This window comes from Maniola hyperantus, chromosome 3, assembly GCF_902806685.2.
Source record: "Maniola hyperantus chromosome 3, iAphHyp1.2, whole genome shotgun sequence".
Classification (NCBI taxonomy): Eukaryota; Metazoa; Arthropoda; class Insecta; order Lepidoptera; family Nymphalidae; genus Maniola; species Maniola hyperantus.
The window spans coordinates 12,746,697-12,978,039 of NC_048538.1; the positions used below are offsets into that span (position 1 = coordinate 12,746,697).

The 231,343-nt window shown below is 37.1% G+C and overlaps 1 long non-coding RNA gene across 1 annotated transcript; it reads left to right on the forward strand.

Annotated features, from left to right (window-relative positions):
• Nucleotides 1-18,112: 18,112 nt before the first annotated feature.
• LOC138404705 (uncharacterized) lies at nt 18,113-229,642 on the forward strand. Its single transcript, XR_011238527.1, has 4 exons — nt 18,113-18,614; nt 28,728-28,830; nt 156,884-156,923; nt 229,608-229,642. It is a non-coding gene; the product is annotated as an uncharacterized lncRNA (long non-coding RNA).
• The last annotated feature ends 1,701 nt before the right edge of the window (nt 229,643-231,343 follow it).

Consider the following 231,343-nt stretch of genomic DNA (forward strand, 5'->3'; position numbering starts at 1 on the left):
CGCGCACTAATCTTGCACAAACTTCGCCGTGCGATGTGCATAAAATAGTTGCCTAATTGTTGCGGCGGAGACGGCAATTTTGTTACAAGTAATAGGCATGTTCGTATGGTAGTCCTACGGTACAAGGGCATGTAATAATGTACACGAGTGTATGAGTAGAGATGCCAGCTTTTGTTGGTAGTATAATATTGAACTCTATCTCCTACCTTACATGTTACAGATAACTAGTTTGTTAGGTATTCAAGCGGAATTTTTGTATAGGTACCTACTAATAGAGGTAAGAAGTCCTTCTTCGAATCTACTTACCACGACTTTTCCGATGGCCAATCACAGCTGAGAGGAGACCCATGCTCAGCAGTGAGCCGTTGATGATGATGATGATTATGAATTAAAGTTAACCAAAAATAATTTTCATAATAATTATACCTAATCATTGAATTATTATGTAATTATGTTTAATAGATACCTATCTGAATAATAGGTACCTTACAATGTTTGTTTATTTTACAATGCTAACCTAAATTAAGTTCAGTAGCTCTATCATCAATTAGTTATTAGGTAGGTAGGTATGTTATTTACTTTACCCTTTTATATTTTTGAGAGACCCCTATCACACAAGTTGATATAAATAATAATATTATCCAGTCATGCCTTTAACCAATGGCTACAATATACCTACATTCACTGATAACTGATAAGTATCTACCTGTATAATAATTTATGAATCCTTTATTATATATCTATGTCCTTTATTTATTACTTACTTCATTCGTATAGCGTGACACATGTCTAGAATTGTTTAAATCGGAGTTTCCAAATCACAGCCTGCAACCCCTAATCATCAAGAAATTTACTCATCTATGTTTGATACGGTTAAATGGTTTTCGGTCATTTCCCATGCGACGACCGTGTGTAATTAGGATTAATTTACAACATCTAACCTTTATTACGGCTGCATAAAGGTCATATTAGCAGTAAAGGATGTAAGTAATTATCAAGGAGTGAACTGTTGTCGATAATTACCATTCTTGGATTTCCAAACGTATGTTTAGCGCATTTTGAATTTGAGCAGCACAATTGTATTTTGATTTAAATACGATGGTGTGAGGTATGTCGACCCTGTACTGTAGTGGTTCGGTTATAAAGTATAGTCCGCAACAGGCCGAGATGGCAATGGGGGAGGGCACGCCCCGCACACCCGCACAGCCTCCGCGCTAAACCGGTGCGGGCGAATGCGGTGACGTGCGGGTGTGCGGGGCGTCCCCTCGCCTCTTATCCTTCTTAAGGTAAGTATTCACATTCCTAGTTCCTACCCAAGTGAGTTCGTTATACTTATTGTTTATAATTCGATGTTTAAATAAAGTAGGTTACACACTAGCGCAACACCCGCCGAAGGCCCAAAGGCCGTCAGAGTTACAAGAGGCGCATTTCCAGTACGAAAAATGCGAGTAAAAGCAGCAGCATCAGATGCGCCGTTTATACATTACATGAGTAGAGTTCAGGTCAGTATTTATTAGATACGCTCTATGCGGCTAAAGTCACTCGCATTTTCGGCACTTACCTATAGAAAAACTGACTTAAGCCCATTACTTCGTCGGCGTGGCCTACACACATTTCAACCCCTATTTTACCCCCTTAGGGGTTACATTTTCAAAATTCTTCTTAGCGGATATTTACGTCATAATAAAAAGAAAAGAAAAGAAAGAAAAACGTTAGTTTCTTAATAGCTATCTGCATGCCAGCCCGATCCGTCCAGTAGTTTGAGTTGTGCGTTGATAGATCAGTCAGTCAGTCAGTCAGTCCACTTTTCCTTTTATATGTTTGTGTACTGTCGAGTGGCCTGAAGAAACGCGTTGTGCAGTGCAGTAGTGAAACCTAATATTATTCATGGACTCAGTAATATGTAGGTTTACACAATACGATATATTTTGACACCAAGCGAATCGAAAAATCTAAAAATGTATAAATAGTTAAGATAGTATTAGCAAAAAGCAATCGAAAAATACGTTGTGTGCTTTCTCGCGGCTGTGTGCAATCTCCTTAAAAGCCTGAAGGGCTGAGCGGGGCCGGGGGGCACACCTTGCCAACTGTTACTGAATTCAGGTCGGCGTCTCTCCTTTTACTACTTTTTGAAAGCCACTCAGCATTTTTATGCTCGCCCCGTACAAAATCTTGGCTTCATAAATGTAGGTATTTTGCATGAAAATTGAATGTTGCATTTATTATTATATTTTAGTATTTAACTAGTAGGTACTTATGGTAGGAAAAAGAGCAGATCTTAATAAAGTCTAGATCACGCTATATACAAATAGATTCCATAAATAAAATAAAAGCTTTTAATATAATATGTAATCTGGGTAACCTAATGAGGTACATTTAAATGATACCAAGTGTGGTATTACCTGTACATGCTAAAACAGATTTTTATTTATTTTTATACTTAACTAGCTGCCCCGGCGAACTTCGTACCGCCTAACAGTCGATTCTTTTTCAGATTTTTAAAAAAAAATTCTGTTCGTAAGAACGAACTATCCTCGTACTTCAAGGAATATTATTAAAAAAATTAGAAAAATCGGTTTAGCTGTGCCCGAGATATTTGCGATCAGCAACACATTCAGCGATTCATTTTTATATATAGAGAAGATAGTTTTGACTTTAATTTATCGTGCAAAATATCGAAAAAATACCCTAGTATGGAACCCTCGATGCGTCAGTCTGACTCACACTTGGGCGGTTTTTAATAACCGACTTTTAATAAAGAAGAAAGCGAGGAGGGCCTCAATCAAGTCGATTGTTCTTGTAGTTGGTTTAAAAGAGAAAACCAAGTGCCTCATGTTCGTTTCCTTTTGGTATACTGTGTAGGTATAAATATAAAGAAAAAGTAAACAACAACTAAAAAACCGTATAAGAAATAATATTTACTAACTCAGAAATAGGTAAGACGAAAACAAGTTAACACGTAAGTATTTCAGAATTACATTCGACAAATCTGAAATGGTTTCCTCTGAGTGGTGTATTCGAAACGGCGAAGTTGTTTTGACACGAAATAGCCCTGTAGGGTGACCGGGCTGGTGCTGACAGCCACAATTAGTGCTGGCCGCTCGTCACTGGAATGTTAATTAAATTTCTCACCAAAGATTGTACTAACTTTCACCATTTCAAAGTTCTGCAGTTTTCCTATTGTCTTTTTTAGGGTTCCGTAACCAAATGGCAAAAAACGGAGCACTTATAGATTCGTCATGTCTGTCTGTCCGTCTGTCTGTCCGTCCGTAACTATACTGCTTACGAGCTATACTGTTGAAACTTGGTAAGTAGATGTATTCTGTGAACTGCATTAAGATTTTCAAACAAAAATAGAAAAAAAAACAATAAAGTTTGGGGGTGCCCCATATTTAGAACTAAAACTCAAATTTTTTTTTCATCAAACCCATACGTGTGGGGTATCTATGGATAGGTCTTCAAAAATGATATTGAGGTTTCTAATATAATTTTTTTCTAATCTGAATAGTTTACGCGAGAGACACTTCCAAAGGGGTAAATGTGTGTCTCCCACCCTGTAACTTCTAAAATAAGAGAATGATAAAACTAAAAAAAATATATAATGTACATTACCATGCAAACTTCCACCGAAAATTAGTTTGAACGAGATCTAGTAAGAAGTTTTTGATTTATCGTGCAAAATGTCGATAAAATACGATTGTAGTACGGAAACCTCAGTGCGCGAGTCTGATTCGCACTTGGCCGGTTTTTTTTTAATGTATTTAAAAGTTTTAAAAGTAGGAAGTAAATTGTTTGTAAAATGTTTTTTAAATTAATACTTTTTAGTCTTTATACTCTGATCGATAACGACACCTCCCACGTAAGTTGTTGTATCCCCAAAACCGCAACTTTTCAGTAGAGCGTTTTAAAGATACAAATTGAAATTAAAGCTTCATTTTTCAATATTTTTTTGTGAAATTCGGTATATGGTTATAATTTACAGTACTTTTAACTATTCTGAAAAATACTTTATAAAAATACTTCAAATTTCTGAGATTTTGTTCATACAACATTTTACGTGGTGTTTTATCTTTGGAAAATGTTGTATGTGATACTTACAACAACTTACAGGGGAAAACAAGGACTGTGTGTCATTGTATGTGTTAATTACAACGGTGTACGTTGCTTAAATTATAAAAATAGTATTGTATGTGTGATACTATTCATCATTTTCAACAAATAGAAGTCTTCTGCTGGACATAGGTCTCTTGTAGGGACTTTTAGTCACCACGCTCTAGCGTCTCCTGAATCCAGCGGCTCCCTGAGACTCATTCGATGTCATTTGTATACATAGTGTGGGTCTGCCAACGCTGCGCTTTCTGGTGTGAGGTTCAAGTACTTTAGGACCCCAACGTCTATGAGTCCTTTGAAATATGTGCCCCGGCCATTGCCACTTCAGCTTCCCAAACCGTTCATGTCAGGTACTCTGGCTTTTGGACAAATATCCTCATTCCAGATTTGATCACGTAGAGAAACTTCAAGTATAGCTGTCTCCATCACCCACTTAGTGACTCTGAACTTTCTTATGTGTCACATCTCAAATCCATAATATTATGTCATCACTGGCAACATGCGCTGTTCGAAGACTTTAGTTTCCGTACGCTGCCTAGCTGAATCGGACTCGGTGGCTGATCTGTTTCTCGAAATTGGACTTACCTAACTTGGTTGTGTGTCCCAGTTTTACACACTCTTCTATAATTTTGAGCAAAGAGCTCTCAAAGACTACTGGGTGGGCCGAAACATAGGTATTAGACATGATTTTCGTCTTAGTCATGTTCATTTTCAGGCCCACCTGTTATGAAACTTTAATAAGGTCACTGTGCAGTACATCCGGTTTCCCAGTCTCGACGATAACAACTATGTCATCGAAAAATCGAAGGTGAGTAGCTATTGATGTTAATGTCAAGTGCATTCCAATCCAGAAGCTTAAAGACGTGTTCTAAAGTAGCACTAAAGAGCTTCGGAGAGTTGCGTCTCCCGTTAAGTGTTACTCTCTGTCACTGCAATTGGATTGGCCTCCTCGTCTGGCCCTGTATGTGCACTGACATGGTGGTGTTTTCCTACAGGTACCTACTTCAGCATTTGTATGTACCGGTAGTCAATCCGGAATCTAAATAGCGACCTTAATACAGCCCAAATTTCCACTGAATCGAAAGCTTTCTCAAAGTTCACAAACGCTTAGCAAAGTGGCCGATTATAGTCTTCAGTTATATGTATGTATAAAATGTTGCAGCTTCTGAATGTGATCTATGGTGCTTAAGCTATTTGAGAATCAAGCTTGTTCAGGATGCTGAAAGTCGTCGAACCTATAAGACTGACTTACGATAACAACAGCTTGTAGACATGTCTCTAAAGCGAAATGAGTCTATGTTTCTTCTTGAGTAATGTTTAACTTTGTAATTACAGTATGCAATAAACCAAATTAACTTGAATATAAGATTCACTATTAATTTGCACACCAGAAGGTACCTAGTAGAATGTGTAAGGTGACTCAATTAATACAAAAACTGCTTCTGTATGCAAATTCCAGTGAATAAACTATTATTTATTAAGGTGTTATCGCCTTTTTTGAAGAACAGGACCGTTACACTACAAACAAATCATCTTTTAAAATTTTGAAAATAAAATAATAAGAACCACTACGCTCCTGTGCCATGCTCTTATATTTTGCCAATATTTTTAAGCTCCTGCTCCACTCTATGATATCTTTCTTCTTCTGAGTCGTTCACTCTTGACAGAGTGGTCGTGGCTATGAATTTTTCACTGATGCTCGTGCGATCTCCCTCCAGCGACTTCTGTTGGTGGCATTATGTGCACACGTGGAGACAGGCGTGTTAGTTGCGGAGTGGATTAAGACTGTCCACCTAGTTGGGGAACGCCCACGTGGCCGTGTGCCCTCCACCTGACCTTATACCACGAGGTGTTCGATGGTACCACTCTTCCTCGTAATGTGCCCAAAGAACTTGGTATGGTATCTTTAATCCGGCGTTAAAGTTCCGAAGTTGCGTGTTTGTGTATCAGAGATCTACCGGTAGGCAAATGCATCTGCTCTATATTGTAGTCACATTTGTTGTCTTTTTTCCATGAGCTTGAGAGTATGGTCTTAGAAATTATTTATTATTTTCGGACGATAGGTCGTAAAGAAAGTCTCAACCACCTGGACAGTCCCTACCAACCTATTATTGGTAAGGTAGGCTCTGAAATAATACAATATTGTGTTGATTTTTGGTTACTTATATGATATCCTAGTGGTATTATAAGCGAGTACTTATTTCACTATCTATCATAGGTTTACATCGTCATCAATCGAAACTTTAGCTTTGTTTTATTGGCGTACAATGTTGTATGTAAGAAAAAAAAAATGTCATAGCAACGTAAAATATAGCATGTGATCATACAATAAAATTTTGAGTAACAAATGCCGATGTAAAATGTTGTATGTATTACATAACACAAAAATCAATATAATTCTGCAACGTAAACGGTTGTATGTCATTATACAACACAGTTTTTTGTATCCTCAACGACGTAAATTGTTGTAAGTAATCTATACAATAGTTTAGCTTGGCATCACTATTAACTTAGTAAAATATGATAATAGAATAAAAAAATGCGTAGACAACCGAGATATATCGGAGACTTGACTCACAAACCTGGTGTTTGAAGTCCGGCGTGATCTGTTGTATGTGTTACATACAAGGCGCAAATGCGTGACCTCGTCCTACGCAAAACGTTGTAAAGGTCGATGTGATGTTTTACGTCGTCGTCGTTTGTAAAATACAACATTATACGTCTCATAATTACCTTAAAAATAGCATTTTTAGCATTTTTTAAATTTGAATGTGTAAAATAGATAAAAATAGGCATTGTTATGTAAAAAACGCAAAATGCCAATTTTGTGGCTTACAACAACTTACGTGGGAGGTGTCGATAAGATCACAAGATTAGTGCTGTAAGCAACGCTATGCATTTTTCAATATTGAAAACGTACGACAGTTCGAGATGGCAATCGGGGTGGGTACGCCCCGTACACCCGCGCACAGCGTTCTATATCCTAGCGGTTTGAATTGAAAACGAGGAGGCCACTAGCAGTTTAGTAGGCAATAGAGAGATATGGAGTACCTAAATACGGCTACCCAACCCAATTATTATTTTTATAAGTAAAATGTTATTGTTATGAAACAATAACATTTTACTTATTCCTACTTTTTCCTCATCCCCAGAGTTCAGATACTTAAAATTATCCACTCTCTTGAGCCATAACTGCATCGCACTCAATTCAAATTAGGCCCACTGCAATAAAGGAAAATGAGTTTTTTTTACGAAGAGAGAAGTGTTGTTTTTATTGTGCAAAAAATACCATTTCTCCCTCTCCACTGATTAGGTAGTTCATTTATTCGAGGCGGATTTATTATGAGCTCATTTATTTTTTCGTTCTTTTATAACTTTTTTTGCACAAATCACGGGAGTTGATTCGAGTGTTGGAATCGATTCTTTTACGAGAAGGTATTGTGTACTTACTTAGTATGTGAGTAGGTACATTTATTTAACAACCTACGTTATAATAGGCATACTTACTAACGATGTAATCGTACTCGTAGCTATTGCTACGAGTACGATTGCTACGAGTAGCTCGTATGTAGGTAGTAGCTACGAATCTCTGAATTCATTCGCAGTATATGGTATGGCCCTGTACTTACCGGTGTATTTGGATTTGATTACTCATCTCTTATAAATTCTTTATTCCCCTACCTCATTGCTTAGGGTAGTAACCCTTTCCCAAATGTGAAATACACATTATTATAATACAATTGAGCGGTGATAGTCTGGTGGTTAAGACGTTAACTTCCTATTCGGAGGTCCGGGGTGCGATTCCGGGCACGCACCTCTAACTTTCTGAGCTATGTGCGTTTTAACTTTTAATCAATTACTTACTAGCTTTAGTGGTAAAGGAAAATATTGTTAGAAAACCTTCATGCCTGAGAGTTCTTCATAATATTCTCAAAAGGGTGTGTGAAGTCTGCCAATCCGCACTTGGCCATTGTGGTAGACTATATGGCCTAACTTTTCTCATTCTGAGGAGAAATCCATGCTGGGTAGTGGGCTGGTGATGGGTTGTTGATGTTGATGATAAAACAATTTGAAAGTTTTTTTAGAGCCAGATTAGCTGACCCTTAAACTAAATACGAATTACTAGCTACAGACCCTTTATTTTGCAAAAATGTTTACGAAAGTAAAATATAACCTAAGGTATGTTTTAAATATAAAAGTTTGAGTAAAATGCAACCAAATATTACAACACTACAATTACAATATAACTTAACATTATACTAAGAAGTAGAAATTATTTAACTTTCAACCGATAACGGTTGTAACGTGCTTAATAATGATTTTCTTCCCGCAATAATCCAATAACCATGTTGCAAGCAAAACAAAAGGAAGGGCACTCAATCAAGGAATAATGAGCAACAAGATTAGATAAAACGTTCGCCGGCGAAGATTCTCCCAGACAGGAGCAATAAATCTCTCAGCACCAATTACAACTATATGATTGTCGAGTCAGGACTCGAACCGGGTACCATTCGGACAATGGGCCTTTTGGGAAATACGCGACAAATGCCGGCGTGACCCGATGTATGGGTTCAGAGTTTCCGTTGGATTGTCTTTGCATTATTATTTAAAAAAAACTAGCTGAATCCGCCGGCTATGCTCGGATGAAGTTTAATATAATATCTATGTACCTACTATTTAAATATATATAGCATATGCATATATATAGCATATGTTACTTCTGGATAAAGTAGCATTTTTATGGTAAAAGAATGATTAAATTCAGTTCAGTACAATTTCAGAATCAAACAAACAAAGAGGTTAAAAAGACTGAAGAGCCAAGATCAAGAAGAGCTAAGTACTCCTTTAATTATGTACGTACAAATGACAGCTCTATCAGATTATCAGAAAATAAAAAAGTGAGTAGGTACCACTTTTAAAGATTTTTAGTTAATTAATTATTATGTTAACAGACCCCAATTAAGTGAAGCGAATTTCAAATTTTAAAAATGAAGAGTTACCACGGGATTTTAAAACCTAAATCCACGCGGATGAAGTTGCGAGCATCAGCTAGTATCTTATATTTATTAATAAGAGCAGAAAATTGCACTGTCGAGTTGTATGTGGATGAAGAAACCTCCCATAATAATGAGGTCACACCGCAGAAAGAAATGCTACTTGTAACAGCAATTTTGAGCTTTAAATATCCAACGCATGGGGAAAGTCTTAAGTTATTCGTTAGGAAAAGCCCATGGAAAAACCACAAAAAGTTAGTCTTATTATTCAAGGCCCCGCAACGCATCAAAACTTTTGTAGGGTGCGGTGTTTAGCGTAATAATTTATCCAAATACCAAGGGAAGTTTTGGTATTCTTTGTGGTTTCCTTTGTTTTAAATTTTGTACTAATTTATAAAAATATACTCCATGAATAACCAATTTATACTAGACTAGATGATATCCGCGACTTCGTCCGCGTGGATTTAGGTTTTTAAAATCCCTTGAGAACCCTTTGATTTTCCGGGATAAAAAATAACCTATGTCCTTCCCTGGGATGTAAACTAACTCTGTACCACATTTTATCAAAACTTACATATCACTTCAACAAAATATAGGATATTTTTGTACATATTTTTTCGCGTTTTCTGTGGTATCATATCAGTAATCATCAGTACTATTCGTTCGTTTTCGTTTTTGCTAGTGTTCTTGTTACACGGATACCCTGTATAGATACAAGCCTACATACCTGAAAATCTTGTCAAAAGACATAGAGATAGCCTGTGAATTGCTTTACAAAGAATTACCTTTATAGCAGGCTATTTATTTCACATGCAGCTGAAACTTAAGCAACCTCTTAGCGAAGGGGAAGCTAAGATGTACGACAGGAAGTTTTAAGTTATACATTTGAAAATCTCATATAAGTACATATGTCTCCCTAAGGCCCACCGAGATAACAGTTATAAAATCACATCAAAAAGACTATTCTTGATAAAAATATCCTAATCCTATATTGAACATTTAGTTATTCTATGGTTTCCTAAGCTACTAGTTGAGTTTTTTTATTAAATTACTCGCTAGCCTATATAGACTCTTCCCAAGGCGATGAGTTAAAATGATGATGATGTCCACCCTTTGACTCTTGGTGTTAAAATATGATGGAAGCTGGCTGACCTAGAATAGGTTTGCCAGTTTTATTAAACTCTACCAGGCTCAGAGTAAGTATAACGATATTTACTCTGTGCTACTAGGGTACTAAGCACAGACTACAGTTTATAAAGGGGTACTAAGCGGCATCGTAGGTAGGCGTATCGAAACGCTTAATCGCTTGACGGTGCTAATAACCACACTTTTAATTTAGAAAAAAAACATAATTAACGCCAGGGCTACCATATATTTTTGTAGGTATTTAGTTTCTTTAGTTTGTGTTAATTTCAGAGAGCCTAATTAACTTTTCAATGGCAAAGCGAAGCCGACAAGTCGTGACCGCGCCGCTACACCTCATATTAAGAGTAAATCCTTTCAAATGCATAAATAATTTAGCTGACGTGGATTAAAACCTTTTACGTTTACACCGAAATGTAACATGATTTTATTGAAATCAATGTTTGCTTCTTCGCAACAGGGTATTACGTACAATAATGACGCGCCTCGGGAATGCATATCCTTGGATCAAGACAATGCAGCGACATAATTATGTACACTAATCACGCTTTCTAACCCCTAGCTTACATTGACAAATATCTAAGTTGTATATTTATTTTCGACAAAACTTCTAGAAAAACTTGTTAGAATATGTCAACTATTAAACTTATATTATTATTGTGTAGAGCTAACAAAAAGTATTTTGCAAGTTTTGTAGAAATAACTCCTTCACAGCTTGTTATTGGTGTAAATTAAAAACGATATTATATACTCATGTTTTAGACCCTGGTGTAAACGAGGTGTTATAAAGCAATGCCTCGCGAGGCGATCAAGGTGGGGACTCAGCTATTCAAATACGAATAAAGGATATCCCATACCTTCCACCATGAAACCCACAAGACACACATTTTCAGTTCTGGAAATTCGAACGAGTCCTAAAATGTGTGAGCGTTGTCGTCTACTGATATCATCAACATTATTATGCTCCTATGCTTATTTTCCTAAATTAAATTAACTTGGAATCGAATTTGGAAAATCTTGCTTGTTATAGATCTTATGTCGCTATCTAAATGTTTGATATGTTGCTCATTCAATTTGATAATGTTTTATGTGAGTAAGTCGAATGTGCTATTGCTAAACAAGTAGATGATTTCAAATAAAATTATTTATAGAATGTTATAATAATATAGAAAAATGAATCACAATGAGTACAACGCTACACAAACTCCTTTCAGAAATCAGCGTGGCTAACTTTTAGGTATAATTTGGATCTGGTTGTTTGCGTTGACTACGATATTTATTTAATGAAGCGATTGCTATCCGACCTTTGCAAGTTATTAAAGATAAATCAGTTGAATTCGTCGAACAGGCCGCAAGAGACTCTGGCGTAGAAATCGATTCCTTCATAAATAATAGCTATTTCGCTATCAAAATAGCGTCTATTTAGCCTCGTTGCTGGAACTTGGAAGACGATATTCAATTTACTGGGTTTCAAGTTCGCGTGTAGGCGTCTTTTAATACGCGTAAGTAGGTTTAATTACTATTATTAAACAAAAAATAGATAGGTACACTACACAATAACTTTTTCAAATTAATTATTTTATGTTTAGTTTTGATTTTGTTTTATTTTTATTCTTCCGTACATAAGAGCTTCAGAAGTTTCTGAAAAATAAACTGATCCCGATTTAAATTGGGACGTGAAAAATCGCGTTATTAATAAAACTTCATAGCAAAATATATTTACGTAGCATTTTGGTAGCCGCGTAGCACTTGACGTAGCACCGATGTTAACAATTATTTTTGTTGAAATGGAATACTGAACTATTGATGTTGTGTTTAATTTCTTAACGCCATACTAATAATAATAATAATAAATGAAATGTGTGTCTATCTATTTATCTGTTACCGTGTCACGGCCCATTCGTTTAGCTAATTTTCACTAAAGGTACAGAGAAAGCTAACCACTAGGTAGACGGACGACATCAGACGAGTTGCAGGGAGCTGCTGAATTCAGACGGCGCAAGACCGTGGGGTGTGGAAGTCCCTAAAAGAGACCTATGTCCAGCAGTGGACGTTTATCGGTTGATGATGAAGATGATGATGATGACGACATAGAAAGCTTGCATCACAGAAACTGGCATAGGTTATTTTTTATTCCGAAAAATCAGAGCTTCCACGTGATTTAAAATAAACAAAGTCATCATCTAGTAAAATAATTAAAAACATTCTTGTCAAACCAAATCGCCGTATCTTTAGGATAATACATTTGCATGATCGAGCGGAAAGAATTAGCCATCGGGCTAAATCCACGCCTACAAAATTAGTTAAACGCCCAGTTTTCGATGACCTCACTGGCGCAGTGGTGAGCGCTATGTGAGTGGGAAATTCCGGGTTCAATTTCCGGCAAGGGCAATTTAGGACTTTATTATTTCTGAATTGTCTCTGGTCTGGTCTATTGGGAGGTTTCAGCCGTGGCTAGCACCCTACTGGCGAAGCCGTGCTGCCCAGCGATTTAGCATGCTGGTACGATGCCACGTAGAAACCAATCAGTTGTGTGGGTTCAATGAAACTGCCATACCTCTTCCAAGTTAGCCCGTTTCCATCTTAGCATCTGGCATCATCACTTATCACCAGATGCGATTGCAGTCAAGGACTAACTTGTGGAATTAAAAAATACATTTGCGTGAGCAAATGGTAAGAACTAGCCATCGGATTAAATCCACGCGTACAAAATCGCAAATAAAAGGTTGTATCTGTGTAAATTAATTGAAACAAGTCGGTGTAACAGAGTGCCATTCGTATGAGACGCAGCGACCCTCGTCTTCTGCTGCAAGTAATCCTCTTAATAGATTCCGACGGACGCCGCGCCAGACTCATACGAACTCTGATACACAGAGCTCTCTGATGAAGCGACAATGTCATTTTCGCGATAGATTTTGTAATTTTGGTTTATTGGTAGGTTCGCGCAGGTAACCGCTGGATTCAAGTGACGAACAAATTCCTCTATCGATTGATATAAGTCCCGCAAATTGCTACTGCGCTGGAACCACGTCTCATTATCATCGAAATGATGTAATTTTGACGTCAGCCGAAATAAAAATATACCATCAGCTCGAAACTTATCATGTAGCTATTCACCCGTTCCTCGCATGCTTAAATGCTATAATGACATTTGTGTGTCAGGCGCTAGTGATGTAGATATTTTCCATGACAGATTAACCAAATTTAAAAAAAATATTATTTGTAATCAAATTGGAGACCATTAATCGTGGATATTTTGTTAGGTATATTTTGTTAAGTATATATCTGTATTTTTCTTTAAATTTAAATTCCTGTACATATTTAACTATTTTATTTTTACCTACTGTTAATCTGTCAAGTTACTCTGTACGTTATTAAGTCTTTCTGTTATTAAATTAATCTGTACTCATCTGTTAAGTTAGTGCATGTTAGTTTATAAGTAAAGTTTCACTTGTAATTGACAACCATACTGTTTATTGTATGTATTTAAATGTGCGGTCTTTTATGTATGGAAGTTGTTGCCGTGCCGCCAAGCGATTTAGCGTTCCGGTACGATGCCGTGTAGAAACCAAAGGGGTATGGGTTTAATAAAAACTGCCATACCCCTTCCAGGTTAGCCCGCTATCATCTTAGACTGCATCATCACTTACCACCAGGTGAGATTGCAGTCAAGGGCTAACTTGTATCTGAATAAAAAAAAAATAGAACAAAGAAAAAACATACCTACATTACATCTACTAAACTACTGAACTGACTAAAGCCAATGAATACCAAATTAATTATTAAAGCATTTTATTATTATACACAAAAATTTAAGGCATTATAATTGAACGTGAATAAGGTTAAAAATTGATTTTTTCAACTTTACAATAGTATCCACCAACCACCAACCCGTGACGGGATGCATTTTAAAGAATCTTATTTAATCTGGCTCCAAAAGGGTTGTTGGGGCAATAAAATCGGGACAAAAGCAAAAACGTGTTAGTAGCTAAATAAATTATTTGATATAAATATATTGGTGTAAAATACCTACTATATAATTCAAAGAGTGGAAATGATAGATGCCGACACTTTATTTATTTATTTGGGGAAATCGTGCTGTGGGGAAGCGCAGGTAAAGCTCGAATGGACTCTGCGCTTAGGTATGGGTAGGTATAGGGGACTGCGAGACTGCAATTTCTTTTATACATGGCATAATATTGTATCAAATCTTTGAAAAGAGCAACCTCTAAGTTTCTGGCTGGTTCTTTTTGGTAGGGAAGGCATTCAAAACCAGTGATAGATGCATTTGACGATTCAAAAGTACTTGTAAAAGTTTCATTGAATAAAAATTATTTTAATTTTAACAGGTACCTACATTATTAAGTAATCTTTCTCCCTTATCGTTAATCATCTTTGACCCTTTTTATGTTTTATTCTGATACAAGTTAGCCCTTAACTGCCTTATGGTAAGTGATGATGTAGTCTTAAGATGGAAGTGGGCTAACTTGGAAGGGGAATGGCAGTTTTATTAAACTTATACCTGTGAATCTGTGATCGGTCTCTACACGGCATCGTACCGGAACGCTAAATCGCTTGGCGGCATGACTTTGCCGTTAGGGTGGTAACTAGCCACGACCGAAGCCTCACACCAGACAACGTAGACTTGGGTTTCTTTTTGGCCAAAAAGTTCTATAGTCTCTTGTTAAGTTTCGGTGCAAAATTTAGAAGCAACTGACAAATATTAAATTAGGATTTGTAGTATGTAGGTATAAAAATAGTAACATAAATAAAATAATAGTAGTAAAAATAGTTAATAAAATAAGCATAAAACAATTGTATCGAATTAAATAGTGAAACGTATATTTTTTCTGTGTAGGGAAATCTTATCAGAAGTTGTATAAGTTCTATCTCTAATCCGTTCAGCGTGGGTTAAAAGTAATTCTTTACCATTGTTATTGTAAAAGCTACACGTTTACGTAGGTACATACCGTTATCGATAGAATACCAATGCTTACGACTAATAAAAATAATCAACATAATATATTATTTTGTTGAGTGATAACTGTAACACGTACCTCTTGATGTCATAAGCAGTGTGTTTTTTATAGTAACATCGTGAATTTTATTTTACAAACCTTTCTCGTGAAAATATATTTAGATATTAAAAAAATAAAAGTGAAAATTCAATAAGTTATCGAATACACATACAAACGTGAATTGCTGTTTTACACTATGTGGAGAAGTATGGCAGCTGCTTATAAAGGTCTTGTGAACAAAACGAAAATGATATTTTTATTGTTCCCGGCCAGCGAAGCGATTCGATTCCTGGCTACCTTTAGATAATACTGAAACTGGACAAAGAAAAAGTGGGCCGAGAGAAAAATGTTACGAAAAAGAAAAGTTTGTTCGATTCGCGCACAAAATTGGCTCAGTACTAGTTAGTAGGTACCATTCGCCCATTTGTATCCTTACATAATTTTTTTTCTATATACCTATTAATTTTTATTAGACTAGCTGATGTCCGTGACTATGTCCGCGTGGATTTAGGTTTTTAAAATTATCGTGGGAACTCTTTGATTTTCTGGGATAAAAAGTAGCCCATGCCACTGTCCAGGTCTTAAAATATACCCAAGCAAAAAATCACTTCGATTCGTTGGTCTGTTGCCACGTGATTGAAGAACATACAACCAAATCAATAAACCAACATTTTCGCATTTATAATATGGGTACATAGCTGTGATAAGCTGTGATAGCCTAGTGGTTAGGACGTCCGCCTTCTAATCGGAGGTCGGGGGTTCGATCCCAGGCACGCACCTCTAACTTTTCGGAGTTATGTGCGTTTTAAGTAATTAAATATCACTTGCTTTAACGGTGAAGGGAAACATCGTGAGGAAAACTGCATGCCTAAGAGTTCTCCATAATGTTCTCAAAGGTGTGTTCTACCAATCTGCACATGGCCAGCGTGGTATACTATGGCCAAAACCCTTCTCACTCTGACAGGAGACCCGTGATCTAGTGAGCCGGCGATGGGTTAATCATGATGATGATGGTGAATAGGGGTACATAGAAGAAACTGACTAACATATTTTCAACATACAACTTCACGGTTGGGTCTAGAAGCTTGATATTTTGCATGTAGGTCCTCTCTTTAACGTATTAGACGTAATAATGTTCATAATGTTCATTCATGTGGCACTTTGAGAAGTTTCACCCGAGCGAGTCCGGGACGGAAAAGCTAGTTTAAATCAAAGGAATATTGTGGTACTTAGGTTTTGTTCAGTCCCAGTTTATCTTATTTATTTATTCCGAAGTCTAAAAGCTATCGCAGCCAGGTTACCTGATTTAAATAAAGTAATATTGATTTTTAGGCTACTTATTAGTATAATATTATATTTTATAGTGATTAACATAAATATTTGATTAAGTAAATAACACATATCAGCTGTTAGGTAAATTTATCTTTTTATTTTAATGTATATTTTGTATTTACTTCATAATTAACTTAACCAACATTTTGTTTAAAGAACACGAATGTGAATTGTATAATAAACCTCTCCAACTTACACAAAAATCCGTACAAACATCAACAGTCTCTTATAAGCTAACTTTATTTATCTCGTAAAGACTTGTTAATACTCAACCCCCGGGGGTGGTGGGAGTCTGGCTTCTCTAACTTCGCGAAAGCCCGACCAGTTGCCCGATGCGTTTGCCAATTTCATAAAACACCAGTTGTTGTTGATCTTTCACTGAATATTTATTCACACCGGAACGAACACATTTGTAAAGTTCAAGTTGAGAATGCGCTACTCACGCTAAATTCCAAACTTGTTTGACGATGAATTGGGCGATAATCGGCGGCCAAAGAGGGGAATTGGGGTGCGTGGAGATGAACAATTTCTAGACAAAACTTGTTTACACTACTTAAAGAATTAAATCAATTTAGTCGATATTTACTTTCAATGTTTCAAGCGGTTGGGCGGTTTTTCGTCGTGTTTAAATTTTTTTCAGTAAAGCTTAAAAAATTATATTCTTTGAAAATATATAAGTGATTATATACATTTCTTTTATACAAATATGTAAAGTACTTATTTTGTATTTTTGATTGTATAATATAAGAGAGGAAATATTCATTTAAGGTCTAATCTAAATCTAAGTAAATAATTTACATCTATTGAAAAAAAATGAATAGAAATAATACCTATACGTATATCAATTAAATGAAATTGATAATAGTTATTGATAAAGTAACTATAACCTGAATCACGTGAATAAGGATCACGTAAAACGTAATATTTATAAAGTAAAAGTTACACTTAATCGTAACTAAGGGAGGAATGTGAATGTAGAACACGAACGTAATAAACGACTTTACAAGTTATTAAACAAACTTTTAATTTGATCTTGCGGTCGCCGATAACAATGCAGCAAAGTTATGTTAGGAGGGGGAGCGGTCGACGCCAATCTTTCTCACATTGCAGTACAAAATCGTACTTCTCAGTAAGAACACCTCGCAAAACTTTGTCCTAAGTAAACTCGCGAAACTCCCGGAGCCGAGCAGTCGGACACCGGGTTCACCACTACCCGCTTCGCGCTCCGCTACGCTACCCGCTCCGCTACCGGCCCCGCTCCGCGAATACCGATCGTCTCCCTCCGCCAAACAAACGGACAAGTTTTAATGTTTTGCTCACAAAGTGTATGATTAAACGCGGAGAGCGGCGGAGAGAGTCGGCCGTAAGTTATTGATTTTCCCCGTCCGAACCCCCGACGACTACGCGGCTCGCGGTATGATTTGAGAGTTCTACGCGAATACCTCGTTCCCTAACTCATAATAGATACGCTTCAAACTACTTTTAAACCTGAACTATGTACGTAAACTACTTTCTAAGGCACCTCAAAAAGTTTCCATGGTGAAAACTGTGTACTTACAAGTTTTTTCGTGAAATTGTTATGAGAAAAGTTAGTAGTGACTGCGCAATCGTACCGCAGGCGGCAAGAGACGCGCACCCCACAACTTCACGTCGCTCTACGTTCCGAAGTTAACGCAAAGTTCCGCCATTTTGGAACATGCTCACAACCCACTTGTTTTATAAAGAAACTTTTTATTAATTCCTGTGGGCCGCGGAGTGTCAGTAAGATGTTTTGAGGTTAGGCTGTAAGTCGATATACGTTCTTGTGGCTCGGGACCGGTGCTTTGCTGTGTTAGTGACTGTGTTCTAGGGGTTTGCGAGTGTTTCCGAAGATTTCAGATGTTGTTTTGAAGTGTTTCACGCGTGACGTTTTCCGGATGATGCTCTTGTGATTTGTGTTTACTTCAGCAAGCGTAAGGAGGACGCTAACATCACGTCTTGACCTTGCTTATGAACCGGACGTACGGAGAAGTGACAGGTGATAAAAAGTTAACTTAGTTCTACTAGTTTTTTCATAGTTGGAAAGTTGTGTGTGGAAAAGTTTTGTCTGAAAGTATTACGAGTATCACATACATGCGCGCTAGGTGGTCAGAGATTATAAACTTCTAAATAATCAACTACAATAATAAGCGTAAAATTAAATTTGAAATTAACTTGAAATGTACACACAAGCAACTTTTATATAGGTAGGTACTTTCATTAATTATACCTATTTCATTCATAATCAAACAATGCCATAGGAGGATTTTATACAATACAATAACAATAATGGAATGAAAGTAAATAACAACGAGCATCAGTAAGTACTATGAAGTGAAAATGTTTCGTTTAAGGTTCATGGAATTGATCGAAGGATATGAAGAGGGAAGAAATTTTAAAATTATTTTTGTACCTACGTAAGTATTTTAAGACCGTTGTACCTTATGACCTTGGCTTAGCGTAACTCGAGATCGATTTCATTTCTGATCCAATTGTCTTATTTGTTTTCTCATGAGCTGCTCTTTGTACTCGTATAATATGAAGCACCTTATTAAATAAAGATCTGTTATGTAAGTATAGCCAATACGTTATCAACTTTTGTTTCTATACATATCTACATAATAACGTACAATAACGTAATATAGGTACCTAATATATTAAATTATTTATGTTATCCTCCTAAACCAAATAGGGATACATGTCACAAACCTTTATAAGTAGGTACATAAGGAAAGAAGAAAACTAATATTTTGTCGAAATAGTTCCTACGGACCGTAAATAAAGTAAAAAGCCCACGATATTGAGATCGTTTTATTGAGGACGCCATTACAAAGTCATTTCAGTAACCGGTCCCAGTCTCAGTCTATTGTAGAGAAGGAAAATCTTTCTACAGTCACGGCTCTCGATGGGATAACGCAAACGAGCCACGCTTGCCAAAGGTCTTAACAAAACTTTGTCCGACAAACAATAATTAACTCAATTCCGACTACTCAAAGTACAAACTCCAATAACAGTCAAGAAAGCTATGAAACTTTGTTAAATAACTTTTCAGATAACTTGAACTTCGTCTATTTACACAAAGTAGTAAGCGGAATTCCACCGCGAGCTAATTCAATCTGTGCTCGCTTGTAATAAATGTTGTTTTCGCGTAATACCAATTGGGGAGTTAGTGTGCTTTGCCAAGTTAAAACTTCTGGACTTTACGAAGCAAAACGCGAACTTTTGTAGAACATTTCAGTGTAGTTAGTACAATGTTATAATGGAAATAAGCACTTCAAAATGGCGTTGCCTGCAGCTGTGTTAATAAGTACGAGTAGGTAGGTACATAATATGTAAATCGATTTGAAGATTAAAACAAAGAAAGTGATTAAGTATAATATGTACTTGCATATTTTGTACAATTAGTAATAGGTACTACTCCTAACTAATAGCTATATCACGATTATTTGAATAATTATCAGGTTCAAATAAAAGACGACATTTTAGATTTTTGAATGTTCAAGACATAAACTCAAATATTTACTAGGTCAGTTTCTTATGGCTCCGGCGCACGTTCTTCTTTAGAGTTTTCGGAGCCTCCCTAATAAGCACTTAGGATGGCCCCTAGGTGGCCATCCTCAGTGCTTTAGTCCTTTAATGGGTAGAAATTCCACATAACCAAATCTCCCCCAAAGAGACCGGGTATCTTAAGAACCTCCTTTCTGTCAATAAAGAGCAAAAAGGTCAGTTTCTTACAAATTCATTATGATAATGGAAGTACTATACTACGGAGATTACGGTGTGATATTATATACGAGTAATTTAAAATGTTTCACGGCAAACATTCAAAAAAAATAGGAAAAGCTAAAATAATGATGTACTGATTTAATTATGTATGTGTATTCAAGTCGACGTTCAGAATTTACTACTAGCTCCTGAATAAACCTTAATAACTCATTTTGTGAAAGGTTATATGCGAAACTTGTTTGATATGCCGAAAATGTAACTTATGCTAATATGTTAGAGCTGGAATCGGTTTGAATAGAGAGTTTCAAGGGGCTTTATGGCTGTCTCTTTATATTTGCCCTGTTTCTTTTTTACTTGCTTTGAACAATAAATGGCCCTCAGGGACGCAACTCTCTTTTAGGTCTGATTCAGATGCACAATGTTTTTGATTCTGGCAAAATGGAGACCTTAATTTATCAAATGGCCTTATTTCGTTCGAAAGCCAATCAACATCCACGTATCAAGTAAATACAAAGAAATCAATAACAAACGACTTCCAAGAAAATACTTGCAACCTGTTTTCTTTATTTAGCGAAAAATACCATTTTTACATTTTGTGTCAAATTACAAGTCAAAAGTACGATTTTAGTCCTTATTTTAAAGATGAACCGTACTTTTAACATGACAGTTGACCCATAGAGTTAAAATAACGCGTGAGGAGTCATTTTGTATGAACCATACTTTTATTAGAACGCCTATTCTCTTCGACACAAAGTTGAATTCCAAAAAATTGAGGGATTTTTTATTCAAATAAACTTTTACAAATAAGTAAGTCAATACTTTTGAATCGTCAAATGCGTAGTTATCACCAATAATTATGAAAAAAGCATCACTAAATAGAAAATAGTGATATTTGTTGTAAAATAGTGTAATAGCTACTATCAAGCCAGCACATCTTAGTTTAAGGCTTTAATAAAAATGCAAAAAATAACTATGAAAAAATAAGTTTTTTAAATAGGCGACGCGACAATTAAATCGCGTTGTGTAAATCGCTCATACATTTTTCCCCTAACCCAAGTTGTCAATACAATGCGACAGTAAACAGACTGCCTCAATTTTATTGGGCACGATTCATGAATAGCAAATAAGCTTGCTACGAGGAAATTAGGTTATGAACACTACAATTTGCGGTGAGAGAAAACTTAATAGTTTTATTATATAGGTAAGTTTGATTAGCACAGGTAATAATATTATAATGAGAATATTCTATGAGAAGATTTTATTATATTGCAATTTATTTTATACGCTTGCTTTTCACTAGCTTTAGAGCGAGTAAATTATAATTACGTGCCTACTTTATTTGCCTATTTAAAAAAAATCTCCCTTGGTACTAAGCCACAAGGCCTCACTGTGCCTCGAGGCATATTGTGGGAGATTCAGGGTGCGATCAAAACCCGTATAGGTAGGTATATTATACAATGTTACAAAGCAATTTTCGTCTAAGATATTTTGTTGTAGTAAAAATAAGCTCATGTTCATCTCAGAATGCAAGCTGTGTGCCAAATTTTTTTTTTTTATGAAGCGTTAAGTTCAAAGGCTAGTACTTGAAATGCAAACAAATTTACTTTTTCATTTAATATTTAAGTATCAGAAGTGGATAAGGGTGGAGGTTAATAATTATACGTACCAAAAACTATATTCTTTTCATAAATTGAATAATAATTCCGTCAAAATTAAATATAAAAGTTTCTCCCTTTAAACATTTTTTCCTTAGTTACTGGTCCGGAACTCTAGTGAACAATCCGAGCTCGCACTTGACCGGGTTTCTATAAGTAATCTTAAGCGTGTTTTCAAAGTTACGGGCAAGAATGCAAAAGAGCCAAAGGAAAGTTTTTAATGGCGAACGTTCTAATTTTAATTTAACTTTTTTATTTGACGTCTCGCATTTCAATAAGTACTTTTAAGCAGGTACTTAATGATAATTCATACTAATATTAAAAATGCGAAAGTGTGTCTATTTGTCTGTCTAGACTAGCTTTACTTTGCCCATCTGTTTATCCGAGTTTGATGAATTTTGGTACAGAGATAGCTTGCATTTCGGGGACGCTCATAGATTATTTATATCTTCTCTTCTATATATAAAACAAAATCGGCCAAGTGCGAATCAGACTCGCGCACTGAGGGTTCCGTAGTACAATCGTATTTTTTCGACATTTTGCACGATAAATCAAAAACTACTCACTAGATCTCGTTCAACCCAATTTTCGGTGGAAGTTTGCATGGTAATGTACATCATATATTTTTTTTAGTTTTATCATTCTCTTATTTAGAAGTTACAGGGGGGGGGGGGACACATTTTCTTTGGAAGGGTCTCACGCGCAAACTATTCAGTTTAGACAAAAATGAAATTAGAAACCTCAATATCATTTTTAAAGACCTATCCATAGATACCCCACACGTATGGGTTTGATAAAAAATTTTTTTTTTAGTTTCAGTTCTAAGTATGGGGAACCCCAAAATTAAGTTTTTTTCTTTTTTTTGTGTAAAAATCTTAATGCGGTTCACAGAATACATCTACTTACCAAGTTTCAACAGTATAGCTCTTATAGTTTCGTAAAAAAGTGGTTGTGACATACGGACGGACAGACAGACGGACAGACAGACATGACGAATCTATAAGGGTTTCGTTTTTTGCCATTCGGCTACGGAACCCTAAAAATGAATCGCTGAATGTGTTGCTGATCGCAAATCTCCAGAACAGCTGAACCGATTTCGCTAATTCTTTTTTTATAATATTCCTTGAAGTACGATGGTTCTTACGGAGAGAAAAATTTTAAGTATTAAAAAAATTAAAAAATAAAGAATCCACTGTTAGGCGGTACGAAGTTCGCTGGGTCAGCTAGTATACATATAATATATATATATATACTATACTAAGTATATATACTATATATATATATATAGTATACATACTTTTAGCTCAATCTTTTTGAACACATATATTGTATGATTAAGCTTTTTTTTTTTTTTATTTATTTGGATCACTAACAGCTAATCATATACATCAAATGCAAATTTAACAATACAAAAGTTCTAAGATAATATGACGAGCTAATTAAAAGTAATCACCGCATGCGAATGTGTCAGGTAATTTTACTACTAAAAAAGTTACTTAATTAAAAAAAATATATATATATAAATAATATAAATAAATAAACTCTAAACTAATAAACAAATGTAGCTTAGGTATATAGTTATTAATATATTGTAGTAGTAGGTATACCTAGTATATTAATATAACATAATATCGTTTGGTCTCAAATATTATGTGCGAGCCCTTGGCACTAATACCGAAGTGAATTATATTATGCAAGTAGACGTTACGTTACGGAAATCTATGACATGTTACTTTGCAAAGTTATATGAGGAAACTGTATTAAAATAGACTAACTACCTTTTATCCACAACATAGAATGCTAAAACTGAAATAGATTAGCTTTTGTCTCAAATTCTAAACAAAGTGCTGTTGATTTTTAGTTACTTACTAACACTTAAAAAATAATAATTTATAAGTAAGTACCTACACATTAGGGATGATTTATGCTAGACCGTTCCGGGCCCGAGCCGTGCCGCGTCCGAGGCACCAGATTGGGAATTTGTGTGAGGTCACATCAGACCGTGCCGTGTTCGAGTCATCCGAGACTCGTCCGTGTTACGTTTCTTCATACAAAATTGCAATCCGTGGTTCGTCTGCGCGTCGGACGTGGCACGGCTCGGATCAAGCACGGTCTAGCATAAATCATTCTTTATTATGTTAAACAGATATGTTTCTGTTTCTGTATCCTATTTCTCATCGCTGAGGGTCGTGACCTTTCAGTATCACAATAATATAATGGTAGGATTTTTTGAGTTAATAATGCGGTAAGTTGTCAGATCATTCCAAATACTTCACAACTTAAGAGAACAATGTTTTGACTTTAAGTGCCCTATCTCACTAGGACACCAGTGGTAACGCAACCAGGTCGCGCTACCAACTAGATGTACCTATACAGCTCTATGGAGGGTACCTCACCTGGCGTCCTCTTGGCAGTGGCAGTGTCTCACTAGGACCAGTGTCCTAATAAGATAGCCTTAGATTTTAAAGTTGCACAAATATTATGTTTATTTTTACAATAGCGCTATATTAGTTAACAAATTCACGCTCTGTTACCATTTCTACACTTATTTTGAATTCTGTAGTACCTATTCAGTTTCCCGAGATAATACCTATAGTTTGAGGTTCAAAAATATGTTCTAAGTCTGAATTAGAATTCAGACTAAAACATATTTTTGAACCTCTCTTTATCAACGTTTGAATACTATTCAAGTCTAAGTATATTATTTACTTAATAATATGCTTTCTAATGCTGCGTCTTCCGGTGCGAGGTCGCCATTCCATTCCAGCACCTTGGGACCCCAACGTCTATCGGTTTTACGAACTACTTTGGAAGACCCCCCACTAGGTCGACGGATGACATCAGACGAGTCACAGGGAGCCGCTGGATTCAGGTGGCGCAAGACTGTGGCGTGTGGTGAGTCCCTACAAGAGACCTATGTCCAGCAGTGGACGTCTATAGGTTGATGATGATGATGATTATGATGCTTTGTAATTGCGAAAGTTTTATATCAATCAATCAAGAAGAGTTTGCGTGATACGCGCATGATAAAAACAGACAGATTATTAAAATTTTATATAATAGTAGAGAGATTTTGCATAACAGTTTTCCCTATAAATATTCTTTGAATAAAATTTTGCAAGGCGACTTAATTTACGGAAAGTTTGCAGAAGCGAATGCGAAATGGAGTGCTCGGAAAGTGCTTCTGTAGTGTACCTACTTGCGATAAATAAATGCTCTAAAGTACTTTCCCTGAACCGTTCAAGAAATAGAGTACGATATAATATGAGGGAAATAAAATCGTTCAATAAGAAAATCTGTATTGATCTTTTCAATTCCTAACTTACCTTCCTCTATGTTAAAGACACATTACTTACGAGAGAGTTAAATCAACACGACCGACGATGTTGACGTCTAAAATGTTACAATCTAAAAAGTTATTGCGAAGAGTTGTGTGAGCTCGCAGATCAGATTTTGAGGCAAATTTTGTCGCATCGCAGTTTTGTGTGTTGGCCCTTATGCTTGGTATATAAAGCTTAGAGTGAGTCGATACAAAAAAGACACAAGGCTTGCCTTGCTAAGAGTTGCCTATTAAAAATCATTCATAAAATTGCTGAACACAAAAAGTTTACCTACCTACTATTTTGTTGAAAGTTAGGTTTTTCCAAGTTGGCAAGTTTTCCGTTCCTAACTTTCTGTTGAACAAGTAAATTAAGTTACAGGAAATTTATTTGAACTAAGTTTTCGAAAAAATATATGATGCTATGAAAGTCAATGTCTAATGCTGTCCTTAAATAAACTAGATGATGCCTGCGACTTCATCCACGTACGTCTCGGTTTTTCAACCCGTGGGAACTCTTTATTTTTTAATTTGGGATAAAAAGTAGTATGACATTTACATACATCATCCACCATTATCATGGGAGGGCATCCTTCCCCGGAATGCAAGCTATTCTATACCTATCTGCCAAGATCGGTTAAACTATGGGCCATGAAGCAGATAGGTAGAGTAGATAGACAGACATACTTGCCCATTCATAATATTAGTATGGTTGGATTAACTGTAGGCGTAGAACTGGTACAAAAAACATTAATCAAAATTCTATATGAAATAGAAACATGACTTTAAACAATTTGTTCGATGAAAAAAAAAACCAAGAACTGCTGCTCTACTGTAATTTTTTTTCTGGATTTTTTTAAATATTAAGTACCTATGTAAATATTCTTTACATTTATAAAGAATAATATACATAACAATGTCATAACGTTTGTAGAACAAACGTTATGACATTGTTTTTTTTCTTTCGCAGCCAAATTGTTTTATTGGGAATTGGGATCTCCTTTATAGTAATGTACACAACAGTGAATAAACGTACGTTCTACCCTTTTTATATTTTTGCTAAAAATCAGTTTGGTTAGTAGTCTTAGATACAGAAAACATAGATTTATTATATTACTGCGTAAAAAATGATTTCTTTGTTCTGTTCAGACTCCAAATATCGGAGCAATAATAATTCGTACAAAATTTATTTCCCTTTCAAAAGTAACAAACAAGATGTTGTTTGTATTTTTCAAGAATTCCCGTGGGCTGCGGCCTGTGGTTCACAGAAATAAGAATCTACGTGAGCTCATAATACGAGTTCTATACCTATATTATGTTCATGTTATATATCAAATCATACACGCGTGATTCCGCATTCTTAATATCGATATCTGATACAAAAATATAGGTAGGTTTTTTTATTTTTTATTCAGATACAAGTTAGCCCTTGACTGCAATCTCACCTGGTGGTAAGTGATGATGCAGTCTAAGATGATAGCGGGCTAACCTGAAAGGGGTATGGCAGTTTTTATTAAACCCATACCCCTTTGGTTTCTACACGGCATCGTACCGGAACGCTAAATCGCTTGGCGGCACGGCTTTGCCGGTAGGGTGGTAACTAGCCACGGCCGAAGCCTCCAACCAGACAATAGGTATGCCTAATAATAATATAAGCTTTTATAACATAGGTACTAGATGTACTCGCGACTTCGTCCACGTGGATTCTTTTTATTCTCTGATTTTCCGGGTTTAAAAGTAGTTTATACCTATACTATATACGTCTTCAGAATGCGAGCTATATCTGTACCAAATTTGATCAAAATCAGTAAATCGGATGGGCTGTGAAAAGATAACAGTCAGATAGACAGCTTATGGCGACCAGACGAAAAGGTTGGATTAAATATAATTCTTCATGTAATTAAAAAGAAAATTAAACTGTTATTAAAGTACATAAATCCTCGGACCACCTATTTAAAGTTGTAGTCTAGTTTTCGCTGCCCTCTCGACTGTCTAATTAATCCTTTCTCATTACTAAGTCAGTGAAACTTGGAATTAGCAGATCTACTTAGTAAAAGTTTGTTGTATATAAGTACGCCACTTTGAAGTATTCTTGTAGAGATAGCACAATAAAATACTAATGGCTTTTTTAGCATTTAAACTATGGTGAGAGTTCATTACAAATTAATGCAAAAGCTGGCAAAAGTTATCCCTTGACTGCGATCTCACTTGGTGGTTAATGACGATGCAGTCTAAGATGGAAGCGGGTTAACCTAGAAGTGGTATGACAGTTTTTAATAAACCTACGCCCCATTGGTTTCTATACACGGCATCGTACCGGAACGCTAAATCGCTTGGCGGTACGGCTTTGCCGGTAGGGTGGTAACTAGCCACGGCCGAAACCTCCTACCAGACCAGACTAGAAACTTAGAAATTATAAAATTCCAAATTCCTGCCAGGAATCGAACCCGGGCCTTCCCACAAATAAGACCTCATGTTCTTCGTCGGAGTATGCCCGATTAGTTTCAGAAAACTAAGTTTTAGCCGGCTAGTATAAATACTTTATGTATTAAAGTATTTATACTAATATCAGTTCTGTTTTAAAAAACTCAGATAAAACTTTATATAACCATTTGGCCTGTGTTTTATTATAAAGTCACTTAAGTCAATTGTGTATTCTGTGGTAAAATAAAACTAAACAGAACCCTATGATATAAATGTGATAATATATTTCTTTTTCGACACGTATCTAAAGGAATATAAGAGAAAACATTTCCAAGAAATATAATTATATTTGAATTCTAAGTGATTACCTGGAAAGCACCTGTAGGTACTTTATATTATGTACGTAGATACACGTGCACGAGCAAACTTGCATTAGCCTCATAAAGACTAATTTTCGCAGAATTCGCAAATAGAGTACCTGTTTCCACCTATTTCCACTCATTTTGATGACATAATGTTAATATTACCCTACTGAAAACGACTCTATAAGGGGCCGCATTGAAAATAGAAAACACCAGTTGAAAACAAGCATCGCGGGGAAGGACATAAGTTACTTTTGGCCCAGGGAAATCGAAGAGTTTCCCCGGGATTTAAAAAAATCTTAATCCGTATAGACAAATTTGCTGCATCATCAACTTGCTACACAGATAGCTTTCATCCTGGAGACGGACCCTATACCTACTACTTTTTATCCCGGAAAATCAACAAGTTGATTGATAATTGGTAGATATTTAAGGTTTGGGCAAAATGAACAAGTACATGTTTCAGGATTTTTAGAAATTCTACTCCCTCACCGATTTTCAGAAATTCTACTCGATTGAAGCGGGGCGGGTCAGCTAGTATAATGTATAAATACAATTTTCGGCAAATGTTTTGTATTTAATAACGAACTAAGTATAAAAGTTTTTATTATTACCCTTTGTCGTAGAATGTCACGCAAGGGGCGGGAAAGCTACACCATTCGCCACTTACTACAGTTGCCAAATGCACGGTCGTCGCCTGGTCCACATCCTCCCGCACCATCTGTCAAGGTAAAGATAAATAATATAAAATGACTAAGTTTGATTAATACCTTAATACTTTATTTAGGTAAAAATAAGTATGTACTTATTTCACAAATTAGCCTATGTGTTATGTGTGTTTTAAGTACCTACTTAATTAAATATCATTTGCTTTGACGGTGAAGGAAAACATCGTGAGAAAACTGGCATGCTTGCGAGTTCTCCATAATGTTCTTAAAGGTGTGTGAAGTCTGCCAATCCACACTTGGCCAGCGTGAAAGACTATTTCCAAAACCCTTCTCACACTGAGAGGAGATCCATACTTTGTAGTGAGTGAGTGCTTTTACAGTCCAAAACGCTGCTTCTGCAAGAAATTGCGGAAGTTACTTGCCAATGGACACTCGGCCTAATGCAACACGGCCTTCAGCAATAAAAATTGCAGAAGTCACTGCCCTATTGCCATGTCTGTAAGTTTTACTTGCTATTAAAACTAAGCTAAGATAATTTGCTGTAATAAAATTTGTTAATAGTGCAATTTGTTTAAAGTGCGAGTGATTTGCCAGAGCTAACTTCTGCAAGTTTTATTGCCAGTGGACATTTGGCCTTACAACAGCTGTTGAGTAAAATAATCCATTCTTTCAATTTACGGGAGCCAATAAAATTACATGATCATCTCAAATCACAGGCAAGAGTAATCCTAGAATGTAAATGTAACGACGAGAAAGGATAGCCTAGTCAGTCGGGTTAGAAAGAGGTTTCCTTGCATGGAAACTCACCTTGCTCTACAAAGTTACACATTTTCCTCACAGAGGGCTCGGTGCTTACGAGGGTAGAGGGAGAGTTTTCTTATTGAAGTTCTTACTGTAGCGAATAGATGGCGTATATTGAAACCTTAATTTTGTAATATAAGTTTTATTTATTTATTATTAATTTTTAGACTTTCTTTTGCTGTTAGGTATCAAGATCATCTACGTGCTATATTCTGCATCAATCTATAAAACCTAAAATTATTATCGTACTGTAATTATTTGTTAATTAAAATAGCCTTTTTTAATTTAACTAAACAAATTACAGCTAGGTTTAATTGGGTAAGTTTCGCGCGTAAAATTTTCGAAATTAGGAAGATATTTAGCTCAAATTAATAATAAGCGTACATTGGTCAAATTGCTCATTCACAAACTCATGAAACGTTGAGAAGTTGAGATCTGTTGAAAATATCTACCTGAGAAAGCAAATCCATTTAGTGAACGTTAGTAAGCCATAGCAATGCGCCCCTTGATCACATTCTTAGGAAAACTATTCGAATTGGCCTTTGAGTATTTATTTACGGAGCAAAATCGTTATTTGCCCAACGATGGCTTTGATCCTGCAATGACCGTGCAAACATACTATTGACCTTCCATTAAATATTTGTACGTAAGAATAGTGGAGATATTGCGTTGTTTTCTTAAAAGTTTATATCGATAGCCCACAAACTGCTCTAGGATTTTTCAAAATTGGCAAAAATAATACTTTATTTTTTCGTCACTATTAACTAAGCCAAAATTATTTTTAAAAAACTGTTAAAGAACCCTCACCGCGATTTTAGTTTACTTTTAGATTTTCTCTTTTCTTTTTCCGTAACCGTAAGTACATTTGTAATTTTTTTCTCAAAATTTGACTGCACGTCTATAAGTAGGTCACTTGTTACATTACAAGACGCTTAATTATGCTAAATATATTATGATATAACTACAGTTTTATAGTGTCTGAAAAAAAATTCCGAGCCAAACAGATAAACACGAACGTAATATTCGATAAGATCGATTCATTTTTAACATTTTTAATCAATCAAACAGTGAATTTATTGTTGGATTGAATAGTATATTCAAGTTGGTTGGATAGTTTCAAAAGGGAGCCAAACTACATTTGTATGGACCGCGCTATGAATAAAAACAAACTGAAAGCAGGCAGGTAGGTCCATATACACATATTTTACTCAGAAAAAGGGTTTCTTTTCACGGCCTGCTGGCTGTTAGCAGGCCACCCCTTGTCCGGCTCGTTTTGTCTACATTACAGCGTCCTGTAAGAATTAATGTCCTTACAAGGGTAAATCTTTGCTTTAGCCCGGATTGATGCGCATTTCTTGCGATGTTTGCGTAGTTTATTCGATATCCAAAGGAATAGGCAAAGGGGTATTTTTATTGCGTTTTTATTTAATTCTCTTAAGTACGATTCTTAATATACCTACTGGATGATGCGCACGACTTCGTCCGTGTGGATTTAGGTTTCTAAAAAATCCATGAGGACTCTTTTATTTTCCGGGATAAAAAGTGGCGTAGGTATTCCTTGGGATGCCACATTTCTATAGCAACATAGAATTAACTACTTATTCTAAGTAAGTACGTAATTGTTATTACTGATCGTATGCCATTTCTTCATTCTTAACGCAGGTTGCAGAAACTGTAGATTTTTCCTTTCCTTCCTGACCATACTGTCATATATATACGAACGGTCTTCTATCAGCTATATTTTGGAGAGTGTGCTCAGGAAATTCACAACCTTGCTCCTCCTTCGCCATTGTTCCACAGAACAACGAGAATCCGTGAATGTTGGCATCCTGTGCTCGGCATCCAATCCACACGCATGAAACGTTTTTGCTCAACGTTTCTGATACGAACCGCTAAGGTGTAGAATGCTCTTCCGGCATCCGTTTTTCCTGCCACGTACAGCCTTATCTTCTAAATGCCTTTAAAGCAAGAGTAAATAGGCATCTTCTAGGCAAGCGTGCTGCAACTTAGACCTCATCAACGCTTTTTATTAAAAATGCCCGCGACTTCGTCCACGTGGAATTAGGTTTTTTAAAAATCTCTTTGATTTTCCGGGATAAAAAGTAGTTTATGTCACTATCCAGGTCTTTAACTATATCCATGCAAAAAATCACGTCGATCCGTTGCTCCGTTGTGACGTAATTTAAGGACAAAGCGACAAAGCAACAAACTAATAAACCAACTAACAAACACACTTTCGCATTTATAATATTATGGGTACTGATGATTGTCGTCAAACGCAAGCCTATCGTGCAATAAAAAATATAGGTAGGTAACTCAGAGCTGAAATAGACGCAATCAAAATTGTCTTGCCTGGGTCGTACTAAGACGAAAGGGACCTCAATAGGGATCTCCTATGGGACCTATGGCATACAAAATACTATGTTAAAAAGTGTAATACTAATAACTACCTATCAACTACTTAGTCGAGATTATTTGGAAGCGTGTAATCACTGAGTGAGGGGCATTTAAGTACATATATTTTTCGTTAATCTGGCGAGTGTTAAGTGATTAAGCACTCAGCGGGCGGTCGGCCGGTCTTTTATACACCGATTTGTTAAACAGTTGCACTCAGGGATGTAGTTAGTGATGAAGCTTAGTTATCGATAAAAAAATAAATTTTTCAAACTTATACTCTATAATATAGTGAAAATGGCTTTTAAAGGCTGGCTATAAAGAAGCTAAAAGATGTAAATGCATATTGCACACAAGAAAATTGAACTTAGTGATGTAACGAATTCTGACTCTACAATCAGTTCATAAAACATATCGCAAGAAAGTTTTCATTGTAGCCTTTAGAACCTAATAAAACCGCAGACTACCTAATAGTACCTACCTTACAGGCACTAAATGAAATTTTAAGTTAAATCTGACATTGAACTAGCTTATGCTCGCGACTTCGTCCGCGTGGACTACACAAATTTCAAACCTCTATTTCACCCCCTTAGGTGTTGAATTTTCGAAAACTCTTAGTGGATGCCTACGTCATAATAGCTATCTGCATGCCAAATTTTAGCCCGATTCGTCCAGTAGTTTGAGCTGTGCGTTGATAGATCAATCAATCAGTCAGTCAGTCAGTCACCTTTTCTTTTTATATTTTAAGATTTAATGACTCTTGGTATTTTTTTCAGGTACTTAGGTATTTTATGCCACTTCACGCTATTTCACAAAACGGTCAAGGTAAGAAGATCTCCCTGCATCTTATTCCTCTTTACTGAGGGTTGTGTCCTCTTTCTATTAATCATACAATGGTACGAGTTTTCTTCATACAGCTCGACTACAAGATTTCGACAGTAAGAACTACACTTGAGAAAAAAGAATACAACTATACCTATTCCTAATATCATTTTTTGTGCGTTTTCATTAGTAAACGTTTTATGCCCTCGATAATAATAGTGTTATATCGATAAGTGCAGCGGTCAAGCTCTATTCGGAACAAATACGTTATGTCGGCAATATTTCTTCCGGTGTCGGCCACCTCGCGCCTTCAAGCCTGTAATTTACTGACGGCCAACAAATGTATGGCCTCCCGATTGAAACATATTAAAGAGTAATTGTTATTTATTGAATGAATTTCTTGAAGGTGGAATTTAATTACTTAGTAGAAAGCGTTTGCTAATTAAAAATGCAAACATTTTTCATTTTGTTATAATAGTAACAAGTAAAAACTCAAAAATAACTAAGCGCGCGTTAGCCATTCTTGATTGTATTTATATTTTCAAAGTCATCATTTCATCCCACGGTCTGCCCACTACTGGGCATGGGTCTTCTTTCAAAATGAGAAGGATTTAGGCTAAAGTCTACCACGCTGGCCTAGTGCAGATTGGCAGACTTCACATACCTTTGAGAACATTATGAAGAACTCTTAAGCATGCATTAGATTACGATTTTTTCATCTTAAAATTATTCCCTTTAAAATGTTGAAAACGCACACGATTCTGAAAAGTTCATAAAAGTTAGATACGCTACACCAGAGCCACACGAGTAGATATACGAAGCCGACAACCTAACCATTAAACAGTCACTGCTATCCTAAGCTATAAAGTACAAAGCATTTCCGCTGTAACTTGATTTATTATTATTTTGTAACTACAATTTTGGTACATGAAAAATAAGAATAAGTAAATAGTTGTTACAAAGACAATGATTCAGAGGGATTGAAAAAATAATATTATTTTAACTAGAATGTTAGATAGTTGATTTTGCTATTTAGAAGGAAATTTTTGTGTAAAAAATTAAATCAACAAATCGATTAAATAAAACGAATAAAAAATAAGAAAAAGAGGAAGCATTAAAGATATAGCAATCGATTACCCAGGCCCATAAACACGACGTCTCAATGAGTTAGGTACGCGTTTAGAAAGCTATTGGTCCCGCGTGCCCAATTCTTGAGATAATCCTGCAATGTGCGCCGCACGGCACGCTATCAGTGATTGCCAATTCTTCTTAGAGGAACATGTGTTAGAAAAATTTATTTCCTTTTTGAGATTTGTTACCTTAAAGGTGCTGATAAACTTGAGCATTCACTTGTAATGAGCATTCTTACGAATGTTACATCACAGAAAAATACGAGGACATTTTAGCGAGCATTCTATCGAGCGTTCTGGCAAGCATTCTAGCGAGCAAACGCAACCGTCAAGTCTGCCATCTTCATGAAGAATAGACGAGCATTCGCTAGAATGCTCAAGATGTTCGTAGCAATATTTGGCTCTATGCTTGGCTCGGCTCGTTGTTCAGTTCGACAAAAATAAAAACGGCGAATGCTCGATGTTCTGTTACAAGTGAATGCTCAAGTTTATCAGCACCTTAAGATAAGATTTTATTGTTATCTGAAGATCTAGACTCTAGAGCAAGCTTACTTAAAGCCTTTAAAGGTAACAAGGTCGCCTGTCCATACTGTGATAAGTTAAATCCTCATGTTTCCCTAATATAACTACTTAGCTGATACTTACAACTTACAACTGATTTTAAAAATCCCGTGAGAGGTCTTTCATTTTGCGGGATAAAAATAGTTCATGTGCGTTTCCGGGATGCAAGCAAACTTTGTACCTTTCGCCAAAATCGGTTTAGCGGATGGGCCGTGAAAAGGTAAGTAACAGATAAACAGAAACACTTATGTATTTATAATTTAACAATAGTAAGTCATAATTCGTGAGATGTTTGAATCGCACATATACCATGAAGTTACATCTGGGTTGACTGGGTTACATCGTCAATTTTTTAATAATAATAAAGTTTTTTATTAAAGGCAAAGAACCCAGTATTTTTCAATGAAAGAAGGAACTATTGGAACTATAGCACTCTTGGGCTTTAATAGACCGTTATTTTACTTTTTTTTACCACCAAACTTTTTGTTAATCAAAAATCAGAAGATCTGTAGTAAGTAGTAAGTACCTACCTACCAGAGTATAATATCTGACAAACTTCAGCGTCTTGCCTACTATTAAATAGTAGGCAAGACCGTGGTGTATGGAAGCCCCTACAAGAGACCTATGTCCAGCTGTGGAGTCTATTAGTTGATGAAGATGATGACGAACCGCCAAACAGGATCTTTACCTAGTCATTTATAATTTAACAATATATCACAAAGTTCTTGTGACATTTTGTCTTGAGGCAGCCTGCAAGACGTGACCCTCCACCGCAGAATGCCAACCACCTAACGAGTTTTTGAAGGCACTCCCTACAACGAAACCATCTTAAAGGGATTTGCACTTTGTAAGTAAATTGTTGTCTTGTAACCATCTTGTAACGGATACAACCACGCATTTTAAGCAAGTTTTAAGAAAGAGTAATTTTTAGTGCCTATATTTATTGTAAACTAGCTCCTGCCCGCGACTTTGTCCGTGGTACTTGTGTAATTTATGGTTTATTCTACTTCTAGCTTTCTAATGGTGCACAAATAGTTAAAATCGGTTTGCATTTGTAATTTATAGTTTATGCAACTTCTAGTTTTCTAGTGCTGAAATGATGATTAAAATCGGTTCAGTTGTTTCAGAGTTTTACAAACAAACAAATCTTTTCTCTTTATAATATTAGTGAAGAGAATCCTTACAATAAAAACCAAAGATATTACTGAACTTCAGGAAAGTTAATTTTTAGTTCCTATGTGAAATAAGAGTTACAATTTAAAAGAGCTGATAGTCACGAAAATCTGCTTGAAGGCTACTAAGTATCCCTAATTCTAAATACTACGTGTGAAGAAAATCGCCGTCTTAGCACATGAATATAATTTAGTAGAAAATAAATTAAGTCTTATTGTAACAAGCTTACAACGCGAGGCACTAGCATTATTTACTCGAGCATTAAGATAATAAAGATATCCATTATTACTCAAGTCAACCGTCTCCACCAAATCCGCTGATGATCCTTCCATTAAGTATTCATCTCGCGACATTAGAGGCTGCGTTATTAAAACCACCTGTAAATCCCACACTCCTGCATATTGCGACTTGTCGACTCTCCACACGTACGGGGGGGTCGGTCCCTTCCGCCCTTGTGACTTTTGTCTCGAATCTCAGCGCACGTCTTGGACATCGGGGACACGTCTTACGGAATTAATAATAAGCCAAGAAGCCGGCTGCGGTTTGGGCGGCAATGTGCCGAAATTTCTAACCCTCATTACTGGTCCTCTGCACTCACCGCGCGCCTCCAAACTTTTGGCGTTCGCGCTCGCGTTCAACTCTTGTTTATTGGTGTTGCCGACATCTTGCGACGCGCTTTAATGGTCGAATTAGAAGTGTTCTTAGTGCTCTGATTTGAGAATGCAGGGTTTGCACGTTATTTTGACGTATAATGTACATTTTTACGATTTAATTACAAAATTTTCATTAATAAAGGAAGCTTCGAAAAGTTTATTTAATATTATGGACTACAGTCTTTTAAAATAACGTTCCATGTTATTGCTCGAGCCATAAGATAGAATTAATGGGAAGCTTTAGGAGAAATATTCGACAAAATCTGAAAGTAGTAAGTATATGAAATATGCAATAATACCGCGTTCTGGTAGATCTACTTAGTTTGGCATTCTCAGGTAACGCAGAACATCTTAACGAAATTTCCTGCAAGCTCTCGGCCCTTTTGAGAAAATGATCACACTATTATTAAATACATTATGCATCATAATAGTCATTGAAAAGAGAGAAGAATCCGCAGCATAACTTCTACGACAATCGTATTGTCAACGACAGATCTTGATGGAAGAAAATTATGAACCGCAAGTTTACATGCCATGATTGTAATCATAGCCTTAGACATAAGGAACTAACTAGAGAGAGCTAGATATTAATACTTAGTAATTTCCGTAAGATTCATAATACCATCTGATAATATCAAAGAGAAGCGTCATCCATCTATTCAAATAAAGGTCTAACAACATTGTTAACAAGTAACCCGTCGTCAAAGGGTTGATCGGCAATCTTGTACGCCTCGGGTGAGTGAGGAATGGGAACAGCCAATCTCAATACTACAAGTTGACATTTTGTCTCTTTGTACTGTCACACACTTGACAATGTAATAGGTACCAGTCTACAATGTATAGCCAGTTATCGGTCTTGAATCTGGTGACATGATATTTACAAAAAAATGTAAATCTCGATGAGTGAGCCATGCTCGCACCGCTTACCGTACCGGTTTCAGTCAACGCACTGTGCGTCCCACATTACGACCCGTCCTCGTTCTCAAGGAATCAGCATCAATTCATCAGGTCATTTTTCAGTAAGTTTATTTTACTCATGTTAATATTTCACTTTAGTTACTGTAGACGGATCTTGTTCACAAGTCAGATTGAATTAATTTGGCGGGTCATCTCCACCTCTATATATAGCATCTCTCTGACAGCTGATCTGAAGGAAAATATTGTGAGGAATTTTGCATGCCTCAGAGTTCTCTATAATGTTCTAACAAAAGTGTGTGAAATATGCCGATTCACATAATATTTTGGCTCGTGTAGTAGACCATGCCCAATCTCATTTTATTCTGAGAAGAGACTTGTGCAGTGTGCTCAATAGTGGGCTGGTGATGGGTTGATGGTGATGATTAGTACCTACAAAAATTATTTCTTCATCAAACCTTAACATAAAAGTTAAACTTGAATACTTATGCTTTCCGGAGCATGAAAGGAAAGTCATTTATTAAGACAGGCCTATCCGGCAAAGGAGCGGATATTCATAATAATTTCACAAGGAGCGGGGTGAAAACATTTTCCTAAAATCAAAAGTTCCTTTCAAATTTCAATTACTTATTCGTTCGATGCGTGTGCTGCATGCGAGGGTCTGTAGGAAATGAAATAACACTTAAATATGATTTATACGAGAAAATATTGTGTTATTATATGAATAAGTCATTGTTTTCTTAACTAGATCGCGGCGTTTGTGAGGAAATGTGTGCTTAAATTAAAACATTTGATGAATGGGCGTTTTGTGATCGCTTCGCACGTAAATTAAATTGTTCCGAGTAACAATAAAGAAAAGACGTGTTGCCGTAAACTTCTTTCTCATATAGTTATATAATTAAGTATAGCAGTTGCTCACGACTTTGTCCGAATTTAATGTCTATTTAAACCTTTTTTGTAAAATATTTTACATGATGTTGAAATCCATGCCATTTCAAAATCTAAAATTTCTACAAAAGAGAAACGAGTGCAGCATTGTTTGAAATAAAATTACCGATGTGTGTTAAAAATTAAAAAAATATTTGGTTATAGTAATTATGATATTGTGGCTAATTCCGTTGTACACAATCTCTTAACTAATCTAAAATGGCACGTCTAAATCTATTGCTATCCTTTTCATAATGTTGCTTGCGGAAAAGGATAGCACTAGATTTAGACCTGTTAATTTAGTTTAGTTTAGAGATTGTGTACAAGAGAATCGGCCCCAATGATTCATGGTCTCAACAGGTAATAGGTACTAAGTATCTAGTGGAAATTGTGAAAAAATAGGGAAACCCAAGAATCACAGATTCATTCATCTGGACGATTTTTTATAAATTCATTTAATTACTGGTTGACATGAAAATCCCATCATAAGTTAACATCTTAACTTAACTGTGAGATATTCGTTTCGAGAACCTTCGACCTTCAGGCGCCTGCATAACAAATTTTATTCCACCCAAAAGGAAAGTCCACACAAAAACAGAACACGAAAGTTGGGCGTTTCAACGACGTCCTCCCGTGAATTTATACCGCTTGAAAACAAGAAAACAAAAGTGGAGCCGCGCCAAAGGTACATTATCTTAACAAAGTACAGCAATTAGGTACACGTTCCACATCTGACTACAATAATTTAAATATGATAAAACAAAGTGAGACGCTGAGGCGAAGAATAAGGCGGGCTCGCGTAACTTATTTATAAATTCTTCCCGTGCTCGCGAGACGTAAGACGGAGGGCCGAGGGTAACCCTTCCCCGTATAATGCAATAAAAGGGGCACTCATATAAGTATCACCGCTTTACGCGTACTCCGATAAGGGCTAATCCTTTTCTCTTTGGGAACGAAACGATCTCTACTTTTTGGCATTTGACAAATCTCTTTCTTTTTGAGAATTTGAGTGTGCAATGCTGACGTCAAATTACACCCTTCCCAAAAAAGTCTGTGTACGTATTTATATGTTTTCCAGATTTTTATATGTGCGTCTGTATGTGAGTTTATTTGTTCTACCATAACTTCTAAATGCCTGAACAGATTTGATTATTATAAATAATTATCGTTAGAATCTTGTCAGCAGTCATATTTTTCAATTACTATTTGTTTTAAATACTAGGTGTACGAGAAAGTTGTTGCTTAAATTAACTTTACTGGACCATGCCAATATATTTTACTGATGCTATCTCTCTCGCCTATCCCTTTTAATATCGTGAGCCCAACCTTGTTTAGGTTACCTAATTTAGCTTGGTTAGTAACTGACTCGGTAAACTAGAAACCTTTAAGAAGTGTTTGTACTTCAGCGGTAACCTTTATGTCATTTAAACTTTGTTAAAACAAAGGTCCCCAGAATTACCACCTCATTGTTTAAAGTTCAAAGAATGATTGTACGGGTAGAGAACTTAGCGGTTATCGTTAACAAAAACAAAGTAAGCCGATTCGATACGCCACAATCCTTATACCTACCGCGTATCTGGGGGCCGTCTCAAAGCTATAAAATTACAGATCAAAACTCTATCGACCCTGGCCTTTATTCAAAGCCACCGGAGCGCACTATCAAAGAAACTCTTCTTAGGAGTTAGCGTCTTAGGGTCGACAAGTTTAGCAAGGGTTGTGAGATGCGGGCGGGGTGGGTTTCTGAATGTAAATAGTGGTGCGTGGGTCTCATATGAATTAAATTTAAGTAATTAATGGGAGAGTCGCGGTGCGGGCCCGGCCGTGCTATTTAGATACTATCGGCTATTTGTTTTAATTGCTGCAATGCGATTAGCTGTAATTACAGAGTACCTTTTGCTTTACTAGATGTAACGGGAGGCTTTCCATTTTAAATAATTAGATGATTTAAAAGGGGGATCATTCATTTAGGCTGATTAAAAGAAGCACCTAGCTACCTAGGTGCTTATTTTAATCAGCACCACAGCACATGCTGTGTTACCATGCTGTGTGGCCATGTTAAGTTTTATTATATTATATTAGTTTTTAATTTTACGGATCATTAAAATGAAACCATTTTTCTTGGCGTCCAATAGACCACAGACTACTTTATTTTTCTTAAATGTCTTAAACTAACTCTTTACTCTATTACCATAGATTCGCTTAGATATACTCCAGATATTTTTAAAGGCCAAGGAAATAAATTAATTTCTATCACACTCCCCTAATTTTGTTTCCTTTGTCTTTTACACAATTTTCTACCTGCAACTATGTAGATGTTTATATACTTTTTGAACTAGATATTTTGTATTTTTACTAGCTACACAGGATTTGTACAATTTTTGGAGCCTAGGGAGGTCGGGGGTTCGATCCCGGACCTCTAACTTTTCGGAGTTATGTGCGTTTTGACCAATTAAATATCACTTACTTTGACGGTGAAGGAAAACATCGCAAGGAAATCAGCATGTCGGAGAGTTCTCCTTATCTGCACTTGGCCAACGAGGCGGACTATGTCCTAAACCTATCTCATTCTGAGAGGAGACTCGTGCTTTGTAGTAGGCAAGCGATGGGTTGATCATGATGATGATTCGAATGCTTGTTTACGTAATTTGGTATTCAACTTAATATTAATTATGAGATTGGTCTGTTTATGCAGTCTTCTAGGTCCACAAGGGCTGTTGTGTGTTCGTCGAAGCATAAGGGACCGAGTAGGTCATTTATTAATTATGCTGAGCAGTGTGTGGCAACTGGCAAGGGGTCGAAGTCAACAGCTGAAGAAAGGGTGGCCATATTTTAAGATGTCGTCGTCATCTGGGAAGGAATGCGTGGTTTGGGTCAGCCTTAATTATTTATTACTGGTAGAACACCCGACTTCTCTTGTTATGGTCATACCTGCCTTGGATTTTACTTAGGTACTTGATTTGTAATTTTATTTTTAAAGACTATGTGTAATGGTCCACAATAGGTCGAGATGGGAATCAGGGAGGGAACGCCCCGCACACCCGCACAGCTTCCGCTCTAACCCGGTGCGGGCGAGCGCGGGTGAAGAGCGGGTGTGTGGGGCGTCCCTCCGCCTAATACCACGATTGCCATTTCGACCTGTCGCGTACTATAATAAATGAGTTATCACTAGCCATTAATTAGGTATCATTAAGTACCCATATTATGCAAAATTGTGTTAATTGGTTAATCCTTCAATCACGCGGTTCTAAAGCAACGGATTGACGTGAACTTCAGCATATACATATTATATACACATTAGGTATAGTTATAAAGCTGGAGAGTGACACAAGTTAATTTTTATCTCGAAAAATAATTGATGTGTTCCCACGAGATTCTTAAAGACCTAACGTGGATGAAGTCGCAGTTATTAGCTAGGGCTAAAATAAAAATTTACAGCTGTACTCAGAGTCACTTAATCGTTACTTAAGTTTAGTTTAAACGAGACAGAGCTATATCTCTCACATAAATCTGTCTCGTTTTAACTCAATCTTAAGTAACGATTAGCGACTCAGAGTGCGGCTGTCAATGTTTCAAATTGCATAACAAGTTATCGTTTGATTCTTAACTCGAATTACATTCAAAAGCTCACCATGCATTCATGTAGATTACCATAGATAGGGACATAATAATAGTAGGTACGCGGAAGATTGAGATGGCCATAGAGGTATGAGGTGGGGGATGCCCTGCGCACCCGCACGTCACACCCGCTCGCCTGCACCGGGTTAGCGCGGGGGCTGTGCGGGTGTGTGGGGCGTTCCCACTTTCCCCGATTGCCATCTCGAACTGTCGCGGACTATAGGTTATACAGGCTAAAAGCACACTAAACCTGGAAGGTGTATGGGACCCGTTCCTTCGCAGGGGTCACAAAAATACAAAACGCCACTATCACAGTGTTAAATATTCAAAGAAACAGAACAAGGTTGGCTCGAGTCTCCCGGGGTCTCGGAGACCCTAGTTTATGAAGTCGGGGTTATCCCACGAGCACTCATGCCTCCCTAATTTCCGATTTGTCGACCTAAAGGGTTGACTGATTAGCATCTGACTTGTCAGAACGCATTGAATCACCTTTGTTGTTGACGTAATGACGTCTATTTGATTATTACCCCCAAAATATGCCGAAATCAGGTTAAAGGATTGACAGGATTGGTGACTGGGGTATTCGATATTTTGTGGCTTAAGGAGATAAATATAATGCGTAAAAAATGAGATCTCACTCACCATTTTAGCTTCATATGTCAACTGTCGAATCAAAAGTACGATTTTAGTTCTTATTTTAAAGGTAAACCGTACTTTTGCCATGACAATTCACACATACGTAGTACACAGTACGTAGTGCGGAACCCTCAGTGCGCGAGTCTGACTCGCACTTGGCCAGTTTTTTGCTTTCTCAAATAGATCCTATTTAGATCTTCAACTTTATAAATCACGATTTTTATACTTTTAAAATGTTTTATGCTTCATAAGCCAAGGTCTCCATAATCTGGTAGGTATGGCAGTTACCTACCTATAAATATTTCTTAAACCCTTGTCTTTGACTATCAATAACAAGATAAATATAAGATACTAGCTTATGCTCGCGACTTCGTCGCGTGGACTACACAAATTTCAAACCGCTATTTCAGCCCCTTAGGGGTTGAATTTTCAAAAGTCCTTTCTTAGCGGATGCCTACGTCATAATAGCTATCTGCATGCCGAATTTCAGCCCGATCCGTCCAGTAGTTTGAGCTGTGCGTTGATAGATCAGATCAGTCAGTCAGTCAGTCAGTCAGTCAGTCAGTCACCTTTTCCTTTTATATATTTAGATTACTATTACATTTTCTCATTTTGGTTTTGGTAAATAATTTAGTATTGTCAGGTTGACGGGTCCAAAGCAGCCCGCAGCTTTCGCCGCATTACCGCGGTAATGACACGTGTAATCCCACACGGCTGTCTGTGACACCTCATGAATGTCTCATTTATCACTATACGAACACATCATTATTTTTTTTTCACCAAAATAGACAACGGTTCGTAATAAACTTAACATCATTCTTTTGTCTTGACTTCAAACTTACATAATATTTGGGTTTATATATTGCCTATCTAATCGTTATAGGAAGTAGATATAATATATTGAAAACTTACAGAAAAATGCGTGCATTTTGCCCAACCAAAATGCTAGTTTACAACGAAATTAATTTGTATTCACAAAATGATTTGAATACGGTGGTGATTTAAATAACTCATACTTTAAAAGACTATATTTTTTTTGACAAATAACAATGTGGCGTTATCGACAGATCATAAAATGTTATTAATATGATTAATAATAATATTAAGATTATCATTATTAATTTTGGCAATCAGTACAAGTATTATCTAACAATTATGTAGGTAATTCTGTATCAAATCGTACATTATCAGACACATAAAACATAGGTACATTTTATTTAGCTTAATGTAACTTTTGCAGGAGAAAAAAGAATAAAAGAATGCAGTCAGCATTGTAGCTGTGGCCAGTGGGACAAAATGGAGGTTCGAAATTTAAATTGTCCAGCGAGGCTGCTGGCGACGTATCGGCTGTCACATTACCGGCCGGCGCTGGTGGTGTTATTATCAAACTTTCTGTAGGGTCTCCGCTCGCCGGCGAGACGCCGACCGCGCGCTCTGACAAATGCTTGCATTGTGTGGAGTGTCCTCCTTTATTTAAAACTAGCTGATGCGCGCGACTTCGTCCGCTTGTTTTTTAAAAATCCCGTGGGAACTTTTTGATTTTCCGGGATAAAAAGTAGCGTATGTTGATGGCAATTTAATCAGAGAGATTTCACTAGTCTGTGTAAGTATGTTCATTAGTCTATGTTTTCTGTGAGTCTGTGATTTTTAATGATGCAATAATGTAGTGTCATGGCTTCTTGTACTAATTTTGTATTTTGTAACTTTAATAAAATAAAACAGTTGTGATCTCAAATAGAAGTATTTTAATGATCTTCAAGTGCCCTCCGAAGCTGTATTAATAGCGTATGTCACTCTCCAGATCTTTATATATACCCATGCAAAATATCACGTCAATCCGTTGCACCGATGCGACGTGATTGAAGGACAAGCCAACAAACCAATAAACCAACAAACCAACAAACAAACACACTTTCGAATTTATAATAAGGGTACTGACTAGCGGATACCCGTCGTGTGCTACTATGCTAAAAAAAATGCCTAATGAATTCTTATTGGTCTAAAAACCATCTTCGCATTATTGCTTTTCTAATGAAACCAGTTTGGGGCACATCGGTTGGATGGTTTCAAAGTCTATAACAGACACAGAATAATAGAGCTATGAGTGGCAGAGACAACGCTCTACCAAGCCGAAATGTCATTCTAAAGGTCGATGTTCATTATTTTCTGCCGTGTATTGTATTGGGGTTTTCTGTTAAGAAATTTCCGTGCACTACCCGGAGTTAGGAAGTTAGTGGTGTGTCACCCCCGTGCCTCGGAGAGTACGTAAAGAGAATAGATATTCCACCAGTGCACTGTAATATTATCTCCCGCACTGTTGTATCTATAAGACTTCGGCAGTGGCTAGTTACCACCCTAACGGCAAAGCTGTGCTGCCAAGTGATTTAGCGTTCCGGTACGATACCGTGTAGAAACCAAAGGGGCGTGGGTGTAATAAAAACTGCCATACCCCTTTCAGGTTAGCCCGTTTCCATCTTACACTGCATTATCACTTACCACCAAGTGAGATTGCAGTCAAGGGCTAACTTGTATCTTAATAAATAAATAAATAAAAGTTGGCTAGTCTCTATGGAGATTGACCGCCGTAGTCGAAATTCGGTCGGAAGGTTCTTGAAACAAAGTCCATCTCCACATTGCGCAAGCCGGTCACCAGAAACAGGACGCATATGGTAATTCCTTATTCCAATAGGAAATAGCGGCGGTCACTCGCAATAATCCATCACTGGGTTATTTGTTTGTCCCGGGACATGTTTATATCGTTTTACGTATTCCTTACAGGTTTTGATAAATATTTGTTCCGAGACAGTTCGGACATGTCCAGGAATTGAATATCCGGAATGAGGGACCGGGTTTTGTGATTGGCATGTGTTCGGTTGGAAATTGGGAACCTTTCTGTTTCGTTGAAATATTGCTGCGTACAAAGGACTCCTAGTGAAACTGCGGACGGTCCTCTGATTATATTATGAACTTATAATTTGTAAAATTAAGGTATTTCGAAAACTATGAGTAATTTTAAATACTTATTAAAAAACATTAAAAACACAACTGCTTTGTCAGATTGAATTTAAAAAAAATTAGCTATAATTGTGATGATGTAAGGATTCTAACAATACCTACCTCATACATCGAAATCTGTTCAAGCATTTAAAAGTTAAATAACAGGTGAAACAAAAACCTCGCATAAATACCTACATACATACGTACTATAGGTATGAGCCCTGAAAATATATACACTCCTTTTCTTGGGCAGTCGTGTACTAAAAATCTTTCTCCGATAATCTTATAACTACAATCTAATATATGAATTATGTTTATTTTAAAATTCAGAATTAAAATATCAGCTAGGTACCTAATTAGTACCTACTTTTGCCAAAGATTATGTTATTAGAAGAAATTAAATGCAAATATTTTTTTCATTAACATAGTCTCACGAATAATTCTTGTTTGAGTATAACCTTGCAGTTTTAGACTGAAAAAGCCAAAAGTGCTATAATAACAAGTATAAAATGTGCTAAGAAGAGAAACAACGCCGTAGCAAAAACTGTAGCAGTATCCCAAGGGCCGCAACGTCATTACAGCCGCGGCTAAGGATCGTATGCATACAGAATAGACCTTATCAGTTATGCATAATGCGGAGACCCCAAAGGTGGGCAAAATATTGCAACGCCTGTGTAGGCACCACGTTTACACAGGGTGCTTGGTTTTACACTAAGATTTCAGTGTAATAACGTATAGAGACTTGTAAAAGTAGAATGTAAGAAAACTTTTTACAGATCACTACCCATAAAATAAATGCAAAAATGTGTTTGTTTGTTGGTTTACACGTCGCATCGGAGTAACGTACATAGACATCAGGTAGTAATACTTTTATTACAACGTCGCAGCTTTAAATTCAAATTTAAAAAGCAAACGTGTACCTAATTAAAAGGTTTAGTTAAGTAGGTAATATTTTTTAAATGAAAATAACTAGTTTCGTTTAGATGTAGGGTTCCAAAATCCTATCAAAACCTACTAAACAAACCTATCATGATTACTTGATGATAACGAAGAAAATTTATTTTATTATTATGTCTGATTGTCATGTCAACTCATAGCTTTTTACATTTGGTTTTAATTTCTGTAATTGTATTTTTTCTGTGTTGATTGCTAAATCAACGTTTACCTATATCTAAATATATAGGTAAAAGGAAAAGGTGACTGACTGACTGACTGACTCACTGACTGACTGACTGATCTATCAACGCACAGCTCAATCTACTGAACCGATCGGGCTAAAATTTGGTATGCAGATAGCTATTATGATAGCTATTATGGCATCCGTTAAGAAAGGGATTTTTGAAAATTCAACCCCTAAGGGGGTGGAATAGGGTTTTGAAATTTGCACGGACGAAGTCGCGAGCATAAGCTAGTATTATTTAAAGTTAGAACACTCTGTATACAGTCAAGTGACAATACCTCCACAACGTCCAATGTCAGCTTGATGGATTTTGTTCTGTGAATCTATTACACTTTTTTATTTGCCGGAGGTCGAGATGTGGGCGTCCCATGAATATGAATGGAGCTCGGAATCACATACATTTGTTTGTGTGTCTTGTCATACAAATTGATACTTTGTAACCTTCGTATCAGATAAGAACAAAAGTTAAAAAAGTAGTTCTGTTTCATAATTTTATTAAAGCTTTTTGTGACTTTGAACATTGCGACACTTTCCCCAATCTCGAAATTCAATCAAATCATTTATTAAATTTGGGTACCACTCTTAAATACCACTCTTATTAAAAATAAATGAAAGTCGTGATTTTATTAAATTATTCTCTTTAATAATTAATTCTAGCCCCAAAAACTACCGCTATAATAAAGTCATTTTATTACTACAGTACAAGACCCTATTATTCCTGCTAGGTATGTAGGAACAAGCAAGGGTGGACGCAGAAAGGTGCAGCGGGCGAAAGTACTTGGTCATGTTATGCATTAATAACCATCAGAATAGAGTAGGTATATAAATACTAGGTAGTTAGTAGCAAAAAGACATGGATAAAAGAATTTTTTCAACTTAAAAACTTTAAGCACTCATTAACTAGAAGTCTTTCAGATGCCTATCGTATCGGTTTCCAATTAACAGCGACACAGTTCAGTCTCATTATATTTTTAATTTGGGGGAGGAATCTCAAATTAAAGCGGGCCAACGTCAAAGGACACGCCGGCTGCCATTAGAGCTAAATAATTAAAGAATTCGACCGTCTTCACAGTCGTTAGACAGAATCAAGAAACCGCTTTGCTTAAAACTTCGCCATTTCGATTAACTAGTAGAATATACCTATCTTCAGTTACCTATCTATAAAGGCGTAGCTTTAGTTTTAAGTTTGCGTAAAAACTATCACCACTATCATCATCTTACAAATGCAACGACAAAGCATCAAAAAGTGTAATTTATTACCTATTTTGAATAAAACATTTGAATTTTGTTTTTTTAAACGTGTAAGATTTACGTTAAGAAAATAAGGTATAAGTTTACTTTATTCCTACCAAAAAATACTTATTATGTGAATATTATTGTACATAATATACGTAGCTATTAATGAAATCGTGGCGGAAAACATCTTAAAGCCATAAAACTCGGTGACGCAGAGGTGCCATTGGCGCAATGGTATTCAAATGGAATAAATCCAGGTTGCCGGGGTCTAGGAGACCCTGGGGAGTCATCTCGACGGAGATGACCGCTCTGAGGTGCTTGACACTTAGATGAGACGCTCGTAGACGCTGCTACAGACGAGCGGTTGAGACGTCGCGATTCAACATTACCTTTACACCTACTTACTTAACTTGAAGTAATACTTAAATTTAGAAATACAGAATACAGTAGGAATATTAGTTTTTTTTAAAGTATTAAAAGACAAAGAAAACGTGTTTTACTTCAAAATTTTCTCTAGATGTAAATTTATGGGGCTCCTTAAAATATCGCTTTTGAAAACACATACTAATAATATGTGTTAGTTAATACCTCTCTGGTAAAATTCAAATGATATCACAATATTAATTACTTGTTATTAGTAAGTATAGTTAGTATTAATTACTTTCTAACCAAAACAAGAAAAAAATATTGTATGTCTTAAACCTTAGCCATGGTTTAAATTGATATTAAATCTGTTTATCTCTTACAATGTACGTGTTTTCAAGTTTTGAAATCATAAGAACGTTTCAAAAAAAAATTGAACAATTTTTTATTCTAAGACGACATTTTGAATTGCTTTACAAGTCAAAATAAATTAACAAGTAAATTACAACTGCCCTGCCAAAAAACGAACAAAAAAGTATTTTATTAAAAGGCACCATTCAGCCGCCATGTTGAAATTTCCCACAAAAGCATTGTAGGCTCCAGTGTCACTCGGGATAATTTAAGGATTCTTACGATACCTCATACATCCAAATTTGGTCAGGCATTCAGAAGTTTTGGTCGGATAAAGAAACTCACAAACATACACCCTAAAAACGTTGCACTTCTTTTTTCTGACAGTAGTGTAAACAATATTGAGCTTTCGAAGCGCCAGTCTGCGTCTGTATAATGTCGCAGACAAATTACGATTCGGTGCTACAAGGGCTGCGAAAGGGGTAATGTTTACATTTTAATGTAAGAATACCGCTGGCACTGCTCGCTCGTTAAGGGGATCATTTTCTCGCCCGCAATTTTGGATTAAATGCGTCTTTTTGCTTTCACTATTAATGAACTGTTTGATTAAAGCATGTTAATTTCATAAATTGTTAAGTATTACCTTGGTTTACCTTACACACCATCAATTTTTCTTAATTTTAATCTTTACTAAGTAACGTTTATATGAACAAAGATGTAGGATTGTATGTAGGTGTTTCCTGTAAGATTTATATACCAAAAGGGACAGGAGCTAACTGTTCATTGTATATCCTTGTACTAGCTGATACCCGCGTCATCGTTCGCGTGGATTTAGTTTTGTAAAATTCCCATGGGAACTCTTTGATTTTCCGGAATAAAAAAAACCTTTGTCACTTACCAACACTTTCCATCACTTGAGATTAGTAGTCCGGCATAAAACCACAAAATCAATAAGCTAATAAAATATAAAGTTAAATATTTCCAGAAACCATTCATCTATATATAAAAGGAAAAGCTGACTGACTGACTGACTGACTGTCTGACTGATCTATCAACGCACAGTTCAAACTACTGGACGGATCGGGCTGAAATTTAGCATGCAGATAGCTTTTATGACGTAGACATCTGCTATGAAAGGATTTTTAAAAATACAACCCCTAACACGGACGAATTCGCGGGAATAAGCTAGTTCATTTATATTGTTGTAATAATAGATTCGCTCTTAGAATTTTACGAGCATAAAATCAGACTCAGATTCAACTCTTTGATGCAGCACAGTAAAAATATGAGCGGGCTATAAAAGGGCCGTAACAATTTCAGTTAATATTAATCGTTTTTCTTTCGCGACCCTTCCGGGGGCCATCGCTTTATTTCCCTCCAATTCGCCCCTTGACGATAACTATGATATATTTATTATTACGCTAAGACTATCCGAAGATACCCTTGATATGTATTATTATTGCTAACAAATAGGTCAGTATATCAAGATTTTATTTATTTTCCTGCAGTGTAAAATGATTTCCTCTACAATTTTAATAGGGGTAGTTTCGAGTCAAGAGTGAATCTTCTAGGCAAGCGCGCTCTATCTTAGGTTGCATTATCACCAGGTGTGCTTGTATTGCAGTCAAATGCTATTCTATAAATTAAAAAAAAAACGCACTCTTATGCCAACTTTTTTATGCGCTAAGTACATGCCGCAGTAAGCTGATTACATATTATATTATGTAAGGATATCTAGGTACAATGTTCCCTTTTTTGTTTTTTTGTTTTCTTAGTTCAGGTAAAAAGGTACTTTTAAAGTTCTAATTGACTTCTGTCTCCTTCTTCTTAGTAAGTATCGTACTGCTATTCTACCGGTAGGAAAGTTTTATTGGTATTTTTTAAGTTTCTTTGTAAACACAGTACAACAAATCGTTTTATATCTACCTACGTGGTACGTGGTAGATACGCAGAGGTAGTTGAGGTAGGTAAATCACAAACCCCGTCTGTCGCACGGTTTGCACTTGAAATCAATAGGAAAAATCAAAGTAAACATCCCCTCGGACGTCCAACTAACGACCAAACTGAGTTCTAATCACGAAACGTCAAAAATGGATATCGAGAATTGAATTCGGCAACCTTCTTTTTTCGCATAGGGCGTTCAAATGGCCAGATCAACTCAATGAGGGTGACGTGTTTACTCGCAACCCACAACTGCGGACTTTTTTACATTTTTCCAAACGTTATTTACCCGGTGTCGTAAAGGCATTGTGCCCGATGAACAATGGTTGGGGATATTCGCGTTTTTTTCTTTGTTTCCACGGTTTTTTGCTCTTTTCCGAGTGTCCGCGAGCGTGCCGTGTTGCTATTCATTCCGATTTGCGGAACTGATGCGATAGCTGCCAACTTGCACCGTTTTAACGGAGGTTTGTTCTTTTAAGCTCGCGTTTTGTACAAAGAATTGTACCTATACAAATATCTGTTTCAATCAATATATATCCTAATAAAATAAAAAAATAAAAAAGCCTTTTATTTCTTCTCTTTACAATAATATTATGGGATTAATTAAATAAAACTTAAAATTACTAAACGTTAACATAAAATAATAATTTAAATTTAGTGCTATGCTTATTTTTATGAAGAACCCTTTTCAGGTCAAGGCCTCCTCCAGAGAAACCCACTTTACCTTCTTTCTTTCCTTCGTCTTTAGCTTTGAGCATCCAGTTTTGTCCCGCCACTTTTGTGTTGTCACACACAACGATAATGCGGCCTTCCTCTACTACGTGTGCCTTTTGGTCCTGGCCAGCTCGTTACTCTCGCTGTCCACCGGTTGTCTGTGAATCTAGCAATATGGCCGGCCCATTTCCATTTCGATTTCATTGTATAGGAAAGTGCGTCAGTTAGTTGGGTCTGTTTCCTGATGACACAATGGCGAATTTTATGAATCCTCTTTATTTTCAGTATACTTCGTTCCATTGCTCTTTGACAAGATGTTATCATTCTTCTTATTTTGTCTGTAAACTTCCAAGTTTGGCAGCCATACGTTAGCGTTCCTATTCAAACTTAAATCAAATAAAAATAAAAAATAAACATCAAAACATTTACATTTTATAGTCAACTATAGATGATACTCGCGATTTCATTTGCGTGGAATTAGTTTTTGTACATCTCGTGGGAATTCTTTGATTTTCCGTGATAAAAAGCAGCCTTTCTTGGGACGCGTGCTATCTCTGTACCAAACATCGAAAACGGTTAAACAGATGAGTCCTGAAAAGCTAGCAGGCAGACAGACAGACACAGTTTCGCATTTATAATGTTGGATGGATTAAGTAATGAAATAACTATTCATTTTGAACGTTGTTCCTAATTTTAATCGAAAAGAAAACAAAAAATGTTTGTTTCATAAAAATCATTGTAAAATATCAATCTCTACAAATCACTCCCAATACTTTGCGTAGTAACGTGGTGGCCGGTATGATCGTGCCTTTGCCCCGGAAGGTTCGTCAAGACTAGCCGCATTGGGAGGCGCCGCGCCGCGCCGTCCTATAATTATTGTCATCGCCCGTGCGATGATGCGTGCGTCCGGCGACAATGATCGCGCGTTCCGTGCGTTCAAACAAACTGTGTTCTACTGAATATCCTATTGAAGATCGCGCGATCATGCGATGCGTTCTGTATTTCATCGCACGGTGAAATCGCAACGCATCATCGAGCGAGCGATGACAATATTATGTAGGCGCCTCAATCAAAGGCTTTGTTAAGTCCTTATTAGAGATTCTGATACTGGAATAAACTGAAGAGATTCCGATATGTAAGTCATAGATAGATAGATAGATAGAGATAGATAGCAGTAGCTCACGGTTTTTTCAAATCGAGATAGTGAGAAAACGAACAGGCGAGCGGGTCGCCTGATGTTAAGTGATTACCGCCGCCCATGAACATTTGAAGCACCAGAGGACTGCCGATGCGTTGCCAGCCTGTCAAGGACACTGTCTATAAATTATTTGGATAAGTACCTAATATCAAAATGGCAGGGAAGTCATGATTTTTTAACTTTTTTTTTTTACCTCAAACTTAAAAAAACGAACCAAAGCTCAATTCTAAAAAGTTGATATATTATGTATAGTAGATATTATATATTATTACTTTAACTGGGCACTATTTTATGGCTTTTGAACTTAATACCTTGCTAATTAATATAGGTACTTACATAGTTAATTTGTGTCTAGGTATTGTATCTACCTACATAAAAAATTAAGCTCATTTTGGGCACCAAAAGATTTTAACTTTTTTTTTAACATTTACTACACTCAACTAAAAACTTGTCCAATTTTTATTTTTCGTTTGATGCAAATTAAAGTAAAACTTTCAAATAGATAGGTAAGTAGGCTACAGTTTCCGAAATACACCAGTAATGATGAAAAAATCCAAATATCAATCAATAAAGTTTAAGAACTTTTTCACTTTCATCTTCTAGATTGGTAAAAATACCTTTCAACAGATTAGGTGCAGACTGCAGCCCAGTCACCGTAAAAGCTTATCGACCGTTTAGCTCCACTTTAATAATAAAGAAGCAATAAAGAGCTTCGTCCTTACCCGTTTTCAATAAACACCTTTATCGATTATTCAGCCCGTCGTCCATACTTACATCTCTGAAGCCTCCGCCATAGACAGAAAGTTGGCAAACTAATTCACGACACAGGCATAGCTTGTGTCGGGTGGTTGGTAGGTGGTCGGTGGCGATAGCCGGTGGCCGCGGGAGGGGATGGGGGAGCGGGGCGTGCTCGCAGCTGGGCGGCGCCGACCAATCCCGGCGAACCACCCACCCGAACCCGCCCAACTCACCTGCGTCTCACCATTAAGCCCGGTTTTCTCGTACTTTTTTCGCGGACCTCGTATCCGTTCACTGGCGCCGTCTTTATTTTATTTTCTCCTTTATACCTCCTTCCAGGCTCGCCTCCTATTTTGCGCCCGGAAAAGGTAGGAGAAAACCTTTTGTGAATACGAATGCTGAGCAGGTATCTGCGCTCGTTAGTTACGGGCGCTGATATGTAAAGTAAATAAAGGTTCTTTGCGAGGCGCCCGAGTAATGAAGCCAGCCTCTATACCTATCCGCTCCCAGAGTATGTTTAAATATACCAGCGAGCAGATGCCTAATTAAAACAGCCGTATTAAATATTCGTCAGTGGGCTCGTATTCCAAACTTTCCTTTACGAGCGCAGCGGAAAAGCGGCCAGTAAACTTTTAACGCCCGTATCGATCCGTAAAAAGTTCGTCATGAAAGTAATCTGGGCAACCTTGCTCCACATTTTGTTTCAATGGCTCGAGGAGCGGCCGAAGTCGTATGCAAGTGTCCCTACCAGGGTGAACGATCCCCACATCGATGAAGTTTAACTGAACTTGGAAAAAACTTTAGCGAACTTTGTTCGCGCCGCGTGATTAGGAAGACTTAGTTTTGAAGTAAGTCGGGAACTGTTTTTTTCAGTTTTGAAAGTGGGTGGCTCAGTTTATGATCCGGGTGAAAGTCGCGGCGGATCGATGAACTCTAGCGGGGTCAACACCGCCGATCAAAGTTTGCTAATAACCAAATTTAATACGAGAGGGGAGGCCACTGCATTGTGTACTGAAGATCAAAACAAACGTGCTTAGAATACCTAACTCATCATTGATGGGATTAGTGTACATTGTAGAAAATGAATGTTGGTCGAATAGCTTTAAGAAACAGTGCCTATGTTTAGCTTTATTTGAAAACAAAAACATTCTAACGCGAATGCATTTTTTTCCGATCTTTTTATTTTACGAATTCAACCAATATTATTATTTTCACAGTTTATTGACGATATCTACGAGTACACTTGTAGCTTGTCAAAGGCCTGTCGTATAAATCAGGAGTTCCACCTTGCTGGATTTATCGTATTGAATACGTTGCGAGGTACACCATAGAGGTAATAAATCTCTGGTTTTGTCCCATAATTCATTTCTGATCGTGCGTCATACGTTGTTTACAGTGATCATTGAACGATAACATACCGGTAGTAGGTAGAAATAACTATTTGATGTATAGTTTACCAGGGTATTCCAGGGTATGGCGTAGAATACCTACTGTAGGTAGGTAGAGGAACTATACACCTTTAGTTACGTAAAGAAGGTAACAGAGAGAGTGCTATACCTAGGTCCTTTCCGCGGATAGACTAGGATAGATTTTGTATATTCCTTATTAGCCCAGTTAATAAGGTAAACTCTTCTACTTTATGTAAAACTTTTAATTATTTTTGTCAGTAAAACAGTTGAATGGCTGAGGTTCTTGATAGGTAGGTTCATAAGAAGAAATAAATTCTATAGGAACATAATAGACAAATCTTGATCGTTGGATGTTATCGATGGTATGCATACATTGTACCTATACCTATATGATTTTTTAATAATGCACATACGATAAGATAAATCATCAAACTTTTATATTTGTTTATTTATTTTATTTTATTGGACCACCAATAGAATTATACTAAAAAAATTACACTACAAAGAAAAAAAAAGAAAAAAACTAAAGGTAAGAAAACATACAACATATTACTATAACTTATTAAAAAAAATCATATTACCTAGTACTTAATAAAAAAAAAAAATTTTTTTATTTTATTAAGTAAATTTAATAGCGCAGAACTTAAGGTAAAGTGTCGGTCAGTGATTTCTGATAAGAATAACAATATTTTTCCGAACAAAAACAACCTAAGTTTTGCCACTATCTGATCTTTCCCCCATAATGACGAGTGCAACGTCCTCATGAGTTCAGATAAGAAACTTGTACCTACGTCTCTGCGTCAGCTGACGTCTGCTCCATTTTATAAACGCTTCTATAGATGTAAAGTTCCTTTTACATTGGCTTATGAGCCACCAATAATAAAATTAAATCTTTTACCGTCTAACAGCGAAACGTTAAATGTTTGGATAAGTAGGAACTATTTCTAAAACCATTTTTTAGCGTTCCGTACCTACCTCAAAAGGAAAAACGGAACCCTTATATGATCACTTTGTTGTCTGTCTGTCTGTCTGTCTGTCTGTCTGTCTGTCCGTCTGTCTGTCAAGAAACCTACAGGGTACTTCCCGTTGACCTAGAATCATGAAATTTAGCAGGTAGGTAGGTCTTATAGCTGGCATTAGGGGAAAAATCTGAAAACAGTGAATTTGTTAACTAACCAACTAACATTACACAAAAAAATTAAATTGTGCTCATAAACTAATAATTAGTATTGTCAATTTTCGAAGTAAGATAACTATATCAAGTGGGGTATCATATGAAAGGTCTTCACTTGTACATTCTAAAACAGATTTTTATTTATTTTTATACTTCATAGTTTTTGAATAATTATCATGCAAAATGTCGAAAAATACGACTGTTGTACGGAACCCTCGTTGTGCGAGCCTGACTCGCACTTGGCCGGTTTTTTTTATTCTAAAGCTAAAACTTTTGGGTATGGATTTGAGATGTTCACACATTGCTCTCACATGTCTAATATCAATCACAACTTGAGGAAAGCAAATCTGTTTTCGATTAAGTATACTTATAGGAAAATTCAACCTTAGTTAAAGAATTCTAAATAATTAATTTTAGCTTTCAGTAAAAATTACTTAATATTTTTAGTTGTATTTTTGAACATAATGTCATTCATACCTTAGGGTACTTGTAAATAAAATGGATTATAATATACCTACCTTAATAAAATCTAAAATTATGAAAAGTTTTAACTTTTATAAAATGTTGATCAAATAGTAAATTAAATTTCACAATCCTATCTTATCCTGTTCCATATCATGTTAAACAAAATGTAAGGCTTGTTTAATTTGAATATCATTTGCGTGCCAATCTAAGACCCAATGCTTATGTCCGGTCTTGTAAGGTCTTAAGGAAAAGCTAATCAATTATTTAGGGATATTTCATTTGCATTTTGTGACAGAGACGTATTTTGAATAAATAAATTAACTAAGGTATTTATTTTTGTAACATACTATAATATACGTAGAACAAAAAAGCTTTAGGTGTAGAAAACCAATGTCTAAAATCTGTCAGTAGGATATTATTAGCCTATAATTGTATTTTTACTGTAAAGTTTCATTGTACTACTAATACATAATGCCTAGTTATCACTAAGATTATCTATGCTGTATGCATTGTACATCCTTTTGAAGTCCTGTTCATATTAATCGAAAATAAAGGCATTGTGTACCGGGATAGCTTATTCTAGTAATATTAGCCCCCAACAGCAAAAACACACGGTCTAGTGGCTCTAAAAAGGTTGGCACAGCACATTAGCAAAACACGTTGACCAAATATGATGAGCGAATGCCCTAGGGCCTAGTGCATTCGCTCATCATAAACGCTAAATAGCCTGGTTATCTGGCATATTATCTGGCATAATAATAATAATTGTATGGTTCGACTTTCAACTAAACGACGTTAGCTAGGGTGGCTGTTATTTTGTGGTCTACAATCCAAATACATCCCTGTCTTTATAAGACAGATTGTACCACCATCGACGGTCTAAATTATTACTCTGAATAAATTTCAATCAATTACCAGAGTTAGGTGTGCAAACATGATAGTTTCAACATAATGCCGTCCGATCTCTTTGAATATTCAATCGACATCTTTGATGTATAGGTAAGTAGCCAAGGCAGGACGCCACGGGAGCTAGCGAGATTTTAGATAAGACAAGGTCCCGGTTATATGTAGGTATCTGTCTATCTTGATTATTCCTGCTTGCTTAGTATATTAAAATAAGCTGGCAACATGATTTGAGCAATTTATATAAAACAAATACTGAAAACCAGCTCTTAGCCGTGCTCTACTTCATCAACTGAATTTAGGCTTACTCTTCAATCTTTAAAAAATCCTTTATTTTCTAAGGATAAGAATCGACGCCTGTTGACTTGGGCTTCATCTGACTTACAAGTAACAAACAAATAAACACATTTTTTATTCGAATTTATGAATTAATTATCGTAAGTAGAGTTACAAATTTTATTTGATCGATAGTTGAATGTCTATTCATGATCTGTTGAATGATATACTAGTAATGATGAAATCACACTTATTTTATGGGTGACGCTTATGGCAGTGCATAGTATACGATCAGCTTTATGTTATAGGTCCTGCTAATGCCTGCAAGTTCGTCCTCGTCCTTCGTCCTTCATTGCTTTCATTTAGGTTTTAAATTTTTAATTAAATTTTTTTTAACTAATTAACTACCCATTTAATTAAATTAAATGGGTAGTTAATTAGTTACTCTTTAATTTACAGGGATAAAAAGGAGCCTGTGTCACTTTTCAGGTCTATATCCATGCAAAAAATGACGTCAAAACAAACACACTTTCGCATTTATAATATTGGTAGTGATTCTACATACCTACCTATTATTCTTATCAAAAAGGAAACTCGCCGACCATTCTTTATCGAAGTCGCCGAGATAACGTTCAAGAATAACTCTGAAAGTAATTGAATTGAGTAAGCCGGACCAAACCAGTTACTCAAGTTTTTTTTACAAAATATTATGGGGAAATAAAGAAATATGGGCGTAAGAGGGCCATGTTGGGTGGCTTGCGTCATAACACGGCTCGGGCGGCTATTGTCTGAATCACGGGCTACAACACGCTAGAAATTAAAAACAAACAGCAACATACTTCGTAATCGCTGTTCACGGTGTTACGAAGGTACGACCCGTTTACTAAAAGATTGGACCAGGCGTCGATTAAAAATTAAAAAAATTAAAAACTCAACAAGTGGCAGACAAATATTCGTAGTAGGTGTATGTTCGCATCTTTGTCACTGATACACGTACCTACTACGAATTTTCGTCTGCCACTTGTTGAGTTTTTAATTTTTTTTAATTATTAATCGATGCCAGGTCCAATATTTTAGTAAACGGGTTTTATAAATACTGAATTACCTACCAAAACTTGATTAAATAAAACCGCGTAAGCCTAGTCGGTAAAATATCGGCCTCCTAGCCGGGGATTCGGGTTTCGATCCTGGGCACGTATCCTCTAACTTTTAGGAGTTAGATAATAATTATGTGTGTTTTAAGCAATTACATATCACTTGTTTTAACGGTGAAGGAAAATGTCGTAAGGGAACCTGCATGCCTTAGCGTTCTCTATAATGTTCTCAAAGGTGTGTGAAGTCTTCCAATCCACACTTGGCCAGCGTAGTAGACTATAGCTATGCTCAGTAGTGAACCGGCTATGCGTTGATCATGGTGTACTGTAATGTATTGTACTGTAGTCATTCATCATCATCATCATCATGATCAACCATGACCAGCTCACTACAGAGCACGGGTCACCTCTTAAAATGAAAAAAGTTTTAGCCATAGTCTACCACGCCGGCCAAGTGCGGACTGGCAGTGGTAATAATTGTACTCGTATAAAATACTTATTTCAGGTCAATGATCTCTCCATCTCCAGCCTATAATTAATCCCCCCATATTCAAAACTGTTCGTAATCTTGTAATATTCATCTAATCTCCCTGGAAGTTGGAAATATGCGCCAATAAATCATCGAATAGTGCTGAGGCATCGTTTCTTATTAACCATTGTCTCGAATCGAGTACGTAATTAAACGGGCGATAACCATTATGGCCGCCTCCGAAGACCTCAGCAATATTGATCTAATAAATTATATCTACGGCTATATGCGGATTATTGAGAACGGCTTCTGTGGATAGTTGGATGCATCTTAAATCTTACCACAGATATGCTTTAATATGCACACCGCATATGTTACACCGTAACATTACCTAATCTCTATTTTAGAATAGGCACTTCTATTTTTATATTCTTCAATTATTTCTTTCATATAATTTTACTAGCTGGTTTTTTTTTTAAAGAATATTAGCCATGTTAAATGACTAATATTCCCCTTTCCTCTCCAATTAAGCGTCAGGCTTGTGCTAGGAGTAGGTACGACAATAGTGCAACGGGCGGGGTTTGAACCGTCGACCTTTCGATTTTCAGTCCACTCCTATACCGGTTGAGCTATTGAGGCTCTAACATTTACTTATGATGGAATTTTCATGTCAACCAGTAATTAAATGAATTTATAAAAAATCGTCCGGATGAATGAATCTGTGATTCTTGGGTTTCCCTATTTTTTCACAATTACCGTTACTTTGTTCGCGTGGATTTAGGTTTCAAAAATCCCATGGGAACTCTTTAAATTTATTTTCAAGAATAATAATATACTGTACAGCAATCTATGTAAAGTCTCAAGCGCGAAATTAGATTCAACGACGGAAAGCATTTCGTAGTAAGAGCTGACCACACGTACTTTACATCGCGTCGCAAATTCCTAGCAATCCTTTAAAATCAGCGGGGCGCTTCGTCTAGTCTAACTCAAAGTGGGCCCGCATTTAGATTACGTTAATTTAATACCTCCGAACTATCTCCTTATCCCCCATGTTATCACCATTCGAAGGAATAAAAGCTATAAATTTAATAACATACTTATAAAACCAGTAAGTATTATTAATAAGTGAAAAACCGGCCAAGTGCGAGTCAGGCTCGCGCAATGAGGGTTCCGTACTTCAGTCGTATTTTTTCGACATTTTGCACGATAATTCAAAAACTATGATGCATAAAAATAAATAAAAATCTGTTTTAGAATGTACAGGTAAAGATCTTTTATATGATACCCCACTTGATATAGTCACTCACTTCTTAAGTTGAAAATACTAATTATTAGTTCATGACCACAATTAAATTTTTTTGTGTGATCTAACCCTAAATTTACAGTTTTCAGATTTTTCCCCAAATGGCAGCTATAAGATCTACCTACCTGCCAAATTTCAAGATTCTAGGTCAACGGGAAGTACCCTGTAGGTGTCTTGACAGACAGACGGACAGACAGACAGACAGACAACAAAGTGATCCTAAAAGGGTTCCGTTTTTCCTTTTGAGGTACGGAACCCTAAAAACCAAGAAGAAGGTGGTCGGAAGTACCTACCATTGAACGCTAACTTACTGTGCATTAAATTATCACAAAATGTACAATCCAAAAGCCATAGGTGCATCATTCATGGGGTGTTTCGAACAATCCATCCGATTTCATCTTACATTCACTTAGGGATGACGGTATATATCCAATCTTTGTTTATTTCTAAAATATTAAAAATGCTTACTATTTTATTTCACACAACTTAAAATTTCTTTTTCTATTGAAATAAATCTACACTAAGTAACAAATTAGTTTGTACTCTCTAGTATTAGTAAAGGTATTAACGTAGAACAATTGGTTTTCTAATGCCACCGTAACTCGGGATTTAAGGCGAATCAAGAGGGGATAGTTCTAAGACGATATAAGCATTCCTGGACGGACCATTGCATAGGTCTGGGACCTTTGCGAGGTTTCAAATTCTAAGAAAATAGTGTTCGCAATTTTGTTGGTTAGCTTGTTCTGCATAATATTTTCTTAAACAATTTAAGTATGTAGTCTTACTTGTTCATGGTACTGAGCCGCGTATTACTTATTACTCTATACTCAAACCTAGTTAAACCTAACATAATAATGTATCAATATTATGTTCTAGCTCTGAGACTTCTAATAATTGATGTAATAATTTAAGTGATTTTTCAAAGTGGTTATAATAAAAAGAATACCCGGAGTTTGTTGTGGGGTCTTCTCAGACCTGGATGCGTTTGAAACCCTCGTAGCTTTAGTTTTAAGTTTACGTATTTAATTATCACTACTAGATATACATCTTACAAATCTAACAATTCTGACCATCAATAAGAGTAAAAAGTTACCAAATTTGAGTAGTTACTTTTGACTTTGATTTGACGACTTGACTTTGTTCTTGAGTTCATGTGGAATAAATATATACCAATATTATAAAGATTTGTTTGTAATCAATAAACACCAGATTTTATAAATTTAGTTTGGTTTAAGGCATTTTCGAATATAAGAATCAAAATTCAAAGGTTTCATATTATAAATAGTTGACCCACCGCTTTACTCCGGTGACGTCTTACTGGAAGTCTTCATTACAGAGAAAACTTACATGGAAAATATCAGTTTAGTAGATCGAGGCTTAAGCTGCCGACCGTCTTACAATGGAACTTACTAAAGTGTCATGTAGGAATGAATATGACAGATCTGAGTACCGCAGCTGAAACAGAACTTGTTCTGCGGCCAGCACAGATGTGTACACTTATTCAGACGACTCGACGACGTGTGCCTAAGATTGAGGCCACACGATGCATCTACCGGTGCGTTGCGGCGCCGCACCGCTGTGGATTTGAGTGCTGGGTGCCACGGTCACTGCGATGCCGTTCCGGCAATAAGTATGCAACACACCACCCGTCCCTGCTTCGTCTGCGGTGTGACGCCGCATCACGTCATGACGCGCCGTGTGGCATGGTACATTACGAGGCAGAAAATAATGTACATCGAGCTTTAGAAAGAGATAGTAGTTTTGTAGAGCATTGTCTCTGTCGTTGAAACCGACAAAACGTCACATAGGTATGAGTGACAGAGACAACGCTCTGCAAAGCTGAAATCTCATTCTAAAGGTCGATACATTATTTTCTGTCACGTGCTATACACCAATTTCTATGTAGGATGACGCAGGGCACTGCTCATGGCGTCGCACCGCCAACGCAACGCATCATGTGGCTTCACTCTTATTTAGACGACTCGACGATGTATGCCTAACGTCCAAAGTTTTCAGTGAAGGGAGAGCGCCGCGGGCAACGCCTCTCTTCACTCTGGAGACTAAAATTATCAGCGCCGATTCAGACATGGTTATTTACTTAGTGTGTAATGTCGCATATTATGTCTTTGAACACATCGTTTTTAAATATTGATTAATCTTTACATATACAAGACTTGTTCTGACTGACTGATTGACGAACTAATGTATCATTGTACAGCGTAAAGCGCTGGAGTTAGAAACTAAAAATGTTAATAGTAGGTTTCTTTTATAGCGTTAGTACGCACAAACAAAGGATTTTTGAAAATTTCACCCCTAAGGGAGTAAAATAGGAGATAGTTTATTATTATTTAGAATTTTTAGGGTTCCGTACCTCAAAAGGAAAAACGGAACCCTTATAGGATCACTTTGTTGTCTGTCTGTCTGTCTGTCTGTCTGTCTGTCTGTCTGTCAAGGTACTTCTCGTTGACCTAGAATCATGAAATTTTGCAGGTAGGTAGATCTTATAGCTGACATTTGGGGAAAAATCTGAAAACCGTGAATTTAGGGTTAAATCACACAAAAAAATTAAATTGTGGTGATGAACTAATAATTAGCATTTTCAACTTTCGAAGTGAGATAACTATATCAAATGGGGGTATCATATGAAAGGTCTTCACCTGTACATTCTAAAAAAGATTTTTATCTATTTTTATGCATCATAGTTTTTGAATTATCGTGCAAAATGTCGAAAAAATACGACTGTAGTACGGAACCCTCATTGCGCGAGCCTGACTCGCACTTGGCCGGTTTTTTATACTATAGGTACCTACATATTCATAATTTTTACTAACGTTCACTATCATAGGTACTGCTACCGGAAAATTTATTGCTTTACAAAATAAGAATACCAAACTGTAAGCCAATAGAAACAGCAAAATTACTCGCTGCAACAACACTGTGACTGACCCAAACTGACTGCGTAGCCCTCTACGGCGTAGCCCACATAGCTTCATTTTGGTTCCACTATGAATAGCGCCCGAGTTTGACGCATCGAATTTCTGTCACGTCACTGCCCCATTCAATTTTCAATAGCAAACATTTGTCCGCGAAGTTTCCTCAAATCAAATTTAAAATATGGATATTTTTATGTAGATCCCACCCTCAAACCCATGTGGGTGACAAGTGGCGGCGATGTGTATTGCTCTAGGCGAGGATGTATTGTGTGGAAGCTGGACCTATTCAATATTTCTTTCATACATTTCTAAGAAACCAATAAGCGCGCATATGAGGAATGGGGAGACTTTTATTTGAAACTTTTTGTTCAATATAAAATAGTATACTGTACCTTCGAAGGAAAAAACAGATAGAGCTACATTTTTATGCTACCTGCATCTTAAGATAAACTTACTTTAGATTTTTTTTATGTAGCTAGTCAATGTTATTGGTTAGGAACATATTTTTCAAAATCTATTAACTTATATTATAATAGTCGTGGAAATCATTTTTAAATTTTATCATTTTAACACAAAAACTATACTGTAAACTTAAAGAGAACATAAAAAAGCTCCACAATTGGAAACTTCCTATACAATTTTGAACAGGCTTTTTATATGAACTAGTTGACGCAATCCAGCTCTGACTGGGTAGAATCACAGTAAAATATTTCTTAATTACAGAAAAAATTCTACATAAAACTCTTAAATTTTTCGATTTGCTTAGCTTTCTAAGTTTTGAGTTGATAGTACTTTTTCAGTCAGTCCGTTTATCCTTTTATACGTATAAATATGAAAATTGATATTTTTAAAAAACACATTGCATTAAACTTGAAGAAAATATTACCATAAACAGATCCAGAGCTTGAAACTTCCTACCCAGATTTTATACTGCTTTGAATCTATTTGTTTACCCATTTCTTAAACGCAATTTTACTAAGAGTTTATTACACCAACATAATAAGAAGGACAAAGTTGCAAACAACAACAAATACTGCACAACAGAGCCCTTCGATAGGAAGGACCAATGATTCGAATTTATGCTTTATGCAGTGGAAAATTATAAATTTATGTGCGTCCAGTTCCTGCGGAACACTTCGACGTCTCAAGGAAAATGTCTTGATTTTTTATGGTTACTGCGGCACGTTTGCATAATTTACTACAAATTTTAGTATTCCGTTTTTCCCCAGAAATAATATTTTCAAAATTAATTCCACAGGATATCGATGTTATACGATAGCTGTGCATTTTAGTTCACTGTGGGTTTATGAAAGAAAAATTTACCTTTTTAACAAGCTGATATTTCATATTCCCCTCCAGGCATGTAAAAAAAGCATCTACTTAATAAAAAAAATTGTGTCGTGAATCAATAGTTTAAAAAATTAAGTGCGAATTTTCATTTCAGATTTCATTGCACCTGAACCTTTATCTTTGAGTGGTTAATTTTATGATTTTGATTAATCATTGAATACCTACTATAATTTTCTAAGAAACAAATAAATCGTTGATCTCTGACGCTGTGTACCAACGTATCGATATGTATTGTATTCGATAAATACAAAAAGAAATATAAACAAATTTCAGGCGGCTAAAGACAGATGGCGAGCGAGATCACGTAGGACGCGAGCGTTGCCTCAACCCTTCTTGGGTAATATCTTTAAAAGTTTGGCGGCCTCCCCTCCCAGGGGTCCGCCAGCGATCTCTTTACGTTTTGCTACCTATCAAATACTATTAGCATAAAACGTTGTAACGAGAAATCTAGAAAAGTAATACCTATATAGTCAACATTTACATATGTATATGACTACGAAAGCTCTACAAGTCTAGACATTCTATTAGGTACATTTTTCAAAACTTAGTTATATTTCCTACACTATCTGCATCTGGTGGGAGGCTATAGTTGCGGCTAGTTACCACCCTACTGGCAAAGCCGTGGCGCACAAGCGATTTAGCATTCAGGTACGATGCCGTATAGAAACCAAAAGGGTATGGGTTTAATAATAACTGCCATATCCCTGCCAGGTTAGCCCGCTTTCATCTAGACTGCATCATCACTTACCACCAGGGGAGATTGCAGTCAACAGCTAACTTGTATCTGAATAAAAATATCTGTAATCATGATGATCCCATAGTCTTAAAAACTCAATAAAAGATCAAACAAACACAATAATCGCTTCTATAATATATAATAATAAAGAGATCGCTTTAGCGATAAGGCCGCCTTTGCATGCTACAGCTATTAGATTAAGATCCTGTATTGTGTTTTTTCAATGTTTACTTTGTGTTGTGTGCAATAAAGTGTAAAATAAAATAAATAATAAATAATAATTGTATACATCAGTAGCAGGGGTTGAATTTTCAATAATCCTTTTCTTTTTATTTATATTTAGATTAGAATAAATGCAAAAATTATGAGGCATGTTTAAAATATGCTGCCAAATATCTCTTTTAACAAATGATATTATATCTTTAATTCTAATGGGATTAAGTGACCCGGTACAAGAAATTCAAATGATCAAAACACAGCTCAAAGAATCGACGGAATAAGATCAGAGTATTTAATTTAAACTCAATTCCACTGAAAAGATTATACACCACGGGGAAGGGATGATTGATTTAATTATTCTACTCCTTAGACGTGTCCTCTCTTATAATTACGCTTCATTACTTAAGCATCGCTTTATACCGGCTAATTACTTAATAGAAGTAACAAGTTATTTCCATCACAAAGTTGAGCTGTACTTATCAACGTTAAACGAGATCGAAGAGAAGTAAAATAAATAAGAAATAAATTGTTCAAAAATAATGCCTCTTAAAGAATACTAATAAATTTAAATTGTTCAAAAATAATGCCTCTCAAAGAATACTAATAAATTACAGTTTCGTAATGCTACGCGATTTGATAAATAATTGTTACCATGTTAATTAAAAAGGGAGAAAAACTCAATATTTCTAAACCTGATATAAAGCCGAGCACATGACAAAATTGTATACTTAGAGCTTTTTTTACCGCGAAAATCCTAAAATATAAAAAATGTATTAAAGCTATTAAGTAGTTTTCATTCTAATATGATGTCATTTATATGAATAAAAACCTAGTAATAATGTTTCATCTGTTTAGTATTGGCAAAAACTTGCATGTAGAGAGTCACGTCTTCAATGCCAGCGTATCAAAATTGTCTGTACCCTAGTAGGAGTGATCGTTGAAAAAATTATGAAATTATCTTTCCTCGGCGTTGCCGTGGATCATCTCTGTAAATAGGTCAAAGGAGCCCTCCATCCTGGGGGGACGCCCTGATAAAACTTTGGGAAACTTTTGTTTTGAGCACCTTCCCAGCCGACGAATAAAGTAACAATGAACGGCATAAAATAGAGGTTATAAGCATTTATATTTAATCCGTGTCTAATTTTAAATAATATAGATGCAGAAAAAAAAAGTTTAGCTAGACTGATCTGGTTATATTTAACTTATTCATAGTATAAACAATTAATAGTGTTGCTACGGACGACGAGCAAAAGCTTTCATAGGGCAAAATTTTCATAGCACGGACATGCTACGATACGATACGATAATTTTAAAGCATGCTACAAAATTCTTTCATTCCAGAAGTTTTGTGTGTAGGTAACTACATATCAAACAGTTTCTTAGTTGTTATTTCAAAGATCATACAAACTACTCTAACCTTGCTCTAGCCCCATGGACTACAAATAAATAGAAAAATAACCAACCGAGTACAATGTTGCTTATCAAAAGCATTATACAATATTTCATCCCCAGGCTATTTGATGGACAAGAGAGACGCAAATCGTGTATATCACTGTAACGTAAAAAAAGCTAACATGAAAACAAATAGCGCAGTTCGGTAGAGGCAATCAGTTACTTTGTACGGGAGCAGTGGTCGCGCGCAAATAGGGGCATAAATGTGAATGGATGTTAACGTGTTTTTTACGACGGCTTGCCCGACGTATCGCTCTGTTTGCGTCCGGTATCTTTATTTCTCGACTTCCCCCACATAAATAGTATTAATTTTTGTTCTTGCTCTCTACTCTATAGATATTTTTTGTCAAAATAACGCTGATTTTGTTATTTCTCTGTTTAAGAAAACTAGCTCAACGATGTAAGTAGTTGTTTATTTAAGGGTTAATATGAGTAGGTCGGCTACTAGCCAAAACGTTTTCATTCGTAGCCTGTAGGCATGCTTTGGCTTGTATACCAACTGAAAGAGGGCTATTAAGGAAGAAAAACGCATCGATTGATACCTCATTCATCAAAATCGACTTAGTCGATTAGGCGCTACTGTAGAACACATGCAATTACAAACATACATAGTCACATACATATATAGTACGCGACAGGTCGAGATGGCAAACGGGGTGGATACGCCCCGCACACCTGCACAGCCCCCGCGTTAACCCAGTGCGGGCGAGCACGGGCTCTGTGCGGGTGTGCGGGGCGTCCCCCGCCTCATACCCCGATTGGCATCTTGACCTGTCACGTACTATACATACATAGTAAATAATATACATGTACCTACTATATCTGAGCAAAATAAATAAATGATTATGATTATGATTAAAATATAGATTGCTAAAATCATAACCCATCCTTTTGGCGTTGCTGTAGTCGGGTAAAAAGTCGGTAAAAAGAAGAAGTCGTCAATACTAACAAACAGGATCATATTATAGGTATATTGACAAAGGTAATTTATTTATGCGATTTATTGTCGCTATACGAGGGGAGGTCGGGCAAAGTCAACATTGACTCTGTGTCGAAGTGTTTGCGTATCGGAACCACTGGCTTGTTCTTTTTGGGATTGATTTTTCAACAATGTAATTTATTTTATTGGCAGATAATTGCCTACTGGAGTCGTGTAAATAATAATATTAAATAATTAAACTACTTATATAAGAAATAAATAAAACTCTTCTTCTTTGTAACATAAATGAACTCAGAACTTGAGTGTTTTTAGCGCAAATATCCTAATAAAATCTATAACTTTTATGGTACTTTAACATTTTTAAGAATATTTAGTATAGGTAGGTAGTAGTAGGTATAGAAAAAAATTTAATTGGTAATTTACCAGTTTTTTGATGTCTGATAAACAAAGGGTAGTACGTACATAAGCGCACATAATGGGTACATCAAAGGTTTATCTGAGGCGATCAAAGCATTCCAGGGAACAATTATTCGGTTTGCTGATGATAAATTGACTTCATAACATGAACCAGAGCACTTTTTGTCTATACGGTCTGAGTGATGCTCCCTTCAGGCTATGTGACATACATGGAGAAGGATTTTATTTAACAAAACTTTTAAAATACGTGTATTAAAACGTATTAAAATAATATTTTATATGGCATTTGTCAAAACAAATAGATGTAACAATAGTTTGAACAAATTTTTTTTGCACAATAATTTAAAACATACTAGGTACGTAATATTTTGATATCGTTTTCCATCAACATATATTTTGATCTATCCTGACGTCTTATAATATTTTTGAAACGTGGCAAAATAAATTATATTATGTGATTGTAAACCAGCTGCTAGTTCCTAATCATATAAAAATTAAATCATTATTTTAAAAAAAAGTATAAAAAATATTTACGTACTTTGTTAATATTCAGCAAAAAAGTATGTACGTTTTTAATAGGACTGTATTATTTTTTTAATTCGAAGAACTGATAGATCAATAATTCAATATATGACCTCGCATCAGAAAGCGTTGGCAAACCCCCATTGAATAGACGATATTAAACGAGTCGCAGGGAACTACTGAATTCAGGCGACGACGCAAGACTTTGCATTGTGAAAGTCCCTACAAAAACCTATGTCCACGAGTAGACGTCTATTGGTTAATGACAATGACGATGTTTTTTTTTAAATAGACCTTTTTTCTTAGTCTATCTCCATACTACGAACTGCAGCTCGAGGGAGTCCCCGCGGCCTATTGTCGTGTCACATTAACGAGAATCGCATCATAACTCCCGATAATCTACGTTTATTGGCTCCGCTCGCTGCTTTATTACTCTTCGAATATATTCCATATATCCCCGACCTCCCCCGTACGAGACACAGACACACTCATAACAGGAAACATATTCCTATTTTGTTTTCCTTACTGTATAGTCTATCCATACTAACGTAGCAATGCAAAAGTATGTCTATTTGTCTGACAAATTTTCACGGTCCATTCACATAGCCGATTTTGTCGAAATCTGGTACAGAGATAGCTGTTACCCCAGGAACGGACATTGCCTTATCTTATTATTAGTATTTGGTGATTCAGATTCAAAGAGGATTTCCAAAAAAATTTGTATGCTAAATTAAAATATAACAAAACTGAAAAAATAACTCGACGTTCAAAACAAAATTTGAAAGTACAATGGGGCGTAAATCCATTATTTTCATAGTATAGACACGCAAATTATAATTGTTATTACTGAAGAACAAAGGCTCAGCTTGTACAATCACGATCAAACATTATACTAAAGACAATTCATTATTAGAGAGCTGTTAAGGCGGTCATAATCGGCAGTTATCGCCCTTTTATAGCGGATTTTACGACAAGAACTATTCACCCAAGGAACGTACTTGTTCTTATACAGCCATAGCTTTTGTTAGGGCTAATTAGAAAGGCTATATTGTGATAGTTCTATGGCTATTTTATTTGTGATCAAGGTAAACTGGTAAACAAGTTAGATAAGTAGCCACTAATCTAAATTGATGGTAATTCCTGAATTTTTAGTGGTCCGTACCTCAAAAGGAAAAACGGAACCCTTATACTTATAGGATCCCTTTGTTGTCTGTCTGTCTGTCTATCAAACCTACAGGGTACTTCCCGTTGATCTAGAATCATGAAATTTGGCAGGTAGGCAGGTCTTATAGCAGACATTCGGGGAAAAATCTAAAAACCGCGAATTTGTGGTTACATCACACAAGAAAAATTGTGGTCATGAACCAATATAGTATTTTCAATTTTCGAAGTAAGATAACTATATCAAGCGGGGTATCATTTATCTGCGCATTCTAAAACAGATTTTTATTAATTTGTTATGCATCATAGTTTTTGAATTATCGTGCATAATGTCGAAAAAATGAGACTGTAGTACGGAACCCTCGATGTGCGAGCCTGACTCGCACTTGGCCGGTTATTTTTATATTTGGTATAATAGTCACCTACTTATAGAAACAAAGTATTTAAGTAGAGCAGAGATTTTTAAATCAAATTATTTATGGAAAACTAATAACTTTTATGGATGATAATTTGTTTCACTGTAGAAAACTACTAAGTAACTGATATAATATTATACCTAGTTTCCTGTAATATTATATTGCTTCTTTTTTCGGGTCTGAATGTTCCGTACTGATACAAAATTAAATAAACCGGTTTTTCACCCAATAGAATATTTTTTACAACGCTGAATGAAAATTGTACGTAATTGTACTTACATATTTTATGAAATAACTGTTCCTAAATATGTAGGTACTGAAAGAACTAATTTTATTTATTTATTTATTTTATTTTATTATTATTTTTCCATGTACCGAAATAAAAACTAAACTAAAATAATCTATAAAAACCAACAACATTTCTGCACTTAAAATATCGAAAAACACCGCAGCTAAACCTATTAACTTATAATAGTTGTTTACAGCCGGCACTCGCTGTGCGTTTACAATATATTACGAGGTTGTCGGCAATAAAAAAGGGTAAGAAAAAAAATGAATAAAGCGGGAAACGTTAAAATAAAGGAGGCTGCGAATATATACGACTTCCTTGAGGAAATAATAATGCTGTTTGCAATTCATTTGGCTCTACCTGGTTACCCCTGGCTCTGGGAAACAACGGCTCGGTATTTCTTTTCCCCTTCTTAGCCCGATTTTTCTTGGAGGGTCGCGATTTTTATTCTGAACCCTTTGCTTCTCGGCAAAATCAAAGCTTAATGACGGATAGCGATGAAAATGGCGCAAGTGATTTCCACATCCACAGCTCTATACTCGTAAAGAGATTTTAAAAAGATGTTGGTAAAAATTTTGATAAAAATTTTAAGACCATGAGCAAGCGCATGTGGAAGGACAACTTTCAGCCCTCTGGACTGACCACCTTAAAGGTGCTTGTCACCTGAAGCGGAGCGGAGTGGATACGTGTTTAGCGGACTAATCAAATTAGTGATAAATCACGTGATAATTTTATCACGTCATCTATTAATATAATATGATTGGTCTGTTGAGCAAATCTCCGCTCCGTTCGACTTCGCTCCGTTTCAGTGGACAGGCACCGGTAAGTGAGGAAAGTGGAACCTATACCTAGCTATGGATAACAAGCTGATTGGTTAATTGAAACTTTACTAAAGACTTATAGAGACGAATGTTTTTAAGAGGGAGTTCCTATTAACTATATCTACAGAAAGCTTAAGTTTTCTTCTTCCTGAATTATTGGTAGCCTATGTACCTAGGATACTGACAAAGTTTTCTCTGTGACAAAAATTTGAGGAATATCAACATTTTGTTAATTTACGATTTGCTTTTATCCCGTTTTCTTTTTACAGCGTCAAGTCGACAAATGGCATGTCGCAAAAGAAAAATCAAAGCGCAACAAGGAGCCGGCTTGCTTACATTTAAAAACGTAATTGTAACTAACCGCTCCCCTTTATTAATTTACCTCATTTATTGCTGTCACTCCCTCGACAAGACGTCACGTTCTCGCGAAACTGTAGACAAAATTCGGAGAAAAATATTCATGACATTACCTTGCTCCTTAGGGCTAGTCGTCTGAAGGGTTTGAACAAGGTTTGAACTCTGAAGGAAATGTTATGGAAAATCTAAACTCTGAGGCCGTAAGTTTATCTGACTTTCTGTCGAGGCTTTTATGATTATCCGTGATCCGTGTTACCGTAAAACTCGCAAAGGCCAGGTTGGTGGCAGGCGCTTAATTTTTGTATAGCATAGTCAGTCGTACGTGAACTCCGTCATAAAATAAATTTTGATTTTTCATCCCATGTGTGTGTTTATGAACTCGCACCAAAAATATTTTCAGCTTTTATCTTTCCTGATTGACTTGTTATTTATGCTAATATGTAAAGTTTGTAACTAAGTAGTTTGAATTATCACAAGATTACTTAGAGATTTTGTTATTTTTGATAAGTCTATCGCTATCTTAACTAGTTGGCTATCACTAACCCAAGCTCAAATTGGGGACCTACTGCTATTAAAAATAATCTAAATATATAAAAGGAAAAGGTGACTGACTGACTGACTGACTGATCTATCAACGCACAGCTCAAACTACTGTATGGATCGGGTTGAAATTTGGCATGCAGTCTAACTATTATGACGTAGGCATCCGCTAAAAAAGGATTTTTGAAAATTCAACCCCTAAGGGAATTGAAATTTGTGTAGTCCACGCGAACGAGGTCGCGAGAATAAGCTAGTTAGATAATAAATAAAATAATTAAAATAAGAATATTCAATTAATTCATTCTACATTCCGTCAATTATCCTCGTCTAATAAGTTCGAAGAAGTCTCAAAGAGTACGAAGCGCAAACGTTCAATTTAACTAATAACATTTGGTTTCCAAAAGTCGTGACTGAAAGATGCAATCGGAAGTTACTCTGTGTGAATATTTAAGAAGTCTTCGAGTGTCTCGAGGGCCTTTAAGAGTCACTTAAAATGCTTGATGAGCAATCGGGGGCCAGGGTAGACATTGCCGCCATCACAGGACGTCTCTAGTATTCTCCTCGCCTCAATAATAATAATAATCGTAATAGCCTCGATAGCTCAATGGTTAAAGGAGTGGACTGAAAACCGAAAGGTCGCCGGTTCAAATCCCAACCGTTGTACTATTGTCATACCTACTCCTAGCACAAGTTTTACGCTTAATTGGAGGGGAAAGGGGAATATTAGTCAGTAAATTACTTGGCTTATATTCTTTTTTTTTTAAATCTACTCTCTACCTCTAGTAACTTCATTGAAAAGTTTATTGAAAAGACAAACTTACAAAAAAAAACATACAGTCGAATTGAGAACCTCCTCCTTTTTTTGAAGTCGATTAAAAATAAGAATATTCAATTTTTGAAAATTTAACCCCTAAGGTAGTGAAAGAGGGGTTTGAAATTTGTGTAGTCCACGCGGACGAAGTCGCGAGTATAAGCTAGTTAATCATAAAAATTGGAACGAATCAAAAATGAACATCAGTACAAGTGGCTTTTTTTCAACCATCAAACGCGCCGACCGGGGCCGGGCCGCATTCCCGTCCCGTCTACAACCGCCTTTTTTAAATCCCGGTAACAAGCCAATAAATCCGAGCGCATTTTTCTCAGCCCGGGATTCACCGCTCCGAAAAAAGGCTTAGCGCGATTACACCCAAATTTACTTAACACTTAACACATTAAACACATTAATATGGATCTTTTATTTAATTTTCTTATCTGTGAGCACATTACGCGGTCCGTTTTAATTTGATAATTGGCAGAAATTGGGTCTTGTGTAAATTTTGTTATGTAAATTGAATCCCGAATATGATTAATTCTGCGTTAGGACAAAGGATATGGGACTGCGTGCATTACTAGATTGGGCAAACGCCGACATTGAGTTTTGACCAAAGAGAAGAAAATCTTGCAAACCACTTGGTTTACAAGGCCAAAACAGCGCTCCCACATACAAATAATGGCGACCACCCACAGTTTCACTCAATTAAAATGATACCCTGTCCCGTGGGAATATTGAAAAAGCCAGCCACATTCCTGGACTACAGGAAATTGCTGTGCAAAATTGTAACTTGTGAATTGTAACTGTCTAGGTCTAAGAATTTGGCCTAAGCGTTGATGAGTCAGCTGATGAGTCAGGACTTTTGATGTAGATTTTTAAGTAAATTTTATACCCACCATTAGGTAATTAATTAGCTCTTTTACTCTTGTTACAATAGCGATATTAAAGACAGACAAATTAAAAGCAGATACAATGCTAATTTACGATAATAGAAGACTGGTCATGGTGTCATCTGCAGATTAACGCTATTTTGATAGGGATATGACCACCTCTAGCATTTGCCATCTCTCTGAACACTAACATGAGGCAACGACTCTAAATTAAATAAATAATTAAGATTTAACTCGTTCGTTAGTCGCACAAACATGGGTACAGGTAAACACAGATTAGATTGGAGTTGGAGCTACTAGAGGACTCTTTTAATTAATTAAGTACCTAGGTGGAGTGAGTTGAACAGTCGCGTACATATTTGCTGATTAGCATCGTCAAATTTACGTGCACATGAAAAGGAAGGATCGCAAACTAACGTTATACTTGTATTATTTACTAGTTTTGCAATATGTATGTTTTTTTGTAATATTAAAGAATATTTTATCATAAAGTGGGTGGTAGAAGGTCGTTATGGACTTTTGTATTATTTTTAACCGACTTCAAAAAAGGAAGAGGTTCTCAATTCGTCGGATTTTTTATTATTATTAGCATAAATAAGAATATTAAAAAGTATGGACACAGCCGCTAAAATTTACATCATAATTTTGTCTTTTTCCATCTACGAAATAAGATTAAACCAAAAATACTTTATTACCTACTTCTTAAATAGGCCAATTTTTCCTCAAAACTGTATATTTTACTATCCACAAAAAACTAAGAAGAAATGCCAGAAAGTAGTTGTGAATTAGAAAAAACGGAAGAAAATCAATATAGTAATCAATTAATTCACTTAGCCCCTTTAGCGTAAGATAATCCTAGCCATTAGTAAATCACCTCCTTGAGAGGGCATTCTAATTACATTTTGATAATAAGCACCTGTCCGGTCCGTGTTGATTAGGATAAATAGGTTTCGCGGTTCGTTTGACGGTCAACGGGCTGATCCAATCAATTGATTAGAGGCATTGAGATATGTGATTTTCAGAACGAATATGTATTTTTAAGTATGTTGTAGAAAGGCGTAATAATAACTCATACATGCTTTTTATTGAACTGAAAACTTTTTAGGTACGTTGGAGGATTTTGGGGTGGGTAAAACCCTCAAGGTTGCGTCACCGACTTGCTAATATTATTAGCTTTTCAAATTTGTTCCTTAAAACAACCTATTAATTTTCAATGTTTAATGAAAGTGTCAAGTATACTTTTGGTAGTCGGAGTACCTCCTAACACCTCCTTATTTAATCATAGCTTTAAGTTTTCACTTTGTTTAAAACAAACTTTAAAAAAAGTTCCGTGGAACTCTTTGATTTGCTAAGATAAAATCCTATATCTGTCTTCAAGATATCTTTTTGTATCTTTCATCAAAACCAGCTAAACAGATGAGCTGTGAAAAGATAACAGAAATAATACTTTTACATAATTTATAATGTTAGTAAAGATTTCATTATTAACTTTGCTCATACACTACGTCACATGTGCGAACTATATCATACTTGACCCAAAACCGCCAGGCAATAAATTTCAAAATATGAATTACTAGGATTCGTCATCCGATGGTCGGATTAATAATTACTATTCTCGAGTCGCAACTGGTGCGCAGAAGGCGCCATGATTAGCGATATGTCACCGGTAAATATGGCAACACTTATTCCACGATTTATATGGGGGGAGAGTGGGGTAATGGGGACACTTGGCAATAAATCTACTCGAAGTGATTTGGTACAAAGTACTGGGCCCACAGAGTAAGCTCGGCTCGGTCAGGAACATCCATTGTAACGGAACACCCACGGAATCCGATAATGCCTTGAGATTGTCCCGTCTTTCCTTTAACACCTCCCGATACCGACCCCGGTGTAGCCACTGTTTGTAGTGCATTGATAATTTATATGCCTAATCTACCTTAATTTATTCACTGACTTAGCTCATATTGAGCAGACACTTTGCTTTTGCTGGAAATTATGTAAACATTCTCAAATAAAATATTTCTTCCTAAAATATTTTCAATTTCTTAGTAAAATGGCTAATTTTTTACGAGCTGTTCAAGAAAAAATTTAATTTGAAAATAATAAGTATTGTATTGCGGTAAATGATGACGCAGTGGAAGCATACATGGACAGGAATACATGGAAGCGGGTTAACGTGAAAGGGGTATGCCAATTTTAATAAACCCATTCCTACCCCTTATTGGTTTCTACGCGGCATCATCGTTCCGAAAGGCTTCAATCGCTTCGTGGCATGGCTTTACCGGTAGGGTGGTAACTAGCCACGGCCGAAGCCTATGACCAGACCAGACCAGAAACAATTTATAAATTAGAAATTTATAATCTCTGAATTGTCTCTGGTCAGGTCTGGAGATTTGTGTCCAATTTGCCCCCGCCAGGAATCGTACCCAGAACGTCCCACTTATAAAACCACAACGCTCACCACTGCCACTGCGCCAAGGAGGTTGTTCATTTTATTATAACTGATTAAACTTTCATTGATTTTTTATTATTGGAAGATTTACTCTATTTAATTCATACTATCCATACTAATATTATAAATGCAAAAGTGTGCCTGTCTGTCTGTCTGCTAGTCTTTCACGGCCAATCCGTTCAACCGATTTTGACAAAATTTGGTACAGAGATAGCTTTATCCCGCAAAATTAAAAAGTTCCCGCGGGATTGTAAATACTTAAATACACGCATATGAAATCGTGGGCCTCATCTAGTAATAGATAAACGAATGCGTATCGGTTCAGCATACACGAGAAAGGATTTTAATATGTCAGTGGTGTACCAGTGTGCCGCATGTGCGACCCGGCCTCGGCTAAACTTAATCTATAAATCAAGAACTGAAACTATTTCGTAATTAGATCGTATTTAGGATGGGGTACAACACCTTGGGCTCCTTGAGAAAGCGCCTCCCAAAGGGTCCGAAGGTAAAGGCTCCATTGCCTTTCAAGTACCTCTTTAACGGCTAATATCCTTGGTAAATGGATCTCAAATATTTTGCTCCATAACCGTTAGGGCTAAGCGATGTTGTCATGTTTATTGCTCTACAGTACACTATCGAGGGGCTCTCATATTTATTTTATCAAATTATCGAAATGTTATTATGTCTCAAGCACGCCCTCAATCACATAGCACTAATATTATAAAGGCGAAATTTTGTGTGTATGGTTGTTACTCTTTCACGCAAAAAGTGCTAGACGGATTTGGCTGAAATTTAGAATGGAGATAATTAATAATATAACCCTGGATTAATATATGAGCTACTTTTATTCCGGGAAATTAAATAGTTCCTACGGGATTTAGAAAACCCTAAACCCACGCGGATGAAGTCGCGGGCATCAGCTAATACAATATAAACAGAATAATAACCCAAAACAAATATACCTGCGTATTTCAGACATTTCACTAATAAGGTAGGTAAAGTATGAAAATATTAAAACTTTTAATACACGTACGAAAAAAAATTAAAAATCAAAACAATCGAGATGAAAAGCCTCTTACTGGGGCGGTATTCTTTTATTCTGTAAAACGCTTTTGATGTTTGCATACTTAGTGTTTTATAAGTTGATCCTATTATAATGTCCAGGTAACGTGGTGTCACAATGGAGTCGGCGGGGACGCTAACAAGATTATAACTTTATTTCGTAAATTAATAAAAAAGTAGCGAGCCGTGTGTTCTATTCCACCCCAATTCGGTTTGGTGCTTTAATGAGTAATGACTGATGATATTCGACGTTAAAGTCGCAGAGCCTCAATAGCTCAACGGTTAATGTACGGACTGAAATCCGAAAGGTCGGCAGTTCAAACCCCACCCGTTGCACTATTGTCGTACCTACTCCTAGCACAAGCTTTACGCTTAGTTGAAGGGGAAACGGGAATTATATTATTCATGACTAGCATGGCTAATATTCTTATTTAAAAAAAAGTCCATATAAAATGATTTCTCACGCGCCATTTTTACTCTATGGGTCAACTTTCATGTCAAAATTACGGTTCACCTTTAAAATAAGGACTAAAATCGCACTTTTGACATGAAATTTGACACAAAAAGTTAAAATGCCGCGTGATAAATCATTTATTACGCATCATACGATGTTTTACGTAATTCAAATATGTTAAATGGTTTTGTGTGAGATTTCCGTGATTATACAATCAGAATTAATTTCTCACTAGCAGTTATTCTGGTTTTGCACTTGGTTAAAAAAGGCAATACCAAAAAAATTTGGTACAAAAAATGTGTTTGCGAAACCAATAATTAATCTATGAGAGAAAATAATAGTCAAAGAAAGTTTGTCAATTTTGGCGTGTATTATATTATGATAGTGGCAAGTTTCCTCACTCGTCACCTAATCCTGTGTTAATGAAACAATAAATTCGTATTCCGTGTATGAAGTAGCACTCGTCCAATATTTCCCCCACAAGTGACGCGTTGTCTCTCATTAACTTAATACGTTATGGTTTGTACTTTAGCAATATGTGCGAAATGAAATACTTACTATATACAGGATGTATACAAATCAGTTTTTAGGGTTCCGTATTTTTTAATATCTGATTTTGTACTAAAAATCCAGAAATTAGTGTACCCACACATTAAGTATTTATATTTTCAAAATAAAACATTATTTTTATAACTTCGTTAAATTAAAGTAATTAACAAATCTAATAACACATTTAAAATAATATATAACTTTCTTTTATTCGTTCTTGAATTTTTTTAAAGTAGTCATGTATAGCAGAAAACTTCGGTAAGATTGTGTCATGCCACGCACGTTCAATAATAATCCATACGAAATAAATCCACAAGTGTCTCTGTCTGTCTTCATCCTCTGACCTATCCATTGAACCAATTTTGACAAAACTTTGTACCGAGATTGCATTCCGGAAAAACATAGGCTACTTTTCATTCTGGAAAATCAAGAAGTTTCCATAGAAAAAACCTAAATCCACGCGGACGAAGTCACAAGCATCATCTTATTAATTACAAGTATGCTCGAAAAGTACACCCTGTATTATCACTCTCATCAACTAAATCGCCCCCGTACAAACGAGTTGACGTAACTCCGTCATATGCGGCCACTTGCTGTAATTTTATGTTCATCTTTAGGAGGCACGACGATGCATCCACTAATTTACCAATATCAGGAACAAACATATGTATCATTACAGGCTACAGCTGTTTTGTTGGGTACGATTGTAATGTAATATTTGTGTTTCATATTATTATATTGTAAAGCTTGCTTTAATTATTTGGTCTCTTCAAACGTACAGTTATAATTAATAACTATTTTTAACCGACTTCAAAAAAAGGAGGAGGTTCTCAATTCGTCGGAATCTTTTTTTTTTTTTTTTTTACGCGAAAACGCCTGGACCGATTTTGAAAATTCTTTTTTTGTTTGAAAGGGTATACTTCAAAGTTGGTCCCATTTCAATTTGGTGAAGATCTGATGAACATCTTCGAAGATAGATACTGGAACTCCTCAACGGATAAGAGTAAATTGCTCGCGATCAGTGTAATAGCTTAGTAAACAGTAGATTTTTAACCAGTCATAGCATAATTCCATGGAGCCACTAAAAATTGTGAAATAAAAAATTTTTACAAAAAAAATAAAAACCGACTTCGTTACACAAACACTAAAAATTGAAAAATAATTTAATTTATTACCGAATATATTATGTATACAAGAGTTAATATAGTTCCATAATAATATTTTTTGGGGTGCCAATGAGGTGCCATTGTGGAGTCCCATAAAAATATGAAGTCTAGACGATTCGCGCAGCTAAAGCTAATTGGCACCGGCACCAAAAAGTATTATAATGGAACTATATTAACTCTTGTATACATAATATATTCGGTAATAAATTAAATTATTTTTCAATTTTTAGTGTTTGTGTAACGAAGTCGGTTTTTATTTTTTTTGTAAATTTTTTTTATGAAGTAATCTGTTAAACAAAATTGTAATCCTATTTGGCCTTATTTAAAGTTTGATATTATGTAAAATTATATTATCTGTAACGCTGTTGATTACAAATAAATAAATAAAATTTGTAAGTGTAAGTAATAAATGTAAGTTCCCATGGAACTTTCGAAATTTATATCCACGCGGACAAAGTGGCGGGCATCAGCTAGTATTTTAAATATATAAAAGAAAAAGGTGACTGACTGACTGACTGATTGACTAATCTATCAACGCATAGCTCAAACTACTGGACGGATCGGGCTGAAATTTGGTAGTCAGATAGTTATTATGACGTAGACATCCATTAGGAAAGGATTTTTAAATTTTCAACCCCTAAGTGGGTAGAATCATCATCATCAACCAATAGACGTCCACTGCTGGACATAGGTCTCTTGTAGGGACTTCCACACGCCACGGTCCTGCGCCGCCTGGATCCAGCGGCTCCCTGCGACTCGTCTGATGTCGTCCGTCCACCTAGTGGGGGGTCTTCCAACGCTGCGTCTTCCGGTGCGAGGTCGCCATTCCAGCACCTTGGGACCCCAACGTCTATCGGTTGTATGAACTATGTGCCCTGCCTATTGCCACTTCAGCTTCGCAACCCGTTGAGCTATGTCGGTTACTCTAGTTCCCTAAGAGGGTAGAATAGGGTTCCAAAATTTGTGTAGACCACGCGGATGAAGTCGCAGGCATAAAGTAAAGTATAAGTACCTGCTTCTTTTAAAATGAGCTTATTTAGGTAATTTAATATCCTTAATTCCATCAACATTATGCACCATGACCACCATCATAATATGCTATTGCAATGGCGATTTTAGATAAAAAAAAACAATGGTTAATCCTCTTCAAGATTTCTTTTCAGACTGAAGGTATTTTCTTTTTATTGTTCGCAAATATTGTAAATATATGAGCGGGAATATCCAAGACACCACATGGGTCACTGCACTAGCTGTCCGAAGCAATACGCCGGACGTTAAGCAGAAAATTCCGTCCCCGCAAAGTTTTGATTGTCCAACGCAGATGGCATTCTTGCCCAACACATTCACCGAAATACTGAGGAGGATGCCGCATTTTATTGTGTTCATATCGACTAAGTTTACACTCTCGAACTCTTCGCAAGTGTCATTTGGCGTGCAACGTGACCGGACATACGTTTACCTTATCACTGATCATTTATTTGTTGGGGAGGTAATATTTTTATTGTTTCTACAAATTATCTTATCCATGCTACGATGGAGTAAACCATAAGAGCCGCATCGGATAGAGATAAGGTGCAATGACTAATCATTGCTAACATGCACCAGCACAATAGGTACTGATTTGATGAAGTCAATTATTTATTCATTCATGCACTTTTAAAAACTTATTTTTAAAACTAAAACATCATATAGGTACCTACGTACAATGAAAAGTCGTGCACAAAGGACAACGTATCTCTAGAGATTTCTTCCTTAAAATGTCTAAATGCCTTAAAATGTAGAAACATTTAATTTTGATACTGCCAAGTGCCAACTAGGAAGGTACTGAAATTTTACACAATAAATAAATAGATAAATAATTGTATCTACCCTTTATGTTTTAAAATCACTTCAAGTTTTCAATAGTATAAGTAGACCATATTATGTAGTAGCCCTGTATGAAGTAAAATGTGAACCTAGTGTAAATTTAATATCCACAATAGGGCCAATATTTAAGTATAATTAAGGGAAACACGCATAACTTTCGTATCCTTCATGATAAACATCGCAAATGCAACTTCCGACCCTCGGTAATTTTTATCCCTTACACTAATTGTAATTTCATTGATAACACAGTTTACAGTTTGACCGGTCCATTAGCGCGAAACAAGGTGGCGTCCGCTCGGGCCTTTCAGGGGGTATTTATAACCTTTACTATAGTTGCGGCAATAATTTCATTAGTGGGGCACAACTAGAGGCCGGACAAGACAAATGGTTGCCATTAGGGCCCTAACGACGGCCCTCGTCAGCCCCCCGAACTTTTAACGACGAGAATCAAAGTAAATACGCGGCATTATCTTGCCGATTTGGCACAATCATACAATCCTGGCTGGGCAAGGGTTGGATACGCTAATAGGACGTGCGTCAGCAGGTGAGCCTGATTAACGCAGGTAACCAAGTGACCAGTGGCGAGTGGCGACTCACGGATTAATTCCTAAGATACGAAGGGGATTGCCAGGTAACATTAACTAACTATTGAATAAACGCAAATGATGGCTTATTAAGAAGATTGTATTCGGAGTGCTCTCCTTACAAACGCAGTTTGATTTTTGTATTTTAAATCTAAATTAATCAAAATCAATAAAATTTTGTGGACACGGTCTACAAGTTAATAGATTTCTGTATCAGGGGTTTATCAGACTTCCGTAAGGCCGCGATTACACCTGTAAGTTTTACTCACGTAAGTAGCTCACATGAGCTACTTATGGTTCGCATATATATAAATAGATATACCTATGCAAACCAATCTGTTGAGTGTAAACTCATCATAACTTCTTATAACGCTTCCACCGCTGTTCCCGGGGGTCGCCGGGTGTGAATCAGTCGCATTTGTAGCGTTCCCGGGACACTCGTACGTTATAGTGTCCGGCCCGGGTCATTAGGGCCCATTCGTGGCGGAACTTCCTCGCTCACTATATGTGCTGGAAAAACGAGATACATACTGAGATTTCATTATTTACTATGTTTTATGTTCATTCATATATGTAAATGTTTTGTATGACGTTATTTTATCGCGGAAACATACTATGCATTTTCCTTAAATATCAAACGTACATTATAAAATTGTAAACGTATTAACAACACATTATAAACGTACATTGTAATTTTTTTTCAATAAATTAATTAACTCCTGTATGTATATTCGTCATTCTGTGCATACAGTACATACACTACATACTTAACAGTAGGTAGACACTAGACGGCAACGTTTATTCTAAGAAGTCTGCAATTGTAGGTACTTAAGTCAACCAGGAGGAAAACCGTTGAGAGGAATAAAAAATATAACACTAGAAATATGTAGATAAATGTAGAAACAGGAGGCTAAGAATGCACTTGTAACCCGACATATTTTTTTAATACTCAGATACAAAGTTAGCCCTTGTCTTGATATGACGTAATTCAAATTCAAAGACGGATATCAACTGATTATTATCAACTTTCAATCAAACTCAACGGTTTAAGTTCTATAGATACAAATCCTTAGCTCTTCACATAAAATGTTTCCCCAAACAAATAAGTACAGTTTTCAATTCCTGTCTATTAGATTGTTTGTAGACGACCACTGCAAAGTGGACGCCACATCAAAACGAACCGTTTCGTTCGGTGCACCACAAAAGGGATCGGGACTCGGGAGCGGCGAATCGACGCTTTTATTGTTCCCTCTGAGTGAAAAATACAAAACGCGCATCTCCAAATACCGTAATCTTTCTACATCAAACGACGATTCCAAACCTTGATATTACACGCGTCATTTGAACAGTCTCAAAGACATTCCGCGCGGGGAAAAAATTAAAATAACAGAGCGAACAATGGGACCGAGCACGAGGCAGTGCGCGACTGATTGCCGTGGAAATCGCATACACCGAGATCAAGGTGGCTTCGAAATTAAAAAATTCTTATCAAAGTTCTCTATACGTAATTTTTATTTCGTCTAAAATTAAATATGAAAGATAATATAGGTAATATGCACGTGAAGTTGAAATGAGTAGGTACCTACTCGCATTCTCTTTGTCATGACTTGAGAAAGTTTGGCATTTCTGTAATTCAATTTGACGGGATATAAGTATGTGCATAATATTATTTGTAAGTGATTTACAGTTAATAAATAAATTTAAAAACCTATTTAGGCAGTGGATAATTTCAACATTTTAATTATTTGCATTTCTTTTTCAAAGATGTAATATGTTGCTTATTAGTCACCCCTATTTACTCCAATAAAAATTACAAACTATAGCATGAGTGCAATATTACAGGGCTGCAGAAAAATTAAAATTGATTTATTTCAAAATCGAACGGGAAAATATTTGGAAGGAAGTGCCTTTCGGAAACCGTAGCAAATGTGCGCATTTGTCAGGTGCGGCTGCGGCGACACATGATGGATCCGCTGGCGGGCTCGCATTGTGCTCAATTTCCGAACGGTTACCTCCCAATGCTGCCAACACTCGCAGATTTTAAACGCATCCCGCCATTTTGTGGCCCATTAGTCGAGGTGAAAGAGGCCGTGATTATGATTGATTGCGAAACGGCAACCTGACTTGTTGAATGGGCACGTGTGCACTCGCCTTATTTGTTGCAAACTTCGCACCGTCTATTTCGACACTTTGTTTGATTACAAAGTTGTTTCAGCGATGTGAAGCACTTGGATAATTACCTTGAGTGCGTCAGGAGTTATTACGTAAAATGAAATGTTAAAATTATTAAACTTTGCATCTAATTTATATTTAAAATAATCCCAAGTAAGTACTTTAATTCTATAAAATATTGAAGCTTTATAGCAATATACCAAAATCTCACATGAATACAGTGTAGCATACACGAGACGTACGTAGGTATCTATGTCTATGTGTACAGTAGTCAATACAGTCGGTCTTGTCGAAGTTATAATAAAATATGAGTCTGTATTGATTCGATCCAATGCACCCATTGTGAAGGCGATCGCCGCTGCATTCGAAGCAAATGGAGAATGAACGTAGATTAACAATTCGAAACTTCGCTTTAAGATGTTAATTTCAAAATGCCTGGCTGCCTCGATATTCACTTATTGAACTTAGAATGTAAGAACAGTAGTCTGGCTTTGTTTTCGGTTTGAACTAAATAATACTGAGTTTTCCCTTTATCTACTAATTACTTAGTTAATTCTGAATTCAATTAGATAGTTATCCTGTTTGATCATTTTCATATTATGTCTGCAAGCATTCTATGCTATTCCCTGATTATGTGATCCCACTTAATTAGTTTCTATATTTTAATAAAGCAATATTATAAGCAAGAGAAACAAATGGTCAAAAAGTATCATCATCATCATCATCAACCTGTGGACATCCACTGTTGGACATAGGCCTTCCCTAAAGAGCTCCACCACACCCGGTCCAAAAAGTATAGTATAAGTTTTAAATATATTTTTAATTTTACACACTTCAACTTGGTTTACGAGAAGGTAAATCAGATCGATTTTAAATTTCTTCACGAAGTGAAATAATTTCTACTCCTGTAGAAAAGATTCGAGTGAGTAAAGTTTTTAAAAATCCTTGTCTTAAATTAAAACGAAGGAAGCAATTATTTTTTATCTACACGCACGAGTGAGCGCGGGGACACTAAGACTAGGGTTGCCACCTGTATTATTTAATGGACATTATTGTACTTTTTTCAGGCGAACGTAATTTATATTTTATGAAACCAATAACGTAAGTGAAAATATTTTATTTTTCATATTTTGACTTTTGAATGTTTTATTTTATTGTAATGTTTATAAATGTGTTATTTTTGGTTTCTGCTATCCATTCCCATTCCCGCCGCTTCAGCATTTACAGCGTTTTTTTCTCTGATAAATGCTAAGTCACGATACGATAGAAACCGAGCGTCCCGAAACTTAATATTATTTTATTCTCACACTTTAATTGTTTACCTTAGAAAAGCAAATGTACTTTATTAGCTAGAAAAACGGTGGCAACCCTAACCGGGACGCCGCGCCGCCCGGTGCGGCACTCGGGACACCGACGCATTGCACCCGCGGGACGCCACAGTTAGTGCACACAAAAACTAAGATTCCGAGGGGAAATCTGCGCTTTTGTATACCTACGTACAATACGACGATTTTGGTTTACCTTGCTTTTTCAGAGAGCTGAAACTTATTTAGGTTTTAGTTATGTAACGGAAATTACACTTGTGGACCTTTTTGTTGAAGGGTTTGTTCGTTGCTTACATTTTATAACTGAATTTTAATTTTGCTTAGGACGTATACCTAATCCTTGCTTGACCGTGATCACACCCAATGTGTAACAAACCGTACATATCTATTATATAGTGTCAATCATCATCATTGAGGGACACCAAGAGCATTTTAAAAGACAGGCTTTTGAGAAAACAAGATTGGGTATTTAAACAGGAATCGAAGCTGAAACTGTCTGCTTGCAAGGTAATACCAGCCTATACTAGCTCCAATCTGTACTTGAATACTGCTATAGCTCTTTTATATCTATCTCAATAACTCGTTTACAGCATAAAGCGTCATCATAATACAACGCGAATGCGCGATCGTCGCATCGCTGATCGCGTGATCGCTTTGTATTAGGACGACGCCTTAAAATCAAACATCCCACGTCTAGAGAAAGGGATACGTGGGAGGAGGTATCCAAATGTCTTTTTTATAATCTGTTTACTTGCCCCCGCACTTACCAGATAATCCCTTATGTTTACGTCGCTGATGTGCTTGCAGACGATTTTATAAACTTCACTGCTTGCATTTAAAGTCGTTATGTGAACTAATTTACATCTGAAAAGGATAGTTACTTTTTAATAATATACCTAGGTATTTTTCTACGTTGACTATCAGCGTTATTTAATTGGTTATTATTTACTACTTACTTATTTCTATTTTAACTGACAATATTTTGTACAGAGATAGCTTACATTCCGGAGATGCTTATGAATTACTTTTTGGCATAATATAAAACATAAATAACATAAAATAACGCTGAAATACTTTAATATAAGTGTGATTTTGTACGTTGAGTAATCGTTCTAGATGATGCCCGCGACTTCGTCCGCGTGGATTTTGGTTTTTGAAAAATCCCTTGGGAACTCTTTGATTTTCCGGCATCAAAATAAGCCTATGTCCTTCCTCGGGATTCAAGCTATTTCTATACCAAATTTCAACAAAATCGGTTAAAAGGACGGGCCATGAAAAGCTAGCAGACAGACAGACAGACAGACGGATACACATACTATCGCATTTATAATATTAGTATGGATTAGTATGGATATGAAAATTCGTTTACTGACACATCAGCATCCAGCCTAAATAAACCCTTGGACCTAGAAAAGTGAAAACACTGAGGTTTACTTTATAATATAGACAAGAAAGGCTGGATTTTCCATATTATATCTAAATAAAAGTAATAAACGTAAACCAAACCGTTAAAACACTAATAATGCAATAAAATAACCGATAGGTAAACAACTCGGAAGGGAAAGAGAACTAAATACATTATAAGCCTAATTCCACCGAAGACGGAGCGTTTAACAAAGTTTAACTGAACATAAAATTTTATTAACCCATATATGAAATAGTGGGACAATTCTATAGGTATCCGCGAATCTTTTCGAGTCATTAGACGCGTTTTTATTACACAATGATAATAAACATGTCGTAAGATATCGTCTGAAAACATTCGTGGAATTAGTTCCCCCGCTATCGGGACGACTCTATTATTACGATTATTGTATTCGACATAATAGATTTGGAGCGAAGGTATGTTTGTGGATATGGTATGTTTCTAATTCGAACCACGAGGATATAGACCGTCTTTTTGGCTTTCGTTTTCTCCTCCAATGGTTACCTTCAAGTCAAGAGTAAATAGGCATCTTTTAGGCAAGCGCGCTTCATCTTAAGCTGCATCATCACTTGTCAGCAAGTCTGATTGCAGTCAAGCGCTAGTCTAAAAATTAAAAAAAAGTAGTAAGCTGTATAGGTACTTAATCTTGTTAGTAGTAGGTATTGTTATATCTATTTTTTGGGTTCCGTACCTCAAAAGGTAAAAAGGAACCTTTACAGAATCATTTCGTTGTCTGACTGTCTGTCTATATGTCTATCAAGTCCCCTTTCCACAAAACGTTATCTGATAGAATTTAATATATAATATTAAGAACTATGGTCCCTTGGAGCTGTAAAAATCAAGCTCCTAAGTCAACGCAATAAAAAAAATCTATTTAACTAAACTATACATTCTTACTCTGTGCCAGAAGTTTGTGCCATACGTTGAAATTTCAGTCAGTCTGTGTCTTGTTTTAAAAATAATAGACTTAATGAATTCTAACGGTAGGTATATAATCTATAAAATAACAAAAAACCGAAAAATCATTTAAGTTACCTTAACCACACGGTTCACTTAGAACCAGAAGCCGGGTATTATTTATTGCTTACAATTTTGCTTACAGCGGGAAATATCGCTGTACATTTTTCCGTAACGCCGTGGAACTCCTAATTTCTAATGGGCCATTTGCCACTTTGTCAATTGCGCCAATAAATCTGAGCTCCACAGAGTAACGGCGCCGTCTCCCGTTAAATATCGTGTCATTATTTTATTTGTTGCAAGTGAAGACCATTGGTTTCAAGATTTATTGTGTCACCTATGTAGTGTTTGTTGTATTTGATTATTTATTACTTACTTATTTATAAGTTGATACTAATATTATAAATTTGAAAGTGTACAGCGGGAAATATCGCTGTACATTTTTCCGTAATGCCGTGAAACTCCTAATTTCTAATGGGCCATTTGCCACTTTGTCAATTGCGCTAATAAATATGAGCTCCACTGAGTAACGGCGCCGTCTCCCGTTAAATATCGTGTCATTCTTTTATTTGTTGCAAGTGAAGACCATTGGTTTACAAGATTTACAGTGTCACCTATGTATACCTATGTATGTAGTGTTTGTTAATATTTTATTTGTTTGATGAATGATGCCCACCACTACTTATGTCATAAAAAATTTGTAGATACTCTTTGATTTTTGGAAAATGACCTATCCTATACCTACCTAATAACCTCCTTTTTGGAAGTCGGTTAAAAAGTAGCTTATGTTGTCCCACATCCCCACGATGCAAGTTGTCTCTATTGTCAAAATCAGTTAAACAGATGGCACGTGAAAAGCTAGCAGACAAACAGAGATACAGACAGACACACTTTCGAATTTATAATATTAAATGTTTAGATTATGATAACTTCAATGGCGCTGTAGTGAGTGCTTGTTGTCTTTATTCTATGTAGGAGGTGCTGAGTTGGATTGTCGATAGTTCGTACGAGATATTTAAAAACCAAAATTCACTCGACTGAAATCGCGAGAATCAGCTATCGTACATTTATTTTTTTTAGTCTAGAAACTTCTATTGATTGTCTCTACAAGTATGTTAAATAAATAACTATGATTAATTTTAGTGTATGACCTATCAATCTGATGGTAGCCGCCCGGTGAATAAATGAGGAAGTTCAGAGAAGTTTAACCCTCGGCTGCCTGCTGCTAAATTATAGTCCACACGTCCAATCTATTAATAACTTTCATTTGATACAAAAGCTAATGAATTATTAAGTTGTAACACCGACTGAGCAAGTTTGAAATGAAATATTATAAAATAAACATACGTACCTACATTTAATCATAAATAATAATTAGTTTCTTTATTTAATCTATATTATATCCATACTAATATTTTAAATGCGAAACCAACCTAGATTTATTCTAAATCTATTCTGTTAAAAATAGTTTTAATTATAATTTTAAGTAATCTCTTTTGGCCTTCTGTTATAACTAGATTTAAATTTAAATAATAATTATGTATTTACGCTGTTGATTACTTTCAAATAAACAAAATAAAATTACAGATTGAAATGTAGCCCATCCCCATCTCTATTTTACATGTTGAATACGTGTAAAATAGATATGGGGATTATTGCAATGGGGAAAAGCAATAAGTTCCAAAAAAAGAATTTTGTTATTTAAATCGGTTCAGATTTGTTATGGAGTAACATCGCTAAAAAACACGAATTGAGAATCTCCTCTTTTTTTTGAAGTTGGTTAAAAATATTTTCACTGGCGAGGAACCATTCCATTAGTTAAATACATCAAAAAGCACTAGAATTCCGTCAATTTTAATTAAAGTGAGTTGAATGGAATACATCGATTGCTATAATTTTATTGAATTTCCATTTGAATTCAGCCTAACAAATGGCGTTGACTCGAGCTGGCTGAAAGCAAAGTTTGAATATCGTATTCTATTTTTGAATCCGATTGTAGTATGTAACTTTTTAAACGATGCCCGTATTGTGTGGTTCAATTGAGTAGGTACCTATTTGGATTTGATAAATAGAAATATTTTAAAATAAAACCTTATCAGAACTAAAAACTCTTCAACGCCGGAATTCATATTCAAGATATGGTTTCTGTAGGGGACGATTCAGACGACATGATTGTGTTATGCACATTACACAACCTTAATGCATTGCATAAAGGTTGAATATAACACATGTTGATTGAATCGTCTTCTAAAGAAGTCCATTGACTATGAATTATTCCAGTGTAAGGACAGGACAAACAAGACTACGTGGAGTCCGGGTGCTTGGATTTTGTTCTGGTTTAAATTACATATTATTTGGACCTAAATTAACGAGTATCACAGAACAGCTCGGACTTTTCCTATTAAGACTATTTTTCCAATTAATTTCTAGGTTTTACGGCAAAATCCTAAAATATACCACAGTTTTGCAGTAGCATATACACTTTACGCGCACTGAGTGTACTACTTGAAAGCTGGAGTTGGAGTTACAAGAAATATCTAAATATATAAAAGGAAAAGGTGACTGACTGACTGACTGACTGACTGACTGATCTATCAACGCACAGCTCAAACTACTGGACGGATCGGGCTGAAATTTGGCATGCAGATAGCTATTATGACGTAGGCATCCGCTAAGAAAGGATTTTTGAAAATTCTACCCCTAAGGGGGTGAAATAGGGGTTTGAAATTTGTGTAGTCCACGCGGACGAAGTCGCGAGCATAAGCTAGTGTACAATAAAATAGAAATATTAATGAATCTAAAACACATAAATATAAGTATTTTATGTGATTTATAGGGTTATTCTGATAGATAGGAAAAGCTTGCGTATTTCTGTAAAAAAAACTTTACGCGTGTTTACTGTTATTTTTAACAAAATTAGAGTTGCCTCTTATTTAAATAGTTTGACCAGATGTTGAACTAAAAGCTTTACATCAGAGACCTTTGACGGCATTCGAGTAGGTACGTCAATTCAAACACCTAAAAGGCTTTATTCACGGCTGGTTGGGGTCCGATTGAGAGGAACCATGTGTAAGTGAGTATGGGCCAGTAGGCAAAACGTTTGGGCTTTGGTTAGCGGTTTGTCGATTAAAATGTGACGTGACCTTTAGAACTGAAATTATGAGAAAGAAAGAACAAAACAAAAAGCAAAAGTGCTCCAAAAAGGCTCTTCATATTTTCAGTCCATATTTTTTCATATAAATTTTACTCGTCCTACACAAAAGTAATAGTAAAATGGTTGAAACTTTACGTATTTATATCCATACCAATATTATAAATGCGAAAGTTTGTCTGTGTATGTCTGTCTGTCTGCTAGCTTTTCACTACCCAATAGTTAAACCGATTTTGATAAAATTTGGAACAGAGTTAGCTTAGATCCCGGTAAAGGCCAACGTTACTCTTTATCTCGGAAAATCATAGAGTTCCCACGGGATTTTTCCTTCCCGGGTTACAAGCTACCTCTGTACCAAATTTCGTCAAAATCGGTTGAACGGTTGAGCCGTGAAAAGCTAGCAGACTGACAGACAGACAGACACACTTTCGCATTTATAATATTAGTATGGATCAGTAGAGAATAGTTAAAATCCAGATAGTAACCGAGGCTGAATATATTGTTTGTACAAAATTTTCATTCTCTGTTTGACTTTGTTCCATGAATTTCGAATGTCGGCATCAAAAGTTGGTCAGTGGCTTTTCTGATACTAATAAAATAATCAATAAATACTGAAATATAATGGAAATATCTCCGATTTCAAAGAATCTGCAAAAGACAAATTAATAATTCCAAACACTAGTAGAAAGTTATTTACTAATTTAATTTATTATTTTAATTGTTTCTACACTTTTCTAAAAATATCACCATCATCATGATCAACGCATTACCGGCTCACTACAGAGCACGGGTCTCCTCTCAGAATGAGAAGGGTTTTGGCCGTAGTCTACCACGCCGGCCAAGTGTGGATTGACAGACTTCACACACCTTTGAGAACACTATGGAGAACTTCCAGGCATGCAGGTTTCCTCACCATGTTTTGCTTCACCGGTAAAGCAAGTGTTATTTAATTTCTAAAAATATAGGATTTCACAACGCGACACCATATTATACATGAAAGCTAATTCTACCATATTGTTGTTAAAGTTGAACGTATACCTACATAGATAGAAAGCTACTAGATCTTCATAAAATTTAATTAAGGCAAGTCATCAGTCACCAGGCGGACTAAGGTCGCGTCGCTGCGCCAGATAGATAACGTTGGGTCAGACGATGCACTAACTACCCGCACGGTGATGAATGTACCCTTAACAGACCTCAAATATGCCACCTCTGTCAGCTGACAAACTGTTTGAATAACCCACACAAATTAACAAAATCCACATAGAGGGAACATTTTAGGTTGCGACTTGCGACGGCGAATCGGAAGCATGTTTTTGAGAAAATCAATTTATCTTTAAGTCAGCCGTATTATTCATAAGTTTGTTAGCCTCCCCAACGGACGGTCCAAATGCAAACAAGCCGCGATTCGCGTTATTAATCATTCAGTACAGTTCCTTGTTATCGAGTGACGGAGCCGTGATGAAGTAGCGGTTCACCTAATTGTGATTATCGCAAACTAGGTGTTGACCGGCCTTGCGGCTGACCGACGGACATCTATAATGCAGGTGCGAGTGGACACGGCCAGCCCGAAGAAAATCTAATTTAAGCCCTCTTAATGTAATCTCTTATTAGGAGAAAGTTTCTAATTCTATAAAATTAGGATGGGTAGGTATTTAAAATTAATAAATTCTATATTTAAGCTCTTTCTACCTTTCTTGTTATATGGATTCAAAATGTCCATTGAACGTGCTAGCTCATTACATGGCACACACAATATTATACAACTTATATTACACTCACTCCTCATTAAAATTTGTACGACAGCTTCTAAATTCTACTCTTTTCTCCGCACCTCCATTTCAATATACAGGAAAAAGTGGAAGAGCGCTGTGTACGGAGTACCGAGCCGGGTCGGCAAAAGTTTTGCCTTCCCACCCCACAGAGGGGGGCAAAAAGTGTTGCCGTCGGGTGAGCTCTTATATTTATACCTATGTCAGGGAAAAGTTTTCCGTGTTGCGGGTTGGGGTTTGAGGGGGAGAGGGTGGGCGCATGCGCGGTCGCACCACCGCATAGCTGACGTGACAGTCCTGGCGAGGACTTGGTGCTCGACGCAGGACTCTAACGCCTTTGTAGGCTAAAACTGCGCATTTTACGTAACTCCTTACATTGTAATGCGCTATAAGATGATCACTGCGTTGCCACTGCTACTCGCTCTTATCTTTAAAATTAAATCTTTTACCCTTTCCATTATTTTTTTGTTACAGTACCCAAATTTGTAACAAATATGTATTTTTAAAGGTAAAATCTATGGCTAACTATATAGTAGGTATAAATGCGATCATGCAAAATTAGTTAGGTCTACAGTCGAAAGCTTCTTGGGTCACAACGAGGGCAAAGAGAGGGCAATCGATACGACCTACCCCTCGCCCCGTGACCCAAGTAGCGGCTAGCTTTTGGAAACGCCTACCATGGTCATATCACGTCATATGATACACTGACAAGTCTAGCATCACCGATTGACTCAATGCTTTACATCGAATACACTCTTCTTAAATTATAAAGAATAATTTTTATATTTCTCCATAATGTTCTCAACATTTTGTGAAATCTGCCAAGTCGCACTTGATCAGCATGATGAACTATGGCCTAAACCCTTCTCTTTCTGAAAGTAATAGCATCTTCATAGTGAGCCGGTGTTGGGTTGAGAATGATGATGATGAAATTTTATGTTACTCCAATAACATTTTTCACATTTTTCGCAGATTTTTGTATCTCATAATATCTTTTACGTCATCATCCTTCTACGGTTCTACAATTTTTTACAAGGTAGTACATAATAACTAGATACATACTCTACGTAAATATTTCGTTACTCGTACGATCGTGTCGTATCGTATGTCGTGTGTTTATTTTATTTATAGTCCATTTTTTAGCATTTAGTCCGTTTATGAATCTAATGGTAAAAATACGGTTAATAGAATAGATTTATTATTTTGGGAAAAATGTTGAGTTGTATATGTTTGTCTATAACATAAACAGACACGTAAAAAGGTGACGTATGCAGTATCTAAGACGTCATCAAATCAGAACAGCAACACACCGTCGTCGCGTCTGCTGAACTTGAAAACGACTCGCGCGCCACTTTCCAACGGATTTGTTGCGACTTGTTGTTACTCCGTTTGTTACCAAACTAAATTTGAGTTGCTAAACTAAAGTTGTGGATATTTAAAGAGAACTTTTTCTCGGAGTCAACGGCCGTAGACCGTCACCCAGTTTCAGAGTACCTACGGAGTTATGGCAGTTGTTCGCAAACTACTTGGACCAGGCAGAGGGCTGCAGTCGGGGGTCATGGCTAATTCGACCTTGGCCACAACTTCTGCACGGTTGTTCAACTAGTTCGATGCTCATATCTAATTGTTTGGTTATTGCCTGTATGTTTGCACTAGGTAATTATTACATACACATATTTAGTGTGGAAGTATAGTAAGAGCAGTGGCTAATGCTTCTGCCTCCTATTTGGGAGGTCAGGGGTTCGATCCCGGGCAAGCACCTCGTATTTTTCGGAGTTATGTAGACTACATACGTTTTAAGCAATTAAGTATCACTTGCTTTAACGATGAAGGAAACATCGTGAGGAAACCTGCATGTCTGAGTGTTCTCCATATTATATTGTCAAAAGTGTGTGAAGTCTGCCAATCCGCACTTGGCCAGCGTGGTGAACTATGGCGAAACGCTTCTCATTCTGAGAGGAGACCAGTCCTCAGTGTGAGCCAGCGATGGGTTATGGAGTAGTAGTAGTAAGTATAATTTCAGTTGAATAGATTGAAAGTTTTTCTAAAATTATTTTCGAATCATGATAAAAAATTACAGAAGTGATTTTTTAAACGAATTTCTTATGAATCGCAAGCGTGAATTAATACTGGAAAAATTATTATTCGATAGTAATAGCATGTTTTGCAGTAGGTACTCTACAGTAGGTACCTAAGGCTAAAATATTATGGGATTTGCAATCGTTTGGCGTTTATTAAACGATTTACAAATCTCGAATATAATTTTCATCGAGAAAATCAAAACCCGGTCAAAATCAAAACAATCGGCGCTCGATCCCGACGTTGGAGGAAGGTTGGAGGCGACTTAATTAACTGATCTAGCCGTCAAAGGTTTCAAACAAATTGGCCACGACAAAATAATGCAGAGATAATAGCCCTTTAGACAGCACCGAATAACCGCCGTGGGCGTAGCACCTGACTAACGAAATTAATTACAGCCCAATAAGGAAATATTAACCGGCCGCTTAATAAGCCATTCTCGTGGATACGCCACAATTAAATTGGGAGGGTCGCGGAGTCATTATTTATAAACAATAATATATCAAGCAGATATTTTCAAGATGGCGCACCACCGCAGACCGAGCGATATCTCTCTTGAGCTGCCTCTGCGGAATAGATAGATAGATTAATACTTTAATGCCACACAAAAAACAAAAAAAGTAAAGTTAAATCATATTAAAAGATGAAGAATAGATTGACTGACTATGCAAAGTCCTAAAATTATTTTTATTTGAAACCGCACTGATACACTTTGTATGTACACTTGTAGAATGGTGACATAAAACTCAGAGCTAATGCAGACAACCCCTTTTTAACTGAGATCAATTTTTATCCAACGAAGTTCGACTTTATATCAGTCATCTGAGATAGTCGTTCAAATATAAGCTACGGGACTATAAATTAAAGCACAACACAGTGAACATTGTGACAATAATAATCTATCTTATCGATGTACTAGTAAAGTTTTTATAAAGGAAAACAAGCAAGAGTAATAAAACTCACGCTAATGTAATTATGTTGTGGTACTTGGTAGGTATTTAAAAAAACGTGTTCTAAAATTGCATAATATCTATCCATCTTAAAAAATACTACACTTTGACATCGATAGCTAGATGCACAGTGTAATATGTATATCCACTGGTGTAGCAAAACACGGCTCGGGCGTACAGCGAGTATTTATGGTTATATGACGGAAAAGTTTTGGAGCGTAGGAGCTAAAGCCATCGATTTTCAAAACTTTTTCATGGAAATAAACCTACTTTCGTTGTGTACGTGCCGCGGAGCTGTGTGCGTGTCTACTCACACTAGCACAATTTGAGGTCACACGACCTCAATTGATTTCAAATGGAATGTATTAATGGTAAATTCTGCTCAGAATTTTTTATGATAGTAGGGGGAGTCCGGGAGAGTATACCCGCCTTCCACTAAAATGCTCATAAATCTTTATATACTTAAAAATCGCTATTTTTTATCAATTGTATCTTAAGCTGCACTATTTAGCTATATTTTCTCTTAATAAAGTTTGATACATCATTAATAGTTTATGAGTAATTAACGATTTCTACCAAAGTGACATTCGGCTAATATCTCCCGCCTGGGCGGGAGACTTGACCCCCCAAGTGGGAAGCCTTTACCCGGGTAAAAAATAGCCAAATAATCATTACAAATTATAATTCTATAAAAAAAATTATTCATAAAAATATGAAACATAGTATTTTGTAGTAAATGAGAATTCCTTTTTTAATTGGAGCAATTAATACAAATAAACTGTTCCTTATCATGTCCTTATCATCTTTGGACAGTCCAACGCATATTTTATGTACATATTTGCACAAAAAGCGCTAAGTCTCATGCCCATAACTTTCTCTTCTCTACAGCTGAAACAAAACCAGTTATCAATTTCATCTCCTACTTTATCGCATGGACTATCATAGCTATTATCATACTTGGGTTCTTCATCAAGGTCTGTCTAACTGTCACTTGACTGTAAAACAAGTCTTTTTCAATGGTCTTTTTACTGTCTTTTTCTCTTTGCTTTACCTTTTTGTTTTTTAAATTATTTTAATTTTCTTATTTTTCAGTGCATAATCCATCTATATCATCATCTAGGTCTAGTTTTTCTGGCGTTTTTGCTAAAATTTTAGTTTTTAGGCTGTTTACCACGATGAAGGAGCAGCCTTTGGAATTGAACGAATCATTTGTGGTAAAACTATTTTTGGTTTTTGTGTTAAATCAGAATCTACCGTTGTCATATTATCCAGATTTTGAGATGTACAAGCTACCTCTGCTGATTGTCATTGGTTGCTCAGATTTTTTTCCTCAGTCAAAATTCATGGTGAATTGGCTCTAGACGCCGCAGATTAATTCATGAATACTAATGCTGATGTTGAAGGCTCTGACTGACGTTGTAAAGTAGATGATGAAGGTAATGAAGAAAGGCAGGATGATCGTGGTTACATCTGGAGGTAATACAAAAATATTATTGCCGGAGAAACAACGGGCGAGATTACCCGGGGTAAAGTCTCCTCCCACCGCCAGGGTAATGTCTCCCACCGCACACAAATCTGTACGTTATTACATTTTTATAAAAAACTATAACACTTAAGTAAAAGCTGTCTGCCGTAAATGTTACTAGGATAATTACACTTACGATGTATATAAATGATATACTGGAATCTATTCACAGTAAGAAACAGAAATTAAATGTCGAAAATTGAAAAAATTTACTTACCGGCACGAAAATGTTTAGTCACTTCTTACTCCTAAACAAAACTGCCGATCGCAACGGTGTCTCGTGAGCGAGGTGGGAGGCGCCTATGGAGTCTAAGAAGTGTGGCAAAGTCGCAATATCTAGTTCCACAAAGATTTTATGAGCAGTGGCTAATGTCTCCTACCTGCTAAACTCTCCCGGACTCCCCCTACTGATAAAACACAAAGTTATTTTAATGAAAATCAATAATTATTGGAGTATTCATTATTGTTCTCAGTATTCCAACCAAAGCCTTTTTTAGCTCGATTACCAAAATTCATTAGACAGATTTGACACAAAAGGCATGTTAAAATGCAATTTTTTTCCTCCATTTACGGTATAATGTATGTAATCTCTCGGCAGCCTATTACCTACCTATTCAGTTTTATTTGATCTAACAGAACTAAGTAGTACTAGTATCTATTCTAAACTCAGGCAAAATCGACTAGCTGTAAGTTCTGATCTATAAGACATGCCTACATCCGTCATTATGTTAGATCCGGATTTTTGTACGTTTAGATAAGCTTTATAAAAGTTAAAGGTTTAGTGGATATTTACAAAACGGATGGTCTCCCTCAAGAGCCCCGTTTTGAACCGGGTGAAACTTCATGAAAATGATACAGAAATTGGAGTTTCTTATTTTCTTATTTTGGTATCAGCATGGGAAATAAGTTTTGTCTCCCGACACATCATAGGACTATCGACCGCGTGTATCGAACGCGCACACATAGACAGCTCCGTACTTGTAATGGGTCCGCAAAGAAAACTTTTTAAAACTTTTCCAGCGAGGCAATATGGCTCGTGTTCTCAGCCGTTATGTTTTATTTAGGCAACATTTAGCTGTCTCACTCTCCGCTTAGGACATCGTGTGTTATAGAGCAGGACAACCGTATTTTATCAACAGTGGCCTCAATCAGAACGATACGACTGCCTTGCCCGGGATACGAAGTAATTATTTCTATTCTGTCATTGCCGTGTATTTTTTATGTGCCACCAAAATGGTAGGTTTAAAATCTGAGGAAAATTTTCAGAAGGTAAAAAGGGTTATAAATAAACAAGTAAGTAGGCACCTAGCTGATCTATAACCCCCGAAAATAATCGATCTAGTCATTTCCATCATCATACTCTATCTCAAACTCAAAGCACTTATTCAAAATAGGTAATATAAGTACCATTGTACACTTTTTTGACTATAAATTGTTAAATTTGTATAGTAATATAATGGTGACAATTCTTAATTTGAAAACTGTTGCTAAGTAATCTTTCCTTAGGGATATAATTTATGCCAACATGTGGTGGGTGCAGGCCGTGCTACGTACGAGACGCGGACGAGGCACGGAGTCAAAACATCACGAACATTTTATATGAAGCAGTTCATGCTTCACTGTGTGGCATCCGTGCACGAACACGGCACGGTGAAGCATAATAAGCTGCTTCATATAAAATGTTTGTGATGTTTTGAATCCGTGCCTCGTCCGCGCCTCGTACGTGGCACGGCTCGCGCCTGCCACGTGTTGGCATAAACCATCCCTTATGCTATCATCATCGTCAACCGATAGACACCATGGTCTTGTGCTGCTAGAATGCCGCAGCTCCCTGTGTGTTGTCGAGTGTCCATCTAGTGGGGGGTCTGCCAATGCCGCGCTTTCCGGTGCGAAGTCTACCACTGGTTTCCACTTACCTATAATACATTTTTTTTTTCGTATTTGATGTTGTTGTAACAATTGTATCTATTGTGCAGTTACAAGTCAGTCGAACAGATAAAAATCGACCTTAAAAAATGCTGCTTTTTGGCGAAAACAATTAATTCTCCATTCCGCCTTCTCACGTTCCATAGCATAGGTATGCCGTAACAAGAGTGCAGTCTCACGGTGGTCGTTTATCAAGATCGCCATCTGATTGGGGCGCGGCTCAGCTGCGTTTTATTGTCGAATTACGGGCCCATTCAAATTTTAATTTATATTTCGTGTAAATATTCCGATATTGAATTTCCTTGTTGCCGCTGTTTTGATAAATAGACTGATGGTAATAAAACGAGTTGAAATCTCCCTTGAGCCGCGAGTATATTATTATTTACTAGCAGACCTGCCCCGGCTTCTCTCGGGTGGGATTTAAAAATCACATGGGGGTAGAATTTCCAAAAAACACTGAAAAGTCAAATACCAATTTTTATGGAAATAACTTGAAAAATTAAGGACTTTCATACAAACTTTTATCCCCTATTTGGGATATCCCTTGGGAGTAGAATTTTCAGAAATCGTGAAATACGTATTATTTATTCTTAACCTCTCAAGAGAAACTCTCGATGAACTAATAATAATAGTTATCATCTCTTATAATATCAGGTGTTTACTCATAAAGCTTAGCTTCCAATATTTATTTAAAACAGCATTTTCCAAACCAAGTCACTGTAAAGCGCGAGTGGTCCAACTTTTCACTGGCTCGTAAATTACCGGCCATTGTTTTATGAATTCTCATTACATAGATTGTTCGGGGGTGGGTGTGTAACAGAGCTATGATTTACAAAGAAATATTGTCTAAGGATTTTGTGTGGGTTTTATATTTATGTAGGAATTCTGGGACCTTTATGAATTCTTATTATTGTAAGATCATCTTTTACTGAATTAACAAATGACTATTATTATACCTAGAGTGCAAATAGCAATAGAGTCAGAATGATAATACTTTATTTACTTTAATATTCATTTAATATGTATATTATGTATTTATTGTTCAGTCTCAAAAATAAAATTTGTGAAAAACAGAGTTCCAATAAGCGTTTCTAAAACCCTGTCTCTATTCTAACGTTGATAGACTTGGTCGTCAAGATACCCGATTGCCACATCCGCCGGAGTCGAGCCAAACACGCAGAGATCCCTTCCGTGCCAGGAACCAGTGGCGCTTTCATAGATTCAAAGATAAACCTTAAAATTTATATTATAATTAAGCCACAAATTGGGCCTTTATAAAGGCAATGACTTCTATGGTGCAGCAGTGAATACTTGCCCGTGCTCCGAAATAAGATGACCTGGATTTGGTCTAGTAGTTATTGAAAATACAAAAGGCATACCTACTAGTTGCTCACACGAGACTCGACCCTTAATAGTTATTATGAAAACTTTAGCATGAAAAACGATTTTTTATTCGTCATCATCATCATCATTATCAATCGATAGACATCCACTGCTGGACATAGGTCTCTTGTAGGGACTTCCACACGCCACGGTCTTGTACCGCCTCAGTCCAGCGGCTCCCTGCGACTCGTTTATGTTGTCTGTCCACCTATCCACATTTATTGGTTTTGCAAACACTGTGCCCTGCCCATTAAACTATGTCGGTTACTCTGGTTCTCTTACGGATTTCCTCATTTCTGATTTGATCACGTAACTACCTGCAGAAACTGCCAAGCACAGTTCTCTCCATCGCCCACTGAGTGACTCTGAGCTTTCCTATGAGGCACATATTTAGCGACTATGTCTCGGACCAATGTTATTCATCACTGGCAACACGCATTGTTCAAAGACATGGGCTTCAACATTGACGAATTTTAGACGAGACGATATCTCGAAGCTTCTTGGTTTCGTAGTATAAAATCGGGGAAAAACAAGTAATAATCAAAAAACACGTCTGCTTTGCCATACTGTTTTTTTTTTAATTATAGCCAGTGTCAATCGGGATTATGTAACGGTCCTATACATCCAAAATATATTACGACATTTAGAAGTTATGGTCGAACAAAGGAATTCACATACATACATGACCCCTGAAACACGTTACACGCCTTTTTGGGCAGTCGTGTGAATATAGGACATAACAAACATTTTTGTAATATTAGGAGCAACATATTTCCGCAATGAAGCGTACAATAATTATCATTTAGCTAACATTAATTGCATCGCTATCTACATGACTGCAGTGCAAGATTTGCTCGATTTATTTCGTCCCAGCAAAGACGGTGACACGAAGCGCGCGCGGCTGCAGTCGCATAAATAAGAATGGTAATTAACATTTGTCGCAAACCAGTAGTTTTGATGATGAAAGAATATTGGATAACTGGATGATGCCCATGACTTTAAGATCTAAGTTTTTTGAAAATCCCGTTAAGTTCTTTTTAAAAACTCTTTTGATTTTTTGAGACAAAATAGAGCTGCTGCTTCCAACATCAAGGCAAAAACCAGCCTATACCTATGTCTGCCCTCGGAATGCAAGCTATGGGGCGATAAAGCCAGTAGATAGACATAGGTCCTTTCTTATCTATTAGTAATATTAGTATTCTATAATTCTATTTTGAAAAGTTTAGGGTTAATCTGTAGGTCGGTTAAATATTATGTGGTTAAACTAAGCATGAAGTGCTTGATGACTGAATTATAATATTCGTCAGTATATTTTACTCCAGCAAGGTAACAAGTGACAATATATTATCTATCGTTTTTTTGTTTTACTCTACTCTAACTGCTAAATTATGTTAGTATCTCATAGTAGTAACGAGAGCAAAGAGATGGTTAGTGTAATTTGTAAGTTATTTTTCGTGACATTAGATCAAAAACAAATCAATTTTAAGCGTCTTTACCAAAATTTATATTTATCATAAACATTATCATCAATTCCGGGTATAATAGAGCCATAATTTTCTTTACATGACAAATACGCACAAATTACTATAAAATTACACCACGAAGCGTAGCGACATTTAGCATCACGTGCGTTGTGTAACTGCCGTTCATTAGGGTAGTGTTGACAGTGCATGCGTGCGCGCCGCCCGCGCCTGGCACGGCCTATCGCGCCACCATCGATGACTAATAAACCGAGACTGTGTCGAACCAACTTACACTCACACGGACAACGTCCTTATCCCATCCACAAAAGAGTCGAAATTAATCCACTCAATTACAAACGTAACTTTGTTTTCGATATCCTGAATTATATCAACAAAGTTATGAAAGCACTTATCCGAACTCTTATGGTGAAAGCATTAAGGATTATTTCCGTATAAATTGGGAGCTTCTTAAAAATTACTTTCAGTTGTAATCGTGACCACTTCTGGCGAACACTTATATCATGGCTGCCGAATTGAGCGGTTCCTGTCAGAATTCACGTAGTATACGATCGCTTACGATTTATTTGTGCGTGGAAATTATTTCTTTATTTCCATTGCTACCTTATATTTTGTTTGATTTCAATTTCTATTAAGCATAAATAAAGCAGAGGTTCACGTGACTGATAACGTTTCAATGCCTTCTTATTTTAAGGGTCTACAATCATGGGCTGCATTTAGCAAACATTAATTTTGAATTCGGCTTGCAGTCCAAATGCAACCCGTCTGTGAAGATCCTGAAATCTTTGTTTTTGCCTTATCAGGACTATTATTTCATCATTTTTAGGGTTCCGTACCTCAAAAGGAAAAACGGAACCCTTATAGGATCACTTTGTTGTCTGTCTGTCTGTCCGTCTGTCTGTCAAGAAACCCACAGGGTACTTCGCGTTGACCTAGAATCATGAAATTTGGCAGGTAGGTAGATCTTATAGCTGACATTTGGGGAAAAATCTGAAAACCGTGAATTTAAGGTTAGATCACACAAAAAAGAAATTGTGGTCTTGAACTAAATATTAGTATTTTCAATTTTCTAAGTAAGATAACTATATCAAGTGGGGTAGGTATCATATGAAAGGTTTTCACCTGTGCATTCTAAAACAGATGTTTATTTATTTTTATATATCATAGTTTTTGAATCATCCTGCAAATGTCGAAAAAATACGACTGTAGTACGGAACCCTCATTACGCGAGCCTGACTCGCACTTGGCCGGTTTTTGTTACTACGCTAGGCAAAACACTAACTGTTAGGCAAATGATTTTATTCAAAAAATTACGCCGCGAGTCCTAGAATCGGAGAGATTGGAAAGTTTTATCAGCAGAAACGGCCGAGCACCTCCCGATTACTCATTTCGCAATAGCCCGAGGCAATTAAAAAAGAACGGGGTAGTGCTATCATTAAACGGGAGCGGCGGCGTCTTAACAAGAATATAATGCAATTTTAAAATAATCCCCGCAAAAAAGAAATTAATGCAGGCACCTCGCTGGATTCCCTTTTTATCTCCTTAATTGGTTTTCACATCTTCTAGTGTAAAAAATATCGTGTTCTTTGTAATCTCGGGCGATGTTTTAATAAATATAACGAAGTGAGTTTTAGGCCGAGGGAGGAAAAAATATAGCTGCCCTTTAAATAAGGCTTCACACTTGAAAGATCAACGCTACCGCTGCGTTCAAGATTTATTGGGAAATAATTAATGCTCCCGACTCCTTTAAAGATAGTAATTAAACTGGATGAAGTCGAAGTTTCACTTCTACCTGTAAAGGTTTCATTTTTTTTAAATATTGAACTTCTTTGTTTCATCATCTTAACCCATCGCTAGCTAACTACTGAGCACAGTGTGGCCTAAGCTATACTCATCCATACATAAGCCATAGCTCTAAGTGCGGATCGGTACACAGCTTTGAGAACATTATGAAAAACTCTCAGGCATTGAGGTTTCCTCGCGATGTTTTAGCCTTTTTAGGAAATGATATTTATTTGCGTAGGAACGGGATTGAACAAGAAATCCCCCGCATAGAGTCCGAAGTCTTAACCACTAGGATATCATCGCATTTTTCGTTGACTTTGAGAAATTATAAAATTCATAAGTAAATAATACTTTAGATAGGTATGCTAAAAAAATTTTACAAAAAAAATAAAAACCGACTTCGATACACAAACACAAAAAATTGAAAAATAATTTAATTTATTACCGAATATCTTATGTATACAAGAGTTAATATAGTTCCATAATAATACTTTTTGGTGCCGGTGCCAATTAGCTTTAGATGCGCGAATCGTCTAGACTTCATATTTTTGTGAGACTCCACAATGGCACCTCATTGGCACCGACCCCAAAAAATATTATTATGGAACTATATTAACTCTTGTATACATAAGATATTCGGTAATAAATTAAATTATTTTTCAATTTTTAGTGTTTGTGTATCGAAGTCGGTTTTTATTTTTTTTGTAAACATTTTTTATTTCACAATTTTTAGTGGCCCCATGGAATTATGCTATGACTGGTTAAAAATCTACTGTTTACTAAGCTATTACACTGATCGCGAGCAATTTACTCTTATCCGTTGAGGAGTTCCAGTATCTATCTTCGAAGATGTTCATCAGATCTTCACCAAATTGAAATGGGACCAACTTTGAAGTATACCCTTTCAAACAAAAAAAGAATTTTCAAAATCGGTCCAGGCGTCTTCGAGTAATCGGGGAACATACATTAAAAAAAAAAAAAAAAAAAAAATAGATTCCGACGAATTGAGAACCTCCTCCTTTTTTTGAAGTCGGTTAAAAAAAAAAAAAAGATTCCGACGAATTGAGAACCTCCTCCTTTTTTTGAAGTCGGTTAAAAACCCACGTCCGAGTTGAAACGGGTTCTAAATGGGTAGTAACGGTGTGATAACGTTAATGTAAGTTACAATTTTTGATTGTCTGTCAGAGGCAGAACTAACCTGTTTTGTAATAGTAGGTACTTAACTACTTAGTATTACAATTATATTATTAGGGTACATCATATTATCATGATCAACCCATCGCCGGCTCACTACAGAGAACGTGTGTGAGTGAGAGATCCTTCAGAGTGAGAAGGATTTTGGACGTAGTCTACCACGCTGGCCATGTGTGGATTGGTAGACCCATACCTTTGAGAATATTATGGAGAACTCTCAGGCTAGCAGGTTTCCTCACGATGTTTTCCTTCATCGTTAAAGCAAGTTTAGAGTATGGTACTAGAACCTAGGTATTTATTTTTAAAATATTTCATCAATGTCAACGTTTGCAGCCTTCCGTTGGGATATTTTGTGTATTTTTAGGTACTACTACTTATGTATTTATGTTGTTCATAACTTCATTTGCGTGAATTTGGGCTATCTTTTAGCTATACCTTTTTTCGGTAGAAAAGTTGTAGGATCGTATAACAAAAAGTACAGTTATCATATAAATCACCCTATCATATAAATATCCACAATACTTCTAAATTACGATACAATGCAATGTTTAGGGCAATAAAATAGTTTCAATTGAATATAATAGTGCGTAGTTGATAAATGTTGCTATTTTTTCGGTTATGAGCCGAGTTGCAGCGTTTTTCTCAAAATCCTATACGATTGTTTCTAGCTTTATCTTTCCTTAAGAGCCTCTTAGCTGTTTTTATAGTCAAAAGTTTTCTTTTTTACCCGTACTTCGAATACGGAATAGTTTTTCCTCCGATAATGTTCTTAACGACTTCCGTTGGGCTATTTATTTTTATTTATATTAAACGCCTCTCTAAAAGAGCTTTAATGAATTACATCAGCGAGTTTTTATCGCAGTTAACTTGCAAAAAAAGTATATTTAAATTAATAGTTGTCTTGCATTTCAAAAGTAAACAATTTTGATAAATATCTTGCCACTGCTCCTATAACATTTCATCACATTGAAAACAAAAATGGCACTATCCGAAAATTGGCAAAGAATTACAACTGCAACTGTCTTTAATGTGCTAAGAAAAACACGTAACTGTGATTGGCCAATTCACGGTCCGCTCCGCTCCTCTCCGCCCAACTCCGTGTCAGTCGAAACGCACACTACACTTTGTAATTTTAAGTTCGATTATTAAATGCAAATCGTTAAACAGCCAAGATACTGGAAAGTCAAGAATTTTTGATAGTCAGTTTTGTTTTTAATATGCGATTTGATCCGTCCTTAAATAGCCTTACAAATAAAATCACAGCACTCCGAAGCAACTCAAAGTAATGTAATCCACTCATAAAACCTCTATTAATCCTCTGCAGTGTTGTGTCATCAACGGTAGCCGAAATTTTAATCACCCCCCCCCCCCCCCCCCCCCCCCTTCCCACTCAACCCCCTTGACGCCGCAGGGCTCCGGACGGCCGCCTTACACGATATTCCCATTACTTAGGCCATGGCGATAATAAAATTTAATATAATGCTGAGGAAACGGATGCCACCACAATGGCAGACGGCTAGCAGTCGAGCTTTAACGCGTGAATTTAAACTGATTTAGCTGAGTAAATATTAGCAACGGACGTGCAAGTGGAGGAACAGATTTGTTCAGTGCTCCAAAATGGAATACCATGTCTTTTTAACAACTCTTTTTGTCACATTCTTTACAATTGAAATAAAATATATTATCTGCTTTGTCTGTGTTTACTATGTTATTCTCTACCCCTTACTTAGATTTATGTTTTCTCTCCCACGTTAAACTCTGTATCTGGTCATTCCTGGAGCTGTGGGGTACCAGTTTTCCTGCACGTTTAATTTTATAACGTTCAAGAAACCTATGTTATAATGTTAAGGAAATCTATGTTTAACACGGCGATGGCTGATATTCTGAGCCAAGCAAGCTCCGGGAAATCTTGATTTTTTTTGTTTCTTTAGAGCTACTTATTTCTACAGAGTTGAGATAATACCAGCTTCTTTAAAATCATGTCGATACAAAATACGCTCGTATACGAAAATCTGATCTCTAATGTTAACATCGAACCCCATAAATTCTTTGTAAAGCAATAAAACAGAATCGGGCCACAGTATCTGACTTTTGCATGGAGCCGCGGGCTGTCGAAGGGTTAGGTGTATCTTTTGTGCGTCCATCTTAGAGGGGTCTGTTGTACCAAGAAAATTGAGAAATGGACCGACTAACTTCGTTACTTCCCGTACTACTGGTTTACGGGTTGAATGAAAAATGTTTTGTTTTCACTATCGAAATGCAAGAATTTATTGGTGAATATAATGATGCTTTTTTTGCATAAATTATATTTTTTGGATCGTCTAAATGATCGTTTAGCATACAAAAATGGTCGTGGGAAGCTCGACAAAAGCTAAGTAAGCTTCTTCATAAAATCTTATATTCTGTCTGGTTCATTCATATGGGCAAAAATAAGTGCTGCCCTGCCAATGAGATGCTTTGCATCGCCTCAGCGAATTTTACATCAATGTCCGCATCCCAAACATCCGATAAGAAGTTTCGCTTCAAAAAATTCTAGTTGAAACTTTTACCTTTAGCTGTACAGGTTGGCTAATGAAAATATATTTAAATTGAATTCATTCCGTGTAATAAGAGAATAAATACAAATATTCAATTTGCCGAGTGTGCCGAACAGGTAACTTAATAGCCGAGTTGCAAAGGTTTAGCGAACGAGAAGTTTCGCACTTTTAAAAACTTGCAGGACGCCGTAAACTCATTAACCGAAGTGCGGGGCTTATTAGGTAAAGTTAGGGTAACCATTTATCTGCAATTTTCCTGTTGCATAGTATATTGTGAAGAAATCGCAGGAATAAAATAAATAATTAAAGAAAAGCTATATTTCTTCAAAATTGGTTCAACGGATGGGCCGTGAAAAGCTAACAGACAGACACTATCGCTTTTATAAGAATTAGGATAGTAATTTTCTAGATTGTAAATAAAAATTAATTTGCTAGGGGTAGGCAAGTAGCGGAAGTGTCTAATCTGTCCGTAATGCATTTAACCGATTTTAAAACGAAATCTGGTAATGTATCCCGGGGAAGGATATAGGCTGCTTTTGGTCTGTGGGGCAATCGTTTTGTTTATCAAGTAATTACAATACAATTATTTTGTTAAGAAGGAAATTTCTCCTAGTCCTGGTTTTTATAATTTTACAAACAATATATGGTGGACGTACTTAATAGTTCTCTCTCTCAAAGCGGAAAAGTGTTGCGACGAAAATTATTATATAAGTAAGTAGCCTTATTAAACTAAGATAGAAAAGTGTTAAAAGCTTCACTATTTTCTGAATAAAGCACTGATTTTGCTCTCCATCAAATTACCATCTTCGAACCATCTCAATGAATGTTCTTTTTTTAATTTTAATATTTCTGATAACAAATACCTTATCATTAGCAACGTTTACACCAAGGTGCATTTTATTTGGCCACATATAGAAAACTAAAATCACTTAATAATTCCACGACGAAAACATCTAAGCATCAAATGCAAACCTATTAAGTTAAAAAGTTATTTAATCAAAAATATTCACCAATTTTCTCTTGACGAAGATTTCCATAAACATAATATTAGGTCTCCCGTGAAAGTCATAGTAGTTACCCAAATATCCCAAAAACATGTTCTAACCAGGAACCGTATACTATTTCCGTTAAACCATGAACTATAGCTAAATTCCTTCCTTCCGCAGTTGAGAATCTCAGATGCATCGGTATGACGGTATCTTATGCAAACGCCACATTTGATCAAGGCGACGATAATGTCCCGTTGAAATTCATTATGATTTTATTCATGAACTGCCAGCTCAGTTTATTAGCTCCACTCCGCGAGACTGGATTTAAGAACACATAGGTATACCTCCGAGCATCTAGGCTTAACTATTAGGTACAGAAAGTTATAGTTTTTGTTTATATTTTACTAAGAGGTTAATTTAGTCTAATAATTTTAGAATTATTTGAGGTAGTACCAAAATGAGTTTAGGTAGTACGTACTACGCACCTACTATATTCGTCATCATCGTTGGCAGCATACTTTGTATGTGCACTTCTGGAGAGGTCCTTATAAGTATAGCAGTGTTCACACTCCATAGTCTTGGACGCTTGTGCGCAGGTCAAGTACTTATATCGAGTTTTAGTGAACCGATTTAGACTAAAGTCGGGACAGTTTTTAAGTAAAACTTAACGAATGAATTAAGTATTTTTTGAACCGTGGAAGCTTTATATCTAAAAGGCTAATAATTCTTGTGTAATGCATGTGTAAATAAATAAATAAACAAAATCAAAAATAAACTGTTGCAATTTATTACAATATAGATGAGAGAAGAGAGAGGATAAAATGCAATACAACATCTTACCATTATCTCACCTCCAGGATACTCCGCATGTCATACAGTACAGTTGATTTTGCGATTCGCGATGTGATTTATAGCGTCTGCTTCGAAGAAGGCAAACAATGCTTTCCACTAAATGCATTTGCACGTTCCTGAAATAAGTATACCTATTAGAAATATACCCAATAATAATACGTAGCTACGTGGAAAATTAATGTCATATTTTATAGTCGGTAAAATTCCTAATGCCCGTGCTAACGAACACGACTTTTCGGCTGAGCCTTATTTTTATCCGACAATGGCTTACTTTAGAATTAGATGGTTAGAAAAGGTGTCCGATTTACGTTGACTTTTTGTAAGATGTCTGTGTTATGCCTAGTAGTAAATTTCCTGTGTTAGGTATATTATTTTGTCGGACCGACTTTTGTTATTAAGTAATAATTACTGCCTACGTGGATTTTAAAATTAAATGGATGTGCCGTAAAAAGGTATAAAGGATAGAAAAGTAAGCAGGTACACTTTCGCATTTATAATATAAAGTAGTATGGATTATAATTAAAAGCAATTTTAAAGTATGAACTTTAGAAATTAAATGCGACGCGCGATTTCCCTCGGCGAAGAGATTATCACAGGATATTGTCTCAGCTATATAAGTGCGAAGAAACGCAAACACCTCACAGGCTCTGGCTAATCGCTTAATCAAAATTTATTCCGCACTTTGATTTTAAATTTGGGACGCAACATTTATTACTGGGCCCCTCTACAACCCTTCGCGGGCGGCTTCATTATCGTGGATTAAGGCTGCGGAATATTTTATCGATCGCATCGAAGCCAGTATTCATTTTCAATTAAGCGCCAAGTATTTTATTAAGTTCGGGCGCGGAATTGATGAGTTTCGCGAACTAATATTTACAATGCCGTACGTGTAAGATTCAAGATGTTTTCCTGCGGTTTCATGTCGTGTCAAAATAACACTGCATCTAAAAGTTTGCTTTTTTAAAGTACTGAAAATCTGGACATGGCGTTCTAGCAGCTCTTACTGCTATCTACGACAAGCTTCTTTCGCGAAAGCCTATAAATTTTAAAGGACGTCTATAAATATTGAGGTCAATTTCGATGTACAATGTTTTAGTTACAACTTTGGATTTCTTCCAATACGTACCTATATTTTGTTTTCATTTTCAAAAAATCTTTACCAATATTATAAAAAGGTTTCGTTAGTTTAAGTATATATATGAAATAATCTACGGAATTATTCTTCCGATTCTGAAAATTCTTTCATTGCAGGTAGATGCCTTATCTCCGATAGCTACTTATCCATTACTAATATTATAAATGCAAAAAGTGTGTCCGTCTGTCTGTCAATCTGGTAGAGATTACTAACTATGATAACTTGCATCCTGCTTAGTAAATGTATGCAGGTTACTCTTTATCCCGGAAAATCAAAGAGTTCCCGAGGACTTAAAAAATACCTGAAACCACGTGGATGAAATCGTGGGCTATAAACTATATTACGTGAACGAAGTCACGAGCAATAGCTAAATTAGACACAAATAAATAGAATATTGAATTGTAGACATAGAAGGACATGGAATTTGCTTGGCTGCGGCAAACAGCGGATATGAAAGATCGATATTCAATTCCAAACAAGATCCCGCGAAAGTCGAACAGATAAATTAGATGTTCTTTAACAAAGCATTGTTGAGCGGTGCAAGGTGACTTCAATTTCCTGCAGCCGTGTACCCGGCGGTGCGGGCATCAAACGACAGAACTTTTGAAGGCTTCCACGTCATGGAATCCAATGCACCCATGCACCTTTGTGTTCATGCGGCCGTAAGCAAATAGACTTCTGGCGTTTGAGCACACTGGCGTTTGAAACTTAAAACTACTGCGCCTTTTTAAATATATACTAGATAACAAGATAATGTCCACGACTCTATTCACGTGGGTTTCGGTTTTTTAAAATCCCGTGAGAACTCTTTGATTTTCTAGGATAAAAAGTAGATTATCTTTATCAAAGCATTGTTGAGTTGTGTGAGTTCAATTTCTTGCAGCCGTGTACCCGGAGCGGCATCAAAAGATGGAACTTTTGAAGGCTTCCACGTCATGGAATCTCCCGTAGGAAATAGAGCAGACCGGCGCGGCGCGGCGTTTGAAACTTAATAAAATAAGTGTTCTTTTATTTATTATATTATATCATGAACCATACTTAATGTGAAGAGAGTTGAAATTTTCATAGTGTGTGTTTCTATTGCCGTTATAACAACAAATAATAAAAAACCAAGAATCAAATTTCAAAATGGCCGCCCTACAAATTAAAATAAAAGTACATATTTAGTTTGATGGTACAGAACCCGTCGTAAGCGAGGCCGACTTGCACTTGACTGGGTTTTTAATACGTGGATGATGTTTCCAGGATGTATTCTATCTCCAGGTGGATTTAAGTTTTTAAAAATCCCGATTGAACTATTTGATTTTCCAAGACAAAAACTAGCTTAACTAGTCCATCCTTGGGATACAAGCTACCTCTGTATCATATTTCGTCCTTCCATGCTTGCCTGCCTATCCGTCCGTCCAACTGTAAAGTTTCGTAGCGTGTTTTAGCCGCTCGTGTGTAGCGCTTAACCCACCTTAGAATAAATTGATGAGGTTGTACCGCTGCGCCCTGGTTGGTGGCTGCATCTAATGCAATTTCCTCCCCAGGTGCTCTCACTAATGTGTTAGCTTCCTTTCATCTTTTTGATGCTTATTTTTACTCAATTAGCTTCAAAAATTAAAGAATCCTCTTAACATGTTATATAATATGCAATCTCTCTTCAAAATTTGCAACACCCACATAAAAATTGTTGCTATACTAGGTTGTTAGGTATTTCGATTTTTTTTTATACAGACGTTCAACGGAAATAGGTACCTATAATTGGTGACGAAATTACGCGAAAAACACGTTTATATTTGCCTAATATTAGAAAATCTTACTTCAAGTAATTAAAATGTTCTAAATCATTTTAATATTATATATAAGGAAAAGGTGACTGACTGACTAACTGATCTATCAATGTACAGCTCAAACTACTGGATGGATCGGGCTGAATTTTGGCATGCAGATAGCTGTTATGACGTAGGCATTCGCTAACCCCTAAGGGGGTGAAATAGAGGTTTGAAATTGTTGTAGTCCACGCGGACGAAGACGCGAGCATAAGCTAGTTGTATTATATTTATAATCGATACGATAACAAATAATTGGCACATCATTCAATGTCAAGTCTTGTACTACGGTGGAACACACGTTAATACAAATATACGTAAATAGATAGATTGCTAAAATAATAACCCTCCCTTTTGGCTTTGCCGTAGTCAGGTAAAAAATACAACACAGTGCTATTACGAAATGTATTATTTTGTTATCAGCACAGATTTATTATTTACGAAAGCTTGTATATCGCATTATCGCACTCACCTGGCTGCTCGGAGGTACGGAGCACGGACGAGCGCTTGATATCCCATTTTGTCTGACGAGACGGGGTAACTTTTCACTTTACGTCACGACGACTTTGTCTAATCAATAAGTTAATGCATGTTGCATTTTACAGTTAATTTGCACGAGCTTCAAAATAATAATATCAAGTTTATCTAGAGTTCAAATTGTTAGCGTGTATATTAGCTAGGTACTTACTTGCATTTTGAGAAGCACAATGCTTGTAAAGTAAATTAGGTATTGTTATGTTGTAAGTTGAGTGCATTACGCTACTCATTTATATATTAGAAAGTAATTTAATGCTTTGGATAAAATCATATAATACATTTTAATTTATTATAATTAAAATATATTACATATTATTTCAAGTAATTATAAATTATAGTTAAATAATTTGATATTAATTAAGAATAGATTTCAGATAACTGTTGACTATCCTTCAATTGGCCTTCACTGGCACTTTAACGCTGCGAAACTAGCCTTTGACATTTAGCTATGCTATGCTAAATGTATCTGTGTACTGATTTAATAAAAACTTACCCTAATCGCCATCTCGATCTAATACGTACTATAGATAGGTTTCAAACCCAGAATAAGGAGATAAGTGGTTTCAACGTTGTATCAAAAGCTTGAACCACAAAAATTCACAAAACAGAGCGCCTGTTTACACGTAGGAATAAGAAACGGAAACCTAGGTCTCTGCGAGGCCCAGTCAGCGTAATAGCAATGTCATCCGCTTTTACGAAAAAAAATCCAAAACACCATTCATCCATTGCTGGTTATACCTAGTGCTTAAAAATTATGTATTGGCTGCAACTCTGAGCGGTAATCCAACACGTAGGAATAGGCAACGGAAACCCGAGCTCTGCGGGGCTCAGTCAGCGTAGTAGTAATTCAGTCCGCCTTCGCGAAACAAATTTATAGATTACTGGTTTGTACCTATTAGGTCATGTCTGCCAACCTAAGCGCTGATTCAACACGCAGGAATAGGCAACGGAAACCCGAGCTCTGCGGGGCTCAGTCGGCGTAATAGCAATGCCGTCCGCCTTCGCGAAACGAAAACTTTCAAAATGCCCTCGCTCGGGCCTTTATTAAAACCTACGTAGCATATTGCATAACTGATGGCAATAACTAAGGCGACCGCCTCACTCCACGCCGCAACGAATTCAATATTCACAGAGAGTTGGAAAGTTTTATTATTGCGGCGTAAATATAATGAGTGCAGGTGAGGCAGTTTTGTCTGCTGGGATTTACTGCGACCGTTATTCGGGCTGCGGGAAGACACGAAATTAACTTATGCAGTGCTAAACGAAATGAGTTGCTAGTTTTAATGTTGGCTGTTAAGATTTTATATTTAGTTATGTATTTATTGCTCTTTATAATAAAGTACCTTTTCCTGCTTTCGTCAGATCTGGCTTACATCCCGGGCTAGGACAAAGGCTACTTTTTATCCCGGCAAATCAAAGGATTCCCACGGATTTTTTGAAAACCTAAATCAGATATCATCTAATGGTAATTTCTTGGTAATTTAATATAAAATATATATCAAAACCGTAACATGACTTTCTTTTGTCAAGCACAAGCTGCCATAAGCATTAAGAGCAGTCTTTTATTTCTTAGCATCTCAATGTTAGTAAATATATTTTAAGAGTTATTATTAAAATTATGTTGGGATTAACAATGTAAACAACGAGATGACCGTTTGATATTTTCAGAATATTGATTAAGAAAGCACGGCTAAATTAATGATAAACTATTGGTTCTATTTTTGGTCCCCACAAACACTTTGCACTATTTTAGAATGTAGGAAAGAAAGTTTTTTAGGGAAATAGAAGCAACAGGTACGTACCTATTTAAAGGCCATAAGATACAAGAAACAATATTTAAAGAAGGTCGCTCATAAATCAAAGTGCACCCGCGGTACGCATATTTCATACTTAATTCTTTCGCGGTTCAGAACACGGGTTCTGTATTTTATGACCCGTCAATCTTGCCTTCCTTGAGCAGTTTACTTACACCTGTAGGTATTAGAAGAAAGGTATCTTATTTAAAATATTATTTTGTTAAGGTGGATGACCAAGTGACCGTCTCTTATCTTGTTCCAATGAGTAGGTATAGTACGCGACAGGTCGAGATGGCAATTAGCGAGGGAACATCCAGCACACCCGCACAGCCACAGCTCCGAGAGCGCGGGCGAGCGTGGGTGACGTCCCCCCACCTTATACCCCGATTGCCATATCGACTTGTCGCGGACTATACATAAGTGCCTAAGGTTTATACTGAAGGAAGTTGTAGTGATTTTCAGATTTGCTCTGCTGCTACTTGTATTGAACACCGTCAGCCCATCTCGAGGTTGGTCAACAAACACTGCTATTTCCGGTGTAAGGTTGCCACTCCAGCACCTTGAGGTGATTGATAACACCTCCCGAAACTATAAAGTTTAAATTTAAATGTACCAAACTAAACTAAACGATACACCTGCTCTGGGGGGTGTATCTCTAACTCAGTGATCATCACTGAATGAAAGCCAGGACTATAATAAATAATTTAACATGTCATAATAATAATAATCATGGCGTAGCAAGATATTAGCTGATATACCTGATAGCTGATATATATAACGCAGGAATTATGAATCAGCTTAGCTTACCTACCTCTAATTACGATAATTTTAGATTATAATATAGCACAAATTAATTACCATAATTCTCACAATGGCCGTATGTTACTTGAAACTTTTGATCTATAGATCTATAGGTTTACATAGTTCGTGAAGGAGGGCCATAAATCTGTTATTCCGAATATCCGTGCATCCCCAGACGCCTATACATTGCAATATTCCCTACGCAGAGAATTTCACATGTTAAACCATGTTTGACTTTTAAGCCACATACCTATTTCAACATTTCATCCAATATTATAGGAATTTTAAACGTTTAAAAAAATCATGATTCTGCTGTCTTTAAATTAAATGTTAATGTTAAAATGTTAATGTTAAAATCAAACTGTCCTAACAAATCTACATCTTCCACCATATATCTACATACTAAAAATTTCGTTACAACAAAATCAATTATGTGAGAAATAAAACAAATAAAATAAAATCTTATTAGAAACATTACACACAACGAATTTTTTTACTAATTATTTTACTGGGCTACATACAAGTTTATATGCCAAATTCAATAGAAATTACAAACATAATATAACAGAAGTTACCTTTTGCCAAAATCAGAGCGTACATTCAACAAATTTATATGTAGGTATCATCCCATGTAAATGATGGTTCATCACAATGGACTCCAAATAAGTTCTGCAGCTCTTTGATTTCCAAATTCACACCCTGTTTTACGCTCACTAATTTTCTTGTTCGGACACAATTTCGTGGGTCCCTCACAATAACAATTTCGCAGGGAAACTATTATAGTCGATCCTCTAGCCAGTAATTAATTTTGCTTAAAATAGATCAATTGAAGCGTAAAGATTTTATGGAGGCTGGAGTTTGAGTATGATAATTAATTTTCAAATAACTTTTTGTATTTTTATCATACACACAAGCATGTTATGCAGTTAAATAATAAATTTTTTGTTAATATAGCACAGTTAAAAAACATAATTTTCTCTACGTGATCAAATCAGAAATGAGGAGATCCGTAGGAGAACTAGATTAACCGACAAAGCTCAACGGATTGCGAAGGTGAAGTGGCAATGGGCAGGACACATAGTTCGTAAAACCGATAACCGTTGGGTTTACAAGGTGCTGGAATGGCGAACTCGCACCGGAAGACGCAGCGTTGGAAGTATATATATATAAAATAGAGGTTATAAGCTTTAATATTTAATCCGTGTCTAACTTTAAATAATATAGATGCAGAAAAAAATATGAGTTTAGCTAGACTGATCTGATTTTAATTAAACTTATTCATAGTATAAACCGGAAGACGCAGCGTTGGAAGACCCCCCACTAGGTGGACAGACGACATCAGACGAGTCGCAGCGAGCCGCTGGATTCAGGCGGTGCAAGACCGTGACGTGTGGAAGTCCCTACAAGAGACCTATGTCCAGCAGTGGACGTCTATCGATTAATGATGATGATGATGATGAAATAATAAAATTACTATGTAAAATCCAGCGGCTCCCTGCGACTCGTTTGTTATCATCTATCCACTTAGTGGGAGTGCTTTTCGGTGTGAGGTCGCCATCCCAACACCTTGGGATCCCAACGTCTATCGGTGTTTCGACCACGTGCCCTGCTCATAACCATTTCAGCTTCGCAAGCTGTTGGGCTATGTTGGTTACTACGTGTCTCCTACAGATCTCCGGAACGCATACATTTATTTTAGAAATCCACAGTAACATTAAAAATAAGAAGGTAAATATTTCAAATATTTTACTGTTTTGAGAACTGTATACCCACTTGAACATTTTAGAAATCTTTGCAGTTTAGATTTTCCCACTGCCCTATTATAAAATGAATGTTGTATTCTATAAATCCTTTCAAGCAGTGAGTCACAAACTGAACGGAAATGAATTCGACAATTCCATAATAGCTACTCTTATACAAGTAGTAGGTAGGTATGTAGAGTAGAGTAGGCGAGTTGTGGCTTTGTTCGTCGAAGTTTGTCCGTACTGCCGACTGCGGCTACGTATGCCGCACGTGCTTGGAAACGAAACTGTTTTCAGCTATCTTGTGCATGCAATTTTATGATATCTTAGTACATTTAATATTTGCATATAATTGTATAAAAAACATATTGATATATATACCTGGTACTTAATTACCGAAGCCAGCCGCGACTTCACGGTGGATTTAGGTTTTTTTTAAGTCCCATGGAGCTCTTTAATTTCCCGGGATAAAAAGTATCTTGTATATTCGTCTGTAGTGCAGGCTAATCTGTGCACCAAATAGATGCTGCCTGCATGTCTGAGAACTTTCGATAATGTTCTCAAAGGTGTGTGTAGTCTACTAATCTGCAATTGACCAGCGTGGTGGACTATGACCTAAATCTTCTCATTTTGAGAGATCCCTGTTCAAAAGTGAGCCGGCGGCAATTGGTTGATGATGATGACAATGATTATGTAAGTTTTAGCTATGCACGATCATATCACCGGCAAAATAGGTAGGTACATTTCGAAATCAAGTAAAGTCTCTAACGGATTGAGGCCGTCTATATTTTTGAATCAAAATAAATTGTCTGTGGCATTTTAAATTAGGTAAGTACACAATTTCCTTCAATTTATGTATCTAGGTATTAGAGCTAAGTTGCGGGTAGTCGCAACTGTGGTGTACGTCTACATTATCACCTGAAGCTCGACTTCCTAAGACTTCGCAACTTTGACGTTTGCGATACAAAGCGGGTACCAATCGATGAATACCTAGGAATAGTCCGGACAAGTGCTGTCGGTAAGCCCGATTCAATTAGAAGTATTCTTGCTTATGACCCGAGCATATCAGTATATGAAAAAAAATCGGTCTACTAGAATTCAAGATGATGTAGGGTAGATGCAAGTTTGTATGCGTCGGGTCTCTCTTTCTTGCTCAGAACATTTTTAATTCAACTCATCTGAAAAATCCAGCTATGAAAAACACCAATAAAACACATTTATTTACTAGCTACTTCTCAGACGAGCACTCAACAAACATAAACAAAATTAATAATTTCATGCTGCAGTAAAAAAGCAACTTTGAAGCGAAAAAGCATTTAGCTGGGAGTTTTTGCATCCTCTAATTAACTACCCAGCCATACCGGCACATAAGCGCCACGTTCGCCATAAATACAGCAAGAAATCGGGACCATCCCCATAAATTCCTCTCGTAAAAGGCTCTGCGATTATGTTAGAGGGTGGTATTAGCAAAGTTTGTCCGATCGGGGGGAGTTTACCACCTCCCCCTTCTAATACATTTTTCGTTGATGTAACACGATTTCTCGACGGGTACCGGTTACGTGATGGATTAAGGAGCGGCTTGGTCTCACCACCGGCGGATTAAGACGGGCCTCCGATATTTAGGGCATCAGCTAATATACAATGTTTGCTTGTCAATAGACTTAGCTGAGTGCTTACGATCCGATACCAGATGAATCTTCGCGTATAATATAAGGGCTGCATAAGTTGGATGTCATGTTTCTTATAAAGCCATAGAGCTTACTAGCGCATCACAAAATATGATGAAACTGACACTAGAAAATATTATCACAATTGTATTTATATTAGCTTTTAACTATTGAAATATTGGTTGTCACTGTATGAATGATCTAGGAGTAGGAGCTATCTATAGGGTTAAAATAGTAACTTTTTGCCCATGGTTATCTTTATGTCGGAAGACTGACGTAGACATATTTTTATTATCTTTATCTTAATCTATTTTTTTACTTAAACTGACTTGTTGATCTAGTGGTTAGTATGTTCGAGTGCGGGTAACAATGTCTTGGGTTCGATTCCCGGGCCGGGTCAAAAATAATTAAATTTTCGGTTTTCCTGGAAAGAAATTACCTACTAGCCTGGAATTAAGAAGATGGTACGAGGGCACGAAAAGCCGTTGATCATGCGCTTGATCTCTCTTCGGTTATGTCCGACTTGCCATCTCATCGGAATATGAGAGAGAATAGGGAGTGCACGTGTGTTTGCATACATACTTTTTCACTACACCCGCGCAGATCGCTAATCTCTGAAGGGGTTGCCCGCCGTGGCCAAAATTATGTCCTGGCGGACATTATTATTTTATCTTACTGACAGCCGCACTCAGAGTCGCTTAATCGTTACTTAAGTTTAGTTAAAACGAGACAGAGCTATATCTCTCACATAAATTTGTCTCGTTTTAACTCAACCTTAAACGATTAGCGACTCTGAGTTCGACTGTAAGTGGTTAAAGTGAAGTTTCATAAGTTTTTCTCAGTGATGGTTAGTTCAGGCAAAACTTCTAAAATTGGAAATTAGATCGAGCTGCTAAATCGCTCGTGACGCAACTGAGCAGTTTGACGTAGCTGGTAAATAGCAGTTGAATCACGAAGTTTGCAACTTGCAAGGCACTATGACCTACATTAAAAGGAGGAGGCAGTTGCCCAACCTAGTTCTACATAATACTAGCGACTCCTCATCCCCTGCTTTTGGTTTATGTAACGGAGGTTTGGGCTGTGATAGCCTAGTGGTTAGGACGTCCAACTCCTAATTGGAGGTCGGGGGTTCGGTGCCGGGCACGCAGCTTTAACTTTTCGGAGTTATGCGATCACTTGCTTTAACGATAAAGAAAAACATCATGAGGAAACCTGCATGTCTGAGAGTTCTCCATAATCGTCTCAAAGGTCTGTAATCTGCCAATCCACATCTGGCCAGTGCAGCGTGGTGAAAAGTAAAAACCCTTCTCACTCTGAGAGGAGATCTATGTTCTATAGTGAGCCAGCGATGGGTTGAACATGTTGATGATGAACGGAGGAAAAGCTGACAAAAGTTTTTGGTAAGAAAAATAACTTGAGCAAGCAAAAGTAGCAAGTAAGCAAGTAAAACCTTCAGAAAACTAAAATTAGAGAGAATGAGACGAATGCAGAGTATTAGGACTAGGATAGGTAATTGTATGGTTTTTATAATATTTTTTGTATTATATCTCATTCTCACGTGAGCTAAATCCTATAAATGTATATGTGTTTGTCTGTTTTTAGTCTCGCTTTTTCGTTTCATCAAGTTTCAAATCACAACGGACTAAAGAAGTTTTCTTCAAAACAGTCAAAGCATTCATCATAGTGTGATTGACTTTAGAATGTGCGTGCGTGAGTCAAATTCTATGGTAATCATAAAATACAAATTACCAAATAAATGGTTCAGAAACTGTTCGGAAATCCCTTAACCCCTTCCCTAATATGGCTTACCTTTGAATATACTTTATTCTACCTTTCTTTCATCGGCTCAAACAATAATCATAAATACATTACACGCGATTGGAGATGGGAGCCTGTTCGTAAACAATGCAGCCTTTTATAAAATCTACTGCCTCAATTACTGCAAGCTAATGTAAACCTTATTTTTCTCCACATATAACCTACTTTAATATGACGCCTTGTGTAAAGGAAAATTCGTATAACGCACAGTATAGCTCTACTCTCTTTATTGGCTATCTAACTTTGACGGATTCTAATCGTACGATGTTCTTTTGTTTTATACATCATGGCACTAAATCATTGACATTCTAATAACATTCTAAATGTAATAATATTAATAACACTTTACATGAAAAATTCCTGAATCAGCATTATTATGTCGCATCGCATAGTAGGTATAATCTGCGACAGGTCGAGATGGCAATCGAACTATGAGGCGGGGGGACGCCGTGCACACCTGCTCGTCACCCGCACCGGATTAGTGCGGAGGATGTGCGGGTGTACGGGGTGTTTCCTCCCCGATTGCCATCTCGAACTGTCGCGTACTATATGTATTTCATAAATTTACGAGATTTTTAGGATTATAGTTCAATCCAACGAACGCAAAAAAAATCCAACGTTCATCAGATCTCTTAATCAAAATTATGCAGGTTCCATTAACTTAGCGCATTAGACTTAAGAGTCCATATAATTTTTCCCACCCGAATTCACTTGCGTTCAATTAGCAACCTGTGTTTTATATTATCAGCAAATGTTAATTGGTACAAATTTTACAAATTTTCCTTGCATCTAGAGTGGCAGCCCCCAACGTATAAATACTGAATAAGCAGTAAACTGTATTACTTCGTCGAACCCTTTTCACTTGGCGAATTAGTAAAAAGCAACTGGGGAGTGAAAATTTTAACTTAAACGCGCCTGTAAGCTTACGTACTACCTGAGTGTGTTTGACAGTCCGAAGTGATTACATTGCATCTACCCTCCCTTTTGTTTGTTTTGATTCGGCTCAGTTTGATTTGTGACGTTTTTCACGTATGCAATAAACAATCAGGTAACAATTTTAAGTACTTAGCTTATGCATTTTGGTTAAAAAAAAGATGAAATTTGATAAAAAGTATCCTATGTCACTCTCCAGGTCTTTATCTATCTATACTCACGCAAAAAATCACGTCAATCCGTTGCACCGTTGCGACGTGATTGAAGAACAAACCAACAACCCAACAAACCAACAAACCAACAAACGAACACACATTGGCATTTATAGTAAGGGTACCTACTGAATTCAATTCCCGTTACGCTCGGTGGGGCGCTACGAATTGGCTCAAAAATAACTATTATTCTGTATGGCAGACCTGTTTCAGCGTCATCATCATCATAATCAAACCATCGCCGGCTGACGACTGAGCGTGGGGTCTCCTCTCAGAATGAGAAGGGTTTGGCCATAGTTCACCACGCTGGTCAGTTGCGGATTGGCAGATTGTTTCAGCGTACTTGTACCTAGGTGTGGTAAAACGTGAAAACCGAAACGTCAGCCAAAATTATCACGCGTAATTAAAAATGCCAACATACTCGCTACGCTCCCGGGGCCTGTCTAATTAGCAAAAAGTTAATAAACAGACGTGCGGGCTGACAGTGACAGGCTCCCGTGAAAATGCCAAGATGAAACACGTTTAATTTGCATACTCGTTATACGTGAACTCACGTGCATTCTCATAACTAATACCCCTCTTGTAGGATTGTCAAGAGATCAGTCTCGTAGTGTTAATAATATTATGTAGTTCGATATAATTTTATTTGTTTGTATATACTAATGATAGCGGATGAGTAAATAAATAATAATTTTTTTTTTAATTTTTTTTTATAAAGAATATTAGCCATATTAAATGACTAATATTCCCCTTTCCTCTCCAATTAAGCGTCAGGCTTGTGCTAGGAGTAGGTACGACAATAGTGCAACGGGCGGGATTTGAACCGTCGACCTTTCGGTTTTCAGTCCACTCCTATACCGGTTGAGCTATTGAGGCTCATGAAATTCAAAAAATCCTGCCTTATTCCTTGTCTCCATTATAAAGGAAAGCTCTGTGTAAATCTGCTTCCTAGGTCCAAGAGTTTGGGCAGGGCGACGGGCGTTGATAGTCGGTCAGTGAGTGAGTAAATTGTTAAAATCATTATATACACTAGCTGAGCGACAAGTGTCCGTCGATCTATCAAATTAGTCTCCCGCATTATTGAGTGTACTCTTATGGGCTGAAGATGCTCTCGGCTAACAAAGCCAATCAGAGAACACGTTGTTCAACGGATAATCTATCATAATGACATCGATTTCCCATCTGCTTGCGGGAGTCACGCGTCTAACAACATCTTACGGATTTAGGTATGGTAAGCGACAGGTCGAGATAGCAATCGGGGAGATACATTTATCTTACCTTTACCCATATGTATTGTAAAATTGATTTCTGATATTATATAGTAGGCACTAGATGATGCCCGCGATTGTTTTCACGTTCCATGTTTCCACGATTGATTTTCCGGAATAAAAAGTCATCTGTTCGGCTCTGGGATGCAATCTGTACCTATTCCAAATTTCGTCAAAATCTACCTATGTAGGCCATGAAAAGCTAACAGATAGACACTTTCTCATATTAATTTACAATTTTACTGGTATGGATTTTCAGTAAGTACCTATCTACTTACATTTTTTCTTGACTTGGGGTTTCACGGCACTTAACTATCGTATATTTTCCTATTTTGTTCGCAATAAGTATACCTATTAATTTAAATTAGGTAGGTACGAATCTTGAATAAAAATTAAGACAAAATTGTACCATAAAAACGTTGATAGAGCAGAACTTTGTAGTAAACGATAAGTCGCAGTCTGACGCAATACGTCATTAAGGTCACCTCACACCACCCGACCAGCGAGTGACCATCGATCTGTCAAATTAGTCGCCCGCACGATCGAGTACTCTCTCAGAGGCCGAAGACGCGCTCGCCTAACAAAGCCAATCAGAGAGCACGTCCTTCAATGGATAATCTATCATTACGAGTATGACATTGATTTCCCTTCTTGGTAGGGTCACGTTGGTAATTTGTTCTGTCAATAAACGTTAGGAATTTGTACAATAGCGTATTTAAGGTACTTTTATATTAGTTGCGTTGTACTTTTTAGAGTAAGTAAATTTAAACTCCAACTAACTGCTGCTGTCAGCTGGAAGAACAGACAAACAAAACTTTAATCAACTACCGGTGTTAGACCAATCGCAATCTAACTATATAATAAGGCTCAATACACTACCTAACCTTCTTTTATAATTATATACTTTTATATGCGAATGTCTTTTTAAAATATTTGGCGCACTTTAGTGTCAAATACATAGAAAATCGTAAAATGATTTGAATGATTTAATTTAGTATGGGGATATTTTACTCATATTCTTTCTCAAATGGAACGCCCGCAACTGACGTCAAGAGCGATAATGGTTTCCTCCGACCTTTGTTGCAACTTCGCAATTCTTTGCAACTAGAAGTGACGTGAAGTGTATGCCGCGAGCAACTCAACTCGCTGCTTTTCTTGAGCTGAACCACTTGCTCCACTTTTTGATAAATTTCCATTTCAAAAAACATTTTCTTTATTATATAACATACTTTATCTTGAAAATAGTACAGTATTTGTAACTCTACCAGCCGTCTAATGATGCGGCTCTATCTAGCATTTGTTGCAACTTCACAACTCTTCGCAAGTAGAATTGACATGAAGTGTGTGCCGCGAGAGACTCAACTCACAGATTTTCTTGAACTGTCCTACTAGCTTGACTTTTTGATTAATTCACATTTCAAAAATAATACTCTATATTTTCTTTATCATAATGTTATGATGAGGATATCCTCATCTTGAAAATAATACAAATTTACTCTACCAGTCGTCTAATGAAGCGACCGCATCTGGCGTCAAGAGCCTTAATGGTTTGCTCTCCAGCCTTTGTTGCAACTTCGCAACTACAAGTGACGTAAAGTGTGTGCTGCGAGCAACTCAACTCACAGCTTTTCTTGAGCGTACAGGTCAAGAAATGCTCTTGCTCCACTTTTTGATTAATTCACATTTCGCAACGCAACTCACTGTTTTCCTTGAACTGACCCACTTGCTCCACTTTTTGATTAATTCATATTTCAAAAATATACTCTATATTTTCTTTATCATAAAATCCTCATCTTGATAATAGTACATAGTTACTCGTCAGTCGTCTAATGAAGCGACCGCGGCTGGCGTCAAGAGCCTTAATGGTTTCCTCTCCAGCCTTTTTTGCAACTTCGCAACTACAAGTGACGTGAAGTGTGTGCCGCGAGCAACTCAACTCACTGCTTTTCTTTAGTATTTTTTTGATAAAATCATATCTACTTCAAATGTGGAATTTAATCGGACAAAAAAGACTTGAAACCCGTACGTAGTTAGGTACTATACTAAACGAAAGGCTGCCAAGAAACTTGCTTTCAATTCTACTTCTACTTACCTTATACGTATAGCATCTAAATGTATATCATTTAAATTAATGTTGCACTTCTTCAAAATTTCTATTCAAACCAGTCTTCGCACTCAACAAAACCCAGTTTACTTATCCGTCTCTTAAACAAATACGAAGCCCATAGTTCTTGATGACTTCTTCTCATTCCATGCAAAGATACGTCTCTGATTAAACACGCCCGCTATTTGTACAAGACGTAATTAAAGATGCGACGTTTACGTCTCAAAAGAAGCTCCATTTATTAATTTGTCAGCCAATATTTGCTTCTAATAAATTTACGTGGAGACTTATTAGGCATCCTTTGAAATGTGAGCGATTTGATACTGCTTAATTTGTATAATATTAAGCAAACTTTGGTAGTATAATCTACCTATACTAATAACATAGAGTAAGGATGGTACTACTGGACTAATAACATATGTAGATGCAGTCAATTACGGATGATTACATTAATTAGTCCTTACAAGGCTACCTAGTTAATGTTAGTAACCAAAATATTTCAAAATCTTTTTAGTGAATCTCAGATAAAAAGTTAATCTATAGGTATGGAAAATATCAATCAACCAACCAAAAAATCAATCTTTAGATTGACATAACAATATTATACTCTAGCAAGTACTCATTATTAGAAAGATCTTTGATTCTAGTCTAGTAGTTGATATGTTAATTTCTCTTTTTATGAATATAGATTTTTTTAAAAAACTTTAACTATTAACATAAACTCTGTACGGTAGCTTCGCGAATATAATTACAGGCGTCACCTGTGAACGAGGCGTCTGTATGCAAATCGGCCGCGGAAAATTTCTGCACCTTATAATAAGAATGCTAAAGTGTTCCGCCAAACGGGGACCGATTTTGAGATATCGCTTCATCTGATAATACGCCCTCCCAATTTCCGTACATATATTCGCGTTCGAATAATATTTAGGGTGAAAATATTGGGACTAACTAATTTATACGCTCTTTCTCACATAGGATACGAAAACGAAGGCGTGTGCACAATACATTTTAATAACGCACTCTCTGGAGAGTCGTCTGTGATATGGATAACGAAGTTGGAAACGCGAATTTTTACTTTTACGCAGATGGTTGCCTCCGTAATTTAAAGAGGAAAAATTTCGCCTCGTAAATTTGCGTTAACGCAGATACGTTGATTAGATCTAAAATTATGGCCGCTCATTATTTTCACCCATCGATTGCTAAAAGAGATAGATAGGACTATCAAATTAACTTTCTTATAAACTTTAAGTTAATTAATGCATATTGCCCTTGTTTAGAGATATTAAAAAAAAATCATACATTTTCTTAAATGACAACTTTTTCATGTCTTATGACAAACGTGTTCAATTCAGATATGAGGAGTTCCGTCGAAGAACCAGAGTAACAGACATAGCTCAACGGTTCGCGAAGCTGAACTGGCGATGAACGTTGGGGTCCCAAGGTATTAGAATGGTGACCTTGCACCGGAAAGCGTACCGTTGGAAGAACCTCCGGTAGGTAGACAAATGACTGGACGAAATCAAACGTGTCGCACGGAGCCGCTGGATACAAACGGCGCAGGACCGTGGCATGTAGAACCCTACAAGACCAAGAGACCTATGTCCAGCAGATGATGTCATCTATTTGTTAATAAACATGATGATGTTGATGAATTACATAAGACAATGAATTTATAACGTACAACTGCTTTTGACTCAGGTAAAATTTCTTACAAGTCTATTTTCAGCAAATAAAGAAGTCGTTGCGTTTCGGTCGGTGAAAGGTACTCCTTTTCTTGTATTGCTTTCATTTGCAACGGAAATATGACGGGGCCGGTGCTCCGGTATCAGCACGCAGGTCGTGGCGACACGCCGCAGATTGGATCGAGTTAATTTCGCTCCACAAACAAATTGACAAAGTTTAGAGCGGGGCATATTTCTTCGCGGGCAACCCGCCGCCCCTCGCCCCGCGCCTCCGGAGATTCCCGCATAGCGGAAATTAAATTTCACATCCGAACAAGAGCGGGAACAGTTCCCGCGACGAACACGTGTCGTGCTACATTCTGCGGTGACGCGCGGCTGTGGACTCGTCACAAAGATTGATTATAATCTCAGCTAATACACGTCACAGACTCGCGATACAAACACGGTGTTGCACAACATCGACAGATCAACCCATTGCCGGCTCACTACTGAAAACTGGTCTACTTACAGAATGAGAAGGGTGTAGGCAACAGTCCGCCACGCTGGGCTTGTGCGGATTGGCAGATTTCATACATCTTTGAGAACCTTATGGAACCTCAATAGCTCAACGGGTAAAGGAGTGGACTGAAAACCGAAAGGTCGACGGTTCAAACCCCGCCCATTGCACTATTGTCGTACCTACTCCTAGCACAAGCTTTACGCTTAGTTGGAGAGGAAAGGGGAGTATTAGTCATTTAACATGGCTAATATTCTTAAAAAAAAAAAAAAAAAACTCTCTGGCATGCAGGTTTCCTCACGATGTTTTTCTTCACTGTTAAAGCAAATGATATTTAATATCTTGGAACGCATTAGTGTCGAAAAAGTAAGACGTGGCGGGAATTTAACCGCTGTGCAGATTGGCAGACTACATGACACGCCGTTAAGAACATCGTGGAGAACTCTCGGGCATGCAGGTTTCCTTCTTCACCGTTAATATAACTCCGACAAGTTAGACGTGCCTGGAATTGAACCCAGAGGTTCCTTAATAGGAGGCGGATATCTTAACCACTAGGTATCTATCAAGGCTTCAGCTTATACACGTCACAAGCTCGCAATACAAACACTGTGTAAAACAACATAAGCATTAGTGTACGGATCGGGAAAACTAATCCGTGCGCGCTATCAAAAGTGCAATTAAAAGCCCATTTACGAAGGCCCGAGACAGACCTGGGGTCACCTCGAGGACGCACGAATTGGCCATTAGCGGGCGCTTCGGACCTTGTTTACACCGCGCTTGCCCTAATGACGACCTCTGGTCCTTCGCTACTTCCCTTCGTTAAGGCGAGCGAAAACCTCACACTAAAAGGCGCGGTCCCGGCGTGAGAGACAATCCGTATTAAAGGAGTGGGAAAAGGACAAAGGCTGATAGCTTTCGGATTAATGCCCATGTACAGGGCCGTTAAAAGGCTAGCCGGCTCAGTCGGTGCGCCAGGGTTAACAAGGTTATTACGGGATGATCCCGAGTAACCGCCGCCGTAAAAGTGTTAATTATGTTTTAGAAAATGGAGTGTATTTTCTCTTTACGTATGGACTGAAGCGTAAATACAAATTTGACCGGGCAGGTGATTTGCGGGTTCGATAACCAAATTATCGCTTACTAGATGATGCCCGTGACTTCGTCCGCGTGGATTTAGGTTATTTAAAAATCCGTGGGTATACTCTTGGATTTGCCGGGATAAAAAGTTCCCTATGTCAATTACCGGAATAAAAGTTACCTCTGTTCCAAATTTTATACAAATAAGTTACACGGATGGGCCTTTAAGGGGCCCGTGAGAACTCCTTGATTTTCTGGAATAAAAGGTAGCCCATGTCCTACCCCGGGATGTAAGCTAACTCTGTACCAAATTTCACCAGAATCTGTTAAACTGGTGGGCCATGAAAAGCTAGCAGGCAAACAGACAGATACACTTTCGCATTTATAATATTAGTATGGATGGATTATTATGGATAGAATCCTAGAATAATCCAACATCAATGGATAGAATTAACGAGACGCATTCTACGTTTTTAATTCTTCTGTTCTGTTGTCTAGAGCAACTCTTAAAAATACTCGCATTTACACTAACGCTTGAATGTAGGGGGCATTCTCCGGAACTAATAATCCGACCCTGGAAAATTATTTTACTGTATTACGGGTTATCTAGGTAGGTATATCACGCGGAAGAATTCGCGAGAAAAACTTTAGTATGTAATAAAAGTAGTAAAAAAGGCTCATACAAAAAGTTTTTTTTTTCATTCAATTAAATAATCAAATACCTAATGGCTGTTAGGTGGGTCAACTGAGAAAAGGTGTAGTTTTTCAGAACAAATATTACAAAATGACGATAACATAAATGGCAGCTTCCAAACCAAGGTATCTTTACAAAAAAATTAATCAGATATTTTGCATATTATTTTCAAATGCTTTCAACACATTTCAAAATACTTAAGTCTAAGCTGCTTTAATCAAAATCTGAATGCCAAAGTGGGTATTAGTCATAAAAAGCCTCCCAATTTAATTAGTGACCGTGCACCACGTGTACGAACTACCTATAAATCCGAGCATTAGGTGAGAGCGTTCATTACTTAAGTCCGTAAAACCCTTATCCCATAACGTTAATAACACAATTACTATAAATCTATCATCGCCGTGCAAACACGGTCCGAATCTCAGCCTAAGCTAATACATTTTGTCCATACCCGTATTCATACTTAACGACTAGGGAGTAGTATTTGCTAAACACACACACGGCGCCCGCACGCGCTCAATATAACCTGCAAGACGGCCGGGTCGAGCCCCCGGGTCCTTCCCAACCCGAGAGGACAGTAATTACGGTAGGCAAATTAAGCAGTAAGGGGCCAAGCAGCCCCACTATGTCCATCTTTGTACTGCGCTCGGCGGTTTATTTTAGGTTATTCCTCGTCTTATTACAATGTAGCCTCGCCTCCCCTGCGGCGCGCTCACCTCGCAAACTGATTCGGGCCCCGGCATCAGAGTTTCATTACGGTCTGTCGAAAACAATCCACTCTAAATATCTATTCTTGGGTGCGCGCACTCCGGAATTACATTAGTCTGAGGTGGCGAAGGCTCGACTCAATTTGTTTGGTCGTAATAACGCTACGCTATCAGGTTGGTTATAACAAATGAGCTATTGTGAGAGCAAATCGGAGGAAAACGGTTTACGCTGTCTGCTCGATTATATAGTTGCCTTGAACCTGTGAACTTTGGAAGCCTGGAATATATTATTGTTCTGCATCTTCAATTTATATGAACACATTTATTTTATGATTCAAATAAACTTTTAAATATGACTGTTTTATATATTTCTAGCTGATACTTGCAAATTCCTCAGTGCTTGAAGACCAAAGTCTTCGAACAGTGCGTGTTGCCAGTGATGACATGGGTCCGAGGCGTGGTCTTATGTAAATCATGACTACGGGCCTCATGAGACTCATTCTACTACACTTATTAGTAGTTTATTAGTAGTTGATATTATTACTACCAATATACTATCTACTACTAAGTACTATCAATCATTAAATGGCTGTTTTATGTATTAGATACGTAACAATGAATCAAAAAAGTAAATTATTGTTACATATGTCACATAAATAATTGTCATATTTGGAGGTTACCTCAAGAAAATTGTTATCCTTTAAAGTAATAGATACTTACTAACTAGGTTCTAGTAATGTATAATTATAGTAGTTTTATAACAAACGTTGAATAAAAACCACTTGAAGCATCTGAATCCCCCTTAGTTTCGCGTGACCCAAACTTTAAAAGGCACAATAAAGCTCGCATCTCCTCCGGGATTTCAGAGTAAATATTTTTTGTCCATTAAAAAAAATCAGGAGATGACCACACTCGAGATGGTCACAAAGCGTCTCGTTAGCGGCCGTACGTGCCGCTTGTCACACACTTCACTCCATCGGCCCTTCGTAAATAATGAGAGAGGGCAGCCTTGATGTACGAAGTTATATAGATGTGGCAGCGACGGTGTTCCCACTAGATTGGTAGATGCGGACCAACAAATTCCTGAAAAGTTGCAACTAATCGGCAGTTCCTCTGGTGCTGCAAATGTTCATGGGTGGCGGTAATCTCTTAACACCAGGTGACCCACCTGCACGTTTGCTAGCTATTTGTATTAAAAACACATTACAATAATAGCTTTTTCATTGAAAAACCTGTGGATCATGAGGATTAGCGTTTTTAAAGATCCGATTGGAATTTCTCTACACCCTTTCTTAGTGAAGGTCTACGTTAAATAAGGAGAACCCATATGGAAAATGTTTAAACGTATGAGGATGAATATTATGTAAATTAGAGTTTTGCGTAAAAAAATCTGAAACGTTTAGTGAATAGTTATTTTATTGAAAACTATTTTCATATAGGTACACTATAATTATGTTTAATTTGCTATTAATGTTAATTTATAATTTTTTCTTCTAGACAGCTCATATTTTTATTGCTACAGTATACTTGTTAAATATGCTTATCATCACTTACCACCAGGTGAGATCGCAGTCAAGGGCTAACTTCTAACGGAATTAAAAAAATGTGTTTGTCATTCGCTAAAGCTCAAAATAGCGCATCCAGAATTCTTGGCTCATAGTTTCAAAATTCCGTAAGCCCTTGGGAACTAAAACCTACGTGGGGCTTCGTCGACTTGTCGACGGGTCCGAACTGAATACCTCTTAGATTGCCTCGCCTTACTAAATATAGCCCGGCTGGAACAAGGAGTTGTATTAGGCGATTCAAATAGGATTTCCTAGAGATGCGCCTTCAAGATACTGTGTGCTGACGAAGGGATCTTAATAGAGTTGCGTTAAGGTTATTATATCCAAGGATTTATTGCCGATAGAAATGTACAATGGCTTACTAATTGCGGTTCTCCTATTCGATTGGGTAGTCCGATTTACGTGTGCACTCGTATGTGTGAGTGCGGTGAAGGTATGATTACGTTTTGCCGATTTAGCTAATTGCACTCCTTCATAATACCTATAGTGCTGTTGTATCTCAAATAATTTACAAAATAGCTAGTGTAATATTACAAATTACAAAATGCACCATACAGACTTGTCTGATCAGCGGATTATAGAAAATTAATCTTTTGGTTCCTTCTGTAATATACGATCAGTTTTTGGACTCTGTCGGTATACCAGCTGCCGCCTTACTTTACAAATTACAGGACTGCCTCATTAGACACTTTTTTGTGGCACGTAGATGGGTGTACCCATGTTATACTTAACTTGAATGTCATACTTAGTGGATATTCGTTAAAACACAAAGCACAGAGACATGGGCACGACGCCAGGCAGCACAGCGGAGCGGGTAACACGCGTTTAATTCCTGAGCAGGTGACGAAAGCGAAAAGACAGCTAATCCATGCTAATAGCTGACATAGGAGTCACGTAACACGTTGAAGTTTTTTCTTCGCGCATCGATAAAATAGTGCCAGCGTAACGCGCTTTGCAAGTCACTTGACTTCCAAAGTCATACCTAGCCAATATTCAATAAAACATAAAACACAGAGACACGGACGCGAGGCAGCGCAGCGGAGCGCGTAACGAGCGTATAATTCCCGAGCAGGTGGCGCCACGCGCCGCGACGCTGCGGTTTGTCTCGACGGAGGCATAAATGTCGGCTAATTCATGCAAATAGCTGCCGCCTCACTTCACTCTTCGATTTTTGACGGTTTCAAGGTAGGTAATCAATGATGAAATACAAAGAGAGCTTTACATTGTCTGAAGAGTAGCAGTCTCGAGTCTGATATAGCTAGGTTTTTCTTAGGTATACAATCCATACTAATATTTAGAATAGAATAGAATAGAATGTTTTTTTATTCATGTAAACTTTTTACAAGTGGTTATGAATAGTCAGGTAGTTTTACTACACTGGTTCGGGATGCCGTTCCTACCGAGAAGAACCAGCAAGAAACTCGGCGGTTGCTCTTTTTAATTTTTCAATTTACAATGTTATTATACCGTACTATACTATTATAAATGCGAAAGTGTGTCTGTCTGTCTGTCTGTCTGCTAACCTTTCACGGCCCATCCTTTCAACCGATTTTGACGAAATTTGGTACAGAGATAGCTTGGATACCGGGGAAGGACATAGATACTTTTATCCCGGAAAACCAAAGAGTTCCCACGGGATTTTTAAAACCTTAATCCACGCAGACGAAGTCGCGGGCATCATCTACTTTGTAAATATTAATATTAAGTTTTAAAAATATTATTGACTAGCGGATACTTGTGATTACGTTCGCGTGGCTCTAGTTTATTAAAAATCCCAAGGGAACTCTTTAATTTTCCGGGTTAAAAGTAGCCTATGTCACTCATCAGGTCTTTAACATCAGTTTCTAGAGGATTGCGGTCTGCGTTTTTTATTGTATATATTTTAATATTCTGTGAACAGTTAAAAAAAAAAGTCAAAAACAACGTCGATCCGTTGCTCTGTTGCAACGTGATTGAAAGACAGTGAGGTATTGGAGGATTGTGCCCAACAATATGGTGGTGTGGTTAGTCAGTAAAACGCTTTCACACAGCTTTTTTACTAGCATAGCGTTGTAGAAGTCTCAAAAGATAGATGTTTTACAATGATTGTGTACCAGCTGCAGTATTCAAGCCAATACTTGCCATCTAAAAAATGTCTGATATCACAGTGTCAAATACTTTTTTTTCAGTTCTTATAATTATTAGGTGAAGAGGAGTTATTAGTAGAAGGAGCGATAATGTACTGTATCGGCGTGAATTACTCGCTCGTTACACTGCCGGTATCGCGAGTTATCTTTTAAACAGCCCCTTTGTGGAAAATCTATAAGCAGAATACGGCAACCTGTAGAGCATATTATGCAAATTGCATACAGCACGTATCTAACCTACGTATAATATAATATTATATTAGTATACATTAGATAGAAGCCGTGATCCACACGGATAAAGTCGCGTGCATCAGGTAGTTTCTAATGTATCATCATCATAATCATGATCAACCTATTGCCGGCTCACTACAGAGAACGGGTCTCCTCTCAGAGGGTTTTTGGCCATACTTAGTCTACCACGTTCGGCAAGTACGGATTGGCAGACTTCACACGCTTTTGAGAACATTATGGAGAAACTCACAAGCATGCAGGTTTCCTCACAATGTTTTCATTCTCCGTTAAAGCATGTGATATTTAATTACTTAAAATTCACATAACTCGGAAAAGTTAGAGGTGCGTGCCGAGACCGAACTGCCGACCAGGACTGAACGACCAGGAGGCGAACGTCCTAATCACTAGGCTATCACAACTACAATTGAATGCAACCTAATCCCTCTGCTTTATGATTTTTATGAAGACACGGGCATCATCTAGTAGGTATAAGTCCCGGAAATTGCTACTGCGCGTGGCCGCCATTTTAGTGACGTCAGCACTAGACTGAAGTTTCGAGCGGATGGTAGGTATATTTTTATTTTGGCTGGCGTTGAAATGACGTCATTTCGATGTTAATGAGACATGGTTCCAGCGCAATAGCAATTGGCGGGACTTATAGGTACTTTTATTAGATCTTTATCTCAACCTCTGTTCCGCCCGCGTCCGGCGCCATCCGCCGTTTGTCTCCGGCGCACCTCCGCGCGTCCGATTTATTGCACAGTTTTGTGAACTCTTAACCGTTACGTGATCTGCTTCCGAATCCAATTTATACCCTCCATGGGAAAAGTTCCGCCTATACTTTACGACTCATCTTCATGCGCGACAGACTCCTGCTTCTATTGATTTTAAATTGGTTTCTTTGGTAAGGTGATATCGGTTTTCTAACATTCTTTAATTTGTTTTTTTTTGTCTCTACTTATTTATATTATAATGACTTAAAAAAAGAAAAAGAATACGTGACGGCAGCGTTAAATGATTGCAACGCAATTTAACGTAGCTTCTAGAAATTATAGAAAATTAATATGAGGAACTCTATTGTCAAGCTAGTGTTCAGGCCACGACAGCAGACGCTGTCTGGTGTCTGTCTGTCTGCGACAGCAGGTAGCAGACGCGCGTTTGTTTGAGTTGAGTTTGAGATCTTTTATACAACTGTTTATTATATTATTAAAAATATTTACACGTTTACACGCCCGTCCATTGTACCTATTTCATGCCATGCTGTGCAGCTAAAAAAATTAAAAATTGTCAACTTTCAAGGACTACTTATTTCTCTTTTCTTCGCTGTACTTTCTTCATCTATCTACTAACTCAATTTTTTTTTTTTTTTTTTCTAGCTGCCTGGCAATTTTATTGAAGCCCATGTCTTCTACAAGTCATATTAAATATCAAAAACTCAACATATTTAATATTATACACTACTACTTAGCTACTCTATGCCAAATATATTTACACAAAGTCCAATGTTTGAAAGCCCAAAGCATTCATTATTAAAAGCCAAAACGGCAGAGACGAATTGAGTTGAAATCATTTGACCCAAGCATCGAAACGCTCCCTTTGTCCTAACAAAATAAATCCTAAATAATTAGCGTACGATTCCATCAGATTGACCAGTGGCATTCGGTAGTGAACAAATTATTTGGTTTTAGACTGATGCCTTTCTATTGTTCTTCAATTGTGATTAAAAAATTTGAATAGCTCTCTAAGCTTAAGATCGAATTCTTCTTGTTAAACAAATATTGCACTCGAAACACTGAACTTACGTAGAGTAAATACTTTTCTGATAAACTAGTTTTTGCTTGCGATTTCATCAGTTATTTTTATCGAGTTATTGTTAACTTTTATTATACATACCATAATTTTAACATTACAGCCACTTACCTCTTTATTGGTTAACGGATAGACGACTGAACGTCATTTTGTTAGTAAGTCGTCTTATTTAGAATCTGTTTCACATTTCACAACCTCCAGATAAGCTTTATCAAACGGATAAATTTGACGTTATGACAGTTTAAATTATTTTTAAAAACGTTACAATAATTATAACTTTAAATATATAAATGCAGCCAGTATTCTTGGCACCATTCAACGCGGGCATGATTTGTACAGTAATTACATAAGCTACAAGTTTTGTTGTAAAATTTTGAATAAAAATATAATATAGGTACCTACCGTCTCTCATTATAATTTAAAATATAAGTATCGGAAGTGAGTTCTCTCCCTCCGGTCACCGATGGGCATTTAGCGTTATTATTTATTGACTCTCCCTGTTTCACTTTCCATATCCCCTTGCGTCCCCACGCAAACAAATCGGAAGAAGTAATTATTAAGAATACTGCAAATAGACCGCCTTCGGCAACTTTATTACTTCATATTTTACGTAATAGGTCTGCAGTCTGGTAAACACTTGAAAGTTTCCTAAGTACTAGAAATACTACTACAGAAATATACCATTTAGTTTCGGTATTTAAAATAAAAATGTACTGGGATCATCTGATTCTATGTCCTTCTGCCACAGTTTTATTCAAAATCTTTTAAAACTGTTTATCTGTACCTAAGTCATAGAAACTTTTTACCACTATGTGAACATAATGGAGAGAGTTAATCTATGGGAGAGAGCTATGCTTTGCTCTACGTAATCAAATCAGAAAGGAGATCCGTAGGAGAATAACCGATATCTCAGCTGGTCACGCAGCTGAAGTGGCAATGAGCAGGGCACATAGTTCGAAAACCTTTGCTGGAAGCGCGACCTCGCACCTGAAAACGCAGCGTTGGAAGACCCTCCACTAGGTGGACGGACGACATCAAGTGAGTCGCAGGAAGCCGTTAGATTCAGGCGGTGCACGACCATGGTTTGTGAAAGTTCTTACAAGAGACCTACGTCCAGCAGTGGGCCTCTATCGGTTGACGATGATGATGATGGTAATTAAAAATCTGATCAGTCTCCACTCCGTTTGAGTCGAAACCGACAGCTGAGAGCTTAGGTTAAAGATAAGTAAAACCTTGGCATTACCTTCAATTATTTTAAGTTTCCCTCTCGAACAAGAAAGCTAATCATCGAAGCTTCTTTTGTATTTTTCAGAACATAATTACCGTAAAATTCAACGCTAAAGCTACCGACTATTTTCATGAGTCGTGTGTCTTTTTCTAACTCCTAAACTATAGTAGTTCGGTAGTTGAAGAAAACCCCATCTCCACCTATGGCATCAGATAAATTTAAACAAAAGACCTCAAGGGCCGCTGCGTCGAATAACAATCTAGCATTCACGTGTAAGTAACAATCTAGCAATCACATTCGATTCCGACATCGGAAATCGAGAGATTGGTAGTTTTGTTATTTCGCACGGCGGATCCTTTTGTTGCTGCTATTCGCGTTAAATGGGGAGGAAGTTAGTATGGGGAGGTGCGTTCAATCGGCCGAATGGAGCAATCTTCGCTTCCTAATACTATGCAAGCCGACTTAGTCAACTACTCTCGTTTGACACGTCAACGTAAAGGTAGTATAGTACTATAAGTGTCTACTTTAATAAAGAGGACTTACAACAACAAATAATTAATAACTAAACATCGAAAACCTTGAAATAGATAAATATATGACACCGAATCTTTCAAATACTTGGCATTACACTAATGTATAAGAAAACTTGAAAACGGTAGTGCAAAATAAAAAATATTTAGGTAATTAGAGAATGTGTAATATTTGAACTGTCTTTTCTAACTAGCTCCATTTTCAGCAAAAAAACTGATTTTTAGATGACTTATTTTTTTATTGCGTATAACTAGCAGGACAGGTCAAGATACACTGGTATAGAAGTCCACCCTCGTCCTTGTCCGCGTATAAATCAGAATCTAATACGTTTCGACAAGACAGCTAGTTTTTTCCGTCCTATTGAACCTTTTTTCTAATCGTGGAATGTGACGTCTGAATTTTTTATTTTTCAGGAGGGCACTATATATTTTTCTTAAGATGATAACTTCTCACAAAATTTTCAGACATAATATTATTCTGAACCTTCCCCACACACAGCATTAAACCATAAATTGATTGATATTCCGAAATAAAAATATGCGTGGAATCAACACCCATCGGCGGTGTTCCTACAAGCAACATCAGCAGTTCCTCTGGTGCTGCAAATGTTCATGGGCGGCGGTAATTACTTAACATCACTTTACTGCTCGTTTGCTCGCTATTTCAATTATTTTTTTAAATCAGTGTACATATTATTATTATTATTATAGCCTTTTTAATTCCTTAATAGTAGTAGTAAGTAGTAAGCTATTTAAATTCAGCCAAATCCGTTCAGTTACTGTGGTGTGAAGGAGAGACAAATATCCAAACATCCAGTCATCCATACTTTCACATTTAAACGTAATAATTATATTCCACGTCACAAATATTTACAAAAACAAACAGATTGTCTAAAACCTAAATCGTGCGTAAATCGTATACTGAGATTATTGAGGCAATATTATCACGCAATGGAACAGATTCATTAGCAATATCAAAATATGAGTGCGAACTCCTAATCAGAAATAACCTGTGCAAAACTTGTACTTAATAATATTTCAATAACCCTTAAACTTAGCATATTACAATCATCTTCGGTTTCAATCAAAAATTTGATAACGTACAAGATTAACTCGACAGACTTGATCAAAGTCTTCCTCTACAAATAACAATCGATCGGTAATAGTTTCAATACGGCAAACAGTGAAAGATACTTGTAGGTCGTCAAACACAGGAATAAGTGGTTCCTGTGTCTGCGGCGAGCTCGGAGCACAGAGATTAATTCCATTGAGTACAAATGCCATGTAACAACCATGCGACAAAGAGATCTATGCTCTTAATATTTATACGAAAATAATATTATGCTGCAAACTATTTCAAACACTTTAACTTCGCCCGCATAAAGCATCATCCTAACCTGCGCGACCAAAGCGAACGAAGCTATATTATCAAGTATATAATAAGTATATAGTAAGTAATAGTTATAGAATAGAGTAGAGTAGTAATTTTATATTCGTTAGTAAACTTTTACAAGTGCTTTTGAACAGTCAAATAATTCAATTTCCCATTTACTCAGAATGCCGTTCCTACCAAATCAAATTTTATTTATGTCTTCGAATTGCGATTAGGATCGTCACCGTCGTTAGTGATGTGACTTTTGTAATGTAGGTAATAATGACAGCCGAAATAGTGCCTTTTTCGGCTTAATCAATCTCTATACCCAACGTAACTAACTGTTGGGCTAATAAGATAAAATTTCAAAATAAAATCCCGATTGCTCCTCTAAAAATTACCACCACAGACGAACGGTTCAATCTGTCATACACAAATATGACAATATTTCGGAATTTATTCAGTAAGAAATTCCATTTGGTACTTATTTGTCTTAATTTTTTTAGCTGGACGTAACTTTTTCGTCATATTATCCGCCATATTAGACTTATCATGACGTCATAAATACCTAAGAAGAAGCATAAAGTTTGGGTTAGATGAACTCGGGTGTGTACCGGAGTTCATCTAACCTACCTACTGATGAATCGATTTTAATCAAAATTTTAGTAGTTTAGATTTACTAGATTATGCCAGTCATGAGATAAATTCATAATGGTAGATAATATTATAACCGATAGACGACCACTGCTATATCCAGCTGTGGACGTCTATCATTTGATAATGATGATGATCATTAGTCTCAAATACCTAGTAGAGACTAAAGAACAGCCTTTACTCAACGTAGCAACTGCTACGCTAAAAGCAGGAAACACCCACCGAGGCCCATACACATCGTAGATATACACTACGAGTTCGTAATAATTTTTTAATTTTATCCACAAAATTCGCTCGCAGTACGGGTATGCTCAAAGAGATAGCGGTGACAAACTTTCACAGCCGGCGACTGGATATTAGTGCACTCTAGGCTCCAAGCTACACTACGTTGCTTTGCTCGTTACCAAAATTACCCTGTGCCATTTAAATTCTCTTACGTAATTTTGAAATTAATATTTCATTGCTAACTCTTATATTGAAGAATAGAAGAATTATTGAAGAAAAGCCAAACTAGAGAAACATTCTGATAACACTGCTCGGTATTATACGACGAATTTTTTATAAATCCATACTAATATTATAAATGCGAAAGTGTGTCTGTCTGTCCGTCTGTCTGTCTGTCTGCTAACTTTTCACGGCGCATCCGTTAAACCGATTTCGATGAAATTTAGTACAGAGATAGCTTGCTTCCCGGGGCCTTAAGGGCATAGGCTACTTTTGATCCCGGAAAATCAAAGAGTTCCCACAGGATTTTTATAATCCTAAATCCACGCGAACGAAGTCGCTGGCATCATCTAGTCTAAATATATAAAAGGAAAAGGTGACTGACTGACTGACTGACTGACTGATCTATCAACGCACAGCTCAAACTACTGGACAGATCGGGCTGAAATTTGGCATGCAGATAGCTTTTATGACGTAGGCATCCGCAAAGAATGGATTTCTGAAAATTCAACCCCTAAGGATGTGAAATAGAGATTTGAAATTTGTGTAGTCCACGCGGACGAAGTCGCGAGCATAAGCTAGTACTAAAAAAAATTATTATAAAATTTTCTATATCCTCAGCTTTTGAATCTCCAATTAAAACCCCCCTTCTTACATTTAAGGAGATGCCATAACATTTTTACTGCCATAAACAAAACCCAATAAGACTGGTAACAGGTCATCCGTACACGAATACTTAACAAATCCTCGCTCCAGGAGCCTCATAAGTGCGATGCATGAGTGATTTTGCATGGACGGTATTACATATGGAGTTGGGAATCCTTATTACATGCTTCGCGGCACATCTTATCGCCCGAGGTCGAGTTTTCATTATAATTACTAATGCTCGCGTGCTCAAAGTTGTTCTTTATGAGCTTTAATGTCATGTTAAGTGGCTATTTTGCTTACAAGTCTATGATTTCAGCAACAAAATAGTGAAGTGTAACATAATTTTGAATTTAAATCTTACGTAGGTACTTAATTTGAAAAGAGCAACCAGCGAGTTTCTTGCTGGTTCGTCTCGGTAGGAAGGCCATTCCGAACCAGTGCTAAATTCAGTGACAGTTCAAAAGCACTTGTAAAAGGATATTTATACATAAAATTCTTTCTATTTCTCATTTCTATACATACCTACCTAACTAATTCTCTGATACTAGAAGCAGTCACTCATGCTTTTTCTGCGGCGCTTCAAGTCAATCGAGTGTCCTCAGGACTTGCAGCCTGCAGGCTCACTTCGTCAAACCAGCACTAAATACTTCAGGCGTTGAACAGGGCCAATAATGCTCTTTTAAAAGTATGACAGAGCTACCCCCGTCCTTTGTAGAGATCCAAAACGTATGGTTACATTTTTGTGATTAAAATTTAAACAAGTGATTTTAACTAACTTTCTATTAAAAGCAACTTAACACTTACCTCGTTCTTACAGTATTTATAATAATATCCACGATTACTCGAACCATTACTTAAATCTAAAGCGCTAATGACGGCGAATTTTAAACCTTATTTAAGAGCCTCTTAAATTAATTGCTGGAGCCTTTGATGTAATGGAATTAACTTAATCGAATAGTTGTTTACACTGTGTCACTGGGAGCAATTAAAATTGTTTCGGAGGATAATAAATCATTCGGCAGAAGTGAAACATCACGCCGGTGGGTGCACACCTTGCAATAAATTTTCCAATTACTGACAGAATTACTGGCAGAATACCGATGGCTATAGGGAGGGAAATTAAATTAAATTAATTACTAATTTCTTGTATCGTAGGATACTGGCTGAAGGTATCACAGACACTGTATTCAGTATATAATAGAATACATTTGTATTCAAACTTTTACAAGTGCTTTTGAATCGTCAAAATTCTCTATTTAAATCCCTGTTTACGTTTGTATTATTTTTGTTACATTTTGTATGACTATTTATACCATTTATAGTATATAGTATAGATGGTAGGAAATGTTAAATCTTCCCATTGACTTACGTCACATTGTGTACACACTTCCGCACTTAAAGGGTGTTAATTTGACGATGACTGTCGCGCCGCAATCCGTCATCGCCCGGGGCTCGACTCGTCTTTATGACGACTAAGGTAATGAACTAACGAGCATACAATATGACGACTAATTAGTCACAAGGTATTAGTTGATTCGGTTATTCACAAGCCTATGTAAAGCATAAACTTCTGAATAACGTTAATCTGCTAAACATCGCCAGCCGATCACTTAATTGTTTCTCTTTTTTTTGTTGTTACGCTCTTCATAAAGTGGTCATGTTCGTCACTGAATTGATGTGGCATGCTTAACTTTGCGTCTCCGTTCCTTTCTGAATGTTTGTCTTCCTTGTGCACTAATGTAAACCTGGGGCGTTCATCACAGCCCTGACTTATTCGGTCCATCTCATAGATGACCTACCACGTGATCTATCACGCCGGCCATTTCGCTAACTCTAACACTAGATGATAGCCACCGAGCTTATTTGACATTTATTTTTAATCCATTGAAGGTTTTCTATGAAAATTTATTTTGTTGTCACTCAGTGAAACAGCAATGTAGAACGAAACAATGTCAAATGAGCTCGGTGGCTATCATTCAGTTTAGACACTGAGTTAACAAATCACCCCGATGCGCGCTGGTGCCCTCTACTCTTCTTCAAACTACTAGACGTTCAATGGAAAATCGTTGCATTTAGAGATAGTGACCAAAGAAAGTGAGAATGCTACGTCGCGCCGTACAGTAAAGTAGACAATATTTATTCATTCGAGAACTAGACAAAACCGTGCATCGTGTAAACTTACCCTAATTATAAGATGAACCAAAGGGTAAAGTGATTGTGAGTACATGACTAGGTATTTTTGCCCCCTCTTCCGAGTGCGAAAGTCAAGCATTGTTCTACACTGTAGAATATTAAAACTTAATGAACGGGTGGAATGTAGCGGGTTTAATGGAAGTTCGATTTCAGTACATTTTTAAATAAGGTGTTATAACTATACATTATAACGATACGTATATGTTATATGTACTTAGGTTCAAGGTTTACCTTAACAACTGAATTTGGCATGCTTTAGGAGGAGTTTATTCATAGCGCGCTCCAAACAAACGCAGTTTGATTCGCATTGGAATATGAACCAAACCAATCAATTAAGTTCAATTTAGATACGTTTTAGAAACAAAATATGTCTGTATCAGAGGCTTGCCAGAATTTCTCATAATTTGTGAGCCTCAATAGCTCAACCGGTATAGGAGTGGACTGAAAACCGAAAGGTCGACGGTTCAAACCCCGCCCGTTGCACTATTGTCGTACCTACTCCTAGCACAAGCTTGACGCTTAATTGGAGAGGAAAGGGGAATATTAGTCATTTAAAAAAATGGCTAATATTCTTTACAAAAAAAATAAAAAAATTTGTTTAGTTTCAAAGTTACAAGGATTTGTATGTAAATCCTTGAGCCCGTGTCTTTAAATACAGTTTTGAGTTATATTATTTAAAAAAAAATTGATTATATAAAGTTCAAATGACAAACAAACTACGTTTGCATGGAGAGGAAACTTCTCTTTAGTAAACTAAAAAACTGAGTACGTATTTACTTACTAAACATAAAATTTAAGCCGTGTTAGAAATTGACTATGAAATAGAGAAATATTTATTTATCAAAAACTTAGTTGTATACAAAATGGTTCAATGGAATTTTAGCCCCAAAACTAGGAAAGCCCGTATCTTAAACTATGATAGTAAACTATTAACAAGACCTAACTATGCACGGGTATCGATATACATATAGATTTTATGAGTAGATCTGGCTCCGACACTCCGAAATCGAAACAAAGGTTGCCCGCGATAATTGGATGTGGCCGATCTGAATGCGCGTAGACGAGACTTAATTGAGGTTTTAGAGTTGGGCTAATTCGCCCACCTCGGATCGACCCTCCGTGTGAGGCTTCGTCTGCCGGGGTTAAGTGAGCTGGTGTTTCTTGCCTTTGGTATTTCGTTTCATTTGATGTTAAGCCACAATAGGTACGGTATTTTACACCAAGAGGGAATGGTGCGTAGTAACTATAGTCTATTTTTTAACCCCATAGGTCGTACATGAGTCATTTATTCAAAGCTCTTTCAGACGTTGAAAGTTATGATTTTCATTGTTGTGAAGTGATGGTGTTAACTATTTTGTCAAATTCAAACTAAGTAGGTATGTAGATCTACTAAAGATAATTCAATCGTATAGATTTTATTCCCTTTCTTCTGTGAGCGATTGCCTTACTTACCTAAACACTCAATATTATTAATAATAGTTAATACTTACACGATAGTTGTTACAAATAGTTTCCACTCTAACAAAAAAAATCCCTCAGAATTCTCGCAAAAATGAAATACAAACCCGAAACCCATTCACAATCTGCTCACGTATGGTGTAACAAAAAGTAACAACTAAATATTTTGGAGACCCGATAGAGGTCGGGTGCGGGAACAAAAAGTAGGGCTAGCCCAGGGGCCGACACCCGCACAGATATGATAATCCCGAGTATGTAAAATAGTGAAATTTAAGGCCGCTCCATGTGAAGAATTGTGCTTGTTCCGTAGGCAAATTATTCTAATGCGGCCCTTTTATTCGAAGCACACTCGCACGGGTCGCCGAATACTCCAACACTCATTTGTGTTTCAATAAAATACCACTAGCCCTATCTAAACAGTGCCTCCGATTCAAATATTAGACGAACCTCGCTAAAAAGCCTTGGGCTATGCTTATGAAGCTCTGGACCGTATACTAATCGCTGCTGGCCAGATTATCCAAATAACAATTTGCTATGTACAGCCATGCTAACAAGAGCTGGCACACACATGAATTGCGCTTGTGTAGTGTCTATGAGTAAGCGCAAGTATCATGAAAACTCTCTAAGACTGTCCCGCACGCGGCCAGCTTATGAGTGTGATAGAATTAGTTTAAGTTATTGGTTTGTTTTTACTACATCCTACAGTCAACTGATAATTCAATTGTTAATTTTAAGGTTAAAATAAAGTCAGTTAACAAATGAAGCAAGCACCAAGCAAAATACATATTATTTCATCGAAATTTCAGTCCATAAATAACCAATGTTATTACAAGATTTTCATTTGAAGTATGATCGCGAGTCGGTCAGCCATTAATCGATTCTCAATGAATCAATTTGAATACGTTAGCTGAGCAAGCGGACCGAAGTTTATACAAAGTTTCCAATGTAGACCTCATTCAAAAAACATCCTCCGCCTTACAATGACGTCACTCCCCTGGTACGCGACACAAGGTATCACGACTCAAAAGTGTAAATAACATTGACGTATCGGTCCTTCGAAATCCGGTGAGTCCGGCGTATATCGTCTAGCCCGTCCGATTTGCATGGCATGGAAAAGTTCGCACAATCACATTTTCCTCATCAGCCTGCGGGGAGCATAATTCTTCCTACCATCTGCCGTCTTCCTGTATCTACCCTTGCGAAAACCTCTTTTTGTCGGGCTCGGCCGGCGGCACTGTTCGCGATACATAAATTTCCACGATCGGTCATCCCTTAAAAACAAGTTTAGCTCTTTATCCAGTGTAGAGTAAGTTAAAGAATGGCTCGGCCGTGCGTTACCCTCCGATTCGTTACGTATTCAAATTATTTCGCCATCCTGTTTTTGCGTCCATTTGTGTTGGAATGTGTACCTACGGATTCTATCCTCTTTTGTGTAGCTTGATTAATTAGAGCTATGCAAACGAATTTCAATGAATTTTCTGTTATTTGTTGTCACAAAGTCATTGAATGCAAATTGTCTTAGGAGGCAAACTTTTCGCCCATAGATATAAGAATGAGACAGACTGCCACATTCTTAACAATTTACACTGACCTCTACTAATACAAGTACGCTGGTCTTACGATTGCCGACTGGAACAACTAGATTATCTCCACTTTGGCGCTGATACCTATAGCAGCAGTGAGCGTCATGAGAACGTACTCGTAACTAAATGGTAGTAATTACTATTTAGACATCTGTCAACGTAATATCAATATAAAGACCATTTGAGCGCATCGAATCGGCACAAAAAATATCTGTTATTTTGCTATTTCAGTGCTAGATTAGGTGGACAGGTCTATAATAAATGTTCGTTCTACGTTGGCACCTTCCAGGCTATGCCTAATTAATTGGATGCATCACATGGCCAAGGCAGACCCCTTGAGCATCAGACAGGTCGCCCCTGTAGGAGTTTGCGCCGACTTGCGTCTCACGTGATTCCCGCAGGCTAATTAAATAATAGACGGCTTAAATCCGTCCCTTTATTTAGCACTATACTCACGATAGTCTAGCCTACCACATCGCTACTAACTTTAAAGATTAAAGAAATATGATGATGAGCAATAGACTCATTTTGATAAATGAAATGAATTTATTTATTAGGATCTAGAAAGTGGCACAGGCTGTCCTGTATGAAATGAAATGAATTTATTTATTTCATACAGGACAGCCTGTGCCACTTTCTAGATCCTACCAATGGTTTGGAAAGCAGATTGTACTGAGAGCCAGCAAAAACTCAGCAGTTGCTCTTATTTTTTTTAAACCAAACAAAATGTTACGATTTGTAAATATGCTATACATAAACAATAAAGTAGGTCATCATCATCATTATCCTCTTAATCCATTTCGGGCGGACCCTATACGCAAAACGGGAGACCTCTCAGGATGAGAAGGGTTAGGCCATAGTCCACCACGCTGGCCAAGTGACTACTGACAGACTTCCCACACCTTTGAGAATATTATGGAGAACTCTTAGGCATGCAGGTTACTCGCGATATTTTCCTTTATCGTTAAAGCAAGGGAAATTGAATTAGGTACTTAAAATGCACATAACTTAAAAAAAATAAGAAGCTTACCTCCATTATCTGGTATTTTAAGTTATAATTTAGAAAATTAGTAGTATTAGTAGGTCTTAAAAATAAATAGATAATTTGACCACCTTAATAGAATCGTGGAATTGCGCTGGCAGTATAACTCGCAAGAGGATTAGCATCAGAGCCATCAGATTGAGATCCAAAACTATTTACTTGCCTCAGCTTTCCGAATTAGAATCTGCTTGGACGGAATTTAGTACCAGATTATGGACTAACCAGTGAGCGTCGCCCATATACAATAAAGGCGATCACATACCACGATACCGCAAGAGTAGGTATACATGCAACGTAGTTTTGATAAATGAAAATGTGCGTCTTTAGCCATAGACTTATTATAGTACTGGCTTTTGCAGTAACTCAGTTGCATCGTGCGTGTCGTAAAAATGGTAATGACTTCAAAAGAAGGTTCTTACATCTCTTGCAGCTACGTGCAATTTTCTTTATTTAGATAGGGACCTCTAGGTTGTGATTGTTACATAATGCAAAATCAACTTATGATTAGCACATTGTGGAGCTCAGTCTTATTGTGTGATATTAGTAAATTTTTAAAAAGTACACTTGCAGCACGGTTCACCCTTAGCTGACGTCACTTGTTTTTTCAATACTCAAAAAAATGAACTCACGATTTCTACGACTTATCGCGTGAAACTTGCGCGTCATATGCAACGGTCAACGGCGGTGTTGAATTTGTAAAGAGTGGACGAGCATCGCATGCACGGTCCAGTTTTACCTGACTTCACCATTTTAATGGTTCTGGCTGCCCATTTGCGATCTCCTTTATACTTGGCCCTATAGATAGCGAGCTCTGAAGTGGGAAGAGTTTGTTACATAATGCGAAATCAACTCACGATTCGCTCATTGTGGAGCTACGACTTATCGCGTGAAACTTGCGCGTCATATGCACGGCTCAACGGCGGTGTTGAATTTGTAAAGAGTGGACGTGCATAGCATGCACAGTCCGGCTTTATCTTGTACTCTTGTTCAAGTTTTCGCTTGCACGCTTGAATAGTTGTAGCGCAAACGACTGTAAGGTTTGTTATACCTATTTGTAATAGAATAACAACGGAGTAAAGCATACATTCGCACTTATAGACCTACTTTTTTTCGATTAAGATATCTTGCTATCATTTGGAAGGGTATCGAAATCTATGTATAACAGAAAAACTGACTGACTGACTGACCGATTTATCAACGCACAGCTCAAACTACTGGACGGATCGGGCTGAAAATTGGCATGCAGATTGATTTTTGAAAATTAAATCCCTACATTTGTTTAAAACGTTAGCAACTCCTTCACCGTCAAAATGTATTCATTTACTTATTGTTAAGTATAAAATTTATACAGTTTCGATAGAACTACACATTCCAAAACTAATAATTATGACAAAAGTGTCCAAGAAAGTCGCCAATAGCATTAGCGGGATAAAAAGCGAATCATCCAGCGTAACAGAAGACGTTCGATCTTAAAACCAAATGTATCCGGTAGCGAAAACATTTTAGAAGAGATAAATTTTTGCTAGCAATTTAGTATTTATTGTTACAGGGGTAAAAGCTATTTTGGCGTGTACAGTTAGGGTTGTTAGGAGCTCAGTTAGAGCGTATGGGTGTGCAGTGGAGCATGCAGTTGTGATTCATGCTGTTATTCAATAAGCCAGGAGCGCTTGTCCGGATTTACAACACCGTGAAAGACTATGTGAATGCAGTAGGGTTAGCAGTCTTGTGAAACTGAACATTTTATTTTAATCTATTTATTTATAGGTACTGTTGCCACAAAATCCTAATAAAAATATTATAATGTCAAAGTTTAGATGTTTGTTACTCCTTCACGCCACAATAACTGAACCGATTTTGCTGAATTTGAAATAGAGATAGCTTAGGTATACACTGATTTAACACAAAGTCTGCTTTTATTCCCGGAAAATTAAAGAGTTCCCTTACGATAATCTATATCCCTGCGAAGGGCGAAGTTGTATCTAGTAAACTATAATATTATCTACTTAGGTATCTACGTAATAAGTTATATTCTTGGACAAAATCTATAATTATTATGTTAGAGCTCGATTGCTTCTTTGTTGTCTACTATTGCACATTAGAGGCAAGCCTGCATTGCATGTTATATGTACCTACGTAGCAACGAAAAATATTTTTCAGTAGCTTCAAAATCGCTACATTTTGCGCGTGACGTGATTCAGTATAGTATTAGGTATAGTAATCGCCTTAATCAAAATAAAAAAGTTCATAATATTATACTTTTTCTTTGCGTAAAGCATATGCAATCGACATGGGTCCCTACTTACGACTCCGTCGAGACACACAAATCATGCGACATGCCTTTCTTAAAACCCTCGTGCACATTAACTCACTATGTTCTCGGGAAAACAAGAGTATATCCATTGATATTATGAAGGATTACTTATATAAGAATAAAATCAGCAAACTATAAATGAGCGCACAATTTAGTTTAGAAATAAATATTTACGTCGCAAAGAGTCGAGCTACGAGTATTTTATTTCAGTTAACCAACCAAAAGCTCTGTCGAAACAACTTTGGGCCACAAACCGGCGATGCACTCAAATTGTCAAAGCCAAACTCCGTAGCCCTGTTTTACAACGCAATAAAATATTGAAATAAAAATTCGCCCGCGAACCAGCAATAAAATAAAATGCTAACAGTTTTTACGGCGCCGACAATATAATGAAATAATCGTAACGGCCGTCGACGTCATATTGAATTGGCCTATAAATCTTCCTCGGGTCATATTGTCCACGGTCCTCTTGGCAACACTTTAATATCGAGAAATATCATTCCGATAATCGAGCCCGCGCACACTAGCCGCTCCGTATAAATCATCCCCCCGCGTTCGCTGTCGTTTATTTTTCAGACTTTCCATTTCCAAATAAAGTCCCGAAGCAGCGGGCCAGTGCTTCCTCTTTCCGGGGCGGTTTTTACATGATTTGTCGGCTGTCGGCCATTTCCCTTAATACTGTCAATATTTCAAATATTAATTGTTATAAATCATATAACTTTTCCGCTCCGACTTTTTACAGCCAATCCGGAATTAAAATTTAGTTTGAAATGATACGTCCATCATTACAAGGGTGCGTTGACCGCTCATAAAGTTGTTATAAAAATGGAATCGTCAATCGACGCTTCTGAAGGGAATCGTGTTAAATTATGTAGGTTAACTTAACGCGTCATTCTGTTGACTACTTTGAAAAAGTGCCGCCCATAAAACATTAACAAGCACTCAAGAAAATTCCCGGCTCTGCCCCGTTCGTTAAGTAGTGTCAGGCGGTAGCTTTTCCCACCTCGCAGGCCACTAGAAGCCGGAGGGTCGCTGTCAACGCGATTGACCAGCCGATATCTCCCAAGAGTGTCGCCCTCCGGCCTCGAGGCGCTCTCAAGATCATCGCAAAGCCTTCAATTAATGATAAACAACGCCCGAGCTATCTTGCGCCCAATTTTCGCTTGTCGTTCCTGTTTTGCGCGTTGACAGTTGGCATGGGTTGTTATTGGTCGACGCGGCGTGTTCAGTACAGTACAAGCTATTTCACGTAACAGTAATAATAATATCTTTGTCCCAATTTCAGTATTGGTTTTCTTTTTTCGCCCCTGCTCTCTCATGCTATAAAATTTCTACTAAATATTATAATACATATTATGTATAATGAAGAAACACTGATTAACCAGCAAAATGAGATTTATTATAATGATGATACATACCTAGCTGATGAGTCCGCGTGGATTTAATTTTTCAGCATAAAGAGTAGCTTATGTCACTCTCCAGGTCTTAAAATAATATTAACACAAAAAATTACGTCGATCCATTGTTCATTGTAACGTGATTAAAGGACAAACCAACAAACAAACACACCTTCGCATTCACAACATGGGTTGTGATAACAGATCCTTATAGTAATGTGAGGCACTAACAGTACAACAGCCGCCAAGTTTTCCTCTAAGACCTCCTTGTTCATGACCTCGTTTTAATAAAGACTTATCTTTTACCGCAGTATTAATGCCTGAAAATAACACACTGGGTCGTAATTATCGCCACAAAACACGTCCTGGTGTAGAGGAATCTTGTCCGATATTTTCATGGTGGAGATGCGAGGCGCTTACTCGCTCGGCTCGTATCGATCCGGGGAGGGGCGTGGGGGCAGAAATTTGGGAAAACTTTGAAAGTTTCGCGTCTAATTCAGGCGCACGCACACACTCGCGCCAGCCAGCTTAACCGCCGCACACAGATGGACGTATCGCCACGTAATTTGTGTTTTGTTTTGTGCCCGTTCAAAACGTCACGTGTCCTCAAGTTGGGACGTGGATGAATACGCTTTCAGAGGATTGAGAACGTTTGAGTTTCATAACATTACACTGCTAGATACATTTGCTCAGGGCTCTACCACGTAATGTTCCGGTATGAACACAAAGCAGCCATAAATCACATAAAGTACTTAAGTCACATGAAACATTTTATGTATGTGCCGTACTGTTGTAAAGTTTAGTCAATATAGCCAACCATTTATCTAAGTCTAGGTTATTTCCACGAAATTCATCCACGTGATTTGGGTTACTCGTATAAAACCGGATAAAAAATAACTCTACAACTCTTTAACTAAGTACAGTCGTGCTAAAAAGATCCGTTGCTCAGTAAATTCGCAAAAAAAGACAAATCAACAAGCACACTCGTAGCCTGCCATATTATATCGAATAATTACTCGTAGTATCTAGAGCAGTTACAAGCAAGCACAGTACTGATTCTTTATATTATAATGAGCAGCGATGTAAATGTTTCACTAGATGGGGCGCTTCATAGTACCAACATATCCCAATGAACATCGGTATCCGCACTCCTGTCAATCGTAGTCCGCTTTAGACGCAGTCTGTTTCCACGAATATAGATACGTTAGAACAGACTACCTTAGCATATAAACAGAATAATTAAGCTACATAATAATATGTGAATGATAATTTAGAGTTAGCATGCAAGTTTAATTTTTACAAAAGAACTGCGTCTAAAGCCGATTACGATTGCTAGGAGTGCGGGCGTCGATGTTCGTTGGAACATGATGAAGCGCCACATCTAGTGGAATATTTATATCGCAGAACACGAGCCATTTCCACTCAAATCATTGTGACAAGATCAAAGCATTGATGGTGTCATTATGCATTGTGGCGTGAGTGCTTTGTAAAAGAAAACAATTAAGACGATGAGGCTGGGGTGACCACAGCGTGTCGGAGAGCCGGACAATGAGACCGGAGGCAGCCACTTCCTGCGGCACGATCAAAGATTTCTTTTCAGCCATTAAATTAATGTAAGGCGACTCATTTTCTGTTTAGATAATTGTAATGTAATGTATGTAGGTAACTACGTAGGCAGTGGCGTGCACAGGGCTTGAAGCCAGTGTAGCATAAGTTAGGTAGGAACCTGTTCACTGGCAGTTCATAATGAAAAATATGCATTGAGCTATTACAACTGGGGTAAGCAGTGCATTTATGCCTCTATGACTTGCGCGCCACTGTACGTAGGCATACGTTTAATCTTGAGGAATCATGAAAACTTAATCTGGTTGCATCGAATAAACTTATATTATCAGTTAAAGAATTATTGTTAGATTTCAAATAAATACCAAAAAATTCCATTCATATCGCCATCATTATCACCAACCCATCGCCGGCCGATAAGAAAAATGTGTCCAGCATCAGTTGATGACGACGACAAGTACGTTCACCAAACCTAACAAACAACATAGTACAAAACGATAATGATAGCGCTATTGTCGAGATAGGTATAACTCTAACAAAATTATAGCTGCCACCCCTTTCGCCTATAAAACATTATCTTCAATTCTTTTTAATTTATACTGGTTATAATTTTTGAATATCCTTTGTCGTGGCTGTTTGTAAACAGGCCGCGGCAAATAAAGGAATTCCATTCAGAATAAAGCTTTGTGGTGAAAAAAAATTGGAACGCAAATAAAAACAAAAGAGCCATGAGTTCGCAATTAGCGTGATTTAACGGCCATTTAATTATAGAGTGATTAATGCGACATTATCCGAAATTTTATTTTTTCTTGCTAGGATAGCACTGTACGTAGGCATACGTTTAATCTTGAGGAATCATGAAAACTTAATCTGGTTGCATCGAATAAACTTATATTATCAGTTAAAGAATTATTGTTAGATTTCAAATAAATACCAAAAAATTCCATTCATATCGCCATCATTATCACCAACCCATCGCCGGCCGATAAGAAAAATGTGTCCAGCATCAGTTGATGACGACGACAAGTACGTTCACCAAACCTAACAAACAACATAGTACAAAACGATAATGATAGCGCTATTGTCGAGATAGGTATAACTCTAACAAAATTATAGCTGCCACCCCTTTCGCCTATAAAACATTATCTTCAATTCTTTTTAATTTATACTGGTTATAATTTTTGAATATCCTTTGTCGTGGCTGTTTGTAAACAGGCCGCGGCAAATAAAGGAATTCCATTCAGAATAAAGCTTTGTGGTGAAAAAAAATTGGAACGCAAATAAAAACAAAAGAGCCATGAGTTCGCAATTAGCGTGATTTAACGGCCATTTAATTATAGAGTGATTAATGCGACATTATCCGAAATTTTATTTTTTCTTGCTATCCTATTATTGTTTATCCATAATTGTTATAAATAAGAAAATATTTTTTAGAAACAAGTTTATATAGTTTTTTTTAGTTTGGATGTTTGGATGATTCCCATAAAAGATGTTGGTAAAAATTAGCTATTAGAATTACAGATTCTAGCTCTAACTAAAACCTTAAAATTCTTAATTTGGTAAGAGAATTTCGAGAAGAGAGATCCTGCGTCTTTCGCGGTAATTAGCTCTTCTGAGACCTCACAAGCCTACAAGCCTTCGTGGCATGCATTAGAGAGATTAAAGTACTGATTACCCTATTTGTATCTCAATGCTATTCATTATAACCTGCCAATAAATAAGTACCACCTAATACTACCTAACTACCTATTACTACCTAACTAATGCCTACTCTAACCACAAATCTAAACTGTACAGCACTGGTGACGTGAATACTATTTTAATTTAAGATATCTGTTATCTAAATAACTTAAACGAGCGCGTTAATAACACAAAAGCATGTTCGCGAAAAGAGAACTTTAATAACACTAATGGCAAGAGTGTTAATTACGATGGAGAATCGCGGGCGACGACTGAAATTAAGATCTATGATGTATTAACATTCTGTTTTATTGTAGTAATTATTAGTTGAACGACATTTGAAGACTATTTTGTCTGTGAAATATAGGTGGTGGTATCTATAAAATATATTATAGCGACAATTTTACAGCCAGGTGTCAGTGAGGCGAATACTGTAATCTTAGATTAAGGATAAATTTATGACTGTAGGCATTAGATTATATATTCTGTGGCATTAGTGATAACAAAATAAGTCTTAGGTGGTTAAAGTTAAGTTATGTGTACCGTTAAAATTTGACAAAACAAAATAATTTTCACATTGTTTTATTAATTCTGTTCTGTACAAAAAAAATACCTTTAACCTTAGTCGTGGTAGTATTAGTAATATTAACTTGTGTAACCCACTTTACTATATTATATTGGTGATCAATGTTTAACGGTAACTGTAACTTAACTTTAACTGCTGGTCATGCAACTGGAACTTATTAACCTTGGCATCGATTTTAGTCCTCAGAATCTGACCCATTTGTGAATGTAGTGTGAGTTTCGACACACCTTTGTCCTAGCTTTTGTAACGCTTTTTCGATGAAATAACCACGCAAATGACCTTTGTTTAGGGCGCCTTTCTTAAGAGATGTGCTACTTGCTAAAACGTGGATGTGTATCAAACCCTCCAATAAGATCGCTTGATTTTTGCAGCATTGCTTAGCTGAAGCTAAGTTTTTTATATAGGTACTATAGTTGAGGCGAGGGATGCGAGCTAAGGATACGAGCTAACCATGCGTGCTAGGGACGCGCAAGTGGTGTACTTGTGGGAAGTATGGAGCAGAGTCAAATGAATAGTAGGTACTTTAGTTTCTCACATAGCTATCTTGTACAGTGCACATCTGCATTTACACGCTCAGATACACAACTTAGCTTTGATGAAAATAGACACATATTTTTGTAGCTTAGCTTTAACTTCTTACATCTACACTACATCGCACATCTCTGGTGGAAAAGCGACTTGAGAAAGTATTCGCAAAAATTCACCTGAGCGATGCCATAACGGGTCAGCTGGACTTCATTTACCTAAACACGTTTTATCTCACAGGCTTACGCTGAGTTGTTTGTAACAAATTTCAAAATTTAAGTGGCGATTAAACTAATTTAATCCCAAGAATTCTATGGAGTCTTGTGATTAAATTAGTTTAATCCCACTTAAATTTTTGAATTGTATCGAACAACTCAGCGTAAGTCATCGTTATAGTGTTGACAATGTACATAGATACATTAAGGGGTAGTTTAAAGAGCGGTGGTAACAAATAAACCTGTTAGCCGCGAATCGGCAGTCGGGTCACGGCGACACACGGGATCAAGTGCACTCCGGGCACCGCTACACAAGATATTGCAGCTTACAATATATTTCGAGATTAACACATATCTGTAGTTTCAACTCCAACATGGTTAAACTGACTGACTTACTGCAATGATAGTCATAGATAAAGAGAAACCTTTGACTAGAACTTATGTGACTGTGGTAACAACTGAATCAAGTGAATTTAAGGAAAGAGACTTCATTATTTATTTAATTCATTAACCATACTTCCATACTTAATATTATAAATGCGAAAGTGTGTCTGTCTGTCCGCTAGCTTTTCACGGCCCAACAGTTTAACCGATTTTGATGAAATTTGGTACAGAGTTAGCTTACATCCCGGGAAAGGACAAGACTTTTTATCCCGGTCGGGAACAGTCCGATAAACAAGTGGTTTAACCGGTCTTACAATTAAATATAATATAATATAATATAATACATTATTTTACTCCTCACACAATCAAAAAAAATATCGACATCATATATGAAATAACTAGGATTTGATTAAAAGGAACTTTTAGAGTATTTAAAGCTCTATGCAATTATTATATCGTCACTTCAATGATTACAAAATATGCGATATCTCCACATACATCATGAAAATACTTAGATGTTTATTAAGTTAGACGATGATAACTAAGGTAAGAGTATATCGTAAGTAAGGTAGGTAAGGTCTTCTGAACCAGCGTATATCTTGAGATTCATCGCACGCTTCGCTATCTCATGTGTGGCCACTTGACATCTCAAAAGAAAACCGAAGCGAAGTAATAAGAAAAGGTAAGAGTGCCCCATTGAATGATAACTCCGGGCCTTTGTCTCCTGCGTCCGTCTTGACGAATCGAATTAAAAGGCTTATTGTGTCTACGTGACAGCTCCTCAACCCCTCGGCCGAGACGCGTTTTGTTTCAAGCAAACTAAAATATTACGGGCCATTCACTAGATCCCCTAGCTGGGGAGAGATTTGCTACTTGAATTTGTACTCAATTTTTAACAGGGACCGTTAATTAAGAGAGAGTTGCTCTTTATTGGCGAGCGAAGTCTTAATGCGTTAATTGTCGAAATGCAATCTCGGAAGGCGGGTTCTTAATCATTCGATGCGAAAAATTTAATTTTAAACTAATTAAAGTTGAAATTTTTGGGCGTGATAAATGATTTTTTTAATAAATGCCACTCTCTTAATTGACGTTATTAAATTGCTTTCTGTTTATTGAGTAATATTTATAGAAACTAAAATTATGTTTTGTTTATTTCAGGCATCATTAAGGCATCGACTGCCGTCGCCTAGTGATCAAGGTAAGTGTCAAATATCTTATACACAAAGGGTTTTCCATGGTTTCCATTACAAGTCCTATTTTTAACTTTGTTCTTATATACAAATTTTAATTAATTTAGAGATTAATGTTCTATTGTGACAAAATATGACTGCACCCTTTATGGAAAATTCTACATCACAATAAAATCAATACTCAACATTCATTCATAATTTCCTGATTTTATAGGATCATTTTTAAATCACGATCATTCAAAAAGCCGCAGGTAAGTATACAACCCTTAATGTTTCTCCACTTTACAAATTCTTAAGAAATCCGAGCGAAAAGCAACTGCCACTCTCCTTGTTCAACATGTCTTAATTATTCATTACATCCCACGACGCAGTTTCTTATAGACGCCGGCCAAAAAGCGAACCATAAAAATATATAGATACTGAACCGAACACGCACATTAATGAGGGCTATGCAATATTTATACACAAGCTACCCTAATTGCTAGGGTGGAGAGTGGAAAAAATGGGCAATTTCACGTAATGTAATATGTATATTTAAGGTGAAATTCCCAAAGCCAGTGTTGAAATTCGTCGCGGCGATATTTGTACCGCGAGACCACTTCAAGCGTCTTTTTGAGGTGGATTCGACTTGAAAGGCACTCTACTTCAATGTTATTAACTTAGAGTTTAACTACTGCTTTTTTCCAACTTTTCTCTTTTCAACATCTCTTTTTATAATATACAACTACTTACTTATTACCTAGATATTATATCATTATAAAAATATTTTTTTAAAAATAATCTACCTGAAAACTAGACATGCGAGACAAACATAATTAATTATCGAACACAAACGATAACATTGTTAACTAAGTACACTATTCCTTTCTGATCAAAAATTGAGAAAAACTTTTTATGTGTAGTGTAATTTACAAAGTAAATTTTTTTTTGACCACAAAGTGACTTTAGAAACTATGAAACATTTTTAAAATCTTGTTTTTGAACCAAATGTATTCAAATATCGAAAAATTATTTTTAAGTCATATTAAAAACTCATCTGGCCAAAAGTGTAAATGACACTTTTTGACCCTGACCTTCTTACCCTATAGTTGACCTTAATTTAATAATGTGACAACCATTATCTTATTAAAATTTGATGCTAACAATGCGTGTTGCCAGTGATGACATATGGATCCCAGACACAGTCGCTAACTATGAGCCTCATAAGAAAGCTCAGAGTCACTCAGCAGGCGAATGAGAGAGCTATGCTTGGAGTTCCTCTACGTGATCAAATCAGAAATGAGAAGATCCGTAGGAGAACTAGAGTAACCGGCATAGCTCAACGGGTTGTGAAGAAGTGGCAATGGGCAGGGCACATAGTTCGTAAAACCGATAGACGTTGGGGTCCCAAGGTGCTGGAATGGCGACCTCGCACCGGAAGACGCAGCGTTGGAAGACCCTCCCACTAGGTGGATGGACGACATCAGATGAGTTGCAGGGAGCCGCTGAATTCAGGCGGCGCAAGACTGTGGTGTGTGGAAGTCCCTACAAGGAACCTATGTCCAGCCGTGGACATCTATCGGTTGATGATGATGCTAACAAAATCTGAAAACATTCTATATTTAGTTATCATTTTAATATTAGTAGGTGCTACTAGTAGAGCAACATTTCTGTCGCATTTCGTAAGTAGCCGGGATTTTTATTTTTTCAATATGTTTAGGTGCTCAACGCCGCTCCCCTCGCCGCCACAATTTCCTCTTGACGGAAACCCTCAATCTAATGATACGCCTCTGTTAAAAAACACAAGGAAATTTAATAACGCCAGCCCACAGAATAGGAAAACAAAGAAAATTTAATTTCGACGATTCCCACATGCTCAATATCGCTGAGAAGTTACGCCCTCTTTCTACGGCGAAAATTAAAAAATCTCGAATAAAATGATCGTAGGTACTCTACAGGTTTTATTTATTTATTTTAAAACTAGTAGATGCCTACGACTTTGTCCACGTGGATTTAGGTTTTTTAAAATCCCACGCGAAATCTTTTGTTTATATATCCCAGTATTATATTTCAATAGCATTATACCATTCTCCAGGTTTTTAACTATACCACTTATGCAAAAAAGCACGTCGATCCGTTGCTCTGTTGCGACATCATTGAAGAACAAATGAACAAACCAAAAACCAACACACACATTCGGATTATTACCATTACTTATTGACAAGAATACGGATGCAAACCTTCGTAGTTTTTCGCTAAGCAGACCGGTGAAACATTCCTTATGATGATTAAAAGAAAGAAAAAAAATTATAATATAGGTCAGGTTCTCTAATATTCAAGAGAATTTAATAAAAATAAAAGGAAAAGTCTTTAGAAAAATCAACAAGCCCGTGGAAATCTGCATATCACGTTACGGGGACGGTTACCCTACTGTAATTATCCGGTACAAAGGTTTAACACATTTCAAAGGTAACCAAATTAGTTTTGCACTTAATGATCCGACAAAAGGTTTAAATCTTTTTAAAACACCCGGTGTTTCCTTTTCCGGAGTACGTAAACAGTACGTAAAAAAATATTTGCATAAGCTCACCCCGCACATATGCAAATCTGTCGGCCCGTACGTGGAAAGGCGGTGAAAATTGTATCAAATTGTACCAACGACACGTAGGCTTTGCAGGCAATTTGTCAGCCGAGCAATAATTATTTAAAGCCCCTCCCTGCTGTGAATTAGGTACACGGCTCTATATGGAATTTTAAAGAGTTTCAAGCATCCGTCAAAAGTAAAATGTGCGGGTGTAAAACACGATTTCCATAACAAAAATTTTAGTTCCACTTACTGTAAACATTTACAATTGGTGATAGCCTAGTGGCTAAAACGTTGGCCTACTATTCGGGAGGACGGGGGTTCGATCCCGGGCACTCAGCTCTAACTATGCTAAATTATATGCTTTTCAACATATCTTCAACGATAAAGAAAAACATCGCGAGGAAATCTGTATGCCTGAGAGTTCTCTATAATGTTAAAGTTGTAAAGGTGTGTGAAGTTTTGGCCAGCGTAGTGGACTTCTGCCAAAACTCTTCTTATTCTGTGACGAGACCCGTACGGTTATGGTTTGATGATGATGATGATGTCTGTAAACATTAAAAACTAGTTTCCAGATTGGAACTAAGTAATTGTAGACTGCTGCTATGAAACATGCAAGTAGGTAAAATTGGCAGACAGCTGAGAGCTAAAAATGATTCACATGACCCCCCTCTCCCAGAATCAGACTAATAACTCTACGCAAATCTAATAACCAGTAATAGCTCACAATATTTGAAAGATCCTCTAAACTGTATAGCCTGTAGAAAGCAGAATTAATTTCCAAATAAAATCACTACCAAAAATATATCCCAAATCCTAAAACGGTCAATAAAAACAAACTGCGAATCGTCAGGCGAAAAGCCGAATTAAACCCAACCCAGGCAATGGGCCGTTCTGAAAAATGTTATTCGCCACCTGTGGCGCTAACCGGGTAATCGTATGCGTTGATCTACACCATGAATGCATCGGGCGGTCCTCTCCCATATTACATAGATATAGGAAATTTCAACGCGATATTATTTTTCCCTGTGTGTATTCGAAATACAGCTAATAAGAGTCTTAAAATGTTATGATTACATTTTTTTAACCGAAGTTATTTGAGAGCGTATCTGGAAAAAAGTGAACCAAACGAATACGACGATGAAATAATATTATGCGTTAATTTTGAGAAAGGATTCGCCATAGTTGCTCTGTGTGTAACTTTAGACATGACAGTTGAAACATAGAGAAAATACCTAATATGGTGAGTTTTTTATCAAAATTTACTCATTAAAGAGACAGAAATTTTATTTAATACTAGCTGATGCTCGCGATATCGTACGCGTAGATTTAATTTTTTCAAAATCCCGTGGGAACTCTTTGATTTTCCGGGATAAATATTCCAGGATAAAAGTAGCCTCTCCAGGTCAAACAAAAAATCACATCAATTCGTTGCTCCGTTGCGACGTGACTAAAGGACAAACCAACAAACCATCAAACTGTAAGGGTGGTAAATCGGGCGGAATAGAAATATACCCGGATACGGAATAATCTACCACCTTACAAAGATTAGAGGAAAAAAAAATAATTTTAATTTACTTTACTTGATCTATCTACCTAGTAAAGAATAGAAGCTAGCCGTCGACTCCCTTGTAATGCATATGAGGTGTTATAAATGAAATTTGCTAGATGTTAGGCAAAATTGTTTTTAATGTAACTTTTACCGGGGTCGCTTAATACAGAATGATGGCTAATAATGCTTAGTTATTCTAGCTTAATGCCAAGACTTAATTTAGATACATTAGAATGACTTAGGTAGATAGTACATAAGATCTATGTTTTAAATTTAAGATGCCATTGGCATGGAATAGACAATGACACAGTAAAATTCATAAAATTGTTTCAAAATAAAAGCTCAGTAGTAAAGACAGGGTTCTTACTGTACACATACACTAAGAAGGTTCACTAAACTGTCCCAGGATACAAACATTTGCTTACTTGTAGGTGCGAAGACTGCAAGGTAGCTGGACGGCATCGGCCAAGCTCCCAAAACTCGATTTAACTTGATTCTTCACAACCGAAATGTTTCCTTACAAAGATTTTCTCCAAGTCTTATCCATAGAAATTAAGTTGCCAACGTGAATGTGCAAAAGAAATAAATACGAAAACCGAAAACTAAAAACGGAAACGCAAACGGAAAACTGAAGCTAAACGTAAAACGTAAACGTAAAATTAAAAAAACGTAAACTAAATCGTAAACGTAAACCCTATTGAACTCCTGGCCACCAATGGTTTTCAGAAGTCCACCCACAACCCATTATCCTCATTTATTTAGGAAGTTAAAATAACTGGAACTGAAAGAAATCATGAGATTAGGATTTTCTCTAACCAAACCGCCATTTTGTCGAATCCACATTACTTGATTTTTCACTCACCATAACTGATGAAACATTGAAAATACGTTAGGATGACTAAAATTTATGACTATTGTATTTTTCCAGGCGAAGCCATGGGCGAAAAGAAGTGAGATTTTCCTGGAACGAAAAAAATTCGTCTTCACATGTTGACTCCAGGAAAATTCTAAATCTCAGCAATCGGTGTTGCCAGACGCAACCCGAGTGTGGCCGCTCTCATTTAGTTTGATCATAAAGCCAATTCATTTTTGAATATTTGCGGAACCTAAGGATATATTATAAGAACCGTTTTGTTAATGACTTAACAATAAACAAATGATATTATGGTTTTATTTAATTATTTTTGTTTTATTTTTACGACAATTGACAACGAAGCAAACGCCATCTATTGTGGCTCGAATGAACTCTGAACATCGACCCACGCGTAGTTCTGCACCTTGATGCTAGGTGGCACCAACATACTTTGAACAAAATAGATTTTAATTAAAAGCGAAACGCTAATTAGTAGTTCAAAATTTACAACGTCACAATACTTCCCCTCCTACGAAAAGGTTCAACAGGTTGAACCACGCTGCCCTCAGCGTCATCCAACAACTACTAACAATTTGCCTGAAACAAACAAACAAAAAAAACACAGAAGTTACGCGTGAACGCACATCTACTACTAACAAGGAAAATTGTCTAACAAAATAAATATGCTGAAAACAGTGTAAGGTTTTATACATTATACTTAACTACACAACCCTAACTTCTAAAAAGAATATATACAAAAAAACTTCATGGTGTCTAAGACACTTGAGTGGAAACATCTTGGCATCATTCTTCAGCTGACTGATAGAATGCGTCTAGGCCTACGGTGGTTCACTCTTTTAAACTACCATCTTAATATTTGTTACTCAACAAATACGGAAAATCTGGTTGTGAACGGGTCCATCTGATATGGCAACCGTTCTCTATCCCATTCGGAAAAATAAAACCGAATCAAAATCGGAATATGAGAAAAAAAAAACGAAATAACTCTCCTAGAAAATAGATCTCGGAACAGAATCGGAAAAATAACAGAAATGATCCATTATCTAGAAGGAAAACGAAAACAAAACACAAACCCCCCCCTTTTCGTTATCCCCAAAGTACGATATTTGCATTTTTACTTTCTCAACCGGTTGGTCTACCACAAACATTCCAATCATCACATATTCATCCCTACATACATCCACTACATTCCTCCTCAACTGAACCATGGTAATGTAACTGTTAATTCAGAACATCACTACACTCATACAAATTCCTAATTGAATATTGATAACTTAAATATTCAAACAGTTTAGACCAAACTAAGTAATGGCAAATATCTACTTCTTAATATCCTTAATATGCCAAGTGCCTATTGGGTGGTTGTCAGCTACTCTAACTAGTTCATAAACTAAAGGTGACAAAACCTTGACAACCCTGCACTTTTCATACTTAGGTGCCAGCTTAGCTGCGAAAAAATTTGTAGCGTCGCTTTGTGGATAGGTCTTTTTCCACACTATATCCCCAACAGAATAGCTTGCAGACCTACGCCTTAAGTTGTAATGCGTTGCATACTCTGCATGAGCCTGAAACAAATTTCTCCTAACCTGACCAAATATGTCCTCCAAAGATCCAAACTTTCCTGCGTATTCCTCCCTTGGAATTCCGGCCTCGTACTCCTTATCCGTGTCCTTATAGAAGGAACCATTTAAGACCGGTTCTCTAGCGTGGACAAGGAAGAACGGGGAGAATCCAGTGGATTCATTAACCGCACTGTTTATGGCGAACTGGACCTTGTACAGGTTTTCGTCCCAGGACCTGTGGTTATCTTTCACAAAAGCGGCTACAGCAGTCATAACAACCTTATTGTACCTCTCAACAAGGTTAACTTGCGGAGTGTACAGTGGTGTGTAGTGTAATTTCGGAATATTATAACGCTTAATGAGATTACGGAATTCAGATCCTGTAAATTGGGACCCATTGTCCACAATCACAGTCTCTGGAACACTATGGTTCAAAAATACAAAATTCTCTAGCGCTTTAACAACAGCGGCACCTGTGGCACGCCGTAACGGAAACAACATTGTATATTTCGAAAAACAACACGTCACCACAAAAAGAAATGTAAATCCTGATTTAGACCTAGGCAAAGGTCCGACTAAATCAGCCGAAATGACCTGAAAAGGTCTCTCGCAGACTTTAGGCTTCCCTAGCAGACCTGGAGTGGCTGATGTCGTGTGTTTATACGCAGAGCAAGTATCACAATTCTTAACGTACTCAACCACGTCCTTATACATACCACGCCAAAAATATCTGAGGGATAATCTGCGATGAGTTTTGAACACACCAAAATGACCTGCAGTTGCATCTGCATGGTTTTGTTGCATAATTCTAAGGATGTCGTTCTTGTGGACTACCTCTTTCCAGTCGAACTCACTGAGAAGCTGGTATTTACATTTACTGTAACGATATAGTTTATCGTTCAAAATACAAAAATTCGGAAAATTTGCTGGATTGATTTTACAGCCATTAAATGTTTTGTCATACCAGTCATCTACCAAAACTTGTTGACTAGAGTTATCATTACGATCCCCAACTACATCTACGTGTATGAGTCTCGACAAGGTATCCGGAACTACATTATCACAACCCTTCCTATGTTCGATAACAAAATTATACTGTGATAATCTACAACCCCATCTGGCGAGTCGTCCTGAGGGATTTTCTAAATTTAAGAACCACTTTAGGGATGCATGGTCTGTGATAATTGTGACTGGCTTGGAACCAAAATAAGCCTGAAATTTCTCCACTGCAAAAATCACAGCTAGAGCCTCGCGTTCCGTCGCGCTGTAATTCCTTTCGTTTTTATTTAGGCTCCTACTGACATACGCAATGGGATGATCGCAACCATCGGTTTCTTGCGTTAGCATACCGCCAACACCATATGCAGAAGCATCACAATGTATTTTGAATGGTTTTTCAAAATTCGGTACCGCAAGAACAGGTGCGGTTACCAACGCATTCTTCAATGTATTAAATGCTACCTCTGCCTGTTCGCTCCACTCAAATTTAGGTGCGTTCTTTCCTTTACTCGTTAGTCTATTGAGTGGTGCAGCGATGGTTGAAAAATTCCTAATAAAGCGCCTGTACCAAGAACAAGTGCCTAGGAAAATCTTTACCTCCTGTGCAGTTTTTGGGGTCGGAAAGTTCAAAACTGCGGCAACTTTTCCAGGATCTGTGCGTAAACCAAATTCATCCACTATATACCCTAAATATTTCAAAGAGTTTCTAAAAAAATTACATTTATCAAAATTTATGGATAGTTGAGCCATTTTTAGTTTATCCAGAACTCTGTTTAATAAAATTAAATGGGTTTCAAAATCAGCAGAACAAATAACAATATCATCTATATAACAAAATACTATTCCATTTTCAATATCACTACAAAATTTTTGATTAAATAACTGGTCCATTAACCTCTGCTGTCGTGCTGGTGCACCGCATAGGCCAAACGGCATGACTTTAAATTTGAATAACCCTCTACCAGGAACTGTAAAACTGGTTTTTTCCTGAGAGTCGTTAGCTAACGGAATTTGCCAGAAACTTGAACTTAAATCAATCGATGATAAAAACCTTGCCTCTTTCAAGCTATCTAGAATTTGTGGAATGTACGGTATTGAGTATGAATCCCCCTTTGTCACTGAATTTAATTTCCTGCAATCTAGGCAAAATCTCCAGTCTCCATTTGCCTTTTTCACTAAAATTGCTGGGTTATTCCAAGGGCTTTCACTCGGAGTAACTACGTCCATTTCCAGCATCCTATCTAACTCTTTACTTAAAGCTTCCTTCTTTTCGGGAGAAAGTGGATATTGTTTTATTTTTATTGGCAAAGCATCACCGGTGTCAATAACATGTTCAATTAATTTTGTTCTACCCAATCCAATTTTCTCTGAAGAAATATCTAAAAATTTATTTACTACAGACTGGGCTAATTCTTTCTGTTGAGATGATAAGTTTTCAAAAGAAGTGATGGTATGAATTTGTTCATTATCAATCGCACAAATATTGTAAAATTGAGAAGGTGCCTTAATTAATTCTAAATTATCAAAAATGCCAGGGGCTAACTGAAATGTTTTCCAAAAGTCACAGCCAAAAATAACATCCGCTATTATAGAGGGTACTACAAAAAATTTTATTATGTGAGTTACGGAATTATAAGTAATCGGAATAAACATATAACCCATGCAATCAAGTTTGTCTCCATTTGCCACTGAAAATGTGGTATCAACACTGCTATGCAATTTATAACCGAATTTCAAAAAAACCTTGTGCGCCTGGTTACCTAAAATTGACGCGCAAGCACCGGAATCTAGTAAACCTGTAATCTCAAAACCGTCAACAAAAACCTTTAAATGTGGCCTAAAGTCTCGTTTATCCACTGAATACAGAACTGTGTCAGGTAAAAGGGATGTTTTGTTGTTAATGACCAAGTTCTTTACTTGTGTCTCTGCACAGTTCTTACTAATTAGTTTTTTGAATTTTTGTCCGGAGCGGGTTTACTAATCGCCTTTTTACTACAACTTGGACATGTCTTTACTGTAAAGTTCTGACGTCCACACGAAAAACATCTAATAAATTTCGGAACTGTCCTGCAAAATTTAAAGGAATGGTTACCCTTGCCGCACTTGTAACATAGTTGTTTATTTGTTTTCGAAAAATCAGTGCCTTTACTTGTATCAACCTTAGGTGCAGGTGTGACTGAAAGTGTGTTTATCTGTTTTGTCACTTGTTTGTAAGCAAACTCTGAACTTAAAGTTGCCTTACTGTTAGTAGGCTCAGAAAATAAGGCGGAACGCTGCCTCGCAGCCTCTAGTTTGCGACACTTTTCCTTCAACATTGCGACAGACTTAATGTCAACAAGAGCTAATTGTTCTGAGTAAAAAGGGCGAATATTATGTAATAAAATTTGTAACTTTTGTTCTTCGGAAAGTGGTGTTGACAACCTTGAAAACATGCAAAACATTACAGCGAAATAGATAGACACCGGTTCTTCAGAGCCTTGTGTTCTTGCTCGAATTTCACCTAGCAACCTGTAGTCATAATCTACTGCATCAAATTCCTCTAAAAATAAAGTTTTCAATTCTGACCAAGACGAAACTTGACATTTGTTGCCTCTGTACCATAACAATGCTCGGCCTGTAAAAAGATGAAATGCAGAAACAAATAATTTTCCATCTGAAACGCCATAAGATCTTTTATATTCCTCAACGCGTTCGATGAAACTGCGCGGATCACCCTGTCCGTTGAAATGTAACTTCCACTTGGCAACATTTTTATCACCAGTGCAGTCAACGGCGGTACTCTCGGAATCCAGTGATTCGTCGTGAGACGACTCATTGTCAGCATCTAATCTGGAAATCAAACTCTGCAACTTTGTATGTAATTCACTCCTCCTACTTATTAAGCTGAGTTCGGAACACTGTATTCTCAAAATTCTAAAGTACAAATGTGAAGCTAAAGCTTTAGACCTACAGAGGGCATGTCTATCTTTAGTGTCAGAACACTTTTTTAATAAATCTTCTAAGTCTTGAAGTTTTTTAGTAATAACCCCTAACTCACTTTCAGAAGTGAAATCCGTCTCTAAAATTGATTCAGAAGGAATTTCCTGAATTAATTGTTTTAACTGTTTCTTTAAACCTAGCACTGTAGGTGCTGGAGTTTCGGAACGAATGGATACCTCATAACACAATTCGTCCTTCAAAAGTGAATGAAACTGGGCAAAAGTCTGTTCCATTGTGTTAAGTCAAAACACATTTAACAAAATATCGAGCTTGTGTAACTGTCTATGTTTAGCCTTATACAAATTGGTTAAACACAAACACAAAAGAAGTTATTTAAACTATTAAATATACACAAGCAAAATACACAACAAAAACAATATTCTTAAGTCTATCCTAACTATTTTATCAATTATGTTCCTATTCCAAAATATTGTTAATAATACAAGCACATATTATTACTATAGTAAACAAAATATAACAAAATAAAACTTCCCAAAATTGAATAAATGATTGTAAGGTGCAGTATCACCTTTATGAGTACACAGTGTGTTACAACCTTTACAATTACAAAAGTAAACAGGCAACAAAGTTGCAATGAACTCTCACTAGCATATTATCTTTCAAAAAAAAAAACAAAGAGATTGTGCAATGGTTTGATGACTGTTACTTTACACTTTTAACACATAACCTAAAATACAACAAAATCTGTTTCTAAATGTCACTTTAAACTACCAGCATTCAATTAAACTTAACATGTTTTGTGTGTGAAGTAGCTTTTATCATAACCTTAACACAGCTCTAAACAAAATTTCAACAAAATAATGAAGTATCAAGTCACTGAAAAAAAATTGTTCATAACTTCATACTTGAACTTAATGTAATCTCTGAATATAGTTTATATATTTAGTTTCACAAGTTGTAACTCTTAGTATTTATAAATGTATGTGTGTAACTAGTTAACAGCACATAGCGTTTCAAAACTTTAATTATACTAAGTTACCGGAATTTTCAAACATAAGATGTACTTACTATTGAAAGCAATACCCAACAACAACTCAGTTAAGCAATGTTTATTACTAAACTGAAGGCAAACATTCACTTATACACCTCCAAGGTAAGTCGATAACATAATTAAACGGCATAAGCACCATTTATAAAGTGTTGATTAAATAAGAAAAAAAAACCAATGTTGGACTATACTCAGAAAATTACTTAACCTATCAGACAAAATTTCTAACTATTAGTTATTATTTAGTTAGTTAACCATAAAAAAAAACAGCTTAGAGCTCTTTGCAATGTGTCACCACTTAGAAAATTGTACAATCAGCGGAGTACATTTCATAAAATTCACAAAATTTCTCAAAATATACTGAAATAACTATATAAAAAAACGTTCGGGCGCCATTTGTAAGGGTGGTAAATCGGGCGGAATAGAAATATACCCGGATACGGAATAATCTACCACCTTACAAAGATTAGAGGAAAAAAAAATAATTTTAATTTACTTTACTTGATCTATCTACCTAGTAAAGAATAGAAGCTAGCCGTCGACTCCCTTGTAATGCATATGAGGTGTTATAAATGAAATTTGCTAGATGTTAGGCAAAATTGTTTTTAATGTAACTTTTACCGGGGTCGCTTAATACAGAATGATGGCTAATAATGCTTAGTTATTCTAGCTTAATGCCAAGACTTAATTTAGATACATTAGAATGACTTAGGTAGATAGTACATAAGATCTATGTTTTAAATTTAAGATGCCATTGGCATGGAATAGACAATGACACAGTAAAATTCATAAAATTGTTTCAAAATAAAAGCTCAGTAGTAAAGACAGGGTTCTTACTGTACACATACACTAAGAAGGTTCACTAAACTGTCCCAGGATACAAACATTTGCTTACTTGTAGGTGCGAAGACTGCAAGGTAGCTGGACGGCATCGGCCAAGCTCCCAAAACTCGATTTAACTTGATTCTTCACAACCGAAATGTTTCCTTACAAAGATTTTCTCCAAGTCTTATCCATAGAAATTAAGTTGCCAACGTGAATGTGCAAAAGAAATAAATACGAAAACCGAAAACTAAAAACGGAAACGCAAACGGAAAACTGAAGCTAAACGTAAAACGTAAACGTAAAATTAAAAAAACGTAAACTAAATCGTAAACGTAAACCCTATTGAACTCCTGGCCACCAATGGTTTTCAGAAGTCCACCCACAACCCATTATCCTCATTTATTTGGGAAGTTAAAATAACTGGAACTGAAAGAAATCATGAGATTAGGATTTTCTCTAACCAAACCGCCATTTTGTCGAATCCACATTACTTGATTTTTCACTCACCATAACTGATGAAACATTGAAAATACGTTAGGATGACTAAAATTTATGACTATTGTATTTTTCCAGGCGAAGCCATGGGCGAAAAGAAGTGAGATTTTCCTGGAACGAAAAAAATTCGTCTTCACATGTTGACTCCAGGAAAATTCTAAATCTCAGCAATCGGTGTTGCCAGACGCAACCCGAGTGTGGCCGCTCTCATTTAGTTTGATCATAAAGCCAATTCATTTTTGAATATTTGCGGAACCTAAGGATATATTATAAGAACCGTTTTGTTAATGACTTAACAATAAACAAATGATATTATGGTTTTATTTAATTATTTTTGTTTTATTTTTACGACAATTGACAACGAAGCAAACGCCATCTATTGTGGCTCGAATGAACTCTGAACATCGACCCACGCGTAGTTCTGCACCTTGATGCTAGGTGGCACCAACATACTTTGAACAAAATAGATTTTAATTAAAAGCGAAACGCTAATTAGTAGTTCAAAATTTACAACGTCACAAAACAAACACATCACTTTCGCATTTATAATATTATGGGTAGTGATACAATACGTAAAAAACTCTGCATCTATCGTGGGTCCAAAAAAAGGTTTTCAATTTGTTGCGTTTTTTTATTACTGAATTTTTTCATCTATATAAATATAATAAAAGCTATGTGTGACTACTCGTTAAACAATTAACAAAGGCTGGACATACATTGGCTAAAGATTATTATCAGCTAAACAATCGCTTCTTCCATAGAGACGCTCGGGGATAGACTTACCCCAGTGTAAGCATTTGAGAATTTTTGTCGCTGCTGCAGAGAATCTGAATATGCAGCCAGCTAATAGTCACTTCCAGTCAAACTACGCCTACGTACAATCACTGTGGCGGTACAAGTACGAAGCCCATGCATCCGTTCAATTCCAGGCCGATAGGTTGGATTTATGCAGGCAGTTCAGGCAATTATCATCCACGCAATGATTCCACCGGACGCTCCCGATACGGCGCCCACTCAATTAACACGCCCATCGTATCCACTCGATTGCCTCTGTGAATTTATCGACTGCCCACCGACGCCTGATTTTTATTTAATCACCCGTGTAAACGACAATCGATTTTGCTAACAGATACGACTGATACGAGTAGAAAAACATTATCATTATCAATCGATAGACGTCCACTGCCGGACATAAGTCTCTTGTAGCAACTTCAACATGCTCCCTGCTACTCGTTTGATGTCGTCTGTCCACCTATTGGGGGTCTTACCGGTGCAAGGTAGCCAATCTAGCATGTTGGGACCTCAACGTCTATCGTGTTTTCAAACTTTGTGTCCTTCCCATTGCCACATCAGCTTCCAACCCGTTTAGTCTATGTTGGTTACTCTGGTTCTCCTACCGATCTCATTTCATTCATTCCTCATTTTATCTCACGAGTAGAACGTGTTTTATAGAAGTTAGCGCGATACGAGCATAAAAAACAGCTTGAAGTTTTCTATTAAGTACTTACTGGGCAGGTTCTTTCACCGTGTTTACGTAGAAAACTTAAAGGCACTTACTTCAAGTGGCCGACGAAAATTTTCCCACGGTTATGAGGTCTTAATAGTGATCCGGTCCTTTATGAAGTCAGGCGGACACAATAACGATAAAGGTGAGCAGAAAATCCGGACAATAAAGTCGACAAAAAAAGCTGAGCGAGGGCTAGTGCGGGGAAATAGTTCGTGAAATTTCGAAGGGTCCTGCAGGGATATCGGGGCACCGTGTACGCGAACGGGACACTTTACGACGGTCCTCTCAGTAAACCTGCCATTATGTTGGGTTAAAAGATCGTCCTATCCGCAATATAAAGATGCCGAGGCAAGATTTGTTGCCGGTTTATGGATGTAGAAGGGTTGTTGCATGCGGTTATTACGATGTCGAGTGGAGAGGTCGTATCATCCAGAAGTCAACATTGCGGATATGATGGAGGACTTTCGAGGGAAGGATAAGAACGAAAAAATGGCAAACTGAATACTGTGTTCTATTTTCACTCGAGGTTCGCGATACGGTTACTGTTTTAAGTGCTCATTAACGGAATAATTTGTAAAAGAACAGCAGATAAATCCATACTTACTAATATTATAAATGCGAAAATGTGTCTGTCTGTCTGTCTGTCTGTCTGCTAGCTTTTCACGGCTCAACCGTTCAACCGATTTTGATGAAATTTGGTACAGAGTTAGCATATATCCCGGCGAAGGACATAGGCTACTTTTTATCCCGGAAGTTGAAGAGTTCCCACGGGATTTCAAAAAACCTAAATCCACGCGGACGAAGTCGCGGGCATCATCTAGTATTATAATAAAAGTAATATTTTTGTCTATCCGTCTGTTTGTTAGCTTTGTGTTGAAGCATAATTTATCCGATATAGAGTGGCAACTTTTTACAGTTTTTTTTAAGACTTGTGTTAAGGTGTTCGGCTTAGTGCTATCAACTCACAACATAAAGCGCGCAAATCGCATTTCAGTACAGTAAAGCATAATTAAATGTATTTGATTGGAACGCATGCCAGGCTTTAGCTATTTTAGTAGTAGAGTAGTAGTAGTAGTAGCTAGTAGTTCACAGAAATTTAAGTATTAATTAAAGTAAGTTATAATGAAAATTCTATTATGCTTGGAGTTACTCTACGTGATCAAATCAGAAATGATAAGATCCGTAGGAGTAACCAACATAACTCAATGAATTGCGAAGCTGAAATGGCAATGGGCAGGGCGCATAGTTCCAACGTTGGGGTCCCAAGGTGCTAGAATGGCGTCCTCGCATCGGAAAATATAGCGTTGGAAGATTCTCCATCACGTGGACAGACGATATCAAACGAGTCGCAGGGAGCCGATGGATATAGGCGGCGCAAAACCGTGGCGTGTGAAAGTCGCTACAAGAGATCTATGATCAGCAGTGGACTTCTATCATTTGACGATGATGATGATGAAGATAGTAGAAATAATATTATGTAGCTTAGTTTTTTAATATGTACAACAAATTTTATCTCGGTCTAATGAAATGCAAATTTGGTAGAGCCCATGAAGAAATTTCAACTCGGGTGAGAGAGAAAATCAAATGGCAGAGAGCATTCATAGTGCAAATGGAATGGTATTTAGTTGGCAGGTGAGACTGCGGCTAATTGTACACGGCAATCGTGAGCGGACAGTATAAACAGCCCGCTTCAAGGCGCTTACAGGTGTTTGCCGAGAGCCCTCACGTAAACAGCTCCGTTTGCACTTCCTTTTGCTTATTCCTGTTTCGTGCACCTCCTTTATGTTAAGTACGAACAGAGAACTTATATATAGTAGAGACGCCTTGGAAATTGGAATAGAATTCTATTTAGACCTATCTCCTTACAAGATTCGTACCGTTGACTCAACATATTTTGTGGTATAGAGCTGATGTCTTTGAGAATTTACATTTTACATTAGGTATAGTGCAATCCAAGCTATATCAGTTAATAAAAAATCATATAGCATATCAAGCACAGATGCTTGCTTAATGAACTGATGCTTGATGCTTGATCCACAAAGCAGCGCGGCTGCAGCGCTGCAGCCGTGCTTCCTTCGCGCGACACTTTGCGACAACTTTGAAGACGTCCTTAACGATAACACCTTGATAGCAAATATTAAATCGTATTACAAAAAAGCAGTCATAAAAAAATTGTTGTTCTTTCATTTCAAACTTATGACCTTCTAACCTACTAATTTTATAATAATCAAACATATCGGATCTTTCTACCTGCTAAACTAAGTATTTACTTACTGTAGAGAAATACTGTAAGAATATATCATTAGACGCTGTGTGGGTTTTAACCTCCTCTAAGTATTTTATTCTCGGTTTAGTTTTGTACCTACCTACTGGACGTCTTTCTTCTAAAATTTACATCTTCTTTAACGCAATTATTGATCTATCTTTTACCTATATTACACGACAGGTTGAGATGACAATCGGGCAGGGAACGCCTCGCACACCCACACAGCCCCCGCGCTAGCCCAGTGCCGACGATCGCGGGTGACGTGTGGGTGGGCGGGGCGTTTTCTCGCACTATTATATTTTGTTTGGATTTGGACTTTAAACATAACAGAACCTATATCTACAGCACCACTAAAACAACAAACCCCATAAATTTAAAGTCTGATCCAAGTTAAAGCCAGTTCTATCCAGATCCACTAGACTGCGGTCGGCACACCTCGTCCGACACGTCTCGGTTTCTCCTGCAACCTGCCGTGTGAACTGGCCCTTTGAGCTCGCACCTACTAACCGCAAACGTTTTGTACACAACCCCAAACAGATTTGGAGAAACAAATTGTACAAAATGAAGCGAAATGTTTTGAGCAAATGTAAAGTCTGCCTTCACGAGATTTCGATTAAAGGTTTTTGAGATGAAACTTTGTAGATACTTACATGTTGCAAATACTATAATTTATTTTATATGTGTGATTACTTTTTGTGATTACTTACCTACTTGCTATCGGGTTTGTTAGTAAAGAGTATGGGTAATTTTAATGGATATTTTATGTTTTTAATAAATAAACTAACGCGATCTCTTTAGTTGGTTGCATAGGACAAAAAAGTCGAATTTTTAGTAACTAGGTACGTAAGTGAAATGCGAGCTGTTTTTAAATCGAGTTTTATTAATGTGCGGCTTGACTGTAATGGGCGGGTTTATTAATAAATGAATATTATTATATAAAACAGAAAAAAATAATTCTACCTGTGTCCGTATAGACTTTGAAACTATCCAACAGATTTACCAGCGCCAAACCAGTTTCATTAGAAAGGCAATAATGCGAAGATGGTTTTACACCAATAAAAATGCATTAGGCAACTTGTTCCTTTCCGCTTTTGATATCATCACTGCAATCAAATCCATCTTATCTCAAAAAATATTTCATAATTAAATACGGACAACTAACAAGACCACCAAACCAAAAAGCTTTGGTTTTTATCCACGGCATATTAAAAAATGCGGAATATAAAAATACGAAAAATTCGTATTAAAATCAGCAAACGTGAAGTTCGAAGTTGGCTCGTTCGGAGCGCGGTTTTTGTATTAAATAAGAGGCGACGGTAAATTTTCCCTTGTACTCTTGACAGTAAAATATTCATTCGTTAAAATAAAAAAATTGTGTTGGGTTAGTTTTCTACGAGGTGTCACTCGCGTCGATGTAAGGATTGTAACGATATCGCATACATTCAAATCTGTTCAGGAATAGAAGTTATGATGGAATAAAGAAACTCACATATTATATAGGTTCATGAACCCTGAAAACATTACACTCCTTTTTTGGGCAATCGTGTAAAAAAACTATTTTGGTTTACGTCCTCGAGTAATACCTCGTTGAATAGGTATTTTCAAATCATTTTGAGGTCTTTAGACAGTTTTTGAAAACCACTTACATCAAAAGTTTGAGCTAATAGCATGATCTTAAGCGTGTTCTGACCAATTTTTTTTATGAAGCGGAGTAAGTTTATTATTTCCATTTTTGGGTGAATAATACATTAATTTACGCCTTTGAGTCACTGATTTATTATTTGACGCGATACTATAGTAAATCAATGTTTTGAGTAATTAACAAAATATGAAAAACAATGCATATCTACTGATTTTTAATCGTCTCTACATAATATAGATTGGAATTTTGTTTAATTAAGTACGTAAATTTGTGATCTCTTATAAAAAATTCTACGAATTTCCGTGTACTTATTCTACGGAAATTTCACCGTAATCTCTTAGTCTAGGAGTATGCAGCGCACACTCGGCCGCGCCCACTGCATATTACATGAGCTGCTTTAACGGATTTCTTCAATATTTCAGCGTGGGAAAATTCTTTCGCTGAAATGTTCTATACCATATTGGCTTTAACGTTATCTGTCACAGGAAATTTTGTTAGGGTTAAAAAAATTGCTGGTTTTTAATTTTTTATTTTATTTTTGTTTATGCTTTTAAACACGATAGTTTTAGCATTAGGTGTGTTTTTCTAAGGTTTTTTTTATTTTAGTCAAATTTCTGAAAAATAATATAGATCATTTTGCAAATCGAGGCTTGATAATTCTATACATTATTTTAAATTTTTGATTACATTATTAAACAAAAGTACCTACTTAACCGTTATAAAGGATCAACAAAAGGCTCAACAAGATTTCATTATGAAAACGGCAGTTTAAATAAGTATAACATAAATGAAAATAATCTACAAACTGTCCAAGTTTCTTGCGGTATCTGGAGCGCCGGGGGCTGTCCGACAATAGATCAGCTTCTTCCCTCCAGCACTCCGCCTTGTGGGTGCGGTGCACTAGAGGTGGACCATTTCACAGGTAGCATGTGAAAAATCCTATGAAAATCTTCTTCATATGTATTGTGGTGTATGTATATATTTACTTTGGTACCTTAGTTAGATTAGCCCGAAAAATCACGCGGAAAAATCTAATAAAGTTTGAAAATTTTATTGTTTAAACGTGAGCGCACGTCATCGTCATCCAAGATGCTAAAAAGCGAGTGAATGAGAACACTCGCATCGATGCCTGCTAGAATTACTTAATGTAGCACACAATCGTTTGCTACGTTTCATGGAAAGCTAAATTTTGTGCTACAATTATAATATAACTGCGAAAATTAATTCTTCGTGAAAACCGCCTATGAAATATCAGCGCTATTGATGGTAATCATCACCGAGTAGTAAGTAGTAGGGGGCAGGCTATGATCAGTCAAACGTCTGTGGTAATCATACTTAATTTTTAATATAGTAAAATGGTAGCAAACTATAGTAAGTGCGACAATTGAAAAATTACTTACAGTTAAAAATCGCCTGTGAAATCGCTGTGATGCAAAGTAATAATTTCAACAAATCAAATTATTTAGAAGTAGCAATAATGTCCATGACTACGGTGCACACAACTACACATACTGTATAGGTGTAATAATACAACCACAATATGCAATGACGAGATTGCACTTGAGACTTAATTTCATTTCCTAATACACGCCATGTATTTGCTCAGCATCCATCCATGTTTGCGCCTTGCCGCATTCATTTTCTCCGTAGACTCTCACCATATTTTCCTTTTGTCTAGACACGAAATCTTAGCGAATATTTAAGCAACTTAAAATGAACTTAAATACTAAACCACGTTCTCGATACTAGAGCGAGAATCAAAACTGTATACTACGAAAGTACGAGTGTGAGTAGCTTCGTATTCGGTAAGTTCGGCGGTATCTTCAAATTGCTCATGTAAGTCGGAATTAACCCTCACCCACATTAACACAGATAACTCGGTGAGCTCATTTGCGGGCCTTCCGGCTGGCGCTCGTTACATCTTGATATTCTTTACCCCTTCACCGATACGGAGCACCACACGAGCAATAAATGGCGCGGAAGGAGCCCGCTATCGCGCCGTCCCGATATCTTCCATCCGAATTAATTTCAGAACGCTCCGCAGAAACGAACTTAGTTCGTGGACTTGTTATTTCTACGTGCAGCCGAGCGTACACGCGAGTTCTAATCGCGAAGAGTTCCGAGATAAAATGGCGACCCGTAATTACCATAGCGCCTTTCGAAGATATGTGGAGAATCTTAATGGTACTGTTGTAGGCACCTTCTCGGCATCGCCAAAATAGAAACATTATTTTATTATTTTACTGAGTTCCTAGAAAGGCATTCGTATAATGCTGTCGGCAATAACTTTTTTTTTTCGCCGCCTTCTAGAAATCCTAATGAACAAAAAACATTTTTAGTACTCTATACGCGGACAAACAAAAAATAAGAAACGACCAAAGTGAGTCGTTCTCATAGCAATAAATAATAGGCAAGGCGCCATAAAGCGATAGTTCTGAATACAGTTTTTACGCTCGAGGGTACGAAAATGCGAAACAGATGTGGTTCAGATTTTACCATTGCAACTAGAGAATTTTTTCTGCCGAGTGATTTTTGTTGACAGAGAAGGCGATAGTTTGGAGGAAGCGAGAGGGGACAAACTCGGAAGCGGGGGAGACGACAGGCAAGGGGAAGCGCAGGAGTCGGACAGGAGAGTTGGAATCAACCTCGCAAAGGGGACAGAAGTGTGACGCGGGAGTGCCACGACGAAGCTCTACGTTTCCGAGCGGCCTTCCTTCCTTAAAATCTCTTTGTTTAACGAGTTTGTCCGGGTACCTTTTATCCTTAATATCTGTATAAAGTCGATAAGTGGAAATTAATTAAAGCCAGTGTTAAGCAAGACGGTCTACACTTTCCAGTCTATGGGTAATGTACAACTTAAACTGTCTTATTATGTAATATCCGAGGATCTCTTAAAACTACAACATATAATTGCTTGCCGGAATTAAATATAGAACGTGATTTTCAAAGTAATAGAAGCGAGTATACTATCGACATGGATAATAAATTACCTCTACAAGTCTGGAATGGCTTAGATCAAATTTGTCTGAGCTTATTTCTAATCTTCTTAATACTGCTGGCTTGTATAATGTTCAAGGAAGCATGGGTCAAGTGCACCCAATGGGTTAGTGGTTACAGACCTAGCCGCGATCCGAAAATACCTAACATAGAAATGTTAAATTTGTGAAAGCCAAGATAGGTTGCTTTTACGATGTCCTCGGATATGATTATTATGTTCGCTGTAATAACACATGTTGTCTGTATTTCGTGTCTCCATATGTAAAAGGTTCGTAGGACTGTAGCTTATAGACTGTACTTCTAAGATTAATGTACATAATTGTAATTTAAATATAAAATGTGTATATAACATCAGCCCAAGGGTTTTTTGGTCAGGGCATTCTATTTTTCCCTTGAAAATATAGCATGGCTTTTGAATAGAGTGCCCGACCACTGGGAAAAGAAACATAAAGGACTTTTCTTCCAGTGGTCAGAGTAGAGTTTTGCTCCATCAGAGATTTGACTAATACATTTAACAAAGTAAAGTACAATAAATAGATTTTGAATTAACCAACCTCTTTCATTTATTATAATATTAGTCTGTTTTTCAAAAGAGGTCAAGAGATAAGGGGCTACATCGATCTATGGTCTGAGTCAAACAAGAGATTAAATTATAGCTCAATGTAATAATATTATTACTACCTATCTATGTGATATGAGCCCTTACCGCTTGACGCTTTCGTGAAATGAGTTACCCTACCTAGCATTATAGAGACAATAGACAGTGTGAAACAATAGACGAGAGGAACTAACTACCTCTTTGCCACGCAAGGTTCATTCTTTCTTAGAATTATTGATGAACTTAACCTCATACTAACTCGAGGACAAAGAGCTATTTCCAATACCTTCCATAGCTAGTTAATACAGGAATAGGTCTCTGTAGATATCTTAATCTAGACAAGATAGAATGCTACCACCTTAGTAAGCTACCGTTTGCAAATAGTGTACTAGCACATAATTTAAATTGCTAGCTTTAGTACGATACAACGACATTGAAACGAGAGGAGGATCTAGCTGCTGTTGGGGACTTCAATGAGTTGAAAGTGCTAAGTAAACATACTTTTCATCTGAGTCTAAGTACATAACGGGGCGAATGGCATTTGGTATAGTGACAACATATATATATACATATCGTCTTACCTTTGGGTTCGACTATCATAGCTTGGCTGTTCCTGATGGGCAACCGCTAGCGGCATCGTCTGGGCATACCAAACACGCCCTCCCCAGCACGAATGAGTTGGTTCGACCTGACTTGGCCAAGTCAAAAACATACCATAACAATTTATATATATCAAAATCCATGGTACATGGGGCGGGCTCTAAGCCCACATAGTTAGCTCCTGGCACTAGTTGTCAGTCGAGGATATAACCGCTTCTCAGCGTGATAAAAGGACCAACTCTGTGCAGCCCCCATAACTTGATATCAAGGCTGTTTTAACAGCGTAGGGATAATCTCAATGCTACGGGACGATGGTTAGAATGGGCTAGAGACTAGAATTTCTAGTCTAGCACTTGGGCGGCATAATTATCTCCCTCATCCCGTTTCGGAAAACCCTAATTTCATACTTGTTCGATCAGCCTTAGTCTTACGCTTGCGCGAGATCTAATTGGCAAAATTCATTAAATAACATCGCGAGTACCTATAATGGGACGGGACGAAAAAAGCCAACCACTGTTTACCCCAGGAACCCAGCTATTTTGAAAAGGAATTCTAACGAATTCACAAAGGAAAGTACCGCCAAGGTACCTGAATGCATTCGCTCACTGTTATTGTACTGTGACATGACCGGTACACTACCGAGCACCGACCTATTATTTTACGAAAAAGGGGATTTAGTTACTATCTATCATACTGACTAGATTGATTAGCCACTTGATTAACTTTGAACGAAGTACATGTCCTTCCATTTTATTGTTTGAAAAGAAAATTTGACGATCACGCATCCGGGCCACCACAGAAAATGGTACCGCAAGACCAGGATCCAGATACGTACTCGAAATAACGATACGACTGGATATAAATAAAAAGAAAAAAATATATATATATATGATATACACAACGTAGAAACAGTAGGGACCATTTGCAAACAACATATGGAGAGACGAAATACAGATTGCATGTTATTACATATATAATGATTATGCTTAGAAATGTACAATTTACAGGAATTTCCAACAAGCTGGTGTACTTGTCATTTTAATTATAATGTATTATAACATTTACAAGCTATCCTAGGATATAGGGGGAGCATAAAGAAGCTGCATATCTTATATAAGATGTATCTATTACAGGATCATTAAGGAGCGGCGGTACCCAGGAACCTGTTTCCTTGCTTAACCCTAGACTAAGCTTTATCTATACTTAAGATTATTATTACATCTGTAACTTCGCCAACTCCAAGCGTAAACACTGTACTCAACTTACCTAACTACTAACAAAGTAGGCGTGCGTAAACGGACAAAACGAACTTTGTCGGAGTAACGGAACCGCCGGGCAACAGTAGAGCAATTTTAAAGAGAATATAATAACAAATAGTTATGCCGCCAAGCAAGGTAAAACGTAATACTAGAAAAAAAACCAGAGGTCTCGCAAACCCAAGTCCAGGTAGGGACATTCGTAGAAACCGGACCGTCCACTAGCCAAACATCGGAGCTCGGCGAGATAGGAACGAATACGCGAAATGAGACCGTAACCAACTCGACTTTAGAGTTGATTTTGAAAAAATTAGGCGAATTTGAAAAAAAAATTGCAAACCCTAGCATCAGTAGATAATACGAGTGTTCTATCGAGCGAGGCTAACAATGTATCGGATAATTGTAGTCTAGATAGGCAAGAATCTACCAGCTCAGGTTCGAACGCGCCTAACGCGTCATCCACTGAGACAAGAAACGTCTATGTGGTACAACCATCTATAAATAAACCTAACTTTGATGGTAAGCCATTGACTAATCCTATAACCTTTTTGAAGAAGTTGAATAGATATATTAAGGCAGTAAATGGGTCTGATCGGGGGGTAGACATCGCGTTAGGGTGCATTACGGGTCATGCACGAAAGGTCATGGATCTTTACTCAAAAAATTGGGTAACTTTCACCGATTTTGAAACGGATTTTAGACGCGTTTACTGGACGGAACAAATCCAGGAGTCAGTTAGGTATAAACTGATTAATGCGACTTATACTAGTGAGTCTGGGATGTCTATGTCGGAACATTTCGCAAATTATGCTGAGTCAATGCAATCACTAACAATCGCATTCAGTGAAAGAGATTTAGTTAACTCCATCATGAGACATTTTCCGATAGACATGCAACGCTTGTGGTTTACACGACAGGGCGAGGTAACCATAATGGATGGTATAAATTTCTTACGAAGTCTTGAACAAAACATTAGCGAGAAGTCGAAAGGTATTGCGCGGGCCGCGTCAGGTAGAACGTATAGAGATAGACAATACGGTAGGTCGATCCCGGCACAACCCGTCGTTGCAACGATATCAACTAGCGGGCGAGTAGGTAACTCTAATGCAGGTAGAGGACGTGGATACCGTCGGGGGTATGCAGGTAACAGATCGTATTACGGTAAACCTACATTCAACAAAAACGAGAATGTAAACAACAGACCGGCTGTTGCGTTTGTGAAGGAAAGCGGTAGCGGTATCGGACCGAAACCAGTGGAGGAAAACACACTAGCAAAAAACTAGATTTCCCCACACCCACGCGGTCCAATGTTTTGACGTTTTGTGACGAAAGGGGCGAACGGACCACGAGGCGCGATGCGGCTTACGTAGCTTACAATATTCTAATTAACAACGGCTGGAAACCAGGGCATAGTCTGGGGGGCAAGTTGAATGGCATTCAACGACGCTTGAGAGTTAGTGCGATTTCCGACGGGTTCGATTCCCAACAGGAAAACAGAGGCATAGCAATCTTATTGGAAAATCAGTTTAACAATGTATTGGAATGTTATGAGAGAGGAGCCAAGTGTGAGCATGACGTAAGGAATAGTGTGAAACTGTATACAATGTTCCACGACCTCGATAGTGAGTCTACCGATGTAGGTATCGATTATTCCTTGCCTAAATTACCCGAGGTATGTGTTAAGATATACGGCAACCTTGTAAGAGCCCTCATAGATACAGGAAGTCAGATTAGTGGAATGACTAGAGAATTGTACGATTCGATTGTTAGAGAGAGAGGAACGCTACCTGAAATCGCTATTCCATCCTTACAGATTCAGGGAGCTTTTGGTTCTAGAAGCGAGAGTACCAACCGGTTGGTTTTGATAGAATTCCAATTGGGAAACACTTTAGTCGAGGCACCCATTTTAATAATGCGACGGTTGCCTAGATCGTTAATACTAGGTTATGATTGGTTAGAAAGAGTAAAAGGGATAATTAACTGTGGGAGTGAACGGACGATGACCATAGAACATTTAGGAGTTAGGTCTTGTGTTAGGCTAAATTCTGATTGCGAGATTGAAAGGTTAGGGGGAGAGTCGAATGCAGCCACAATTAACTTGATTCTAGATCAAGATTCCGGAACAATAGATCAGAGAGTATTGAGTAGGGACATAGGTAGTGAGAAAATTATAGAATCCCAATTGGAAAAATCGAACATAAGTAATGAACATAGGAAATTCTTATTGCCTGTGTTGAACAAACACTGTAAAATATTTGTAGAGAAGTTAGGACTAACAGACAGATACGAACACATTATCAAACTAACAGATGAGGAACCCTTTACAAGGCATAGTTATCCAGTGCCTTTGGCCTATAGGGAACAGGTTAAGACGGAACTAGACGAGTTAGAAGGTTTGGGAGTGATAAAGCAGATGTCACACCGTATTGCAGCCCACTCACCTTTACTAGGAAGCGCGACGGGTCAATAAGACTCTTGTTAGACGCTCGCGAGTTGAATAAGAAAATGATAGGAGACGCAGAGGCCCCGCCTCTTACTTCTGAGATTTTACAATCTTTTCACGGGGTGAATTACATTAGATTAATCGATCTAAACAATGCTTACTTTCAAATACCGTTACATAAAGATTCGAGGAAATATACCGGATTTTTATTTTTGGGACGTACCTACACTTATCAAGTGTTACCTCAAGGTTTGAAAACATCTGTAGCGGGCTTTTCTAGAGCCATGGATATCATATTGGAAGGCGTGCGTGAATTCTGTGTGAATTACCTAGATGACATTGTAATATTCACGAAAGGCGACATCAATTTACATCTAGAGCACCTAGATCGGGTACTAGATAGAATAGAAGCAGCAGGGTTAACAGGTAGACTAAATTAATGTCGGTTCTTATGTGACGAGGTGAAGCTGTTAGGCCATATAGTGAACACGAACGGAGTGGGTATGGACCCTGAACGGGTAGATGCCATATTAAAATTTCCCATACCTCGAACCATAAAACAATTAAGGGGTTTTTTGGGTGTAATTAACTATTATAGAAGGTTCATTTCCAAGTATAGCGAAGTAGTTAGGCCGCTTTGTAATCTTTTGAAACTCGGTACGAAATGGACGTGGACGAAAGAAATAAATGATTGTTTTGAGATGGTCAAGGGTCTATTTATAGATACGATACTTTTAACGCATCCAAATCCGAAGGATACCTATTATTTACAAACTGATAGTAGTAACCTAGGTGTCTCGGGATATGTTTTCCAACTAGATAATGAGGGAGAAGAGAGAGTGTTAGGTTTCTGTAGCAAGGCACTTACGTTAGCGGAGAGTAAATGGACAGTGACGGAATTAGAGTTATGGGCTATCATATTTAGCTTGTCTAAATTCGAAACATACTTGTGAGGCGCGAAATTAGTGATAAGAACAGACCATAAGAGCTTAGTATTTCTACAAACGTGTAAGTTTTTGAGCGCACGGATGATACGCTGGGTGCATTACATAGGACGTTTTGATTACACTGTGGAGCACGTGAAAGGGAAGCTAAACACGGTGGCGGATGTGTTATCGCGACACATAGCAGGCACCACCGATGTCTTAACAAACAAAGCATCGGGTCCTGAAATGAATTTGCTTAGGGCATCGTTAGAACGAGTAATACGAGATCAATGGAAAGAAATAGGTAGCCTTCAGAGACACTTAAAATAAAAGCACAACTATAGGAAAGAAAGGAGTGAGGCTTTTTTTTGAGACTTGTGCGCACGAAAGAATACCTGTCACGTCTGCCGGGGCGAACAGTACATAGAATTGACTTTTGAAAAAAAAAAAAAAAAAAAAAGTAGGTAATTAAATATAGTTAGTGAAATAGAGTTTCTTTTTTTTTGACCCCTTGCAAAATACAAGGTATGGAATATAGTACAAAAGGAAAAATAAACTTATTTCGGGGGAGTGTGTTGTAGGCACCTTCTCGGCATCGCCAAAATAGAAACATTATTTTATTATTTTACTGAGTTCCTAGAAAGGCATTCGTATAATGCTGTCGGCAATAACTTTTTTTTTTCGCCGCCTTCTAGAAATCCTAATGAACAAAAAACATTTTTAGTACTCTATACGCGGACAAACAAAAAATAAGAAACGACCAAAGTGAGTCGTTCTCATAGCAATAAATAATAGGCAAGGCGCCATAAAGCGATAGTTCTGAATACAGTTTTTACGCTCGAGGGTACGAAAATGCGAAACAGATGTGGTTCAGATTTTACCATTGCAACTAGAGAATTTTTTCTGCCGAGTGATTTTTGTTGACAGAGAAGGCGATAGTTTGGAGGAAGCGAGAGGGGACAAACTCGGAAGCGGGGGAGACGACAGGCAAGGGGAAGCGCAGGAGTCGGACAGGAGAGTTGGAATCAACCTCGCAAAGGGGACAGAAGTGTGACGCGGGAGTGCCACGACGAAGCTCTACGTTTCCGAGCGGCCTTCCTTCCTTAAAATCTCTTTGTTTAACGAGTTTGTCCGGGTACCTTTTATCCTTAATATCTGTATAAAGTCGATAAGTGGAAATTAATTAAAGCCAGTGTTAAGCAAGACGGTCTACACTTTCCAGTCTATGGGTAATGTACAACTTAAACTGTCTTATTATGTAATATCCGAGGATCTCTTAAAACTACAACATATAATTGCTTGCCGGAATTAAATATAGAACGTGATTTTCAAAGTAATAGAAGCGAGTATACTATCGACATGGATAATAAATTACCTCTACAAGTCTGGAATGGCTTAGATCAAATTTGTCTGAGCTTATTTCTAATCTTCTTAATACTGCTGGCTTGTATAATGTTCAAGGAAGCATGGGTCAAGTGCACCCAATGGGTTAGTGGTTACAGACCTAGCCGCGATCCGAAAATACCTAACATAGAAATGTTAAATTTGTGAAAGCCAAGATAGGTTGCTTTTACGATGTCCTCGGATATGATTATTATGTTCGCTGTAATAACACATGTTGTCTGTATTTCGTGTCTCCATATGTAAAAGGTTCGTAGGACTGTAGCTTATAGACTGTACTTCTAAGATTAATGTACATAATTGTAATTTAAATATAAAATGTGTATATAACATCAGCCCAAGGGTTTTTTGGTCAGGGCATTCTATTTTTCCCTTGAAAATATAGCATGGCTTTTGAATAGAGTGCCCGACCACTGGGAAAAGAAACATAAAGGACTTTTCTTCCAGTGGTCAGAGTAGAGTTTTGCTCCATCAGAGATTTGACTAATACATTTAACAAAGTAAAGTACAATAAATAGATTTTGAATTAACCAACCTCTTTCATTTATTATAATATTAGTCTGTTTTTCAAAAGAGGTCAAGAGATAAGGGGCTACATCGATCTATGGTCTGAGTCAAACAAGAGATTAAATTATAGCTCAATGTAATAATATTATTACTACCTATCTATGTGATATGAGCCCTTACCGCTTGACGCTTTCGTGAAATGAGTTACCCTACCTAGCATTATAGAGACAATAGACAGTGTGAAACAATAGACGAGAGGAACTAACTACCTCTTTGCCACGCAAGGTTCATTCTTTCTTAGAATTATTGATGAACTTAACCTCATACTAACTCGAGGACAAAGAGCTATTTCCAATACCTTCCATAGCTAGTTAATACAGGAATAGGTCTCTGTAGATATCTTAATCTAGACAAGATAGAATGCTACCACCTTAGTAAGCTACCGTTTGCAAATAGTGTACTAGCACATAATTTAAATTGCTAGCTTTAGTACGATACAACGACATTGAAACGAGAGGAGGATCTAGCTGCTGTTGGGGACTTCAATGAGTTGAAAGTGCTAAGTAAACATACTTTTCATCTGAGTCTAAGTACATAACGGGGCGAATGGCATTTGGTATAGTGACAACATATATATATACATATCGTCTTACCTTTGGGTTCGACTATCATAGCTTGGCTGTTCCTGATGGGCAACCGCTAGCGGCATCGTCTGGGCATACCAAACACGCCCTCCCCAGCACGAATGAGTTGGTTCGACCTGACTTGGCCAAGTCAAAAACATACCATAACAATTTATATATATCAAAATCCATGGTACATGGGGCGGGCTCTAAGCCCACATAGTTAGCTCCTGGCACTAGTTGTCAGTCGAGGATATAACCGCTTCTCAGCGTGATAAAAGGACCAACTCTGTGCAGCCCCCATAACTTGATATCAAGGCTGTTTTAACAGCGTAGGGATAATCTCAATGCTACGGGACGATGGTTAGAATGGGCTAGAGACTAGAATTTCTAGTCTAGCACTTGGGCGGCATAATTATCTCCCTCATCCCGTTTCGGAAAACCCTAATTTCATACTTGTTCGATCAGCCTTAGTCTTACGCTTGCGCGAGATCTAATTGGCAAAATTCATTAAATAACATCGCGAGTACCTATAATGGGACGGGACGAAAAAAGCCAACCACTGTTTACCCCAGGAACCCAGCTATTTTGAAAAGGAATTCTAACGAATTCACAAAGGAAAGTACCGCCAAGGTACCTGAATGCATTCGCTCACTGTTATTGTACTGTGACATGACCGGTACACTACCGAGCACCGACCTATTATTTTACGAAAAAGGGGATTTAGTTACTATCTATCATACTGACTAGATTGATTAGCCACTTGATTAACTTTGAACGAAGTACATGTCCTTCCATTTTATTGTTTGAAAAGAAAATTTGACGATCACGCATCCGGGCCACCACAGTACGGTGGCTCCGTAAATAATGGGCTCTTATGGGAAAGTTGCTAAGAGCACTGTTTCGAATGTATATTTAAGGGTTTCGTGCCTCACGTGCTTTTAGAATAATGAGCTAACCGCGAACTGGGAGTAATGATGTTATTTATGTTTATGATTTATAATACCAACAATTAATATTGGATATCTACGATACGACGAAAGGGTTGCTTATAGGTAGTAGGTATCTAATTATTTTTTAGTGGTATTGGTAATTTTCAGCCATGGATTAGCAACCCCACATTAACCTATTTTTATTGCAAATAGACTTGCGCTAGATAAAATTAAAAAGCAATGAAGGTTGGAGCGCGATTGCATAGAAGACGCCTATTCACTCTTGCCTTGAAAGTATTTAGGTTGTACGTGGCAGGAAACACGGAAGCCGGGATATCTATCTATTTGTACCTATTACCACGACAATTATTTTCAACCCTTTTTATCTATGAATTTATAAGCTAAAAACAAACCATTATGCCGTGAGCAACACCGCGAGACAAAACGATCGCGTGATATCGCCCGCATCTTCAGGATGCAGCGAAACCGCGTCTCAGATACCTATGAATTATGAGCAATTCTACAATTTGTTAAATACAGCGCTTCAGTGCTACACGGCGCTTTCCATCTCAAGTATGTACAAGTAAACAGAATTGCTCAAGCGCTGTATAAGTTGCTAGATTGGCTGCGGTTGCCCGCGGCAGTGCGGTGTCTTCTGTTTCTTACTGGTTGGTAATTAACGGTGCACAGTATGCTTAGTTCATATTTACATATTATTAGTATCGTACAAAAAGTTATAATAATTCAAAATAAATTAAACAAGTCGTACCTTAAATTAAAAAATATATATAAAACACGACTACAGAACACGAACTAAAAAGACATTTGAAAATGGTGCCATGCAGCCGCTAAAATTTAAATATAGCCCATAGATAGGTATATGATTGGCCAGTGTCACTCGGGATGATGTAAGAATTCTAACGATACCCCATACCTCCAATTCTGTTCGGGCCTTTAGAAGTTATGGTGTAATAAAGAAACTCACGAACATAGATACACATAGATAGGTAGATAGAACATTGATAGATAGATAGATTGATAAAGCTTGAAATTATTAAGTACACTCCTATTTTGAGCAGTACTGTAAAAAGGTGCGTCGCAAATCCAAATTTCCCTATCCCAAATACAACAGCGTGATGAGTCTCAGTTCTATGCGTGTTATGCCTTTTCTCAGTAAGGTAGTCCAATGTAAAGTTTCAATAAGTTTCAATTTTATTCGCTTCCACTAAGCACAAATTTCCCCTCTGATTTTTGCATAACATTTTAATCTTCTAAGTTCTACGCTGTGTTGAGGCAAACATTTACCAACAGCAATCTAGTATTCAAACCCACAAACTGCACGGTGAATGCATTTTAAAACGTATCCCAGGTTTATACGGAAACGATATGTGCCCGCGCTTTAGTACAAAGAACATGTTCCCTACATTAGGAGCACTGTAAATTAGGCACCAAAAACGGTCTCATTTTCCACCCGAGTGCTGCGGCTAATATTGTCTCGCTCTTGAAATATGCAGTCTTACCTGCGGGAGTCGGCTAACGTACTGTAATTGTTAAATATACTGCGTCGTTTAATCCGAGCTACATCTTCTGGAATGTTCGAGAATGCAGTCAAGATTTGCAGGCAGTCTGCGGCTATGAGACTTGGCCCCGGGCCTAGCTCGAGCTTAATAGTCAGCTTAACTTCACTCCGGATCGCTTGATACTCCGCATTAGGAACCCGCAAATACCTATGGAATGTGTAAACGAAAATTGAACCTCGTTTACATACGTGAAACCTTTTTAAAGTCGTCACCTGAGAACCTTCTTCAACCATCTCGCTTCGAACTGTAAACAGTCGTCAGGCGTCGTCGATGAAATTGCAAAAATGTAAAAGAGCTAATGTTTGCTCACCTTAAACCCCTTCCCGACCCCACGTGCCGGCGTGACGAGCCGGATAAAAGGCTTTAATACACCCTCATCCCTTATTACGAAACTTGAAAAAGACAACAGTAGCTCCGATGTGTCGCGGGCGCGGGCAATCATACGCGCATCAAAGGTGACGCGCCTCCGAGCTAGCTGAGTGTGGAGACGGCTTTATATGCTCCAGAATCGTTTTGTTACACAATTCTGTATGGAAATACCGAGTCAAAGGGCTACACACGTTATGAGATCTGAAACAATACGGATTGTAACAATCCCGTTTCCTTCATACGTGAGGAAATGGTATTTGAATGTTTAATGAGAAGCCCCTGTTTGTGTGATATGAAACACAAAATGACGGAGTCGTCACATCTGTTATTAACTCGACAACATTGCGTGTATTGATAGCAAAACAACTCAAATATATGCAAAACAGTTTTTTTCCTTTAAAAAATCACACTCCATCTTGGCCCCGTGTGGAAACACATCGTACAGTCATTACCGCCCTCCTGAAAAATGTCGCAAGCTGCTTTGCAAGTCAAAACTTCTTCAGTGTGACGCCTCCACTCTTCGGTAAGGGTCACAGGTAAAACCCCATAATATATTAGAGAAACGATGACAAAATCCCGAACCAATCTAAGATACTGAGATGCGGATTACCATGTTAAGGAAAGCATCTGGTGATCTCACAATGCAATAAATAAGGTCACATCAACTCTGACCATTGCTGAATGACTTCATTGGTATTTCTTCGTTACTGCTGATGTCAAACGCATCTCCTGTATTGAAAATGCGTTGCGTGCGTCACTTGCGCCTCTGGTCGCTCTTTTGAGCTTTTAACTATACCAATGTGGCTAATTCTGTTGTACAAAATATCTAAACTAAGACTATACTATCTTTTGCCACAGAGAAAAAAAGGCATATAATATGAAAAATATAGCAATACGTACATTTAGATCTGTCAAATTAATTCAGTGCAGAGATTTTTACAACAGAATTAGTGAAAAAATTGGGTAACTAAAGTGACTCTAAACACTGTACTACTTAAAAACTACAATACTTACTGGATTTTGCAAAAATCTGTGAAAATCCCTTTTTAAATAATTAATAAAAGCTGCATATACCTATAGCATCAACCATTACTCAAGCGGATAGGTAATCTTTTTTATAAATCCCGAAGCTAATTGCAGGATAAAAACTCGCATAACTTATATCATTGCGCTAAATAATGATCTCTGCTCACGACGTCGCGGTAGGGTCGCGGGTTTGATTTATGTGCGCGAAAATGTCGGGCCAAAGCACAGGTGTATATTACTGACTTAATTTTGTACCTACAGGCGGTTAGAGCGCAAGGTAGACGCATAATAAGTCATTAGAGATTTACGGAAGCCCATGGAAAAGCTCATTTTATAATTTTACTAGGTACATCAAACGAGTCGCAGGGAGCCACTGGATTCAAGCGGCGCAAGACAGTGGCGTGTGGAAGTCCCTACAAGAGACTTACTCATATGTCCAGCTGTGGACGTCTGTTGGTAGACATATTGACAGTTATAATGAAGATGAGAAGTACAGTTAATTGAAGAAATTGTAACAAGATCTTATTATTCAGAAGGATCTCAATTCAGTGCATATCCTTTTAACTTTACACTTTCCTACCACTTTCCTTTACCTTTACTTTGGACTCCGTATCACTTGAAGTTGAAGAAGATAAAAGACTCCTATTTTTCAAATCAAACAATGTAAAGTAAGCCCAGCAATGCATATTTATCAGTTGAAGCGACGATGACAATATCACATGTTATTTAAAAAAATAGCTAAACCTTTCACCTTTGAAATACTATGGACGGAAACAGTCGGGAATTGATTTTTTTCTTTTATATCTTACCCACACAACCCTAAACCTGTGTGAAATGGTAATCATTATTAAATTTGTATCAATAGCATGTGTGGGGTTTTTTTTTACAAATAAATAACATATTCCGATCAGCGCAGCGCCTTCGTCGCGTTAAGGAGACGTTCATCGAAGTTGCCGCATCGTTAAGGCGACGTGACGCGTTGCCAAATTGACATTCAATCAGTGTCGCCGGATTGTTTCTCAATAAATTCTGTACAATTCTGTACACCTCAGTCCTTACACGAGATTTTAGTAGGTTTAATAACACATCTAAAATATTGCATTACTTTCATTTCAGTTATTAATTTTATTTCATACGTTTTTTCAGTGTTCCTTTTGACACTGATTAGGTATTTAGTTTTAAGAAATAAAAAAATGGAAGAAAAAAAACTATTTTTTCACTATATTTTTAAATATTTCAAAAAAAATCGGGTATGGAGAATTTAGAAAGATCTTTAAAATATATTAGGTGTACTAGATTCTGCCCGTGACTTCATCCGTATGATATAATTTATAGGCTATATTTACAGGACTCGCGGATATTGTAGCTATCTAGAAAGAATTTTTATAATCGGATCATTAGTCCCGGAGATTACCCCTACATCTAAACTAACAAATATTTAGTAGATAATGATTCGATAAATTTTCACTTACGTAAAGTACAGAAACAGAAATATTAAAAACTTAGTTAAAAAAGTGCAGCCTAAAATGAGAAATCCTTAGAAAACAGAACTACGAAATTTTAGTACAGCATCAAATCGTAGTTCCACTCCTTGAGCAAGTCTTATTGAACTACCAAAAATTAGTTCGGTATCTTGGTAAAACAATAGCGTATTAGCTCTATAGTTAAAATACACACGTGAACATCCTGTAATTTGCCGAAGCTTACAGAATTTTGGGCGCCCGTTACCGTAAATTGACATTCAATCAGTGTCGCGGCATTGTTTCCCTATCAGTCCTTATTGGCAGTGGGAACACGGCGCGCCGATATGCCGCCATCAAAACGCAATTTGTTTATGAAAATTTATTGTATTCGCCATTACCGGATTCTTTTCCTACGGGAGCGACCCGCGGAACAAAATCACCTTATTCAATTCCCTTTTTGCATACATCACACACGGTGTCTTCGGAGGGGAACATCGGTTTTTGTCTGAACACGTGAATCGCGTTTGGGACTCGTGTTCTCTTCTTATTAGTCTGGATTGCGTATACCTACGAGTACGTTTTTCGCAAATCGCCCGCGGGGTGTACACCTTCCGTGGCTTGTGCATTTCGTGTTCTTAAATTCTCCCTGAATTTCAAACGAGCAAATTACGATGTAAAATCGCATGAAACTTTTTTGGGTTTACCATTTTTTTTAATAATTTTCGGATTTACCTTTTAAAGAAGACGTGATTCATATGTAAATTTTTGCTTTGGTTCGAAGACTTTTACAGACTCCTACCTTTAATCTAGTCTATGAAAGTTGTAAAATTGCACCAACAATTCTAAAGATAATAATTTCCAGTACCTACATGATCAAAATCACTAGATATTATTTTTGATGAAATTAGAAAAACAATGTGAAATCTCTATTTTTGAATACCATAGGTATGCTAACGAAATAACGACAACTAAGTAACATTGATTTATAGATTACAAGCCCTAAATAATAGCAGTAATAAGTGAAGGTAGAGATATAGAGAGATATGATAATATGTAAGAAAAATACAAAAGCATGATCAATTTATCACGCCGTAAACCTTAATCCTAGAATGTGACAAATACGCGAGATAGCTGCAGATCAGCCAGAATTCCCAATTCCGAATTCCGCGCAAATCATTTATCAATGGAATTAGCGGGTCTCACATGCAAAATATCGGTGCCAAGCGACTCGCGCGATATGACACCACTTCCCTTCTGTTTCGAGGATTTGGAAAAAGAATTGTCGCATATATCACGGTTAATAGGGTGAGGAGAGAGCACTACTTATGCCTAATGCGACAAGGAAACATGCTATGCGCTCGTACGCCCGAATATATTTTCAGAACTGGAATTTAAATTGCAATAAATGTGTAAGTAAAACCTCTTCACATATGAACCGTTTCTATGACTTGTTAGCTCACATTGAAATATTATATTTTTCAGAGTCGAAAATATTTAATTCTCGTTTGAGTCAATTTATTTTGTCTATATCTAAGTTCGTTACGCTTTACTAATTTAAGTATAATTATTTTTTATTTATTCATTACTTTACATTAGATGAATGGAGCGAAGAATAAAATAGAGTAAAATTTTTACTAAGTTGCATTGTCAAGTAATTTATATTTGTAAAAATATCAACAAATTTTACAACCCCATCGCCTTAAAAAACATGATATTAACCCCGTTTTAACATAACAATAAACAGGTGACGTGGTCGTAAACACGACGGAACGACTTCGTAAAAAGGAACGATGCGGTAAATATGGACAGGCGATGTCTTCAACACGGCAAAATGACTGTGGATACAGTGAAGACGCTTTTAACACAAAAGGAAAGCTGTGAAAACCTAATTTTTACGAGCCCCATCCTCCTTGCAAAATATAACCCGTCTAGCGAGTAACAAAATACTTATAAACGGTTCTTCTAAACAATTGAACTTGTTACTAGTGATTTGAAATACTTAAACCCTGGTCTAATTTTACGATTCTTGTTCCAAAGCTTCATTATGACTTTGCTAGATTCCATATTAGTAAAAAAACTGTAGGTATTTGAGAGATCGTTCAGGCCACTTTACAAAATATCTGCTATTTTTTAAAATCATAATAATGAATTTAACTCTATACAATTAGAATTGTCGTATTCTTGGTATTTTTGGTCATCGGGTACAAAAACTTTTTAAATTAAATCTCAATCGTAAATCCAAATATTTTATTCACGTTAAAATCCATGCCCCCACCCTAATCAGCCTCAGATTATGATAAATACATGTTAGTATAATAATCTGCAAAGCACGTCGCATACGAACGACTTTATCAGACCCCTCGCTAAAAAGCTGTTATATTTTCAACACATGATTATGTAAAAGAATTCAGCAACTTCAGCGGAGAAGATGTGTCGTTAAGACGTCTTTATTTGCATCTACGACGTGGTTCTAAGCACTGAATATTTGTATGGAAATGGATTTTGGTGGAAATGATTTACCTACTCTTTTTACTTAGCCATATATATTTTCTTGAGATTGGATTCGATTATAATTCAATATATACCATATTACCCGATAGCCTCCTTTTTTCTACTAGGATTTCTTTTCCGTACTTAGACGTAGCCGTACGCTGTACGTGAAAAAGCATTCTATGACCATATCTGGGATATATGGTATCTCTGTTCCAATTTCATCAAAATCAATTCACCGAATGGGCCGTTAAAAGGTAACAGACCCTCTTCCTCATTTATAAAACTTCTATAGATTACCATCTTTGATTCATGTTCCATAAATATAAAAAAATCCCCCAAAAATATGAATCGTAAAAATGACGGATGCACTGACGATCGTGCAAATAAAGAGGCCTAATTTTCTGACTCGCCAAACGACTTCCTCGTCAAGTTAATAACACAAAACAAATTACCGACGAAATCTCCGAGTAGCACCGAAACAATTAATCAAAACATTTTAGCCCTTGGAAAAAATTAAAGGAATAATCCTTCCGAGCTGGTGGATGCCATTACGATTATTTAAATCTTCGGGACGATTCGGCAAAAATTTGATATAGAAATACGATCACTAAGAGCTAGTGATTGCTTTTCTTACTTAACTTAAGAAACTTAACAGCATTCATCGTCAGTTTGTAGCTATACAAGTTTTATAACTTGATATAGGTAGGTACCTACTACGTAAGAGATTTTGAAGCGGACCATGAATAATTATTATTTACTAGCTGACCCGGCGAACTTCGTACCGCCTAACAGTCGATTCTTTTTTTTTTTAATACTTTAAATTTTTCTCTCCGTAAGAACCATCCTCGTACTTCAAGGAATATTATAAAAAAAAGAATGCTCTCGAGATTTGCGATCAGCAACACATTCAGCGATTCATTTTTATATATAGAGATTTCCTTCCTTGACTACTGAAAATATAGCTACATTATTTTTAACAAAATAGCAAAGACATTTAATATTAGAATGCTGTACAAATGAAATAAATCGTGATTTTAGCATATATGACTACTACCGCGACTTTGTCCACGTGGACTTAGATTTTTAAAATCCCGTGCCCTATATTCGCCCTTAGGATGCCAGCTATTGTGCCAGCGTGGTTAGGTGCTCCAATAAAACGCCACTCACATTAAATTATGTTACATTTATATTCCCAAGATATTTACAATAAGTATTTACATCAATGCAATGGCTCGAAAAGCCTCGCTCTGGTGCGGAACGTAATAAGACTTCTGGAGCTGGTAGTAGAGGTTTTTTTTTAAAATAGATATAGCGAGCAAACGAGCAGGCGGGTCACCTGATGTTAAGTGATTACCGCCGCCCATGAACATTTGCAGCACCAGAGGAGCCGCCGATGCATTGCCGGCCTTTTAGGGATTTGTTGGTCCGCCCCTTGAATAACCCCATGTTATAATCTAGTGGGAACACTGCCGGTGGGAGGTTCCATGCCTCTACACTATCTCCTAAATTGATGGTCAAATGGATGAGGTGTGTAAAGATAGCAGACAGACACTTTTCCATTTATTAACTAGTACGGATTTTACTACTTATGTAATTTTGTAATTGGCAAACTGTTTTTTCATCATGACATAACATGTCTTCGAAACTTTGCAGGCGAACCATAACTTTTCAGATTACCAGCTCTCCACCTAAGACTGCAATAACCCATTTAGGAGGATAAGAAAAAGGGATGGTAGTCATTAGCATATAATGACAGTAATTAAAATACACAAATAGAGCCATAAAGACGGCCCGGCGTTGAAGGGTTGTCTTCATCATCCGCGAGAATTTATACATGGCAAATATTTTCGCTGCGGCTCAAGCAAGCCGCGGAATTAAGGCATTGTTTAATTTATTAATTAATGGACCCGATGTTGCGTTGAAGATTGTCGGATATTCGTGCTTTTGTATAAATATAAAATTTAAACTTTATTAAAAATAAAATATGATAAAAACATTTAAAAAAAATTAAAACCCACTTCAATAATCACAAATACTAAAAAGTAAAAATAACTTAATTTATTGCCGAATATATTATGTATAGAAGAGTTATTTTAGTTCTATAATAATATTTTTTGGAGCCGGTACTAGTGAGCTGCACGAACCGTCTACCTACAAGGCTACCTACACTTCATATTATATTGTGACAGTTTAAATTTTCACAGATATAAAATAAATATTAAAGGGGGCTCCCATACAACAAACGTGATTTTTTGCTCGTTTTTAGGGTTCCGTATTGCTCAATATTGATAACGGTAACAGGTAGAACGGACGAGCCGTGAGAAACTAGCGGACAGACAGACACACTTTTGAATTTATAATAATAATGTGTATGTATGGATATCAGTAATGAATCTGAATTTAAATTATGGTAGGTACTGCAGACCTTAAATCACTCTATTTTTGTACCTTGAAGGTAGATGTATCAAATTAACTTTTTTCCCAATACCTCTTTCAGCCAAAACAACAACCTAACTAAAATTTTCACATTACACCTATTATAAAGCCAATACAAAGCTTTGGATGCTTATAAAACCTATCATACCAAAACAAAGTTAGAATATGAAAAAAGACCATGACTTTGGCCATTTAGATCCCCATTTTTTGCTTCAAAATCGTTGGAACCTTAGAACCCTATTTAACACTAATCATGTCTATTGAACTTGTAGTCAGTAATTTTAAATTAAGCAACAATTCATTTCACTCGAAAATCCTCCGTAAAACAGATTAATATGTATCAGCGTTCTCAGAAATCTCTGAAATTATTTCAATTCATCTGCAGTCCCGCTTCAGACAATGGCGGCTAATTACGGAATGTAAAGCTTTATTAACGCAATCGGGCGGTTATTAACATAAAAAAATAATATTTAGAGACTCACTGCGAAGCTCTTAATTTACGAATATTGCGGCATTAGGTTCAACGCTCCCTCAACCCTTCCTACAAATAATTTGCAGTGATGTTTCTCCCTGAGAAATGGTATAAGCGTCAAGATTAGAGCTCATCTGTTGTTATATTGGACGAAATTTTGCATTGTAATGGCTGTACCATTTCTTCTATATAATGACGTTTGTAATTACTGCTTTTAGTCAAAACTGTTTAGGGGCTCTTGTTTTATAATTTATGAACGTATGCAATATCGTATTAGGAATATCAAGTTCACTTTCTTGCTTGACCTGGTTGCTGGATCGTCAATCAAATCAAGCAACGTAGTAACTATGTATGAAACTCTCATAGAACCAGGCAATATAGTGTAATTTTTTCTCGAATCACATCCAAGTTATTATTCCTGAAATAAAGGTAATAAAATATATACAAAGTTTGAGTTGGTATTCGGAAAATATGGTTCCTACTTCGATTTTGTGTGTTCAAATTCAAAGTAATTGAAAATTTACACACGTATTTTAAATAAGTCTGTGGACAGAACAATCTTAGATTGCTACGAGTACAAATTACCTATTGATATTTTAATCAGTACACCCTTCGATTTTCAAGACATTCAGACAAGATTAGCATATAAATAGCGAGTAAAATATGACATCAGCATTTTAATTTTTTCATATTACGAAGCGATTTATAAATTAGCGGGTAAGAAAAACGCCATGGAGGTCTTAAGAGGGTCGAACGGGCCCGCAGATGTTCTATTTAAATGTAAATTTGCTTCGACGCCGAAATGGATAAAAAAAAATTGGAATCAAAATATTTGACAAGCTCATCAAATATTATGAGATAAAAATAATGTAAGTACAGCGCCGTTAGAAAAAACATAAGACAATGTAATAAAAATATAAAAAATGATTAAAAAATGAACAATTTAGGAGTAAGCCAATTTAAAATAAAACTTATTAAAACTTAGAACTACTCTAAGAGTTACTTTAACTTCTAGAAGACCAAGAAACTAAATTAGAATAGACTATTTCGTATAAAATAAAATCTTTCTGGCGTAGTTTCAAATTGAAAATAAGTTAAAATCTACACAAAAACTCCAAAAACAGCTGTGCGTAATCAACGCAACAGGGGTGACAATTGCAGGCACCACACAAAAAAAGAAAGAAAGAATCTTCCGCTATGAAAGGCAACAATAAAGAAATGGTAGAAAAGGTCCGGAAATGGAAGTGACAGATTGTCCTCAGCGGTGAAAAGTCACACCTCTGTTTACGGACTCGGATTAGCTATCATTTACTTAAGTACTTTATATAATTAAGTAGAACGGCCATTAGTGTCGTAGAGGGTCGCTATGCTCTCTTCCATTTCACCTTTTGTAACCTACGCTGTGCAATTAATTATTTTCTTAGGTCCAGTTGCATAAAAGGCTGTTAAAATTACGATACGGTTATCGATAAACTTTGACCGTCAATGAAAGCAAAAATGCTTACAAAAGTCAGGGGTTTTTTAATTGTTCCATTATTTTTTTCTTGGGTCCAGTTGCACAAAATGTAGGAAAGGAATTCGGAACCATTTGACGATTTGAAAGTACTTGTAAAAGTTTAATTGAATAATAATATTTCTATTTTATTCTATTCTAAAAGCTGTTAAAGTTATCCGACGTAATATTGTCCAGATAAGGTGATGACTTTTTTCAAGGCGGACAATTTGTCCTTCAATAAAAGTAAAATGTCAAACGTTAGGGTCTTTTTTAATTTGGACTAAAATTTTACTGTAAAATTTAATCTTGGAGGTATGATTACTGACTTGCGCAAACTTCTTTGTTTTCTATTGATGATCAAAGTTTAACTGTAGTCGTAACGTAACCGCCTGTCATGCAGCTGGACCATCGCTACTTGTAACACGAGTTAACTTAAGTAGGTTTGTTTACTCTAAACATGTTCCTCTTGTAGGTATAAAGTTTTACAATAAAAACATGGAAAATGTAAGTAGTTATAATAGGTTTCTAGGTATTTAATCAAGCGTTTAATTAGGTATGCTATCTTACAAAACATCAAGAGCAATTTCATAAATTTACGAGTAGGAGTAAATAATTAAATACAAATACCTTCCAATCTAATAATAATCCCGTCTGATTTTATTCTTCGTGGAAGCTTTTATCCGCGCTCCGTCCAGAATTTCCATTAATCCCCTTTGCATTTCGAATTAACGAATCGATAATAATTGATTAAGTACCGCGCCGAGTCAAGGAATACCACAAAGGAGTCCATTCGAACCGCTTGCGAGGAAAACAAAAACAAGCCTCTCCCTTTTTTGACCGAACCGTAGAAGGCGAAATCTGGCTTTGTTCATTTGCTCGGTAAACCGATAATTTCATTAAACAACAAAGTGGGACTCCTCGGAGCTCTCAGTAAACACGGCAAGAAGGCAACGTCCCCCAAGATGGGAAATTCATTTGGAGAAAAAATGTAAGTCCAAGCGCAACGCTGCAAATTAAGATGCTTCGTCCCCCTGTTTTGTTTATTCATTTCTTTCAAAATATTCCGATTGAAGATGCTGTGATAACGTAATTAGAGGAAGCGAGAAATCTTGATTGAGTTTATCACTACCCATATTTTACTACCCATATTATAAATAACAAAGTGTGTTTGTTTATTAGTTTGTTGGTTTGTCCTTCGATCACACTGCAACGGAGCAACAGATCGATGTGATTTTTTATGACGGTTACTTTTTATTCCTGAAAGTCAAAGAGTTCCCACGGGATTTATAAAACCCTGAATCAATGCTGACGAAGTCCTCAATCAGCTAGCAATTCATGATTCAATAAATTAATACTAAGTTACCGGTATTTTGTTCAACCCTAAACGCGATATCATAGGTAACAGAGTGTCGGCCAAATGGACCGAATCAACTGTTTTCGCTAATCGAAAATTTTCTCCCGGAAAACGTAAAGGTCGAGAATCTTAATCGTCGTACCCTTACAACAAGCTGGCTAATATTGTTCGCGTAACCTAAAACGGTCAAATTCCGGGCGTTAAAAATATCGCAGAGTAATTTGGAGCATTCGGGCGGGCACTCGCATTAAAGTTACGTAGCGGGCAAATTAAGCCGAACCCCCGATATATTGCGTTTGTTCTTTTGAAGCCCCGGTGAAGGGTTAAACCAAGAATGCTTTGCTTTTTATACGAAGTCCAATAAACTGAGGGAGAGAGTCATACATGTAGGAGTATATCTTTAGGGTACACAGAAATGATTGCACGATACGAGTGGTCAGTCAACTTTGATATTGATATTATTTGAGAACGGTTCGTTCTATTATTCTTTAATATAAATCAAATGTTTTTTTTTTTATATTGACAACTTGTGCTGGTTCTGACAACTGGTTCAGAAAGCAGATTCTAATGAGAAGAGCCACCCAGAAACTCAGCAGTTCCTCTTTTTTATTTCCTGGTATTTCTTCTTAAAATGAATATATATATATATATATATATATATATATATATGAATATAAATAATAATATAAGAATTTTAATATAATACGCCATAAACATTACGCGGACGGACACATTTCTAACTTTCCCTTCCATTAAACGTAAATAAATAAACAAAATTAAATTCCACGTATGCTCCACAAATACTAATTACCCGTGACCAATGAATTATACCTGTGCTAGGTAATTATACCGAAAATACCATTAAATTAATAAATAAAAAACAGACGCGAGCCCCATCGAATTGGAGGACGCATAGGCCCCTCTGTCGAATAAATTTATGTAAAAATTTTCATTAATATTTTTGAGGCCGACCGTCCGTCCGTTCGCCCTTGGGAGTGAAAATCGAGTTCGCGGTCGCGATGGAAAAATGCAAACCAAAAATTATGGGGTCCCTTGCCTTGTATTTGCTTATGAATACCGCTTGTACCTGCCCGCATTGAAATGTATAGGTAAACATAACATGAGAAACGTGTATGGAAAAAATTTGTTCGCATTGTTTTGGATCCGTTTCATTACTTATGAAACCACTCAATCATTTAAGTGTTTGTGGATACGGTGGTTTAGAAATGAGGGTTTTTTTTTTGGAAACTGGAATGTTTATTTGGTTTTCTTTGAATATTCAAATTAGTAACAGCCTGTAATATTGTTGGTAAATTATCTCCTGCTAAGGCTGCCTTTCTACCAGAGATGTGCGTTGCTAAGTTGATGATGTGTGTTAAATCCACCAATAGGATCGCTTGATTGTCATAGCATAGCTTAGTAGCTCTAGTGAAAATAGGCTCAATCGTTTTTTTATAAAGATACTAGTTGAAACGAGGGATGCGAGCTAAGTAGGTACATCAGCTAAAGATGCGAGCTAAGGGCACGAACTAAGCGTCTGAGCTAAAGATGCGAGCGAAGTATGTGCGAGTGTTCTAGCTATGGGAAGAAGGTATAGAGCATCAATGACTTCGTGTGCTTTAGCTCGCATCATGCATCTTCCTCGATCAGCTACTTTGCGCAAAATACATCTTCATCTCTGGTGGAAAGGCAGCCTACGTTCTAAATATTTCAAGAAACTGTTTTATACTTTTTTTATAAGTCAAGTTTTTTATTATGTCAAGGCTTCAAGTGTTACTCCAACAGAAACTTGTATGAAAGGACTGTTATGATACTTGAGGTCAGTCCAAACAATATAATATAATGAGAGGTCAGACACCACTGGGATCTGATCTCGGATCTGTCGCTCTAATTTGTTAGTAGTATAGCCACCCTTCATTATATATTTTCTTTTAAATACTATAAAATCTCAAGAACCAAAGCTAAAAGTTTAAGAACTTACAAATAACTTCGTTTTATGCAGAAATAGTTGCATGCCCTGTGTTGCTTTTCTATATTACCTATACTTCCTTTTTGTTTACAGAATTTTTCTCTTACATTCCTCAACACTTCGTGCCTTTTTCAAATAGTTTTCCGCTCGCCCCAACTTGTAAGGAAGGCGTCCACTATGAAAAACGTTCCTGCCGGGATCTTGGGAGATTATGAAAGATTTGTGAGTTTTCGAGTGGCGCTGCGGACGGTCGCCGTGAGCTTAAGAGATTTAAATCGCTCGCTGGCCCGGAATGCTAGATACAAACTGATTATTTGCCGCATTTAGTTGTAATGTTATCTGTATAAAGTAAGAAATGTTTTATGAAGTTTTGTTCATCTTTATGCCTTGCAGCATAGTTTTAGATATGTAATAGAAATCAGTTACTTTTATGAGTTAATTAAACTTCATAAAATAAATACGAGCCCGAGCTGTTACTAAGCTAATTTAATTTAAATTTCAAGAGTTGCTATTTAAGTAAAAAAGTAGCTCTAAGTAAGAAAAAAGTCGTGAGGTGTCGTAGAACACCCAATAGAAGCGAAGCCAGCCAGGAAATGCATTTCACTTCTTGCCATTCAGGATCCCATTCATTAAAATAACTTAGCAACTTCACTTCAATAATCTTATATAAACATATTTTTTGTCTGTTCTTCATCCCATTTAATTGAAACTTTGCACAATTATTATTGAGACTTGCGGGAGGTTGGCGCGTGAGTTGCATTGCAAAGCATACCGCAAGTTTTAGCTAGTTCTTTATAAAAGCGACTAATAGATTATTTTATCAAAATTTAAAGTACTGCTTTTGCCACTACATAAATTGCGAAGTTCCACAGCGTCTCCGTATTTCACCCTGCTCTAAAGGCTACAGTGCAGCCGAATCCGCCATATCTCAACCGAACCTGTAAATCTTCCAGGCATTTTTATATTCCTCCCCGAAGGGCTAAGCAAGTCGCACCGTCCCAGATTATATCTTGACACTTGATGGATGAATGGTTATTGGATCTCAACGTTTTTATCATTTTGATACAGTCGCGGGGGCAAGGTGAGCTCTTGTTTGGAGATTTCGCTGAACTATCGATATTATATTCATAAATGAAGACCCTTTTTACTTCTCAATACCTAACTATCTGTATTTCATTGCATTTAATATTTATTTTTATACTTTACGTAAAATAAAGTTCTTTAATTGGGAATGAATTATTTACTATGAAAAATCGCTTGTAACTTGTTTACGAGAAATCACTTACCAATGCCCATTATAGGTACAACGCACACCGGTAGAGCCGAGGTGCGGCATTTTTCTTAATAACGACTCAAATTGATTGATTTTAAACTGTATGTAAAATTATCGTAGAGTTCAAGTTTTAATCAAAAGACTTGACTCCAGCCTACTCCGTCTGTATACGCAGGTCCTTGGATGGTTCAAAGTTCTTAGTTAGTATCAGTCTTCTTAGCTAATCGGTGAAAACTACACCTTAAAACACAAATGTAACGTATAAAATATCCATTTTTGTCGCTGTGTATGCAAACGGCTTTATATTCCAGTATAACATACTGTAGCCGACACCAATAAAATGAGGTTATAATATCGCTAATAGTTTGTGAGCGCCGCCGGCGTGAGATATGCAAAATTGGCAACGCTCTCAATGTACCGCGTCTGACACTGCGACCCGATCGTTTGCACTCTTTACTACACCCCTACCTCACACTTCATGTCATGCTGTACAGTGTGCAAAAACTGGTTGAAAAGAAAAATATGTATATCAATACCCTTATTATAGATGCGAAAGTCTGTTTGTTCAATCAGGTCGCAACGGTGCAACGGATTGACGTGATTTTTGCATGGGTATAGATAAAGACCTGAAGAGTGACATATGCTACTTTTTATCCCGGAAAATCAAAGAGTTCCCATGAGATTTTTTAAAAAACCTTAAAAAACCTAATTCCACGCTATCCCATGAGTTTAGCCGTAAAATATATATATTCATAATGGACATTATGTTTCAAAATTAGGTTTCTAGTAATTCTACTGGCATGCCATGCCACAAGGCTTTGTTGTTTTTAAAATTTTTTGGTCGAATTTATTATTAAACTAATTGATGTCCGTGACTTTGACCGCGTAGATATGTTTAAAAAGACCCGTGGGAGCCATGGATTTTTACGGAATAAAAAGTAGCCTATATGTCAATCCAAGTTATAATCTATTCACTATCTCTATTCCAAATTTCAGCCAGAGTACAGCTAGTTTGGTAGAAACACACACACACATACACACACACAAATTTTTAATATTAGGTGCGCAAAAAATTCCTTGGTTGCTATCGGTACCATTTTTCTGCTCACTTTGGCGCGCATATGATACGCGATACGGTCTAAAAATGCCGCGGCCGCGTTGGCGGAAACATATCAATTCAATTTGGAAATCGCTCGAAAACTCCGTGAAATGGGGCCGAGCGAGGCGCTAAATCACGGACGCGATAAACATATCGGAAGGGTTCATGTTTTATTATCTGTGACCTTAGATTTGATAATTCTATAATAACATATACATTTGCACGTGCTTAGCACCGAAAAGTGGCCGCAAAAAGTTGAAGACTAAAATTGGTGCTCCTCAAAATAGATTTATCTCCAAGAGTAGGTATTTGCATGATTCTTGATGATGATGAATCTTCTATGATGACCAGCTATCCTCTTTGATCGGTCAGTTTTGTTTTGCAGAACTCTGCATTCAGAGTTAAGCATAAGCTTATCTTATTATATTGTAAGCTCTACAGTTCTTCTATACATTGTATACTGCAACCAAACAATCATGATATTTTGTTTTCTTCGTCATTTCAAATTGCAACGGTGATCGCTAAGAACCGATAACAAATTCAACCATAAATCTTATTGCCGTTTCTTTTGACATAATCTAAAGATCAAGGTAGGTAAGCGTTGTAAAGTCTGTTTTTAATGTACTTTCAGCGTCTTTTATCGAAATTTTTAACATTTCCGTGTATTGCCACTATTCTGGGACACTATGCAAACAACAAAAAAAACCTAAATCACGATGAAATATTTTGTTTAGTAGGAGAGTGCGTTAGTTATATTTTATGTTACCTACAGAAAGTATTTACAAATAGTTTTTTTTAACTCATTATGTTCACTTGTTCAGTTTGACGTACAGCTTTTTACTCAGTAGGTACATAAAAAAGTGAGCCAGTGATACGGCAGAATATTAATATATTCATAGACACCGCAACTAGTCGCAACCTGGTTCTCAATTAACTCTCCCGCTAATAAGATAGAAAGGGCACTTGAGTAAAAATTCATCGCGTCATCCGACGGGCGGATATAAAAATTAAAAATGCACACAAGCCGTGATGCCTCAAGGAAAATGTGTTTACCGAAATGCTCCATAAAATTTTTAAAAGGAAACCCTAATTTCGTTTTTAAGAGGAGAGTCGATGTCTTAAAGTATTTAACAGGGTTTATAATGGAAACATCCAGCAATTTTTTCATACATACATACGTATACGGGTCCAACATGACCTCTTTTTTGAAGTTGGTTTACAATTTTAATCTAATAATTGAATTCGCCATATCTATCGAACGTATACACGCCGGATAGATATCGAGTAGATCTATAACGATTTAATATCCCAATCATAATTGAAGCGAACGTTCTTCCCAAGCCATTACGGAGCGCTCATGCACTCGTTGAGTCTCTACCGAGGTAATGAACTCACATTATAAATGCAACGAGGCATCGACGATGCACCGCGAGTACCCCGACGAGAAGAATTAATTCATTTGCATGTAAAACTTCACCTACGGTAGTCTAAGATTAGGTATGAGACGCGGGATCGATAGACGCTTGGCAACGTGATTCTGTTATGAGCCGTAATGAATGTTCAGACATTAGCATATAAGTCTTATGTTGGAGTTCAGAACAAAAATAATACTTGAGGAAATATGTTTGGAGAAAACTTCGACTCTAATATGCTACATAGTTTGATGTTACAAAAAAACCGGACTACAACTACAAATTAGGTAGTAGAAATTTCTTCATATATGTTTACGTAAAGTTAAACGCACTTTAGTACATTATTATTATCTGTAACTGCCTAATTTTTTTATTCATCTATATTCTATATGCTTCAGAATTTATCTCACGCTAATGAATACCGTCCAAATTTACAACAGTTTACAGATAATTACTACATTAGAATATACCTACGCAACCAAACCCATTCCATTTATGTTTTATGTTCAACACACAATAAGTATTTAAAAACTCCGATCTATAAGTCGATTTATCGTTCATTTATAGTCACTTTAGATAGGTACCCAATTATGCCAGAATTTGCGCAACGAATTCAAATTCATCCCACACTAGAGGCTTAGAGCAAAACCGCGAAGTTCGTTGACTCGCCACTAACCCGCGCTAGTCACCTGCGAGCGCCGGCACTTTTAATGGGATCCGACCCCTCTCATCGGAGACCTCTTCCTAATTCCACGTACTCCGCTCGAGCACTTTTTAGAGTCATTTCGCGCCTCTTGAGTACAATCGGATGCAAAATGGAGGCTTCAATTTGTCAGCCAAGTGGTCTTTACGAGTCGGTTGGGTAAAATGGTCATTGGATGTTTGCTTATTGAATCAAATGTTTTTTTAACTCCACATAAGAATTTTTTGCTGAAAATATTATTATTTCGGTACATTGACACTTGTTAGGTCGATAAAATTTAGTATTTCGTCAGTATAGACTAATATAATGCTAACATTAATTTCAAGTGTTTAAACTAGGTTATTGCTCTATTTCTTAAGTTTGACATACATGATACATGACAACAGAGTAAAATATAAAGCCAGCTTTAAATAAACACAAGACCATAAAGCCAAACAAGGGCTTCGGGACTCATTCTCTGCGTTACTTCATTTACCTTTATTAGACACTTTACAAAATAAAAAAGAAGATTGAAAGGGATTATAAACTTTACACAACGCAGGCTCGAACACTGCGTCCTGATCGTTCCCCGGGGCTCGCACTTATCATTGACATTAACTTTTTTGTTGTCCATAACATTTGCATAACTCTTAAACTCTATCGAAACAGCACGCCTCGAAGCCCTGGGGCGACCTCCCCGCAGCCTACACTTTGTAAGATCATTTTCAGACTTCGCGAAAGTCACTCGTCGCGGGAACTGTAAAACGGGGAGTAATTTGTAAATTACCTTCAACGAGGCGACGTAAGAACGCACGCATCTTTGACTTTATTCCCTGATGCCGTATGAATACACAAACACTGGAGAAAATTTATTGAATAAACTCGTCTGCTTCTCTCCAATTTGCCTCATGATTTCCCGTAACGTAGAGCCTAGACAGTGGACTTATTTTAAAAATCTCCAAAAAGCTTATCTATCGTGGAGCCACTTACGTCACATCTCGTATTTCTTCTACGTTTCTTATCTTCTCTTGTCTGTATTAAGAGCACAAAAAAAGCTGTGATTCCCGTTTAGGTATCTGTGTAATATGTGTTCACTCATGATTTCTAAGGAGGAAAATGGATTTCTCTTCAATTCAATGTTAATTACACACAAAAATTGAATTCATACATAAATTCGACGGCGACAAAGTTGCAGTAACTGTACGTCTACGTATAGATCTAAGTTTGCGATTATGTAAAGCTCGTGGACTCGTGGTAGTTTTGCCTTTTGTAAACGACTATTAATGTCTTGTGACGGTTGAACAAAAAAATAACACTAAAATTACGAAGTAACTGACAAACGAATGTCAACGTTCAACGTCTTTATTGCCAACATTTATCAAAACGTTGGATGTCGCAGATTAATTCGAATTTGAATGAGTAAGGAATGAGTCTATTTTGACGTCTGTCACATTCAGCCGCCCTTCGGCTAACGAAGCTAATTTGAACTCCAAGTCATAAGGATGCCGTTAGAAAAATATTAATTGAGAAGATATCTTTTAAAGCTGTTTTTATACAATATTTTTAAAGTTAGAAATGTTATGAAAGTAAACCTCGGCTTTTTAATGCAATTTAATTAATAGGATGAGTCAAACCATAAATGCGAAAATATGTCTGTCTGTCTACTAGCTTTAACGGCTTATCAGTTCAACTGATTTTGACGAAATCTGGCTTCTTTTTATCCCGAAAAATCAGAGTTTTTACGGGATTCTTAAAAAACCTAAATCCCGTAGATGAAGTTATGGATATCATCTTTTTAGTAAAGAGACAGCTTGTATCTTGGAGGTGGATAAAAAGTAACCTACATGGTTACTTTTATCCCGGAAAATCAAAGATTCCCCACGAGATTAAAAAAAACTAAATCCACGCGGCTGAATTCGCGGTAAAATAAAGTAAGTAAATATACCTATTATAATATTTGAATATTTTTTCATCTGCAATTCGCGGACAAATATTTTTAACAAGCAGCAAGTCCTCCCAATTTATTCCATAATCCATCTCGCGATTATAATTTAAAAACATGGGCATGTAACGCTCACAGCTAAGATGGTGGATAGCTTAATGAGACAGTATCACTGGCAGCAGCTGTTATGATACCGGCCAGGAGTGTCGCCGCACTCACCCTTAAAAGATTTTTTAAGATAACGCCTTACGGAGATGGCTTCAATTCTTGTTACCCCTACGCTGGTTAAAAGGCAAATAAACATTGTGTGCTACTAAGTACCACACCTCTAACTGAAATCCCCTTATCTTTTCTATACGCTTATGTGGTTCAGGACCATTTCTAGTTCGAACCGCTAAGATTTGGAACACCTTCCAAAGTCAGTTTTCCCCTCCAGCTGTTATAATATGGGAAGAAGAAGAAGAAGATGGTAGGCTGCATCATCACTTGCCACCTCTGATTGCAGTCAAGCGCTAGTCTATAAATTAAAGAAAAAAATTGCTTGACGCACGCTATAGACGTTATACCGTGGCTGACAGTCTTGTACTTTAGCTCTATAAAAAATGTATGACGCCGCTTCCAAGCCCCCTGCGTTAAACGCGTGCGGCGACGTTCATAGTATTTAGTTTGTACTGTCGCGTCAGCAGCGGCGCGTCAATCAAGAGTGTCATTCGCTTCGCCCGCGGCCTAGGAAAGTCTAACTGTGGGCATGTTTCCCTCGGCTTCACCCTTGAATTTTTAACGATTAAGTTAAAGATAATCTTTTAGTTACAAAATAACTAAGAAAAACTCCAGAGAATGAAGAACAAAACGTGGTAGACATCCATAGTTTGTTATCTCGTAGCTACTCCAAGCAAAGGCGATCGCTTTTTTTTTCGCCCCAACCTTCGGAAAAAATAGGGGAGATTCCTATCTTGTCGCTTCTAATTTACTTATTCCTCTTTTAAAGACTTATTTACCTTCAAAATCCCATTGTGCCCAAGCGGCCCGATCTTCAGTAATAACGAGCCGACCTCTCTAGCGACGTGTCAAACGAGGTTTTTCTTAAAAAAGCAATAACAATTTACATAAACACCCGGTCCTAGTTAACAGTTAATAAAGGAAACGTTGTCGCAATTGACGACGCTGCCTCTTTTAAATGCCTTTTAGATGGAAATGTTGATGGCATATTGTTTTACAAGGCACTTTTTCGCCAGGTCTTTTGTTGGGCAATAGCTTCGTTTAAATCCAGTCTACACTTTGCTTGTTTATCATTCATCATCGCATTTCTTTTTCATCATATCTTTGTATTCTACAATTTTATAAGTATAGATAGATACAATATTTTTAAAACAGGCAAATTTAAAAAAAATTGGATTAATTGCAAAAAAAATCTCAGTTGTAAATTTTTAACTAAGAATCAAATTCGAATAATAATTAGCCATTTTTCAATCTGTATGATTGAAATTCTGGGTATAGGGCTAGTTTTCTAGATATTATGATAGATCTTTTAGAATATAACCACTCTAAAAGATCTGTTTGTTATGAAACGTAGCAGCCATTTTTAGCCACCAAAAGCCTTTTAAGCCAATGGCACGAATCAACGGCTGTTCTATTAAAAACTTCCCGACTTCACTAATAGTAATCCAAAACAAAGTTAGCGCGGTTCAAGGTCGCAATTTAAAGTTTTTCGAAAAGCTCTTTTCCCGCTCAGTTTTTTATAAGTATATAAATCTTTTTGCCGGCAAAGTTCCACAAAGTTTTTGGCCCAGATTGTCATCGATTTTTATTTGAAGAGTTTGTTTTTCATTGTTCTTCTTTACTTGTTTGACGGTTAATTCATAAAAACTTTGCCGCCTGCACGATCGATAGCGGTCTCGTTGGTTTGTAAACAAAGTAGTGGCTGGCCACATGGCCGACCACGTGGTTGTATTGCTTTTTACGACTTTACATGTTCCAGAGTACCTACTATAAATGTTATACTTTATAATTTAACCCATATTTGACAAGCTAGCAGACTCTACATAGAATATTTTATGATAAAAGCCCGATATCACATTATAATATGGTGAAGTTCCCATAAATTCTAATAAAAATGTATTGCGTCTCATAAAACAATCAAGCTTAACTTTGGCAACACTCGCGAAGAGAAGGCTTTACTATTTTCAGACGCTCCATAAATATAACATTTTCGCACCGCCGCCTGTAAATATTTTCCCCATCATAAAGGCTATGCATGCAAGTCGGCCCGAGGGCTCTCATCACCTCGGCCCTGAATATTTTCGTATGTATTGTACGACCCTCTGTCTCAACTTATGTAAATGCTGCCCTAACACTTTCTCCGTTTTTCTCGCATTTGCCGCACAATACAGTGCAATTTGATGCCAGATTCCGACATTATCCGCATAGGTGAGCCCTCTTGACTCGCGGATTTTCAAATGGGAAGAGTGATTTGAAGCTTATTTCGGTGATCTTGAATAAAATCTTCCGACATCATTTGTCACTACATTTTATTCTATTGAAACTGAATACGAGTTTCTTGATATTTTATAGGAATTCTCGTACATAATATCTATAGTGTTTTTATATAAAGTAATATATTATTGTAGTACATTAATTACTACATTCATAGAAAAGGAAGGCATAATGAATTGCCGTCCCCACTGTCCGTCTCGGCTGATTTATTTCATGACTTTTCGGATATGCAAATGGCATTAACTTTCAAAGATGTAGGTACCTACTCCCCTTAAGAAATCCTCGACGACCGCAGAATGATGCCAATCCTGGGTGAATCTTAATATTTTATGTTGTGTTATTCCCTTTCTTTTCCTTCCTGATATTATTTATTTCCTCGCCGACAATGAGATTCCCACTTTGGCGCGTAATAAAAAAGAATTATTGTTTATCTTTTTATAGCGCCCGTTTTGTTTCGGTTAATATAACTGAGATTTTAAAGTGATGATTTGAGGTTTAGAGAGAAAATGTTCAGAACACTTACCAAATACGGCCAATTAGTAGATTGCTTGGACTGCAATATCATAATAACTATTACCATCAGGCTTAATCTAAGTCAAACATAAATTCACGCACGCGTCTGAACGATAAAAAAACTTGGTCCGAATCCGAATATACGAGTGCCTAAAACAAAGAACGACGTCAAGTAAAGTTCACACAAAATAAACATAGATACATATTGCTTGTCTATCTATCACATGTGATTAACAAGTCCCGAGTGAGTTAGACACGAAAAAGTGGGAAAAAATCATCTAGGTGGACCAGGGGAGTGATCGGAGCATGATTGATCACCGCTCTAATTGGCTGATGGATGATGCGGTGGTGCTGCTTCAACTGGTGTTTGTGCAATTGAAATAGCTATGTTTGCTTGGATTCATGCCTTTCGTTTAGATGTATGATACCCTTACAAATGTGTACTCTTTCACCGTAATAAAATGTTTATATTATGTTAATTATACCAAGAATAATATTGCTTAGTAAAAATCTCCTAAAAATTCAAAACCTATTTGAAAATCTTTGATCATTTTTAGTTAAAACTGATGATGTTTTGCCGATCAAGCTTATAAAAGCTAATAGCTTAGGTATATAATGCGTGCGCGCTTATAGTAAGCTTTATATTTTTTCTTGCTTTCTATGGGCATACTATATCTGATTTTAATAATGCGTTACAAAATAATATGTGGGAAATAAAAATACAGGTATCTAAGTAAGCAAGTAAGTCGGTAGATACCGAGGTATGCTTAATTTTAGCCGAAAGCAAATTAAACATCAAGAATGTTACCAAGCCATCATGTAAACAGTATTTCCAAATAGTAATTAAATTCCGTTCCAGTACAAAGTAGAAGATACGCAGCGGAACCTAATTTTCATAGCTGATTAGACTCACCCCACATGGGATCATGTGATTACGTCACGCGGCCCTATTCGAGCATCAATCGTTATGATGTACTAAAGATACGGCTAATTTATATTAAACTAGCAGTTACCCATGACTTCGTCTTTGCAATCCCTCAGCACATTGCTATAATTGATTGCATTTGTATTGTGACTAGCCTATCTCCGCGATTTCGTCCGCGTGGACTACACTTCAAACTCTTATTAAGTTTATTTATTCCCTAGGAAAAAAAAAAATTAAAAATCTAATCGAATAGCATGCATGCTTTTCAGCCTGATCGACCAGTAGACCAGTTGACGACCTCCATGGCGCAGTGGTAAGCGCTGTGGTCTTATTAGTGGGAGGTCCCGGGTTCGATTCCTGGCAGGGATTAGGAATTTTATAATTTCTAAATTTCTGGTCTGGTCTGGTGGGACTTGGGAGGCTTCAGCCGTGGCTAGTTACCATCCTAACGGCAAAGCCAAATGCGATAGACACGTTTACAACTATTGTATGTGTGGGTGAGCGTGGCATCGCCCCGCCTCATACCCAGATTACGATCTCGACCTGTCGCGTTTTTTTGACCTATTTTTTTCATTTGGAAGTCAAATTCCGTGATAAAAAGTAGCCTCCCATTCAAAATTATCGGTAGGGTGGTAACTAGCTACGGCCATAGCCTCCCACCAGAAATTATGCGATAATAATTATGAGAGAAAGTTATGAGGAAAGTGTTCTCTCTCGAGGAAGAATGGCAACTTCCAAATTTTGAAATGTTGATACCTACGATGATCGGTCAGAATAAGGGCACTGTTCGCCACATGATGGTACCCCTATCAGACGTCGTATCCACGCCACGTCTTGCTGACGTCACATTTGACGTCTCGGGACACGTGAAAAACGTTCCCTCTTATTTGCCTAAGCCTACATTATCCTGATTATGATATTGGGAAAAATAATTGCTTTTACCGAATTGCCTCTGGTATTTTGACTGAGAGCTACCTAACGATTTGGATACCTACAGTGTGTAGAAAAATGGTCCTTAGAAAAACTATACAATAATACTAAATTATAAATACGAAAGTGTGTCTGTCTGCCAGCTTTTCACGCCCGATTCGTTTTACTGATTTTGACAGAATTTTGTACAGAGATAGCTTGCATCCCAGGAAAGGACATACTACTTTTTGTACCGGAAAATTAATGAGACCCACGAGATTTTTAGTTAACTTATAATAATGCACCTGGTCGAAATTGTGGGCATCATCGAGTAAAATATAAAAAGATAAACTGACTGACTGACGTAATAGCAAATACCTATGAAAAACTTTCCGAAATTTCCACGCAAAGTCGGTACTTAGTGGGTAAATAAAACTGTCTAGTAAATACGTTAGTACCGATTTTTTACTTTTTTCAACGAAAAACTCTCAAGTAGACACTTGAAGTAAATGTGTAGAATTGATTCCGCATTCTATCAAACACATGAACGCATAATTAAGCAATAAATGACCCGTTCAACAATATGCACTCTGGATCGAAGTCGCTATAGAGGCAAAGGAGTGCATATAAAAGCCGTCTAGAAAGTTTAGACGCTCGCGAACGATCGATACGCGTCGGAAATTACGGGTATGAAACAGCTACTTGGGGTAATTTGGGTTATTATGCCATTTGGGTTACTTTACAAAGTTTTTAATAACAACATAATTTTCTTTTCATTTAATTAGATAATAATGATGAATTATGCCGGTTTTGTTGTTGCTCGCCACTTTGTCTGCATGGAATTTGTCTTTTTCACAGTTTAAAGCCGTGAAAAACTAGGAGACAGTCATCGTATTATTACTGTCATATTATAGCAGACGTATTAAAGTTTTACTAGGTATATAGCATGTACATAGATATCACGTAGAAACTCTTTAATTTTCTGGAATTTTAAATAATTTGTCCTTCCCCCAGCCGTGAAAAGGTAACAGACATATACTTTTACATTAAAGTTATATCTATTTTGGTGTTAGCCATGCTTATTGTGGAGGCGATGTCCGTTGGAACCGGAAAGTCTTAGAGTGGAGACTGCATATAAGCAAGCGTAGTGTGGGACGCCCTCCAGCACGATCAATGGACCGACGATATAAAGAAACTGGCAGAAAGTGGCTGCATTACGGAGGACCGGATGCGGTGGCGCTCTTGAAGAAAGGTCTATGTCCAACAGTGGACAATCACATGCTGATGATTATGATCACGATGCTAAAAATATAATTATTAAATGCATTTTGATATAACAGGAAATGCTGCAAATAGCTTACGTAGATTTGGTAGATAGGTAGGTATAGTCCCAAGTGAACTGGCGTGTGACCCGATATAGCCAAGTTTTGCTTAATACATAATTGGGACCAAATCCCTATTGGATCCAAATTGAGGGACAGGTTTCTTAGTGCGTGTTCAAGGGGAAATTAATCAAATTAACCGATACAAGGTAAACTGTAAGAAAGGGAAAAGCATTGGGTACGTATAAATGCAATGAAGCCGTGTTTTCGTTATACCATGGGAATTATAAAGTAAAAATAAAATATGCTTTATTGCACTGTATGCTTGTATTGTATGCTGTATTGGTGGTGTATTGCTTAGCATACACCACCTACAACATATTTTATATTATCTTTTTATTTATTCAAACATAAGTTAGCCCTTCACTGCAATCTCACCTGGTGGTAAGTGATGATGCAGGCTAACCTGGCTATCTACTTAAAGTGATTAGTAAAGTTATTTCAACACGATTTAAAAACCGGTCAAGTGCGAGTCGGACTCACACACGAAGGGTTTCGTTACCTACCATCGTACATGAAATAACACTTTATTTTTTTTTTATTTTTTTTTATTTCATTTTAGATTTTTTATTACTTACTTGTTGTTATAGCGGCAATAGAAATACACATTCTGTCATTTCAACTCTCTACCTGTTACGGTTCACGAGATACAGCCCCTAAAAGACAGACATACAGACGGACAGACGGAAGGACGGACGGACGGACGGACGGACGGACGGACAGCGGGCGCTTAGTCCCATTGGCTCCCTTCGGTTGCGGAATCCTGAAAATCATCACGACCAATGGTGTTAAGGCGCGGACACATACGTGATAAATTAGCGGGGAGCGTGACGTGCGTGCCGCGGTAGGCTTTGTATGCGACGTGATGAGGTAGGATTTAATTGTTCAGGTTACAGTATTTATTTATCGCCATCATTCTCCTTTCTTACTAGGTACCTATTTAATCTTAAAATACAAAGTAAGTAGGTATCCCTAATATTATTTCTAGTAGGTACGAACGTTTGAATTTGTGATTTCTTCGTAATAAATCAACTTAACGCTCTTTCTCATTTTGGCTTTCCTCACAAACAGTTTGTTACTTATAAAAACATGGTTTCGAACTTAAACCTAATATTAAGTAAGAAATAATATTACTGCTATTTCCATGTTATAATAACTTTGAAACTCAAACGCAGTTTTCGTTATACCAGTTAACCTCAATGTAACCGACTAAGTTCTTTTCAATAAACCCAAACAGTTTTCCGTACGCTTCTGTTTTCGTGCCGCAATTAAACTGCTGTTAAACTTCTTGCAGCAGTGTTTGTAGAGCACCTGAATGGTCCGCAAAAGTTATGCGGGCAACGCTCCTTGTTTGCCTGCTAATTATCCCAACTGCTCAGCGGAGTGAGCCGAATCAGCGCACAAAACGCTGACCCGGTCTAAATGGTCAAACGGGGATAAGCCTCTCACCGCTCCATCCGGCGACGGCTTCCCACTAAACCGCCCCGTCACCATAGTGACCGCCTCCTCCGCGCTATTATTGCATTGTATCAACATTCATATCGACGTCACGTGGAACTGCGGCTCGATTAAACGAGGGTCGCCCGAAGCCAGATTCGTCAAGTCTCTTTTCAAATTAGACTCCACCGTCCGGCATTGGCACTTCACGCGTTTAAAATCAAAAGCGCAGAAGGGTTACATAATCCGGACCTTTTTCGGTGCGACTTGTGTTTGTGTGCACGTCTCGTCTTTTGTCACGTATTCTTAATTAAGGACCGCCGGCTGCCGAGCGACCCCACTCGTCACATTTTCATATTGATTGTAAGAGGGCCCCGCTCGCGTGACGTATCTGGCATCGTGCCATTAAATATTTTGATTTTTCTATCTTCTTCCCAATCACTTAAAACGACATAATACTCGAATTGGATTTGAGAAATCTCCCTCTGTTTGCAAATAGGAAGCCGGGGCTAATAAACTGGCGCTTAACCTTACGCGACAAAGCCGATACAAACGGAGTGACATCCCGCCTCACAAAAAGATCTCGCGGAAAAAATCCGACGGCAACGTGTCAAAGACACCGCGAAGCGAGGGGGCTCTTTGTTGCCTGTCGAAATATTTTTTTAAAGCTTAACTCCTTAGTGAATTGAGAGATTAAGTCCTTTTTGAAGAGCAACCGGTCCCCGGGGTCGGGCGTGATCATTCCTTCGGATCTCATTTCCGCGGATGCTCTATTTGATTGTTATTTTTGTCACTTTTTCCCATTTTGTCCCGGCGCCAACGGGATTGAAGTGACAGTCGACGATTTGCACTAGAGCGCGATAAGTGTTTTTCAGCGTTTTTTATAAGCAGCATTGTTAGTGTTTCTTATTTTCCGTGATCACTTCGAGAGAAGACAATTATCGGATAAAATAAAAATACCGTTTGTATTTTGTTGTCAACGATCTCTATCTAGGTGTTGTCTTGAAAACAAACACTTAAACACGCCATGCGAAGTCTTTTCTAAGATAATTCTTGTTATGGGACATGGAACTGCAATACACAGGAATTAAATTTTAATACGTACTATACATATGAAGTAAATTATTATTATGCCGCTACATTGAAAGCGGCTGTTTACAATAAAATAAGTCTTTCGCACAGTTACCTCGGACAGAAATATGTAAGTTTGATAAAACATTTGTCACAATGTGAACCGAAATATCCAATTGACCAGTGCGTGTGACTCGTGATGAACAATAGAATGTATGTGGACAGGCGTCGCTAAGCCACAAGAAAATATGCAAATCGCAATAAGGCAGTAGGTAAGCACCCGTAAGCCGTGTAATTATTCACATCGGATTTGCGAATCGCGCCCGAAGCGTTCTGCTTCTACACACGTGAATATACTGACCCTTATAATATTATAATGTTTAAGGTTTTTGCCCACTAACCAGATGTCAAGTGGTTTTTTTTTTTGGATTTTCAAATTAACTAACTGCATTATCACAAATTAGAATTTCATAATTGGCTAAAACTGCAATACTAATCTTAACTTAATAATAAGTCGGTTAATCTCATACTATTTGAAACCAATATGTTTTACTACGCTTCATTTGATATAAACCGAGATCCCTAACGTGCTGATTACGAAGACCTGCCTACTGATTCGCTAACTCAGTGTCAAACACTTAATTATAGTCACCAAGTTCATTGACGAAGGTTTTCTATGAAAAAATATTTTAATGTCACTCAGTGAAGCAGCAATTTAGAACCAACTAATGTCGAATGAGCTTTGTGGCTATAATTCAATGTTAGACATTAAGTTACAGAATCAACCCACTGAGCAGTGGATAGGAACCTTTAAGCTGACCGTGCATTTAAATCAAAACACATGTGCTGAGAGCGGGTTCAGTCGTCCGCTGATTTTGAGATGAGGGCTTCCCCTTTTTGCGGGTCCCTGCGTCGATTCCTTAGCGGGTGATGATCGATACCCCTCCCCCGCCGCCGGCCGCGACCCTCCTTCCCTCGCTCTTAATTAGGACTCGGAATCTGCGGCGGACACACACGCACACACGAAAGACGGGTACAGTTAGGCCTACCATACTATCCTCAGTTGACAAGAACCGTCCCAATCCCAAGATAGTTTTCACTACAAAAATATTTTTTATCTCATGCAACATTTTGTTCATTTGATTAATCAAAATCGTCGAAACGTCTTTATACATAAAATCTGAAGAACTATAGCCAAAGTAGAAATCGATAGACAGCATTGCTTTATGTTGCACTTGTAGCTATATATACTTAGGTATGTTAGTTCAACAATCTGCATTGAAAATATTACAATACAAAAAACATTATAAATTACGAAACATTTCATTACAAAAAGCGACAAGGTGACACAAAGGTAACAAAAAATTTGGAATCTATGTAATATTAGGTCACATTGACTAATCAATCATCTAATCAACACAACTGAAAACCATTGGTTCTTAATAGTTAGTCCCTGTTTCGTATCGCAAAACGTTGGCCACCCTATGTATAATGTTAATCAACTTTCATTATGCACTAAGGAATTATATGGGTACGCCTGAGGAGTGATTATCCGCGTTAGGCCGCGTCCCCGACCAAGAAATCATACTTTATTATGATTCCGCATTCAGCTTTACGGTGGCACCTCGCGGGCCCGACATCGCATTAGAATTAAGTGCGCATATATCACCAGCGTAACAGCATTGTTCGTAAAGTAACCGCCGGATAATTAGCTTTCGTTGCTAGTTTCCGCGCTTTATACGAGTGCTTGTGTGTCTTTATCTTTATGTCGCGACTACGAGCGATCGACCGCAGCTCCATCCGCCGATTACATACCTACGTTACGTTCCATCGTTTTGTTGTGGAATTTACAAGAGTTAGTGCAATTCGGAGTATTGACGGCTATAAATAAATCTAATATCGTTTACATGTCTGAAGTAGCTGCTGGGTACATAGGAGTTGTCTTTTTGATCCAAAAATAATATATGATGAGTCTATTTGAAGTTTACATTGGTTGACCAATGGGCAGCTTTTTTTAATTTATAGACTAGAACTTGGACTGCAATTAGCCCTATTTGTTGCAAGTGATGATGCCGCCTGATGTAGCGCGCTTGTCTACAAGATGCCTTTTTATTAGACTTGAAGGTAAATAAATATACAAGGGCGTTCCATATCCTAGCGGTTCGAATTAAAAACTAGAAGGCAAATCGCTTCGTTCATGTCCGTGGAATTTTGAATACATATACGGGTGCAGACCTTGACGATGGCTTAAGGTATGACAGTAGAAAGGTGAAAGAGGAACCAGGTTCAAAAAGTTCTTCAGCAAACTCACCGAACTTTTTGGACTTTTTACGAATTACAAAAAAATATCAAGAAAACAATGCTGTCGGTTGGTGACATGTTTTTGAGATAATACTTGATCCCATAATTGTTTTTACCACTAAAGGACATGTACACACAACTTTAAAAGATATTAAAATTCATACACTTTGTAAAACACATATTAAAATTATAATACCCATGGAGGCAATTCACACAGCAGTTGTATCCTAAACTTGGGAGCAATGTTTACACTGCGTTAGATTAGACCTTGTTTGACCCGAGATATTACATGCTCTGAGTAAGCGTTTTCAAGGAAATTAATTCCACTAAGCTACTAAATCCAATTTCATACATTTTATTTGTTTTTTATTTATTTATACTTTATTGCACACAATACAAGTAAACATAATAAAAACATACAAGGATCTTAATCTAATAGCTGTAGCATGCAAAGGCGATCTCTTCCAGGCAACCTTTGACGAAGGAAATCACGAAAGCACGGGTTGGTGCGGCAGCCGAAAATGACCCTAGGTATATTATAATTAGTAATTACTATAAATTAGACTACATACACAGTACATACTAATAATACACAATAATAATATATGTATGTATAAATATATATATATACCTATATACTATCATCTCTATAATATACTACATGTACTGCATACATAATATAGTTTCACTAAAATCATTTATTTTTTACCTGTAGATACCTAATATTCTTCCCATTTTGCGTAATGGAAATCTGAATTTTTCTGGAAATATCCTGAAAATGGGAACCTATCTGAAACCCACGCCTAACAGTTTAAAACTTCAACTTAATTAGCTTTATGAAATAAAAAGTTAATCCAAATTGTTAAAAATTCCCGTGTCTGAACTATGTTTTGTTCTAGTATTTTAAAGAGGAAAGTGGTTATCATAATTTCATACAACCACATACCTAGTACCTACACAAAATTCCTTAAACTTAATTTAACATACAAGGAAACATCATAAGCCCGGGTGCCCTTAGCACCCAAGGTCTGCGTATTGAGCAATATCCTTTAATCTACGCTCGAGGATAAACCTCCAATAAATCTTTCACTTACCCGCCCTTTAATAAACGTTTGTAATAAAATTTAATTGATCAAAGCGTTTCCTTCACTATGATTTACGAACCCTCTGAAGCCTACCTTCCCAATCGAAACTATTAGTTATTATAGAAACTCAATACGTCCTTAGTTTCATTCAAGTAGGTACCTACTATTGCGTTTTCAACTTACTCGTGGTTTTTTTTTCGGGAAACGGAGTGAATTGAAATTAACTCATCAATATTATAGGGCTTAATCTATGCTCGCAACTCCTTATTTACAAAATATGATTTATTTAAAATCAAATAAATTAAAGTAATATTAAATATCACTTACTGTAACGGTGAAGGAAAACATCGCGAGGAAACCCGCATGCCTGTGAGTTCCTGTTGAGTCCATAATGTTTTCAACGTGTGTGAAATCTGCCAATGCACACTGTGCCAATGTGACGGACTATCACCTAAACCCTTCTCATTCTGAAAGTAGACCCGTGCCCAGCGATGGCTTAATCATGGCGATGATGATGATACGTATAGGTATATAAAATCTAAATGAATACATGATTAGTCCTTTTCAAGACTATTTAACAACGAATCAATCATAAAGGACTACGAAAAACGGCCAACATACTCGACGTAGCTCTCTTGATAAATGAATTTTCTTGTTTCATTTTCTTCACGCGCAATTTATTTATTGTGTTAACCCTGTATGATATCCAACCAATTAACAGAGACCCCTGACTTTCATAGTCTCGTAGTTGTAATTGTTCCCGTGTGGTGTCGTGTTATGTTGGTGATCTTGTACACGTAAGTATTTTCGCGGGCCCTCGGGCTAATGTAATAGATGAGGTGTTCTCGTTAATTACAAAGAACGTCGAGACCAGCGGGTTGCCTAACTCGAACAAATTATTAAGATTATTAACTCCATCCGACAAGTCATTCTTTTCAGGTGTTTATAAGGAAACCATGGGAAAATTTCGGGTGCTTTGATAGAAAATTATAATGCCCGCGACTTCGTTCGCGTGGATTTGGTTTCTTAACCTTCTGGTTTTCCGGGATAAAAAAAATGCCTATGTCCTTCCCCGGTATGCAAGCTATCCTTGTACCAAATTTAGTCAGAATCGGTTGAACGGATGGGCCATGAAAGGCAAGCAGACAGACACACAGATATACTTTCGTATTTACACATTTGTACTCAATTTATAATACTAGTATGGATAGATTGTTACATTTGATAATAATTTGTAGAATAAGTCAACCATACATCCATACTTATCTGTCTGTCTGTTTGCACTTTTTACGGCCCATCTGTTTAACCGATTTTGACGAAATGTACTACAGAGATAACTTGTATCTCGGGGAAGGACATAGGCTACTACTTGCACTGGAAAATTAAAGAGTTCCTACGAGATTTAAAAAAAATCTAAATCCATGTGTATGAAGTTTCCGGCATCACTTACCTATCTAAAAAGTTGACTGATGGATATATCAACGAACAGCTCAGACTACATACTAAATAGATCGCGCTGAAATTTGACATGCAGGTTGCTATTATGACGTAGACATCCAATGAGATTTTTTTGAAAATTCAACCACTAAAAGGAGAGTAAAAATATAGAGGTTTGAATTTTGTGTAGTCTATGTGGACGAGCTGTAGCTTGTGGTAGTCTAGTGGTTAGGATGTCCGCCTTCCAATCAGAGGTCGGGGATTTGATCCCGGGCACCAATCCGGGCACGCACCTCTAACTTTTCGGTGTTATGTGCGTTCTCATGTAATTAAAATATCACTTGCTTTAATGGTGAAGGAATAAAACATCGTGAGGGAACCTGCATGCCTGAGAGTTCTCCATAATGTTCTCAAAGGTGTGTGAAGTTTGCCAATCCGCACTTGGCCAGCGTGGTAGACTATGGCCAAAACCCTTATCACTCTGAGAGGAGACCCGTGCTGTGTAGTGTAGAGTGGAGTGATGGGTTGATCATGATGATGATGTGGACGAAACCGTAGACATAAGCTAGTAGATACTATAATATTTTCAAAGATAGTATTGTCATTGCAGCGTAAAAAAGGAACTCTTTACACTCTAATAGACGCTGTCACCACCAAGACACGTGTGATTGATGGTTAATGAAGTGCTAGGGCGATAGTTATTAATGACGCCCGACTCCGCCCGTTTTTATTTACCCACTAACACCTATTAGCCGCGTCCGATACACCCACACAATATATCTTCTAGAAAAGGATCAATCAATTTACCAAATTATATTGTGACGGCAATTTATCACCCTTTCATTCTGGCCTTCCGTCTTGTTATAAGAATTGACTGATGGGATGCAATATCTTACGTAACCAAGTAATGTGCAACTTAATTGCAGTATTGTACTAGGTATACTGGCTGACCCACCGCGGCTCCGGTTAAGTTTGAAGTTTTGAAAAAGAAGAATTTTTGAAAAACGGAATTTTCAAAAATCTGGAAACACGTATAAGTCCTGAAAATTGCTATTGCGCTAGAACCATGTCTCATTAACATAGAAATGACGTCTTTTTGACGTCTGATGTACGTATTTTGACGTGAGCTGATGATTTAAAAAATCAGCTCGAAACTTCGGTCTAGTGCTGACGTCACTAAAATGGCAGCCACGCGCATTAGCAATTTGCGGGCCTTATACCTACTTTTAATTTTTGGCCGAAATACCAAATTTTCATAGATATAACTTGAAAATGACGGAATTACAACTCTCCTATTCAACCCTCTTGGGGATGGAACTTTTACAAGTCCTGAAACGCATTTCTTTATTTTTAACCAAAAATCCCAAATATCTAGGTACCTAGTTAAATATTAACATAAAAACAAGGCCTAAAACTACAACTTAACAAACAAAAATAATAGAAAATAGCTGGTCCACGGTTGCCTAAAAATACCTAATATTACTTACTAAAATAATATACTTATTTATAGGTATTATAGAAATTGTTTTGATTAGAAACAGATTCAAAGGTTACGATTCAAAACCAGCCCCAGTTATTGGAAGGGGTTTTGTTTTATTTCAATTAATTCGCAATCACAAAGAGTTTTGAGACCGCAGCAGTCACTCTATCGCCGACAATTTAAACAGATGTCGTGTTAAGGAGGTCCTCTCAGAATATTCGTTCGGAATTTAAATTGCAAATTCGTGCGGCAGGTGCAGCCTCACGATTGAATGTCTGATCTCTCTTTCTACCCCTAACGGAATTACTCGCCTCTCACTCTCTCAAAATCGACGTTAACAAATAAAACTCGAGCGTTACTAATTACTGGGCCCGTTCAAACGAAGAGAGGTAATCTTTGCACTTTATTTCAAAGAGGAAGTCTTGAAGCTAATGGCGTTAATTTAAAAGAGGCCGATGACTGTGATTTTTCTCGCCATAAACTTTTGGACTCGTGATTTATTGCAGCTTTCATCGCTCAAGCGATCGTTAAGTAGGTATAATGTATTTGTCCTTAACTGACTTAAAAGGTAAATAAGTAGGATCTCGCTGAATGCGTAAGGGGCGCACTATACGCGGCCCATATGACGTTGAATTCCTCAAACTAACAATGCAATCATGATAGGAGTGAAAACTCCATAAGGTTTAAATCGCATTGCACACGTGCGTGCAGAGAAGGCTCCTGCGATTTGTTTATATTTTAAGTCAGCTAAGGAAAACTAATGAATAATGACGCTGTGATAGCCTAGTGGTTAGGATGTCCGCCTTCTAATCGGAGGTCGGGGTTTCGATCCCGGGCCTCTAAGTTTTCGGAGTTATGTGCATTTTAAGTAATTAAATATCACTTGCTGTAACAGTGAAGGAAAACATCGTGAGGAAACCTGCATGCCTGAGAGTTCTCTATAATGTTCTCAGAGGTATGTGAAGTCGACCAATCCGCACATGGCCAGCGTGGTAGACTACGGCCAAAACCTGTGCTCTGCAGTGAGACAGCGATGGGTTGATCATGATGAAGGAAAACTAAAGTATACAACGACGGCCAAATGCGTAAAATGTCAGTCACACACTAGAGGTTCCAAAACTAAACAGAGGGTGTGATTCATTATGAATGGGGCCAACGGTCGCAGGTAGTGCGCTCTAAATTAAAGTTTGGTTCGCTCGCGACTTGTGCAGTGTACACTGTTTTGGCAGGCAGGTCACGAAGCATCCTGGCCTTAATGAATGAAGAAATTCTGATCAGCCCCCAACACATATACTGACCCCGAAGCCCCTTGTTCTTGTTGTAAAGTATTTTTGAAATAGCCAATACGTACCTAACCATTGTTTATTTTCTAACTTTAATCAAGCGCAAGTATCTATCCTTTGTTGTAGGTAGATGTTTCCTTTATTATATCGATGAAGTTTCAAATATCTTTTTAACTTGACTACGGCAAAGCCAAAAGTAACGGTTATGATTTTAGAAATCTTTGTATGTATGCATGATATAATATTCCACTCTTATAGTGCCTAAAGTACTGAAACGATTTTACGAAATGAGGTGTCAATCGATTCGTTATTATGATCCGGGTGAAATAGGCTACATTTTTTTACAATTTTTATGATAAAGTTTTTAGTGGGCGGGGGTTGTGCGGGTGTGTGGGGCGTCCTTACCCCGATTGCCATCTCGACGTGTCGCGTACTATACCTACTTAGACAGGTTTAAGTATTCTTTAGGAACTTTATCTTATTTAGTTGTTGCAGTCCAGCCACTCAATAATATGACATAAACAGGCCAGTCTTGACACCGAGGTCTGATCATTTTACTTCTTCAATTAATAAATTAAATCGAATTACAAAATTAGCCCACGCTAGAAAGAAATTGGATTTCTCGTTAATCTTTGTCGTAGCCCCGTAGTCGTACCGAGTAGCGAGCCTTCTTTCGTAGGCGAGTAATTAGCTTCCCAATTTTAAAGAGCAGCTCCGCTGGGTGCCACCCATCAATCCGCTCCCCTGCCCAACACCGAATCGATAATAATTAATTATTTTTGACATAATCACAGCCGAAATCCATTCTGTTTTTGCTAATTCACGTCCCTATAATAAAACGGGACGACGCTTTTAAGGCCGGATGAAATTGATAAAAAATAAATAAGCGCAAACTTTCCGCTAAGTCAAACGAAATTTGGTGTTAGCTTACGCTGCTGGATGTTACATGATTAATTGCCTTCGGACGTTTAATTGATTGTTCGGTAATCGATTACTCTATGTGACCTTTTTAAAAATTAATTTTTGGCCGTCACTAGGTACCCATGTCATCACTATCTAGCAATTTCCTAAAAATTTGGATTCAAGAGAATTAGAATCTAACTTATTACACGACTGTCGAAAACTGACTGTACTTAATGTTTCGAGGGTTCGTGTATGTAGGTGTGCATGTGAGTTTCTTTAGTCCACCAATAACTTCTAAATGCCTGAACAGATTTGGATGTATGGGATATCGTTAGAATCCTTACATCATCTCGAGTGACGCTGGCTATAAATTTTTTGTTTGGTACATTTTTTTTATTTACACTTTATGGCACACATGTAAAGTAAACACATCGAAAAACATACAAGGTATAGAACGCGACAGGTTGAGAATGGCAATCGGAATATGAAGCAGGGTGACGATCCGCACATCCGCACGTCACCAGCGCTTACCCGCACTGGGTTAGCGCGGGGGCTGCTCCCTCCCCGATTGCCATCTCGACCTATCCCATACTTAGGATATAAATCAAATAGCTGCAGCGTGCAAAGGCGGTCTTATTGCTAAAGCGATCTCTTCCTTTAACTTTTTAGTTAATTTTTTGGCAGGGCCGTCGTGTTTTTTAATTAAGGCTTGTCTTCGAATAAAAAAATACTAAGAAACACAGTGTAGGTGTTGTTATAGGTTTAGGTATATCGCAAGACTTTCAAGCAGTACAAATAGGCATTGTAACTGAAACACAGTGGAGTGACGAGGGATCTTTGTCAGGTGCTCACAATCAGCGGGACACAGTGTCAATATTGGGCACGTTACATCGGGCCAAGATGCGGATGTGGGCGACTGTCGGGTACTACAAGGCTAATAGATGTTTGAGAATCTTCAACTCGAAACTATCCCGTGTACGGATGTACGGGCATCTCTGTTTCTACCTTTGCTGAGTATGTTTGCGATTTCTATAGGTATGATATTTCATTTCTATTTTAATGAGAGCAAATTTTTATTTTTATTAAATTTGAAACAAGGACTAGTTTTATTTTATTACGTATTCACTTCTTAGAAGCGTTTTCTTCATAAACCCTCTGCCCCATAATTGAATACAAGCAACACGAATGCAACGAAGCGTAACATTGCACTCCTGTGTTGCGGGCAAAAAAGTAAAACGCGAAATTTCCAATTAGCGCTGTCGAAAGTCGAAATGAAATATTTTGATAAACAAACCGAGGGAGAGTAAGAATATCGAGAGTCTGAAATACCGGCAAGTTGTCGGCACTTAAAAAATACATAGTGAAAACATTAGGTTCGCCCCAGGGTCGGCCGTGATTAAAGCCATCGAGGCATGCAAAACGAGTTCCGTATGTTTGAACTAGTGTTGTGCAAGCCTTACAAGAACTAAGTACTTACAGTTCACAATACAAGGTGTCTAAATTTTTTAAATAATATATCGCTCATAATTTTTAACGGATACTAAAATTTATAGTGAAAACGTTAGGGTCGTCCCTGAGTTAGACTCGATTAAAACCACCACCGAGTCATGCAGAACTAGTGTTGTGCAAACCTTGCAAGAGCTACGTATGGTTCACTTAAAGTTAAAACAATACAAGGTGTCAATTTTTTTTAATAGATCGCTTAACAATTTTTATAGGTACCTAATGAAACAAATAGGGAAAACCTTAGGTTTGACTAGTATTGTGTGATAAGCATCGTTTTTAAATTTGTTTTATATTATTTAATAGGTAAATACATGACGTATCTCGCCACATTTCAAGAGGAACTCTATTCATCTATACATACAATATACATATATATAAAAAAGGTGACTGACTGACTGATCTATCAACGCACGGCTGAAATTTGACGTGCAGCTATTATGACGTAGACATCCGCTAAGAAAGGATTTTGAAAAAGGGGTAAAACAGGAGGTTAAAATTTGGGTAGTCCACGTTAACAAAGTCGCGGGCAAAAATTTGTTTGTTTTTAATTGATAAACTCTAAAACTACTCTACAGATTTCGCTAATTTTTCACCATCAAAAAGCTACTTTATTCACATGTAACATAGGCTATAAATGACATATCTACAGCGAGCATACTCGCGGGCTTCTGCCCGCCTCTCTACCTCGTATCGTCTCTTTTATAATGATACTAGCTATTGCTAGCATTAATTTAAAAAAGGCGTTAAAAAACTCATTGTCTAACAACACTAGTCCCAATTCGACGCATAGAAATACTTTCCAAGTTTATATGGGCAGCGGTTGAGACCCTACCGAGTGGTGAACGCACCACCTGCGTTTGTTTATTGCCAGTTAAGACGGGTACTTGAAGCTGCACTGTTTATTTAGGCCTGACCCACTTAAAATACATGAACAATATTTGATAATCGATACCGTATAGTGTACTACCTGTTCCGGAAATACTGGAGCAATGTCTTAATTTTTAATAAATAATGTGATGAGGTTAGAACAGAACTGACTATGTACATGTCTACTAATTGTAGACTAAAGCTTAAGATAAATTGTAACAGAGTCAAAATGGCGAAAGGCGTTGGTTCAAAAGGTGAAAGAAACTGATTACTGAACTTTATCCCCATGATGACGCAAGAATTCACGAAAAATTTAGTGCATCGTTTTGCTTTGAACCTGCTGTAATATGCAAAATTTCAATTTGTGTGTGACACCCAAGCGTGTATGTAACACTACTGTACAATCACTAGTGTAGATTACGCTACTTATATAATATAAGTTCTGTCTTTCTTAAATATGCGGAATATGCCTACTCGTATGTGTATAAATATCAAGGTTCACTTGCACCAATTCTTTATATTATGTGTTTAAGTAGAATTTTCTGTATCTGTCCTTTTCTGGTCAACCCTGGAATAAGCTTGTCAATAGAACATTGCTAGATTATAAGCTGTCTGTTGCAAGTGGGCCTTAGTACAAGTAAGTTTTTAATGAAAATGAGAACCTCTACAAAATTTTGTGATTAAGCATACAATATGCATATCCGTTATTAATAAGAAAGGGGTATGAGGCATTGTGTACACAGCATCCTTACCGGGCAGTGATTAGCCGCGAACACTACGCACCGCATCGCCCCTAAATATGTTTGTGCTTCGGCTTTCCAGAACACACCCAATATCGGATCCCTCCAGAGGATCAGCCATTACGCAGCCTCTTAACGGACGGTTTTAATTAAAAACTTCTTACATTACCTATCATGTGTCTGGCTACATTCTAATTTACAAACTCTTTTACCAATATACTTAGGTAACTTTGCGAAATTAAAGGACTCCATCAGTATCGCTCTATGCCCTATCTAGCGTGCCTAATTGAAGTGGTTAGAAATCGTAAGCCCAACTTGATATCAATATGCTTATTTTCTTGGCTAATGGCTTCAGTAGGGTGTTTCTCAATACTCACAAACATGCCTTTGAGGACTCGTACTATAGTGATTTTTACAAGCATAAAAATACTATATATGTATTTGAATAAATTACAAGCTGTGTTTGAATCCGAAAAAATTTACTGCTCAAGTCTATCTGATTCTGTAGTACCTACCTATAGTACGCGACAGGTCAAGATGGCAATCGGGGTATGAGGCGGAGGGACGCCTGGCACATCCGCACGTCACCCGCGCTATCCCGCACAGGGTTAGCGCGGGGGCTAGATTTTGCAGGTTTGCAGGGAGTCCCCAGCCCGATCACCATCTCGATTTGCCACGTACTATACCTAATTGTAATTTCCTAAAACATTTATACAAAATGACACTCTTGTTTTTGCAGATGCGCGGGACTGCGACGATGTCAACACTGACAAGGCAAGTAAATTACGACTTTCAAATCGAGTTTTAACTAAAAAACAACGCTCAAAAACCACTCCAGTCTCCCCAGCGCAATACAAACTTCGCCGTCGACTTTATAGCCTCTGTGACCGCCAAAAGTCGTCGAGGAAAAGTGCAAGCTTGTTTATCCATATATCAGTGGTTACGTCGGCATTTCTTTCTGATAAGCCAGCTCCCTCGCCGCCAATAAAGTGATTAAGTCACAAATCGGTTTGCGACTTTTGCCCTAAACAGGAATTTAGTTCGTTTCAGATAGTTGTTTTTCTTTTTAGGGTTCCGTACTCCAAAAGAAAAACCTGTAAGTACCCTTATAATCCTACAAGGTACTCGTGTGCCTATCTATCTGTCCGCCTGTTACAGCTAATTTACTCAGAATTTACCGGACAGATTAAGTTGTTTAGAAGGTACACATAATATGAATTTGTATTATGCGAACACGGACCTAGAAAAATGTGTTTTGAATGTGAGGGTCATCCCTTATCTCCGAAACTACTGAGCTTAAAATTAAGAAAATATACAGAAACTAGTTCTTTACTTATAGAGGAGGTACCTATAAGAAAAACTACAAGAAAATGATCTTAAAATAAATCATAAATCGCTCAATATTGTGAGTACTTCATCAAACGGAACCCTCTCCATGTGAGTTCTACTCGCACTTGTCTGTTTTATTTTTGTTATAAAGGTTCTATCGTAATCATTTTATCAAACATAAATCTGTGTTGTCCGATATTCGGATGTTTATTACTCGATCTACATTTCTGATAATAATAGCATGTTACATTCGTCCTAAGATAGAATAATTACGAGAATCTAACCTAAATTGTCTAACTTGCGAAATCAGAGAAAGCCGTGGAAACTATCATCACAAATACGACTTTTTTGCTTCCCCACCATTCCTTATATCTATCGAATGGCTCCATTAGAAATAAATTGCCCTTCGAAATCGCTTCGTGTTATAAATTTCATACGTGCTGAGAAATGACATACGGTATTATTTATTACGGAGTTTTTTTGTTTCGAGGAAAATAGGAAGAAGACATTCTGATGTAATTGAGCTACGTTTAGTTGGGGCACGCTACGGTAAGACGATTTTCGGTTGACAGGAGGATATCTTGTGTATTTTTGTATAACTTTATGAGGGCCGTATTTATAACTGAACTTTTCAAACAATATTATTGAAATAGGGAGGTTCATTGAAGAACCAGAGTAACTGAAATTGCTCCATGACTTCCGATTAGATTAACTGGCAATGGACAGGGTACATAGCTCGCAGGATCCATAAATGTTGTAAGCCCAAAGTGCTCGAATGGCGACATCTAGGTTGATAGGCAGGTTAGGCGCTGCCAGACACAAGCAGCCTAAGATCAAGGAGTGTAAAAACCTCTCAAAGTTAACTATGTCCAAAAATGGCTATCTGTCGGTGGAGCTGATGAGTTTGACATATTCCTGGTATAAATAACAAGTAATGATAAAACACGCTACCCATGTTTACTCATTAAAATTACTATTTAATTGCCTTAAGAAGCAAAACAAACACATGCCAGTACATTAACATCTGTCAGCAAGCAATTTATTGTAACCCTTGTTCCACTATTATCGGCATTAGTGGGAGGCGCCATTAGCCCTACAAATGACACTAAAATGAAATCTATTCATTTCCTCCCGAAGTCAATCGAG